The 267,577-nt window shown below is 42.7% G+C and overlaps 3 protein-coding genes across 5 annotated transcripts in view; 2 read left to right on the top strand and 1 right to left on the bottom strand.

The window, feature by feature from the left end:
- Positions 1-61,880: 61,880 nt before the first annotated feature.
- TMTC1 (transmembrane O-mannosyltransferase targeting cadherins 1) lies at positions 61,881-241,399 on the top strand. 3 transcript variants are annotated; one of them, XM_048829264.2, is made up of 20 exons: positions 61,882-62,406; positions 77,509-77,686; positions 79,512-79,585; positions 80,024-80,200; positions 82,076-82,282; positions 128,614-128,695; positions 129,748-129,851; positions 144,481-144,670; positions 160,540-160,661; positions 181,492-181,659; positions 190,886-190,999; positions 213,323-213,466; positions 221,082-221,190; positions 227,448-227,550; positions 231,147-231,282; positions 233,782-233,926; positions 234,562-234,699; positions 235,306-235,428; positions 236,433-236,510; positions 237,507-241,399. In XM_048829264.2, the coding sequence occupies exons 1-20, from the start codon at positions 62,042-62,044 to the stop codon at positions 237,645-237,647; spliced, it is 2,898 nt and encodes a 965-aa protein (XP_048685221.2). In that variant the 5' UTR covers positions 61,882-62,041; the 3' UTR covers positions 237,648-241,399. The 3 variants fall into 3 exon arrangements, with proteins under 3 accessions (XP_048685232.2, XP_048685221.2, XP_048685241.2); XM_048829275.2 differs by lacking the exon at positions 181,492-181,659 and having other exon boundaries at positions 61,881-62,406; XM_048829284.2 differs by lacking the exon at positions 82,076-82,282.
- Positions 95,871-100,823, bottom strand: LOC142071012 (uncharacterized). Its single transcript, XM_075125169.1, has 3 exons — positions 99,915-100,823; positions 99,067-99,526; positions 95,871-95,895 (listed from the first exon to the last, which is right to left on the bottom strand). Exons 1-3 carry the CDS (start codon positions 100,492-100,494, stop codon positions 95,871-95,873), a joined length of 1,065 nt encoding a protein of 354 aa, XP_074981270.1. The 5' UTR covers positions 100,495-100,823.
- Positions 241,400-251,890: 10,491 nt separating the features above from the next.
- Positions 251,891-267,577, top strand: part of LOC142071183 (ovochymase-1-like) — an 18,426-nt gene continuing 2,739 nt past the window's right edge. Inside the window, exons 1-4 of the mRNA XM_075125823.1 lie at positions 251,891-251,945; positions 261,770-261,888; positions 263,065-263,162; positions 266,651-266,823. Coding sequence (XP_074981924.1) covers positions 251,891-251,945; positions 261,770-261,888; positions 263,065-263,162; positions 266,651-266,823 — 445 coding nt within the window. The remainder of the gene's footprint in view (positions 251,946-261,769; positions 261,889-263,064; positions 263,163-266,650; positions 266,824-267,577) is intronic.

Genomic DNA, 267,577 nt, shown 5'->3' with positions numbered 1-267,577 from the left:
TTTGCCATTTTAAAATACATATTGTGATAGAGCAGGCCAAGGAGCAGTGGGAGAGTGGCCAAGGGGAGATATATAAGCCCTAGGCTAATTAAGGCATGATTTCCTGTAGACTAGGGAAGGTTACTACAGGTTAATTTGATCACCTGTAGCCAATTAAGGTCCTGTCAGGAACCATATAAAAAACAACAATCCTGCTTTAGGCAGACAGGGTGGAGAGAGGACTGGAGTTTGGAGGTGTGTTGCTGAGAATTGAAAGGCCAGAGAAAGGGAGAACCTGTCCCAGCAGGGCAGGGAGACTCCCTCCCTGAGCATCAATGACCGAGGGTAACCCTACCCAAGAGGGAAGAGGGTAAGAAACCCACAGGGGATGAGAGGGGCTGGGGCTCAGAGTGAGGAGCGAATCCAGACCCCTTCCCCGCTTCCCTCCTTTACCAGTAACAGGGCCCTCACTCCCCAAGAGCAGGGGCAAGGGAGTTGCATCCTAGCCCCCCCACCATGAGAAGTGCGGGACCCACCGTTCCAACATCGGTCATTTTGTCACAATATTCATACTTCGTTACAACACTATGAAATTGAAGATTTAAATATTTGAAACCATGAAATTCAAGATTTTAAAAATGCTATGACCATGACATTTATAAAAATGGACCATGAATTTGGTAGGGTGCTATCCATGACACAGGTAGGTCAGAATACGCAGAGTCCTGATTGTGAAAGAGGCCAGTCTTGCCAAATGTGGCGCTAACATAGATGAATGGTTGGTGCATAGAACTTGATCTTTATCAGAAAGAAGGAAAAAGTTACACGTTCTAGTTAAAGTTCTGTGCCATCTCTTGTTAATGTCAGCCAGTACTGTGGGCAACTCCCCATGACTCTGCTTCTTCAATTGTTCTCAGTCCAGGAGGCTTTGTTGCTCTTCAGGTGGGCAGAGAATCATATTTCCCCAATTCCAGCAAAGCACATAATGCAGGTACCTTAACAGCTGCTTGATTGAGCAGAAAAGCACTTTATACAGGTGTAGACAACACTCTCTCCTTGAAATGTTACATGTGATCAAAGCAAGTGGGGTGTTGTCATTTACAAAAACAGCAAAGGTCCGGAGACCCTATTCCAGGAAAAGATCAGAAAGCCTTAGATATAGAGAGAATATATAGACTGGTTCAGTTAGAATCATAGACTTTAAGATCAGAAGGGACCATTATGATCGTCTAGTCTGACCTCCTGCACAACGCAGGCCATGGAATCTCACCCACCAACTCCTGTAACAAACCCCTAAACTATGTCTGAACTATTGAAGTCCTCAAATCGTGGTTTAAAGACTTCAAGGTGCAGAGAATCTTCGAGCAAGTGACCCGTGCCCCACGCTGCAGAGGAAGGCAAAAAACCACAGGGCCTCTGCCAATCTGCCCTGGGGGAAAATTTGTTCCCAACTCCAAATATGGCAATCAGCTAAACCCTGAGCATGTGGGCAAGTTGCCTGCTTAATATATATATTATCCTCTAATGCCATTACTGGTGAAAACAAAATAATTTATAAAGGAAGGTAGATCTAAATATATCTTTTGCTTTGGACTGGCAGAGACATCCCTGGTCCATGCATCTAATTGGGATGCTGTCTGCAGTCATACTCATTTGCCTTTTAAGACAGGATCAGCTGAGTCAATGTGCAGTCTTGCTCTGGAGACTGAATTTGACAGCCTGACAAGTGAGAGAGCAAGTCAAAATTTGACTGGCTGTGTTGGGGTGTACTCTGCAAGCTGACTCTGAGAGGGCTGAATTGGGCCCAATCAACCAATTAGGCTGCAAAGGGGGAGACTTAAGCTGGAGGAATATAATTAGAAGGGGGCTCTCCTGTGAGGGAACAGGTGGTGCTTCTACAAAGCCAGGAGGTTGGCAACAGTATGAAGGCAGCAGGAAGGAAGCCTGCAGTCCCCCTCCATGAGGCAAGGGAGAAGAAGCCTCGTAGGAAGGAGTCATGGGGGAGAGCAATAAGGTTGTGGAGATGCACACCTTACCTGTTCACTAAAGGGCCCTAGACTGGAACCCAGAGTAGAGGGTGGGCCTGGGTTCTCCTACCAACCATTGCAGAGTGGTACTGTTTGAGGGGCAGACTTCCTGAGTTACTTGTTGGAGTGCCAGGATCAGGGCAGTGGGCATGTGGACTGCCTGGTGACATGTGGACAGAAAAGACAGAAGCCACGGGCGAAGGGGAACCCAATTAGAGGGCTGAGTCAAGAAGAGGCTGGAGCAGCTCCTGGAGTGAGAGAGGGGCTCTACTTACCAGAGATGTCGCCTCCTCCTGGTTGTTTTGGGTATTAGCTCTGCATGGTTGATTCCCCTTCCTGCCTTTGTGCTCCATCTCTCTCTCTGGAGCCCCTCTGTCACTTCAGGAGGTGCTCCAGCCTCTTCTTGACTCAGCCTCCTAATTGGGTTCCCCTTTCCGTACACTCCTCCCGGTCACACACTGTCTACTAGGTAATAGATGTGACTCTTTCCTCAAAAACATTTAACAAACTTACTCTAGACTGTAGCTGAACTATTAGCACTAGTGTTTGCAAAGGGTATTCAATCCTATTGTATCCTTTCTTCAAGATTGTCTGTGGGTGTCTGCAGTAGGGGTCCTTAACCCTATTTAGTGTTCCAAGGATCGCAGCCAACTGACCAGCCATTACCTGACCAGATTTTGGGAACAGCAATTCAGAAAATCCCCCATGGAATTTAAATATGTGGTGATATGGGCATTAAGAAAGTGTCCATTTGAAATAATGAGATCAATTTCTCATCATGTTTTAGATCATATACACGGTTCTTAATTTTGGTTAGCTCTGCTAGATATATAACCAAGGAACAGTTCTATATATTTGGAGAAATGACAAGCAGAAGCTTTTCCGAACATGCGGAATGTGGTACTGTATACTTTTAAACTCCTAAATCATTTTCAATATTAATGTTATTGGTTAGGGTTTTTTTTTTTCCCCCTCTTATGGCACATGCCACATTAATCTCATTTGTAGTCTCTTTTCATATTGCTTTAAAAAAATCTACTTGCAAAAATAGCCAAGAATTACATTTTTCACAAATTCAGAGTTAATACTTTCTTTCACACTGATGTAGCAATAGCGGGGGAGGGATAGCTCAGTGGTTTGAGCATTGGCCTGCTTAAACCCAGGGTTGTGAGTTCAATCCTTGAGGGGGCCGTTTAGGATCTGGGGCAAAAATTGGGGATTTGTGAAAAATGTAATTCCTGGCTTTGAGCAGGGGGTTAGACTAGATGACCTCCTGAGGTCCCTTCCAACCTTGATATTCTATGATCTATGTGTCTATTTATTTGCTGAGATGGACCAGCGTCAAACCCCCTTCTCTGTACCAATTAGAAATCAAAGAAAGGCCAGGAGGGGCCATTCTCCTGCGTCCCATAAAGGGAAGGAGAGGGCTGGAGGAGAACAAAGACCCATGAGGGGCAGCTCTTCACCTCCGGACGGAGGTCGGGCCCCAGCTCCTGCTGAGCAGGCTAGCCCACTCCAGGACCTGCCTGCTACCCTGGAAAGTGGCAGAGGCATTCAGCACCTAGCAGTGCCGTCCACACCAGAGGCAGCAAAGGACGTTCTGTCCCTACCAGTGCTGCTCATACCAGCCATGCAGGTGCCTCACACTAGGGGAAAACCTGCCTTGGGACCCTTCCAACGGTCCCCATCAAGGCGGATCATCACTTGCATCCGGACCTGCTATGAGCTAGCTCAGGCCGAGCTGCCACCTACAGTGAAGGCCCACTTGACTAGGCCTCAAGCATCCTCGGTGGCATTCTTGGCACATGTCCCTATCTAGGACATCTGCAGGGCCGCGACGTGGTCTTCAGTACACACATTCACGACGCACTACGCCATCACCCAGCAAGCAAGAGATGACGCTGTGTTTGGCAGAGCTGTGTTGCAATCGACACGTCCACGAACTCCTACCCGCCTCAAATGGTACAGCTTGGGAGTCACCTATAATGGAAAAAGAAAAGGAGGACTTGTGGCACCTTAGAGACTAACCAATTTATTTGAGCATAAGCTTTCGTGAGCTACAGCTCACTTCATCGGATGCATACAGTGGAAACTGCAGAAGACATTATATACACAGAGACCATGAAACAATACCTCTTCCCACCCCACTCTCCTGCTGGTAATAGCTTATCTAAAGTGTTCACTCTCCTTACAATGCGTATGATAATTAAGTTGGGCCATTTCCAGCACAAATCCAGGTTTTCTCACCCTCCCCCCCCCCTTTTTTCCAAAAACCACACACACAAACTCACTCTCCTGCTGGTAATAGCTTATCCAAAGTGACCACTCTCCTTACAATGTGTATGAAAATCAAGGTGGGCCATTTCCAGCACAAATCCAAGTTTAACCAGAACATCTGGGGTGGGGGTGGGGGTAGGAAAAAACAAGGGGAAATAGGCTACCTTGCATAATGACTTAGCCACTCCCAGTCTCTATTTAAGCCTAAATTAATAGTATCCAATTTGCAAATGAATTCCAATTCAGCAGTTTCTCGCTGGAGTCTGGATTTGAAGTTTTTTTGTTTTAAGATAGCAACCTTCATGTCTGTAATTGCGTGACCAGAGAGACTGAAATGTTCTCCGACTGGTTTATGAATGTTATAATTCTTGACATCTGATTTGTGTCCATTTATTCTTTTACGTAGAGACAGCCCAGTTTGACCAATGTACATGGCTGAGGGGCATTGCTGGCACATGATGGCATATATCACATTGGTGGATGTGCAGGTGAACGAGCCTCTGATAGTGTGGCTGATGTTATTAGGCCCTGTGATGGTGTCCCCTGAATAGATATGTGGGCACAGTTGGCAACGGGCTTTGTTGCAAGGATAGGTTCCTGGGTTAGTGGTTCTGTTGTGTGGTATGTGGTTGTTGGTGAGTATTTGCTTCAGGTTGGGGGGCTGTCTGTAGGCAAGGACTGGCCTGTCTCCCAAGATTTGTGAGAGTGTTGGGTCATCCTTCAGGATAGGTTGTAGATCCTTAATAATGCGTTGGAGGGGTTTTAGTTGGGGGCTGAAGGTAGCAGCCAGTGGCATTCTGTTATTTTCTTTGTTAGGCCTGTCCTGTAGTAGGTGACTTCTGGGAACTCTTCTGGCTCTATCAGTCTGTTTCTTCACTTCCGCAGGTGGGTATTGCAGTTGTAAGAATGCTTGACAGAGATCTTGTAGGTGTTTGTCTCTGTCTGAGGGGTTGGAGCAAATGCGGTTGTATCGCAGAGCTTGGCTGTAGACGATGGATCGTGTGGTGTGGTCAGGGTGAAAGCTGGAGGCATGTAGGTAGGAATAGCGGTCAGTAGGTTTCCAGTATAGGGTGGTGTTTATGTGACCATTGTTTATTAGCACTGTAGTGTCCAGGAAGTGGATGTCTTGTGTGGACTGGACCAGGCTGAGGTTGATGGTGGGATGAAAATTGTTGAAATCATGGTGGAATTCCTCAAGGGCTTCTTTTCCATGGGTCCAGATGATAATCTCATCAATGTAGCACAAGTAGAGTAGGGGCGTTAGGGGACGAGAGCTGAGGAAGCGTTGTTCTAATTCAGCCATAAAAATGTTGGCTTACTGTGGGGCCTTGCGGGTACCCATAGCAGTGCCGCTGATCTGAAGGTATACATTGTCCCCAAATGTAAAATAGTTATGGGTAAGGACAAAGTCACAAAGTTCAGCCACCAGGTTAGTCGTGACATTATCGGGGATAGTGTTCTTGACGGCTTGTAGTCCATCTTTGTGTGGAATGTTGGTGTAGAGGGCTTCTACATCCATAGTGGCCAGGATGGTGTTATCAGGAAGATCACCGATGGATTCTTAATCTTTCCCTGTTTGCTGTAGAGGATGTTGATCAGGTGATTTCGCAGTTTCTTTGAGAGCATGTGGCACAAGCTGTCAGCATAGTCTGTGTGGTATGTAGATTGTAATGGATTTTTTTACCTTCAGTCCTTTTGGTACGATGTCCATCTGTTTGCATTTGGAAAGGAAGATGATGTCTGTCTGTATCTGTACAAGTTTTTTCATGCAGTTGATAGATTTCCACTCCATACGGCTAAATACAGTGCCTTGCATAATGACAAGTTTCAGAGTAACAGCCGTGTTAGTCTGTATTCGCAAAAAGAAAAGGAGTACTTGTGGCACCTTAGAGACTAACCAATTTATTTGAGCATAAGCTTTCGTGAGCTACAGCTCACTTCATCGGATGCATACTGTGGAAACTGCAGAAGACATTATATACACAGAGACCATGAAACAATACCTCCTCCCACCCCACTCTCCTGCTGGTATCTAAAGTGATCACTCTCCTTACAATGTGCATGATAATCAAGGTGGGCCATTTCCAGAACAAATCCAGGTTTTCTCACACCCCCCGCCCCCTTTTTCCAAAAACCACACACACAAACTCACTCTCCTGCTGGTAATAGTTCATCCAAAGTGACCACTCTCCCTACAATGTGCATGATAATCGAGGTGGGCCATTTCCAGCACAAATACAAGTTTAACCAGAACGTCTGGGGCGAGGGGTCGTTGACCTGCACATCCACCAATGTGATATATGCCATCATGTGCCAGCAATGCCCCTCAGCCATGTACATTGGTCAAACTGGACAGTCTCTACGTAAAAGAATAAATGGACACAAATCAGATGTCAAGAATTATAACATTCATAAACCAGTCGGAGAACATTTCAATCTCTCTGGTCACGCAATTACAGACATGAAGGTCGCTATCTTAAAACAAAAAAACTTCAAATCCAGACTCCAGCGAGAAACTGCTGAATTGGAATTCATTTGCAAATTGGATACTATTAATTTAGGCTTAAATAGAGACTGGGAGTGGCTAAGTCGTTATGCAAGGTAGCCTATTTCCCCTTGTTTTTTCCTACCCCTCCCCCCACTCCCAGACGTTCCGGTTAAACTTGGATTTGTGCTGGAAATGGCCCACCTTGATTATCATGCACATTGTAGGGAGAGTGGTCACTTTGGATGAACTATTCCCAGCAGGAGAGTGAGTTTGTGTGTGTGATTTTTGGAAAAAAGGGGGGGGGTGAGAAAACCTGGATTTGTGCTGGAAATGGCCCACCTTGATTATCATGCACATTGTAAGGAGAGTGAACACTTTAGATAAGCTATTACCAGCAGGAGAGTGGGGTGGGAAGAGGTATTGTTTCATGGTCTCTGTGTATATAATGTCTTCTGCAGTTTCCACTGTATGCATCCGATGAAGTGAGCTGTAGCTCACGAAAGCTTATGCTCAAATAAATTGGTTAGTCTCTAAGGTGCCACAAGTCCTCCTTTTCTTTTTGCGAATGCAGACTAACACGGCTGTTACTCTGAAACCTACAATGGAATGGAGATGAACAAGCACTCAAAGAAGAAAAGACAGTTACCTTTTTTTGTAACTGGTGTTCTTCGAGATGTGTTGCTCACGTCCATTCCATGACCCGCCCTCCTTCCCCACTGTTGGAATTTCCGGCAAGAAGGAACTGAGGGTGGGGGGAGCCGGCAACGCCCCTTGTACCGTGGTATACACCCATCACTCCAGAGGGTGCCAGACCCAGTCCCCTACGGATACCAATGAGGGAAAAACTTCCAGCACCGGTGCATGTGGCGAGCGCACACACCTACAATGGAATGGACAGGAGCAACACATCTCGAAGAACACCAATTACAAAAAAAAGGTAACTCTCTTTCTGCTCTGCTGTAACATATTCATTCCCCCTCCTTTATCAGTGCTTGCTTGGAATTACTAAGGTATCTAGTGCCTAAGCTGACACACTGTATCGAGTGGGCAGTGTTTCTGTGGAACCCTATTAGTTGTAAATATTAATTGCTCGCTAAACCTAATTCTTAATGTCTGGCTATGGTGTGTGTGCGCGCATATGCGTGAGGTATTCCCTTATTCAGTTAATTATTTAAATGGCATGGTTTTTAATCATATTGGGAAAGTTTTAAGTATTTCTTTTAACTGGAGGTGGCGGGTGGGTTGTTTCTGGATATTCGGTGCTCAGGACCTGGAGAATTTTTAATCCATCACTGCACTGATTGAGTTAGCATGCTAACAATAGAAGTGTAGCCACGGTGGCCCAAAGCGGTGGGAGCTGTTAGCTGTCCTGAGTATGGTTCTGTCTGGGACCATAGTTACATACTGGGACAACTATTCCTCCTGCTGCTTGGGCTCCCACTGCTACACTCCACTTTTGATGTCTTTGCTCAATCCGAGCAAGCATTGGCATATCTCCTTGAGCTGGAAATTACACCTCCTGCTCCGGTGTAGCCATAACCTACACAGAACTTGCAGTTCTGGAGGGGGTCTGTCTAAGTTACAACACCCTCCCTGGACAGCCCTATGGGATGCTGAGCTTCCTGGAATCTCCACAGTGCTGCACGCACGCATCCCTGTCTTGACATACCCCTCCCACCCTCCGCCTCACCCCCCGAAGGACTGTCTTCCATAGAGCCTTCACCAAGGGAATACTCTTCCTGCCGAATATGGGGCTTTGAGATCCTTTATGCTGTTCCAGACGTTTTACCTGATATCAAGGGGCAAGAACGGGGATAAGATTTCCTTGCCAGGTCTCCAGATGCGAAGGTCTAAGCATTCTGCCACCTAGGCCTTTAGCTATTACCATTAACTTTAAATTGGGCTTCTCTGAGATGTTCAGAGGCAAGGAGCTAACTGCAAACCCCAAGGCTGGCTCTCTGAAACATTTCTCTCATCTTCCCCAGAACACAGACTCTCACAGCTCTTCACTGATGTCTCCAAAGAGATTAAATCACACTAAAAAAAATTAAACCGATTGACTCTTTCACAGCTGTGCACATAGAAACCTCCCTGTGAATGTACAGTAACTAAGAGACCTTTTGAATTATAAATAACCATGTCTGAGATCAAATGGGGGTCAGGGGCTTGCTGGATAATGGACAAGCTCCACTGCAAACTATGCTACTAAGTGTCAATCCAGAGATGCTATAAATCCAACTAAAAATAGTTCCGATGGTTTTATGTTTGAACACACAAGCTCCGAGCTCCACACATAAGAAAAGAATAAACAGTGTGGGTGGCATAATTGTTACTTTTTTTTATATCCCAAACATATGCTTTTAGCAATCAGGACCTCATAAATTCTAGCTCTCTGCTTGTCAGTATTACTTTGGCTTCCCAACAAGGGCCTGTCTACTGCATTGGCCTCACGCCAGAGCTATCATCTTGCCTCCACTGATGTCTGCAGGTCTTAGGGTCCAATAAAAATACTAATTTAAAAATATAGCGATATGAATGAAATACAGGGCTTCACACGTAGAAATAATGAAGTGAGGTCGCTTCGTTTCAGAACTGCCTTTTTAATTCTGATCTCCTTCCCCTCGTTTATGCCCTCTGCCTCAAGCTGGGAGCAATACTCTCATTCAGTCCCAAAATCCTAGGCTTTTGCAGTCTATGCTGTAATAGTCTCCACTTGATACTAAACTGGGAGGAGTGGTAGATACGCTGGAGGGGAGGGATAGGATACAGAAGGACCTAGACAAATTGGAGGATTGGGCCAAAAGAAATCTGATGAGGTTCAATAAGGATAAGTGCAGAGTCCTGCACTTAGGACGGAAGAATCCAATGCACAGCTACAGACTAGGGACCGAATGGCTAGGCAGCAGTTCTGCGGAAAAGGACCTAGGGGTGACAGTGGACGAGAAGCTGGATATGAGTCAGCAGTGTGCCCTTGTTGCCAAGAAGGCCAATGGCATTTTGGGATGTATAAGTAGGGGCATAGCGAGCAGATCGAGGGACGTGATCGTTCCCCTCTATTCGACATTGGTGAGGCCTCATCTGGAGTACTGTGTCCAGTTTTGGGCCCCACACTTCAAGAAGGATGTGGATAAATTGGAGAGAGTCCAGCGAAGGGCAACAAAAATGATTAGGGGTCTAGAACACATGAGTTATGAGGAGAGGCTGAGGGAGCTGGGATTGTTTAGCCTGCAGAAGAGAAGAATGAGGGGGGATTTGATAGCTGCTTTCAACTACCTGAAAGGGGGTTCCAAAGAGGATGGCTCTAGACTGTTCTCAATGGTAGCAGATGACAGGACAAGGAGTAATGGTCTCAAGCTGCAGTGGGGGAGGTTTAGATTGGATATTAGGAAAAACTTTTTCACTAAGAGGGTGGTGAAACACTGGAATGTGTTACCTAGGGAGGTGGTAGAATCTCCTTCCTTAGAGGTTTTTAAGGTCAGGCTTGACAAAGCCCTGGCTGGGATGATTTAACTGGGAATTGGTCCTGCTTCGAGCAGGGGGTTGGACTAGATGACCTTCTGGGGTCCCTTCCAACCCTGATATTCTATGATTCTATGATGATCAGACACTAAAGGTTGAATGGGTCTGTCTGGGGGACAAGACCGAGAGCCCCAGAAAGCTACAGGAGCCACTTGGCAACATGATCTGCTTGCACGGACATCTTCAGACCTCTGAGTCTTGTTCCACTTCATACGCCCTCCTGTAGCAGGACACTGACCTGCTGCAAAGGCCCAAATCCAACCCTCTCTTGTGTAAGAGAGTGAAACTGCTATGCAATTAGAACACTTTGGGGGAAATGAGTCTAGAACACCATGTTAGTGCACTTTCGTTGGGGACAGGGGAAGTATTATCATTTTTCCTTCTTGTTTATGCCTCCAATCTCTAATTCTTGGTCTCTCCAGCATATACAGAGCTACCATCTGCCAAAGCCTCTCAGTGACAGTCTCCTGAAGGCTAGGATTTGATGTCTTCTGAACCTATATGGAGACCATCATCTCCTCCTGTATGACCTCCAACCTTTCCCTATTCAGGCCTCAAATCACCAGGAGTATTGCCAGCCTCAGAACAGGAGAACTTAGCAAAGCTCCCTTTGGCGTTGATTCACTGTGCCCAATCAGCCAACAGATAGATATCACTTGATGTGCGTGAGGTTTCCCTTCTGGGGGCAGAGTGCACTCCTATAGTTTTATAAAAGATGCTTGTCCTGTACCATAAATTACAAGTGTGCCTATCTGCAGTGAGTCAATGGTAGATTGTGATTATAAAATGTCATTGGTGTCAAGGAAGCTTGGGGAAAAATCAGGTACCCACATTTTGTTGAGTGTATCTTCAGTAACTTCAGTGGAATTACATCAGGGATAAATTTGAATGATTCCTCTGAAGAAAAAAATAAAGTCAGAATTTTATAATATAGTGCAGTAAGGTGGCAAACACAAAAGCTAATATTCCAATTTACAGTATAACACTGTTCAATTATTCACAACCATCTCCAAAAAAAATCTCATTTCCAGCCAAAATTTGTAATACTTCTCCAGCACAGAGATTAATCTTTTCTGAAATTTGGAATAAAATTCAAAATTAAGATTTGTTAAAGTTAAGCCAGGAAGGGCAAAGTATTTCTTTTTATTTAGATTGCAAGCTCCTTGAGACAGAAACCTTTTGTTTGTACTTGCCTAGCATGGTCTATAAAAATAATTTATGCCTTCTTGTGAACATCACTCAAACTGCTCAACTTTAATGGCTAGGGGATTAAAATTGCACACGTGAAAAAACGGGTGAATATTTTATATTAAAAACCCTACTCTAAAAGTTCATGTGTGTCTAGTCCTCACTGAGGAGTAGTCATTTGGTAATGTTGGTATTTACAAAATAAATAAAATTTGGCTTTTATGCATGAGTAGTTAAAATGCTTCATCACCAACGTTTTTAGCTGGATTATTGCCAGCGGTGCTAGTTGTGAAATGAAGTCTTTTGTTTTTTTTCTCCCCTACAGTGTGAACTTCAAAACCTATAGCATTGTGCACAGATCGAAATAGTTTGACCCAAGAGTCCCAAAGATTGGGTGTTTTGAGTCCTGCAGTTCATAGTATCCTAGAAATATAGGGCTGGGAGGGACTCCGAGGTCATCTAGTTGATCCCTCAGTGCTGAGGTATGGAGTGGTACAGTTCTGCTTTGTACATTTCCCTTTTTCTTTTATTTCCTTTTAAGGCAATGAATTGCAAAAGCCAGTTAATTTTAAATTTTATTATTCTTTAACTATTATTTAATTTTAAATTTTTAAAAATTTCAGGTAATAAGAACGTGTTACTTAAGAAATTTAACTCATTCACATTAAACACAAACACAAAGTATTTTGGATTACTTGTTTTGCTGATATGTGGACACTTTAATGTACAGCATATACAATGTGGGTGAGTGTATATATATATATAACACACACACACCCCTAAGCAACCGGAGTTTGGGCCCCTTGTGCATATGCATTGTGATACACTCTATAGTTATATGATTGCATACTATTTCTTTCTACAGGACCCTTTCCTCGTTCAGCGTGCTGGATCGATGGCGCTCCATTGATTAGGTTTCTTCATTTTAAATGTGCGTCATCCATTATTTACTGCACACCAGCCAAACCATGCACTGAACACATGGGCTTTTTCTCAGGAGCTTTTTATGGCACTTCTCGTTGTAGCAACTGATTGTTTCACAAACATTATTACATTTATTTTTACAATTTACCTGATGGGGAGGTGGTCTCAATATCCCCATTTTGGAGATGTTGAAGTTAGGCACAGAAAGATTAAAGATAAAATCATCAATAATATCCACTAATTTTGGGTGCCCAGCTGGAGATATCTAGTGTTTGATTATTAAAGTTGTTAGCATTTTTATAGCACATTGTATGTTCAAAGCAGGGCTTCAATTAACTTCAGTTTCATTAATGCGATTCATTAAATTGGGCCCCACGTGTCTTAAATTGGGTAGTTAGAACATACTGTAACCACTGGTGGCAAGTTTGGGGTGGGGGTGGGGTTAAGTGACTTGCCCAGCATCACACAGGATCTCTGTGGCAGAGGCAGGGATAGAATTCAGTTATCCAGAGCAGCATTCCACTGCTTAACCATGAGACTGTCCTTTCTCTTCCTGCAGTCCCCTGCTTCATTCACTACACATCTTCCAACTTCCTCAACAAATGAGGCAGGGGGCTTGCAGATAAGTCAGGTTATGCAGTGAATAAGTTATTCCTTGGGCATCATCAGTCCAGTGCACAGAATGAGGCCAGGGTCCTGTGGGGAAAAAAGGTGATCATGTAACTAAAGCCTGTATCACAAGGGGAACAAATAAGAGTGCATAGGCAACCTTAATCCTGGCATTCCCTAATCTTTTAATCTATGACTGTGAAATCTTAATCTTCTTGTAGTGCAGACTTTTTTGTGTGTAACTTCCTACTTCTTGTTGCAAAAAACAAACAGAAGGGGAAAAAAAAAACAGATTTTTCCATCATGTGGGAGTCAATATGGTTCCACATAGGTCATCAGCAGGGTTGAGAGCTTTTGATCCACAGCAGAGTCCTCTACCACTGAACTAACAGTCGTGGTAGTAGCTTGGGTTCTCCTCTATGTGGACCAGCCAGTAGAGAAGGATACGCCATATACTCTGTGGTAGAATTCACCGCTATTTGCTAGACACCCAGCGACTATGGAGACTCAGGAATCCAAAGTTCAGTTCCAGGTTCTGTAGAGAAGCGTGCTGCTCTTCTGGTTATAGACCCTTCTGCTCCTGTCACCACAGCCAGTCTCTGTGCCTCCCTACTTTCCAAACCTCATCAGGTCCTGTCTCCTGTGCTCCTCATACTTTTGCATTTAAGTCAGCCCATTTCATTCTTTTATTATGTTTGATTGTGGGGGAAAGCTTTTTGTAAGAAGTCTGACTATTGTGTTTTATATTATTAGTCTTTAGAACTCTCAAGTTCCATACATTTTGCCTTTATATATTTGCTCTTATCTTGTCTAGTCTGCCTTTTGAATCTGTCTGCTCGGTTCCTTATATTCTCTTGTATGTTCTTTTGTCTCCAAGCCAAACTCTTTCATTCTGCATTAGCGGGGCTGTGTTGTGAGCTGGCGGGGTGATTATCTGAGTGTCTGTCTCTGAGACCATTGTTTGACTACTGTTGGACTGGTGCTCATTGCAGGGACTGTTCTTGTGTATGGGTATGTCTACGCTACGGAATAAGGTCGAATTTGTGTGTGTCCCCACAGAAAATGCTCTAAGTGAATTAAGTGCATTAACTCGGCGGAGTGCTTCCACAGTACCGAGGCTAGAGTCGACTTCCGGAGCGTTGCACTGTGGATAGCTATCCCACAGTTCCCGCAGTCTCCGCTGCCCATTGGAATTCTGGGTTGAGATCCCAATGCCTGATGGGGCTAAAACATTGTCGCGGGTGGTTCTGGGTACATATCGTCAGGCCCCCATTCCCTCCCTCCCTCCGTGAAAGCAAGGGCAGACAACCATTTCGCGCCTTTTTTCCTGAGTTACCTGTGCAGATGCCATACCACGGCAAGCATGGAGCCTGCTCAGGTAACCGTCACTGTATGTCTCCTGGGTGCTGGCAGACGCGGTACAGCATTGCTACACAGTAGCAGCAACCCCTTGCCTTGTGGCAGCAGACGGTGCAATACGACTGGTAGCCGTCATCGTCCTGCCCGATCAAAACAAGAAATAGACCAGATTTGTTTTGTACTCATTTGCCTCCTCCCCCGTCTAGGGGACTCATTCCTCTAGGTCACACTGCAGTCACTCACAGGGAAGGTGCAGCGAGGTAAATCTAGTCATGTATCAATCAGAGGCCAGGCTAACCTCCTTGTTCCAATAAGAACAATAACTTAGGTGCACCATTTCTTATTGGAACCCTCCGTGAAGTCCTGCCTGAAATACTCCTTGATGTAAAGCCACCCCCTTTGTTGATTTTAGCTCCCTGAAGCCAACCCTGTAAGCCGTGTCATCAGTCGCCCCTCCCTCCATCAGAGCAACAGCAGACAATCCTTCCTCCCCTTTTTTCTGTGCGGACGCCATACCAAGGCAAGCATGGAGGCTGCTCAGCTCACTTTGGCAATTAGGAGCACATTCAACACCACACGCATTATCCAGCAGTATATGCAGCACCAGAACCTGGCAAAGCGATACCGGGCGAGGAGGCGACGTCAGCGCAGTCACGTGAGTGATCAGGACATGGACACACATTTCTCTGAAAGCATGGGCCCTGCCAATGCATGCATCATGGTGCTAATGGGCAGGTTCATGCTGTGGAACGCCGATTCTGGGCTCGGGAAACAAGCACAGACTGGTGGGACCGCATCGTGTTGCAGGTCTGGGACGATTCCCAGTGGCTGCGAAACTTTCGCATGCGTAAGGGCACTTTCATGGAACTTTGTGACTTGCTTTCCCCTGCCCTGAAGCGCATGAATACCAAGATGAGAGCAGCCCTCACAGTTGAGAAGCGAGGGGCGATAGCCCTGTGGAAGCTTGCAACGCCAGACAGCTACCGGTCAGTTGGGAATCAATTTGGAGTGGGCAAATCTACTGTTGGGGCTGCTGTGATGCAAGTAGCCCACACAATCAAAGATCTGCTAATATCAAGGGTAGTGACCCTGGGAAATGTGCAGGTCATAGTGGATGGCTTTACTGCAATGGGATTCCCTAACTGTGGTGGGGCCATAGACGGAACCCATATCCCTATCTTGGCACCGGAGCTCCAAGCCGCCGAGTACATAAACCGCAAGGGGTACTTTTCGATAGTGCTGCAAGCTCTGGTGGATCACAAGGGACGTTTCACCAACATCAACATGGGATGGCCGGGAAAGGTACATGACGCTCGCATCTTCAGGAACTCTGGTCTGTTTCAAAAGCTGCAGGAAGGGACTTTATTCCCAGACCAGAAAATAACTGTTGGGGATGTTGAAATGCCTATATGTATCCTTGGGGACCCAGCCTACCCCTTAATGCCATGGCTCATGAAGCCGTACACAGGCAGCCTGGACAGCAGTCAGGAGCTGTTCAACTACAGGCTGAGCAAGTGCAGAACGGTGGTAGAATGTGCATTTGGACGTTTACAGGCGCGCTGGCGCAGTTTACTGACTCGCTTAGACCTCAGCGAAACCAATATTCCCACTGTTATTACTGCTTGCTGTGTGCTCCACAATATCTGTAAGAGTAAGGGGGAGACGTTTATGGCGGGGTGGGAGGTTGAGGCAAATCGCCTGGCTGCTGGTTACGCGCAGCCAGACACCAGGGCGGTTAGAAGAGCACAGGAGGGCGCGGTACGCATCAGAGAAGCTTTGAAAACCAGTTGCATGACTGGCCAGGCTACGGTGTGAAAGTTCTGTTTGTTTCTCCTTGATGAAACCCACCGCCCCTTGGTTCACTCTACTTCCCTGTAAGCTAACCACCCGCCCCTCCTCCCTTCGATCACCGCTTGCAGAGGCAATAAAGTCATTGTTGCTTCACATTCATGCATTCTTTATTCATTCATCACACAAATAGGGGGATGACTACCAAGGTAGCCCAGGAGGGGTGGTGGAGGAGGGAAGGAAAATGTCACACAGCACTTTAAAAGTTACAACTTTAAAATTTATTGAATGCCAGCCTTCTTTTTTTTTGGGCAATCCTCTGTGGTGGAGTGGCTGGTTGGCCAGTGGCCCCCCCACCGCGTTCTTGGGCGTCTGGGTGAGGAGGCTATGGAACTTGGGGAGGAGGGTGGTTGGTTACACAGGGGCTGTAGTGGCAGTCTGTGCTCCAGCTGCCTTTGCTGCAGCTCAACCATACACTAGAGCATACTGGTTTGGTCCTCCAGCAGCCTCAGCATTGAATCCTGCCTCCTCTCATCACGCTGCCGCCACATTTGAACTTCAGCCCTCTCTTCAGCCCGCCACTTACTCTCTTCTGCCTGCCACCTCTCCTCCCAGTCATTTTGTGCTTTCCTGCACTCTGACATTATTTGCCTCCACGCATTCGTCTGTGCTCTGTCAGTGCAGGAGGACAGCATGAGCTCGGAGAACATTTCATCTCGAGTGCGTTTTTTTTTCTTTCTAATCTTCACTAGCCTCTGGGAAGGAGAAGATCCTGTGATCATTGAAATACATGCAGCTGGTGGAGGAAAAAAAAGGGACAGCGGTATTTAAAAAGACACATTTTATAAAACAGTGGCTACACTCTTTCAGGGTAATCCTTGCTGTTAACATTACATACATAGCACATGTGCTTTCGTTACAAGGTCGCATTTTGCCTCCCCCCACTGCGTGGCTACCCCCTCAACCCTCCCCCCTCCCCGTGGCTAACAGCGGGGAACATTTCTGTTTAGCCACAGGCAAACAGCCCAGCAGGAACGGGCTCCTCTGAGTGTCCCCTGAAGAAAAGCACTCTATTTCAACCAGGTGACCATGAATTATATCTCACTCTCCTGAGGATAACAGAGAGAGATAAAGAACGGATGTTGTTTGAACGCCAGCAAACATACACTGCAATGCTTTGTTGTACAATGATTCCCGAGTATGTGTTACTGGCCTGGAGTGGTAAAGTGTCCTACCATGAAGGACGCAATAAGGCTGCCCTCCCCAGAAACCTTTTGCAAAGGCTTTGGGAGTACATCCAGGAGAGCCGCGAATGCCAGGGCAAAGTAATCCTTTCACATGCTTGCTTTTAAACCATGTATAGTATTTTAAAATGTACACTCACCGGAGGTCCCTTCTCCACCTGCCGGGTCCAGGAAGCAGCCTTGGGTGGGTTCAGGGGGTACTGGCTCCAGGTCCAGGGTGAGAAACAGTTCCTGGCTGTTGGGAAAACTGGTTTCTCCGTTTGCTTGCTGTGAGCTATCTACAACCTCCTCATCATCATCATCAATGATCATCTTCTTCTTCTTCTTCTTCCCCAAAACCTGCTTCCGTGTTGCCTCCATCTCCATTGAAGGAGTCAAATAACATGGCTGGGGTAGTGGTGGCTGAACCCCCTCATCATAGAAGCGGCATGTTTGGGGCTCTGACCCAGAGCGGCCGTTCGCCTCTCTGGTTTTCTGGTAGGCTTGCCTCAGCTCCTTAAGTTTCACGCAGCACTGCTTTGGGTCCCTGTTATGGCCTCTGTCCTTCATGCCCTGGGAGATTTTGACAAAGGTTTTGGCATTTCGAAAACTGGAGCGGAGTTCTGATAGCACGGATTCCTCTCCCCAAACAGCGATCAGATCCCGTACCTCCCGATCGGTCAATGCTGGAGCTCTTTTGCGATTCTGGGACTCCATCATGGTCACCTGTGCTGATGAGCTCTGCATGGTCACCTGCAGCTTGCCACGCTGGCCAAACAGGAAACGAGATTCAAAAGTTCACAGTTCTTTTCCTGTCTACCTGGCCAGTGCATCTGAGTTGAGAGTGCTGTCCAGAGCGGTCACAATGGAGCACTCTGGGATAGCTCCCGGAGGCCAATATCGTCGAATTGTGTTCACAGTACCCCAAATTCGAGCCGGCAAGGCCGATTTAAGCGCTAATCCACTTGTCAGGGGTGGAGTAAGGAAATCGATTTTAAGAGCCCTTTAAGTCGAAATAAAGGGCTTCATCGTGTGGACGGGTGCAGGTTTACATCGATTTAACGCTGCTAAATTCGACCTAAAGTCCTAGTGTAGACCAGGGCTAAGTGTTTGTTTGAAAAGTGTGAATTGGGAGAGCTTTGTTCCAGCTGGGCCTTGAGTAGTTGATTGAAGTATGAACCTGGTGAGGCTTTGAGCTGGGGCAACTGCTTCAAGCCAGCAGCCTTCTAAAAAGCTTCACCTGGTTCACACATCAATCAACCAACCAAATGAGCAGCAACCCGAAGAGAAGCAAACAGAGGGAGTTTGCCTGGGAGAGAACCCAAAGGGTTTTTGCCTCTCCGGCAAACTCATGGAAAGGGAAACATGACAGCAGCAAAACAAAGACACTGGATTTCAGGGAGGCGGACTTCAACCAACTTCGAGAAATAGTAGGCAAGGTCCAATGGAAAGACCGATTAGGAAGAAAAGGAATCAAAGGGGCTTGGCAGTTCCTAAAAGATGTGATACCGGAGGCTCAACCTCAAGCTATTCCGATGCAGAGGAAAGATAAGAGCCACAGAAGGCCAATGTGGCTGCGCAAAGAGCTTTTTAGCTACCTAAAAACCAGAAGGGATACATGCCTCCCATCCCTTGTATGTCACTAAGGAAGTATACAAGGGAATAGCTTGAGCGCATAGGGACAAAATCAGGAAAGCCAAGGCAAAGAAGGAGTTACAGCTGGCAAGGAATGTTAGAGACAACAAGAGCTTCTTCAGATATGTCAGACAAAGACCAGAGACGGTGTGGTTCCACTGCTCAATGGAGAAGGTGAGCTGGAATGGAAGGTGACAGGAAGGCAGAGCTGCTCTATGCCTACTTTGCTTCAGTTTTCTCACAAAAAATAACATGTGACTCGACGACGAGCGAAGTTACCATGGACCAAAGGGGTAGGGATATAGGTCGGAATAAGTAAAGAACAGCTCAGAGATCTTCTGACCAATGTGAATGAATTCAGATCAGTGGGGCTTGACGCTGTTCACCCCAGGGTTCTAAAGGAATTAGGATTGGAAATCTCAGAGCCACTGGCAATAATATTTACAAACTCATGGATGACAGGAGAAAGGTTAAGACAGTGCCCATTTTTAAAAAGGAGGAACCTGGAAACTATAGACCAGTCAGCCTGACTTCGATACATAGGAAGCTACTGGAGCAATGTATAAAACATTTAATTTGCGAGGACATGGGCTGCAACCTGCAGCACCTCAGCAACTGGGAGAATGTAGACGGTAAAGGGGGGGCACTGGGATGGGGAGCTCCCTGCAGTCAGGGGAGCCAGGGAAATCCCCGCTACTTCAACCCACGGGGGCAGCCCCCCCAGGGAAATGCAACCCTCACAAGCACATAAGGAGCCAACGTAGGGGGGAAACTCTAGGTTGTCCAGCTCAAGGGGGAGAAGCCCGCAACCCGCTCTATTAGCTGAAATAGTCTTAAAACTGAATTAGAAAAATGTGAATTTACTCATAGTTTGACATGAATTGTCTTTGGCAGAAAGCCAAAAGAGTCACTTTGGCACACATCAGGTTCTTTCTACATTTTTTCCCCCATAGCTTATGTGATCAATTGCAAACTTTGTTTTAAAACAGTTCTCACCATTGACTGAAACTTAAAGTTCTTAATACAGTAATTTTACCTCCGGTTAGGATTATTTCTTTTAATTAAATTACTTTCTGGAATTGTGACTGTCGTCTTTCAGACATCTTTGCTTCCCTTGTAGAAAAATTGGACTGGTAATAGGATCAACAGGTGGGAAAAAATGTGTAAGGGTCCGGTTTGTTGGGGGAGATGAAAGAACCACTTGTTGACAGTGAATGATTGGTTTCTGTAACACCAGTGTTGTCCAGATTAGCAGTGAACACCTTTGTGTAATGCTATAGATAATATCTAGCCCTATTCATTTTCTTTGTTGAAAAATTGAGCAGTTAATTTAGGGATAATGAACTGGGATATGATTTGCGTTATTCAGTATGTAAACACTGAATGGAGTCTTTGTATTAATGCATTTTGATACATTTGTGTTTTTAACAGGCTGATGGTTTGGTGGATGGGGGAATACAGTGGATGTAATATACCTGGACTTCAGCAAGGCTTTTGGCACAGTCCCACTGTGACATTTTCATAAGTAAGTTGGAAAACTGTGGGCTCAGCGGAACTACCACTAAGTGGATACATAAGTAGTTAAACAACCACAAACAAAGAGTAGCTATTAATGGAATGTCAGATTGGAGAGAGGTCTCAAGTGGGGTTCCACAGGGATCTGTTCTGGGCCTGTTGTTGTTTAGCATCTTTATTAATAACCTGGATGTAGGAATTGAGAGTACACTGATCAAATTTGCAAATGATACAAAGCTAAGAGAGATTGCCAACACTTTGGAGGATACAGCTAAAATTCTGAGGAATCTTGATTAAATTGGAGAACTGGGCTACAGTCAACAAAATGAAATTCAACAAGGACAAATATAAGGTGCTACACTTAGGGAAGAAAAACCAAATGCACAAATACAGAAATGGGGGAAAACTGGCTTGGCAGCGGCAGCACCGCTGAAGAAGGATCTGGGAGTTGTGGATTACAATTTCAACATGAATCAGCAACGCAATGCTGTTACAAAAAAAACAAATGCAATTTTAGTTGCATCAGCAGAGGCATAGCATGCAAGTCACAGGTGGTGATAGTACCACTGTACTCAGTGCTGGGTAGGCCTCAGCTGGAGTACTGTGTCCAGTTTTAGTCACCAATGTATCAAAAAGATGTGGAGAAACTGGAAAGGATCCAGAGATGAGCCACAAAAATGATCAAAGGGATGGAATGCAAGCCATATGAGCAAAGACTGAAGGAACTGGGTATTTTTAGTAAATGTCAGGAAAAACTTCCTAAGTGTAACAAATGTAGGACAATGGAACAGGCTGCCTAGGGAGGTTGTGGAAGCTCCTTCACTGGAGACTTTCAAAAGGAGGCTGGGTATCAGACTAGATGACCCTTGCGGTCCCTTCTCTGATTCTATGCATGTAGAAGTTTGCAAATTGATTGCTTGATTATTTGCTTCATTATCTTTCCTGATACAGTTCCACATGGGAAATTATTAGTTAAATTGGAGAAGATGGGGATTACTATGAGAACTGAAAGGTGGATAAGGAACTGGTTGAAGGGGAGACTACAGTGGGTCATGCTGAAAGATGAACTCTCAAGCTGGCTGGAGGGAGCTTACTAGTGGAGTTCCTTAGGGATTGGTCTTGGGACCAGTCTTATTTAACATTTTCATTAATGACCTTGCACATAAAGTGGGAGTATGCTAATAAAATCTGTGGATGACACAAAGTTGGAAGGTGTTGCCAACATGGAGGAGGACCAGAATATCATACAAGAAGATCTGGATGACCTTGAAAACTTGAGTAATAGAAATGGGATGAAATTTAATAGTGCAAACTGCAAAGTCATGCACTTACGGACTAACAACAAGAATTTTTGCTGTAAGCTGGGGACTTATCAGTTGGAAGTAACAGAGGAAGAGACAGAAGAAGAGAGAGACCCAGGTGGAAGGTCTACACTAGAAGAGCTACATCGGTGCAGCTGCACCAATGCAGCTGTGCCAATGTAGCACATCTGGTGAAGACATTATATGCCGACGCCGACCAATGCTTAGGTTGCTGTAACGTGTTGCTCAGGAGGGTGTCTTTCTCTAAGTATCAACTTAACAGTTAATATAGATCTGCCTACAGGATGACTGAGCTGTGAATGTGATGCGGCTGTGAAAAAGGCTAATGTAGTCCTAGGATGCATCAGGCGAGGTATTTCCAGTAGAGACAGGGAAGTATTAGTACCATTCTACAAGGCACTGGTGAGACCTCACCTGGAATACTGTGTGCAATTCTGGTCTCCCATGTTTAAGAAAGATGAATTCAAACTGGAACAGATGCAGAAAAGGGCTACTAAGATCAGAGGAATGGAAAACCTACCTTATGAGAGGAGACTCAAAGAGCTTGGCTTGTTTAGCAGAACTAAATGAAGACAGAGGGGAGATATGACTGCTCTTCATAAATACATCAGAGGGCTAAACACCAGGGAGGGAGAGGTGGTATTTAAGCCGAGTGCCAGTGTTGACACAAGAACAAATGGATATAAACTGGCCATCAACAAGTTTAGGCTTGATATTAGATGAAGGTTTCGAACTCCCAGAGGAGTGAAGTTCTGGAAGAGCCTTCCAAGGGGAGCAGTGGGGCCAAAAAACCCAACTGGCTTCAAGACTGAGCTTGATAAGTTTATGGAGGGGCTGGAATGATGATGGCATGTAGTATCTGCATCTGCTAGTAGCAAATATCCCCAATGGTTGATGATGGGACACTAGATGGGGAGGGCTCTGAGTTACTACGGAGTGTCTGGCTGGTGGGTATTGCCCACATTCTCAGGGTCTAACTGAGCTCCATATTTGGGGTTGGGAAGGAATTTTCCCCCAGGTCAGATTGGCAGAGACCCTAGAGTCATTTTGTCTTCCTCTGCAGCATGGGGCCTGGGTCACTTGCCGGTATAAATTATGGTAAGTGGTGGATTCTCTGTAGCTTGAAGTCTTTACATCATGATTTGAGGACTTCAGTAACTCAGCCAGTGATTATGGTGGGTGGGTGAGATTCTGTGGCCTGCAATGTGCAGGAGGTCAGACTACATGATCATGAAGGTCCCTTCAGGCTTTAAAGGCTGAGTCTATAATGTATTTCCCATTAAAACAATGTACTGATGGCACTCCTAACTTAGCCAGACACTGCTATCGACTTTTCATTAAATTACACATACTAGGAGAAGTAGCAGTACAACAAAGAGAGGTAACTTTTCATTCCTCTGTAGAGTTGGGGGAAGGGGAGAGGCATGCAGAGCAGTTTGTTTATATACCCAGGGATGTCTCTTGAATTTTCCTGAGAGATCTTGATGGAACTTTCATGGAGGTATCTGCAGTCCCCTGCCAAAGGTTTCTAGGGATGGCAGCTTTATTTCTTCCTCTGGAGTAGGACACTTTCCCATGCCAGTCAGCGATAACTTTGGCAAGCACCATTTGCAGTACATAGGCTAGTGGCATATGGGCCTGGGCAGTTTCAGGATGTCAGCAGCAGCTGTGCTCTGTGCCTTTGTTACCCTCAGGAGTAAGATATCAGCTAAAATCACCACTGCCTGTGGAAAATGGTGCCAGTGTTTAGTGCCAGTGCCCTGTACTCATAGCTTAATGTAACTGAGCAATTCCTTTCTCATTTCCCGTATCCCTGGTGGGTCTTATTCACCATGGCTGGAGCTGTGAGTGGTGCCGTACACAAGCACTCTGAAGCAGAAGTGTCAATAAGCATGTCTTGCTTAAAACTTTAGGGGAGCAAAGAAGAGGGTTGTGACCTGGGATTGGTCCTGCTTTGAGCAGGGGGTTGGACTAGATGACCTCCTGAGGTCCCTTCCAACCCTGATATTCTATGATTTTATGAACCGTAACTTTTGCTTTCTTGTGTGGCTATACTGACAGCAGTGTATCTGTGTTTTCTCAGTATCTGCCACTCTGGCGGTTCCCTCTCCACATCAGCAGAACATCTAAGACAGATAAGGAGGAGAAAGAAGAGGACTTGGGATTACATATTCAGTGAGATCCTGTAAGCCAGTGCTGCATCGGAGTGTGAGCAGAGGATCTGGAGTGTTGATATTTCAGACTGGGTAGAAGAAAAGAGCCGATAGGAGGCAGATCCAGGAATCCCAGAAGGAAAAGAGGAGCATGAGTAAATAGTACCATCACCCCTTCAATCGATCAAAACCACATTCAACTGTCATTCTGCACCTGCTGAGCTGGTAGTTGAATCTTTCTTTGGTGCTGTCAAGGTGGCTGGTGTGCAGCTTCGTGAGCTGGGAGGAAAGGGATAGGAGGGGTCCCCCAGGGTCACTGTTGGCATTTCAACATTGCCAATCGTAATCTGCCGGTCGGGAAAGCAAGTCCCTGCTTGCAGCTTTCAGAACACTGCTGTGTTCTTAAAGATTACAGGTGTCCTGCACCTTCCCTGACCAACCAACGCTGTTGGTGAAGCATCACCAGTAATCCACCAACACTTGCATAACCATAGAAAAGTAGCCCTTTCTGTTGATATACTCCAGGGCAACATGGGCTGATGCCAATATAGGGTATTCATGCTGTCTATCACTTCACTGCAGATCAGAAATCCTGTTGCTGCAAATCCATCCACTATGTCCTGCATGTGGCCAGGAGTCAGTCCTGTGTAGCAGGAGACGATTAATGGCTCTGCACACTTGCATGACAATGCCCCCCTCAACCCTCCAGTGGATTTGCCAACTCTGAAATGTTTTCCCATTGACTGGTAGCAATCTGGCATTGCAAGTTTCCACAGTTTGATCACCACTTGCTTCTCTACTGTCAGTGCAGCTCTCATTCTGGTGTCCCCTATTCTGGATGGCTGGGGTGAGCTTGGCAAATACAGGATTGTGTCCTGTCACATCCAAAAATTCTACAGTCGCTGCTCTTTGTCCCAAAACTTTATTACAATGCGAGCTCTCCAGTCAGTGCTTGTTTCGTGGTCACAGAAGCAGCACTCCCCCTTCTGTAGCTGCTCCTGCTACCAACACCCTTGAATTGTTTTTTTACAATATCGCACAGCAATCTGTTCTCCACAAAATTGACACGTTCCTTGCAGATGCAGTCATTCTTGGGGCGCTGCAAATACCAGTGGATCATTCATCCTGTGCTTGCAACACTCACGTCAATAGTGCAGAATTCTACAGGGTCCATACTTCTGACAGAGATGCTTCTGACAGGACCATAAAAAGGGCTATGCTGGTTCCCTGGACTTTTAAGAAAAGGCATGAAAAATAAGGGGTATGGATGATATGGGATGGGGTGGTGCAGTGGATTCATCCTGCACTGGATGGGGAAGGGTTATCTCCACATTGTGGGCTGAGGAAGCCATGCCCCCTCATACCTACTGGGCATTAGTATAAACGGGAGCAGCTCAACTCCGTCTGGGCTGACAGCCGAGGAAGAAGGATGCTCGCTGCAGGCTCTAGCCCAGGAGGTGCCAGAGGCTCCGACAACAGAAACCAGGGATGCTGACCCAGGCGGAGACTCAGATGCCAGCGGAGGCCTGGGAGAACCCAGGGTCATCAGGAGCCATCCACACCTAAGAGACTGGAGACCCCGGAGCACAACTACAAGGGATATGGTAGGAAGTAGCTGTGGAAAATTTCAGCCCAGACAGTTCAATTGGAAAAGTTATAAGCAACTGAAAACAAAGTCTTATTATTAGGCTTGGCTGAATTCAATTTTTATTTTTTTATAATTTTGCCACATAATATTGATATTTATTTTGAAACTTTTTAATTTTTTTTCAAGTTACATTTCCACAGTTGTACAAAATGGTGGGTGCATTAGTTAGTAATCGTTTAATGACAGTAGGCAACTTCAAAAAACTAAAGCTTTATAACCGTTAAAACAAACTGTTAACATCACATGTCAAAATATACAGAGTAAATATCCTTAAATCAAACTCTGAGTTCTCAAGCAGCATTTGTCTTACTTTGCCTATCTGTTAGTTTGTTATTATTAATGGAAATATATGTTTCATCAGTTTATGTGGGTACAGTCATGTTCAGTGTTTATCTACATTTACCAATAAAAATTAGGGCTGTCGATTAATCACAGCTAACTCATGCGATTAACTCGAAAAATTTAATAGTGATTAAAATAATTCATTGCTATTAATCAGTTTTAATTGCACTGTTATAAACAATAGAATACCAATTAAAATTCATTAAACATTTTGGATGTTTTTCTACATTTCATATATATTGTATTCTGTGTTGTAATTGAAACCAAAGTGTATATTATTTATTATTACAAATATTTGCACTGTAAAAATGATAAACAAAAGAAATAGTATTTTTCAATTTACCTCATACAAGTACTGTAGTGCAATCTCTGTCTTGAAAGTGCAACTTACAAATGTAGAATTTTTTTTTGTTACATAACTGCACTCAAAACCAAAACAATATAAAACTTCAGAGCCTCAGTCCTACTTCTTGTTCAGCCAGTAGCTAAGACAAACAAGTTTGATTACAATTACAGGAGATAATGCTGCCCTCTTCTGGTTTACCTGCATTCTGCCATATATTTCATGTTATAGCAGTCTCAGATGATGACCCAGCACATGTTGTTCATTTTAAGAACACTTTTGCTGCCGATTTCACAAAACACAAAGAAGGTACCACTATGAGATTTCTAGAGATAGCTACAGCACTTGACCCAAGGTTTAAGAATCTGAAGTGCCATCCAAAATCTGAGAGGGACGAGGTGTGGAGCATGATTTCAGATGTCTTAAGGGCGAAACACTCCGATGCGGAAACTACAGAACCCGAATCACCAAAGAAGAAAATCAACCTTCTGCTGGTGGCATCTGACTCAGATAATGAAAATGAACATGCGTCGATCTGCACTGCTTTGGATTGTAATAAAAAATATTTGTACTAAAAAATAAATATAAAGTGAGCACTGTACACTTTAAATTCTGTGTTGTAATTGAAATCAATATATTTGAAAATGTAGAAAACATCCAAAACTATTTAAATAAATGGTATTCTATTATTGTTTAACAGTGCTATTAATTACGATTCATTTTTTTAATCACTTGCAGCCCTAATAAAAATCAAATCCTTCCAAGCCTGCTTACGATGGAAAGTGTTAGGTATCCTTAATTATAGTTGTTACTACCAGGTGTGTGTGTGTGTTTATAATGTATCCTCTCTTCATTACCCCAGTTTATTCTGGTATAACTCTCTGGAGTAAATGGAATTACAACAGTATAAATCTGATGGAACATGGTGGAGAGTCGGGCCCTGTGTGTGTGTGTGTTGTGTGTGTTGTGTGTGTGTATAAATAAGACTAGTCGTGAACTGAGGAAAAACAAGCTGCTTGTGCGTCATGTAAAAATGACTTCTATATGGTGTATAATAGTTACTGGAGAGAAACATGATGACAAGTTTGTCAGAAACAGTGGCTGGAATGAAGCTGCTGATCTAAACAGCCTCATCATCCTGAAGCCTAAGCAAAAATGAGAAATCCCCATGGGCATGGAGCACGGTAACATTTACTTTTTATTTTTTATTATAATCAGATGTTGATTGTGTTTACAATTGTTTACAACCAATCCTGGCAGACAGACTCTATTAGCACTGCCAAAGCTGATCATCTAAGCTGAGACCAGTCTGGGATTTAACTTGGGCCTGGGAGGAGAGCCATGGAGGCTCAGGCCTTTTATTCCTGGATTTTATTTTAAGATGCCCCTTCATTGCCCCCCTACCTCCCCACATTGTCTTGACCTCTGAGGCTGGGCTAAGGTCATGGGAAAGTCCATCCTTTTCCCCAAACCTAGATATGTCTAATGTTCTGGGCTGCTTGTAATGCTCCATCTTGATCTCAGCATCAGGGAAGGAGAACTTTGAAGGGGGGAAAAAGTATCTTCACTCTAATAGTCCTTGCTAATTCTTCTTATAGGAATTCTGTAAGCTATGTCTGCATTATGCAAGATCATCCTTCATATTCAGCTTCATAAATAAGATTATTGACTACTCCATGAAGGATGGCAAGTTGGGGTACACAGTATCAGCAGGGATGTTTACCACATGGATATTCAGCCTTAATATGTTCTTCTAGATATTCTAAACAGAACTTGGCTTAATACTTACATCTTTTATAATGTTGGTTTCAATTGCTTTCTTCTGTGATCTTCATTTCTAAGGTCTTCACTTGCCCATCATATTTCTGTCTCTTTAATAATTTACCATTATTATTTATATAGCAATGTGGGTGTGCATGGCACACAGCAATATTCCTGACCCAAAACATTTGCAGTCTCAGTGTAGGCCTTCATCCTCCAAACACTTAAGCACGCGCTTCACTTAAACACTGTAGGTGCAATCCTGACCCCACTTCAGTCAGTGGCAAAACTGCCATTGACTTTGGCAGTCAGGATTTCACCCCTTGAGTAGTTCCATTTATTTCAGTGGGGACTACCCACCGTGTATAAAGTTAGGTATGTATGTATGTAAGGACCTTGAGAGCGACACTCTATCTTGCTGTTCTAGCCAGTGCTCAGTACATGGTCCATATCGGATAAATCCATCACCTACAAAATTTTACAAATGCAATTTTTTAAAAAAGGGCTTCACCAAAGCCCATTTCCCTGAAAGTGAAAGAAAATCCAGTGCAGGCAGCTGAAAATAAGCAACACCACGAGCTGTTCGGAATGCTAGCATTTGTTCTCATGGTGCCACCAGAATAGCAGGTGCAATGATGCAGTAGAACATCAGGCCGCTTTTGTCAGCGGAAGTTCAGCGGGGTGCAATATGTGAATGGGCATGCTGGAGACAACTTCATCGGTTTTCTTTGGGCTAACAAACCAAACAAATGGAAGCATAGCCTGTGAGGCACACTACCATGCTGAGAAAGAGAGAGTTTGTGCTCAGTTTTTTGGGTCCCTCTATAGCAGCTAGTGGACATAGAACTAACGGAGTAACTCCATTAACTGGTAGCAGTAGTAGGTGCTTGGTATGTTTGATGCTGACATTCCCCGTGCTATCCTAATTGATGATCCATGGTGGGTGTTGCTTGAGGTTTCCCTCAGTCCTGGTCCTTACCTTACAGATAACAAGGTTCTTCAGTGGGAAGCAAAGGAACAGAATAAGGAATAGAAAGTGTATGGACTCCGCTACTTTTTCTTTTCTTTACAGGGTTGAATGAAGTCACTGAAGAGTGGACAGGACCAACTTTGATGTCTTTTAATGCCTTTGAGAAAGAAAGACATAGGGTGAAGTTAGGAATAATCTGTCATACTAATTGTACTTGCTCTGCTGCTCATTTGCAGAAAAAAGACAAAGATTTTATACTCACACTGCACATGAATTTTCTACTAGCTCCAAGTATTCATAGATTCATAGATACTGAGGTCAGAAGGGACCATTATGACCATCTAGTCTGACCTCCTGCACAACGCAGGCCACAGAATCTCACCCACCCACTCCTGCGAAAAACCTCTCACCTATGTCTGAGCTATTGAAGTCCTCAAATTGTGGTTTAAAGACTTCAAGGAGCAGAGAATCCTCCAGCAAATGACCCGTGCCCCATGCTGCAGAGGAAGGCGAAAAACCTGCAGGGCCTCTTCCAATCTGCCCTGGAGGAAAATTCCTTCCCGAACCCATATATGGCGATCAGCTAAACCCTGAGCATATGGGCAAGATTCACCAGCCAGATACTACAGAAAATTCTTTCCTGGGTAACTCAGATCCCACCCCATCTAACGTCCCATCACAGGCCATTGGGCCTATTTACCATGAATATTTAAAGATCAATTAATTACCAAAATCATGTTATCCCATCATACCATCTCCTCCATAAACTTATCGAGTTTAATCTTAAAGCCAGATAGATCTTTTGCCCCCACTGCTTCCCTTGGAAGGCTATTCCAAAACTTCACTCCTCTGATGGTTAGAAACCTTCGTCTAATTTCAAGTCTAAACTTTCCAATGACCAGTTTATATCCATTTGTTCTTCTGTCCACATTGGTACTGAGCTTAAATAATTCCTCTCCCTCTCCGGTATTTATCCCTCTGATATATTTATAGAGAGCAATCATATCTCCCCTCAACCTTCTTTTAGTTAGGCTAAACAAGCCAAGCTCCTTGAATCATAGAATCATAGAATCATAGAATATCAGGGTTGGAAGGGACCTCAGGAGGTCATCTAGTCCAACCCCCTGCTCAAAAGCAGGACCCATCCCCAATTAAATCATCCCAGCCAGGGCTTTGTCAAGCCTGACCTTAAAAACTTCTAAGGAAGGAGATTCCACCACCTCCCTAGGCAACGCATTCCAGTGTTTCACCACCCTCCTAGTGAAAAAGTTTTTCCTAATATCCAACCTAAACCTCCCCCACTGCAACTTGAGACCATTACTCCTTGTCCTGTCCTCTTCCACCACTGAGAATAGTCTAGAACCATCCTCTCTGGAACCACCTCACAGGTAGTTGAAAGCAGCTATCAAATCCCCCCTTGTTCTTCTCTTCCGCAGACTAAACAATCCCAATTCCCTCAGCCTCTCCTCATAAGTCATGTGTTCCAGACCCCTAATCATTTTTGTTGCCCTTCGCTGGACTCTTTCCAATTTTTCCACATCCTTCTTGTAGTGTGGGGCCCAAAACTGGACACAGTACTCCAGTCTCCTTTCATTGAGTATTGAGATGAAGTATTTAAAGAAAGCATTTTCCAGTAAATTGAGAACATTAAAAAATAGACTTCTAATTCTTTGGTATTCTTGTAATTTAGATATTACTTTAACTGAAGACATTTGTGACAAAGCTGTAATTGCATGATATGAATGAAACACTATGGCACTTTTATATTTAACTTGATATTCTAAATCATAATTTTATCCTTCTGCTGAGCAGCTGTTGCATAGAAGTGTCTTTGATGCCTAAGAGTAACATGATACCTGGACACACTGACACTCCTCTAAATCTCATCTATTTTTTTTGGCCCCCACATAATTCTAAGCGAGAGGTACACTGGCACTTCATAGCTTCAGGGAAATGAAACATGGATTCAAGATACCTATTTGTTTAGTCGAGGGAAAGTTTTAATAAAATGAAAGGTAAAGTATAGGGCACCAGTGTATAGTGCCCTTAACCCTACTCCACCCCCAGTCTCATAAATGTGGACAACTAACTAGCAATATTATTAATCTGTATATTTTAACTGTAGTCTGGATCCCGGAGTGCAAGCCATTTGAATGCTGTACTGTATGTACTATATATTTCAAGTAATTTCAGTTTAAAGATTAATTTTCATGTTAATTTTCCCACTTGCATGTCTAAAGATGAGCGCACAGAGCAATGCAAAATAGGTCCACGTCTCAATTCATTTTGAATCGGAGGTCAATATTGGAGGTCAATTTAAAGATTGCCCTTCCCATTACCATCTGATGCTTTTGAAGTGAAGAGGAAGAGTCCTCTTCCCTTTTTAAAGAAGAGCTTCTTAGAGCCACTCACGGCGTGGGACCCTTCTTCAGATGAGAAAGCTGAAATGGCCTGTTCTTAAAGATATAAGGTTTGTTCCACTTTCTCAGCCCCTTCACCGCTGTCCAATTTGTCTACTCTTTCATTTTCCCCTTGGCATTTTGTTTGATACTATATTCCTTGGAGCAATCCCATGATTTCAAAACATTAAGATTTACTGGGATTTTATTTAATGTAACTAGGCTAAGCGATACAATACAAAATTAAACTCCAGTGGTTAAAACTAGGAGTGAGGACTCCTGGGGTTCTGTTCCTGGTTGTGTCATCTATTTCCTATATGGCTATCAGCCAAGTCACTTAACCCATCTGTGCCTCAGTTTACTCAGATATCAAATGGGCATAAAATGTGCCTCATGTTTGTGAGTAGAATCGGTTAGAATTTTTTTTTATTTCTTGCAGAAAGTTTTGACTTTGTCAAAAAAAAGTCTGAAAAAATTCAGCCAAACCCCAACATCTTTTGGCCAAAAGCTGTTGGCTGAAAACTGAAAAAAATATATTTGGAAATGCTACTGTGGTGCCTCAGGGTAGCTGTAGTTCAGTTGCCTTGAGTCACTGTTTTCCTCTATGGGCTGGACTCTCTCACTGGACTGCATCTCCCATGTTGCACCATGTTCTCCCCCTTGCAGAGCTGTCACAGTGCATCATGGGAGATGTAGTCCAATGAGGACCCAGCTGTGCATATCAGGCAGCCAAACTATATCTCCCATGAGGCTCTGTGGTGGCATTTGAAAATCAACAGTTTTTGTTTTTTTGGCAGATGGCTGAAGACTTTTGAGTTTCCAGGTGTTCAGTTTTTCACCAAAAGTTGAAATAATTTGTCAAATGCAGGAACGTTGGAAAACAAATTAGTTTAGTCAAAATGCCAATTTTTCATTGAAGAACAATTGACAGAAATTTTTTTGACCCACATCAGTTGAGGCCTAGTTAAATACTTTGAGGCAACTCCAGCCAAGAGTGCAAGTAGTGAGTTGAGGCCTTCTAGCCCCCAGCCATTGACCCCTGCCTCTCCCCCCGAATCCAGAGGGACCTGCCTAGGGCATCTGATCCAACAGCCTGCCCCCCTCCCTCTGCCTGTAAGTCAGAGCAGTAGCAGCCAGGATGGACTTACAGGGGCTGGGCTTTGGAAAAGTCCAGGCTCTGAGCCCCTCCAAGCTCCATCCTCTACAGGACTCAAAGAATCTGGCCAGAGTCCCAGTTCTGAGAAGCTTTTTATAAATAAGGCAGCTCACATATTTCCTGTCCAATTAGTAAAGAAAAATTTGATATGTGGGTACTGGCAGCCACTTGGAGGTGAATTGTGTGTGTGTTTATGTATATGCGTAAATAAAATATTGGCAAATGAGGGAGGAAACTGCCATGGCTCATAACAACCCCTCCACCTGTTTTTTCTCTGTTTGATTTATGGATGGTCCAGACAGCTGCCGCTGCACAGGAGCCAGCAAACCGAGCTGTAAACAGGGGAGTGTGAGTGGGAGCTCTGCTGGAGGAGAAGGTATTTGTGTTTGGTTTTGTATTGGTAGTATCTGTATGTGGAGAGGCTTGTAGGAGCTTTGTGCTGGGAGAGAAGCTGAGCCCTGATTAGGGGGCGGGGCTTCTCTGACTAGGGGGCCTAAAAGGCAGCAGCCAGTCAGGCCGCGGCACAGACAGCTGCCGCGGCACAGGAGCCAGCAAACAGAGCTTTAAACAGGGGAGTTTGAAAGGGGAGTTTGTCTTGTGGTGCTTGTTTGGGGTTTGTTTTTGCTGTGGGGGGTGGTGTTTGGGTGTGGTTTGTGTTTCCCAGATTAACAGGGTTTAGGTGGGAAGGCGATGACAGATACAGAGGCTGCAGTGGGAGTGACTCATGTAGTGGAAGACACAATGAAGATGACTGGATGTGGAAGCTGCGGTATGTACATGATCCTGGAGGGGGCACCTGGTAAGAGTTTTGTCTGCATGAAATGCCTTCTGATAGAGCTGATGGAGGAAAAGATCCGAGGTTTGGAGATGCAGGTGGAAAGTCTGGTTGAGTTTAGGAAGGGGTTTGAGCAGATGATGGAGCAAAGACATGAGGCATCTGAAGGGAAAAGCTCAGACTTGCAGATGGAAGCAGGACTGGGAAATTCTGAGGGGAGACTGGGTGAGGAAAGTGGGCAGTGGAAGCATGTGACTAAAAGAACCAGGCAGAGGAAAAGACGGGCTAGTGAAGGAGAAATAGAGCTCAAGAATAGGTTTGCAGAGTTGGAAAATGAAGAAGGGGCTCAGCAGGTAATCACTGAAGATGGAAGGGCAAGGAAGAAGAGAAGACCAGCTAGTCCTATAGGAAAAGGGGAAGAGTTAATGGAGACTACACCAAATATGAGCCCCAGGAGGATACAGGATGGGTTGAAGAGGTTTACAAGGGAGAATAGGAATTGAAAGAACTTGCAGCCAGAGGGAACAGGGGATAGACTGGAGAATAGCACTTTCACCAGGAAAAGGCAGGTCTATGATCGGGGACTCTTTACTGAGAAGAATAGACAGGCCTGTAACCAGAGCTGATCCAGAGAATAGGAGGGTGTGCTGTCTTCCAGGTGCTAGGATATGGGACGTAGACCTGAGGTTGAAAAGGATCCTAAAGGGAGTGGGAAAGAATCCCCTAATTATCCTTCATGTGGGAACAAATGATATGACTAGATTCTCGCTGGAAAGTATTAAGGGAGACTATGCTAGGCTGGGGAAGACGCTTAAGGAAATCGAGGCTCAGGTGATCTTTAGTGGGATTCTGCCTGTTCCTAGAGAAGGGCAACAAAGATGTGACAAGATTATGACTATCAACAGATGGCTTAGGCAGTGGTGCTATAAGGAGGGCTTTGGGATGTATGGCCACTGGGAGGCATTCATGGACAGAGGACAGTTCTCTCGGGATGGACTTCATCTGAGTAGGGAAGGAAATAGACTTCTAGGATGGAGGCTGGCACAACTGATTAAGAGAGCTTTAAACTAGGAATTTGGGGGAGATGGTTGGGAGATGTCCAGGTAATCTCCACGCCGGATTTTAGCATTGAGAGGGAAGAAAATGAAGTAAGAGAGGATACAGCCGTGGGTAGGAGAATGTATATAAGGAGGAAGGGCAGTGTAGATACCAGTCTAATAGGTCATACTGGCTGTAGAATGACCGTGCCCAATAGGGTACAGAATGTGAGTGAAGCCAAACAGCAAAAATTAAGATGTTTGTACACCAATGCGAGGAGCCTAGGTAACAAAATGGAGGAACTAGAGCTACTGGTGCAGGAAGTAAAACCAGATATAATAGGGATAACAGAAACATGGTGGAATAGTAGTCATGACTGGACTACAAGTATTGAAGGGTATGTGCTTTTTAGGAAAGACCGAAATAAAGGTAAAGGTGGTGGAGTAGCATTGTATATAAATGATGAGGTAGAATGTAAAGAAATAAGAAGCGATGGAATGGCTAAGACAGAGTCCGTCTGGGCAAAAATTACATTGGGGAAGAAAACTATTAGAGCCTCCCCTGGGATAGTGCTTGGGGTGTGCTATAGACCGCTGATCTAATTTGGATATGGATAGAGCCCTTTTTAATGTTTTTAATAAAGTAAATACTAATGGAAACTGTGTGATCATGGGAGACTTTAACTTCCCAGAAATAGACTGGAGGATGAGTGCTAGTAATAATAATAGGGCTCAGATTTTCCTAGATGCGATAGCTGATGGATTCCTTCATCAAGTAGTTGCTGAACCGACTAGAGGGGATGCCATTTTAGATTTGGTTTTGGTGAGTAGTGAGGACCTCATAGAAGAAATGGTTGTAGGGGATAATCTTGGCTCAAGTGATCATGAGCTAATTCAGTTCAGACTGAACGGAAGGATTAACAAAAATAAATCTGCAACTAGGGTTTTGATTTAAAAAAGGCTGACTTTCAAAAATTAAGGAAATTAGTTAGGGAAGTGGATTGGACTGAAGAATTTATGGATCTAAAGGTAGAGGAGGCCTGGGATTATTTTAAATCAAAGCTGCAGAAGCTATCGGAAGCCTGCATCCAAGAAAGGGGAAAAAATTCATAGGCAGGAGTTGTAGACCAAGTTGGATGAGCGAGCATCTCAGAGAGATGATTAAGGAAAAGCAGAAAGCATACAGGGAGTGGAAGAAGGGAGGGATCAGCAAGGAAAGCTACCTTATTGAGGTCAGAACATGTAGGGATAAAGTGAGACAGGCTAAAAGTCAAGTAGAGTTGGACCTTGCAAAGGGAATTAAAACCAATAGTAAAAGGTTCTACAGCCATATAAATATGAAGAAAACAAAGAAAGAAGAAGTGGGACCGCTAAACACTGAGGATGGAGTGGAGGTCAAGGATAATCTAGGCATGGCCCAATATCTAAACAAATACTTTGCCTCAGTCTTTAATAAGACTAAAGAGGATCTTAGGGATAATGGTAGCATGACAAATGGGAATGAGGATATTACCATATCTGAGGTAGAAGCGAAACTCAAACAGCTTAATGGGACTAAATCGGGGGGCCCAGATAATCTTCATCCAAGAATATTAAAGGAATTGGCACATGAAATTGCAAGCCCATTAGCAAGAAATTTTAATGAATCTGTAAACTCAGGGGTTGTACAGTATGATTGGAGAATTGCTAACATAGTTCCTATTTTTAAGAAAGGGGAAAAAAAGTGACCCAGGTAACTATAGGCCTGTTAGTTTGACATCTGTAGTATGCAAGGTCTTGGAAAAAATTTTGAAGGAGAAGGTAGTTATGGACAATGAAGTCAATGGTAAATGGGACAAAATACAACATGGTTTTACAAAAGGTAGATTGTGCCAAACCAACCTGATCTCCTTCTTTGAGAAAGAAACAGATTTTTTTAGACAAAGGAAATGCAGTGGATCTAATTTACCTAGATTTCAGTAAGGTGTTTGATACCGTGCCACATGGGGAGTTATTAGTTAAATTGGAAAAGATGGGGATCAATAGGAAAATTGAAAGATGGATAAGGAATTGGTTAAAGGGTAGACTACAATGGGTCCTACTGAATGGTGAGCTGTCAGGCTGGAGGGAGGTTACCAGTGGAGTTCCTCAAGGAACGGTTTTGGGACCAATCTTATTTAATCTTTTTATTACTGACCTTGGCACAAAAAGTGGGAGTGTGCTAATAAAGTTTGCAGATGATACAAAGCTGGGAGGTACTGCCAATTTAGAGAAGGACAGGGATATCCTACAGGAGGATCTGGATGACCTTGTAAACTGGAGTAATAGTAATAGGATGAAATTTAATAGTGAGAAGTGTAAGGTCATGCATTTAGGGATTAATAACAAGACTTTTAGTTATAAGCTGGGGATGCATCAATTAGAAGTAACGGAGGAGGAGAAGGACCTTGGAGTATTGGTTGATCATAGGATGACTATGAGCCGCCAATGTGATATGGCCGTAAAAAAAGCTAATGCGGTCTTGGGATGCATCAGGAGAGGTATTTCCAGTAGGGATAAGGAGGTTTTAGTACTGTTATACAAGGCACTGGTGAGACCTCACCTGGAATACTGTGTGCAGTTCTAGTCTCCCATGTTTAAGAAGGATGACTTCAAACTGGAACAGGTACAGAGAAGGGCTACTAGGATGATCCGAGGAATGGAAAACTTGTCTTATGAAAGGAGACTCAAGGAGCTTGGCTTGTTTAGCCTAACTAAAAGAAGGTTGAGGGGAGATATGATTGCTCTCTATAAATATATCAGAGGGATAAATACCGGAGAGGGAGAGGAATTATTTAAGCTCAGTACCAATGTGGACAGAAGAACAAATGGATATAAACTGGTCATTGGAAAGTTTAGACTTGAAATTAGACGAAGGTTTCTAACCATCAGAGGAGTGAAGTTTTGGAATAGCCTTCCAAGGGAAGTGGTAGGGGCAAAAGATCTATCTGGCTTTAAGATTAAACTTGATAAGTTTATGGAAGAGATGGTATGATGAGATAACATGGTATTGATAATTAAATATTCATGGTAAATAGGCCCAATGGCCTGTGATGGGATATTAGATGTGGTGGGATCTGAGTTACCCAGGAAAGAATTTTCTGTAGTATCTGGCTGGTGAATCTTGCCCATATGCTCAGGGTTTAGCTGATCGCCATATTTGGGGTCGGGAAGGAATTTTCCTCCAGGGCAGATTGGAAGAGGCCCTGCAGGTTTTTCGCCTTCCTCTGTCGCATGGGGCATGGGTCACTTGCTGGAGGATTCTCTGCTCCTTGAAGTCTTTTTAAACCATGATTTGAGGACTTCAATAGCTCAGACATAGGTGAGAGGTTTTTCGCAGGAGTGGGTGGGTGAAATTCTGTGGCCTGCTTTGTGCAGGAGGTCGGACTAGATGATCATAATGGTCCCTTCAGACCTAAAAATCTATGAATCTATGAATGAAATATTGTCCCCTTGAACAGCCTGGTAGTTCCTGGGGCAACACAACTACATGCTGCACCTTGCTCAGGGCTTCTGGCAAAGCTACAGTTTAGCCTGAGTTGGCTCTGAGTTTAGGGAAAAGAGGGTTTTGTGCCCATGGACTAGGTTGTTGTGTTTTGTGATAGGACCTCCAATGTGCTTGGCACTGCCATAACATAGAAAGAGATACAGACCCGGTCCCAAAGAGTTCACAGCTGGAAGAGACAAGTGATGAAGGAAGGGAAAAGACTAAACACTACATCAAGGAGGCATTTAAATAAATATCAACTATTGCCAGAGGGACCTCTACTGAGCCAATGAGCTAATTTATTGCCAGCATCATGGTACAACTGAATCTTGAGGAGGGATATGAAAGAAGAGAGGGTGGTGACCTTACTAGTCACATGAGGGAAGGGGCGAGATTGAAGATGGTGCAGAGACATTTGCTGAGAACAAAAAAAGCTGATTGAGGCTGGCAGCACTAGCAAGCTGAGGGATACATAATGAGGCAAGAGTGAATAAGTAGGAATAGGCAGAGTTATTAAGGGATTTGAAGATGGGGACAAGAAAGGAGACCTTGACAAGGTTAAAAATGGGGAGCTAAAAGAGGGATTCAAAATGGGGGGAATATGATCAGGCTGACAGACAAGGAAGATTATTTTAACAACTAAATAAAACAATGGCTACCCAGTGAAGAAGGCTACTAATGGAATGATGCAGACTTTATTGCAGAAATGTGTAGCAAAATAATTTCATTCCAGGCATGATTTATTTACAGGATCTGGGCAGAATCCCAGTTCTGAGTAGCTTTTTATAAATGAGGCAGCTCACATATTGCCTGTCCAATTAGTAAAGAGATATTTGAGGACATACAGTATGTGGGTACTGGCAGCCACTTGGGGGTGAACTGTGTGTGTGTGTTTATGTATATGTGTAAATAAAATATTGGCAAATGAGGGAGGAAACTGCCTTGGCTCATAACAACCCCTCCACCTGGTTTTCTCTGTTATTTGATTTACAAATAGTCCAGGAATGAAATGTTAGCTCCTTGAACAGCTGTCCTGCTTTAATGCCTTGTTGTGCTGGGAACTTCATCAATATTCATAAGGACTGGAGGGAAAACAAATTCCCGTAAACAGAGGCCACTGCATGGCTTGGAGTCAACACTCATATTGGCAGCAAGGCCAGCTCCTTTGCCACTTGGAGTCACACTTGATGCTAATGCAGGAAATCTGCACTGCCAGTGAAGTGCCTAATTCTGTACTTAGCCTGGGGGGAGGTGGCAGGAATGCTGATGGCTGGAGGGATTCAGATGAGATGCTGTGACCAAACTTATCACCTCAAAACAGGAGCAGAAGAAGCTCTAGACACCTTGTCTTGGCTTGTTTAGCCCAACCAAAAGAAGGCTGAGGGGAGATACGATTGCTGTCTATAAATAGATCAGAGAGATCATTATCATGGAGAGAGAGTTACTTAAGTTAAACACCAATGTGGAAACAAGACCAAATGACTATAAACTGGCTATCAGCAAGTTTAGGCTCAAATTAGGTGAAGGTTTCTAACTATCAGAGGAGTGAAGTTCTGTAACAGCCTTCCAAGGGGAGCAGTGGGGGCAAAAAACCTAACTGGCTTCAAGACTGAGCTTGATAAGTTGGTGGAGGGGATGGTATGATGGGACTGCCTACAATGGCATGTGGCAGATTTCTGACTGCTATTAGCAAATATCCCCAATGGCTGGTGATGGGACAGTAGATGTGGAGGGCTCCGAGTTACTACAGAGAATTCTTTCCCAGGTGTCTGGCTGGTGGGTCTTGCCCACGTGCTCAGGGTCTAACTGATCTCCATATTTGGGGTTGGGAAGGAATTTTCCCTTGGGTCACATTGTAGAGACCTGGGGGTGGGAGGGGGTTGCCTTCCTTTGTAGCATGGGGCACGGGTCAGTTGCAGATTTAAACTAGCGTAAATGGTGAATTCTCTTAACTTGAAATCTTTAAACCATGATTTGAGGACTTCAGTAACTCAGGCAGAGGTTATGGGTCTATTACAGGAATGGGTAGGTGAGGTTCTGTGGCCTGCAATGTGCAGGAGGTCAGACTAGATGATTATGATGGTCTCTTCTGGTCTTAAAGTCTATGGGACACTTCTCAGGGTTTGCATGCTTGCAGGGTAATGGCATCTGTTGGAAACAGAGCATTGCTGTGAATAGCATACTGGTATGTCTGGTTCCTTGGAGGTGGAAACACTCCGAAGTTATGTAAATGTAATGTTTTTGCAAGGTGCTAGCTTGACAAGACTGATTGTCATTTACACAAAGGCCCCTTTACGCTGTTCTGGCTCCATAAAGTGGCCTTATAGTTGGTATAAATTACATTACATGTACCCTACTTTAAGGCCTGTTTTATTGCCAGAATGAGGTAAAGAGGCCTTAGTGCAAATGAGAAGTGCTGAAATCCTATTTTCAAAAGGACCTAAGACACACAGGCCCCTTCAATGAGGTTTAGGGTTTAAGTGATTTAGGTCCTTTTGAACAGAGGATTTAGGCTCTTACATCACTTTGGTGTTTTACTCCAGGTCCTTAAGTCTTCTGTTCACCACCACTGGCCAAGAAAGAAGCAGTGCCAGGTTCCTCTGCACTACCTTGTCATTGCACATGTGTATTGATTTGGAGTAACTGGTATTAGGTTAGGCTCCTATTCAGTCCTTAGTCTTTCTGCTGGTTGCCAACAAGGGTGACAGTGATGGTGGTGGATTTTGTGATGTGGGCATCTATTTATGAACAACTGCGTTGAGACCACCAACTCATCTCACACAGACTAACACACGGTCATCAGACATTGGTGATCCCTGATCACTATTGCAAATCAGTAAGAGTTCCATTCATACCACACTCAGGTGGAACTGTAGGACTCATCTTTTCAACAGAGCATTCACCAGATAACCAGCCCAGAAGTAGACATTGCACTACACTCAGAGGTAAAACCTATGATTAAACCAAGAGCAGGAGAAAGAATTGACAGTTCTCAATGTTTTATATTCAAAAGCAGCATTGAATGTTCTCTGGCCATGTTGCTAAGATGGACAAAAATACCACAGCACACCATGCTTTCAAACTCTCTATTGATACACAAAGGGGTGCACATCTATCTGGGGCCACCTGTGGGGCCACCCCAGAGACTGGTGGATTCACAGGAGTGAGCACGATCTGGGAACTTCACTACACATCTGCTGTGATGCCATCAACTGTGATCACTCTGGCTGGTGCAATGGTCTTTAGTAGACTACACGTTTGATGATGATTGATGTTTCTGTAATCCACGTACAGTGAGACGGTACAGTGGTGGCAGGTTCTTCAGATAATAAATACTTACCTAGCTAGATTCAAACCACTAACAGGTTCTCTACGGTACCGGTAATATCCTAAGCAATCTAATTCCCTTTAGTTCAATATTCTACCAGAATGGATTTATATTTCCATAAATGTGGAGAGAAAAAATGGAAATGAAAAGCAAAAAAGAGGAATGGATGGATTTGCTGTATTTTCTTAACCAGAGCTATGAGATGCTCAGCAGTCTCATTTTGCAGGGGGTTGTGAAAGCTTCCCTCCCTGCCCCCAGTTTTAATCTGAATGAAGGTTTGCCTCTTTCTCTCAATGCCCCAAACCTGGCTTAGAGTTTTGGGTTTAAAGTGAAACTGAATCAAAGCTGTTGAGTTTTACCAGATTTCATGTTATAAATTTGACCTGGTTTTGATGTGTAATCAATCACAAACTGGCCCAAGTTCACTCAAAAGTTTAGCAAACATTTCCGTGAGCCTTGTTTATGTTTAAAATTTATAGTGACACCTGAAACCAGGTGCTTGCCATCGTGTCCTGGGGTTTGTAATTAGTTGTCAACACAGCTTTATTTTGATGGGGCCTCTTGTATTGTTTTGTCAAGAGTACTAGACATCTTGTATTGGCAGTTTCTCCCAGAAACATAAGAAGGGGATACCAGGAACTGCTCTTCTTCTGTAAGTGCCTGATCTAGTTCCCACTGAAATCTATGGGAGGCTTTCCACTGATTTCGGTAAAGTTGGATTGTACCTGTACAAAGGGTAGTGATCTGGTATAATAATGATGATAACAAGTTAGTTATGGGCTTGATGTAGGAATCACTTGGTGAAATGCTGAGGCCTGGGTTATGCAGGAAGTCAGGCTAGATGATCATAATGACCTTAAAATCTATGCATCTATGAAAAGCCCAGATACATAGCTAGCTAAGTATTTCAGATCAAGAAGTGGAATTACTTGTTTTAAAGAATTACTTGTTTTAAAGTGGAATTACTTGTTTTAAAGAAACAACACTTCTGCTTTAGGTTCTTGTTCCTAGATAACCAACATACAGATCCTGAATTTTATGTTATGTTGGAAAAAATGACCAATTATGAATCCATTGCCACCAATTTGTTTCAATAGCAAAAATAAAGGGAAAAGGGGGAGAAAATGTTGTATTTTTTTATTGAAAAATAGCTGATATTTCTATAAATGTAGCCCGAGCTGTGTAGGCAATAATTACATGCCTGATATTTTTGCTTTTACCAAGAATGATTGCTTTATTTTTCAGCTGAAATGCTACTATAATATAAAATAAAAGACCAATTAATTTCTTCATGATTGACCTAATTGAAACAGATTTCAGAGTAGCAGCCGTGTTAGTCTATATCCGCAAAAAGAACAGGAGGACTTGTGGCACCTTAGAGACTAACAAATTTATTTGAGCATAAGCTTTCGTGAGCTACAGATCAGCTTATGCTCAAATAAATTTGTTAGTCTCTAAAGTGCCACAAGTACTCCGGTTCTTTTTGCTAATTGAAACAGTATTCCTGTTGCTTGCAGCTTACGTCCTTCTCTTCTTGTAATTATTGCCAGTTACTAAAAACATGGCATCCCAACAGTTGGCGTCCACAGGATGAAGGACAGTAGTAGGAGGAGAAAAATCTGCTGAGGTTACACCTAAAAGCAACATATTTAAACCTTGGTCTTGTTAGCTTTTGCAAGAAGTTCAACACCAAAAACCTGCCATCATTAAAGGTGGGCAGCCTTGCCTGGTGTGGGATCCCTTGCCTTTTAAAACACATTCAGATACTTATTCCATCTTCATTAATTTTCTGCCAGTACAATGACTCTGCAGGAAGCCAGCCTGGAAAATGAAGAGCTTTGTGGTGGTTAGGTTTCAACCATAGCATTGTTTGCATTACTTGCAATGTTAAAGCTCAATGTCCACAAGAGATATACCGTAATAGCAAAACACCATTACAGACTACAGTGCATTTTATAAGGATTCCTAATGGTCTCTTGAATATTTTCATGTAATCTCAGTTTCCCATTTATTAAATCATCGTTTTCCATCTATGACATCCAACGAGAACTGAGCAGAATCTTTAATTTGTTTGCACTAACCTTAGTGAACTCATTACTAACGTTGAAAAAATAAATCACCAGTACAAAGCTATGCAAAAATAATGTAGTAGTATTCCAGGGCCACAATCAAAGCTACATAATAACTGTTAATTAAAATGTTATGGTCCCCATTTTAGAAGAAAGGAGTTCTGTCTGCCTTTGTATATCACTCACTTTGTATGTATGCATTTATGAATTATCTGTTCTTTAGCATTACTGAGCAGGGGCTTATTTTGTCTGGCATGAGATAGTTTGAGAAGAAATAGCAGGTTCAACATCTGTGGGTGTTTGAAATGAGATGTCTTCATGCAATAAAAATCCATCCATCACAAAGGGACAGATTGACTTTCCTTCTAATGCTTTTCATTTCACAAAGTTTGTGATGTTGGTGACAAAATCTAGGAAGCCCAGTTTCATTGGTTTGGACACATACAGAGGAGGAACTAAGAGGACTTGGTGAAGACAGCATGGTAGGAGAAGGCGGTAGGAAAGGGATCCCAAGGAAAGCCAAGGAAGTGATGGATGGATTGCATCTAAGAAGACAGTACTGCCCTTGACAGACAGAGATGGGTGATGGTTATACGATAACCCAACCCAAGGTGATCATAGAATCATAGAATATCAAGGGTTGGAAGGGACCTCAGGAGGTCATCTAGTTCAACCCCCTGCTCAAAGCAGGACCAATCCCCATTTTTTGCCCCATTTTTTGTGATGGGATAAGGGGAAGAAAAAGAAGGTACATGGGTAAAATAGTAGCAGCTGTAACTTGCTGTTCATTTGACCAAATATTGCATGGCTGGGTTGGGTTGTTTCAGGATGACCCAGATGTTGTGATTCTCCTTGGAGCTGTATTCAGTGTAATTGTTAGTTCTCATTTTTTTCCAAGGATTTTAGTGGCAAAGTGCAGATATGTTATCATGTGTGCAAAGCAGGAGCCACTTTATAAATGCAGAGAAAGTCATTTTAAAAAGCATATTCAGAAAGATAAGTGGAAATGAATGGAACCCCACTCCATTCTTTTAAAACCTGTGAGTACAGTGTTGGTTTAGGATTTAATGTATAATTAACCCTTTGCACGTTCCACATTAAAAGTGGGTTAATACAGGATGCAACCTGGTTCTTCTGTTGGTAAATATAAATATAAATATTTATCTTGATGAGTTGTACATATGTGTTACCTTATTCCTGAAGTGCAATGTTAAAACTGGACACTAGAGAGCTCCTTGTATCAAATACATGTCACCAGTGCGTGGACAGAATCCTTGAGATGTGCAGTTCACGCATTCCTCTTTCAGTTAAACAGCCAAAATGGCTTTACTTTTTTATTATTTTTATATAAGAAAAATTAATATTTTGGGGGAAGCCACATTTTTATGGTCAGATGAATAGTTGCAATTGTAAGAAAACTGCAGTTTTACAAGAGTCATAATCTGAGAATTCATTAGATAATTTGAGAGAGAGCACTGAGAAAATCAAATGTACTGTAGCTGCTCGTCTGGAAATTATAGTTAGGTTTTATTATACATATATACACATACACACACACTGTGGTTTGTTATTATTGTATGTTTATAAACATATATGGAGTCACATGTATAATCTTGTACTCCCAATGTGTTTAAATTGTCAGGTTATAGCTACAGATGCAGGATGAATTCTAAATAGCTTCTCTGCAGTCACTTTGCTGATAACCTTATGCCTTACAACACATAAGCTATTGCTAAACATTACTCTATTAGCAACTGATAAAGCAAGATGAATACTGGGCCTGTATTTTTCAGTAGCTGGATTTGCACTAATAATTCTTCCAGCTGCTTTTAGATGATCAATCATTTATATAAAAACCAAACAAGATCTCCTATGCTGTCACAAAAAAAGCAAAGGAGGACTTGTGGCACCTTAGAGACTAATCAATTTACTTGAGCATAAGCTTTCGTGAGCTACATGCTCAAATAAATTGGTTAGTCTCTAAGGTGCCACAAGTCCTCCTTTTCTTTTTGTGAATACAGACTAACACAGCTGCTACTCTGAAACCTGTCATTATGCTGTCACCATAAGGGCATTAATATCTGCTTCTCAAACACTGGTATGTGCAGCACCAGTTGTGTTGCGAGATGCTTTAGTGTTTTAACCGTCTAGTCTTCCCGTTTAGGGATCTTATTTTAGGGCTTGTCTGGGGACAGTCCTATCTTGTGCTCCATAGAGGGAGGAAAGGTATAAAGGTTATTCCCACCCCTTCCTTCTTGTGCCCCTGCACCGAGATTAGCCACAAAGACTGGGAGAGCCTAGCATTGCTAGAAACTCCAAATTGATGGGGGAAAGTCATGGGCCCGCTCTCCTCCGGCACCACCTCGTGAAGCTCAATCACTGTAGAAAAGTATGCTGCCTCCAGTGAAAGGGTGTAACAGTGCCCACTGCTGAATGCACTCCCACAAGCACTGCGCCTACCCCTGGCACATTGCCTCCAGAGACCGTCACCAGGGCTGCACACCTGTGGGCACATGCACCCCCCACTTTCCCCAGTGCGGACTGTGACTTAAAAGCCACAAAGGAATTCATAATGGATAACTTCTGTGGTGTGCTCACTGCTGTCCCTCACCAGCCCAGCTGTGTATGCTCTGAGGAAGGATGGCCTCGTGGTTCGGGAAAAGGACTCAGGAAATCTCGTTTCAATTTCTAGCTGTCCCACAGATTTCCCATGGCAAGTCACTTAATATCTCTGTGGCTCAGGTCCCCATCAGTAAAATGGAGATAATAATCCTTCCTTTCTCCCACCTTGTCTGTGGTGTCCATTTAAACTAAGCTTTTGGGGGCAAGGGATTCTGTCTTGCTATGTGTAGCTATAATGTCTAGCACAATGGGACTCTAATATCAGTGCGGGCCTCTACATGCTTCAGGAATACAATTAATAAGGATAAGATTGGGGCCTGGTGCACCCCAAGTTCCATTGTAACTTAGCATGTGCACCATTGAAAAGGAGGCAACAGGACTGGTTGGTACAGCTGAGGTCTTAGTCTGGTGAACTGGCATAGTTGCCAGAAAAGGTTGACAATGATTCATGTATACTGATATTCCAGTATCTCATTTTCCGCTGGATGGATCTGTTCTTCATGAATTTCGATGTGACAAAAATCTCAGGTTGCTGAGCCAATCAGCCAATCAGTAGGTTGCTACTATGAATCCTCTTGAGAAAGCACATCAGTCTGAAAGTATTTAGATGTGGATCTGCAGGATGATGGTTTTGTAAGGAGCCATGATCTGGGTCAGTTTTACCTGGAAAGCCAGAGAAATAACATTTTGAGTTTTGAAGAAGCCTTCTTTCAGGGCAGTCTGGATACAATGAATGGCAGCGAGATGAAATATGATGACATTACCTCCTCTTTAGTTAGTTTCCAAATGGGACAATAATAGCAGAAAGCCTGACAATAATGGCAGGCTTACTTTGTTTTCTTCAACCCACAGTGCTTTGAGAACATATTGCTTGAAGATACAGAACAACTTCCAGCAGGAAAAAGCTCAGTGCTGCTCCAGATGGATTATTTAAGGGGGGAAGCCTCTTTTGATTAATCTGAAATAGCTGCTTCTTATATGCCATAAGAGTCCCTGTCTGAGCCTTGACTGTGCCCATATGCAGCCTATGTGCATTCACACACACAGCAAGTCAGCTGAGTGGCAGTCATCCACATTCTTCCTAATTGATCTTATGCTATCTCTTCTACTTGCACATGGGAATTCTCTTAATGATAGAAACAGCAACAGAATTCAGTGTTAATTTGCTAAACTATGGCATTCACAAAGCTAACAAAATTACAAAATATGCTAGAGACAGGGCTAACATGTATCTTATAAAACCTTGGCTTTTCCTAGCAGCAAGCTCTTGGAAAATTTCCATTTTATTGTTTCTAGCCACTGGAGGTTCATATTACCCCAGGACAAATCTGGAACCATATTGTCATCCATCCATCAGTTAGTTTTACAGCATGATAACCGTCTGAGACATTAAAAGCAATTTAAACACATTGAAAATTTTAACAGAATTCTCTAAGTCAGTTCTCAGAATGCCTGTTGAAGGGAATGGTGCGAGGCCCGCAGAAAGGCAATGCGGGAGAAATGTGGATCACAAGATTTTACAGAGGAAATTAAAACACAGCTCCTGTCAGGTCACTTTCCATAAGCCATTCTTTTTGCCACAGCATTTGAGACCATGTGACACACTGAAGAATTAAAATGCTAGCTATGGCAATACACTAGGGTGTTTTTGGGTCCCTTGCTAACTACATTTCAGTTCATCTGTCCAGAAAGTAAATCATTTGGAAAGTATCCAAGGCCTTCACAGCTGAATAACTCTCTGGAAACTACATATATAAATATAATAACACTGCCAATTTAGCTGACAGATGTAGTTATTTCAGTGAGACAGTGCCATGGAGTCTTCTGACCCGCCCTTCTCCAAATCCTCCTGCTATTGCTTTATTTATTTCCCCAAAATATATTGGGATGTGATTTTACGAAAAATGTCTCATTTAATCTCTCATTTATTTATCTGTATCTAACGGGTCTTGATGGATGGACTATTCTTTTCCCAAGACATAATCCCCTGTCAAGTCTGACTAATAACAGTTTATGGACTGGTAGTGAACATAAACAGTCTCAGTTACATGAATACAAACTCGGCAGTTCAGTTTACTACAATTGAGAATGGATTAATTTCCCATGGCAGACACCAGCCTCATGCCATGAAGACTAACCCAGTCTTTACAATTTCATGTTCCTGGTAATGGTTAGACTTCCTAAATATGGAGTTAAGGAGAGATGGATCCATCCTGCAAAGCACAGATCTGGATCTGAACTTCCCTAAAGATTGAGGATGTTTGAATTGTTTTTTGTTAAACCCATCTCTAGCACTAACACATATGCAATAATTTGAGAGAGACCCTATGTTATTCTGTAAAGGCTCTTATACTGTGCTCATCACTGTTGTATCCAAACACCTTCCAATAGCGCATTAAGTGGGTCAATAACATCTCTCACATGTGGTTCATTCTTTCTCTCATTCTCTCCCCTGGGAGAGAATTGTGTTCAGTGGTGTGTCTTGGTTTGGAAGAGTTATTTTATTTTTCTGTGTACATGTTGTACTGTGTTTCTATTAAAGATGGCAGGTCAAAGAGGTGCACCTTGCACTTGGGATGGAAGGTGGCGAGGTTTGTTTTGGTCCTTTGTTTGTGTTGGAATTCGTTCCTCAGTCGGGATGCTCCCAAGAAAGCTCTGTCTCATGCACACAGATGAGCTTTACCCTTGTGGTAGAAAGTTCTGTTGTGCTTGAGGAGTGGAGTTGTCGACCATGGTCCTTATCCTGGAGCTTTAGATGGCCTTTTAGGTATCCTGGGCCCAGGCCATTGAGAACCTTGAAGATAAGGACCAAGACCTTGCCCTTGATTTGACATTGTATGGGAAGCCAGAGTAGAGAGCAGAAGATGGGTCTGATCTGCTTTGTAGCCCATGTTGTGGAAGAAATGTGCTGCAGTGTTCTGTACTAGCTGGAGTTTCCTAAGCACTGATGACTTCATGCCCAGGTATAGTGCATTGCCACAGTCCAAAAGCGAGGTAATGCGTATAATCAAGACGAGGTCATCATCTACCAGGATGGGATGGTGTCTCCTAACCAACCAGAGATGGTAGAAAGTATTATTTATAGATGCTGCTACATGAGAGCTTAGTGTCCACGAGGAACCTTGGAGCACTGCTAAACTATGGACTGAACTGACCACTTATGTTCTTTAGTTCTCCAGAGATCTTCCGGGTCCCTACCCTAATGACTTGTGTGTGCCCTGAGGATATTTTTCAGGTGAACCTTGGCTGATTTTTGGTTTGGGGCACAAGGTGTATGAAGTTTTATGGGCCTGAAACCAGACAAATCTTAGTAATTTTGAGGTTTAATTTTGTTTGAACTCAGGATGAAATTCAGAGGGTGTGAAGTCTTACAGACTGAATCTGGGGAAAATTGGTTTGGAAACAGACAGGAAATGAAGTGGGGTGAGATACCTGAATGGAGGAGGGTCAGACAGAGTAGATGTGGGAGACTGACCAACTTGTCTAGTGATTGTGTCTCCAAGACCAGAACCAACCTTGGTCACTCAGTCCCTATTAGCAGGGAGAGTCAAAATGCTGAACTCCTAAGCATGTACTCAGCCCTGGAGAAAAAACTTGTGAAAGACCTTATGTATCTCTGGGTACATTTACACTGGAACAACAAAAACAAAACCATGGCAGCAAGTCTTAGAGCCCTGGTGAACTGACGTGGGCTCGAGCTGTGGGGCTCCAAAGAGCAGTGTAGATGTTTGGGCTTAGGCTGGAGCCTGGGCTCCAAGATCCTCCCTCCTTACCAGGTTTCAGATCCTGTGATCCAGGCTAAGCCTAAAAGTCTACACCTCTCTCTTTTGCTTGGCAGTTTGAGCCCAAGTCAGTTGACCAAGGCTCTGAGACTTGCTGCTGCAGGGTGTTTGGTTGGTTATTTTTTTGCTGTGTAGAAGAAGTACCCTCTCAGGCCAAATGAGTGCTTGTCCGTATGAGGATAAAAGGTTATAAGACAGTGTTAGTCAAGGCTATTTCTAGCTCTAGTATACCCACAGAGCAAATTGTATTATAATTTTCTGGTCAACGTAAACCCTATGGGAGTATGGATAAGCCTTGAAGGACCAGCATCACTGAACTGTGGAGGGAGCCCCACTCATGGGTGGCGAGTTCTATGGGCCCGTGGTGCCCAGGGACCAGGAATATTCCTGACCCAGGGGTCCGGCTCCAGTAAAGTTTCCCACCTGCCCACCCCCGCCCTGCAGGCTGTCCCTGCCCCTGCAGCCAATGGGAAGCTGCAGGGGCGGTGCCTGGGGACAGCAGCATGTGGAGACCACTAGCCTGCCACGCCTAGGAGCTGCTGCCGGAGGGGGTGCCTCAGGTAAGCATCGAACCCCCCTCCATCCACTTCCAGAGCCTGCACCCACACCTCCTCCCCACACACCCCCTCTGGCCCCCAAATTTCCTCCTGCACCCCCACCCCCCAAACTCCCTCCCAGAGCCTGTACCCCTCACCCCCTCCTCCACTCCCACCTCCTGCACTCCAGACGCCCTCCCCCACCCAAACTCCTTCCCAGAGCCTTAGGCAGGTCTGGAGCAGAGGGGAGTTTGTGGGGGGGCGGGGGAGGGTTCTGGGTGTTCTGCTCACCAAAATTTCTACAGACCTGCTGCCCCTGGCCCCACTTATCTTGGCTCAGCCAGAAAGAGGGTCACTATGATGTATGGCCTGTGGGGCCTAGGTAGAGAGAAAATTGTAGGGCTCTCAGAAGACATCCAACTTCTTCCTTCTGCTCCTACACTCCCTAATCCACTGAACTGGAACAGGTTGTGCTGAATAAAATTGATTGCTTATATGTTGCTACTTTCATTTTGGCCCAATGTGCAACTGCCCAGATAAATTACATGCACAGCTGCATACAGTGGTTGGGTTGCAGTTTTGATACATTATAGTTTGTTTACTTTAGATGCTGTGTGAAAAACTTTATTGCTTTAATTTTAACTGATCTGTTGGCTTCCAGCAAATCTCTCAAATACTTAGTGAAAACAAGCAGCAGCACATGGTAATGTTTGCAGAGGGAAAGCAGACACAAGTAGAGCTCTCCAACTAATGTAGCATTGGAATTGGGTTCAGCTGTTGTAACTGTGCCTGAAAACTTTTTAAAAATCTTTGTTTTGGCTATGATTGATTCAGTCCGTGCATGTTGGTGTCAGAGGACTTGCAGCAAGGATCATACGGTGAAGCAGGGAGGCTGGCTGATCTGGTGTACCTGGGACGTTTGTGCAACATAAACAGTGGAGACTGAGTATTGTAAAGGAAGACCATGTATGCTTGCAAAAATAAAAGCTAAACAAAAAACAAAACAAAACAAAAAAAAAGGAATATGAAAAGAAATATACCAAGTTCCTTGCTCAGTAGCTTGTAAGGAAAGTTTTACTCATATTGCAATGATACTTTATAGCTTATTCTGCACTGTGAGTTGTAGTATTTTTACTAAAATTTACTCCAGCTGTTCTTAATCACAGAGATGTGAATAACTTTATTACATTGAAAAGTGTATGGCAGAAAGACCTGACTGCATTTGGTGCTGATTTGTGCATTAATAACTTTATGACATACAAATATATATTTTGTTGAAACTTGCATCATTGATAGTTGATTGAGTGATATATTTTACTGTGATAACATTGTGCTTCCTTGATAACCAGAGAATAAATGTACACCATCTCTGTAGGCTTCAGTTCAATAGCCGCTATGGATGATGCAAGATCTTCTGCGTAATTCAAAACAACTTCTGAAGAGAAAACTGTTACCAAGTTCCAGGTCAAAGATGCCTGCACAACAAAACCAACTAAGTCCAAGTAGATAAGATCAGGGTTTTTGCCTTCCTACTTAATTCAAGGGACACATTTACAAGCGGATGCTGTGTTGGGGAAAGTATAGCCTGCTCTGAAGCTTAAATATCAAGGAAAGTTAAACAGATCCAGAACCAGTCTCAGCTGAAAAAAGTCTCCCTTTGTCTAAAAGAATCACATTATTCTTGCGAATCTAATTGCTGATGTTCTCCAAACAGAGAGTTCCAACAACCCATTAGATATTGATCAGATGTGGACATACTCTACCTCAACCATATCTGTTTTTTACTGCGCTTTCGACAAAATGTCCTTCACAGTCCAAGGTTTGACTTTAGAGCTCTAAATTTAATTTTAAATTTTAGAGCAACTAAATTTGTTCTTGGGCAAACATATAAGGGGCATATTTTCAAAAGCACAAAATGCAGTGAGAAGCCTATCTCTCATTCACTTGCAGTAAGAATTAAGCACCTAACTACCATTTGTGCTTTTCATTTTTCTATAGGAGTGATGTCTCCTAAGGATTACAGGATCAGAGAAACGGTCACAAGGTTGATGATGCTGAGAAGTTGTTTTCTCCTCTTGTAATTTTGCTGGTAACTTGGCAACAACTGAAAGAAAAACCAAGAAAATATGAACTTTCACACAGCTTGAATTAGACTTTGACAAAGAGAAACCTTCTGTGGCTTAAAACAGACCTAGACACAATCCTGGCTGATGGCAAAAAACAGATCGTGACTAGGATTTCTTTATCCTTGTCCAGTGAAATGTTGAATGGAGAAGGACAGCTATGTTCTGTCCCTTATTCAGGTTCCAGAATAGCAGCCGTGTTATTCTGTATCTGCAAAAAGAACAGGAGTACTTGTGGCACCTTAGAGACTAACACATTTATTTGAGCATAAGCTTTCGTGAGCTACAGTTAGTCTCTAAGGTGCTACAAGTACTCAGTTTCTTTTTCCCTTATTCAGGACTCTTGTTAACTCCACAGTCTAAGTCCTGCTCCGCTAGATTGATGAAATTGGCCCTGATCTACTTAGTTGAGCTGGAGAACACATAGTACACTCAGTGTCTTTCCATGTATCTTCCAATGTAGAAGAAAAGTTCACAGGAGCACCCTGGGTAAAGACAAACCCTCAAAATTCAGATCTAGGTTTTACAACCTTCCTCCTCCTATTCTTTAATAGCCAAGGGAGTTCGGTAGCTGGCTGTTATGCAGCTAAAGTGCTGCATGATCTGTTAATCAAAAGATTACACATATGAGACATATAGGGCTGATGCCATTGAAATGAATTGCAAAACACCCAATGACTTAAATTGGAACAGAAGTAAGGTGAATCAGTAGTTTATTTAAATGTCAATTCAATGCAAAAATATTTTTCTAGACACAGAGAGGCCATAGTCAAATTGACATGTGAACTCTTAACATTCACTTACTGATTTAACACTATGTATAATGTAGCTGGATGAAACTTGTTCAAACACAGGTAAACAGACAGTCATAGAATCATAGACTATCAGGGTTGGAAGGGACCTCAAGAGGTCATCTAATCCAACCCCCTGCTCAAAGCAGGACCAATCCCCAATTTTTGCCCCAGATCCCTAAATGGCCTCCTCAAGGATTGAGCTCACAACCCTGGGTTTAGCAGGCCAATGCTCAAATCACTGAGCTATGCCTCCCCCTTAGTGCTTAAGCTACATACGTGATTCTGTAACTCAGGTACATTTTTTGAGAAATAATTTAGCTTTAAATTTCACAGATCATTGCAGGGATAACTATATAAAATACATCTATAAAAGTTTTCATACTCAACAGTTTAAAACTGGTGTTAGATGGTGTGACAGAATACACCCCTGTGTTTACACCGTACAGACTATTGTAATAATCTTTGCTCAAGGTATGTCTTGTGAGGTATCATTTGACCTCATAACTTGCTGATTGTGGTAAAGTACACATAGCAATATTATATGTAAAGTTATGAACATAAGCTGAAATCATGACTGAAGAATGTTTCCCAGATAAGTCTGGGGAGCGGTTAAACTAGTTTTTCAAAGACAAAGGGCAAGCTGATGCCTCAGCCAGGTGTAAACAAAACTGACGGGCCATTATCTACCAAGTGGCCATTCTTTGGCAAAAAAGGGGAGTATGGCCAAAGAGATCTGTATCTTAGGAAAGAAACAGCATGGAGTCTCCTTCCTCCAGCAGACTGCCCGTCTCCTCATTCTCAGCTGGAAATACTTTTCAAAGAGGAACTAAAAACTATAAAAAGAAGGGGTAAACACTCCAAGACACAGCTCTCTCTCCCTGTCTCTGGCATCACACCTAAGAAGACAAAGGAAAACAGCTGCTGGACTTTGGGGGAAGAGGTCTTAACCTAAAGAGTTTGGTCAGTAATGCAGTTGGAACTAGGTGGTGAGAAACTTTGCTTTAAATCGAATATAGTTTGTTAAGTTAGGCACTAGAAAGCGTCTTACCTTGTTTTTCTTGTAACCATTTCTGACTTTTATGCCCCATTACTTGTACTCACTTAAAACCTCTCTCTTTGAAGTTAATAAACTTGTTTTATTGTTTCATCTAATCCAGTGTGTTTAAAGTGTCTGGGTAACTTCATTTATCATGATGACCTGGGGTATATTATTCCCTCAAAGGAATAACAAACTTAATATTTCTGGACTGTCTTTGAGAGGGCTGAACAGTGCAGAACATACATTTCTGGGGAAAGTCTGTGTTTGGGAGTGTGTTGGGGTCACCCTGTAGTAGTAATCAAAACTGGGGAGAGCCAAGGTGTGGCTGGCAGGCTGCAGTACACACACAAGCATCTGGGTGCACTGGGATGTTAGTGGCTGTTTGACAGAGGCTACAGAAGCAAGGCACTCCAGGTTACAGGACTGGGGTGACACAGCAGCTCACTGTTCTGGATTGTACCCTGGTATGTCACAGATGAACATTCCTTAACTCTATGAAATCTCCTGCTTTGTTGACAGACATTTGGGATTTTGAGAAATTGACAGACTCTTCAGTTCAAGATGTCATGAAGGCTACAGATGTGTTGTAATGCAAGTGGTTTTCTCTCCCCATGGACTGAAAGAGAGAGAGACAGAGAGTACTGAAGGATGTGACTATTTTCCACAGGTCTTGGTGTTACCCACAAGAGGGCTTCATTTGTGGCTGACTTTAGTTACTCGATCTCTCCAGGGGTTATTTAAGAAAAGAAAGTGCAGGTTTTAAGGCCAGATAGGCACTTTTATTCAGAGCTGAGGAGTGATGCTTCCTTTGATTTGACAAGGTTCTTTTATAGGAGACAACGTAGAGGGCATCCTTTGTTGAATCCAAATTTGAGAATCCAATCAGAAAACAGGACAGAGGGTATCCAAGGTGGTAGAAGAAGTGGTTCCCCTTTGGAAGGTCCCAATTTTCATGTCATATGCAAGTGTGATGGGGAGTCTACCCCACACTGACCCTGCAGTGTTTAATGCAGTCCAGATAGGCAGCTAATTAAGGAGGTCCAGCTGGGCAGAAATAGGTGGAGCCTAAAAAGCCAGAAGCTAAAAGCAGAAGAGGCTGCTGGGAAAAGGTAAATATTCTCAGGAGAAAGAGAGGAGTAAGTAGAGGCTGTAGCCACCCCCTGGGAAGAGGCTTTGGGAAGTGGTAGGTCCAGGAAGACAAGGGAAACCAGTTGTAGGAAGCAGCCCAGGAACAGAGAAATGAGGCCAGAGAGAGAGGGCCCAGATTACTACTCTGAGGGGCCTTGGGCTGGAACCTGAAGAAGAGGGCAGGTTCGGGTTCCCTGACTAGCCTCTGGGTGAGTGGCATGGAGACAGTGAGTGAGAAGACTGGACTTTAACTTTTTAAAGTTAGGGTATTTTAGTGTTAAGCTGGACTCCACTGGAACACACTTTCAGTCTTAATTCTTTTTTAAACAATATCTTTGTGAATCTTCCTATTTGATATTTAATAAGTGTCAAAAATGTAACTCTATTAACTCTGGTGTAAAATCTCAATAAGAAAGTGGTTGCAAGTGGGAGGGAAGTAATAATATTTTGAGCTCCAGTAAGGCCTTGTCATATACCAAAAACACAGACCAAAAAAAACCTTTCCCCTGTAGTCTAGATAAGGCCTAAGGAAATGGGAGATGTGATTGTACTAAAGAATTTATAAAAATAATCTTGAGGCAAATTAGAAAAAGCAACTGTTTTACTATGTGTTTAATTAAACTACGCAAGCAAGCTGACAGGGCTAGCCTCTGGCTTACTTCTCATCTCCACCCACACAATTATTCTGCAGATACTGAGTGACACCACTCTCAGCCAGTGAAACAGTGGATAAAAACCTATCCAGAACAATTTTCTATTGAATCTTCCTATTTGTTTCTTAATAAGTGTCAAAAATGTAACTCTATTAACTCTGGTGTAAAAGGTCCTAAATTCATTTTTAGGCATCTCAATAAATAGTTTCCTGAGATGCTGAGCACCCATTGATTTAAATAGTTCTGCACTTTCTGACAATTTGACCATTTTTACTTAGATGCTGATATATGGATTTAGGAGGCTAAGTGTAGGTACCCAGTCTCAATGGTTTTGAGCATAATAAATACCAATAAGCTATAACAGATAAACAGGCTGAGGTGCTGCCAGGAGCTCCAGGGAGCCGTTTGTTAAAATTCCATCACCAAATTGAAGGGAAGGTTTGGACGATGCCCCTCTTTCTGATGGTGTTTTCCTCTGTGCTGCATGGAGTTAGAGTCAGTGGTGAGCTGGAGCCGGTTCGTGGGAACCGGTTGTTAAATTTAGCAGCCCTTTTAGAACGGCCACTCTGCCCTGCTTCTCCGCCCCTCCCCCCCGGCTTCCTGCGAATCAGCTGTTCGCGCGGGAAGCCTGGGCGGGCTGAGAAGCAGGCAGCGGCTTCACGCTCAGGTCCAGGGAGGCGGAGGCGAAGCAGAGATGAGCTGGGGCGGGACGCGAGGAGGGCCGTCCACGCTGCAGCAGGTAACCCAGGAGGGGGCACGCAAGGGAACCGCTGCCCGCCCCAGCTTGCCTCCGCCTCCCTGGGCCTGAGCACGAAGCCACCACCTGCTTCTCAGCCCGCCCAGGCTTCCCGTGCGAACAGTTGATTTGCAGGAAGCCGGAGGTGGGGGGGCAGAGAAGCAAAGCAGGGCGGCGCGTTCAGGGGCGGAGCAGAGGTTCAGTGGAGCAGAGGTGAGCTGGGGCCGGGCATGGGGCAGGGAGCTGCCGGTGGTGGCCCTGCACCTACCAAATTTTCCCCGTGGAGGCTCCAGCCCCGGAGCACCCATGGAGTTGGTGCCTAAGGTGCCACTTTTCATGTGATCAGTGGGGGAGCAGCTGCTCCCCCTGCTCCCCCCCAGCTATGCTACCCCGCCCCTAGGAGCCAAAGAGACCTGCCAGATGCTTCCTGGGAGCCGCCCCAGGTAAGCACTGCTGGGACTCCCCACCTCGCCCCCGGCCGGTCCCTCTGGCTCTTAGGGGCGGGGCAGGGTGGGCACCCACTACGGTGGCCCACGAGACCCTCCTGTCTGGTTCTGAGGGCAGTCAGGGGACAGAGGACGGGGATGGATGGGGCAGGGGTCCTGGGGGGGTGTCAAGGAACATGGGGGGTTGGATGGGGCAGGAGTCCTGGGGGCCGGGGGTGGGCTACAACCCCCTCGTGGAGTGAGGAGGGAACGGGTTGTTAAGATTTTGGCAGCTCATCACTGGTTAGAGTGGTTATTGTTCCTCAGGCCCATAAAAATACTTTTTTGCATTTGGAATGCACCAGTGAGACAGAGTGCTGGGCAACAGCAGCTGTAGCAGTACCTGATCAGTGTATCACCAATTAAATTGCCCCAGTGTAAACCTGACAGGCAAATCTCTCCCTAATTGACAGACTGGAATGGTCTGGGGAGAGTTCAAGTGCTAATCAGCACATTAGCTCAGGGAGTAGAAGACCATACAGGAAGGAAGTGGAAGATGGGGGGAGAGAGAGGATGAGGCAGGCTTTGAGAGTTAGAGCCAAGACAGAACTTGGAGGGAAAGCTCTCCTACCTCTCCTCTCATTGGTCTAAGTGGCTGAGGAATTCTATGTTATAGCTAAGGTGCTGTATGATGGTGTAAAGATGAGGAGTGGCAGGGGGAGACACACTGTAAATAAACCATACAAGCAGAGAGTCTCCAAGCAGACTGCGTGCACAGAAGATAGTTGGAGCAGAGGGGGTGCCAAGTTCACTTAGGTTCCTGTCTGGGGTCTTGCCTTGATCCATGCAGAGGAAGAACTTTGCAGATGGTAAAGACCCTGCAATGGTTGTTGGAACAATAAAAGGAGATGGAGAAGACCTATAGCTTCCAGCAGTCACACCATCTGGAGAGGCAGGCATCACTCAGCGGGCAGGCGGAGTAGCCGAAGAGTCTGCAGGACTTTAAACAAGAGCAAGCAAATGTGTAGCAGCAAGTAGAATAGAATATGGGGGGGAGGGCAGAGTTTGAGAGCCAGAGGCAAGAGAAATCTGGGAGTGAGAGATCTTCTCCCTCATCTATCACTGCTCCAAGGGGTTGAAGACTTGCATTTATTGTACCTAAGGTGCTGCACAGTGGTGTAAAGGTAATTGGGGGAACACTGTAAATAAACCACATGTGGTGTTTATGAGTAGAGTCCATAAGTAGTCTGTGTATACAGAGGATGGCGGAAATGTAGGGAGCACCCTGTTACAACCAGATAGCACCAAATGTCAAGTATTAGTGCAAAAATAAATAAATGAATCCTGCAGGAGGGTAGTTCTGGATGGCTCAACAAAATCTCTTCATTCCTCGTCCACACACATTTCAAATAATATAGATTGAATGCTGTGGTATAGTCGTATGTTTTTCAATAGCCAAAACTTAAATTAAATGCATGCAATGGACATATTTAACTTTGTTTTGCCACTTGGTATTCCCTGATTGTTTGGCGATAGGAAAGGTGCTTTTGGTTAAATCAGAAAACAAATTAATATATTACTTAGTCTTTTGCCTTGTGTGTGTCTGTCTCCGAGGCTAAGTGGGAGAATTTTAATAGGACCCCATCTTAAAATATTGTCAGCATATCACTGGTCTATTGAAAGAGTGCATATGTTCTATAGGATGACAATTAAAAAAATATGGCAGGAGTGTTTTTAGATGATTTTTGAAATAGATGAGATTTTGTCAAGAGAGGTGGCTTTGGAACAAACTGATAAATAGTAATATGTCACTGTGACCAGATGGCATTCACCCAAGTGTTCTGAAGGAACTCAAATATGAAATGACATACCACAGTTAATAATTCTGCAACGTGTTGCTTAAATCAGCCTCTGTACCGGATGCCTGGAGGATAGCTAATATAATGCTGATTTTTTTAAGAGAGTCCAGAGGCCATTCTGCCAATCACAGGCCCATAAGCCTAACTTCAGTCCCAAGCAAATTGGCAAAAATGGCAGTAAATAACAGAATTATCAGAGACCTAGATAAACACAATAAGTTGGGGAAGAATCAACATGGCTTTTGTAAAGGGAATGTATGCCTCACCAATCTACTAGAATTATTTGGGGGTGTCAACAAGCATATGGACAAGGGTGATCCAGTTGATAGCATGTACATAGACTTTCACAAAGTCTTTCACAAGGTCCCACATCAAAGGCTCTTAAGGAAAGTAAGCAGTCGTGGGATCAGTAACTGGTTAAAAGATAGGCAACAAAGGGTAGGAATAAATGGTCAGCTTACAGTGGAGAGAAGTAAATAGTGGGGTCCCTAAGGATCTGTATAATGTATTCATAAATGATCTGGAAAAGGGGGTTAAGAGTGAGATGGCAAAATCTGCAGATAGAAAATTACTCAAGATAATTTTTCTTCCTTAGAAGTTTTTTAAGGTCAGGCTTGACAGCCCTGGCTGGGATGATTTACTTGGGGATTGGTCCTGCTTTGAGCAGGAGGTTGGACTAGATGACCTCCTGAGGTCCCTTCCAACCCTGATATTCTAAGTACAAAGCTGACTGCAAAGAGTTACAAAAGTGGGTGACTGGGCAACAAATGGTAAATGAAATTCAATGTTGATAAGAGCAAAGCAATACATGTTGGAAAACATAATCCCAACTATACATACAGAATGATGTGGTCTAATTTAGCTGTTACCACGCAAAGAGATCTTGGAGTCAGTGGGGATAGTTCTCTGAAAACATCAATGTGCACCAACAGTCAAAGAAGCTAACAATCTTAGGACCTTTAGAAAGGGATAGATAAGACAGAAAATTTCATAATGCCACTATATAAATTGAGGGTATATCTATAATTTGAATGCAGCGCTAGTCACGCTATCTCAAAGAAAGATATATTAGAACTGGCAAAAGCACAGAGAAGGGTAACAACGATTAAAGGTATGGAACAACTTCTATAGGAGGAGAGGTTAAGAAGGCTGGGACTGTTCATCTTAGAAAGATATGACTAAGTAGGGGAGAGGGGAAGGATATAGAAGTCTATAAAATTATGAATGGTGTAGAGGAATGAATAAGGAAGTATGATTCATCCCGTTACGTACCACAAGAACTGGGGTCACAATGAAATAAATAGGCATCAGATTTAAAACACACATAAGGAAGTACTCTTTCACACAACACACATTCAATCTGTGGAATTGTTGCCATGGGATGTTGTGAAGGCCAAAAGTGTAACTGGGTTTGACAAAGAATTAGCTAAGTTCATGAAGGATAAATCCATCAATGGCTATGAGCTGGGATGGTCAGGGATGCAACCCTATGCTCTGGATGTCTCTAAACCTACAAGTTTAAAGTTGCAGAAGTTGGGACTGAACAACAGGGGATGGATCACTCAGTAATTGTTCTGTTTTGTTCATTCCCTCTGAACCATCTACTGGCCACTGTCAGAAGACAGGATACTGGGCTCGATGGACCACTGGTCTGACCCAGTATGACAATTCTTATGTTCAGAGGGATGGGCTGAAGCAGATGTCCAGAGAAAGCAAGTTCCATATGCTAGAAGCCATCACAACAGAAGATCATCCATCTGCCCACAAGAAACTATGGTGGAATTCCTTAAAAGGCAGATGATGTCACAATGCAAATACCTGTCTAGGAGGAGCTTTTGTATGTTGTTATTCTTTAGTCAGGAGAAATTAGAAGAAATCCAATTCACAGAAAATGAGGCTTATCCCAGGCTGGGATACAACATGGCATAGTCATGACAGAAAGAAAGGACCTCAGCAGCAGAGGAGGAAGAGGCTCCTGATATTGAAAAGTGTGAATTCAAGTATGCCCCAATGTAAGTGGGCCTTTAAAAATGATGGATGTTGAAACACAAAACTCATTGACCCTATCTCATTGTACCAGTTACTGTGTTGCTGAGCTGGCTTGTGTAATTATACAGAAGAACCTAATATTTTATGATAGCCAATAGGGAGGGAGAATGGTGGGATCTGACATTTGACATGTTACCTTACAGGTTTCAATCTCCTGGGCTCTGTTCTTGTCCCAGGTGCTGAAAAGGTTAGATAACTGAAGCATGCCTTGCCTTTTGATACCTCCACCCTCTCATGTATCTTCCAGCCTGTTTGGTTTAAGGGAGGCAGGAACAGGCCAGCTGCGGAAGCTGATATCCGGACAGTGCTGTGCTCTGCCCAGGGAGGGGCACGGGAGAAGGTCCTTATAGAGCTGGGTAAAGTGGTAAAAAGATCAAGAAGGGGGCAGCATATATCTGAAGGTTAGGGGATGGGACCGGGACGTATCTGAGGCAGGTTCTAGTCCCAGTTCCGCTGATTTGCTGCGTGACCATGGTGCCTGCCCCGGGCCGTGTCTCCGTTTCCCCATCAATAAAATGGGGGTAAGGATAGGAAGGTGCTGTACAGAGCACTGTTTGGGGAGCTCAAACGTTGTCTCCCTCCCCACGCAGGGCAGGCGGGCTGAGGCGGCTGCTGCTTTTCCTTGGCAGGCTGCCGCTGCTTTCCCCCCGCCCCGGAGAGGGGGGCATCCAGCGGGCAGCTGAGGCCGGGGCCCCTCCCCGGCAGCCGCTCCCCGGAGAACTCAGGTGGCGGGCTGGGGGGAGCGCAGCAAGGAGCATGCGTGCTGGGACGGGGGGAGGGGGGAGGCGGCGGCTGTTTATTTGCAGCGGGGCAGGCGGAGCCGCGGCAGAGCGCGAGCAGCCAGCAGCGGCTCGGGCTCCTGCCTGCCCCGGCGGCACCATGCTAGCGGCGCTGTCCGCCCGCGCCCGGCAGGAGGAGGAGGATGCCCCGCGCCCGCGAGGAGCCAGCCCAGCAGGATGGTGACAGCCTCCGCCAGCGGCAGGAGCCGGGACCGAGCGCCGCTGCAGCCGCCGTCCCCGCCTTCTTCTCCTGTCCCCGCAGCCGGGGCGGCTGCTGCCGCCGCCGCCGCTGCTCCAGCCCGGCCCGGCTCCGGCAGCTCCCTGGCCGCGGCGCTGCTGCTGGCCGGGCTGTGCGCCCTGTGCTACGGCAGCTCTCTGCGGGGCGAGTTCGTGCACGACGACGTGTGGGCGATCGTCAACAACCCGGACGTGCGGGCGGCGGCCCCCTGGGCGGGCGTCTTCGCCAACGACTTCTGGGGCAAGGGCATGGCCGAGAACACCAGCCACAAGTCCTACCGCCCCCTCTGCGTCCTCACCTTCAAGTAAGTGCCCCGGCCCGGCCGGGCGGCCACTGCGCCCTCCCGGCGCGCCCGTGCCCAGCTGCAGCCTGGCGCCTCCTGCTGGCTCCCGGGGCGCGCGAGGGAGCCCTGTGGAGCCGTGGCCCCGCTCCCGGCCAGCCCCGGGCTAGGGGGTGGGCAGAGGCGCGCCCGGGGTTAACCCTGGGGGCTTTGAGAATGCGGAGTGCGGCGGCCTTAGCCCTGGCGGCGCCAGCGGGGATGGGAGCAGGCGGGTTAGCCGCGCATCCCCCGGCGACTCGCGGGGTGCAGCCGCCAGGGCGCCCCGAGTGGAGGGAGGGCTGGGGCTGCACCCAGCTGGCGGGTTTCCCCGTGTGTGTGTGGGGGGGAAGGGGGTATATAGGGGGAAGGGGAGGTTACTTGGCGGGTGGGCCAGCGCGGGGGCGCCTGTGGGTCCGCACTGGGTGGTGGAGGAGGAAGCGAAGGGCTTTTCGGGGCTTGCACCCTAGCGAGCGAGGCGGGGTTCTGGGCGAGGCGAGGTTCTGGGGCACCAGAGCTGCCCGCCCTGGCCCGGGCATGTTTGGGGCTGGGAGGCGAGCTTCGTGAGTCAGCGTTTCTGAAGGGAACTCGCGAGCAGTGCAGACCCCGGTGGGGTGGGGAGAGAGGAGCCTAGCGGGCTGCCTTCGCGTCAGCACCGGGGCCGCTGCCTCAGGTTGTGCCCGGGGCTCTGGCTTCTCCAGTCCGACTGGGGAGCGCTGAGAAGGGGAAACGCTGGGTTGGCATCAGAATCTGTCTGTGGGGAGGGGACTCGTTCTCTCCGAAAGGCAGGCAGCTCTAGGGGAACAGCTGTCTGGTGCACCTGCCAAGAAACCCTGAAGTTCCTGCAAAAGCTATGTGGCTTGCTGGGTCCACAGCATCTGCAAACCCCCACCGGTTATTCCTTGTTGGTTGGCTTTGTGATCATTCAAGAAGGATAGAAGAAAAACGTTTAGGAAGTGCTTTGTCTCTGAAATGATCATTTAAATGTTAAAAGAAAAGGAGTACTTGTGGCACAAATTCGTTAGTCTCTAAGGTGCGCACAAGTACTCCTTTCCTTTTTGCGAATGTGGACTAACACGGCTGCTACTCTGAAACCTGTCATTTAAATGTTCTAATTCCTGTTCAACCCTCCCTTTAAAGAAACCACGCCAACTCTAGTGCCTTTTTGAAATCTCCTTTTCTGCAGTAAGAAGAGGGGCTTAACATTTGTCTAATGATCACTTTCAGCTACACTTCTGAGAGAAATATATTAGCAACACTTTTTAAAAGAACCATACTTCTAGGGTCTGCCTTAAATATACTACTACATTTCTTACTGTCTGACAGCTGCAGCTCTCACCTCAGTCACTGACTTCAGACTCAGACAGCTATTCTGCATTAGATGGCCCTTATGCATGACATGCAGAATAGGCAGAGAACGTTTTCTGTTACAAAAGAAAGAAGACAAGTTGGGCAGCAGCTGGAAAGTAACTGACAGTTGTGCCCCGCTAATCTGGAAGGGAAAGCTGCCCCACTTTTTAAAAAGGATAGCAGATGGAGTTAGTATAGTGCATGCAATTCATGTCCTTCTGGTTATCTTACTCCTTTTTTTACTGTGTTTTGATGAAACCCTTGATAATATAAAATATTTGATATATTGTAGTAAATAAAACGCATTTTAAAATTGAGGGTCATGAACTTTCAGTATTGCTATGAGAAGACTTATGGGTCACACTTTAAGGTTTTGTTTATAAATAATTTATAAGCATGTTCAGACATAAGCAGTATGTGCTATCGATGGCTATAAGCACATAAGTGGAAGGTATTATACATGGTTATAATCAATTTGTTGACCTGTTGGACTCTAAAAAATAATTACAGGATCAAATAATCATTTATAAAAAATCTGCATGAATTGGCTGAAAATGGAACCTTAATATAAAGTGAGACCCATTAATGAATACAAAATTTCTTATTTTTATTTATAAAAAGCTGGGAGTGTTCTTGGTGTTTTACAGGCAGGTCTGAAGATAAGAACCCTGCCTTGAAGAGGCGCACTGGCTTTGCATAGGCAAAACCATTTCTACATGGATCCCCATTGACTTCTTTGGTGGCAGGATCAGCATACAAGGATCTGATGGCAGCATAGGGCCTAAATTATATGAGATAATTAGTGAAGTGCTTTTGAACTTTAACAAAGTACCTGAAATGAAATGTTTCAGTATGCATTTTTTTCTTTGAATCTGAACCAGCATTTGCTTATACTGTTTAATTTAAAACATATTTAGGATGAAATCATGCTTGATTTAGCTATGCAGGTAGTTCTTTTGGCAGTTAGTTGGACTAGTTTTGTTTGCAGGATTTGATACTGAAGTATATTCATTTCAAAGTGTTTACTATACAGTTTTAATTTGATCGGTACCTGGGCTGGTTGTTGGATTGGGAAGGAATCATTTTACTTCTTTGATACTCTGACTGCAGAGTGAAGACTAATTCAACTCAAAGGCCTAAGTAGCCTCTGTGGGACCTTTGTGGTCCCCCTCCCCCCCACCATTGCCAGCAGTAGGGGAAGAGGAGGTTGACGGGATCTGAGCAGAAGTGGGTCATCTGGCCCCACTTCCTGAAAACTGTGCATACAGGACTCTCACCAAGTGGTACTCCACTCCAAGTGTGGAATGCATGCTCCCTGCATAAACATCCAGTCTCCCCCTTGCTCTGCAGAACATCACTGGTTCCACTGCGTAGAGGCACACTTTCCCTCTGGAGCAAGGGGTGGATTTGCCCTACTGGCAATAAAATGCTTGATAGAAATGGACCTTTTTAGCAAAATGGAAATGAAAACAGCATCCTAATACACTTTCCAGAGATGAGAGCACTTAGGATGCTTAAGAAAATGGTGCATTGTGAATATTTGCAGATTAGATTGAAGTTGGAATGTAATGGCTGAGCTATCTATTCAGCCACACTATGTTGTCTAAGTGAAGATCAAGGGGTTTTAACAGTAGCCAGACCCTGTGTGAGGCACCATTCGTTATTCTCCTCTGGAATAAAGTTATATTTCCAACCATGGAATTTGTTCTATTTGTTCTGTGCACACAATTCAGAGACCCTATGGATTTTGGATTATGTTATAGCAAGATTCAAAAGAAATTTTTTGGGATTATATCTGCAACTCTTATCATAATATACCAAGGACATTTTATTCTCTCTCTTTTTCATCCTTTAATAGCCATGCCTTTTTGTAGCTATGAAATCAAGAGGAACAATTCAGGATGCCCTATAGACTTTGAATTGACACTGGAATGAAGTCTATGACAGCGACTGCCATGTTCTGAAAATGATTTTGCTTGAAACCCCCCCCCCCCGCATCCATTAGAAGAATTTTAAAAGGAGAGTCCTTAACACAAAACCAAGCAGTTAAAAATGTCAAATGAGTTCAGAAAGACTAAAATAAAAGATTTTAAAATAAAAATCTTTAATTTCAGAATACAGTTAAGTTACAGATTAATAAATACATATGGATATAATTTATTCTGTGTGTGCTCTCAATATGAACAATGAGAGGAAAGTTGAATGGCCTAGATTATTAGAACCTTGAGCTAAAAGTAAAATATTCACACTCTGGGTGCATTTTTTTGTGTCTGGACATGAGCAAGCCAAAAAACCCACAACCCCCACAAGAAAAAAAAAAACAACAACCAAGCCCGCCTGCAGCCCACCCCATCCGGAATGTAAGTTCTTGGCTTTTTTTTTTTTTTAAAAGAGGTTACTTAGCTGAAATATACTATAGTTCATTCTCTCCCTCTCTTTCCTGCCTTAAAAACAAATAAACAACCAAAACAGTATAATGTGTTCAAATAAGTGTGTGTGGGTGTGTATAATTTCCTAACAGCCAGTCCTTCAATTCATCCTGGGCTCTTAGAAAGCACCCAGCTTAAATATGTTATGCCTTGTCACTGGTAACAGAGGTTCTGTAGACCAGTTATGTCCTCACTGACACTTAGGTTACACCCTTGCTTCTCATGTATTTGCACAATGTTGCTGATTTGGAACTTCGTAAACAATACTGTTGGATGTGAAAGACAAAATAAAATCCTCAGCTCACTCTCTCAACTGTTTGTTCTGCAAGGCCAGTAACCAAAAAAAATCCAGTAAAAACTTGCTTTTGTCACTCAGATGGCTTATGACTGAGACAGCAAATCTGTGGAGTAATAAGGTAACACTTTTATATAGTCGTCAGAGTAGAACTGTTCTTTAAGGAGCAGCACTAACAGGCTTGGAAAGAAGTCTCTTCTAAATTCAAGAGATGATAAAACAAGTTTCAAAGGACATTAAACAGATGTCATCCTGTTTTAACTTTGGTTTGGTGAACACAGCCTGTAAGGAAAATGAAAGGCATGCCCCTAAAGTCCATTTGAAATCCTATTAAACCAACGAAAGGCTCACCCTGTCACAAGATGGAGAGGGACACAGAAATCACATTATTTGGGACAAAAGATCGGGGGAAAAAAAGAGATTGGAGGTGCATTCACAGGGTCAAAAAAAAAAAGGTTCCAGAGGGGGACACTCAGCAGAGAAACCTCAAAACACCCATTTCTCTTAGGAGTTAGCGGAACTCTTCTTAGATGCATGAAGGGAACAGAAAAGGGCCCTGCAATTGCAGACAACCCCCTGTCCTGCTTCTTCTTCCTGGCCATCTTGGCTAATGCCAGGAGGAGATAGACAAGGAAGTCATGGGACTTTCTGGATCCATGGATGAGGAGATGGACAGCCTTGGAGACTGACATTTTCTTCCCACAGAACTGGTGTAGAAGAAGGCAGCAGTGCATGCTTCCTTCACACCAATGTTCCTTTACCCTGACTTAGAGTGATCACTTCCTTAGAAGAGCAGTTAAATCTTTGCTCATTCATTCACTGGTCTTTCTGCTGAGATGCACCAACAAAAAGGCTAGTAGTGGTGGCTTTTGGGACATGGACACTTGGGAGTTAGACTGAGAACATCATCTCTTTTCACAAAGAGAACTGTATTTGCTGTCAGCAACAGCTAGGAAGGTGTGATCCAAGGCCCACTGAAGTCAATGGAAAGATTCCCATTGACTAAAATTTCCTTTGGATCAGACCTTTAGCAACTATGAACCTCTGGGTTAGATTTAAACAACAGCCAAGAGGTAAGATGTTCAATAATCCATTATCAGCCCCTGCCACTGTCCAGTCATCTACAAGTAAACCCTTCTGTTTTCCAGGTGGATAGGTGGGGACAATGGCAGTGGGGTGGACTTTAAGGTTAAGGAGTTAAAAATAAAATAAAAATGGAGTCCCCAGATTTGATTTGATTTTGTTTTACCTTTGTAACAATGTATTATTGTGTTACAGTTTGACACCACACAGTGAGCTGTAATTTATAACACTAAATACTCAGGCTCCCAGATATGACGTCTTGCTATACAATCATTTCATAGCAGTGCTACTACACTTAGGATTATGTCCGTGTTCTCTTTACACATCCTATTTCGGATGTTTTTAATTTGACCATAAAAATCAGTTTCTGAACTGAAACTTATTATACAAGACCTGAAATGGATGCACATTTTAAACTGTTGTTCACCAAATACATATATATTTAAGAACGTCCATTCTGAGTCAGCCCAAAGGTCCATCTAGCCCAGTATCCTGTCTTCCGATCATGGTCGATGCCAGGATCCCAGAGGGAATGAACAGAACAGGTAATCATCAAGTGATCATCAAGAAGGGTTTCTTCAGGTATGTTGGCAACAAGAAGAAAGCCAAGGAAAGTGTGGGCCCCTTACTGAATGAGGGAGGCAACCTAGTGACAGAGGATGTGGAAAAAGCTAATGTACTCAATGCTTTTTTTGCCTCTGTTTTCACTAACAAGGTCAGCTCACAGACTGCTGCGCTGGGCATCGCAAAATGGGGAAGAGATGGCCAGCCCTCTGTGGAGATAGAGGTGGTTAGGGACTATTTAGAAAAGCTGGACGTGCACAAGTCCATGGGGCCGGACGAGCTGCATCCGAGAGTGCTGAAGGAATTGGCGGCTGTGATTGCAGAGCCATTGGCCATTATCTTTGAAAACTCGTGGCGAACGGGGGAAGTCCCGGATGACTGGAAAAAGGCTAATGTAGTGCCAATCTTTAAAAAAGGGAAGAAGGAGGATCCTGGGAACTACAGGCCAGTCAGCCTCACCTCAGTTCCTGGAAAAATCATGGAGCAGGTCCTCAAAGAATCAATCCTGAAGCACTTGCATGAGAGGAAAGTGATCAGGAACAGCCAGCATGGATTCACCAAGGGAAGGTCATGCCTGACTAATCTAATCGCCTTTTATGATGAGATTACTGGTTCTGTGGATGAAGGGAAAGCAGTGGATGTATTGTTTCTTGACTTTAGCAAAGCTTTTGACACGGTCTCCCACAGTATTCTTGTCAGCAAGTTAAGGAAGTATGGGCTGGAAGAATGCACTATAAGGTGGGTAGAAAGCTGGCTAGATTGTCGGGCTCAACGGGTAGTTATCAATGGCTCCATGTCTAGTTGGCAGCCGGTATCAAGTGGAGTGCCCCAAGGGTCGGTCCTGGGGCCGGTTTTGTTCAATATCTTCATAAACGATCTGGAGGATGGTGTGGATTGCACTCTCAGCAAATTTGCGGATGATACTAAACTGGGAGGAGTGGTAGATACGCTGGAGGGGAGGGATAGGATACAGAAGGACCTAGACAAATTGGAGGATTGGGCCAAAAGAAATCTGATGAGGTTCAATAAGGATAAGTGCAGGGTCCTGCACTTAGGACGGAAGAACCCAATGCACAGCTACAGACTAGGGACCGAATGGCTAGGCAGCAGTTCTGCGGAAAAGGACCTAGGGGTGACAGTGGACGAGAAGCTGGATATGAGTCAGCAGTGTGCCCTTGTTGCCAAGAAGGCCAATGGCATTTTGGGATGTATAAGTAGGGGCATAGCGAGCAGATCGAGGGACGTGATCGTTCCCCTCTATTCGACATTGGTGAGGCCTCATCTGGAGTACTGTGTCCAGTTTTGGGCCCCACACTTCAAGAAGGATGTGGATAAATTGGAGAGAGTCCAGCGAAGGGCAACAAAAATGATTAGGGGTCTGGAACACATGAGTTATGAGGAGAGGCTGAAGGAGCTGGGATTGTTTAGCCTGCAGAAGAGAAGAATGAGGGGGGATTTGATAGCTGCTTTCAACTACCTGAAAGGGGGTTCCAAAGAGGATGACAGAACGAGGAGTAATGGTCTCAAGCTGCAGTGGGGGAGGTTTAGATTGAATATTAGGAAAAACTTTTTCACTAAGAGGGTGGTGAAACACTGGAATGCGTTACCTAGGGAGGTGGTAGAATCTCCTTCCTTTAGAGGTTTTTAAGGTCAGGCTTGACAAAGCCCTGGCTGGGATGATTTAACTGGGAATTGGTCCTGCTTCGAGCAGGGGGTTGGACTAGATGACCTTCTGGGGTCCCTTCCAACCCTTATATTCTATGATTCTATGATCCATCCCCTGTCACTCATTCCCAGCTTCTGGCAAACAGAGGCTAGGGACACCATCCCTGTCCATCCTGGCTAATAGCCATTGATGGACCTATCCTCCATTATTTATCTAGTTCTTTTTTGAACTTTGTTATAATCTTGGCCTTCATAAAATCCTTTGTTAAAGAGTTCCACAGATTGACTGTGCATTGTGTGAAGAAATACTTCCCTTTGTTTGTTTTAAACCTGCTGCCTTTTAATCTAATTTGGTGACTAGTGTTCCCTCTAATTTTTCTCACCCATGTGCGGAATGAATTTTGTTATGTGCACCAATATGTAGGTGATGTGTGACACATTACCTTCATATCAGTGCACATAACAAAATTCATGTGGTGGGGGTGGGGCTAAGGGGTTCGGAGTGTGTGTGTGGGGGGTGAGGGCTCTGGCTGGGGGTACAGGCTCTGGGGCAGGGCTGAGGATGAGGGGTTTGAGATGCAGGAGGGTGCTCTGGGGAAAGAGGATTCCCCCCAGATCTTTCTCCTCACAACAGCACCTGGACTGGCGGGGAGAGGTGCCTTTCCCCGCAGTGGCAGCTCTGGGGTTGGGGCCGTGGGATAGGTGCCCTTCCCCTGGCTGTGGCAGGTCCGGGGCTGAGTTGGGGATGTGGGAGGGTCACCCCTTCCCCAGCCACAGCAGGTCCCGTCTGGGTGGGTTCAGGCTGCTGCATGACCACACAGCTTAAAGGGAACTAAGTTGGTGACCCCTAGCTCTTGTGTTATGAGAGGAAAGTGAACCAGAGTGGAGTGTTTAATATTTAGTAGCAGATATTTGGTGCTGTCTTCATTTATTTCCTTCTTCCTTCCTTTCCTTAGGAGGCTCAGCTTTGGACCAATCTTTCCTCCCAGCTGGAGGAGCCCTGTCAATGCTTTCTGAGTACATTAAAATGAATTATGATTGGTGGCGTGATTGTCTAATGGCATTTCTTTGCATTCGGCCTCCTGTGTTTTGGACTGTTATGCCAAGGCTTCTTTTCCCCCCTTTTAGTTTGTCTGGCTCTCACTTGTTACACTGTCACCACCAAGCTGAGACTGGACGTCAGAGCTGAAAGATTATGTAATAAGTTATTTCAAATTCAATTAAAAATTCTAACATTAATCTGGTTTGAAGTCTACCACTGATCATGCAGAATAACTCCAGTGTAATCTTCACTAGTGCTGTTGCTGATGACTGATCTCTGTGATTGTGTCCTTTGAACAAGTTTTGATCCTGATCTTCTTTCAAGTGAGTAGACAAGTAGCCTGATGGGGCTGGAAAGCATCTACTTTGCTATACATAAATGTCCACAGCCATTTGTTGTGGTTTTGATCTTATTTAAGAAAAAATTTAGAGGTAGCTTCTGATGATGTGTGGTGTTGCCGCCTTCTTCATAGTTCAACACTTCTATAAAGTATTCTACTGTATTGTCAATTTGTACATTGCCACAACGGGTCAGTTTTTTTAATTGCTAGGCCACTATGTGAAGTCAAAACTTGAAACCATGTGAATGTTGGTTGCATTAGTTTGGTGAATGTCAAAAACCGTCCAAAGTTTCTGTTGTTTTTGTCTGTGAAGACCCAGAAATGTTTGCACATTCATATTTGTCACTCCTGATGAACCATACCTCCATAGCTTAGTAGAAACTTCTGTTCTTCTTCCCTAAAACAGAGCAGAGGTGAAGGGGAAAGTGTTGTTTCCATTGGAGTACAAATTTCAGTACCTGTCTGGTATATGGTAGGTGTTACATTCAAAGAGGATCAGTGGCGGCCTCCAGTTATAAAAGGCTGAAAATGTGGTGGTGAAGAAGCCCTTTGGGGCTTACACTCCACTACACTCAAAGTAGAATAGCACTAAGGAATTACTAGTACAGAGTGTTCTACACTAGAAAAAGGATATCTGTCTTCCAACAATAGTGCAACTGCATCAGTGCTGGCCACAGTGTATATGCTAGTAGGGCTTGGGCATTTTTTGGTTACTGTGGGTTTTCATGGCATGCTGGAGGAAAATATTTGAACCCTGTCTAGTTAACACTTTTTAACAGTTGTTAGCATTGGTGCAGCTGGACCACTGTTGGCATACAGGTGCACACTTTTTTTTAGTATATGGTAGATGCATTCATAGAGTTCACTCAACAGGTTCCACTTTATAGTATAGTGAAATCTTGCAGTAGCATGCCTCGTTGGCATTTTCAGATATAATTTCATGATTTATGTGAAAATGTAAAGAAAATGGAAAACCAGAAAAAGCTTAATTGCTCAGTTGGCCTCCTGTTACATTAATTTGTAGAAATATATAAAAGCCTGCATCTAAATCTCCGTCTCTCCAAGATTTGTAATGAACTTTGGGATCCTATAACTGAGAATTTTCATTAGGAATTATTTGCTGTAACAAATGATCATCATTCTGCTATGCATTTCTACTTCATACAGTGTTGTATTTTTGTCAGTCTGTTGAAAATAATAAAACAGATTAAACTAAACACAAGCTGTCCAGGGAAAATAACAAGGTCCATAAAAACACACACTCTCCAATTATGGTTTACAATATCTTTAAATCATGAGAGTTTTATAAAAAAGAAAAAGTGGAGTGGGTATTTGTGTGTCTAAATGGATTAAAAAGCACTATGTAAGTGCCAAGTGGTGTTAGTGCTTATATATGACAAAACTAACTTTGAGTTTTCTCAAACAAATTCCATTTTTAAGTCACTCTCATGGCATGATTAGTCCTATTAGTTCTGTGTCAAAAAAAGCTAATCTGCTGAATTCTATTTAACTTTGGAATGTTTCATGGCGATCAAGGCTGAACACTGAGGTCAAAAGTTATGAGCAAGTAGAGGGCTATGCAGATTTTTCTGTTTTTCCCCATGAAGGAAGGAGATGAACAGTAGGATTCATGTGCCTTCATCATTCTGCATGGGAAAGATACCTTTTCCTGAGGGCTAGACTGTGCTCTTACCTATTCAGCTCGACAGGGCCATAAGGACAAAGGTCCATCCTACACCATACAGTAACATGGTGAGCTGTAACTTACAAGGCTCACTTACATGATAAGGGATCCTTTTGAAACTGTCCCCAAACCAAAGGGATACACCCTCTCTAATGATGTTCTTGAACAGATCTTATTACACTAACAAATCAAGGAATTTCAAAATTAAATGCTTTTTTCTTTTCCTTCTGTACATGGGTTTGGCCATGGTTTCTGAGCAGTGTGTGACGCTATGAACTATATATGATGCAATACTTAGACACAAAGGGATGAGTTGAGGCCAGAGTCTCTGCTTCAGCATGGAATTATCTTGGAGCTCAGGTCTCCTTGGTGAGGGAATACCCACACTGGAGAGTTCCTACTCATGAATTTTCCAGTGAGTTCTCCCATTAGGGATGGGGTGGGTGGCCATTTCCCCCATAGAAGATTCTAGCAGTTACACCTCCTCATACTTGTGGATTGACCCCCCACCCCCAATCTCCTGGAGGCCCTTTGTTCTTCAACTGCTGTTCACCAGTACCTGGATGGCATAATCCCCCACCTGACAGTCACCTTTGAACCTCCTTCGAATTGCAGAATGGGTAGCCATGTAAACTATTGCAGTCTTTAGCTGTGATTCTGCTTCCATTTAGTAGACTGGCAAAGCACCCATTGACTTCAGTGGTGAAGGATCAAGCCGTATATTGTCAGTAACTTCCAGTGAGTTCTCCTATGTATTTCTTCAAGAGGGGAGAAGAATTAGTCAGAGCTTTGGCAGATGAGCTGCTCTACTCCAGAGCCCCAGGAACAGGTGATCACAGAGATCCTATACAGGGTCTTCTGCAGGGTGGGAGGGATGATACCATGGTTGTGGTACTCTTTCTGTGTATCCTCTCTCCAGATGTGTTCCCTTCTGCATGTGGCAGCAGCCTGGGGGACCCTTGTTTTTTATCATCTTAAATTTACCTATAGGTTCTATACAGCTAAATAGCCTAATCTGAAAAGGGCTATTTTCCTTTGGTGGTGGTTGTATAATGCCTGTTCCCTTCCCTGGGGGTGGGGGTCACTTACTCCATGCAGTTTATCATCATTGGAATGCCATTAGGGGACACGTTCCTTGGCTGATGAGGAAAAATGGAGAGGATCTGGTTGGCCCGAAGACACCGCTTCCTTATTGGAGTCCCCTTACAGAGCTCAGCCAAGGAGAAGCCAGGGTTGGGGAGCTATCTTTCTAAAATATATGCTTTAGCTCAACCATAGAAGTTATAGTCTTGATGTAGGAATTCTGCTGAGTCAGGTTCTCTGGCTTGTGATGTGCAGGATGGTCAGACTCTTAGACCCTAATGTTCTTTCCTAGCTTAAAAAAAATCTATGGAAGTATGACATGAAATCAAAGGTTTCTCAGTTGAAGGCCAGTCTACAATTGGCTAAGTCAGAGAGAAACCCTCAGACACCTGTATGCTACTGTTGATTGGGGGTTTCCAGGTGCTTCTTTCCATTAAGCTGGGGGTGGAGAGCCCCTAATTTCAACTGGAAGTTAATTTCAGAGGACTCCAAGGATCTGTCTTTTAACCCTCCCTCACTTTTCTCTCCCACTTGTTGAGCTATGCACAGTGGATACTTAATAGTATAGTAATGCCTAATGCCAAAAGTGAAGAGAGGACTGGACAGAGGCTAGGGTCTGGTGGGTTGTGAGGGGAGGCACTTTTGTTAATTTCCCCATTCCTACTCTGCAGCACTCTGCTGTGGAGTTTTTTGGCTTTACGTAGGAGGTTGCCCTTACCCGTGGCCAGTAGGTGACCCTACTGTGTAGCCTTGTGAAGCTTGCATGGCTTGGAAGACCATGGATGGATTTTTAGCGGATTGAAGTGCTATATTTGTGCACACATAGTGTGTATAACAATCACAACCACTATCAGCATTTCAAAAGCTTTCTTGTGAGATTGTTTCAGGACAAAAGAATGTTTCCTTCACCATTTGGCCTAATTTGTTATGACAAATAATAACCTTAGCAGGAATGAAACAGTACCTGCACATTTTCACATTCAATGTTCATGGACCACCAAAGATGGCAAATTATAGATGATAATGCACGTGCGCACGCGCACACACCCCCATACTCCTACTCGGATTTTACAGTTTAATGGAAGGCCTATCCTTGTAGTGTTTTGTTTTTTAAAAAGGAAAAGCCAGACTATTAGGTTAAAAGAAAAGGAGTACTTGTGGCACCTTAGAGACTAACCAATTTATTTGAGCATAAGCTTTCGTGAGCTACAGCTCACTTCATTGAATGCATCCAATGAAGTGAGCTGTAGCTCACGAAAGCTTATGCTCAAATAAATTGGTTAGTCGCTAAGGTGCCACAAGTACTCCTTTTCTTTTTGCAAATACAGACTAACACGGCTGCTACTCTGAAAATTATTAGGTTACTGCTTTTTCATACGTAGCAGCTACTCTAAGGAAACAACATGAGGTAAATCTCTCCTATTGTAGGCCAGTTAATGCTTGGCCCTTTGCTGGGCATTCAGTGGAATGGATACAAGGAGCATTCCCTCCCCAGTGTGTGCTCTGCCTAACGGTCAGGTGCTGGTGTACCTTCACTGAAGAGAGTGCAAAGACTACATTACCTACTCCCTTGGGGGCACATGGCTCCCATCACCAGCACTGTCTCATTGAGTGGGAATGACAGATGGCGGTGGGAGACAAATACCTCCCCATGAAGGCACGCAAAGCAGGCTTGGGGATTTCAAGAAGACTGCCACTCTACAATAGAATGCTCTCTTGGGGCAGGGCAGGACTGCCCCCTTGCTCTGCTCTGTGCATGACGAGTACCATTTAGCCCTGCGGGAGCATGCTGCTGCTGTATATTTTAGACTGAAATTTGGTTTGAATGTATTGTTTACTTTTTTTCTCATTTTGTGATGGTGGGACTGGGGGTGGGAGGGCAGCTTGTACCACAGGCGAAGCTCAGGGCTGACATATCTCACGGGGGGGGGGAGAGGGAAAGGCTTTATTCAAGAGTTCTAGATCATTCACGTGAATTGAAGTCCTGTCAAAATATAGCTGCATAAAGCATTACTTCAAAGTCCAGGGTTAGGTTATGCCAAAGTTGTATTTTTCCCAAACTCCTTTAGCTCAGTGATTACCTCCAAAGTGTTCCCGAGGGAACAAAAATGGAATACACAAGTAAGACTCCTTCCCTCTTAAAGTTAGATTGACTGGTCAAAATGCAGCCTAGGGTAGATCAAGTTCTGTCAGTTGTAAGCTGTGCATATAGAAAGTATTTATAAAAAACATATGTTGTCTGGGCTTTACAAACATGCCAATTCTCAGCTGATTTAGAAAAACCAAGGTGTTTACATAGTAATAACAAGTCAAGTGCATTGCTCTCAAGCCATGTAAACCATGGGGAACTGCAGTCTGACCCTTAGTAAAAGCAAATATAGGGATTGTTGCCCCTTAATGTGTGGTTTAGTCTACATGCAAAATATTTGAACTGATTTTATTGGGTGTCATTTCTTTTGTTGTTTTTTTAATTCCAACTCTTTCTTGTTTGTATGTGATGTCTAGGTCAGTGTTTCTTAACCTTTTGGATACCAGGGACTGGCTTGCTGTCTTCCTAAACTGTGTCAGGGAGATCTCAGGGACAGGCGCCGGTCCATGAACCAGTCGTTGAAACACTGATCTAGAAGACATAACCAAATGGACAAATTTAATTAGAATTAATCATTTTGATTCTATTTTCAACTGTATGTAAAACAACCCTGTTAACAACTGTTAAATAAGTTGGCGGTAAGTGCAGTGAGGAGACAAGTTTATGAATATCTTGTGAAAATAAATTCTTAGCAGTTAGTCACTCTTTCCTTTTGTGGCAGCCACAGATAATGAGTAGTGCTGCTCTCTCATCAGGAGAGAACCTGATGGCATAGCAACTAATGTGTCCTGTCACTGAACATTCTGCAAAAACAATTTCTGATGGTAGAGGGGTTCCTGTTGCATCTGGATTCCTGGTGTAGACCCTGATTCAGCAAAGCTCATAAACTCAGGCTTAAAGTTAAACACTGGTATTCCTGTTTGACTTCAGTGATATTACTCACATGATCTAAAGTGAAACAGGAAACTGCTGAATCATGGCTTTAATTGGTCACATGTGAAGATATCAATCAGTTTTTCAAAAAAATCAATCTTAATGGATCCATATCATAAAACTACCACATAGCTTAGATTTCTGTGGAAAGTGCCAGTGTTGAAAGGGCACAAATGTTACAGCTTTCATGTTGAAGTGCATGATTTATCCTGGGGTAAGTATGTAAAGCACCTATCTATGAGATGCTTAGCTCAAGTCTGTGTTGTTAGCCTCTTACATCATTTGCAGCGAAACTAGCCAAATTCAACCACACGTTTTAAAAGGCAGTGGGGGGAGGAGGCTGCAGCAGGCAGTGGTTTCTTTTTATCGAGATTAACCAGATGTTCTGAGCAATTTTATCCTAATTAATTTAACAGCCTGTACTCTAAATTACGTATTTCGTCTGGTTTTAATGTGTGTGAATGATGTTGTGCCATTGCAAGGATTCTATGGCCTAATTATATTTATTATGGTTCTGTTTTGTTTTCTTACAGGCTAAACATATTGTTGGCTGGTATGAACCCATTCTATTTCCATGCAGTAAATGTAACTTTACACTGTCTAGTGACTCTTGTCCTGATGTATACTTGTGACAAAGCTGTATTCAAGGACAGTCGACTGGCTTTTGTCACGGCTCTCTTCTTTGCTGTGCATCCTATTCACAGTGAGGCTGTAAGTATATATGTAAAACTGAGATAGTACCTAAAAGAAATACATGTTTATAACTTTCTAAAAAAACCAAACCTTTAATACAAAACATACCGTTTACTGTGACTCAGTGTGGTACTTGCTTTGTAGAGTAAACAGTAAAAAAAACAAAAAAAACCCAAACAAACCCCCAAAAAACCCCAACCCCTTTTTTCCCCCCAAAACAAACAAACCCCCAAACCTGTTGCATTCAAAATAATCAATAACATACATTAAGAATAAACTTCATACTTGCTGTCTTTCCACTTAATACTAGCTGCAATTCCAATTAACCATCCTAACCAGCAATGCTAAAAATAAATACACAATGTTGCAGTTGTGAGAAAATATGGATCCCCACCATCTCTCAAAACCAGAAAACTTTGTGAGGCATCTGTCCTGCTGAGACCTTGTTTGTTCCTTAAATCTTTTTTCCAGAGTCTTCAATTTCTAAACAGAAAAGGGCCCCTGTAATTCATAATGTAACTTGGTGTGTGTTCTGAACAAGATAATAGGAAAATGCTGATACAGGTCGTAGGTCTATATTGACCCATGAATTTTCTCACACAACTGTTAATTAGAAACTATGGATTTTTTTTTTAATCTTAGGAAAACAGCTTCTTTGAGTAAACTTCATGGCAAAGTTGCAGTATATAAGCTTATGTTGCTTTTCTACTAATCACAGAAAAATGCAAGATATCAAAATATACAGATAACTTGTTTTAAAATGACCGCTATTTTAATTTCCATGTAGATAAAATGGTTGGGTCTTTTCTTTCAAATGGGGATGCAGTTTCTTCTGTTTCCAGGTAGACAAGTGTATGTCTAGTTAAGATATTGTCAGGATCGTATTTTGTTATTATGAACTATTGTAAACTAGCGAGAGTGAAATGACTGCCAGTGCTGAGAACTTTTGAGGAAAGAGTGCCTTAATAACAAAAGAGCCATGAGCTTTACAGTTACCTCTTGTGTTGTCTCTGTGAGCTAATCAGCCAGGCTCCTTTAGATAATGCTGCTTTATAATATAAGCGAGGTTTTAGATGAGGCCAGCTTTGAATTTACTCTTGTCTAGATCAGAATTTGGGGAGTTTAAAGCAAATGCCAAAGCATTGAAGATTACATAATTAAGTGACCTTAAAACAGCAAAAGCTTCAAAGGACCTTTTAATTTCCTTTATGTGCAGTTTCTGAATCTTTATGAAGTGGAATGCTGAAATATTTTGTAATTTGAATAATTATAAAGAAACTTGCCAATTAGAGTTTAAAAAACTCTCATACGTACCAAGTTAGTTGCAATTTATTGTCTGTCTGAACTGATTATTAACTAACATTTGAGTAATAAGCTTTCTTATTATGTAGGAGTGAGTATTTTAGTCTTTGGGGAGGATTTTGATCTAAAATCAGTTCTCACAGTATTAAAGAATATGATTAAACGTCACAGTTTAGTGAATCAGGCATACATTTCTCTTTTTGATCCGCATTTTAATTATTTCATAATAATCCCAACCACAATTATGTTCTTATTATCTGAATCGTTTCTATAAATGCTTTTTAAAAGAATTTAACTTAGTTTTAGTCTGTCTGTATATTGTTGTTGTTACACAAAATAGCTTAATTACTCTATATAATAAAAAAAAATACCAAAATTCCTACTGATTAGGGTGCCAGGATGTAGGAAAGAAGAGAGAGACAGAAAGAAAGGAGGGGGAAAAAACCCATAAAGCAAAGGCAATTGGTATGGCTCATTGAAACAGTCTCTAAAGTTTTTTTTAAAGTACAATTTTCCTGTCTTTTTTTTTTTCTCCTCTTAGGTAACAGGTATTGTAGGCAGAGCAGATGTCTTAGCCTGTCTACTGTTTCTGTTGGCTTTTCTCTCCTATAATAGGTATGGATCTTTAATATTAAATGTTATGAGATGTTGTGAGACGTGAGGCTTTTTTTTGTGGGGGGAGAATCCATATAAAATCCTAACTATTGTATTTTATTTAAAATTGACAAAGCAAGTCCTGTCAACCCATGCTGTTTAAGTCACTCACTCTGTATGTAAAAGTGCTTTTGGACCCTTCTTTCAGTCATGCACTCAACTTGCAGTGATATTAATAAATATATGTAGCCAGTTGCTGCAGACCCTTACTCTCAATAATTTAACTGAAATTAATGGGAGTGCTGACGCAAGTATGTGTTCGCAGCATTGGGTTCATGGTTATTGAGAATATTTTAGTGTTTTAAAAATTATGGAAATGCACTTGGAAAATGTTTAATGAACTAATTAATAAATATGAAAATAACAAATTAAAATATCTATATCAAATCTGTTTTGCAGGAGTGTGGATCATTTTTATGTTGGGGAACATTTCCCTCCCACTGCCTCTCCATTCTTCTTGCTGCTTAGTTTATTTCTTGGGACCTGTGCAATGCTGGTGAAAGAAACTGGAGTCACTGTGTTTGGTGTGTGCTTGGTTTATGACTTGCTTTTCCTGTCCTACAATAGACTTAGACTGTAAGTAACTTAATATATTCTTCAAACCTTGACACCTTTTATGTGCATAATATATATAAATATATGATTATATACAGTATGATAGATGAAATTCTGTCCCCATTGAAGTTAATGGGAAACTCCTGTTGACTCCAGCAGAGCTAGGATTTCATCCTATATTTTATTTTATGTTTTGCTTGGTACAGTACTGTTGCTGGATGGGTAGCTAGCAAAGGGTGAAGAAATGATCTACAGAAACACACAACTCAGTTATAGCTAACTTTGAAAGGGTTTGATTTTTATTTTTGTGTGAATTTTGACTGGTAGTATCAAAAGTTTTTAAAGTTTATTGGCTTAATTTCTGCAGTAGCAACAAATTAAAACCCTGTAACTTTTTGTTCAAAATGTGATAACGTGAAGTTAAGTTTGATATCAGATTTAGTAATAAAATCAGATTTGTTCATTAATTTCTTAATACTTTTTTGTAACATGAATGATGCTTAAATCGGAACTCTTATGAGCCCTCAAGCAATATCTTTAAATGTTTTCTTTTTTCCCCCCTCTGTAAATCTCAATTTGTTAAATATGGAAATATTTTTTTCATCTGTTTTTGGGTGGCTCAAGAATTCCACAGCTGGAGGATTAAGCAGTTATCAACACTTAGTTAAGAAAATTCAAATCCATTCAAGGTGACTTATCACAGTCTTAGTTCTGCCAGTAACTGTATGGCTCCTTATTTATAGTGTTAAGTTCTTCTCTTTTTGATGTAGAGCCTGTTGCGTCCATCTCTCCCCCAAACATTCAGTGTTTTTAAACTTTCTACATCCTTGTCCCCTCTCTCATGTTTTATCTCTTTCCATTGACTTTAACTGGACTTAGGTATGGCCCTATGACAAGATTTCTCACCCCCCCACACACAAGTAGTACTAATCAGTGGTAAGCTATGATACATCACTAGAGTATTTCTTCTGTCTTGATTCTATTACATAACTTCACAAATGGTCTGCAAGTGGCAAGTTATGGACTTCTTTGGGGTTGGCAGACAGAATGCTTGTAGTGCGTACATTTACAGTGGATTGTGTGGAGTTGCAGGAACTCTGTGGCTAAGAATGGCAGAAATCTTTAATTATTCAGGGGAAAACCCATGAACTTATTTTATATCCCTCCTTTTCCTTGGGGTCATGTTCCAGTGGTCTCTGAACATTCTGTTTCCTTGCTTCTGTGACATTAAATAATGGTCATGCCAGGGCCAGAGACCTTACAAGAATGAGAGGCTCTGTGGCCCAGATGTGATGCATTTTAATATTCATTCTAATTTATTGTGCACTAGTGTAGCACTTTATGGTGCCCAGAATTTTGTCTGTGTGTTTCCTTGATTTTAAGGGGTAGGAGAGAACCTGTAGCGAAATGTTGCAGAGACTCCTTCCCGCACCCCCCGTTTGTTTGAACCAGGCCTGCTTTCTTTTTTTTAGCAAGTGAGCTGCCACAAAGGATAATTGTCTAATGAAATATACTGTGCAATTTCTCCCTCCTCACTCCCCATCACACTCACCGCTGTAAGCCCTCTGAGGTCTTTAAGAAAGGTTAGACTGATAATATACTGCAAGGTTCTTTTACATTTTTTTAATATTGTAGTTTGTAGAAGTTTGTACAATAGCTGAGAATCCAGTTATCCTGCCCTCCATCATGCCCAGTAGCGGTGAAGTAAATGCCAGATCTTTGCATATAGACCTCAAGGAAATGTCATGTATTGTATTAAGATAGTAGTTTGGGATAACTTTCCAATACTCCCTCTTTTAATGAAGTAAACATGAAACAAAAGAACCATCTCTTAAAAGGCCTCTTTCCCCCTTCCTACCCCCCCCTTTTGTGCTTCTCAATTCAATGAGTAATTAGGAGAAATGGAGGGGTGCATCAGAGGTTCGCACGGCAGCCTGCGTCTTCTCCATCTGCTTCGCTGCAGATTCCTCCATCCAGCAGGGAGAATGGGAAGCACCGGTTTGCTCACAAAGGGACCTGGAACTCTTGCCACCCTGCATCACCTGAAGAGCAACGGAGCAGCAGCCTTTCTGTCTCAAACAAAGCGATGTGGGCTATTCTTAGGTACTATACAACCACAAGTGGTTCTGATTTTTTTTTCTTTTTTTCTCAACAGGTTGTTTTATATCTTTGTATATTTTTAATGACAAGAATCACTTTACTTTCTTTCACTTTTATAACTATTTATAAAAAAACACCCACGATTATAATTGTTGAGTGAGAAAAAACAGGGGCGGGGGAAAGGGACGGGGAGGAGTAAATGAGTACATTTCTGCTGCTTGAGAAGAAGAAAGGACTGATGTCACTTGACAGCTGAGAAGAATAGGTATTTTTAGAGAAGACGAGTCATTAGAGAGAGGGCTTTGTCCCCCCCCCCCATCTTATCTGGTGGGATGGAGTGCTTCCTTGTGTTTCTTATCCTCCCCTTTCTCTTCCAGAGGAAGAGGATGGGGATATGATGTTGGTTTGAGAGGGGAGGCACAGATCCTTTTACCTCTAAAACCTGGTAGTGAGCACTGGTGCATAGTTTGGAGCAGAGCTGCCATATAGAAACAATCTAAATATTAACTGCTAATTTTTGCCCTGCCTTGTGCCCAAGAATTTGATTATATATAGGCTTGGCAGAATTCTATTTTTATTTTTTATAATTTCAAAAAAATAGTATCAGTTTTATTTGTAAGCATTAAAAAAATTATCTACTTAAATTTTCACAGTTTGGGGAAATTATGGGGATGGGAGTCAGACAATAATTATGTAACGACCAGTAGATGTTGAGATTCAAATAGTTAAAGCTTTATAACTATTAAAACACAAATTGTCAGCGTTACATGTCATAATATACAAAATATCCTTAAATCAAAGACTAATAAGTTCTCAAGCAGCATTTTTCTTTCTTAGCCTGTCTGTAAATTTTGATCATTACCAACTGAAATATTTTTTCATTGGTTTGTGTCTGTGTATGGTGAAATCAACCTTTACAGACATTTAACAATTAAAAATCTAATCCCTCCAAGCCTAATGATACATGGAGAAAGCTGGGGTGATGGATGATGGAACAATTTTATATCCAGCACTAAGTGAGGTGGTCAGTGCACTCCCCATGGAACTCCTCTGCAAGCCAAGCAGCACCCTTTAAGGCTGAACCACACTCTGAACTAGGGCCAGAGTCTGACATCCTTTGAATGGCAGTTAGTCAGTATAGCAAGGTGCATCTCAACGTCCTCTCTTAAATACTTAAACGTGTCATTTTCTAAATGTCTCAGTCTCTAATAGCATCTAGAAGCTTGTTTCATGGCTTTTCCTCCTTAGTAGGATACTGATACTGCCTACCCATAGTTTTTTCTGATGTTTTTACATGCTGCATCACTGGTTTTAAGAATAATGCAGATTAGGTAATGTGGTAGTGTTTATTTTCAGGCACATGAAACTCCAAAGCTGAAAATCTGAATAATTAGAGAGCCAGGCAGTGGTTTACTTTTTAAAGGAGTTTTTTCCTGAATACAGTTGTTTGAAGTGTGGGTCCCCCCCATCAAAAAAAAAAACCAAACAAAAAAACCCAAAACCTGAACAGATGACGACTTCTGCAGTACCTTTTAATTGCAATCTTCTAAGGCAGAATGACTTTTTTAAAAAGTCTGCTATAAAAAGCAGCTGCTTTTAGAAGCAGTATGTTGTGATTCTTGCTTTTAATTGCAAAATATTCTCTGGGTTTTAAAATAAGAGGAAAAATAATTAGCAATTTATGCTGTTTAAACAAAGGATAAAATTTTCAAAAGAGACTCTGCGACCTAGCGACCTGAGTGCTATCCGAAGTCAATGGGAGTTAGGCTGTTTTTGAAATAGTACCCAAAGGCTTGAGACACAGGTAAGACTTTTTGGTAGTACTTAGGCCAGCAAGGGCCAGCCAGACTCTTCCAGCAGACAGTCCCTACGTCAGATCATATGCCACCTAAATCCTTTCGGCAGCTTGTGTGCAAGCAATATTTCATAATTATGAAATCGCTCCAGAAAATAGGACACCAACGGAGGTTTATGTTTGGCTGTCAGCAACATGGTAATCATATCAGTGCTCATTAATTGTATAGTCCACAACTATGTTGTTTCTATTTATTTGCAAATTCCATTTCTTAATAGCAAAAAGGGACTCCAGGGTATGTGACCATAAGCGGGGCGGGGGAAGTATTGTCAGGTCAGGTGACCAGTCTTTGCCTTTGATCTTGTGCCCTATAATCCCATTTATGGCCAGCTATAATTGCCCCAAAATATTCTGCCTGGATTACTAGAGTGTTTTATTGTTTTGGTATTATATATGTTTCTGGTGTAATAGTGCCTAGAGACCCCAGTCAGAATCAGGAATCCCGATGAGGTAAACACTTAGTAAGATACAATCTGTGCTGCAAAGAGCCTACAATTAATTAATTTTTAATTAATGTATATGTGATTTTAATTCATGGATAACATTAATTAATGTATTTTTCCATTTGTTTCATGCTACAGATGGAAAGAACTAAAGGTGCATTCAACAAATACATTATTTTGAAATGTACCTTTCTGCTCCATTTGCCCCCAGGTTGCCCAAAATGTCCAGGCTCCCTAGTTTACACTCAGAGATATTACGATAGAGCCACAACTCGCATATCTGGCCTTTTGGGGAGGAGGATACATTTTAAAATAATTTTTGTATGGGATGCCCCTTTAATCCTTTCCTGCTTGGAGAATTCAATACAAATATATTTTGTCCACATTAACAAAATTACAGGTCACTTTAATTTGTACCCTACGCTGATCCAGATTATCGTCAACTGGGATAAATTGAGTTAGCTCCACTGAAGTCAATGATGCGATGCTGATTTTTCCCTGGCTGAGGATCTGACCCTTTGAATTTAGCCCCTAAGTACATGTGAAGAATCATGACCTAACACACACATTCAGCCACCTGACTGATTCACTTGCAGGAGAAAGCTTGTGTACCTGAAATTAAATAATTGATAGTGTTTTGTGAAGGACAAGAGCAGAATGAAGATGAATTATTAAAGGAGTCTTGCAACAAATATCCCTGTGTGATACGCCAGGAATGTGAAACCCTGCCAACTAGAAGTGATGATGGGTTGGGATGGAAGTCCTATGCGAACCATTTGTTGGAGAGAGTTTTTTGGAGTCACTGCTGGCTTTTATATGTTTTGCCACCCTAAACCAGCTAGAAATTCTCTCCCCCAGCCCTTCAGTCACTAAACAGTTTGCTGCCACTGGCAAGCGGTCTGTGTTTAGGGCAGAACTGATTCCATACAGAGGTTTCTGAAGCCTGTAAGAGAGGATACTGTTCATGGTGCCTCTCGTTGGGCATCTCTTATTAGCCAGTTCATTAAGCAGCATTGACTTTTTTTTCTTGAGTGTTGTGTCAATATCCACTGTAAATACAGGCTATTATATGCAAATCATTAACATGATAGTCCTCTGTGTCACTAATCAATAGGGTAAATGGTCCCAGATACTAGAGAACTTGTAGGATTCAAGTTGATACAGAGTCCTCATGTTCTACCTTGACAATGTGAATTTGCCTGTGGTTGTGTTTTGCTTTAAAGGGGGTGAGGGTTTGGTAATCTTGCATTTATGGAAACTAGTTAATTTCTTCCTTGTCTCAAGTGGAAATGCACTGAATCCTGGTTTCGCTTAGCATTGATCTTTCATGTGATAAAACCACAAAATAAATTAGTGCAGTTGGCCAGTCTCTGCTATTTCTGATCTGGTCATCACTAGAGCAGAGGAGTTGCAGGAAAATAGAACTGTGAGGAAGACTCCAGGATTTTTGGTAAAGATAAGGGTAAATATTGGCCAAGTGCCAGGTGCTTTAAGGGATAGAGAGTGGTAGTGGTGGGAAACTGCCTACAAAATTGGCTTATAAATTTAGGTTTTTTGCTGCATCCCAGGAGGTCTTGAACAACTAGTAAGCACAGGTGACCATAATGTCTTATGATATGGCAGGCTGATGGGCTGCCCAAATGCACAGTCCGATATCTTGTCTTGAGACCTCCACTCTTTGTCCTCTGTTTTCTCCTTTTTTTTTTTTGGTCTGTCTTCTTCATCTGTGTTTGTCTGTATTTCATCCTTTCTCTGTCAAATACTATGGTGAAACCCACCAGTATAAGCAACCAGATAGATTTATTTCCTCTCTCTCTCTCTCTTCTGTTTTGCTCTCTTTCCTCATTTCTTTATTCCCTGTGTTCTGTCTTTCTCTTTTGCTTCAACCTTTCTTGAACTCCAGCTACCTCTCCCCTCCCACAAAACATCCTTTTTGGAGCATTTCCCCTTTCCATGTGGGGGAAGCGTCCATTTTTCTCTTTCTTTGCAGGGGTAGCTGCAAAAGTCAAGTGGCGGTGCTCTACACAGAGAATGGATGCCGAGGGAATCTGTCCAGTATACTATTTAGCATCAAGAAAAGGAGTACTTGTGGCACCTTAGAGACTAACCAATTTATTTGAGCATGAGCTTTCGTGAGCTACAGCTCACTTCATCAGATGTTTACCGTGGAAACTGCAGCAGACTTTAGAGTTTAGACTTTAAAGTCTGCTGCAGTTTCCACGGTAAACATCTGATGAAGTGAGCTGTAGCTCACGAAAGCTCATGCTCAAATAAATTGGTTAGTCTCTAAGGTGCCACAAGTACTCCTTTTCTTTTTGCGAATACAGACTAACACGGCTATTCCTCTGAAACCTGTCATTATTTAGCATCAGTTTCCCTCAGCTGCTCTTTTGAGTGTTTAAAGTGTTTCTGTGCATAATGAATCAAGCTATACGTACATAACCATTTTTAATGGAAAAACAGCTATGATTGCATGACCCTTGCCAGCTTCCCTTTTTAGCTGGCTGCATGTAAAGCTCTCAGGAGCTGACGCACAGTTTTGACCACTAAGGATGGCCAGTTGTCTGCTGCTCGTGGTACAGCCAGCCTAGTAGCTGAAAGCATTATGGGATGCATTTGATGGTAGACTCTATAACATGTTTCTACTTAAACATAAAATTCTTTCTTATGTTCATTTTGAAAAATAGAAACCTACTTACTGTTCAGTATTTTATTACTTGCATTGAAAAGCAGTGTTGCAATTAGAGCTGTGAGAATAAGTGATTTTTCAGTTTGCTGACCATTCCAAAAATTTGGGGGGAGGGGATGGTTCAGACTGAACCAAAACTAAGACTTTTCTGAATTTTTCATGAATTGAAAAAGTTGGGAAAATTTTGTTTCAGACTGAACAAAATGAAATATTTTATTTCGAGGCATTTTTTTTACCTGGAGACAGGAAACTGCTCTTGTAATTTTTAAAATTTCCTTAAAAATGAAATTCCTTTTGTATGTCAGAAAGCAATTTTATAGCCAGGTTTGGATTAGAATGTCTGACTGTCATGTTTTAGCACAAACATAAAATAGCCCATATTGATCAACGAATAGTGATTATGAAAGTGCTTGGAATATAATTACTGCTAGGCTCCCTTTTATATAACATTATATCTGTTTTATAGTTCTCCTCTCCCCGGCCCCAGATTCCATTGAGTTCAATGGGAGCAAATGGGATTTGGTTATTTTAGTTTACATGATGAGATGCACTATACACTGTGCTTTTTTATTTAAAATGTTCATTGTTTTTAGTGCCCAGCATACAACTAAAAAGAAAAACTCAAATGTGTGACTCTGCCCTCCGAAGCATTTTGGGTCTTTGCCCATGTCCATGCAACAACAAAATAGCAGAGGAGGAAATTGAAAATGATATGGAAAGTATGTAGCTGCATATTTTTCTATAATTGAGGCTTCAAGATTCAGCATTTCTTGTGAAATGCCTATCTGCCATAACTTTTTAAGTTATGGGAATAATAACAACCTTGTATGAAGGAAAGGTCCTCGCTCTTAAGTGAATACATTTGGGAGAGGTGTTGCCAGAATGTTATTCATGATAACTGTAGCAAGGGCACTAGGTTATATGATATTTTTGTGGATGTTTAACTACAAAAATACCTAGACAGTTTAAAGAGACCCTGTCAAGGTTGTTGGGTGCAAATTTTAACTTCTTATAGGCCCAGATGACAGCTGTTTTCCTAGTCCGTGTGGATCAAATTCTGGGAGTGAGGCCTATCTCAGTAACTGATTTATGTCTTAATACAGGACATTTTATATAAGAAAATAAATCTGAAAAAACAACATAGGTATTGAACCTGTCAGACACTTATGAACACTCATAACTTCGCTCCTGTCAGTAGCCCAACTGAAGTCAATTGGATTATTCATGTGAGCCAAGTTTTGCACGTGTTAAATGCTTTGCAGGAGCAGGGTCATAGCGTACAATGGCTGCTGTTCTTTTTAGCCCACTGTCTGTAAAGTTATGTGGGGCTCAGGGACAGCTGTATAAAAGTAAATTGTGCCTCTGCCCTATACTTGGCTTCAACAAGTTTATGCATTGTGATGGACATGGAGCTGCTATGTAATCATCTAAGGGTAATGAGATAATTTTATGAATACTGTATATGACCTGGTCAGTGAGGTGAAGTTATTGTATGAAATATATTGCTCCAGTTTAATAGGGGGCTGCATGAAAAACGAGAAGAAAGGCAACATGATGGATCTAGATAAAACACATCTGAGCAAACACTTGGGAGAGTTGGGGGGAGGGGTCAATTACGAGAACAATGCCTTATTTCCAGGCCCCAGCCCAAAGTGACACAGCTGTTTTGCCAGGCTAGGAGCCAAGCGATCAAAAGAACATTCAACACTTAAAAAGCCACAACCATGGAGAAAAAGGGGAGTCAGCTGTCAGGAGCTGTCCAGGTGGGACAGTTTGACTCAGAGAGAGGCTCTGCAGAGAGAGAGAGAGTTTGTCTCCCTTCGCGGGACCCAGGGAATGGTAAACCTCCGGGAGAGGCAACCATACATATACAAAAAGAAAAGGAGTACTTGTGGCACCTTAGAGACTAACCAATTTAAAAAGGAGTCCACCTAGAATCCTTCTTTCTGTAGTGTTGGTAGGGAGGCCTCTGTGGATTAGTATGTTGTTCAGAGGTATTTTGGAAATATTCCTTGAGTTGGAGACGTCGAAAATAGGATTCTAGGTCACCACAGAACTGTATCATGTTCGTCTCTAAGGTGCCACAAGTACTCCTTTTCTTTTTGCGAATACAGACTAACACGGCTGTTACTCTGAAACCATACATATACACTGGCTTAGTATTTTGAGATCTGTTTTCTCCTGGATGGTTTGGTTCTAAATAAATAATACTTTGCTTAACAAAGGCTGTTTGGTTACTGTTTACCACTGTTATTGCTCCCAGGTGGAGCAGAACTGCAGGCGCTGAAGGTATGTCAGGCCTGCTTAGGTGATCACATTTGATCATAGGGGACTGCAGACCTGGATCCTGTCTGAGAGTGGGAGAATCGCATGATTCCAGCCCAGGAGAGGTGATGGCTTGAGAGCTAAGACCAGAGGGGAGATGCCCTCAGAGATCAGGAGAGGTTAGAAGTGCAGTTAGCCTTGAAATCGTGACATGTTTTCCCTATTGTGTTATGTGATCCTCTCACAGTAGCTAGGTTGCAGTAGCACTGCTCGTCTTTCCATTTTAGTGACTGCTGAGGTCTTGCCTACGTGGAGATACAGTGCATGGCAAACTGGGGGGTAAATCTAGAGTGCACTAGCTTTCTACACGCTAACTGGCGGTGCGGACCCCGCTACCACTCACTAAACGTTCTGTGCTTTGACCTACTACTGTTTGAAATAGCAGGAGGCGAAAGAGCACTGCAGAACTTTTAGTGTGCAGTAACAGAGTCCACACGGTGACTTAGTGCATTGGTGATCTATACCCTGGCTTGCCATGCTCTGAGTTAGGTTCAACCTCCCTCAGTGAGAGGCATTTTATAGAGATTGAATTTCACTTCTAGTGTTGACATTTGTAGTAAGAGGAGGCCCTGAAACATAAATTCTTGTATCAGAGGCCCAGTCTGAGGCCTGAAGCCTGAACCAAAGTACTTCCAGGCAGTGTTAAGCAAAGCTGGGCTGTGAGCCAGAGGCAGGTCCCACTCACAGAAGTTGGCAAGAAAAGGTTGTTAGAAACACGTGCACACACACACGTAAGTGCTAAGGAGAGGAACTTGCACCAAGATGGCATCAGAACACTCCACAGACATAACAAGGAACAGGCAAGTGCATCTTAAAGACAGGGTCAAAAGGACAACATGACGAATAGATTCATTTGAACTATGATGAGTAATCTGTCCTGCAACTGTATAAAAGTAGGTCCGGGAGTGCACATCTTTGTCCAGCCTAGGGGGCAGTGGAGTGTCCCGCCACTGACTGAGCTGTGTCCATTTGCAGGGAGCACAAATTTGTAGGATGCCCTGTAGAGTCTATAGGGAACTATTACTGTGCTTCGTTTGACAATAAACCTGACTCGGGTTCCTTTGTACCTTACAAGAGTCTGGTTTTTGGGGGTTCTCTTGGAGTCTGCTGCGGAGTCTGCGCAGAGCTGGGGCAGGGCACAGAGGGAACACACGCAGCCAACTGTTATCATCATCGAACAAGAGCAGAGCACCGCATCGGTAGCTACTGACAACAACATTCTCTAGGGGGACCAGCACTAGGGGGGATGAGACAGTTTGCTAGTAGGTTTCACAGGTATTAAGCAGGGGAATAGTGAGACTTAGGAGCATTGGCTTCCATTCCAGGCTCAGGAGGGGCGTGTTCTCTAATGGACACAGGCTGTTCTGCCCTGGCCTACACTTGTCTATTCCTCATGCCAGAATCCCCATCCCATTCCCATTCTCCCCTTCTCAAGATTTTTCATTTCAGGCTTAACTGCCCTGCCCAGCAAGTCCTCGTCTTATCCCTTCAGACTTCCCACCCATTCGTTCGTTCCCCCGACTCCCCCAGTCTCAGTCTCCTTGCCCAGACAGCCCAGCTCCTCCTCTGATTTGTCTCTCTTCACGCTCCTACTCTTCAGTCGTTTCTATGCCTCAGACATGTTCCCCATCCCCACTGGCTGTCAGTCCCAGTCTCTCTCCCTGAGCTTCTTCTACTACAATTTGTGTGCCCCCTGCCTCTTTTGTCTCTGGCTCTTTGCCAAGCCAGTCCCAATTCTTTTCTTGCACTTGGCTCATCATCAGATCTGTCTTCCTTCTCCCTCCCCCCCCCCCCCCCCCCCCCGGTTTCTGGTCCCAGCCATTCCCAGTCTCTCCCCTTGTTCTTCATCTGCTCTGTCTGTCCCCACCCTGGTTTCACTCCTAGTTCTAATCTCTTTGCACAGCCAGCCCCATTCTTAGATTCTCACTCCCCTGCTTTCCCCAGGCTCTTTGTCCCAATCTGTTCCCCCAGGCCAGTCTCTTGTCCCTCCTGCGTTTGAATCAGGCAGCTTCCTCCTCCAAGCTGCCTGGGTATAGGGGGAGGGGTGTTTATTGAGAGCCCAGGACAGACGCTTTGCTCTCAGTTCTGATGCTTGTCCCCAGCCTGGTGCATAGCAGCCCGGAGATACAATTGCAGGGAAAAGGGCATGTGCTAAGTCTCTGACTGAATCAGGGCCTTAGTAAAGATTTTACAATCTGAGGCTTGATTCTTCACTCTCTTACACTGTTTTTATGTTGATGTAATATCAGTAGGGTATAAAAACTGTGCCCTTAAGGAATGGGAGCTATATCAATATAACCGTTTTAAAAGAGACCAGCATAACTGCAGTTTTATTTCACTGTTTTATTGGCTATTTTTAATACTGGCAGTTTATTTTAATTAGAAACAGAGCAGGTAAATCCTCCCCTAAGCATGACAGCTATAATAATATTAACATCAACAGCCAAAATCTGTTGCTGATGGAATTATCTCTTCTACTTCTGCTTCTCTTGGCCATGCATTTGCTCAGGCAGTTTATAGTAATTGCACATTTGGATTTGCATTGCGAACACCACTGGCCTATTTGCATGCACAAACCCAAGAACTTGTGCATGCAAATGTACCAGCATAAGAGATTCAGTGAAAAGGTGCCCCTCTAGTACTAGGTAATTTGCATTGGCTTTTAGGATAATTATTTTATCTTTATTTACAGAGATTAAAACATTTTTATTTTTTTTCAGGAAGAGATGGAAAGTAAATAACATATTCATTGGTCAGCCGTGTGTGACAGGGTCCAGGGGCCCTGTTTTTTTTCCAAATAGCAGCAAGTGAACTAATCAGTTAGGCCTCACACAGGTGTACATGCCAGGATAGCAGGGCAGCACTGGGACTGGTATTAGTTTACCTACCTGTTCATGGTTCATTAGCTAACTTTTAAAATATCAATACAGTCAAAGAAACAAAATCTAGGGAAAAGCCTCACATTGAACAAAATGGCATGAGGAGGCAAAGGTAGTCAAGTGTAGGGAATTTTTTCTCACAAAGGATGTTGATCACCTAGGGTAAAATTAACTCCATCCAGAGGACGAATGCAAGTCCTGTATGCCACTGAAGTCCCACTTAAAATCTTGAGTTGCAGGCATTTACCATACAATGTTACTAAATGAAAATCTCTAACTTGTAAGTGCAGTCTGTGTGTTCCAGTGTTGATTTGTGGGAGGCTGTATGTATTCCATCCACTTCACAGTACTGCCTGCCTTTTCACTGTACATGACAGTCTCATTAAATTGATATGGAAATAGATTCAATGTCCATTGTCATTGGGCTTCCTTAGAAGCACTTAAATTCAGTGTCACGGAATGAATGGTGTCTGAGAAATATAAATGCTTGAATAGCATGGACAGAGGAGTTATTTTTTGAGTGAACCAGGCCAGTTTTGTGTAGGGGTTAAAGCAGGGTGGGCAAACTTTTTGCCTAAGAGCCACATCGGGGTTCCAAAACTGTGTGGAGGGTTGGGTAGGAAAAGCTGTGCTTTCCCAAACCCTAACCCTATCCGCCCCGTCCCACTTCTCACCCCCTGACTGCCCCCCTCAGAACTACCAACCCATCTAACCCCCCCCACTCCTTGTCCCCTGACTGCCCCCTCCTGGGACCCTCTGCCCCTAACCGCCCCCCCGCGACCCCACCCACATATCCAACCCCCCCTGCTCTCTGACTGCCCTGACCCCTATCCAGACCCCCACCCCCTGACAGGCCCCCCGGGGCCCCACCCCCATCCAACCCCCCCTAAAGCCCCTTTCAGAATGCGGCCCTGTGAACATGGGCGAAGGACTCAGGAGAAGCAGCCGGAGAGAAGCTGCAGTTTCCCCTTCAAAGCGCCGCTTCTCTCTGTCTGGCTGCGCGGCCGCCTGGTGCTCCTCCTGAGTCCTCTGCCCGTGTTCGCTGCGCTCCCACCACCTGCACTGCCCGCCTGCTCCCCTGAGGCTGCAGGTGAGCCTCCCTTCCTGCTTTCCCCTGCCCCCACAGTGCAGCCCCCTCCCGCGCTGGCGGTGCAGCGCGCTGAGGCTGCGAGGGAAGGGGGACAGCAGGGGAGGGGCCGGGGGCGAGCCTTCCTGGCCAGGAGCTCAAGGGCCGGGCAGGCCGGTCCCGCAGGCCGTAGTTTGCCCACCTCTGGGTTAAAGTAAGGATTGGAGAGCACTGTCCCCATCTTTCAGAAAATAAAGACCCAACAGTGATAAGTGGCACCCAAATTATTATGGGCTACATCTGTTTCTATTCAAGTTGTCCAACTTTACCTTTCCACACTTTTTTAGCTACCTTTTTGTTAAAGCTTTGGGAGACCAGGCAAAAACATTGGCACTGCGCTCACTAGTGGAAGAATCCAGGTATGGCTTCCGACTTCATTGATGGCTGTTGTTCTGGAAACTGTTTAATAAATCTGTTGTGTGCCTAATAGCCATAGGGTTGTTTCGGGTGGAGAATGATGGACTCTGAGGGCTAAGCAGCATAGGTTTGGGTTTCATCTGGATGATTTAAGTAACCCGCCCTCCCCCCCCCCCGCAAAACCAGAAGGGCATCAATCTCATCAACCATGTCTTTAGACAGACGGCTGGAGTCACATTACATGAAAAATTTAGGGTTTTACTGTAATGCAGCAACTGAGGCCTTGTCTACACTACCATGAATAACATAGCTGGAGTCGACATAGCTTAGGTCGACTTACTGCGGTGGCTACACCATGCCGCGTCGATGGGAGCCACTCTCCCATCGACTTACTTTACTCTTCTCACTCTGGTGGAGTACCGCAGTCGACCAGAGAGCGCTCTTCAATCGATTCAGTAGGTCTTCACTAGACCTGCTAAATTTATCTCTGCTGCATTTGTCACAGCAGCGTTGATGCCCGGTAAGTGTAGACATGGCCTGAGACTTCAAATTTATTTTACAAAGGCAAAATCTATTAGTGTGCCTAATGCCTCTCCCATCTTTTATGTATAGTTTTTACAAGGTACATAGATTCTGCCTTTGGCTAGACATTTAATTTGCATCTTGATTTAAGGAGGAAGAACAATAAAGGAAGCTAATTTCAGATTTCTAATTCAGTTGCCCCAATATCCTCTTCCAGCTAATACGTTAAAAGCCTTAATCTTATGTGGTCTTTGAAAATGTTGGAAGACAAAATTTAACTCTCAATAGCAGACACTTGAAATGAAGCTTTTGAGACTGTGAATGTCCAGAAGGCTGGAGTGAAGAAGGGAATCTGGTAAATGCATTCCACATTCCCAAACATCTGCATGGAAATTCAGATAATGACCCAAGTGAGCCTTGAAAGATGACATTTGGGCTCATGCTGTTGGAACACTACTATCAATTGTTTGCTCTCCAAGTCTGACAGGTCTCCTAGCATCTGGCAACACTTTGCTTTGCCTTATGAATTCTCATTACCTGTCACAACTGTTCACCAGACAGCTTAAAAAAAGGCGAGTATTAAAATACATTGTAATTAATTTTTAATCTCCCCTTTTATGCTAGGTTAAACAGTTTCAGAAAAGCAGCATCACTTACTATCTGAACAATACAGAGTTCCCTCTGTATACAGCTTCCACTATAAGGTCATTTTATGATGTTTGCTATAGAGCCTCCATTCTGTGGCTGTATGCTAAAATCTACTAAAATCTCTCCTTTTATGAGCTGTTAATTCCCTGTCTTTGCAAACCAGCTGTGGAGTAAGGGCATATTAAACCTTGACTGTATTCTCTAATGAAATGGGATTGTCCATTAATTGCCCTAGTACAAAATATATGAAAAAAACAATTCCCTCTATTCTTTAAAAGATGCCAACAAACCTCTCAGGCACTGGCTTTGGAAAGAGAACATAAGGAAGGAGCAGATCTGTTTATTTTTTCTTTTTCTTTCTTTCTTTTTTTTAAACAGGAACATAAAATACAGGGAGAGAATAATTACTCGTCAGTGGGGAACAAAATGTTGGCATTTTTTTTCCCATTCAGTATTGCTTTGATCAGGCAACACCACTACATATATTGTACTTGGTAAACTATGCAAGGAATTTCTGCAAAGACAGAGTTGCTGTTATGTCCTATGGTTCCCTTACCATATTTTGACACTGTTTGATTTAATTGCATTTAACACTAATTGCTGCCTAATCTGTGCATGGCAGCACATCTCTGCTGTGCCCAGTGATACATTCGGAATGTTGTGAAATTGAGTTGTTTCTTCTGTATTTTGTTAACAAGTTCAGTTCAATATTGTTGTCTCCTTTCCACACCAATCCCCTTTTCAGTGCTAATTACAAGTCATGTAGATTCTTCTACAAGATAAATCGGTGTAAAGAGCAAATTTTATTTGATAGGAGGAGAAGGGATTTTCATCTTTTAGAAAGCTTTTTATCTGGCCTGTGATTTCTTAAATGGCTTTCAGTGCCAGTCTTTCTAGTCAAAACAAGGAGTCCTTGTGACACCTTAAAGGCTAACAAATAAGCTTTTGTGGGCTATAACCCACACATCTGATGCAGTAGGTTATAGCCCACAAAAGCTTATGCCCAAATAAATTTGTTAGTCTCTAAGGGTATGTCTACACTACGGAATAAGGTCGAATTTATAGAAGTCGGTTTTTTAGAAATCGGTTTTATAAATTCGAGTGTGTGTGTCCCCACAGAAAATGCTCTAAGTGCATTAAGTGCATTAACTCGGCGGAGCGCTTCCACAGTACCGAGGCAAGCGTCGACTTCCGGAGCGTTGCACTGTGGGTAGCTATCCCACAGTTCCCGCAGTCTCCGCTGCCCATTGGAATTCTGGGTTGAGATCCCAATGCCTGATGGGGCTAAAACATTGTCGCGGGTGGTTCTGGGTACATATCGTCAGCCTCCCGTTCCCTCCCTCCCCCCGTGAAAGCAAGGGCAGACAATCATTTCGCGCCTTTTTTCCTGAGTTACCTGTGCAGACGCCATACCACAGCAAGCATGGAGCCCGCTCAGGTAACCGTCACCCTATGTCTCCTGGGTGCTGGCAGACGCGGTACGGCTTTGCTGCACAGTAGCAGTAACCCCTTGCCTTCTGGCAGCAGACGGTGCAATACGACTGGTAGTCGTCCTCATCGTGTCCGAGGTGCTCCTGGCCGCGTCGGCTGGGAGCGCCTGGGCAGACATGGGCGCAGGGACTACATTTGGAGTGACTTGACCAGGTCATTCTCTTTAGTCCTGCAGTCAGTCCTATTGAACCGTCTTATGGTGAGCAGGCAGGCGATACGGACTGCTAGCAGTCGTACTGTACCATCTTCTGCCAGGCAGGCAAGAGATGAGGATTGCTAGCAGTCGTATTGCACCATCTTCTGCCAGGCAGGCAAGAGATGGGGATGGCTAGCAGGCGTACTGTACCATCTTCTGCCGAGCAGCCATGAGATGTGGATGGCATGCAGTCCTTCTGCACCGTCTGCTGCCAGCCAAAGATGTAAAAGATAGATGGAGTGGGTCAAAACAAGAAATAGACCAGATTTGTTTTGTACTCATTTGCCTCCTCCCCTGTCTAGGGGACTCATTCCTCTAGGTCACACTGCAGTCACTCACAGAGAAGGTGCAGCGAGGTAAATCTAGCCATGTATCAATCAGAGGCCAGGCTAACCTCCTTGTTCCAATAACAACGATAACTTAGGTGCACCATTTCTTATTGGAACCCTCCGTGCAGTCCTGCCTGAAATACTCCTTGATGTACAGGCACCCCCTTTGTTGATTTTAGCTCCCTGAAGCCAACCCTGTAAGCCGTGTTGTCAGTCGCCCCTCCCTCCGTCAGAGCAACGGCAGACAATCGTTCCGCGCCTTTTTTCTGTGCGGACGCCATACCACGGCAAGCATGGAGCCCGCTCAGCTCACTTTGGCAATTAGGAGCACATTAACCACCACACGCATTATTCAGCAGTATATGCAGCACCAGAACATGGCAACGCGATACCGGGCGAGGAGGCGACGTCAGCGCGGTCCCGTGAGTGATCAGGACATGGACACAGATTTCTCTGAAAGCATGGGCCCTGACAATGCATGCATCATGGTGCTAATGGGGCAGGTTCATGCTGTGGAACGCCGATTCTGGGCTCGGGAAACAAGCACAGACTGGTGGGACCGCATAGTGTTGCAGGTCTGGGACGATTCCCAGTGGCTACGAAACTTTCGCATGCGTAAGGGCACTTTCATGGAACTTTGTGACTTGCTTTCCCCTGTCCTGAAGCGCATGAATACCAAGATGAGAGCAGCCCTCACAGTTGAGAAGCGAGTGGCGATAGCCCTGTGGAAGCTTGCAACGCCAGACAGCTACCGGTCAGTTGGGAATCAATTTGGAGTGGGCAAATCTACTGTGGGGGCTGCTGTGATGCAAGTAGCCCACGCAATCAAAGATCTGCTGATATCAAGGGTAGTGACCCTGGGAAATGTGCAGGTCATAGTGGATGGCTTTGCTGCAATGGGATTCCCTAACTGTGGTGGGGCTATAGATGGAACCCATATCCCTATCTTGGCACCGGAGCACCAAGCCGCCGAGTACATAAACCGCAAGGGGTACTTTTCGATAGTGCTGCAAGCTCTGGTGGATCACAAGGGACGTTTCACCAACATCAACGTGGGATGGCCGGGAAAGGTGCATGATGCTCGCATCTTCAGGAACTCTGGTCTGTTTCAAAAGCTGCAGGAAGGGACTTTATTCCCAGACCAGAAAATAACTGTTGGGGATGTTGAAATGCCTATATGTATCCTTGGGGACCCAGCCTACCCCTTAATGCCATGGCTCATGAAGCCGTACACAGGCAGCCTGGACAGTGGTCAGGAGCTGTTCAACTACAGGCTGAGCAAGTGCAGAATGGTGGTAGAATGTGCATTTGGACGTTTAAAGGCGCGCTGGCGCAGTTTATTGACTCGCTTAGACCTCAGCGAAACCAATATTCCCACTGTTATTACTGCTTGCTGTGTGCTCCACAATATCTGTGAGAGTAAGGGGGAGACGTTTATGGCGGGGTGGGAGGTTGAGGCAAATCGCCTGGCTGCTGGTTACGCGCAGCCAGACACCAGGGCGGTTAGAAGAGCACAGGAGGGCGCGGTACGCATCAGAGAAGCTTTGAAAAACAGTTTCATGACTGGCCAGGCTACAGTGTGAAAGTTCTGTTTGTTTCTCCTTGATGAACCCCCCCGCCCCTTGGTTCACTCTACTTCCCTGTAAGCTAACCACCCTCCCCTCCTCCCTTTAATCATTGCTTGCAGAGCCAATAAAGTCATTGCTGCTTCACAGTCATGCATTCGTTATTCATTCATCACACAAATAGGGGGATGACTACCAAGGTATCCCAGGAGGGGTGGTGGAGGAGGGAAGGAAAATGCCACACAGCACTTTAAGCACAGCACTTTAAAAGTTTACAACTTTAAAATTTATTGAATGACAGCCTTCTTTTTTTTGGGCAATCCTCTGTGGGGGAATGGCTGGTTGGCCGGAGGCCTCCCCACCGTGTTCTTGGGCGTCTGGGTGTGGAGGCTATGGAACTTGGGGAGGAGGGCGGTTGGTTACAGAGGGGCTGCAGTGGCAGTCTGTGCTCCAGCTGCCTTTGCTGCAGCTCAACCATACACTGGAGCATACTGGTTTGGTCCTGCAGCAGCCTCAGCATTGAATCCTGCCTCCTCTCATCACGCTGCCGCCACATTTGAGCTTCAGCCCTGTCTTCAGCCCGCCACTTACTCTCTTCAGCCCGCCACTTACTCTCTTCAGCCCTCCACCTCTCCTCCCGGTCATTTTGTGCTTTCCTGCACTCTGACATTATTTGCCTCCACGCATTCGTCTGTGCTCTGTCAGTGTGGGAGGACAGCATGAGCTCGGAGAACATTTCATCGCGAGTGCGTTTTTTTTTCTTTCTAAGCTTCACTAGCCTCTGGGAAGGAGAAGATCCTGTGATCATTGAAACACATGCAGCTGGTGGAGAAAAAAAAAGGGACAGCGGTATTTAAAAAGACACATTTTATAAAACAGTGGCTACACTCTTTCAGGGTAAACCTTGAAAGTTAACATTACATACATAGCACATGTGCTTTCGTTACAAGGTCGCATTTTGCCTCCTCCCACCGCGTGAACGGATTTTGGTTGAATGCCAGCAAACATACACTGCAATGCTTTGTTCTACAGTGATTCCCCAGTACGTGTTGCTGGCCTGGAGTGGTAAAGTGTCCTACCATGAAGGACGAAATAAGGCTGCCCTCCCCAGAAACCTTTTGCAAAGGCAGAACCGCAAATGCCAGGGCAAAGTAATCCTTTCACATGCTTGCTTTTAAACCATGTATAGCATTTTAAAAGGTACACTCACCAGAGGTCCCTTCTCCGCCTGCTGAGTCCAGGAGGCAGCCTTGGGTGGGTTCGGGGGGTACTGGCTCCAGGTCTAGGGTGAGAAACAGTTCCTGGCTGTCGGGAAAACCGGTTTCTCCGCTTGCTTGCTGTGAGCTATCTACAACCTCCTCATCATCATCTTCTTCGTCCCCAAAACCTACTTCTGTATTGCCTCCATCTCCATTGAAGGAGTCAAACAACACGGCTGGGGTAGTGGTGGCTGAACCCCCTAAAATGGCATGCAGCTCATCATAGAAGCGGCATGTTTGGGGCTCTGACCCAGAGCGGCCGTTCGCCTCTCTGGTTTTCTGGTAGGCTTGCCTCAGCTCCTTCAGTTTCACGCGGCACTGCTTCGGGTCCCTGTTATGGCCTCTGTCCTTCATGCCCTGGGAGATTTTCAGAAAGGTTTTGGCATTTCGAAAACTGGAACGGAGTTCTGATAGCACGGATTCCTCTCCCCAAACAGCGATCAGATCCCGTACCTCCCGTTCAGTCCATGCTGGAGCTCTTTTGCGATTCTGGGACTCCATCATGGTCACCTCTGCTGATGAGCTCTGCATGGTCACCTGCAGCTTGCCACGCTGGCCAAACAGGAAATGAGATTCAAAAGTTCGCGGTTCTTTTCCTGTCTACCTGGCCAGTGCATCTGAGTTGAGAGCGCTGTCCAGAGCGGTCAGAATGGAGCACTCTGGGATAGCTCCCGGAGGCCAATACCATCGAATTGTGTCCACAGTACCCCAAATTCGAGCCGGCAACGTCGATTTAAGCGCTAATCCACTTGTCAGGGGTGGAGTAAGGAAATCGATTTTAAGAGCCCTTTAAGTCGAAATAAAGGGCTTCATTGTGTGGACGGGTGCAGGTTTAAATCGATTTAACGCTGCTAAATTCGATCTAAAGTCCTAGTGTAGACCAGGGCTAAGATGCTACAAGGACTCCTCGTTTTTGCTGATACAGACTAACACAGCTACCCCTCTGAAGTCTTTCTAGTCAATTATAGATTAACAGTTTTTTCGTCCTTGGGCCCTGATGACTTCCTGCAGATTTCCTACCAGTCCCCTTCAAGGAACATAAATTGTGTCTCCTTCATGGCTATGTGGAACACTGAAGGCCATATCCACTGCACATATAAACCCCTGCATTTGCTTAAGCAGATCAGGTAATTGCACACTCAAATTTGCATTTGCTCAGGCATGTGGTCTAGTGGCATGCCCGAACGCAGGAATTTTTGCATGCCACTACTGCAGTATAAAGGGCTCTTCCAAAAATTTTTTAGTCATGTGATCATTGAATGGTCGTTTTGGATAATCCATTTTAATGCATGCTTCATCTTTTTTCTTTGCAATAAGATTTGGCCATTAAATATTTTCACACAAATATAACAGGCCAGATTGTTAACTGGTATGTGTTGGCATAGTTCCATTATCAGTGATCTTTCATTTAATTTTCCATGGAGCTATGCCAGTTTTACATCACTTGAGAATTTGCCCCTGCATTTTTTTTCTTTTTTGGTCCTGAATGCAAGTATGCTCTGAACATGTAGAAAGGAGAGAGACAGTAAAAACTGGATGGAAGGTGGTGGTCGTGGGGGTTTATTTGTTTCTTTGGCATGTGGGTGCTGGCTTTGGCTGAAGAATGCCATTTGGGCTGGCTAGTCTCTTGGGCCTCAGCTTCAGGGAGGCTGACCTACCTTGAAATGTGCACTGCAAGGCTGATATTAGTAGAGCGAAAGAGAATCATTGAGCTGATATTGTACCTGGTGCCTGTGGGCCTTTAAACAAATACGTGGAGAAGGATTCTACACCCTTCTTAAAATAGCCAGATTGGTGGTAAGTGTTCCTATGCTGAGGCAGTCTGTTAGCTTAATGCAAGACCCTGACCAGTAAGAATGGAGTCCAGAGGCTTTTGCTCACTGTTTTGTTAGGTTGCTCTTCTTCCCCGGCAAAATGCCACCCTCTTCGTTAACATAAGAACGGCCATACTGGGTCAGACCAAAGGTCCATCTAGCCCAGTATCCTGTCTTCCAACAGTGGCCAATGCCAGGTGTCCCAGAGGGAATGAACAGAACAGGTAATCATCAAGTGATCCATTCCCTGTTGCCCATTCCCAGCTTCTGGCAAACAGAGGCTAGGGACACCATCCCTGCCCATCCTGGCTAATAGCCATTGATGGACCTATTCTCTAAAAGCAGCTATGATTGCTGTGGTCACCTTGTGCTCTCTCCATCATACTTATATGACCCCATTACCATAGTATTAAACAGTTGTGAATGTATATGGGGCATGGGTCACTTGCTGGAAGATTCTCTGCACCTTGAAGTCTTTAAACCACGGTTTGAGGACTTCAGTAGCTCAGACATAGGTTAGGTGTTTGTTACAGGAGTGGGTGGGTGAGATTCTGTGGCCTGCGTTGTGCAGGAGGTCAGACTAGACGGTCATAATGGTCCCTTCTGACCGTAAAGTCTATGATTCTATTTATCCTCAGAACATGTCTGTGAGATAAGGAAGTGCTATTATCCCCATTTACAGACAAAGAACTGAAGAAGCATAGAGAGACCAAGGGATTTACCCAAGGTAATACAGGAAGTCTGTCATGGAGCAGGGATTTGAACTCAGATTTCCAAGCCCTAGCTAGTGTGCTTAACCACTGGACCATCCTTAGGATCTCAGAAGAGGCACTGGCTGCAATATTCCTCCCAAAACAGCTGCTAGAAATGCAGAAACCCAGTGCATGCTGTATCTTGCCCTGGAAGCTGAGTGTTTCCCCACAGACAACCCAAGCCATGATAATCTTTAGCTCCTTCTTTATCCCAGGTCTTTCATATGATAGCTGGTTACATTATTGACTGTGATCTGACTTGATCTCTTCACTCCAGGGGAAAAAACAGCTTTTCAATGTGAATTAGTTAAAAGAACAGTGTGTTCTTCCTTTAACTGCACATTTAGGTACCCTTTAAAAAAAATTCCCATGTAGCACTCTAGCATTTGAAAGAGGAGATATTTTTCTTGAAAATTTTACTTTTAAAATAGTCCAGAGATACTCTGTACCTTTCTTGCCCCTTTGGAAATCCATTTTATTACAATTCTGATGGCTGTAAAATGCCAGATTCCAATAAGAACCCTCAGCCACCTAGGACCACATGAACAGTTTTCTAATAATAAAGAAAAAATTAATACTGCATCATCCTGTCTCTGTATGGTAGTCAGTGATGAGGTATGAGTACAGAATATGGCAGTTTTCTGAGCTTGCTGATCCATAAACAAGATTATTGCCTAATAGTCCTCCTGCTCTCTGCCATTGTTACATGACAATATTCAACCTTAAATTAAAAATGACCACATTTTAAAGTTTCTTTTTGGAGTAGTGTCCCTATGGGTGCTCCACTGTAGGTGTATGTGCGCTCCTGCGCCTTCAATCGGAGATTTTTGGTAGCAGTGTCCGTTGAGCCTGTGCATGTGCTCTCCCTCCCTCGTGGTCTGCCTTGAGGCTATCTAGCACTGTGCAGGCGAACCCCCCTCACTTCCTTCTCTACCGCCTTTTGGCCTCGAACGGAGCGAGCTGTTGTCCCCCCATCACTAGGTGATGATTTTAAGAACGTTCTGGATCTTACCAAGAGGGTGGCAGATGAGCTGCAGATTCCCCTACAGGAGGTGGCAGATGCGCATCATAAGTTGGTGGGTATTCTGCGCACCTCCTCCTCATCCAGAATTGCCCTCCCAATTAATGAGGCAATTCTAGATCCTACCAAAGTCATCTGGCAGACACCAGCCTCCATCACACCAACCAGCAACAGAGCCAAAAATAAAAATAAATAAATAAAAATACGACATCCCTTCCAAAGAGGCAGACTTTGTTTCAACATCTGCAACCCAACTCCATCATAGTGAATGTGGTTAATGCACAAAGCAAGCAACAAATAAAATTTTATTAATTATGGGGAAACTCCGTGCATTTTTAGAACTTTTACTCGAGAGCCAAAAGGAACAGTTTCAGACTGCAAGAGGTCAAAACTCTCACTCGGCTCCCTTAAGGTACATCTCGCGGTGAAAACTGCTTTCCACTGCCAGGTAGACAAATGCTCGGTGTTTGCTCACCCGCTGATGCATAGATGCCTTAAGGGCATCGGGAATCTCTTCCCACATGTGACACCACCTGCCCAGCCTGACACCACCTGCCCAGCCTGAGACCTAAATCTAGTTCTCAGGGCTTTGACTAGACCTCCTCTCGTGTCTATGGCATCTTGCTCTCTCTTACACCTGTCCATGAAGACAGCATTTCTAATTGCCATCACCTCAGCACATAGGAGAAATAGCGGCCCTGATGGGACACCCACCATTCGCAGTCCCCCCCTTTTTTTTTTAAAAGACAAAGTAACTCTAAAGCCATATCCCAAGTTTCTCCCTACTTTCTCTGCACTTTCCATGTGAATCAACGGATCCATCTTCCTGTTTTTTCCCAAAACCACAGGGAGATGATTCTGCATATGCTAGATGTTTAGAAGGACACTAGCATTCTACTTGGACAGGAATAAGGACTTTAGGAAATCCCCTAAACTCTTCCTTTCATCCACAGAAAGATCCAAAAACTCTGTGATATCGGCTCAAAGACTATCCAAATGGGTCTCTGGTTGCATTAATTACTGTTATAAAGGGCGCAATCTGCTTCCATCCAGAGTCCATAAGCACTTAATGAGGTCAATTTCTACCTTGGTCACATTACTGAGATTGGGATATCTTTAAGGAATCTGTAGAGCAACAACTTGGGCCTCAGCCCATATTTTTGAAGAATATTATGCAATCACTGAAGATTTGGCCCCCAACGTTCTCTTTGACTCCACAGTACTCGCTGTAGTAACAGACTCCACTCCGAAGTCGGGAGACACCTATAGTGGAGCCACCCGTAGGGACACTACTTGAAGAAGAAGAAGAGGAAGTTACTCATCTTGTGTAGTAACGATGGTTCTTCGAGGTGTATGTCCTGATTAGAAATAATAGAGTCAAATATGAGGGGAAATTTGAGAAGGCAGAATCTAGCTTTCAAAGACAGTGTTTGGATAGAACACTATCCCTGTTCCTCTGAACACTGTCATGGAATCTTTAATGACTGCAAGTGTTCAGAGCCTCCATTTGATTTTTCATCTGAAAGACTGCACCTTCGCCTGCACAGTGCTTCCTAACATCTTACTTGACCCTTGTTCACTGAAATAGAGCCTGAGAAGATAGGGATGGAAAAGTTCTGCTCGATCGTCTAGTCCATTTCCTTTCCAATATAGGATTGTTTCCCATGGTACATTTTCTAGGTTGTCATCAGCCGAGTTTTAAAAACAGTGATGGATGTGGCTTTGTAGCTTATATTTTCACACTGCAATATATCTCCTTATTAGGAAGTACTGTCTCAGAGGAAAGAAAGTCTTGTCCTGAATCACCAGCAGCACTCACTAGAATATCTCAATGGTCCTTGAGAGTCTCTCATCCAAATATTGCCTTAACTCAGCCTTGCTTAGTTGTGTGAGCTCTACTGGATCATAGCACAAGGAAGTATGTCTGTAACTTTAGTTACAGCTTTAATTAAGCTTTTTTTTTTTTTTTTAGTATGTTTTTGGACATCCTGGGCCAGATCCTCAGCTGGTGTAAATTGGCATAACTCAAATGAAGCTGATTTACATCAGCTAGGGATCTGGCCCAATTACCAGACTACTTTGTCAGCAGCGTAATATTTCATGTAACAGGTTTCACTTAATTACATTTCTTTTTATATCATTACCTCCTCATAAACCCCTCATAAAATTTGAGGTGCAATTTGCAAAACTGAGGAGAGCAATTGTTGTTCCATTACCAACTAATGAAGTGTACATGTTTGTGGACAGAATTATAAATCCAAATATGATAAAGTGCAGTGAGAATCTCAGAATAATTACAAAAGGAGTACATGTGACTTTAAATTTATATTTAATAGATGGTGAATCTTACTGCTAGTGCCGTGTTTAAAAATGTAGGGCAAGAAAACAAAATTAAGTCTTAAAGGTGATTGGTGTGTTTTTCAAACCTGAGATAGTTATTCAGCACCATAAACCACAAAAAACTTGTCATCGCCATCACCAATCAATGTGGGGTGTCATTAGCACCTGCTCTCATTATACCATTGTTATGTCATCAACTGTCAGGTAGTCTTGCTTAGGGTATGGAGCAGGCTTCAGGGAAATCCAGGAAGTCCAGTTCAGTAAGTCCAGCGTTTTTAGTTTATTGTATTCTCTCTCTCCCGCCCCCCACCCCCCAGTTACTTTAGAATAGTGCCAAAAAAGTCCAATGATTTGGGGTGACTCAGGTTTTTGGTTTTAGTTTTTATGCTCAACCAAGTGGCTGATGTTCAGAGGTGCTGAGTGCCAGCACCGCTCATTAAAGCTGTGTGGAGTTGTGGGTGCTCAGCACCTCTGAAAACCAGGCCCTGTATATCTTAACTTGGGCACTTAAAAATCCAAGTGCCCCAAAATAATGGATTCTTCTGAACATTAGAGGCTAATTTTTTAATGACCTTGGAGCAGGGCTAACCTGATGATCATGATCCGGCTCTAGCAGAGTTCCATAGTAACAGGGACACACCATCATGATGCATTGCAACAGAGCAGGGATCAGATCCTCAGCTGGTGTGAATTGTCATAGTTCCATTGAAATCAATGCAGCTGTAAGGATCTACCTCCATGAGACAGTCACTTGCAAACTTATGGGAAAAGGAAGGATAATACTAAAGTTTTAATTATTCATTATCTGGATCCCTCCATGCTTAATCTGATTGGGATTATTCAGCAGGTAAAGGCTGACAACAATGTAATTTTTTATTTAACTTTTTTTAATTGTTGTTTTGATTTTTATATTATTAAACATTGATGTAAACATTGTTTTTCAGTGCATTTGAGGTATATCCTCTTCCTCAGCTCATGCAATGAGAGTTTATGTGCATGAACAAGAGCAGATTTATAGTGTCCAAATTATAATGTAATATATTTGAAAAATAAGCTACAGTGGTGACTTTTAAAAGTAGTGTTTCTGTCCCCATGGCCGAGCATGTGCATCTCTGTCTCATTCTTTTCTTTCGTGTGTGTGTGTGTGTGTGTGTAAATAAACATACTCTTGGTAAGAGAATCAAGCCAGATGTAAAACTTATGTTAAAGCATCAGAATCTAGCAGTAAGTCTTTGTGATATTTTCTCACATACGTATTGTAAAAATAAATAATTCAGTGACTGGTAATGGCAATTCTCTAATCTTCTTTTTGTTACCATTTCATTAAAGGCCAGACTGCATCTCATTTAAGAAGGGCGGAGCCTCTCAAGAGAAGGTTCTTTGCAGTTTACCAGCAGGAAGGGTATTGTTTGAAGAATTTTTGCTTTTTTTGCCAAATAATACCACAAGAATTACAGCATCTCCAATAACTTCTATGCTTTGCCTTCTGACCCAGAGCCTTTATAGAAAGTAGTGAAGACTGGAATCTAAAAATAGCCGCAATCTTAATTATATAACAGTTAAAAATGACCCAGTTCAATGTTTTTAAGTTCTATCAATGGAAAGATCTAGATTTCTCTACTGAAGTAAAGCTATTTTAAGACTGTAGGGCTGGATTCTGCTCTGTCTCACCAGTGCAAAAAACAGTGTGAGACCAGAATCAGGCCTCTAACCCTCACTCCAGAATTCTAAGATTTTCCTCAACTATTTTGTGTTTTCAAGTCAAGACACTTACTTGCTTTTATTCCCTTTCCACCTCTAATCCCCAGAGGTATTTATTCACCACAGTGCCAAACCTTTCAGAGATTACAATTCTTCTTTTAATGAGAGTGCCGTGAGCTTGGCTTTGCTTATTCATGGAATGCTTTTTATCCATTGCCTTAAAGACTTGATATTGGTGTGAAAGTGATTTGCTTTGTAGTAGATTATAGAAATTACAGGTGGAAAAGGCCTATTAGGTGATCTTCTTCCCCTCCCCTCATGGCGGGAAACAGTATGGCAAAGACAGACTGGCATGAAGTTGAATCGTTCCCTCCCCTTCCCTCCTTGGCAACCTTTTGTAAAAGGAACTTCTCTTTTAGAAAGTAAATTAGATCTTTAAAATGAGTTTTGAAATGTTTTTTTTCATAACAAAAATAGGTGATATGGTAGAACCGTGTGCGCCTGTGGCATTAGTTGATAAGGGGCTCCATGCGTATTGTGCAGTAATTCAAGGTGGGATCCATTTTGTCCTGAATAGCGGTTACTGGTAAAATACCCTGCCAGTTCATGTGTCAGGATTCAGCCAAGCTGGAAACACATGAGTGAATGGTTTCAGGCTGTTCTCTTTTCAGGCTGTTCTCTTTAGCTTTCTACTTTCCCAGTTCCATGGAAGTATTATACAATTTTCCTTTATGGTAAGAAAGAGGGACAGATGAGGGCTTATGTGGGTTAAGGCAAGCAATGGATTTATGCTTCCTTCTCTACTCTGAGCTCTTTTCTTTCTTTCTTTCTTTCTTTCTTTCTTTCTTTCTTTCTTTCTTTCTTTCTTTCTTTCTTTCTTTCTTTCTTTCTTTCAGTTGTATTACTCCAGACTGTTCAGATCAGAACGAACTTTCCTCAAATAATTTGTCACCTTTGTAAAGAAAACTTCTTGTAAAGATAAGAGCCTCCCTGTTGAATGGGTTGAAATACTGTCACTCTCTCTTCTCCCTGCCGGTAAAGTAGTGTCCTCCTAGTACTGAAGCCAGAGCTTTCCAGATTTTTTTTCCATTTCTAAAATCTTGATCGATTGACGCTTTTGTTGGGTTTTGTTGCTGGTATTTGTAATGGATGTAACTGTACATAAAAAGAGTAAGCATGTCCTCTCTGAATTTTAGTGCCTCATCTTTACTCTTTAGCCTTGCCACTTGATTTGTCTCAAAAGTTCACCTGGGTAGGATATGCTTTTTATGTTGCTACTTAGCAGAAATTAAATTGGTGATGCAGTTCCCTGTTCCGGTTCCTAAACCCAATAAAAAAAAGGATGTATGTTTGTGGATGATATGCCCAAAGTAAGGAAATGTCCTCAAAGGATTGTAAAAAATGGATGTCTACGCTACCAAGTAAGTCGGCAAAACTTTTTTCTCTCAGGAGTGTGAAAAAAACTGCACCCCTGTGCGATATAAGTTTTGCTGGCATAAGCACTCATGTGCAAACACTATGTCGAGGGGGAGACGCTATCCCACCAACGTAGCTACCGCCGCTCGTTGAGCTGGTTTTATCCAATGTCCATGGGAGAGCTCTCTCCTGTTGGCATACCACAGCTACACAAGCGCTCTTACAGGTGTATCGGTACAGCTGTGCCGCTGTCCACGTGTAAGTGTAGACACATATACGCAGTATTAGAAATAGCATTTTAAGAGCTCCATAACTATTGCCTTCACTTTCCCACCATGCTGGGAAACTAGTGGAAATAATTATTCTAGCATAAATAGAAGTACAAATGAAACACCCTGATAACAAGCTACAGCAATTAGTAACAGCTTTGTTTAGAGTGAAGTTGGTGGTATGTGTCTTAGTCACTTTGATGTGGTGCTAATGTAGATGGGCTGGGGTAGGCCCAGAACTGGGAGAACTGGCTTTTAGTTCCCTGCTTTAAGGAGTTGATAGTCTAATCCTGAAAAGCGTTGCACAGTGGGTGTGTTGTGTTGGTAGTTATAGCACAGAATGGGAGTTGGTATTACTGGGTTTTGTTCCTGACTCTGCTACTGATTTGGGGCAAGTTACTGAACCTCCTTTTGTCTTTTGGTTTCTTAGCTATAAAATGGGGATAAGCACTTGCCTATCTCTCCTTGGTGTTGTGAGGTTTGTTTAATGTTTTTGTAACATGTTAAGATCCTGGGAGGCAGGGCACTATAAAAGTGCAAACTTTATTATTATTTATTACAGCGATCCAATCTCCTAGGGGAAAGGCTGACACCCTATAGAGTCTACAAGCATCAGAGCATAATAGGTTTGACATAAAAGTATTTAACGGGGCAAGAGGGTTTTTTTTCCTGTCAACAAAAAAAATTTCTGTGAAACCTGTACTCTGAGGCTCTAGATACATAACCATATTGCTTAAATAAATGGGGTGTTTTCCCCCAAAGTTGGGAATCATCCAAATCCCTACTGCAATCCTGAGAACCATACTCATTTTAGAACGGCTTTTGCTCCCACCCAACCCCAGACCTGGTCGCCTGACAGGATATGTCTGCACTGCAGTTGGACACCCACAGCTGGCCTGTGGTGTAGACATTCGGGCTCAGGCTGGAGTCCAGATTCTAGGACCCTATGAGGTGAGAGGGTCCCAGAGCTTGGGCTGCATTGCAAGCTGGAATGTCTACACCACAATTAAACAGCCCCACAGCCCGAACCCCATGTGCCTGTGTCGGCTGGCATAGGTTTTTAATTGCAGTGTAGACATACCCACAATGTGCCTTTCAGTTTTATGGATGAGGGCTGGAAAAGAGTCTTCTTTGAAGCTTGTCAGTCATGTTCCTTAGTTGGCCAGAAGTCATCTTTCTTAAGTAATCAAAGGCACTCTCTCCACAGGCTAGCATGATGCCTCTGAAGCACTGTCAATCCAAGAGGGAAAAAGATGCAAAAATTGACCCAACTATCATGTGAGAGTACGGGGCTAGACATCCAGAGTAGGCCCCTTATCTTTTTTCCCTCATGAATGTGTTACTGTTTTGTAAACAGTCCTTTCCTTCAAAGATTCCACCACTGTGGTGAGTGTAGTCAATTGTTGTATCAAAACCAGAAATCACCACCAGTTTTGTGATTAAACAATCCAGATTTACGAAAAGGTTTAAATTGCACAACCAGTGAGTGATTGGAATGTCCTGGAATTTCAGAAAGCAGAGGCTGCTGCAATCCCACAGTCAAAAAATAACCTTGGTAATGTGAGAGTGCAGGACGATGAAGCAATGTCACTAAAGTAGGGTGGAAAAGTAAATAGTTATCTATTGTTGCAGGATTCTGTAATATTAATAATCTTAAAAATTCTGTGCAAATGAGTGTACAGACAGATAGATATTGGAGAAATGTCATCTGTTGTGGTGCAGTTTTTTTCAGAAGCTTTTCATTTACCTAGTGAAGTTAGGTTCACCTGAATTTTTTTGACTTGAATCAATTTTTAGGGGCAGAGCTGCAGCCTACAAAATATACTCATGCAAGAAAGCAAAATCATTAGGGGAGTCAAATATTAGGGGTCAGATTCTCAATAAGTGTCATTTGGCATAGCCCATTGACACTAAATTGGGCTCTGCCCCCAGATGTATATTTGCTGCAAAAACTGGCTGTGAAGCAGCAGAGATATTCTTGTGTCCGTGACTCATCTAGTGAAGTGTAAGGTTTTTGAAAATGGGGGAAGCCACTTGGGACAGAAGGCTTTATATTGTAGTTAAATAAAATGTTAATGTGTGTTGGAAAAGGTTCACTGTACCAAACCTAATCACCAGCAAAGAAGTGTGCGGAAGTTTGCATTGTAGATATTTCCTCCCCGCTCCCAGCATTGATGCCACTGTGAAATTATTATGTGTTGGGCAGATAGATGCGTTACTATGAATTCATTGGTAGAGTGGATTAAATCTGTCCAGAGGCCAGGTTGTTGACACCTCTGATGAAGGGTATCATCATGGTGTGAGTCCACAGAGATCCATCCATCTGATGATTACCTTTTGCTGCAGGGCACAAGGCTTGACTATACATTAGGGGATACTGATAAATACTGATCTCAAAACTTTTGTCTTCAAGGAAAAGCCTTTGTTTAGTAGTGATTTATATAGAAATGAGTCTCCTAATGAAATTCCATAGCTGGGACCTCTCTTCTCATGCCTAAGTTGCTCAATGTAGCAATGCCTCATGAGCTGTATCTGTCTGAATTCAACTTCACAGTAACTCTTGGTATTTGGGCTCCTGCTAGAGTAGATGATTGATGCAGGGCTTCGCGTGAGTGAGGCACATGGACAGTCACAAAGCAGATGTCCCTACCTTGTTTTCCCACTGAGTGCCTTTTTCTAAGTGCCCTAAGTCAATTGGCAATTCAGTCTCTGAATTAACTCTATCATGGCTTTCTCCTCTGTGGCCTTAAACCAGTATTACTGTAGCAACGTTATTGGTAGTGCCCTTTTTCTGACCGAGACAAGCTGTCCACATACAGCAATGGTAAGACTACTGAATCCATTATATTGAAGAGTTTGGATCCACCTTGACCTATGGGCAACAAATGAAAGGGCTAAGCCCTTTTGTTTCCTGAGCCCATCCAGGACTCCTTTCAATCAAAGCTAACCTCGACTACTTTATACTGAAGATCAGGATTGTTTTTGGATGACAGTGTCCTGTACTTGCTAGGCCCTTCTGCCCAGTAAATACTGGACATAGAAGGAAGTGCACTTCATGCTACCAGCAGTGTTTTCTTTAATAACCAGTGAAGCTTATCCCTATGCTGTAGTTGTTAAGGACAGGAGCTATGGAAATACTCTCCTCCCACTTATTTCTAGTTGTTTGTCATTCCGGCACTTAGACACTAGTGGTTTCAAGTTCTTTATTTTAATAAAGTGGAAAGAGAATCTGTCAGATTTACAGATATTCATTATACATGTGATAAACATATATGCAAAGAGTAAAGGAGGTGTAGAACAAAATATGTCCCGAGTTATTTTTTTTTATTGATGTGAACTTACTTGATATGAATAGGGAGTTTCAAGAAGGCAGTTGAAACAAGCAGAGAATGGACACCTGTCACTCTAGAGTTCCAAAGTGTCTTTGTGTACATCCGTTCTCTTTCCGGCTGTGATTATTTGAGGGTAATACAGTTGTCCTCGTGCTACATATTGACAGAGGTACACCTATAGGACCCCAATCAGTCATGCATGTTTGCATGCACATGCACGTTATCTGATGGAAACTATGGACTCAGTCATGAGTCTTGCTGTATGCCCATGTAGAGAAGCCGCCTTGCTACCGACACTGTTGTAGCAATAGTTGCTGCTTCTGCAGGCTGCTAATCTTGTTCTTGCGCTGATCACCAGGCAGTGGTTGGAGGCTTAGTTCTGTCCCCCTTCAGTGTGCCAACTAGCACATGAGATCTGGCTAACGAGGAAGTAATCTGTGGCAGCCGAAGAACTAGTGTAGATTACTTCCCTCTGATCCCAGAACAAAGGGGAACAAGGACCAGATTGTAACATTCAGAATTGCTGTCTGCTTCCTGCTCTGCTCCTGAGGCTGTGCAGCTATGTGCTGCCCTTCCTGGGGCTGGATCCTAGGGTTACAATCCGGCCCTAGATGGTGAAACAGAAATTTATCTTTTCTTTTTTAACGAAGCTTCTGAAACTCCCCATCTTCCTCAGAGGAGTAAGGGCAGAGCCAGAGCTGTGACAAATGAAGAAAAGCACAATTCTATTCCAAGACCACAAAAATTACGAAAATAAGAATGGCCCTACTGGGTCAGACTAGCCCAGTATCCTGTCTGCCGACAGTGGCCAGCAACAGGTGCTTCAGAGGGAATGAACAGAATAGGGCAATTGTCAAGTGATCCATCCACTGTCATCCAGTTCTAACATCTGGCAGTCAGAGGGTTAGGGACACCCAGAGGATGGCATTGCATCCCTGACCATTTTAGCTAATAGCCATTGATAGAGCTATCCTCCATGAACTGATCTAGTTCTTTTTTGAACACAGTTATAGTTTTGGCATTCAAAGCATGCCCTGGCAGTGAGTTCCACGGTTTGTGCATTGTGTGGAGAAGTTCTTCTTTATGTTTGTTTTAAATCTGCTGCCTATTCATTTCATTTTGTGAATCGTGCTTCTTGTGTTGTGTATTCACTTTTGCCACACCATTCATGATTTTATAGATCTCGATCATCTCTATCATGCCTTAGTCGTCTCTTTTCCGAGATGAACAATCCCAGTCTTTTTAATCTTTCCTCATATGAAAGCTGTTTCATACCCTTAATATTTTTTGTTGTTGCCTTTCTCTGTAATTTTTCCATTTCTAATATATCTTTTGAGATTGGGCAACCAGAATAGCACATGGTATTCAAGGTGTGGACACACCATAGATTTATATAGTGGCATTATGACTGTTACTGTCTTATTATGTATCCCTTTCCTAATAGCTGCTAACATTGTTAGCTTTTTTGACTGGTGATGCATATAGAACAGATGTTTTCAGAGAACTATCAACAATGACTCCAAGATCTCTTTCTTGAGTGGTAACTGCTAATGTAAACCCCATCATTTTGTATGTATATTTGGGATAATGTTTTCTAATATGCATTACTTTGCATTTATCCATATTGAATTTCATCTACCATTCTGTTGCCCAATCATCCAGTTTTGTGAGATCCCTTTGTAACTATTGGCATTCTGATTTGCATTTAACTAACTTGAGTAATTTTGTCTCCTCTGCAAACTTAGCCACCTCATTGGTTACCCCTTTTTTCCAGATAATTTACAAATATGTTGAACAGCACTGGTCCCAATACAAATCCTTGGGGGACACCAGTATTTATCTCTCTCCATGCTGAAAACCAAGCATTTATTTCTAGCCTTCGTTTCCTGTCTTTTAACCAGTTACTGATCCATGAGAGGATCCCTCTTATCCCATGACAGCTTAGTTTGCTTAAGAGCCTTTGGTGAGGAATCTTGTCAATGGCTTTCTGAAAGTCCAAGTACACTATATCCCTTGGATCACCCTTGTCCACTTGCTTGTTGACACCCTCAAATAATTGTAATAGGTTGGTGAGGCATGATTTCCCTTTTTTCAAAAGCTGTGTTGTCCTTTCCCCCCCACAAATCATGTTCATTTACGTGTCTGATAATTCTGTTCATTACTATAGTTTCAACAAGCTCTCCATCTTGATACTGAAGTTAAGCTTACCAGCCTATAATTGCAGGGATTGCCTCTGGAGCCTTTATTAAAAATTGGCATCCCATTAGCTGATATACAGAAGCTGATTTAAATGATAGAGGGTTTGGGAAGTGTGTTATATAACCTAAGGCCCTGATTCAGGAAAGCACTTCAGCATATGCTGAAGTGCTTTCATGAATGAGAATGGTTCCCTGAATTGGGGCCTAAATGATCAAATTACGCCTTCACAGTGTACAAGTTATATGACACTTAAAATAATAGCCAGAAAAGGCTTTGTATTCACACCTTTAATCAGTGTTTAATTACGGATGCAATAAAATACGCCCTCCAAAAGTAATGTGTTTGGGAATAAACTGGGATTTCTACTTAATACATTGTAGCATTCATGGCCAGTTCTTCAGGATCCCTCCTCCTCCTTCTCCCAGCCCGGTAGTGCTGGTAAGAAAGCCAAAGCATTTAAAATGACTGCAAGATCCTCCAACTGCTACAGTTCTCTAATTGCTTACCTCCAGACTTGTAAAACTGGTTCTCTCCAGTTTTCTTCCAGCCCCTTTCATTGCAGAATGAAAAAAAAAAAAAAAGAAAAAAAAAAAAGGTCTCCAAGGACCATATGTTTCCCAACTCCCAGAGATGGATTGGATCAGTTTGCCTCAGCATGTTTCAAAGCCTCCATCCTTATTTTGGAGACACTCTCTCTGGCATGCTGTCAGGGAACTGTTTTTAAAGGGCTCTCAAGAAATGGAGACTTCTGTGTCTGATCATGTTATTAAAATAAGCTCATTAGAGGTGGAAAAATTGTGGATTACTAGACTATGACAGGTACCATTCAGTTTGGCAGATTCTTTTTACCTGAGGCATATAGCCTGTAAGGGTAATATAGCATGTATGGTTCATTAAGAGTTTTAAGCTTGTGTAGAGGATTTGCAGTGTGTTAATGTTCCCTGAGGCACAGCATGTTTACCATCATTTTTCTTTTGGTGCATGGCAACTATTCAGAACATGCTTTCTGGGTCTGTGGGTTTTCTGTGCACTTCCTGAAAACTGCCCTCTCCGTTATATCCCCGAGTGATCAGTTTAAAAGCAAAAGGAATAAGAATCGAGAATGCCAGAGGGAAGTAGACTTGCTTAGTAAATTGCACCTGCACAAGCTCAGTCTCTCTGTAGGAAGCTTCTGTCTGAGCAGCAGCCACTTATGTGGATTTTCACTCTATCAACTATTTTACTGTTCTTCAGAAAGTATCGTTGTATTAGCCCCTGCACTGAGGGCACTTTATCAGCAAACTGTGTAACTTTGTTTTAGAAGCTGCCAGTGCTGAACAAGAGCAGCTTCTAAAACAGCTTCATTTAGTAACTGTCTTTACCCTAAAAACCCCAGAAGGAAGGGGACAACCTAAATATAACAGAAGTTGTTATTGTTTTTTAAGTCATTCCTCATTTAAAGCCACAGGGATTAATAATTTAAACTTAATTGAAACCCCAGTTTGTATATGAAGGTGTATGGTGGGTCCTCTTCCAAAACGGAGGCTTCCATTCTTTAATGGGTGAAACTTGCTGTACATGGTGTAGGACATGCTACATTGCCTGATTGTGGTGTCCAGACCCACCGTTGTATGTAGGGTCCACTCTCTTACATACCATTACCTTCCAAAAGTCCCACGTTGTTCCAGTTGGTATTGCTGTTGCTTCTACCAAAGGTTGGACATTTTCAGAAATGCTGGCATTTCCTGGTGAGCATGCAGTAGTCACTGCTTTTGCTGGTACTGTAGAACCTCAGTTACGAACACCAAAGTTACAAACTGACCGGTCAGCCATACACCTCATTTGGAACCACAAGTATGCAATCAGCAGCAGAGACCAAAAAAAAAAAGTGTACAGTACTGTGTTAAACATAAACTACTAAAAAAAAGGGGAAATTTAAAAAGAGAGATTTGACAAGGTCAGGAAACTGTTTCTGTGCTCGTTTCATTTAAATTAAGATGGTTAAAAGAAGCATTTTTCTTCTGCGTAATAAAGTTTCAAAGCTGTATTAAGTCAGTGTTCAGTTGTAAATATTTGAAAGACCCACAGTAACGTTTTGTTCAGAGTTATGAACGTTTCCAAAGTATTAGTAACTGAGGATCTACTGTACTGTCATTTCTGGTGACGATTCTTGTTGGACGACTCAACAAGTAGAAATAATTGAAATTTTTCTTAATCTCTACATTTTTCACAACAATTTTCATTCCACAGTTTTTGAACAGAAAATTATTTTTTTTGTTCAAAAATTTTCCTCCACCCACCAACACCTCCTTTTTCCATTTTGCCACTGAAACAGAGAAAACCAAGAACCAAATGTTTGAAGAGGGCAGGGGGTGTTGGAATCAAAATCATCACATTTTGGGGAAAATGAAAAGATTTCACAAACATTTCTGATTTTGAAAAAAAAGGCCTTTTCTATAAGCAAATATTCATTCAAAAAATGTTGACCAGCTTTACAAATAAGCAGCCCATACGGACACTTTCATGTCTAATTATATTTTGAAATATTGTTTCTACTTTCTTCCCACAGTTCAGGTTGCTATAATTTATTTTTGTTTGGCTTGTGGGTATATTGGGTGCTTTTCTTGTTTAATTGCATTTAAACCACTACAGGATATATGGCTGGCACTTGGCCTAAGCAAGGCTTTATTTCTCCAAGAATGTTAATGGAATAGCAACTCAGATCACTACTTCACAGATATAACACTTCATCAGTAACTCAACAGTTGTCTGTTTCCAGTCCTAGCTGGACATGTAATCTACTGTGGTTGACTTTCATTATTTAGCCTGCAAGGGCCCATAAAATAAGGCTGCTTAGAAACTCAATACAATAATATGCACAAATGTACTTTGTAGTTAACAAGGTCTTGTCAGCCCATTTATTTAATACTATCATCAAAAATTGCAAAGTACAAATATTTAGATCATCCATCTTTTTTTTAAATTGGTTTATCTTTTGTGTAAAATTTAATAGGAATATGTGCAATGCCTTTGGATCTCACTTTTTAGCCTATTACAGTGGGCACAGTGTAGAACCCATATGTGCATGCAGGGATACCTTTACAACTAAATTTGGTAGAAACAAGTGCAATTTATTTTTTTAAAACCTGACTGGATTGAATTGCTATGAAACTGCGGGACAAATAGTACTGGCTGGAGTGGAGTATAATGAGGACAAGCATTTTGCGAACTTCAACCACATATCTCTGCCAATCTGTCTCACGCCAGATAGGCAACATTCTTTCTAATGCTTGGTCTCTGCAGAAAAGAGGCTGCCAGTTATACAAAGTTGTGTGTTCATGTGGAAAAATGTTTGCTAAAATGAATCCAAGCTCCTCTATCTGTGATCTTCCCGTAAATGGTTTGGTGTCCTCAGAGAATGCCCTGCAGAAGGTATTTTTTGTCAAGGTCCAAATTTCTTGGTCAAGGTATAGTCAACGTCCACACTCCAGAGAAATATTTTTCACACCACAATAACAATAATGATGCTAATAACAAAATAAAAAGATTTTGGGGTCTGACCAAAAGCATCTGGCAGGCCAGATTCGACCCGGGGGCTGCCTATTGAATTCCCCCTGCCCTATAGACTGTTACTAAATCCCCAAACCAGAAAATATACTTTTTGATTTGTATGATTTCAAAATTGAGTGGTAAGCTTTTGTGGGGCTAGATATGCAGGCTCCTTCATGTCTGTCGTGCTTTTAAATGTCAGAATTCAAACTCAGATTCGCTAAGGTGCAAAACTGCCTTGATGATCCACTGGCTTTTCTCCCTCTAGTATAGTCCAAGAATCAGTCTGAGATCATGAACAATAATTTTTTTATTCACCCATCTGTGAAATAATATGCAGATTCAAAATGATGTAAAGGAAGATTTCAAAAAGATCTTACTCACTTTAGACAATATTGGATGATTTGTGGCTTTGCTTCTCTGACAATAGATGAGACTGAACTGTGGTCAAAACAGGATTAAGTGTAATTATTTTTAGGGTTTTTTTAAATGTAACCCAGATTTTTAATTATTCTTTTTTGATGTAGGTATTGTCTTTACCATATATTATCTATTTAGGTGATTTATATAGAGGATGGCTTTGTAAATAAAATCAACTAAAGCGAGTTCTAATCTTTTACCTGTCGTTGCAGATTCTAGTTTATAATTTTTAAAAGTTACCCTGTCATAATGAAACTGTGATTAACTGTGATGAAAGAACTGGTACACTTTTAAATCTGAGAACTTGGGGATTTGTGTGTATGTGAGAGAGAGTGAAAGAGATAAACAGTTGTTGGAAATGTATTGTTTGGTTCTTCGTGCCAAAACTAACAGCATAAGTAGAATTGACTCGAAGTGCTGCTGATAAAAGGCCAATGTTTGGATTGTTTTGTTTCAGTGTAACATTAGTGCAGGGCTGTATTTTATTGTAAATATAGAAAAGCTGCAGTGAAAAGATATGATCTCTTTACCAAGAAAGAATAATTGTTACAATTCTGTTGGCAATCTGGGAAGAGAATAAGCCATTACTGAGACTCCGTTAAAAATAGCACAGTACTTCCAAACAAGAAAAGAGAGAGGAAACTTGTTACCATTTATTTTTGTATTTAGATATTGCTGTGGAGTGTCCATGGGCTGCTTTATTTAACCTGATAGAAACAGGGGATCTAGGCACACATTAGATTAGAATGTCAGATTAGGATTTTTTCCAGAGAGGAAATAACTTTTCCTGATGGGTTTAACATTATTGGCATTCATTTAACTACTTTTGAAATGACTTGTAGGTGGGTATTATTTTGATAAAGGAAATGCTTGTGGAAAACAGGCAGGCCCTCCATTTTAAACAATACAAGTGAATGTGGGGCCACTACTACTTTTGTTGGTCATTTTTGGCAATCATATCTGGAGCCAAACAATCTGATTTCACCCTCCCTCCCCTGCATGTAAATCTGATGACCTCCTTTGATGAGGTAATGTTTCAATTGACTTAAACATTGTTCAGGAGAATTCACACAAACTTTTCTGCTTTTCACATTGGATTTTTTTTAAATAAACAAATGAATATTACTATTTTATCAGTGCTGAGTGGACACGGCTATGGCATCCGTTGGATTACTGTGTCCAGTTCTGGGCTCCCCAGTTGGGGAAAGATGTGGACAAATTGGAGAAAGTCCAGAGAAGAGCAACAAAAATGATTAAAGGTCCAGAAAACATGACCTATGAGGAAAGATTGAAAAAAATGGGTTTGGTTAGTCTGGAGAAGAGACAACATGATATCACGACATAACAGTCTTCAAGTACATAAAAGGTTGTTATAAAGAGGAGGGTGATAAATTGTTCTCCTTAACCACTGAGACAAGAACAGGACAAGAAGCAATAGGCTTAAATTGCAGCAAGGAGATTTAGGTTAGACCTTAGGAAAAACTTCCTGACTGTAAGAGTAGGTAAGCACTGAAACGAATTACCAGGGGAGGTTGTGGAATCTGACACTGAAGGCTTTTAAGAACAGGTTAGACAAACACTTTTCAGGGATGGTCTAGATGATACTTAGTCCTGCGTCAGTGCAGGGAACTGGACTAGATGGCGTATTGAGGTTCCTTCCTGTCCTACGTTTCTATGATTCTATGAAATGCACTGGCTACTGTACAGATGTATTTGTACAGTGCCTAGCACAATGGGGCCTCAATCTTGGCTGGGGCCCACGATTGTTAACTGTAATACTAATAGCCATAATAATAATATAGAAAGACATAGTCCTGCCCTGCAGAGCTTACCATCTACAAGGACAGAGGAGGAGGGAAGGGGATACAATAGACAAATTAATGCTCATCTACCTCTCTAGTTAACCGTTGCTTGTTGGTTTGTTTGTGGCTACTATTTTATTGTTACTTGTTTTCAATTCCTGCCTGGTTTTTGGTTTTTTAATGATACCTGTTGCCAACTTTGAATTGTTAAGTAAACTTTAACTCTTGCCTATTAAGCCTTGTGAAGTTCACTTTACAGACACCTCCCTCTTACTGTTTGCCCGGGAAATCCAGCCTACCTGCTCCTCTCTCCACCCTGCCCAGCCACATAAGAGATTCAGACTTAGTGGCAAGGCAATGGGTTGAAATTCTCTGTGCCAGAGATGAGCTTCATACAGGGGTCCAATGTGTGGACTGGAATATGCAGAGTTTGCAGGTCAGGATTAATGCACACTGATGGAAAGTGCATTCCCACTTAATGGGGGAAGCTTGTAGAATAACCATTGTGGTTAGGCATTTAAAAATAGTCTATTTACAAACAGCTAGCCTAGTCTCCTCCTTTATGTAAACATTTGGGAGTATATTTTCTGGTCACGCACAGTGCTACCATTACTGTGAATGGAATTTATGTAGGTGCCACTACTGTGAGACAACTCTCCAACTAAATATTTATAAACAAGATAAATAGTACTGAAAATGTCTGGGCTTACTGCATTTGTTTTTTGTTGCTTTTCATAAAGGCCACAAAGTACTGTGACTGAATCAAGCCTTTGGATCATATTCTGCCCTATTTTATGCACAGGTAACCCCAAGGACTTAAAAGTAAGTAGTCGGCATTTGGTAAATAATGATTTTGGTATTTTTTCCTATCCCGATCTCAGATCCAAACAGGTAAAGCTTTTTTTAAAAAAAGCATATGGAGAAACTTGTGATTGTTTCAGCATGGGGGGAATCCCCCCCTCAACAGTCTGAAATGGCATAATAAAGCTACCAAAATCAGTGGCTGTGAAGGCTTCATTGTGTTTAGAGTTAGCCCCCCGGTGCACAGTGTAAGAGAGGAAAGATATCGTGGTATAAATAGGAAATAATACATTAAACCTCTAATAGCACTTAACCATTCAGGATATGAATTGAGTGCCACAAAAGAATGGGAGGGAAAAAAATCTGTCCTATTTCAACAGTCTGATTATTTCTATGGACAAATAAATGGTGCTGTGCGGGCAGCACTTCTCTTGCATGCAGAACCATTTTCGGTAGGGACTGAGTGACTAGTAACACATTCCATCAATAAATACGTCTAGCAAAGGAAGGCTCCTTAATAACCCAATCCATGGGTAGGAGAGGGAGTGTGTGCACACGTGCACATCAGGAGCTGCTAGAAACCGCAGGGGGCAGATGAGGCCATGCAGGTCTCCTGCCCTACCAAATCAGGGAGCCCCATGAGAGAAAAGAATCTCTGGCTTCCTCCACAGATTGAGCATAGCTATTTGCTGACAGCAGAGGAATGTAGAGACTTGGGGCTCCTGAGTTCAATTCCAGGTGCTGGAGGGGAGTGGGCTCCAGTGGTTATAGGCCCTTCTTCCCTTGTCTCTGTCCATCTCTGTTCCTGCCCTCCTCCTCCTATCGACCCCACCCTTCCTGGCTCCCTGCTGCTCCTCTCCTACACCGCACCCCCTGGACCCTGCTTCCCACTCGCTCCTCCAGCTCCTGACCCCTCCCTCCTCTTTTTAGTTCCAAAACACCCCGCCCCATCCTCTGGCTCCAGACCCAAGTTGGAGCATGCTTGCTGCACAAGAACTCTTTGGAGGATTTATCTGCTAGACTCTAAGTCTCTACTGAGCATGTGTGAACTGAGATTTTGTCAGAGGCTTGTAACTTGACCAAAGTTAGGTGAATTTTTTTGGGAACACACAAAGGCACATCCATGATGCCTGGGCAACCTCTCTGCCAAATTTCAAGTCTGCTCCAAAAACTGGAGATACTGGAGTGGGCTTGGCCAAATGGTTCCAAGAATTATTTTAGCATAGGCAAACCAATGTATTTTTCCCAAATCTGTTCTTGGAAATGGCTTAATAGTTTTAGCTGAAACATTAAAAAAAAATCTAAAATAAAAATTCAGTTAGAGACAGACATCCAACATGGAAAAATTTCAGCCCAAATGGTCAAAGTTTGACAAAGTTATAAGCAACTGGAAACCGGGACTATTTATGGAAAATGTCAGACAGCCGTAACTATAGGCATCACTACCTGCGCCACCTATAAAACACACATTTTAAGAGCCCTTAATTGTCCTGTGACAAGGGATCACCAGTTCTAAATGGATACTAGTAGATTTCCTCTCTTCAGTGGAGTATAAGTGTCTGCATGGTGGGGGGTTATTTTTCCTCTTAACTATGCTCCTTCTTGTCTGCTCATCATGTCTATGAAATGTCTGGTATGAAGGGAACGTCTTATTCATTCTCCACACATCTTTGGCTTATCTCTCTCTCTCTCCCCCCTTCAAATATCCTTTCTTCCCGTTCTTCCATACATACCCTGAGGGCCTTTGCAAGAAATGAAATTTATACAAAATATCATAGAATGGCCATGGATAGAGGGGGAAAGTCGCCATGTGGCAATGCAGTTTGTTTTCAGACCTCATGAGAGGGATGTTTTGGATGTCTATTTGTTTTAGCTGCTGAGCTCTAGTTTGAACCTGTGTTATGTGAGTAGCTGGAGGAGAGCGAGTATGTGCAGTGCTGAAGAGCAGCCTACTGGTCAGGACATTTCCAGGTGATTTAGGCACTGGTAGCTCGATTTCCAGAGGTTCTGAAAACCCCAAATCTCTCAGATGCCATTAGGAATTAAATGTGCTCAGTATCTTTTTATATCAGGATATGTTTAGTTTTCATGTTTTTTTTTAACTTTGCAAATAAGCCTCTCAACATCTAATATTAATAGAAATCTTTTCAAGAATGAAAAACAAATCAATGATAAGTTTTCAAACTTTAAAAGGTTCTCTTTCAATATTGACATTCCAAAGATTGCATTAGTGAATGAGTCTGCAGTAAAAGTTAAACAGAAATTGTAACGGACAAGTTTCATTTTGCAAGCTGAGTTAAGATTCAATCTTGAAAGGGCCTGATTTTCAGAAAGTGCTGAGCACCCACCATCTAAAAATCAGGGCTCTTTAAGGTGTCTCAGCCTGAGGACCCCAGAACCAAGGCACTCAGAATCACTATTAACTTCTGAAAATTGAGTGCTAGCTGTTAGTAAGACAACGGCATAAAAATAATTGTGAATTTTTTTAAAGCTGACCATGTCCCTTTAAATTGCCAACAACGACTTTTCTGTGTACCTGCCTCTGTGTGTGTGGTGGTGATGATTGGGGTTTAACAGTCTCCAGAGAGGTAAGGGAGCTGGGATACAACACATGTGCTGCAAGGAATGTCAAGTCTAAAGAGGAAAGCAGGAGACCTTTCTTTTCCCCCTCATTACGTTTGTAGCTGTGATTGATATTTTATTTCCCAGCACTGACAGGTATTTTAAGTGAGTTGAAAACCTGCAGGCATCTGGAATATATTTGTTTATTTTTCAGCTTCACCCTGTGTCTGTGTTTGGTTCTTGTTTTCTCACTGGAATGTCATTGACAGCTTGTCCCACAATGTGTCTCTTCATACAGGAAAAATAAGCCTGACTAGGGTGCAAAGATACTACTTGAATACAAAATTCAGTTGGCTGGGCAGATTATGATGAAGATGTGAGTAGGTAGAAAAGGAGACAATTTTTTTTTACTGAAGGAATATTGACCATCCCCACAAGAGAACTGCATTTTCAAAGGATGGCTTTGTCACTGGATATAAGCTTCCCACCCATTTCCTAATAATGCTCTTATTTTGCTCTTTGGTATATGTGGGTTTTCATAGTGTTGTGATTGTTTTGCCTCCCCCGCAACTGGGCTAGAGGGGGCTTGGTTTGACAGAGAGGCTGTGGGAATGGAAATGGAAAACTGTGTTCTTCTGGAGATGGAGTCTCCTCTCTCCAGCTCTAGAAGAATAAGACACTAAAGGGGGGGCGTGTGTGTATTTAGCAATGTGATCTCACCTCATTCCTTCTGGGATCCCTGATGTTAAAGTATTTTTTTTAATGTTTTAACTGTTTGTTGTATTTCTGTAGTGCCCAAGGTGATTGGGTGGAGGGTGGAGAGGAGGAGAGAAGGAGTTGCTGTTTTATACAGAAAAGAATTACTTTACGGATTGGGGCTGATCCTCAGCTGGTGTCAATTGTCATAGTGTCACGACAACTTGGGATGCCTCAAATGTTAAAAGAAAAGAAAAAAGAGGTCTGTTCCTTAGAGAACTTTGTTTTGATTAACACACAGTCCATCTGGTACCAGGAATTTTTACGTTGCTGTAAACTGCATGGTTTTGAGTTTTACTAGGCTACCTACCTGCTGTCCTCAGTTATAAAATCTCTGAATGCTGTGATAATGTAATTGATTTCAGGATGAGCTGTACTTTTCAGGAAATCAAAGCTGCCAAATATCTGTCTTGGCCTCTGTTCGAAGTGGGTAAGAGAAATCCTTGCGTTATTAAGCATTTTTGGATTTATTGTGTCTTTGTGTTGCTTCAGGGAGTATTCCTCTCAGGCTTTTAAAAGACAGCAAGTAGCCAGTTACATAGTGGATTTTGCTTTGTGGGAGAGTTGGCATGAAGGCAAGTTGAAACCTCTGTCCAAATGTTCTTTTTTCACACTTGGTTAGCAGAAATGGCAATCTGGATTTCCTGCTCCAATTTGCTCTATTCATTAAAATCAGTGAGATCCACATCTTGAAATGTTTACTGTATTGTTATGATGAGGCACTAATATTTTGTGAGATCATTCTTTTTGTTGCACAGAGCTACTGGTAATATACAGTTTTCTTCTTCTCTGTGTCCCACCCTGACTCCAGTATGGGGTGTGCATGAGCACTAGGAATCTGTGTTCTTGTGCATATGTGGATGGAGCTGATGATGTGGAGTGATCCTTCTGAACAGAGAGGTGTATTAGGGTATGTCTACACTGCAGTTAAAAACCCACAGCTGGCATGTGCCCGCTGTCTCGGGCTCGCAGAGCTGTTTAACTGTGGTGTAGCTGTTCAGGGTCAGGCTGGAGCCCAGGCTCTTGGACCTTGTGAGGTGGACAGATCCCACAGGTCAGGTTGCAGCCCAAGCCGGAACATCTACACCCCAGTTAAGCAGCCTCTTAGCCCCAGCCTCACAAGCCTAAGTCAACTGGCATAGGCTAGCCGTGGGTGTCTAATTGCAGTACAGACATACTCTTAGATGTTTGACAGGGCTGTGTGGCTAGCAAGTGAATAGAATTCTGATCTGTGACTGACTCGGTATAAAAGGCAGTTGTTTTTATAAAGGTACAAAACAATGAAATCTTGCAAAAGTGCAAAACAATTACATTTATTATTTTAAATATCCTGGTTAGCTTACCAAATAAGAATCATTAGCAACTTACAAACCAAACAAGCAAGCTGCACTAGAAAAACAAACCAGATCCAGGTTGTGTCTCTAAGCTGCAATTTTACCTTGTGTATTTTGGAAGCTGTGCATGACTGCTATTTAGAAAACTTACTTTTCCTGCTTGATCTGCAGCTCTGTGGAATTTGCGACAGGAACAGTGAATTGTCCTTTGCTCACATTGGCCACAAGTAAGATGTCTTCCTAGTTAGTCTTTCTGAGACCAGTAATACCACCCATAAGACATCCAGAATACACCAGGGTTCTGGCAAAACAGCATTTTGATGAGCTAAGTTACCCATATCGTTACCCATGGGTTGGTATTTCATATATGCCACTTCTCTAGCTTGGATGGCCAGGAGAGCTGGATCAACAAGCAGAGTATGATGTTATTATCTTTCATGGTTTTCCTCGTAGATTTCATAGCACAAGCCCTTTTTAAGTCAGAAAAACATATTTCGTAATGGAATCTGCATGAAAAGAAAATTTGACAGATGTTAACCAAGTGTAAACAGGCTATTATAATGGGAAGTGTTAGGCAACCTTAACAGTAGGCTGCGCTACAAGCCCCGCCTATAATAATGTAAACAAAATACAACCAACCACTTCTGTTGCTTACTAAAAGTCATAAGAGGTTTGAATTTCATGAGACATTCCAACTGGCACAAAAGTCCAGGGCCTGATCCAAACCCCGTTGAAGTCACTTGGAGTCTTTCCCTTGGCTTCAGTGGGCCTTGAATCAGGGCCATAGTGAAAACTTGAAGGCCAGTCTGACCTTTCATGAAGTGTAAAACCTGAAGACTAGTCTGAGTTTCCTTGTTCTGGGAAGTTGGGGCCTGATTAAAATCAGTGGGAGTTCAGAAAACTTTTCACCTTGCAGGATTGGGGTCTTGAAGACCAGTCTGACATTTAAGTCACCTCCTACTCTTAAATGTCAACATTTATAAATAAGTAGACGACAAGGGACTGAGGTTATCCAGCTTTCTCTACAGTACATAGTTTGGGTTACTATGTTTTAGGAACGATGCTTACAGAAGGTTTTTTAAAGAGATTGCATTTTTTAGAGTATATCCAGCTGCACTCTCTTTTCTTTTTGTTGTTAACCTGTAATTCCTTCTCATATAGGTTTTGGTTCTGCTGCTTTTGTCAGCAGTGAAAGCTTTTCTTCATATTTCAAAGGTGCCTAGTATCACTAACTTCCTGCTATCGAAAAGTTGAACAAAAAGCCACAAATTAAGAATCTCTCTTTCTTGAGGAAGTGTTGTGACCTCATTTTTGCTGTGACTTGAAGGGCTAAAGGTAGTTAGATGATCCTGTGTATTGATAGATTTCGAGAGGAAATCAAAAATAAATTTCTATACTAGATGTTTGCAGGAAAAAGCATGACTCTTTCTTTGCTTGGAGTGCTCACTTGAATACAAGCACTGTAACCTGTTTCATAATCTTCGTAGATTGTACAAACTGATTTTTTTTATTCCTTATTTTTAACACTTTCCAAAAAGCTGAAAGATAATGTTTCTTCTGTTTTCTCTAAGTTAAAAACATTCTTCACCCCCTAAATACTTATCCCCCTCAACTGTCTTCGCCGATGTTTTACTTGTTTTTCTTCCTCAGAAAAACGAAAAGTTTGTAGGGTCCTATATAAGCATATTTAGTATTTAGTTACTTTAGTGCCATAGTGAGGGTCATTAATTATTTTAAAATGCATATTAGAATTTGGAGAACATTTTACTGTATTAGAATAATTTTGAGAGATCAAGTTTTTGAGCTTTATAAGGCTTGACCTCAAGCCTTTAATTTTACCTGCCTGTGGAGCAGGGAGGGTTTCCACAGACGAAGGGCATCCTGTAGAATCCTAGAATATCAGGGTTGGAAGGGACCTCAGGAGGTCATCTAGTCCAACTCCCTGCTCAAAGCAGGACCAATCCCACTAAATCATCCCAGCCAGGGCTTTGTCAAGCCTGACCTTAAAAACCTCTAAGAAAGGAGATTCCACCACCTCTCCAGGTAACTCATTCTAGTGCTTCACCACCTGTGCATTTGACTCACTTCAATTAATAATCATAACAAGCTAGTCAAGTGACTTGTAATAGAAATGGAGTATGTGAACTCTACTTAAAAAGAGAGATGTTTTAAAGAAGCTCAATTCTTACAGACTATGCCTCCTTCTCTAGTTTTTGAGCACATAATTGGGTTAAGGAGCTTCTGAGTTTTAATCATGGCCTGATAGTGACTTCTTCCTTGCTGGGCAAGTCATACATGGAGATTTGTGAGCATTAAGTAGTTGATGGTTGTAAATAGAGCTGGTTGGGGAAACAATTGTGATAATTTCTGCAATTTTTTTCATTTGAACTTTTGTTAAAATTTAGAAATAAAATGTTGACTAATTCTAATTAGAAAATGCTTTGAAAATGCAAAATGATACAAATGCTTATCGTTATAGCTTTATTGTTAACACATTGATAGACATAGGATGGTTAGAGCATTGTGCCAGTGATTTTTCAGTGTGAAAAACAAGCTACTTTCTACTAAGTATTTAAGCAAGTATTTGTTAATTTGCATTTCAGCTACCTGACCGCAAGTAACAACCAGAATTTCTTGTATACTGCAAGGCCATTTTTGAAGAGGGCTGCTTTAGTAATAAGTTATGTAAGTATGAGTGATTTTAAAAATGTGGTATTGTACACCTAAATAATATTAACATTAATGTTGCTGAATAGTATCACCAACAAAACTAGAAAGCTGAAATTGCAGCTGAAATTCTATTTTAAGTGGTTGACTAGGTGGTGTTAACTAGCAGTTAATCATGAAAGATAGTCCAATAAAATTTCAGCTGGACAGTTAGTTAAAATTCTCTTTTAGTTTACATAGGTCATCATTAAAAAATCAACATTTGCAAATATCCCACAGTTGATCCTTTTCTAAATAGTGGGGAAATTTACAGTGTAAAATATACCACTGTGGCTTAATTGGAAAATACTGACTTTTCAATGGTAATCACTGCAAGTGTAAAGAATGAACCCCATCTCCAGAAAGAAGGTGACCATGCTGCTCCAGCTAGCAGGACAGGCAGTAAGGAGAAATCAAAAGCTTGCTAATTTTAAAGCATAACTTCCCTGTTGCCCCCTACATGCCAGATTCTGTTTCCCTTACCTGGAACAGTAGCTAATGACACAAGTAATCCCCTTGAAACCAGCTCAAAAATAAATCTGTGGAACTCGTGCAGAGTGAGGTATTACTCAGCATGAGAAAAGGTATTGACACATTCATACTCACAAACATTGTCTGTTTTGAGAAGGCTTGATATCCCATACAGTCCATGGCAGTAGTACACACTTACACTGTGGCGGGACACTATGACAGAAAAGGGTAGAAAATTATACAGATAAATATTTGTGAAATTCCTTTTATGTATATTCATAACGTGGTTTGTTTTTTAGTGGATGTTCAAGGATTAACACCCTGCTATGCCACTGATGCTAATAGGAATTGATTCCATAACTGCCCTGGAAATTAATTTGATATCAAGCCCTAGTTTGTGTTGATTTCTCTGCAGTGTTTGCTGAATCTTAAAGAGCCATCTAAAAAAATATAAATAAAAAAAATTTGAGTCTTCATTTTAAAGATTTGGATTTCCATGTATGGTATAATATTGCTCAAAAGGAGGTAACCATTTCAATAGATGTTGTTCTTCTCTGAAGGTGATTCTTGTTTTATATTTCCGTTTCTGGATAATGGGAGGTTCCATGCCAATGTTTTCAGAACAGGACAATCCAGCTTCATTCTCACCTTACTTACTTACAAGGTACAGTACCAATAACTGCACAAACTTATTAACTACATGTAGTTTTCTTGAACTAAAATGTTTTAGTCAGGGAACAAACAGATCTTTGTTTTGTTGGTTAACTTCTACACTTAACTGTATTTCCTTATTGCTCTCCCAAGACTAGAAAACAATTGGCATTATTTGAATCCCTGAAGCATGCAACAATGCCTGTGGTATTATGCTGTTATTGTTTGTTGTTGTTGTTTATGCTTTTTTGTTGAAACCAACAAGCTTATCTTTATAAGGGCAAGGTTTGTAGCCTAGTGGTTTGAGCATAGCAGTGGGAGTCCAGGTATCCCAGCTCTGATGCTAACTTTTTCTGTGATGTGGGGAAAATCACTTGACCTTTTTGTCTCAGATGCAGATTCTGTAAAATGGAAAAAATGATACTTAAAAATCCCTCTGGAGTGCTAATGAGCAGTTAGCACTTTGACGATATAAGGCAAGATAGGGGTCTCAGGTATTCTTTTTGCTCTTACAAAGATATATCTCTAGCTGGGCCTGGCTACCAGGGATTAATTAAAAGTAATGGTCTGACACTTGCAATTTATGTTAGCAGAAGGTTTTGTTTTTTATCATTAGATTCATTGGTGAAATAGCATAAAGAAGCTGATATTGGAGCAATGATGTTTCATTGCCCTCATAGTCAAACCAAGGCTGGGGTGTTGTCACTTTCCACAACCTAAGTTGGGCTAAGTCAGTACTTGGATTTGAGGTCACACTGGAGCTTCCGGAAGTATTGTTATGATGCAGAAAATGACCTTCTTCCCTCTGAGTCAGACCAAACCAGTATTTTAGGATGATGATGGGGAGCTGATTTATATTCAGGGGCTTTGCTTTAATTGATAAAACAAAGAATATGCTTGGCTTGATAATGCAAGAAGGATCATAGTTGTGGGGATGTTGTTTTGAAGAGAGGATGTGAAAGTAATTGAAAAGTTTTTGTTCCAATGTCCCCGTTGATTCCAAATAAAAGGAGTAGCAGTCCTGTTTGATACCATTTTTCTGGAATGCTGATTTGTTGTTTTTAAAGACTAAAGCTCAAACACAGCTGAGACTAGCAGACTGAGATTGAGACACTGTTGTTCAACATCTGGAGCAAAATTGAACTGGATCTCATTTGAGAAACTACTCTAATAACGTGCCAACAGCTTCCTATTACTAGCAATACTAAAATTGCTTGCAGGGAACATGCTAGCTAATCTGGAAAGCTCTAAATTGTTACATATGATACATGTTTAGAATTTACATTAAAGTGTCTAATAATAACATATTTCTTAAATCATAGTATAAAAGACTTAGCTTGTTTGTTCCGCTATTTAACATGTTTATACTAAGAGTAAGGTTATATAATATAAACCAACCCAGTATGACTTGTTATTTATTATTCTGTAATGGAAAATGTTTTATTATATTTGCAATTAACATTTTACATTTTCTGCAATGACTGGGGTAGCTTTTAAAAGAAAAACTAAATTATTTGGTATAAGAGTGAATATTTCCCTGATAATAGCACAGGGTTTTTTTTAGTGGCATGCTTCTGAAAGGCAACTAATTGATATCACTGCAGACTGAGCTCCTCTTTATCTGAAGGACAGGTGTGGTACAGAGAGCAGGCCGACCTTCCCTGTGTTGTCCCATTGATATGTGTCAGCCCTGACTTGAAGTAACTATCTTTAGAAGGAAAGAAGAGTTCATTGTCCAGTGCCCATTCTGTTCTTAGCCTGTGCTATAGCTGCCAACAAGGGTACCAGCTATAAACATGTTTTGTTTGTAGAGCTGGGCAAGAACCAGAATTTCATTCCTACAGAAAATTTTGTGTTTTCAGATCCCTCCCCCCCCCCCATTCCAAATCAGAAATACACAGTTTTTTGTGGGATGAAAATTTTTGAAAGTTTAGAAGAACCAAAATGGAATTTTCTTGAAAATTTCTGGATTGGCAAACTGGCTGCCCAGCTGGACAGCCTATCAGTCAGGAGCCCAGAGAGCCAGCCAGCCTGCCTGCCTGCCTGATTTCCACCTAAAGTTTTGTTGCAATCAACACATTCTTATGGAACATTTCAATATTTGAATCAGTGTTTTCCAATGGAAAATTTTTGTTCAGCTCTAGATTTTTGTAATGTGATCCACAGTGAGCTGGACATGGACCATAAACTAATTCACCAGAGCCTAATATTTATTGTGTGACTGGTATGGCTTTCCCAGTCTTCAACAACACAAGCATGTGCATTAACCTCAGTAAAACTATATATTTCCACATTTCTTAACTGTCGGAAGTAGATGTATTCTATAATTGTGACAATGTGAAATCTTTTTAAAGTGAATCAGTTGTTTGTTCAACCTCCTAATAAAGTTTCTGCAATTCTGTTGCATGTGCAGGGATACAAACGAGTAGTTCAAAGGTCAGAGTGTGGGCATGTGTATGTGGTAATCTACAGTGCCCCAGCTTGGTGCTCACTAACTTGCCATGTGGAGCCTGCTATAGGGCAGGGAAAGTCCCGGAGTGCAGCTTACCATACTGCACTTTGAAGCACTGTTACTCTAAGCCACACTCTGGGTCTTTCACTGCACTGTATCACTGTCCACTTGGGACATTACGGCACAGAAAGCCGGTACATAATAGGTTCTCACCCTGGCTTGCCACTTAGTAACTTGCCGTGTAGACAAGTCCTATGAATGCTTTAATGGACAGACCCTGCTGGACAGTACTGTCTTCCAGGGTCACCAAAAGAATTTAAACTTTCAGTGAGATCTGCAGCATATTCCATTATGATGGCCTGTGCCTCTAACAATGACCTCCAGTAGAGGTAATGCTAGAATGGCAGAATAGGCCTGTTACGTGATTGAATCCATCTTTCAGCCAAGGCAGAAAATAAAAGGTACAGGAAATCCTACTCTTCTTGAAGACTCACTAGAGATGGGAAATGGGACCTCCTGTGTTCCACACAAGGAATCCCGGTCTAATGAACCACTGGTTATAAAATTCATAAACTTGAGTTGAAGTCGCTGCAAGTTGCTGTCACAAGTTTTGCTATGGATAAGCAACTGCAGCACAATGTAACCTCAACCAAGCCTCTGTGACATGCTTAATGGGGTTAGGATGAAATGGAGGAAAGATGTAATAGTTATAAAGGGATTGAGCGATACAAAGCTTGATGTAAACGTTTTACTGAAGTGCAGTTAGAGTCTTAGCAGGGCATTCAGCAGTAGGCTTGGCATGCTTCAGACATTCTGCACAGCGTTTCTTTATTCTGCTGTTCTTGAGGGAAAATATTTGAGTCCTCTGAATAATGATGAGTACATATTGTATTACGAACGCCTTGTTAAGACTGAGGAAAAATATTCAATGTACAGTATGTCTCACAGATAGTGTAAGAGACAGATAACAGCAGCAACCTTACCAGTAAGTTCCAAATAAAAATATTTAAAAAAATAAGTTTCTCTCCAAGTGTAACTGTATAGTAACCATTGCAGGCATTGGCTGTCTGACAGCCATAAATCCATCTATTGCAGCCATGAACGAGCCCTAACTGTGTCTTTTAATTTGCTTTACAATATGACTGCTTTGGTAGATAGCACTTTTTATGTGGTCAAACTACTTTTTTTTCCGTAGTTTGGCTTTTGTGTGTGTGTTAAGTGTTTCAATCAGATATGTGAGAATTCAACACAGTGGAAATTCAGAAACCCGAAGAAACACTCATCCACCAAAGTTTACTTCTTTTACACTTCATTTGGATTTATGTTTGTTTTCTAAGTGACGCATTTAATTATGACTGTTGAGGCTTCAAAGGGAATAGAGCTATTGAGCTCAAGGAGCAAACGTCTGCTGTGGAAGCAGATCCCTGCGCCAGCTAGGTTTGTCTGGCAAGGCAAGGGAAGTCAGAGGCAACAACCCCTATGGGATTTGCACTAGACCCTAGGCTAGTAAAGCAATATTAAAACCAACCTCTGCAATATACCAGCCCATTAATTAGCCATCCAGAGCATTCTGACTCTTGGCCACACTTTCTGAGTTTAGGAGCTCTTGCTGCTTTCTCAGTGTGTTTCATTTAATCTGCATTTCAGTATAATATGTACAATAGACTTTTTATTTCAGTGTTCACTTTTGGGTAAGGCAGGAAAATGCAGAGACAGCAAGAAGTCCTGGCTCACTAACATGGGGACCCCCTCAGTCCATATATTAAATTTTAAAATATGTTTTCATTTAAAAAAGGAGGGGGTGGGACCCTCATGGTAAAATGACAAAGCACAAGTCTCTCTCCTGAAGTGTGAACCTGCCTACTCCAGGCCAAAGAGTTGAACATGTCTCTTACTTAATCTTATATGGTTTAATGAGCAAACCCTGATAAATGTTGCTATCCTGAAATATTGGTTGTTAACCGGCATTTATAATGGGGCTGTGGAGCCAATTACAAACCCTGCTTGTGAAACAGAATATCCTGTGAATGCAAATACCTGAACACCCAAAGATAGCTTTGGGAAAAGAGGCACAGCTTAAACATTAGCATCAGACATTTATTCCTCTCAGCCATGTGTTTCATTTTTAAAATCCATTGCCAACACAGGGCTGGAGAAAGTAGCTTGACCCCTTGAGGCAAATAGCCAGTATCTTTTTTTTTTTTTTTTTTTGGTATTCATTCCACTTTCTGTTGGCACTGGATAGGTAAAGATAAGGCTGTTTTCTCTGGGGTCCCATGGCCTTTTTAGACCATTTAAAAATGTCTATCTCGACTGATTTCCAAGAGATCTATGTTTTTAACTTCCTGGGGAGTAGTAATCCATATGTCAGTCATTGCCCAGGGGACTCACCATTTCCCCCCTACTGTAAACCTTGGTTGAAGCCCTGGTGTGTAGCCATCAATCTGTTAGATTGGCTTAGGGTGCCCCTTGGAATCCATTGCTACCATTTTTTAGCTAGGAAAGTGGATCACATTTGAACACAAAACTCTCAGGGATTTATAGGTTTGGGGAGAACAAGATCAGCCCCAGGGTTTTGCATATTGCAACATTATCAGGATGATCCCCAAGAGCTCAGGTTTTATTGGAAGATCAGTCTCGTTTGAATGTCTGATTTGAATGTGCCTCATTCTTAAAAATCTGATATTTTCAACTAGTTAGCAGCAAAGTTTAGGAGGAGACTCAGAAACAGACCTACTAGATTAATGAATAGAAAGATCAGTACAGTTTATACAGCATCCTCCTCCACAGTTGTACCTTGTAGTAGAAGGTACATCTTACTATTCAGCAAGCTGCAGCTGCTTATATAGCTCTGTATTTCTGTACTCTGTGTACCCAGCACTGTATTGATAGGCAGCTTTTCTTCTAGTTGCCACAGCTCTGTGATGATGAAAGGGATTCTATGGAGCCATTATATTTTTTGCAGTTGAGAGGGCTTTTTCCCCTCCATTAATGTTTATGCTGACATTTGGATCTTGTCTCCTACTGATGATGTGAAATCGGACTTTGTGAGACCGATCTATCATTTTATTTATTTAAACAAATGTGATTTTACTCTATGAACACAGAATGTACTGGGCAGAGAAAGAACGTATTATTTTATGATTATTGTAAGAAAATGGTATAGGTTGACAAGATACAAGTAAATTCCTGCAGAAGATATGACTGGACTGTTAAGCTGCTTGAGATATGTGCCCTAGAGGATATGCAAATAAATATAACTCAAATACAATACCTCAAATAACATCACCAGGTTATAATTGCAGCAGCATGTGTTTTACAACAGTGTCATGAAGTGGCTCATCATCCACAATTGATTTAGAGCTTTGCAAACGGTGGAAAGAGCCTAGAGATGAAATGAGTTCTGCTGTTAATATGTGAGTGAGAAACTCTTCTCCTAATAAAGGACGTAAATGAATTCTTGTCACCATTAGAAAGAACTAAAACCCCCTTGCGTACCAGGTAAAGCGCCTGGGTTATTTAAACAAGGGAGTGATGAGCTAAAGGGTTCTACATCCATAGTGGCCAGGATGGTGTTATCAGGAAGATCACCGATGGATTGTAGTTTCCTCAGGAAGTCAGTGGTGTCTCGAAGGTAGCTGGGAGTGCTGGTAGCGTAGGGCCTGAGGAGGGAGTCTCCATAGCCAGACAATCCTGCTGTCAGGGTGCCAATGCCTGAGATGATGGGGCGCCCAGGATTTCCAGGTTTATGGGTCTTGGGTAGTAGATAGAATATCCCAGGTCGGGGTTCCAGGGGTGTGTCTGTGTGGATTTGATCTTGTGCTTTTTCAGGGAGTTTCTTGAGCAAATGCTGTAGTTGCTTTTGGTAACTCTCAGTGGGATCAGAGGGTAATGGCTTGTAGAAAGTGGTGCTGGAGAGCTGCCGAGCAGCCTCTTGTTCATATTCTGACCTATTCATGATGACAACAGCACCTCCTTTGTCAGCCTTTTTGATTATGATGTCAGAGTTGTTTCTGAGGCTGTGGATGACATTGCGTTCCGCATGGCTGAGGTTATGGGGCAAGTGATGCTGCTTTTCCACAATTTCAGGCCGTGCACGTTGGTGGAAGCACTCTATGTAGAAGTCCAGTCTGCTGTTTCGACCTTCAGGAGGAGTCCACCTAGAATCCTTCTTTTTGTAGTGTTGGTAGGGAGGTCTCTGTGGATTAGTATGTTGTTCAGAGGTATGTTGGAAATATTCCTTGAGTCGGAGACGTCGAAAATAGGATTCCAGGTCACCACAGAACTGTATCATGTTCGTGGGGGTGGAGGGGCAGAAGGAGAGGCCCATCGGTGATCTTCCTGATAACACCATCCTGGCCACTATGGATGTAGAAGCCCTCTACACCAACATTCCACACAAAGATGGACTACAAGCCGTCAAGAACACTATCCCTGATAATGTCACGGCTAACCTGGTGGCTGAACTTTGTGACTTTGTCCTTACCCATAACTATTTTACATTTGGGGACAATGTATACCTTCAGATCAGCGGCACTGCTATGGGTACCCGCATGGCCCCACAGTATGCCAACATTTTTATGGCTGATTTAGAACAACGCTTCCTCAGCTCTCGTCCCCTAACGCCCCTACTCTACTTATGCTATATTGATGACATCTTCATCATCTGGACCCATGGAAAAGAAGCCCTTGAGGAATTCCACCATGATTTCAACAATTTCCATCCCACCATCAACCTCAGCCTGGTCCAGTCCACACAAGAGATCCACTTCCTGGACACTACAGTGCTAATAAACAATGGTCATATAAACACCAGCCTATACCGGAAACCTACTGACCGCTATTCCTACCTACTTGCCTCCAGCTTTCACCCTGACCACACCACACGATCCATCGTCTACAGCCAAGCTCTGCGATACAACCGCATTTGCTCCAACCCCTCAGACAGAGACAGACACCTACAAGATCTCTATCAAGCATTCTTACAACTGCAATACCCACCTGCGGAAGTGAAGAAACAGACTGATAGAGCCAGAAGAGTTCCCAGAAGTCACCTACTACAGGACAGGCCTAACAAAGAAAATAACAGAACGCCACTAGCCGTCACCTTCAGCCCCCAACTAAAACCCCTCAACGCATTATTAACCTATACAACCTATCCTGAAGGATGACCCAACACTCTCACAAATCTTGGGAGACAGGCCAGTCCTTGCCTACAGACAGCCCCCCAACCTGAAGCAAATACTCACCAGCAACCACATACCACACACAACAGAACCACTAACCCAGGAACCTATCCTTGCAACAAAGCCCGTTGCCAACTGTGCCCACATATCTATTCAGGGGACACCATCACAGGGCCTAATAACATCAGCCACACTATCAGAGGCTCGTTCACCTGCACATCCACCAATGTGATATATGCCATCATGTGCCAGCAATGCCCCTCTGCCATGTACATTGGTCAAACTGGACAGTCTCTACATAAAAGAATAAATGGGCACAAATCAGATGTCAAGAATTATAACATTCATAAACCAGTCGGAGAACACTTCAATCTCTCTGGTCACGCGATTACAGACATGAAAGTCGCTATTTTACAACAAAAAAACTTCAAATCCAGACTCCAGCGAGAAACTGCTGAATTGGAATTCATTTGCAAATTGGATACAATTAACTTAGGCTTGAATAGAGACTGGGAGTGGCTTAGTCATTATGCAAGGTAGCCTATTTCCCCTTGTTTTTTCCTACCCCGCCCCTCCCCCAAACTTTCTTGTTAAACCCTGGATTTGTGCTGGAAATGGCCCACCTTGATTGTCATACACAATATAAGGAGAATGGTCACTTTGGACAAGCTATTACCAGCAGGAGAGTGAGTTTGTGTGTGGGGGGGAAGGAGGGGTGAGAAAACCTGGATTTGTGCTGGAAATGGCCCATCTTGATTATCATACACATTGTAAGGAGAGTGATCACTTTAGATAAGCTATTACCAGCAGGAGAGTGGGGTGGGAGGAGGTATTTTTTCAAGCTTTTTGTGTGTATATAATAAGATCTTCTACACTTTCCACAGTATGCATCCGATGAAGTGAGCTGTAGCTCACGAAAGCTTATGCTCAAATAAATTGGTTAGTCTCTAAGGTGCCACAAGTACTCCTTTTCTTCTATTCCTAGGCTCCCAGGCCCAACATCTTCTGGCAGCCATAACAAAAGTAACCCAGAGGATTAAATTGTGCCACTTAACAATGTTCCAGTTTGTTACACCATCCCTTTGGGGGCTGGAGTGGGGGAATAGGCTGCATAATCCTTTGTGACAAAAAGAAGGCGGGTCATGCTCTATCTTCTTCCCATACCGTTTGCAGGGGTTGCCTGGAGGGGGCAGTCCTTGCACTTTCCAACGGCAGTCATAGAGATCATCCTTGGCCTTCATGCACTGCCTGTAATAGTGGGCGAGGCTGTAGGGATGGAGACACCTACAGTCAGAAACAAGCCTGAGTGAACTTCACAGAGGAATCAAGTCAGAGGGGGAGAAATTAACAAAATTTACAAACCGAACAAATCCTGAGCCTAGCCTAGGGTTGCCAACTGTCTAATCACACAGACCCAAATACTCTTGCCCTGCCCTGCCCTGTCCTGCCCCTCCTCCGAGGCCCCGCCACGCTCCATCCCTCCTCCCTCAGACACTCGCTCTCCCCCACCCTCACTCACTTTCACTGGGCTGGGGCAGGGGGTTGGGGTGCAGGAGGGGGTGCAGGCTCCAGGAGGGGGCTGGGGCAGGAAGGGATTGGGGTGGAGAGGGGGTGAGAAGTGCGGGCTCTGGGAGGGAATTTGGGTGCAGGAGGGGGCTCTGGGCTGGGGTTGGGGTGAAGGACGGGGTGCGGGCTCTGGGAAGGAGTTTGGATGCAGGAGAGGGCTCAGGGCTGGGGCAGAGTGATGGGATGCGGGCTCCAGGAGGGGGCTCAGGGCTGGGGTAGGGGATTGGAGTGGGGAGAGGGTGAGAAGTGCGGGCTCTGGGAGGGAGTTTGGGTGCAGGAGGGGGCTTTGGGCTGGGGTTGGGATGAAGGAGGGGGTGTGGGCTCTGGGAAGGAGTTTGGGTGCAGGAGGGGGCTCTGGGCTGGGGCAGGGGGTTGGGGTGCAGGAGGGGGTTTGGGATGCTGGCTGTGGGAGGGGGCTCAGGGCTGGGACAGAGGGTTTGGGGTGCTGGCTCTGGCCGGGCAGTACTTACCTCAGAGCAGGGAGCCTGCCTTAGCCCTGCTGTGCCGTCGGACTTTTAGCGGCCTAAAATCTCCTGGTTTGGCTTCAGTAGCCTCCGGGAAATAAAGCCCAATTCCGGGAGACTTCTGGAGAAACCGAGAGGGTTGGCAACCCTAGCCTAACCCCGTGGGTGTTGTTTGGTATCCTCCTGCATCTGTAGGGGAGAGAAGAGCATTCAAGTGCAGCAGGCTCTTAGCAGAGAAGGCCTTCTCAGGATTTAGTGTTGCCAACTCTCACAATTCTATTATCTCTCACAATATTTGGTGTTTTTCTTAAAGCCACACTCCTGGCACATGTGACTAGGCAAGGAGATCAGCCTTCTCTTTAAAAAAAAAAAAAAAAAGAAAAGAAAAGAAAAAAAAGGAAGTCATTGTTGCAAAGAAAAGCCTGAAAACCTGAACCCTTGAGTTTCAAAAACCAGTCCAAAAAGCAAATTATACACACCCACCCAGACATGATTTTTTTTAGCAGACTCAGTGATTTCTGTATGGTTGGGGTTGGCAATAGTGAGACTGTGACTTTTCCATTCTAAATCATTTTCAGTTACTGCCTGGGGCAACAGACAATTCTTCAAGTATTTGTGCCCTATATTGTTTGAGTTTAAACAGTGGCCTAACATAACACTCTTTGCACTAAAGGCAACCAGTTCAGATAGCAGAATCATGCTCCTGTTTTCTGCAACAGATGCAATAAATGATGTGCCAAATAAAGCACATGACATTAAATCTAGCCTTAGGGGATTTGAAAGTATGGGTCACCATGACGGCGTCTAAGAGCTAAAGAAAGCTTGCAACTTCTGAATATTTCAGAGACTGGGGGACTGGGAAAACCACATTTGACAATTGCTGAAACTTGTATTTCCATGTTCAATGTGCAATTAAAAATTGATCTCCACTGCAATGCAAACCCAGTTAACTGGCTTTGTGAGGGTGGGAGGGACATGTCAATTAACAGTAAGTGATGCCAATTAGGAGGCTAATTCCTCCAGTTGTCTCCTCACCATGACAAGTTACCCTATGTTATCTGGGCTGAAATGCAGCAGGTCTGACAGAGAGAAATGTTTTAAGCACTGTACTTTTTCCCCCTCTTGAAATTCCAGCAGAAATGAGTAGTAATACAGGGGCGATGATTAATTTAAAATTTAATTTATTGTCAGACAGCTAATTAAAAGGAAATATTTTAGTTGCTGACTATATCTAGGCCCCTAAAATGTAACTAGTGTTTGGAATAATTCCAGGTGGTTTCATTTCTGTTTAAAATTGCAAATTATTTCTATCCTATGTCAGGTTTTGAAATAATGTTTTTGAAAGGTTATGCCTGCACTGAACTTTTTTCTTTATTCAAACATGCTAGGTAAGAGATGTAGTGCTGGATTTACAGGCAATCACATGGGTGCCTGAATGTGGCTCCTCCCTTCCCCCATCTATTTAAATAATGGAAGCAAAAAATCTAAGAAAATTTAGTCAGTTCAAGAGATTTATATTTTATCTAAAACCTGTAGCATATTTAGTCCCTCCCTTCCAATACAATGTGCAGGGGTGCAGGTTCATACATTGTAAAAATTTACTTCACATCACAGAGAACCCTACACCATTCCCTTCTATCTCGATAATTCTCTCACCTCATTGGTCTGTCTGAAAGCATTGGAGAAAAGTTTTGAATGCTGCATTGCTCTTTACAGAAACATTTGCTTTTACCACTTTAGCTCAGTCTGAGAGATCACATTGAAGTATAGATGGTAAAACAGTTATCCACTATTTGTGGAAAACAAATCTTTTAGACCTGGATATTCTGCAGGGTTTCATCCATATTCATGCAGGATTTCATGGATATTCTGCAGTTTTGCAAAAACTGTGTGTAAATTTTCCAGTTTTGACATAAAAATTGAAAACCACCAACATTTTTAGGTACACAACTGACAGAACATTCAAGATTACCAAAATTGAAAGACTGCCCAAATTGTTGGTGACAAGAAACATCACTGATAGAATTTTTGCAATTTGAAAAGGCCAGATGGAAAATCATTTTTTTTCAGTTTTGCCATTCTGGGATACATGGTGCATGCATTCTAAACCAAGCAAGTTAAATGAGAGCTCTCAGAACTAATAACAGGAGAAATGGCCAAGGGTTTTCTATTCTGATGTACGGCGATGTGCATCAGAGCCAACTGTACATGGTACGTAATGTCTTTTGTAGGCTTTGAAATAGTTCACTGCTGTTGGCAAATTGCATTTAAGGAACCCGAGTGTTGCCATAACTGAACAGAATAATTGTCTGCCTACTTGGGTACCCTGCCTCCAGAAGTAGACTGTGCTTGAAGTTTATGGGGAAGGCAAAAACACTTCAGTGAGGGGGGAAATAGATCCATTCACAAAACCTTTCATCATCAACCTGAACTAACTTCCCAGCAGAGTGTACAGCTTTATATTACACTTGCCTATATATCTATTTGGAATTCTTTTTTAAATCACATTAAATTGATTCAATTTGCTGTAACAACAAATTCCACATATTTGTTACATGCTGCATAAAGTTTTATCATCTCTTGTATCCTGGAGAGTGGATGCTGAAGACCAACCTGTCTGTTATCTAAACCCATCAGCATTTCACTCGTCTGTATTAAGTTGTTTCTCTCTCCCTCCCTTGAAGATAAATAGTTGAAGTGTGATGAGGCTTCACAATTGCCTGGTAATTTGATGCATCTTCCATATGGGATGACAGTTGAGATGCTTTTTGAACATACCAGTACACAAGTTGCCCTAAGGGCCTTTTTATTAACTCGGATAACTCATCCGCTGAAAATTTAAGACATTTCAAGTTGGATACCCAAAATTACTCATCACTTTTGAAAATCTTAGCCACGTTTATAACAATGTTACAGCCTGGCACTATTCACTGAATGATGTGAATGGCTTTCATTTGGAAGATGATGACCTCCTGAGGTCTCTTCCAACACTAGTATTCAATGATTCTATGATTCTGTGATTCTATAAAGATGGCAAGTCATGCCATACGACATTGTGCTGTATAATCCCATCAAGGCTAAGCTACATCATTTTTGAATTGGTGAATCTCTGAGGAACCCCCATGTACTGCAGGAAGTGATTTTGCTGGCTTAGAAGATGGTATTTTTCATTTAGAGTAATGAGCCAATGGCCCAATGTGACGAGGGGTAGAACTGATCAAAATTTTTTATTCAAAACTTTTTTAGATGAAAAACTGACTTTTTCATATTTTTCTCCTATGGGAGGGAAAAAAACCCCTTCCTTACACTCTTTTCCTTTCCTTTTCTTTCCCTTTACAATGGCAAAATGAAAAAAGGAGGAAAACAATGGGGGAGGGGAACCTAAAAATTGTGGGATTTACAGTCTTTGTATCAAAATTGGAAAAACTTCTTTGCAAAAACTATCCTGAAAAGGAAATTTTTCCAGTGAAACATCCTTACAACTTTTTGATCAGCTCAGGTGTTGGGACAGTATGCTGCTGGAGATAGTGTTTTTGGGATGAGAAATAAAATGAAAATCCCAACCACTTGTTGTTATTAAACTCCCCCCCCCCCCCCCCCCAAAAAAAAAAAAAAAAAGTTAGGGTTGTGAGTCCCTGTGTTTTAGCCAAATTCCAATATGGGTAATTCTATACTGCCTGCCTAAAGTCATTGTTAGACACAGTGTCCTGTACCTCCTGTCCTAAAATACTGTGTAGTGTTCTCCATACTGCTGAGTAATTGCTCTGTTTTCACAGTAAGTGGTGGATGAAATGATCTTTTATATATGTTTGTACATGTCTTGGGAGTCCTTTGGGATCACTTTAATAAATCTTTGAGCAACCAGAGTGTAATATACAAAAACCAAGCCAGACTGATGAAAAAGTGCTATATTGTATAAATTTATTATTTATATGCAAGTCTGTGCGCTTTCTGGTTCTATATATATTTGCCTTTTTAAAAAAAAAAAACAATGAAAGTTTATAGTCTGTGAATCTCACAGTTCTCCTCAGTGGACTTTGTGAGTATTCGACCAATTTTAGCAGTTCACAAAGAAATGTATTTAAACTCTTCTGTAAACATGGTTTGAGGGAGCAGCTTTAAGGTTTGCAGATAAGTAGCTGCCAAATGACTCAGGGTCAAATTATTTACTTGGATGCATTCGTATTGCTCCTGTTCCAGTCCACAGAAGCTTTCACGTGTCCCAAAAGGTAGCATGTTTCCCATGCACCCACCTCCCAATCCCCTCTGCATTACAAATAGCAAATTACAAAGTTAGAAGTCTCTTTCCCCCTCTACTTTTGCAGCCTCCCTTATGCCAACTGCTCATGCCCCCCAAGGGCTACGATGGGAGCCAGAAATCACCAACTTTGGTCTGGGCTTCTTGCCGACTGTGCCAGAGAGCAGGCAGGGGGTCTGATGTAGAAGCTGGCGTAGCAGCTGTAAGCTACATGAATTCCTCCGCACAGAGGGAATCTTCAGATGGCTGGTTAAGCTAGAATTAGGGCTGCTTTGCATCGCAGGAGTCCAGCAATACTGCTGTAAGAGACTGATGGGTGGGTCTCTCTCTCTCTAATTTTAACTTTTATTTACTCTTTTGTAAAAATAAAACATTACATAGAATTAAAACAGGTACAAAAATAATTATTCACCTCAAAAATATAACATTCCAATAATATATGTAGAACAGTCAAGCCACTCAAAGTTGATGTACAATTCTCATATAGAGATAATTGGTTTAAAGTTTTATGGTGTTTATAAATAACACATGTTGAAGACTTATATTTATAGAACGGTATGTTGCTGTCTTCATATATTTTTATTTTTTCTCCAGTATAAGGGACAATAATTGACTATATCCTGGATCACCATGAACTCAGTCTGCTCTCAACATAAGAAAAAACTTACATGGAATCGAGAACATTCTACGTATTGTATTTCCATTTCATCTTTCAGATTTCTAACTTATTCGTACCTCCTGGCGTTCAATTCCTGGCTTCTGCTAGCACCAATTACTCTGTGCTATGACTGGCAGGTTGGGAGTATTCCTTTAATTGAGTCGATATGGGATGTGAGGAATTTAGCTACAGTTCTCCTGGTGGTGGTGATGATATTACTCAGCTTACATTGCATAACAGCATTCAAGGTAATTTTTAAAAAGTACACTAAAATCTTGTAGTTTATATGTTATTTTTGTTACCTAATCGTTGAGGAAATCACCAATAAAAACAATTGAAGTTGTTTTTTTTTTTTTTCCAAACAATAGACAGTAAGAGGAAAACTACTTCCCTATAACTCTCACAGGCAAATCCAAAAGGCTAAATGCTGCCATTGAATGTATGCATGCTGCTCCCATTTGTTTGGTCTGAGACCAGAATTTAGCCAAAAGTGCTTTATTAAATTACTGTTAATCACCCAAAGCCCACTGAAGTCAACTGAAAAACTCTCCTTGATTTCCATGAGCTTTGCTCATGACCCAAGGGCCCAATTCAATTGCCATTAGTCAATGGGAGCTTTGCCATTGGCTTCAGGTGTCTGTCACTAGCATTTGAGGATTAAGTTTATATTTTTATCTATATCTCTAAACCAAATAAAACATATATATGAGACACAATAAGGAGGACAAAATTGAGTGTAATAAGTTGAAAATGACCTGGAAATCATTATTTAGCATAAATGACATGTTGTTTAAATACAAGCTGGTCCAATAAAAGATATTATCTCACCACTGTCTCTCTAATATCCTGGGACAACATGACCACAACCATACTGTGGACAATGTTATTTAAATCCACTTTCACAGATCAGTATTGCAGATACATGTTGCACTGCAGATGTGTAAATGAGATTATACTGGATTTGCGTGGGACAGAGATGAAATATATGTCTAAAATAAGAAAAGGAGTACTTGCGTCCCCAGTAATAAGGGATAGTTGCAACTGGTGAAGTCATCTCTTTTGATAAAAGTGAGAAGAAATAATTACCTAGTGGTTTGTTGATCATTTTTAAAAGAGTTCCTTCCTTAAGTGTACAGATAATTATGCTGAAAAACCATTATATGGTAACAGACAGCTCTTGAATTATGCTAAAAAGTGCAGGTCCTGCTCATACTGCTTGCACGCCCAGAGTTCTACATGTGCTCTTGATAGGAGGATAAAAATGACAAAGATTTTTGGACCGTTGAGTCCTTAATTTGGATTCTTTAAAATGTCAACTGATGCCATAGGGAAAACATGGGAAATCAGTCTATTTAGGCATGCTGTAGTTCTGCCTACAGGTCATATGTCTTCTGTATTTATCTTGCTTTTATTTTTTATTGCTAGCTACTTTGATGTAAAATCAGAATCTTTGGAGAGGATTTTCAAAAGGGCTTCGCTTTGATCTAAATCTGCTCCAACTGAAGGCAATAATAAAATTTCCCATTTGCTCAACACTGAGCAGTTCTGAAATCACACCCTTTATTCCTTGATGTTTCTCTAGATTCTTATCTTTTACCAGTTGTCAAAATTAGGGTTGTGTGCAATGCAGGGATTTCATTTCCTAGGAATGTGCTTGTTTGCTACTTTGAGCCTTGTGTAGTTGGTTCCCCTCCTCCCCGCCTGAACCCCCATTTTTCCTTGGAGATCCTGGTTCAACTGAACAACAAAACACAAAGTAAAATGCATCCCAAACTATCTGGTTTCATGTCCAACCCCTGTTAAACCATAAATGTCAGCGTTTTGACATGGAACGAGGTTTACCAGCCTTATAGCAAACCTGCTCTGAACTTGGAGTTAGTAACGAATCCTGGATTAAGGGGTACTACATGTGAATTTGTTTTATTGTGACAGCTTAGTCATAATTAGAGAGGGCTGAAATATTCTGAATTTCAGTAAGAAAAAAGGATTTTTTGATAAACAGTTTTCCCATTTTTTTTTTACTAGCTTTTGCAATAATTTGCATCATTACCTGCTGTGGAGAGGATTATGATGTCCCAAGCAGTAAGAGTTAAGGTGGGGAACAAACACTAAGAGCAGATGAATTTTGTAGAAACAAATTATCCTGTTTTCATGTGTATGTTACTATTTATAAAGTCAGGGAGGGGGAAAAGGAGTACAGAGAACATGACATGCAGGCACAATTTCTTTTTATTAGACTCTTAAAAAAAATCGCATTTCTAAATGAGAAATCAGTGACTTTTTAAGATGACGGAACTCACGTGTACAGGCAAAGACCATCGTTCTACCAGACAAATGGCAGGCAGTCTTGGCTAGTTTGCTTGTGCTATTTGGCATGAGGCATATCAAGTTATTTCACATTGAATCAAATCTTCTGCTTTCTTTTTGAAATAGTTCCATGAATTCACATTTTAATTATCTGTTCACCTTTCTCCTCTTCCAATAACACAGTATAACCTGGAAGTGATAGTTCACAATTTTGCTAAGGAATGGGTTTAACATTAATAAGGCAAGTATTATATATATGTCTATTAATCTCTAGAAAGACAAGGTGGGTGAGGTAATGTGTTTTATTAGATCAACTCTGTTGGTGAAAAATACAAGCTTTCAAGCTTACACAGAGCTCTTCTTCAGGTCTCTGTGTATGCTCAGAAGCTTGTCTTTTGCACCAACAGAATTTGGTCCAATAAAAGATAGTACCTCACCCTCGTTGTCTCTCTAATATCTTGGGACCAACATGGCTACAACAATGATGCAAGCTGCTATTCTCTATCACATGTGCAAACACACACGTGCTCTGGTTGCCAGTAGCATTTTCTGTTCTGTGGTACTAAGAATAGGAGATCCTGCATGCCAATGACTGTGGCAAAATCAAAGATATCAGCACAGTAAATGTTGAATTGTTTTCCGGCGGGGAGGGAAAGGGGTGCATGCCCATGTGGCATGCGCACACAGAGAATTATAGAATATATTACATGGACTGTAATTACAGAATGCATGTGTTGGATTGATGGCTTTGTTGCCACTAAATTTTAAACAGGACTAATTTGTTGTTTATGCTTGTGATTAGGGTAATCACATTGTTGGAATGTATGTGCAGTACTGATAAAGGACATCTAAGCCATGAAGGTTGATTGTTCCATTTAATTTTATGAATGCTCTATATTTATACCCCAGAAAGAACATAGACTGATAGCTCTGAGGTTTCTTCTCACTAGTTTTGCATATGCTATGCTTGGAACAGAGCCACATATTTCATTGGAGAGAGTTTTACACTGAAAACTGCATGAATTGGAAACGCAGCTGTCCAGTTTTCGATTGTTTAGTAGAATGAGTGTCACTGCTTCTTTCTCTTTCCCTTTGCTCCTGTTGGTTTCAACTTTGCTACTCTTCTTGTGTAACAAGGAAATGCATCAGTAAACTCTATTGCCTAATAATCTGTTTAGGAGCCTTGATTAAATGGGTTCACAAAAGGTCTCCTGTTTTCTGCGCATCTGTAACCTACTGGTGACTTTGTTACAGGTCACCCTCTGTGACACATTGACCATAGTTCCTCTTTCTGGAAAACATGCTGTCTAGGTCTCCAAGGACAGAAAGAACTGCACCACCACCTGAATAAGACTTGCCATTCTGTTTATACCCTTTATATCTGCAGGCTCATTTTTCAGCTGCCACAATCTGTCCCATTACACTCAGCTGCCAATGACTGTAGCAAATAATGCCTGATGGGGTTTAATAGGCTTGTCTCCTGTAGTACTTCTGGATTCCCCTGTACTGTGAGTGAAGAAAGACTCCGCTACAATCGCAGGCCAAGGTTTTCAGTAGTGACCAGTGATTTGGGGTTCATCTGTTTGGGAGTGCCCAGTTTGAGACTGCTTAATGAGGCCTCGTTTTCAGAAGGGAGGTGGTTAACTTTTTCTGAAAATCTGGCTCCTTTCAGGTGTCTCAAACTGGACACCTCGAATTGCTAGTCACTATTGAAAGTCTTGGCCTCAAACTCCAGTCGCCAATGTGAAAGTGTCCTGAGTGGCTGTTAGAGAGAAGAACTTTCCATAAACAACCAGATCAATTAAGAAAGGTATTGAAACTGATTGAGGTCTGTGTGTATGGGGGAGGGGGGGAGAGGCAGAGGGGAAGGCTAGAAAGGCAGAAACCCTATTGTTAACCCCAACATTTTATATAAAACTTAATGAAAAGAGACGGGGCAGGAATAGAACGTTGTAAACCCAACCTTAGCGATGAAGAAAGGAGCTGCTATATTTTCTAGATTTAGGGGTAGGTGAATTACAAGACAGTCACTGACAATAAAGATCCAGTTTTAAATTCTGGCTACCAACTAAGTAAGTCAAAGCATCTACTGTCCCTCTGATGCTAGAAATGGTCAGTAGTACAAGCAACTACTTATAGTTCCTGGCTTTCCATGCAGAAGGGAACTGTACCTGCTGAGACAGTGGGGAGAAAGGAGGCCTGGCATACTGTCAGGCCAATAGCTTTTTCATTGGTGTATCACAATTATTCAGGGAGCATGAAAGGAATACCATTTAAATGGTTGCTCTGCCACTCTCCTTGGCATTTTTAGGCCATTGCTTTATTAGTAATATGATTCAATTGCAACTTGTCCTCTACTTGTAGCTGTAAAATTTACAGAGCATACAATGGGTCAGATTCCATGCTCCTTATGCTTAGGCCCAATCCTAGACTTTATTCAGGCTATGTTGGTGTTGGGGAAGAACTGGGTAGGTGTGGGCGGGGTGTCATTCACAAAATCAATGTGGACAGGAGAATCATAAAACTGAGGATACCATACCTGAAAGAGTTGGAGGTCATTTTAGGGTGAATTTAATGTGCCTTGTCACTGACTTTATTCCTTCTGCCTTACCACTGAATTCTCCTTGGCCTTTGTACTCATGACCAGTATTGCCAAAGCACCTTATGGCAGTTTCTGCCTCAAACAAGCATTAAGTGTTATGAATATTAGCTAAAGGGTATTCCCCTTTTTTTGTGCCTTGCTGGGAAGGAAGCATTATTTATGTTTTTAAAACCTAAACATCTCTCATGGTCTATGTGTTGCTTTTAGAGTATTTGCCTTGCTGCTATATGTAATGTAGCTACATATGGTGCAGGAGGGTTTGGTGCTTTTCAGATTATAGACACTATAGGCAATTAAAGCAAAGTATTATTATCAAACCATTTTATTATATATAGTTGTCCATTGGCTTTTACTTTAAAATAGAGCTGGTTGTCACATTTCTGTAAGTATGTTCCTTAGTTATAGCAAGATATTTAATGTAGAATTATTTATTTCTTCCAGTAAATTGCATGATATTTCCCTTTACGTGGTGGTTTATATGTAGGGAGAAAAGCAAGGAAGTTTCCAAACTCTGCATTCTCTGGCTCTAAATGTTTAATAACCATATTTTATATATATATTTTTTATGGTTTTCACCGGCACTTGTTGAGTATATTCTTTTGCGCTATTTATCTTAGTCTACATGTTTGAGACCTTTGCATGATTTCCCATGTTTGGCATCTCATTAGTAAATCACTGTCTGCGGACCTTTCTCAGAGCAATTACCTTTTAAAATATCCTGTAATGCTAACAGCACAGTCTTTGAAAGTATGTTTAGCAAAATTCTTCTGCCTCAACCACCGAGAACAACGCTTTTGTTCCCAAGTGCTTCAAAGACACTGCAAGGTGAATAAGGCTATTTATCGACTGCGTATATCTGATTAGCTGGAAACCACAGTCATTTTCATAAAAGGATCATTTAAAATAAATCCTGCTTTCACTTTCCTGAGGGCCCACTTTCCTGAATTCCTAACACCAAGCTAAGGTCAGTACTGATGTTCTTAATGTTTAGCAGTGAGGTTTTCTGTGCCTTGTCTGTTGTTAACGTTTGCTTCAGGGAGGGAGCAATAAGCCATAAAGACCTTGCTTAGCTAAAACTGAAGGAAGGGAAAGAAAAAAAAGCCCTTGGAGGAACTCTGCATGTCTTGCTGGCTGACTTCTAGGAGTATGGAAAGCTGCAGGCTGATTGGCTAAGTATCCTTGCCGTTGATGGAAAATACCATAGAACCCTTCCTGAGGTTATAGGTATGTCGACCAGAAAATGCAAGCAAAAGAAGAAAGTGACTGTAATCTCTCTATATGCAGCTGCCAAACTTGTAAAAATACTTTCTGTCCATGTTGTTTTATTCATGGTGGTAGTTTTAGTTGAAAGGAAAAGCAGGCTTGACATGTACATGGTAGATGTAGCCCAAACTGAAGTACTTCTGTTAATTTTCATACATATGAGCATGCTCGGCATGTCACAGCACAGAATCCTTAGCTCCTGCAGGATTTTTTCATGCACGTAAGTAGTTTTGGCATTTCCATCCCTTTTTTGCACCGAAGAATTATGTTTTAGGGGTCTTCTCTTTGTTTATTAACCTGAAGGAAAAGAAATGTAGACTGTCAAGGCCCATTTAAAGTGACTGGAAAGACTACTCTTGACTTCTTTGGGCCTTGGATCAGGGCCTCAGACAGTGAATGAAATGAATAAGGTAGACAGATTAATGATTAAGAAATGTCCAGGGTAATGGGATAATGTTTCCCGTTTTGAGTTGGTTTGCAATATACAGTAAAGTTTCAAGGTCTGTCCCATAATTTTTAATGGGATCCCCTTCTCACTTGTTTAGGAGGGAAACCATTCCATCCTATATTGAGAACAGAGTCAGTTCTCCAAACCATATTACCTGTATTCATATAACAAGCACTGTCTAGGCTAAGTTTTACCTTCCTTTTTTCTTCATGTACTGTAGCAACTTGAGGTCTGAATTAAAAAATAAATTCATAAGGTTCAATTTAAAAAAAAAAATCTGGAGCCAAATTCTTTTTTATTTCCTTTCAGAATGCGCCAGGCTATTTCAAGGATGCACACCCTCTTGCATCCTGTTCAGAGGAGGCCATGAAGTGTGCAACTTGAGGATATAGGGGTTGAGGCAGATAAAATGAACCCATTGCTTCAGAGAGCCATTGGAAGACTTAATAATGAAGACTCAGATGTGATTGATTGCCCTGAGTTTGAATGTGCCTTATAGTTAGCTGTAAGAAAACACATTTGGCTGTGTAAAAAAGAAAGGGAAGCTGATAGATATAGCCTATTGGGGAAAAAAATCCAATATTAAAATAAAAAGAAATCTCAGTAAGTTAAATTTCTGCCTCTTTGTTGGGTCATTGAATTGTAAATGCTCTGCATACTGTTTTGTTCCATATTGAAGAGCCCGACTTTCAGAAGTGCTCTGCGTCCACATCTCCCATTTACTTCAGTAGCAGTTGTAGTTATTTAACACTTCCGAAAATCAGGCCCTAGTTTCCATTATGGCATATTAATTCCCCTTTCTGAAAGCAGAAAGTGAATAGCAATAGATTAGTTCCCAGTGGCTGTGATCAGTGCTGAAGATTTCCTGAGAGGCACTCCCTGGTCAGGTAGCCAGTGACGCTGGATCAGTTCCAGCCTTGTGTGTGTACTCGTTCTGCTGAAGAACAAGGAAGTTGTTTTTTGGTGCTGCTGAATGCTAGGAACAGGGACAGAGACTACTAGGCAGTTAAAGTGCACAGAATAGCAACTGTAAAAAGACAACTGTGTGGCTCCATACATATTGTTTCTCAGTGACTCCATGTCAGATTTGCCCACTTCTAGTCAATAAAAAATATTGATGTTTTTTTCAATGCTTAGAAGGGAGATAGCTAGAGAGAGACCTAATTATTAAAGGAGGGTGTTGCTAGTGACTTGCTGAACTCAGGCCTGGTATTTAAGGGGCATTGTGCTCTTTGGATGGAAAGTAAAACAGAGTTCCCTGACAAGAGATTAAAGAACTCATGCTGCTTTCTGTAAGCGTAGGGCTGTTCGAACTTGGCCAGGACACCAAGCTTAACTTGGGTAACTACACTTTCACCAAAAATTTCACCTGCAGTTTCAATTGGATTGTACTGTTTTCTTTATTTCCTGACCTTTAGTGTTGTTGCAAGCTGGTAAATAAATACCCACTATGATCCATCCTTGAGGTGGCTGCAGTTCAGTGGCAGGTAAAGTGATTCCTCTATGTCCCTGGGATGAGTTTGTCATCCCATCTCTTGGCATCTGAAATTGTGTGAGTTTTGGCCCTAATTCACCAGGATATAGTGCACAGAGGCATCTGCAGCTCCCTAGTCTCTGACTGCTGGGCCCCACCAGAGGGCCTACTCTGACTTCTTTTGCTGACGTAAAGGAGTTTATGGCAATAGGAGATCAGTCCTGACATGACCCAACCTTCTGCTTGGACCAAAGGAAGTGGAACAGCTGGCACAAGAGATCATTACTGTGCATAGGGATGAATCTCCAGGAGAAATCTCTGGCTGGCTTTATACCACTTACGTGTGAGTTTAAAGAGAATTTAGCAAACTGGAGAATCCAGCTCTCTTATCTTTACTGTTGCATATGGAAGGTGCAATTAGACATTTGCAAATCTTGCCCCCTTGTAGTATGCAATGTGATGGAGTGTGATGTTGACAGTGACTTGGCATAGGCCTGTTGAATAGTGAAGTTAAAAGATGGTTGAGAATTGTGATGAGCAACCAGTATTGTAAGCACATGTGAAGTTACCTTCTGAGTTTGTATGGGGTTTAGAGGTCTAAACACATCCATGAGTGCCAAGAATAAACTGCATAGTTGTAATCCTGTCATGTCTTTGACTGATTCTTTTTGTGGTCACTTAACCTCTCTGTACCTCACTCTTCTCATAGATAGATTATTTACTTACCTCCTAGGATTGTAAGCACTTTGAAGATGAATAGCATTTATTGCTGTTATAGAATCATATGCATCCATCCTCCTTGCAGTACTAACTTCTCTGTGCCTGAAGTTAGATGCTTGAAACATGGGCCATCTAAGACTCACTGACAGAATGATTCAGCTCTTTGTTAAGAAGGCACCCCTTAATCTATTGAGAGAGTTCAAAAGGAGGCGAGATGGCTCTTGTCTTGTCCCTGTAATAAAGGAGAGAAAGAGACATCCATTTAATAGCCACAGGCAAATCTTGACTTTCAAATAAGCAAACATGGGTAAACCACTCAGGAAATGTTCAAAGAAAGGAAGGAAAACCTCTCACAGTTGCCAACCAGCCGCTCTCTTATTGCCAACTCTAGCTGTGCATGCCAAGAAAGGGGTTCTAAAGAGCTTTCTCAGTGAAGGGATATGGACTTTCAAAGTGCAATACTTACTCCAGTTCACAGATTCATCATGCTGTGTCTTATGACAGGTGGGTCAAGCTCAGTTTAGAGAGGCTCTACATTTTTTCCTCTGAGGTCTCACTTTGAGAAGAGTATTGTGATTTAATAGCTCAGGAATCTGAGGATACAGAATATGTCCTTCTGGAAGTTCAGTCTCTAGTAGTTTCTGCCCCTCCCTCTTTTCTTTTTTTTAATTTTTTTTAAAGTTGCCAAACTAGCAATTTAATAAACTTATTTCTCCTTTCATATATTTTGGCCTCTGAATGAGTCAGAGAATTCGCTTCAATTTTGTTTTATATAGTGTGACTAATTCTTGTCTCGCTTATAGGAAAAGAGCTTATATCTTTTGAATCGTTGATACGAGAGTGAAGCTTTGCAGATTTTTAAAATCCTTCTTTATTGATTTTTGATTAGAGTAAAGGAGACTAAACCTTCAAGTAGCAATAATAGGCAGGCATATGAATAATAATAAAAAAAATACATTGGATAAATGATATTATTTTCATTCAAAGAAATCCGGCGTGTTGTCAACAAACCAGGGAGTTCTAAGGTTAATTCAAAGGTCTCTTCAATGCAGAGAAAGTCATTTTGGAGTGCCTATAAAGACCTTAGCATTATATTTCCAAAAGGATGAAATGTCTTTATCCAGGCAGAAAGAGCTGGCTCTTGTTAGAACGAAGTGATTGCTAATGTCCAGCCCAAAGTTTGCATTTTAAGAAAACAGAAAAAATATAGAATCACATATCTGCCCTTTCTGAAGCTTCAAATGGTGCTCTAGGGATGTGGGTGAAGCTGGGGGTTCTACCATGTTCTGCAGCCCAGCTTGTCCCTAAATTGGCCCGTTCCACCAGAGTAATAAAAACTGTGTGTTTCTAAACAAACTGTCAGCTAAACAAACGGTCTAAATATCTGAAGTATCCCATGTCAGAAATGTAACAAATGCCTTGTTCTTTTGCAATTCATTATGTTTTGGGGGCAATTTCTTAAGAACTGTTCTTGAAATAAGGTCCCGCTTTTCCCACTTTCTAAAGATATGCAGTGTTGGTTTCTGAATCAGTTCTGTCTTCAGTTGTTGATTCACCAATAAATCTGGCAGCCTCTCCTGAGGAAGAAAGGATAACAGTTGGGCATACCAAATAAACTTGCTTGGAAAAGAGAGAGAGGCTGAAATTCTGGCCCTGTTGAAATCAGTGAGAGTTTTCCAATTTTCATTAGGGCCAAGAATATCACCCATAGTACATAAGCTCCTTTCAAGTCCTTTAGCTATTTATTGTGTTCCTTCTCTTTCCTCTTTTATTTTTCCTTAAGTCTGTAAGAGAATTTTAGTGCTCATTAAAGTCATCTAAAGAAACCTAAATTCTCAGCTTTTAAATGGTCTATCTTAAAGCAAACTCACTAAGTATAGCAAGGCAATTAGTCCTGTTCTTAGCCCACAAAAAGCTAACGATTGTTAAATGACTTGCCGTCGCACCAACTATTCCAATATTTGGCAATCTCTGTTCTAGACAAGACCATCACATCAAACTTTGGACCCTGATTCAGGATTTGAACCAAAATTTCCAAAAGTGAAAAGCCAGTGCTGTAACCCATTAGACCACCTCGAGTCCACTGTGACTCATCCCTCTTATATGGTTTTTGTTTTTTTTTTAAATTAGTGCCAGGCTAGAAAGGAGGTGCTGTAGTCCTAATAAACAGGTTGGATTATGAACAGGAGGCTGCCAGGCAACTCTCCAACACCACATTCTACAGGCTCTTATCCTCTGATCCCACTGATGGTTACCAAAAGAAACTACAGCATTTGCTCAGGAAACTCCTTGCTACAGCACAGGAACAAATCTACACGGACACACCCCCAGAGCCCCAACCAGGGGTATTCTATCTGCTATCCAAGATCCATAAACCTGGAAACCCTGGATGCCCCATTATCTCAGGCATCAGCACTCTTACAGCAAGATTTATCTGGCTATTTGGACTCTCTCCTTAGACCCTACGCTACCAGCACTCCTAGCTATCTTTGAGACACCTCCGACTTTCTGAGGAAACTACAGTTCATTGGTGATGTTCCTGAAAACACCATCCTGGCTATCATGGATGTAGCAGCTCTTTGCACCAATATTCCACATGAGGGTGGACTACAAGCTCTCAAGAACAGTATCCCTGATGAGGCCATGGCACACCTGTTGGCTGAGTTTTGTGACTTTGTCCTCACCCACAACCATTGCAGATTTGGGGACGACTTATACCTTCAAGTCAGTGGCACTGCTATGGGTACCTGCATGGCCCCACAGTATGCCAACATTTTTATGGCTGACTTAGAACAATGCTTCATCAGCTCTCGTCCCCTAGCGCCCCTCTTCTGCTCTACTCCGCTACATTGATGACATCTTCATCATATGGACCCATGGAAAGGAGGCCCTTGAAGAATTCCACCGGGATTTCAACAATTTCCACCCCACCATCAACCTCAGCCTGGACCAGTCCTCCCAAGAGATCCACTTTCTGGACACTACCGTGCAAATACGTGATGATCACATAAACACCATTCTATACTAGAAACCTACTGACCGCTATACTTACCTGCATGCCTCCAGCTTCCATCCAGGACACGTCACATGATCCATTGTCTACAGCCAAGCCCTAAGATACAACTGAATTTGCTCCAATCCCTCAGATAGAGACAAACACCTACAGATCTTTATCAAGCATTCTTAAAACTACAGTACCCACCTGGGGAAGTGAGGAAACAGATTGACAGAGTTAGATGGGTACCCAGAAATTACCTACTACAGGACAGGTCCCACAAGGAAAATAACAGAACACAACTGGTTATCATGCACAGCCCCCAGTTAAAACCTCTCCAGCACATTATCAATGATCTGCAACCTATCCTGGGAAACGATCCCTCACTCTCACAGACCTTGGGTGGTAGGCCAGTCCTTGCTTACAGACAGCCTCCCTCCCCCCCCCCCCCCAACCTGAAGCAAATACTCACCAGCAACTTCACACCACACCACAGAAACACTAACCCAGGAACCAATCCCTGTAGCAAAGCTTGTTGCCTGCTCTGTCCCCATATCTACTCTAGCAACACCATCAGAGGCTCAATCACCTGCACATCTACTAATGTTATATATGCCATCATGTGCCTGCATGCCCATCTGCCATGTACATTGGCCAAACCGGACAGTCCCTACATAAAAGAATAAATGGACACAAATTGGACATCGGGAATGGGAACATACAAAAGCCAGTAGGAGAACATTTCAATCTTCCTGGACATTCTATAACAGATTTGAAAGTAGCTATACTTGAACAAAAAAACTTCAGAAACAGACTTCAAACAGCAGAACTAAAATTCATTTGCAAATTTAACACCATTAATTTGGGCTTGAATAGGGACTGGGAGTGGCTGGCTCATTACAAAAGCAGCTTTGCCTCTCCTGGAATTGACACCTTCTCATCTGTTATTGGGAATGGACTACATCCACCCTGATCGAATTGGCCCTGTCAGCACTGGTTCTCCACTTGTGAGGTAACTCCCTTCTCTTCATGTGTCATTATATAATGCCTGCATCTGTAATTTTCACTCCATGCATCTGAAGAAGTGGTGTTTTACCCATTAAAGCTTATGCCCAAATAAATCTGTTAGTCTTTAAGGTACCACCAGGCTCCTTGTTGTTGCCATGCTGACAGAGAGGTAAAAATGTTCTTTGGTTCCTCTGCAGAAAAGTAGACTGATTCATTACTGCCTTTGGGATGTTATTCCACAACACTAGGGTAGAACAAGTGAGTAGAAGAGTTTAAAGGAGTTTAATAGAATTTTGACCCTAAGTTTTGCCTTGTAAAGCGAGAGTTCACATGGAGTCAAATAACATTGACTTTAATACTTTCAGACCTAAAGGCCTTCAGGAACCAGCCTCTCAATGAACTCTTCAGCCTGAGCTGACTTCCTTAAAAAGGGCACTGTTAGCTGTCAAGTAATGTTATTTATTTTAGAAGTAACTAGCAGCATGGTGTTTTCACAATATTGATACTAGTGTCACTGGGCTCTTTTGCACATGTGCTGTGCCCCTCTGTGATGTAGATGCTTGTTCTGCCACTCTTTGTGAACCCCGCCAGAGGGATTGAATGACCAAGGCTCCCTGGCATCCAGATAGCGCTGCGATACTTTATACAGAGAAGTGAGGAGATTAGATCGCCCACTTCAGCCTAACTGATATATGTATCTTACCCTTTTCCATTCAACGTACGTTTAATTTATTTGTTTTCTACTTCCTGTGGTTTGAATGGAATTTGATTGTTCTTGTAATTCCATGTCCTTACAATACATCTCTTTGTTCATCAACTTAATGGACTGATCTCAGTCTCAGCTCTGTGAACAGTGTATCTAACTTTGCTGCTGTGGCTACAAAGCAAATTCATAATGTTTTATTGCGGGCCCGATGCAAAATTCTTGCAGGATGGTGGTGGTGTCTGTCTAAGTGTATTAAAAAGAGGGTAAGATGAGTGTGCATTTTAGTTTTTAGAGAGTATTTTTACAGCTGAGGCCAGGGATATGACTTGTACGCCGAAATTTGCCTTTGGCTTCCTTTCTGAACCTGGGCAAGTCACTTTACCTCTCTGTGCCCTATCTGTTCAATGAGGATAACAAGATTTCCCTTCCCTATAATGAAGTTGTGAACCTTAGTTCAGTGGGTCTCAAACATTTTTCATAATTGAAAAATCTTGATGGAGAGGTTCTCATGGACCACCTTCGATCCTGTGGACAGCTGCACAGATCACTTCCCCTCCCATTTGTGATTGTACAACATCTTCGTGGCAACTGGTGCTGGTTGGCATTTTTCAAACAAAGTTTTATTGTTGATAAATGAACTTTTTTCTAATATGAAAAATTTTACAAAACAACTTGATCTTTTTTTTAAAAAAATGTAGTGATATCGTACTGCTTTCTCTTGCATCTGTGACAAGGAAAATTCTATAATTCAGACTCCTCATCTTCCTCTTGGTTACTTATTTAGACAGTGTTTCCCCCCCCCCCCACTTAAAAAGTGTCTTCCTCCTACATTGCACAATTCATGCTAGTGCTGTGGTGGTTCTTTCTTCAGAGATTTCTCACAAGTTTTGCGAAGTGTGGTAACTGCAAATTTCATTAATCTAAATTTTTTGTAAAAGGTAGAGTCTCGGGTGACCAGATGTCCTGATTTTATAGGGGCAGTCCTGATTTTTGGGTCTTTTTTCTCACATAGGCACCTGTTACCCCCCACTTCCTGTCCCAGTTTTGACACTTGCTATCTGGTCAGTCCTGTAGAGTCTGTGGGAAGAGTAATCAGTTTTGTGCTTGACGTGGTGTTTACTTCTACTTGCTAGTATTGTTGTATAGGGGAGCTTAGGCACTTAACATAAGGAACCGTTGCAGTCAATTTGTTTGTAGCACTGCAAGTGTTATATGCTCAATAAACATACTTACAGTGCATATGTGATGAAATCTAGCAATTATTGTTAAGCCATGGGTCAATGTCTGTTACACCAGTGCAGTGCCAAAGCAGATTGTACTGGTGTAAGTGAGAGCAGAATTTGGCCTTAGGTCTTTTGCTGGGCTGCATACTGCTACGTAGGCCTTGTTTGATATTTCCATTTTTAGATCCCTTCATGTAAAGCTTTGTAAGGCAAATAGGCTCTCCAGCACTGAGAAATAGACCAAAATGATTAGAAAAGCTGAAAAGACTAAGTGAGTCAATTTGCTTCTGCCTTTAAATGTTACAAAGCTAGACCTCACAGAATGAATTCCCCATCATTTAGGCATGGTACAACAACGACTGATTAAACTAGGGTATTATTGGCCAGCACAAGAAGGCACAAATGTCTAGACTGGGTGATTTAACTAACTAAATTCTGTTCTTTCATCTAAAGAAACCTAAATTCTCAGCTTTTAAATAGTGAGTTTGATTACCTTAATTTGATCTTTAGTGAGCAACAGCAGACATTACAAACTGATTCATCCAATTGGACTGGAGCTAGTAGAGAAATGGAATTAGCCTTCATCTCTAAAGGCTGTGGTCCCTCCAGATCAGGACTGAGGCCTTTGTAGTCTGGCAGTATTTGGAGCAGCTGTGCAAATCACAATAGTTTTGACAAAATCACATGTGACAATTTCATTTCTCCACTCATAGCAAGCAAACCTTAAAAACAGCAGTATGGACCAAAGACATTAATATTAATGTACATAATGCCTCAAATGTTGAACACTGTATTGGACATAAGTATCTTGTATGATAAAGTATAATTAAAATTTTAGATATTTTCTCCAAAGGGATAAAAAGACTATATTAATGTGCAGTTTTGGGTTAATTTTCTTCATACAGAACATTACAGATATAGCTGTCACTTCTTAATTGTAAAAACTTGAGACTGAACACAGACATGTGTGTCTATGTGTACACCCCCACTATTTTCATATATAATATTTCAGTTGCACATTGCCTGTAAATTACCTCAGAAAGTTACAATCTTAAATATCGATGTACAGTAAAACTGACCTCAGAAATGTTGCCAAGAGTAATACACACTGTGTTGTATCTGATGTTTGTGTAATTCAAACAATAAACGTGTTATGGGTATGTCAACTGTACAATACACAAACAATATGTAAATGTAAGGAACTGCAGTGTGGAATAATTCCTGTTTTCAATGCAGTACATTGATCAATCATTAATCTGATTAATTTATTTTATTAATAAGAATCTGAAAATGGAAGAGGGGCAACTTAATGTTGATTGGAAGTTGGATTTCTTTTTCATTCACATGCATTTCACTATTGTGTTGTTGCAGAAACTGGAACATAGAGAAGTTTTAGTTGGCTTGTTGTTCCTGGTTTTCCCATTTATCCCAGCCAGCAACCTCTTCTTCAGGGTGGGGTTTGTGGTGGCAGAGCGAGTCCTTTACATGCCAAGGTAATTATTGCAATTGAATTCCTTTATAATGAGACCCTCTCACCCATTTTGTAAAAGCAGGTAAGATTTTTTTTTTTTTGCCTATTATTGTGATTCAGACATTATATTTTATTTATTTTTTGTCCAAGCACAATATACGTTTGAATTTTTGAGCAGCAACATCAGGAAATATGTAGCCTGTCAAGGCAGGCTACTTGGCAGAATCAAAGCTAGTTCCATTCCACTGTTACGAATTTTTTTGAATGTGGTTGAAAGTATCTGTATAAAGGGAAGCAGCGTGTTGTTTCTTGTACGTTGTCCTTTTGTGTTTGTACGAATTGTGCTGTTTCCCTAAGCAATATTGTCAACTTAAATTGTCCATGTTCTCTAATGTAAGCATAGTATTTATAGGGTTAACCATTATTATTACTATTTATATATTACTAATAGCCAAGGGGGTTCATTGTGCTAGATTCAGTATAATCACAAAGGAAGACAAGGTCCATCTCCTAAAAAGTTGATAATCTAAGTCTCTGCTGCTGCAGGTGGACTGTTTCACCCACACAGTCCCATTGCCCATGCACTATCAATTGCAGGATCAAGGCCTATGAAAGAGTTTATAGTCTAGTGGGTGGAGGTAGGAGAAGACTCCCATACCTTCCTCAACTGTAACTCCAAATTTGAGTTCACCCTAGTTTCCCCCTAGATACCATTTACATTCTAGACTGACTAGCTGCTAGGGGGTTCTGGTGCTTCTTGCTGCTCTTGCAAGCAGCATAGTTTTGAACTACTCCTTGTATCTCCATCATATCCAGATCTAAGGCTGAAGCAGTAGGAAAGGCCAACCATCCAAGATGCAACTGGTGATTGCCTGCTTGATCCAGCCATAAATAGAATTACATTTTCATAGCATTGTAGCCATATGTTTACATTCTAAGAGCTCAGTTTTACCATCAGGTGCGTACTCAGTTCCCATTATCTTTCATGGTGATTGAACTTACAGAGCTGATGGCCCTAAACCCCAGATTGCTTTACGCTGAAATAACTGCTTTATTTCCCCCTACTTTTTAAAATTGGATTGCTGAAAAAGCAAATAAAAACAGAAAACCCGGAAAAATATTTTCTGTAGTCCTGATCCTGCAAAGGCTCGTGTTTCTACTTAATTTTATGCCTATCAGTCGTCCCATGGACTTCAGTAGGCCTACTCTCTGGTCTTTGATAGACTGGGGCCAGAGTCTATAGTTTTACATAGCTGAGATATATTTCTGCCTCCTATTATATCAGTTTGTTTTATGGGCCAAATCCTGTTTACCTTATTCACAGAAGTAACCCCCTTGAGTTCGATGAGACTGTTCACATGGGTAAGGTGAGTGAGATTTGGCCCTCTGAGTTATTCTGGGAATCATCACCACAACTTGTGATTCTTGTTACTGTCCATTATTTTAAATGGAGAAACACATCAAAGCTGTTAAAATAGATATTGAGAAACAAGCAGACCAGCTTGCTTCTAACACACTGCCGTGTTGTTCTCTCACTTTTCTGGCTGTGGAAAGAGCAAGGGCTTGAAGTGCTGCAGACGCCAGCATCTAGCTCTTCTCCAGATGAGATTATTGATATCACGGCGTGCCTTTTGAAGTTGGTGGTAACGAAGGAGGACAAATAGGCAATGGTCCAGGAGGACTTTGTGGAAGGAATATGAGCATATTTAATATGTGCATAGGAACGCTGCTTATATAATGACAGGTTTCAGAGGAACAGCCGTGTTAGTCTGTATTCGCAAAAAGAAAAGGAGTACTTGTGGCACCTTAGAGACTAACGAATTTATTTGAGCATGAGCTTTCGTGAGCTACAGCTTCGCAAAAAGAAAAGGAGTACTTGTGGCACCTTAGAGACTAACGAATTTATTTGAGCATGAGCTCACGAAAGCTCATGCTCAAATAAATTCGTTAGTCTCTAAGGTGCCACAAGTACTCCTTTTCTTTTTGCTTATATAATGTTTTTCATCCTTCTGTGGGTTTTACAAACATACAACCTGTGAAGTAGGTAATTAAAGTGACTCCCTTTTTTAGGAGGAGATACTGAGGCAGAGACGTTAAATGGTAAACACTAAGAGTGAGTATGTGTCAGAGTCCCTGGGTCCTGTTCTGTTTTCAGACCACTAGAGACCATTCATTTCCTCATTTACAACCTTTTTTCACCCCAGGTGGCAGGCCACTGAACTGAAATTTAAAATGAAGAACTAACATGGCCGTTAATTGTCACATCAAAGAAAGTGTGTGGACAGCTCTCACTCTCTGTCACCAGATTCTTTGTAGGAGAAGGAAGGATGCTCAAAAAATTATATACATGAGGGTGTTGAGAACTAAATTTACTGCTTGCAAAGTTATTGAATACCAGTGAGCACTCTTTCTGTCTCTCTCTATAAACAGATTGGATGGGGGAGTGTTAGCCTTCCATGAGCATTCATAACTATTGTGAAACCACAATGACATCTCTTTATTTACCCCCTCTCCCCCACCCCGAGGAACTTGGCACATAATATTGAGGATATAAGAGAAAGAGGGGCGGTGTTCTTTATTTGAAACATTCTTTAGCAACTGTTTCATTGCTTGCATTTTGCCAAATGCAATATACTTTTCTTGAGTTTTGTTCTATTTTTGCTCTAACATCAATTACTAAATTGGAATATTTCACCCCATTTGAAAGATTTTTTTGAGGTGAGAAAGCTGACTCAGTGTGTGGAAAACACATTGATGATTGTATCATTCTTGGTTATATTTAAAAGTGCTCTTCCACCCCCTTTTGAAATGAAAGCCTTTTATAAATATTTGTGTGCGTGTCACAGTTGTGCATATTGCAATCCATGGATCACATCCTGAACTCTTTACGCAGTTTTATTCAGTCCTTACATGGGCAACATTCAAGTGTAGTGAATAAAGACCTGAGGATTCAGGTAAAAGGTTTGTAAACCAAAAAGGAAATGTTTTAGGATTTTTACCCCCAGAATAATTTAATTTGACTTAGAAAAACAGGGAATTGTACAACCTTTTGATCATGCACTAGTTGTAGAGCTTGGCCCTGCCTTCCAGGGCTTTGTGTGCCATCTTCAAAAGCCTGAAAAAAATTAAAAAGCTTTTTTAAAATTTTTGTTAAAAGTTTTCACAGGATAATAGTTTCCCAACCAGCTGTAAACATTAGTGTAGATTGGGGCAGGACAGAATTCATAGGACAGATTTTCAAAAAAGTTCCGTTCCCATTTAGGCACCAAAATAAGTGACCAGATCCTCAGAAGATTCAGGACACTGAATGCTGACCTCTTCTGGAAATCTGGCTCTAACTGCTGGTGCTGGTCACTTTGAAAATCTGGCCCACTTAGTGCAAAACATCACAATTGCATTTAAAATGAAAAGAACAGTTAATCTTATTGTTCCTAGTCATGAAGAATCTAACTGAACATAACCTGGACCTTTAGCGCTGACTCTGCAAGTGCTCCTCAGTGGAACAATTGGACACACAAAGTGTGACGGTGAACACCTCTGATGTGATGCTAAACACTCTGACCTCCCATTTACTGTAATGGGAGTTGTGGGTTCTCTGGACCTCTCAGGACTGGACCCTTACTGTAGGAGCAATTTCTCTGATTTGCTCAACTTTTTGCACAACTCCTATTTCAGTGGCTCCTGGCTGTGGGTTTGTTTGTTTGTTTATTTACAAACACATTTGTTTTCTAATTTGCTTCCAGATTTTTAGAAAACTGCCCTGCTAAAAATAGCCAACCACCTGAGCCAGCTAAGCATGTGCACAGTTTCCAGATCAAGTGCCTGTGTGCTAAATATTACAAAGTTTAAACACCAGAAGCAATCACTTATTCTTCCTGGCTAATAGTTATGTCACTGACTATTTTTACCAGCCATGAGAACCTTCCCAGTTTAGCAGTCCATGGATTTTGAATCATGAATGACAAAAACAAAGATGAAATTAAAAGAAAGTGTTGAAAGTTGCACATATTTATTGCAGAAAGTGTGATATGATCAACTAAGGGTCAGTCAGGTCACCACTAGTTCCTGTGTGTGTGCTTTGCTTTCTGACATATATTTGCAGAAATTTAAGTGATGAAAGTTCTGTTAGAAGTAAACTATATAGCCAGTCAGGAGGAATGCAGATGATAGGACAGGAAACTGACCTTTTACATCAAAAGGAGAAGTCCTGTGACCTGATGCATCAATTACAATAACAAGTGTCCTGCTTGCAGATTTTGATTACATCACTGATTCAGTACATTCTCAGGCAGCTTTTGATAGTGGAGTCCTGTGCGTTGGGGTCCTAGGGAGCCCAAGATGAAAATAAAAGCTGCTCTCCAATGGTTAAACCCCAGCAGCACAGTGGCAGAATTACTGCCAATCTGACTGTGCATCCCTCTAAGCATCCCTTTGTCCATTGCAACTACCACCTTAGGCCCAGCAGAGAGTAAACTGTACCCCGTTATCCCTGCAGTGGTGAATCAATAGGCACCAGAGGTGTTCACTGTCACACTTTGTGTGTCCAGTTGTTCCACTGAGGAGCACTTGCTGAGTCAGGAGCTCTTAAAGAGGAGCACTCTCTGCCTTGCAGGTTGCATGATTCTGCCAGAGTCTATGCATGCCTTTTAGCCATGTTTATTTACTGAAGTACACCATGGTAAGTTGTAAGATCAATACTTGTAAATGTCTCTGCCACCTTACCAGAAAGTCAGTATCTGGACAAAATGGTCTAGGGGGTTTCTCAAAAGGATCAATCTCTTTGTATCAGCCTCTTAAAAATTCATACAAGACCAAGTGCCCCATGAAGCTTTTGTTTTTACATGCTGTACTTTAAACAACAATACAGCAAATTGCTGCCTATCCTTGCTAATGTGTCCACTTCACTTAATATAACCCAGGGATAGGCAGCCTATGGCATGTGTGCCAAAGGTGGCACACGAGCTGATTTTCAGCAGTACTCACACTGCCGGGTCCTGGCCACCGTACCGGGGGGCTCTGCATTTTAATTTAATTTTAAATGAAGCTTCTTAAACGTCTTAAAAATCTTATTTACTTTATATGCAACGATAGTTCAGTTATATATTATAGACTTATAGAAAGAGACCTTCTAAAAATGTTAAAACGTATTACTGGCCCGCAAAACCTTAAATTAGAATGAAGAAATGAAGACTCGGCACACCACTTCTGAAAGGTTGCCGACCCCTGGTATAACCCCATCTATTAACATTTGCAACATACTAATTAAACACTAGAAACTGATCCATATTATGGTAATGAAGTCTGTGCAATTTTGCAATTTTCATGAGATTGTGACCCTGAATAATTCTGAAGAGAACTTACCTTCCCCCACAAAGCAATAATTTGAAGATGGGTTTTATAATATGCCTGCCTTTGGCATTATTCTCTTCCTTGATTCATTTTTCAGTGGATGTAATGTTATGCATTTTCACTCCCCCTGCCACACTTTTTCACTTTTTTAAACCCATATGTCAGTCAAACTTGAGGATCTGAATTCCCACTTACTTGTCTCGCATTCCTTTAATATTAGATCAGATATTGTGAGTGTTGATATAACTTCTGCTAATAGAAGATCCTCCCCCACCGCACCCCAATTAGAGTCAAATCCTGGCCTCAATGAAATCAGTGACAGAATTCCCATTAACTTCAGTGGGGCAAGAATTTCACCCAACTTATTCAACAAAGCAGTTAAGCATTTCAGTGCATAAAGTGAAGCAAATGCCTGGCTGCTTTGCTGAGTCAGAGGGCATGTCTTCACTATGGAGCTAAATCAGTGCTTCTGCAGTCGATGCGGTGGTCTGGTGAAGATGTGGAGAGCGCTCACCCTTTGATTTCTGTACTCCACCTCCCTGAGAAGTGTAAGGTAAGTCAGCAGGAGAGCATGTCCCGTCGACACAGGACAGTGTAGACACTGCGGTAAGTGGATATAGCTATGTTGACTTCAGCTATGTTGTTCATGTAACTGGAGTAGCATAGCTTAGATCAATTTACCGCAGTCGTGTAGGCCTGGCCAGACTCTGTGTGTGTATTCCCAACTGTATCTGTTTAATTTACTTACTAAAAAAAACATTTTTAGTGCTCTTATGCTCCTGTTAGCCGTACAGAGCTGATGAAGTTAAGAGGGAGTGAGCTGGATTCTATTCCTTGTGAGTCATCAATCAGCATGATTACAAGGGCCAGTCAGATATACCTCTCTATACCCTGTGAAGGCAGTGGCATTGCACAGGTGTCACTGACAGCAAGTAATCTGAAAATGGGCCAGATCCTCAGCTAGTCTCAATTGAAAAGGAGTACTAGTGGCACCAATTGGTTAGTCTCAAAGGTGCCACTAGTACTCCTTTTCTTTTTGCGAATACAGACCAACACGGCTGCTACTCTGAAACTAGTCTCAATTGGTGTATCTCCATTGACTTTGATGGAGCAATGCTAACCGCTCCAGGATTTCAGCGGAGGCTGTGATCTGGAGGAATAAGCACAGGGTTGGGATTTTGGTGGTCTTGAATTCTAATCCTGATTCTGCCAGTGACTCTGTATGTAGCCGTGGGCAAGTCACACCAGCTTTCTTTCTCATTTTCCCCATCTGTCAGATGTCAATAATATTTATCCAGCTAGTTAATTAGTTCACGTCTGTACAGTGCTTTGGGTGAATAAGGTGCTATAAAATGATAACTGTTGTAAGTATTCAGCCTTTCAGATGTGTATCCAAACATGGACTTCTAACTTTTGTGGCTTTGCCCATTACTATTAAACACTCTGAAGAGAAATAAAAATAACACAAGCAAGAAATGATGAGATGCTAGTGCCAGATATTTTGGTGAAAGCCAATAAATATGTAGGAAATAGAGCCAAGTAATTCTGCAAAGATGAAAAAAATTAGCTCATGGTGCTTTTGGTCTAGACTAGTCTCAGCTGCTTTAACTGAATATGAAACATGCCTTTGAAAAACACATTGCACTTTGGCCACACACAAATGGTTTCAGGGAAAGGCTGAATTTACTATGATTACTACCACTTGCATGTTAGCTTTAATGGAAAAGCTAAAAAGCTTTGTTTTATTGTTATTGTGATAAATTAGGTTAAAGAAACAAATCTTAAAAAAACGTTTCTTGTGATCAAAGATGATTTTTAAATAAAATAATCTGGAGGCCCAAAATATGTATGGAAGTCTTAGCTGAGGTGGAAAAAAAATCAGAAATTAAAAAAAAAGTGTAATTTAATAGAAATAATCCACTCAGGCTTGTCTACACGTATAGTGCTGCTGCAGCACTTCTGGTGAAGACACTCTTTGCCAGGGGTGGGCAAACTTTTTGGCCCGAGGGCCACACCGGGGAATAGAAATTGTATGGTGGGCCATGAATGCTCACAAAATTGGGGTTAGAGTGCAGCTGGGGATGAGGAGTTTGGGGTGTAGAAGGATGCTCTGGGCTGGGACCGAGGGGTTTGGAGGGCGGGAGGGGGATCAGGGCTGGGGCAGGGGCGTGGGAAGGGGTGCTGGTTCCAGGTGGGGGTGTGGGCTCTGGGATGGGGCTGGGGATGAGAGGTTTGGGGTGCAGGAGGGTGCTCTGGGCTGGGATCGAGGGGTATGGAGAGTGGGAAAGGGGGATCAGGGCTGGGTCAGGGGGTCGGGGCATGGGGATGCAGGTTCCGAGCAGCGCTTACTTCAAGCAGCTCCCAAAAGCAATGACATGTCCCCTCTCCAGCTCCTATGCAGAAGCGTGGCCAGGTGCTCTGCATGCTGCCCCATCCGCAGGCACCGACCCTGCAGCTCCCATTGGAGCACATAGGAGCCAGAGGGGACCATGCTGCGGCTTCCAGGAGCTGCGTGGCCCGGCCCCCGACCCAGCGCCCCGGCAGGAGTGGGGCCAAGCCATGTGGTTTGGCTCACAGGCCAGCTTAAAATGGTTCATGGGCTGGATTTGGCCCATGGGCTGTAGTTTTCCCACCCCTGCTTTATGCCGATGCGAGAGAGCTCTCCAAGCGGTGTAATAAAACCATCTCTGCGAGAGGTGGTAGCTATATCAGCAGGAAAAGCTCTCTCACCAATATAGCGCTGTCCACACTAGCATGTATGTTGGTGTAACTTATTTCGCTTTGGGGGTGATTTCTTTACACCTCTGAGTGACATAGGCTGTAGTGTAGACATAGCCTCAGTCAAATGGATTGTAATTGTAATTTTTATTTGTAAAGGAATATCATATGTAATATAGAATGATCTCCGTTTTGTTTCTTTTTAAACCTCCTTATAACATTTAATGTAAAATTATATCCTTACTATAGAATTCTACAAAGTGGTTATAAAAAAACCCTATAGAAAATAATAATTACCTGCAAAATTATGTAATATTTTAGAGTAATTTCTATGAAATCTTGCTGATTTAATCCCTATTAAATTCTATAGGGTTTTTTCTTTACAATGCTAAATAATAAACACATAACTGTTTCCTTTCCAAAATAGCTGTAATAAAGGCATACAAAAGTCCATGTTATCTGGAAACACTTCAGATAGGAATCTGCTCAAAATGAAGTCTTGGAATCAAAAAGTGTAATGAAGTGAATCTGTACAGTACATTATTTTTTATGGTGACAGCAAGGGAGAGAAGGAAAATGGACCCAAATGTTAACCAATCATTCAATGATTAGCTGAATAATTTATTTAAAAGTTAACACATTTTCTGTCAAAGAAAATAGTTTTTGAGCTCATTAAATTTTATCTAGTTGTCTCTTATTGTGAATAGAGAACCAGATGCTTAGCTGATGTAAATTGGTTTAGCTCAAAAACCTGACCCAGTGCCCTTAATGTAGCCTGAAATAAGAAACCAGCTTTTCATTTGGAAATAAAGACCAATTATGTCATCAATCATCTGCTCAGAAGGTCCCTTTTCAAATTAGGTCTGTCCTGCTGGAGTTTGGGATTCTCTTTGTACTACTCCCTGCAGGTCTTACTCAGGGACTGCTCCTGTTGACTGGAAAGGCAAAACTCTTTGTGGAAACATACTGGCTTTGAAGTTTAATCAGTCAGGAAGGATTCTCATATCCAGGATGGGATTTCTGGTCAACATGAGAGAGAGTGACACACGTACGCGTGCCAAGTGGTTAGGAGAAGCTGGGATGTAGGAGACACAAGTTCAGGTCCCTGCTCTGCCTGATTCAGGGCAGGGACTTGAACCTGGCTGTTCTACATCCCAGGTGAATGCCCTAACTACCAAGCTGTTGGCTCTTTTGGGGTGGGCCTCTTTCTCACACGTTGTTTGTGGAAAAAATTCAAAAAGTCAAGTTTTGGTCTGATGTGAAATGAAAACAAGTTTTAAAACCTCAATATTTCTCACAAAATGGAACTCAAGCTTTTCCAGCCGGCCCTTCTGCTCAGGACAATTCAGCAACCCAGGCCTGGTCTACACTAAACATTTAGATTGATATAACTACACTGCTCAAAGGGGTTGAAATTTCAGACCCCAGAGCGCCCTAGCTGTGCCATACTAACCCCAATGTAGACGCAGCTAAGTTGATGGAAGAATGCTTCTGTTCTCCACTGCTCAGGGAGGTGGAGTTCCTACAGTGGTGGAAAAACCCTTCCCATCACCTTAAGATGTGTCTACACTATGGAGTTACAATTGCATAGCTACAGTGCCACAGCATGCTGCTGTAGCCCCTGCAGTACAGACACGCTCCCAGTCAGGTGTTTCCAAAAACCTCTCTAGCAGAGTGAATCCATTCTTAGGGCCTGTCTACACTTAAAATGCGACAGCTGCATCGCTGTAGCACTACACTGTAGACACTACCTATGCTGATGAGCGGGGTTCTCCTGTTGGCATAGGTAATCCACCTCCTCGAGAGGCGGTAGCTGGGTTGACTGAAGAATTCCTCCATTCACCTCGTCGTGTCTGCACTGGGGGTTAGATCAGTATAGCTGTGCCTTCTAGGGCTGTGGATTTTTAGCTACACCGATGTAAAATCCTAGTAAAAAGAACAGGAGTACTTGTGGCACCTTAGAGACTAACAAATTTATTAGAGCATAAGCTTTCGTGGGCTGCAGCCCACTTCATCGGATGCATAGAATGGAACACGTAGTAAGAAGATATATATAGATATAGATTCTATTTCCCCATGTTAAGTATCCTCACACCTTCTTGTCAACTGTCTAAATGGGCCATCGTGATTATCACTACAAAAGTTTTTTTCTCCTGCTGATAATAGCTCATCTTAATTAACTAGCCTCTTACTCCACCTTTTCATGTTCTCTGTATGTATGTATATATATATCTTCTTACTATATGTTCCATTCTATGCATCCGATGAAGTGGGCTGTAGCCCACAAAAGCTTATGCTCAGATAAATTGGTCAGTCTTTAAGGTGCCACAAGTACTCCGGTTCTTTTTGCGGATACAGACTAACACAGCTGTTACTCTGAAACCTACAATCCTAGTGTAGACTAGGCCTTGATGTGCTTCTGTTTACCAGTTCTTCCACCTTCTGTGTCTGAAGTAGTGCTTACTGAAGGAGGAGTCGTTCAAAAGACATGCCAAGCCCTCTTTCTACAATCAGTTGCTTTCCATTAGAGAAGTGATAGTACAGCCATTTATGTTAACAGGGATGAAGTGACTTTAAAGGTCCCTTCCCACACACACCCAGCAGCTGTGCCTGTGAGCAGTGTGTTTTAAATCATTTTGGTTCTTCGCGTCAGTGTGTGTTACATAGAGTGTCAGCTCAGGCTCTAGAACTAGGAGAGGAGTTTGTCTATGTTGTATTTGAAATAGCAAAGAGGTTTTTTCAAGGGCGGGGTTGGTGGCTCAGTGTAGAATTGCTGTCCATGCTCAAGTCTGTTAGGCCCTGATCCAGCAAAGCACTTTAAGTCTTTGACTGGTCTCCTTGATTTAAGTGGCAACACTCAACAGGTACATCTACATTGCAAAGACAAACCTGCAGCACCGAGCCTCAGAGCCTGGGTCAATTGACTCAGGTTCTGAGGTTGCAGTCTAAAATGAGCAGTGCTCCATGACCCTCCTTCTTCGCTGGATTTGAGAGCCCAGGCTCCAGCCAGAGCAGGAACATCTGCACTGCTGTTTTTTAGCCCTGCAGCCTGGGTTCTGTGATTTTTGTGTCACCGTTTTTTCTTTGCAGTGTAAGCATCCTAAAGGCTTTAGGTTAAAGTTAAACACTAAAGTGCTTTATTGGGTTTTGGGCCTTATTCCGTAGGCTGGGCAGGCCATGTGAGTGCTTGAGGTTTGGGGGATTTTTTGGAGAACTGATGTGTCCATCCTGTGTATTTAAAATATAATGTATATTTACAGCACCTGGATGCATGTTACAGGTGCTTAATAAAAATCCAGTAAAACTGGAATAATCTCAGACAATGAGGAAATCTGAAAACATATGTTGCCTAGCAACGAATATGTGCAGCTGAGACTTGGAAACTTGTAATAAGTTTTTAAAAGCAGAAAATTGCACATGTTCATGTTGTCAGTCAGTACTGACCTCAGACTCCATCCTCTCACAATGCTATTCTCAGTACTCTCTGAAGAGTAGCAAAATAAAAATGTGCAGTTAATTGATGTGATGCACAAAGTGGTTAAACTTAATTTGGAGTAGCTTCAAAGCAAGGTTTAAAAGAACAAAATGGAGTCATCTAAAGTAAGTGCTGAAAATCAACAAGGTTAGTAGCCATAGAGAAATCCTCCTGGGTGAATTGTCAAAGTTAACTGCAGTTTCTGTTCTCCATATGTTTTTAAAATAATCCTTTTGTTCTGCTTACAGACACTATACTGATCCAGTAGCCCTCACATGTCCTGACATACTGTTTTTAGATGGATCTTTTCCTAATTGATATGTAGGGGTCAAAATTCTTATCTCAGTTCCACTGGTTTACATCTGGAGTAACTCCATTGAAAATCAGTGGATTTTCTCCAGATTTACACCTATATAATCTGGATTAGAATCCACTGGAAAAGAAACACAAAGATTTTAAGATCCTGAAAATTCTTTCAATTTCTTTTTTTTTGGCGGGCGGGCGGTCATCTTTCACAGATAGTTTCTTCCACTCAGTTTTACAACCCAGCCTCCACTGGTTAAACATATCAGTACTTCTCCTAGATTGTCCAGAAAGGTCACTGCAAAGCAACACAAGTTGTCTGCTCACTGCTAGAGGCTGGGACTTGCTTACCCCTGCACCAAATTTTTTATTTTGTGTCCCAAATAGTTCTAATATTAATGGAACCACCTTTGACCAGTGTGCCAAGGCTAATAGAAGTATATTAAAACTTATTATTTATTAAATACCTAGCTCTTTAGATCAGTAGACCTCAACGTGCTTTACAAAGGAGGTAACTCTTACAGGGTACTCGCAAATGTGCAGCTTGCTATAACAGAATGTAATGACAATCTACCGTTGGGGTGCGGCAATAGCTACCCTGTCTCAAAGGAAGCAACGTAATCAAGAAACAAGTGCAACAAAACCACTCCTAATGTTTGATGTAAACTGGTGCAGGGTGATGCCAGAGATAGAGGGAAAATGTTTAAAGCTCTGGCTTCTGAAATTAGACACAGTGGTTAAAGAAAAGACTGTGAGTTATTAGATATAATTACTGAACACTGAATGAGTAGGCTGCAACTCTTACATATCTGCACTCTGGCTCTTATTTAAACCCCGCAATTTGTCTTTTACACCCTGGGAAATGTGGCATTCCTGTCATCTCATTCCTCTCTTGTTTGTGCCTCGCTGCAGTGCACATGCTCACAAGGGAAGTGCTGTTAACAAATTGCAGAAATCATAGAAGAAAATCATTCATCCCACAACCCTCTGAGTGAATTCTGCCAAAATGCACATGTGAATGGTGCACAACGGTTGCCTACTAAGTGTAGCCCTGACTTCGTTATAACTGAGGACATTCCTAAGATACCACTTTTGTACAGCAAGAGACCACAATGCCAGGAGTCAGGAAACTGTCAACATGTTGATGCATGTGCCAAATAGGAAGCTCCTATGTATACCCCCCTGCAGGGTTGAGGAATTTGTGTAGCTGCTGGTTCTCCCGTAATGAGTGTTCTCATCCTGAACCTGTGGAAAAGCTATTAAACATTAAATTGTGTTCCTACTTAGAGAGCTCCTTCAGATTTGAGTCTGTGTGCAGGATTGTGGTGGGGCTTTCACAGTTGGAAATGGTCACTGTTTCATTACTGCAGTTGGCTGTATCTTACCCCAAAGAGAAAGCAAAATCTGTTTTGGTTTGATTTTTAAATAATCTGATTGGAAACTAGGGCTGGGTGGGAGAAGGGATATTAACTTCAAAATAAAAACAGCTGGTGCTTTTCTCTTAAATAACTGTTTTGGAAAACCACTGTTCAATCCAAATGATTATGGTCAGCACAAAGATCCATTAAGATAAAGACAAAACCTGGCAAAAAAACATTAGAATGGTGGCGGGGTGGATCCTGTCTGTGTGTGTGCATGGCAAGAGAGCGAGAGAGATATTTTTTTTTCTTCAGAAGTAGAAATACTGCCAAATTTTTTTTTGCTGGAAAATGGCTTTTTGATGAAACAGAGTTTTTTTGCAAAAAGTCCATTTTCCCCTCAAAATATTTTGTGAGGGAGGGGAAAAAAATTCCCAACCAGCTTTAATGTTAAGGGCAAAATTATCCCCTCTGCCAGAGTGGGTAGCCAAGTTAGTATATGTGAGGGGAAAAGAGCACAGGGAACCACTAACTTACCCTCTCACTGTCCCCTCACCACCCATCCCCATGCCAGAATTAGGGCAGAACTCCTCCATAGTGCTTAAGGCACAGCTGCAAGTTATAGCCATATATGCTGACTTGCACATAGGGGCAAAATTTTCCAACTTGAAAGTATAAAGTCAGTTGCCTGAATTAGTAGCCTGATGTTTTCTCAGCTCCAGTTGAAGATAATGTGAGCTGGGAATGCTCAGCATCTCTTTTAAGCAGGATCAGGAGCCTAATTTTGGATTTAAGGGCAAAATTTTCAGAAGCACTTAAGTGAAACAGGAGCCGAAGTCTCATTGATTTTCTGTGTGCACCTAAGTTTTAAGTATTTTTCCAGAGGTTGGGTCTGTGTGGGTGTAGGAGCATACCTGCTCATGGTGGTGCAACCCTCATAATAAATTACAGAGCCCCTTGATAAATTATATTCATCAGGAACCTTAAGCTGCTTCACCTGTACTCTGCTTAGCAATTCATCTCTGCCTGGACAGTTTCTAACATTCCAAAACTCTGAGCACGGTCAAACTCCGATACATTTAAAAAAAAAATCTGAAAAATGTTTCTTTCTGTCCTCACTAACTGTGGAATTCCCACTCTACCCTCCCCAGGTTCCACTGTCCTGAAGTACAGGACAGGGAATATTCAATCAAGGACTAGTAACAGGTTTAAGGTTTGATATCTCATGATGAGCAATCAGTGCTCATTTCCATTACAGCATGCTGTTATTGTAGCCATGTTGGTCCCAGGCTATTACAGAGGCAAGGTGGGTGAGGTAATATATTTTAGGTGGCCTGAAGAAGAGCTCTCTATAAGCTGTTAGCGAAAGACACATTTCAAGAAGTTGGTCCAACAGAAGTTATTACCTCACTCACCTTGTCTCTGTATTTCCATTACAGTAACCCGGTTGGGAATTCATTGTGCTAGCACTGTACAAACATATGAAGACAAACCCCAGCACCAGGAGCTTCCAGTTTAATTTAAGATAAAACATAACTGGTGGAACAAACAAGTGTCTGTGAGAAATGTGGTGGCATGGGAGGAGAATGGTTAACAGTAGTATAAGCATTGCTTTTGATAGGATAGCTGCGTGCACAGTTTGTAGAAGTTTGTTTGTCTGTTTTTAATGGATACAAATAACCAGATTATTAAATATTAAATTTAATGGATATTAAATAACCAGGCTACTAGTAGTCTCAGCTCCCCACCTGCTTCCCTATTAACTTCTGGCAGGGTGCTATAGGCATCACGGTGGAAATTAATCTTAAAGAGGGATGTGCAAAAGGCTAAAGGTAGTGGGGTTAAGGATTAGTGGGAAGGAATGTTCCACAAATAAAGGGTGGCATGGGAGAAAACATATAAGTGCTTATGGCAACAATGGATTTGTTAGTGTTCAAAGGTATTTCATACTGCTTGCTCTGTAAAAGAACCTGGAGTTAGAAACTTTAAATCCAAACCCCTGAAATAAGCAATACTGGATATGAAATAACCACTAAGAAAAGCTGTGTGATGAGATGTGACTGTAACAGACCGCTCCAATGAAAAGTCTGTGACAAGATAATGGGAGCTCATCTTTCTCCAGCCATTTTTGTTGTTGTTTGGTGAACAGAGATAGAACATTGTTGTCTGTACTTTTATGTCAAACTCTTATGATTTTTTTAAATATAAAAGCCTCAAATAAATGCTCTGTTTCAAATTGTTTTTTGTTTGTTTTGGATGCACTTCCTAATACAGATACATTCATTACAGTGTAGTTACAGAACAGTCCTAGTTTGTTACAGTTGCCACTAATTCATTTAACTGGAAGCTATATTTAAAGCCTACATTACTTAGTATTTCCCCTTTTAGTCTCATACTTAATACATGTATTATTTTGTAGAATTCTGGTACACAGCCACATTGCTGTTATAGTGTAATTACTATGAAGTTATACTTCGTGATGTATGTATTTGTTACAAAAAGCTACAATCAGAAGTTAAATTATATGGGTGCACTTGATTTATAGTGTAGCTTTGAATTACCTTCCCACTGCATTCTCATGGAGTTACAAGGAATTTTTGGGTAGATAATTCAAAGTCCTGATGCAAGTTCAATGTATGTCTCTGGAACTCTCTATGTGGTGATTAGGGCACCTGGCTGGGGCTCAGGAAACTTGGTTTCTAGTCCCAGTTCTGCCACTGGCCTGCTAGATGACCTTGGGCAAGTCACTTCCTTTCCCAGTGCCTCAGTCTCCCCATCTGAAAAATGAAAATAATCATGCTGTCCTCGCTTGTAATGTACTTTGAGATCTGTGAATGAAAAGCACTATGTAAGAACTACTAGGAGGTGTTATAATGTAACTATAGTTCCCACCTTATCGTTCCCACTTCATAGTTCCCACCGTATTTTGAAATGAACCCTTATTTCTGTGTAATACTACGTTTATCCATGTAACTACCACGAAGGTTAATCAAAAGTATATAAAAAAGCCTCTTCCCAGCAGCTGTATAAACGGTCATACAGCTCTATCTGTATTCAGCACAAGCATACTGAAGACTGCTGGTGAGAACAAGAGTATATCAGCATTTCCCAATAGCTGGGAACTGGGTCCGTCCTGCTTCTCCGCTCCTGTAATATGAGCTAATGAAACTGTCTGAATATTTCCCAGATGTTTCCACTTGTTCTCTGGGAACGTGCAGTAGGCTGTTTGGAGAAGGTGTGTGCCTAAAACTGCAAAGGTGAAAGGATCTTCCTTTTGATACTTCGTGATAAAGAAATTCAACTAAATAATGTTCACATTAAGTAGGTAATTCCCTGGGCAGAATTAAACTGCTGAAAGACAATATATCAATCAGAGTGGAAACTGTCTGCAGGTTTTTTGGGGAGTTTCTTGTTGGCCTGATTATTGAGATTAACTTTTCAGAGACTTGAAAATGCAGTTCAGTCACCATATGGACTGGATGTTTTAGCTCAATAGAAGCACCAGATATTCAATTTGTATCTGCAAATGTCTTTTTGCAATTAATGCAAACAGAAATAGTGTCAATTCAATAAACATAGTGCAAAAAGTTTATGGAAAATGCAACTAAGAAAAGTAACAGTAATGTATTGCAACAAATTAGAAGCATAAAATAAGCATTCAAATCCACCTCTGAAAAGGGTAGGTATTACAAAAATATCGTATCCAGGGTATACTTGAATGCTGATATTGCAGCTGGTATTTATTTATTTATTTTTTGTTTCTATTTGTTTTGCAGTGGTTGCACAGAGCTATTGCAGTGCTTATATTTTGTGCTTTTGGGAGGTGCTTCCCCCCCCCCCCCCCGTTTCTGAAAAAAGTTGCAGTGTGAATTTCAATGCTAAATATTCTGTTTCCTAAGTTCTTTCCCAGGGTTTTTCACTTTTTAAGGAAATGTTTGACATTTAGAAAGCTATTTTAGATGACTTCTGTGTAGTTTTATTTCAGAAGTGAATTTTTGAAAAAAAGATGGTTGTAGTTGCTAACAATCTGACCCTGAAGATTTTATGACTCTCAATGCTCCAGGTTAAATTGTATCTGGAGATCTGGCTACAGTGCATTTGTCCATCCTGAGACACAGGTAAAGCATCTTTCCAGTTTGTTATATAGAAAGGACCTTAACCATGTTTACAAACCATGCTAAAGTCTCCATTCAGGAATGTGGGAAGTTCATATCTGTGCAATAAGGCTTGAATTCTGCAGACAGTGTACACATGCTTAATTTTAAGTACAGAAGTAATCCCACTGAAGCCAAACTTCAGTTAAGCGTGTATCTAGGTGTTGGTAGCACTAAGGTAAATTGGAACAATCACGTTATTGCATCCCCTGCCACAGTTGTGCGTGTAGTATAGACAAGCCCACAGTCATGTTAATGGGTCTACTCACATGAGTAAGCGTTACTCATATGATATGGGCACCTCTATACTAAAAGCCCTACCAGTGTAAGTTGGCATAGTGAGGAGTGTCTGTTTCCAGATGGTTTTTCGATTGTACCCATAGCCCACGCACGGTTTCGTAACAATGATCCAGGGATACATTGGCAGGGGGAAGCAGGAGAGAGGAAAACACTTGTATCTTCTGAGTGCTGATGAGGCAAACTTGCTTCACCCACAAATCAAGCTTCACCCACTGGAGATGCCAAAAAACCCAGAGAAGAGCAGAGAGGGCCATACATGTCCTGTAAAAAGCAGAATTCAGATAGCACAGCCTCCTGGGCATTGAAGCGTCACTAAAAGGGAACTAAGTCAAAGAGCAGAGCTCTTTCATATATCTAAATCCCATAGAAAGGGAACCAAGTCCACAGAGCTCAGCAGATCACACATAGTCATATTTAGGACATCTGCACAGTGTATGGTGCCTGGCATCTCAAGAGGGCAGAGCTTGAGAAATCTGAAATTAAAGACATTAGGAACTCCTCAGAAACCTGCATGTTCCATTCTGATTTATATATTGATGTTTCCCATACTATTTCTTCAACTGGGATTACAAGGGGAGAATTTTTTTACATGATTTCCCTCACCACAAAGCAGTTTAAAAGGGACGATCCTTTCCTCTTAGGCATTTTAGGCACAATCCATGTGGGTATGTGAACTTGCTCTCTGTGCTGGCTGGAAAACAAGGGGAGAGTTCTCAGAGCTGTAGATTTCCTGTGTTTCCAGGTAAACATACTTAATTGTAATGGGTGAGAATGAGGATGTGATAGCTACTGGGAACAGCTTTACTTTCCTTTATGGATAGACTACACAGCACTGCAATGTTCAGCGCTGCAACGCCCCCCTGAGTGCAGCAAGTTTCAGCGCTGTAAAGTACCAGTGTAGGTAATGCACCGGCACTGGGAGCTGCGCTCCTCATGGAGGTGGTTTCTTTAGAGTGCAGGGAGAGCTCTCTCCCAGCGCTCTGCTGCAACTACACAAGCTACGGTAAAGCCCTGCCATGGCAGCACTTTAACGTCTCCAGTGTAGACTAGCCCTAACTTTCGTTCCAGAATGCTCTACTTTTGTTTTCTCTTCTGAGAAGCTACATGGACTTGGACAGAGAATAGGTCTTCATTATTAAATGATTTCTTTTCATGTGTCATTACATGTGCAGGTCCGTGAATGTATGTAGGAAATGGAATGTTTTCCTGAAAATTCCATGTAATTACCAGAATGTTAAGAAAGCAATTAAAGATGCTCCATTCCCAGCTCAGACATATATAGCATAATAGAGTCTAATTGCATACTTAAGTACTTGAATCAGTTTGGTAGTACACAGGAATAAGGGTTCACTTGCAAATATGGGAGCTATTTGACCATTGCATATACAAACCCATGTAAGCACACAGGAAAGTGAATCTGAAAATTCCATCCGATAGCAGAGGTCAGGCAATTCAAATATATTATAGTATAAACTATGTAATTAAACTTCAGAGTCTTGGATTTTATAGTAAATATGTGTATCAAAAAGTATATCTTCGTAGTTGTTGCATTGGTGTTACCATGGCGTTTGTGTACCAGGATTCTTTAAAAAAAATTAGTGGTAATTACATGTAACAAATAAGAACTGTACTGTAAATACAGTGTAACCACACTGTAGTTAATATATATGCATGATGAAGTGTATCTCACATCTCTACTTTTGCCATTAGCACTTCTTTTTTAGCAATTCTAAACATTATGGGCCCAGTTATTATCATTATTTGTGTTATGGTAGCATGAAGAGGCTGCAGCCAAGACTGGGGCACTATTGTACTAGGTGGTATACAAACACATAGTAAGAGACAGTCTTTTCCTCCAGATTCTGCCACCTTCAGGTTGAATAGCACCTTACTTAGGGCTTGTCTACACTGGCAATTAACAGCGCTGCAACTTTCTCACTCGGGTGTGAAAAAACACCCCCCTGAGTGAAGCAAGTTTCAGTGCTGTAAAGCACCAGTGTAGACAGTGCACCAGCGCTGGGAGCTGCGCCCCTCGTGGAGGTGGGTTTTTTTAGAGCGCTGGGAGAGCTCTCTCCTAGTGCTGCGCCGCGACCACACAAGGCATGTTAAAGTGCTGCCAAGGCAGAGCTTTAGGATTGCCAGTGTAGACTAGCCCTTAGTTAGTCTGATTCTTACAGAGTAAGATACTATTTAAGGCCTTGTCTACACTACGGGGATAAGTCGACCTAAATTACGCTACTCCAGCTACGTGAATAACATAGCTGGAGTCGACATAACTTAGGTAGATTTACTTCAGTGTCTACACCACGCTTCTTTGATGGGAGATGCTGTCCCATTGACTTACCTTACTCTTCTAATTCCGGTGGAGTACTGGAATCGCCTGGAGAGCGCTCTGCGGTCAATTTAGTGGGTCTTCACTAGACCTGCTAAATCGACCTCCGCTGCGTCAATCGCAGCAGCCTCGATCCCCGGTAAGTGTAGCGTGGAGGTAAGTGAGAGTGAAGGTGGCAGAATGGGCTTTATATATGTCATTGTTCTCAATGTCAACCATAGTCTGGTATCATTAATGTTACAGCACTCTTACGGTATCACTCACATTATACATCTGTAATTTATGTAAGCTTCCAAAATAATAATTACATTTAAATTCCTACATGTAAGAGGGGAATAATCTGTGCACAGGACCTAAAAACCATGAACTCCTGACTTCTAATCCTGCAGTGGCCTTGGATAAATTACTCAATCTCTTTTGTTCAATTTCCCCATCAGTAAAATGGGCATCAGAAAAGCTACCTGGCAGAGGTGTTTTGAGAATTCATTAGTTTGTGAAGCACTTTTCAGTTGTAATCTTCTGTATTCTTGCAAAAGATTGTGTTATACTTTCTAAGATTTTTGGTTAAGAAAAATAACCTGCCTTTCACATATAGTGCCATGTACACATAAGTACTGTTGTGCTATGTGGTACTATGTTTATTACTGTATTTATAGTTGATGGGTGTATAATTTAGAGCTTGTCAATTCATAGAAGTTGTAAATAGATTTCGGGGGGGGGGGAAGAGTTTGAATTTGTTTCCCTGAAAAATGAAGTTAGCTTAAAAACTATTATTGGGCAAGAGATAAAAATGCTGAAATCTTGTACATGAAGTATAATACTGGAAATAGCAACTTTCCCCCCCCTCCTGTTTGTTTTTCCAGTATGGGGTACTGTATCCTTTTTGTCCATGGTTTGAAAAAGCTCTGTGCCTGGTTAAATAGATGGGGAACTACTGCCCTGACCCTCTCTGCTTTGCTGCTGCTGCTGCTGTTCTCTTGGAAAACTGTGAAACAGAATGAAATCTGGTTGTCAAGAGAATCCCTCTTCAGGTATGATCAGCCACAGGAAAACATTTGCTATCTCTCTATCTTTAAATTTATTTGTAAAGAATCAAGAAATACATGGCATGTTATTGTTGCATGGAACAAATCATTTTTATTAAGTAAAAGGAATAATTCTACTATTATGTTGTTGCTTGCCATTTTTATATAGTGCCAAAAAGTGCATGTTTTTAATAGAGAGAAGGAAGACAAGGTTCCTGCCCTGAGGATCTAGTAGTTCAGATTATACATTTTAAATATAATATGTGCTCTAAAAGAGAGGGGTGGGTAGAGGAATTTTACATAAAACTAACATAAAGAGCAATATTTTAAAATGAAATTATTACTAACAAAAAAAGTCAAAGCAGTTTTTGTGGGCAGATTTGAACATTCCCCTGCAGCACCATGACCCAAACTGGATTATGCTAAAGCAGGGGGTCTCAACCAGGTCTGGGAGGTGTGTGTCCTGAAACTTCTTTTAGTTATGAGGTTGCAGTCCGGAAGATATTGACAACCACTGTGCTATGGTGTGAGAACCAGAAGGTGAAACTGCCTGGAAATGAGTGAAATGCAAAATGTAAACAAAAGGAATACTGAGAAGGAAATGTGATCTTTAACATTCTTTCTGGTTAAGTAGGCTACATTTTTATTAGTAACACAGAGAAAGAAATATGTCCTTGTGGGATTGTTTTTGTTTTTGTTTCTCAAATAAAGTAAATGGAACACTGCTGAGGAGACTGAAAGGTTTTATAAAGGATAAAAGGAAGAAAATGACTTACCGGTAATTATTTTCTCACCTAATATCTAAAACCATTGTGCAAACACTGATATCAACACTGTATCTGCATATGAACAAACTTTGATTTTGCAAGTACGACTATTTTTTTAGACATTTTAGTATAAAAAGAAAAACCCAGCAAAATCTTTGACTCAGTGATAATTATTGTTGTGCCTTTATTTAAAAAATACTATCATATTCTGTAGGTATGGTTCAAAACATGGTAGTAACACCACTGGAAAGATGTAGAATGTATTTTAGAAAAATTTTTATAATGGTAGAAAGTAGGGCTGTCAGTTTAATTGCAGTTAACTGACGCAATTAACGCAAAAAAATTCATCAAGATAAAAAAATGTATTGCAGTTAATCGCAGTTTTAATTGCACTGTTAAACAATAGAATACCATTTGAAATTTATTCAATATTTATGGATCTTTCTCTACATTTTCAAATATATTGATTTCAATTACAACACAGTATACAAAGTAGACAGCACTCACTTTATATTTGTATTCAGTTTTGTTGGCAAACTTATTAAATTTACTTCCTGATGCTTTTTCAGCAATTGTCTAGTTGTGAGGGCATCATGGTAATGCAGGTGATTTATACATCAATTGTTTAACTTGATTTTCAGAGCTATTCACCAGAGCAAAGTTTCATTTTCTCATTATTAATGGGGATGACATTACTGCTAAACCTTTTTATATATGCCATGCTATAGAAGCAGATGGAGCTTTGTTAGAGAGATATTTTTGAAAGATATGGAATAGGAGCTGCTTCAATATAACACAATTCATTGCCTATCTCCTAAAACACGTTTACCTCTTAAACAATGGAAACCATGGTGATGAGATCCTGGGCTCAGATGCCAACTCATTTTAAGCACTGGATTTCAGTCCAAACCTTCCAGGGTTAATGCCAACAATTCAAAAGAAAGCCCTGGCCTTGCAGTTTGGCAGACTCTCTTCCTTTTGAAGGGGAGGAGACTGTAATTACTTGTTTGGTGGTCATAAAATCACCTTGTAGCAACTGCACTTGAGATGGATTCAAGAGATATTGTTGACTGGATAGACAGTTTTTCCCCGCTCTTTCTGAGAAACAGAGAACTCCTGGACTATTTCATGTGCAGAATTAATAAGCTGAATTCGTTCCTAGTTTAACTGGATTGAATTCATTGGGGTTACATTAGCACTGAGGCATCTATTCCTGCCTGACAGTCTTCCAATTTGTAATATTTGCTCATAGAACCCATGCAACCATGTTGTCAGTGTGGTTTCAGCAGCCCAATGACTTGTGGTTTATATACTTGCTCTTCAAAACTGCACTGTTCTAATCTGCTGAGTAGATGGTGGTGCACATGCTCCTGGCATCTGCACCCCTTTGAATGGAGATGCAAGCACGAGTTTTGGCTTTTCTTTCATTGTGATCATGAGTGTGTCCATATGTGCAGAGATGGCTGGGCCGGGAGAGACACTGCCAACCTTGATTTGGTTGCCAAAGCAGATCTACCATTGGCAGCATTTGGAAGAGGCAAAGAAAACCACAAGAACTTAAGATAATGGGGACCTGGCCCCCTTCCACTTTATTCTCAAAGAAAATGCTGTTTTAGTAGTCTGAGAAGGTGGAAGATCAAGTCTCCTGCCTCCTAAATTCTTGTGATTTATGTTGCCTCTTTCCTTTGCTCTTAGTGGCCTAGGGAGCAGGCTCAGTACCTCTTCCTCCCTGTTGAATCTGCAGGCCAGCATAAATCATAGAATCATAGAATATCAGGGTTGGAAGGGACCTAGCAAGTAGACCTAAGCGAGCCCTAAAGCAAGTAGGTTTGAGACAACAAAGGCTCCCTCCCTGCTGCTTGCCAGAACTCCTCTGTCATCTCACTTCATGCTGTGGGTGGCCATCTTATGGATGTGGGGGCTACTCTGGGGCTGGAGATATTTGATAGCTGCTCCCTGGTCCTAGGGTGCTGGAGAGAGATCTTTGGGCTGAGGCTTGTTGAGAAGAGCTATGCGGTAGCATTAATAGGGAATGGAACTCTGGGATAAGAGTTCAGATTGGGCTTTTAGGGAACAGGAGCTGGGAGGGAAGTGAGAAAGGTGCGTTGACAGGGAAATTCTGTCCTAGGAGAAAGTGGGGGAGAGGACTTTTGACTAGATTGGGTGAAGGGGAGACTGTCAATGAAGACAGGGGAGAAAGGAAACAAAGAGAATGAATGCAGGGAGAACAGCAGTAAGCCAAGAGGGAGAAGGCACGGGGAGAAAGTGGGGAACAACAGGGGCAAATAAGAGGAAAAATAAAAGGGGAGCAAGGAGAGGAGGAGACTAGCACAATACAAACTTACATGTGGGAAAGAGACAAACATCAACTGATTTGGTAGATGGTGTTTGTCTCTGTGCATAGGCACACTTGCACGTTGTGGGGAGAGTCTTTCATATAATTCCTGTTTTCTCCATTCTCCTTTCTGTCTCCCATTTCAGCTTTTCATTAATTGGTGCTTTTTGTCATCTCATTTTGTGTGTCACATCTATTTTTAATTCCTCTCTGTCTTATCCTTGAATGGACTGTGGTTCTTTGGTTTTGGCCATTGAGGGAGACTGCCTCTATTATATACAGATTTCTCTAACCTGGTCAAGATGCACTTGAATGTACAACATTGTAATGGGCTGGTCTCCTTCAATGCACCCCTCATAGCGTAGGGTCACGCTACAGGCAGCCTGCTTCACTTTCCCTTCTTGGACTGTTTAAGCAACTTTTCTCCATTCCCATCCTTTCTCAGGTTCTGCTTTGTTAAAATAACAAACATCCAAAAGTCCTTACAAACAAAGGTTTTTCTTCCTCCACACCTTCCTGCCTGGGGGCCCTTCCTGCTTTGGCAGTCCACAGCTGGGCCCTACCTGGCTGGAGTCTCAGTCCTAACTCCCAGGACTCTCTGCTAGAGCCTGCTCACTCCTAACAGTCTCTAAGACATGAGCATTCCCACTTTTCACTGTAGACTCTTTCTAGGGCAATCACCATGATCCCTTCCAGGTGTGGCTCATTCTGTAATTAGGGTTGCCTAGCCCCAATCCTCCAGGGGTGTAAGCCAGCCTGTTACAAACATGGTACCAATTAATCACATTACACTCATTTTTATCATATACTCAGGGTGAAATTCACCCGGGTGCATGTAGCAATGCAAGGCACAGGCACTGTTTGTGCTGGCCGTCTGTACACACAGATTAATTTTACCCACTGAGAGCATTCCTTCAATCACAAATGTTCTAATGTTAGGAAACTGAGACAATATGCTATCTGAAGGTGTGGTGGCCAAAAACAAAAATGCACTGTCACCACTGACATTAATTAACCTGGTGGTTTGCAACCTTCCACACAAAAAAACAAGGATTGATGGATACCCCCATAAGGGTCATCAGAGCTCAGTGGGCCAAGAGGGGTCTAGACTCTGCTCCTCTTTGCTGTACTACCCTTCAATCAAGCTACCTAGTACTCTGTTGAGCTTTAGAACAGCAGTTCTCAACTCGGGGTCTACGAGCCCTTTCAAGGGGGCTGCGGGGCCCCGCGGTTGAAAACCAGAGCCTGAGCCCTAGCACCCCTCAGGAGGCTGAAGCCAGGAGGCGTGGGGCTGACGCCCTGATTTCTGGCACCCCCCACGGGGCTGAAGCTGGGAGGCACAGTGCTGAATCCCGGAGCCCCACGCTCTGGTGGTCCCTGTGGGGCAGAAGCCCTGAGCCCATGGGCAGAGTTGGAGACATGGAAGGCATTGCCCCCCCTAAACTGCAGCACAAGAGCATGGCAGTTTGGGGGCAGCTCCACACCTCATCCCCCCAGCCAGGTCAGAGGTGGGAAGCTGGAGCTGGGCAGCATTGAACAGCTGGTCATCTGGCTGGTGCCATGGAGCGGGCAGCGACAGCGTTTCCTTGTCTCCTGCTGGTGCCCTGGGTTGAAGCTGCTCCCTAGCTCCAGCCCCTTTTGCTCATGCAGCAAGTAAGAGCTGCCTGGGTGGGGAGACCCCTCTGGGAACAGGGGGAGCCCTCCTGGCACACAGCCCCTAGCTACCCCCCTCCTGGCACCCTGAGCTACACCCATGCCTGAAGACAGCCCCTAGCTACCCCATCTGCACTGTGAGCTACTCCCCTTCCCGCACACAGACCCAGCAATCCCCTCTCTGCACTTTGAGCTACTCCCCTGCCTGCACACAGCCCCTAGCTATCCCCTCCCTGTAGCCTAAGCTGTTTTCAAACTTTTTGAGCCAACCCCCCACCTTTGAGTTATAATTTTTGGTTGCGTGCCCCCACTCCAAAACCCAGACAGGCTGGGCGCCCTGCTGAGGTGAGTCATGGGGTGGAGGTGGCACTCACTCCCTGGACCCCACCATCTGGAGTTGGCCAAGCCCCGCTGGCCCCTGGCCCCCCACAAATGGAAGTCAAACTATGCCTATACCCAAGGCCTCTGACCCAAGTCTCTCTCTCCCCTCCTTCCCCCCGGACCCTGGAGTTTTTATAGCATGTCAAGGGGGGGTCTCAGAGAGAAAAAGGTTGAGAACCCCTGCTCTAGAAAGTGTTTCCACATCATCCCCAACTTGGGAGAGTGCTTTAAATTGCATGTCTGCTCTGAAAAGCAACTATGTAAAAATGGTTTCAGAGTAGCAGCCGTGTTAGTCTGTATCCACAAAAAGAAAAGGAGTACTTGTGGCACCTTAGAGACTAACCAATTTATTTGAGCATGAGCTTTCATGAGCTACAGCTCACTTCATCGGATGCATGCAGACTAACAAATTTATTTGAGCATCAGCTTTCGTGAGCTACAGCTCACTTCATTGGATGTCCGATGAAGTGAGCTGTAGCTCACAAAAGCTTATGCTCAAATAAATTGGTTAGTCTCTAAGGTGCCACAAGTCCTCCTTTTCTTTATGTAAAAATGGTACTTTTTGTTTACGAGCAAATCTGTTTCCTGAATCACTGATTTAAATCTTTAAATCACTTTAGTCAGGTAAAAAAGAAGAAGAGGACAAAGCAATTCCTACTTTTTACTCCTGTTAATTCTGCAAAGAGTGAGTTGGCTTCTATTCCATTTGTGCATCATCAGCTGAATGTTTTCAGTTCCAAGCATTTTACGCTTGTGAAAATCAACGGGCTAGGGCTGCACATGTGTCACTGGGGGAATAATTGGCCTGGAGATCTTTTATTAGTGGCGATGATTCACAAAGCAGAAAGAACTCAGCGCAACTTGCCTCCCAGAGCCCAGGTTGGGTGTCCAGGACTGACGATAGAAAATCTTTTTGCTTATAAACTGAGCACAATTCATGTGGGCATCACTGAAAAGCATTAAAATGGTGCCCCAGAGAGACTGACTTGTAAGAGTAGAACCTGTGCTTTAGGACAGAATGGGGGCTACTGAGAGAAGGTTGTTTCCAAGCATTGGCCAAGTAGGATTTGGCTAACGATGGGATGTTTGAAGTTGGGAGTGCTACTGGTAGTTAACAGGGTGTTGTATCCCACTAGGATGACTTGTAGCTTTATCTCCGAGAGGAAATATGTGCAAAATGGCTTGTATACATTTATCTTTCATTTATGACAGTTAAAGGTAGCAGGATAGTCAGCAGGGAAGAAAAGCCTCCTGAGAAGTGACTTTCATGCTCAGCGGATCTGTTTCTTTCTGGAGTTGGCTTGGTTACAATAAATTCTGAGACGGGAAAAAATTGGAAATGCATATTGGAAAAATGTGTGTGCAGTGGTGGGAGGGGGGCTTGGTGGGAACAGAAATGGAAAAACATTGTGTGCTGCTTTGTTGTTTATACTCCACCCTTTCCCATTTGGCTTTGGTTAGGAACATGATTGTTTCCTCTTTCAGTTAGAGAACAGTGTCCTGTTCTAATCAAGAACCACATTTCAGAAGTGTTATTTATTTACCTAGGCATTCATCCTACATGTACCTGGTGTAGTGTCTGTTCTTGAGGCATTCAGTGAAACTGCTTATACTGTGTCATAAGCATTTGCAGGATCAGCCCATCAGCTTGGATATGAGAAGAATAAATAGGTCAACAAGAATTATTGGCTGAGCACAGAGGAATAAAGAACAAAAAAAGAGCACTAATACAAATATTATCCTTCCTTCCTATCCAACACGCAGACATATGGTAGAGAGAGAATGTTTATCTAGGGAGGTCTTAATAAATGGAACCATAGTGATTGATTAATTATACTTAAAGGGAAACTGTCAAAAGAAAAACACTATTTAAAAAATGCCTGTCTTACTAATAAAACTGTGGTTCATTAGAACTGAAATACGTAATGTACTTCTCACCACATATTCATTTTGCTGTGTTCGGGCTGGGACTATAATGAGCTCAATCACTCATCAGAGTTAGGCCACTGAATAGCTCTGAGATGGTAACAGTTTTGAGCCACTACCTATGTTTTCACATAAAACGTAGTCATTGATGTAATGATACAATTTCCATATAAGAATTAATACTCCAGTAATGCCCAGAATATTGTGAGTACTTAATAGCTCCCAAGCCAATGGAAATTAATGCAGCCATAGCATTCACACGTTACTTGCTGCTGGTGTATAATATCTTTGTAAAAACAACTATAGAGAATCATTCTCTTAAGAATAGCATCAATTAACTGATTTAGTTCAACAATTAGTCACAGAATGGCTTGTGCCTTAGTGCTTCCTGATAAATAATTTAGAAACACCTTATGGTTAGGAAACCAAACAAGTAGTGATTTTTAACTCTTATAGGCAAAGCACAGATCTGTTGTGCTGAACACTAAGTTACGGTGGATAAACCTGTGGAAGGGTTCTCCTTTCTACCATGCATGCGCATTCGTCTGCCTTTCCTTCTCTCATCTCCACACACACTGATGCCATACTGCCCCATCCTCATTCCCACCGAAGTCCAATATGCTTTCTTCCCCTTTTTATCCAGGCCTCCTATGAGACATCTACAACTGCTCCTCTCCTGGTCCCATCCTGGCCTAATCCCATGACCTTTTACAGTGGTTTGGGTCTCAGAAGTAGCTCTTTAGTCTCTCAAGACTTGGCTTCTTCTTTGGAAACTAATACGTCAGTGCACTCTCAGATTGGAAAGGAGGAACAAGCCAAAGCCTGGCAGAAAGGCTGGAAATGTGCTGATCTCTGCAATTGCTTACTATAGTTAGGAGGATCTGATCTGGTGGATGGGAAGAAGGAAGCAGCAGTAAAACAAGTGTACCTTAACCAAATTGTGTGAAAAGGAATAGGGCTGAGGTTTGAGCCAGTTCTTATTCTTTATGACATGAACCAATTCACCCATCTCTATTCCTAATAACCCTTAGAGATCCTCTGGATGTCTGGAAGCTATATTTCTCTGCTTTATGTAACAACAAGAGAGTGCCTAAGTTTCTAGCTCTTTGTAGGAGAAATGATTTATGATGCGTCTTCTGTTATTTCTTTTAGTGTCCAGCATCATCACAGCATTTCTCTTAGGGCATGTCTCCACTTACCTGGGGATTGACGCACAGCGTTTGATCCACAAGGGATCAATTTAGCGGGTCTAGTAAAGACGTGCTAAATCGACCGCCAATCGCTCATCCGTTGACTCCGGTACTCCAACAGAACAAGAAGCATAAAGTAAGTCAACAGGAGAGTTTCTCCTGTTGACCCAGTGCGGTGTAGACACTGCAATAACTCGACCTAAGATACGTCGACTCCAGCTACATTATTCACGTAGCTAGAGTTGCGTAACTTAGGTTGCCTTATCCCGTAGTGTAGACCTAGCCTTAGAGTCGCACGGTTTTGCAGTCCTATGTAAATCTAGTCATCAAACAGCTGCTGAGTCATGCATTTTATTGATTTGGCAATGGGTGGGCATTTGTGTGTGTTTTTCTTCCTGTGTTCTAAGTGATAATGCCAATAGTTCAGCTCCTTCTCAGCCCCAGGTACACTCCGCTCAGTTTTTCTGCTGTTTATAAATACCTGTTCAAACCACTGTGCAGTGTGCATCATGTGTCCCCCTCTAGGGGCTGATTCAGACAGACTAGCTACCTACTGCCATGTCCAGCTAGTGGACTTAGGTCAAGATTTTTAAAAGTGACTAGTGATTTTGGTGCGTCGGTCTTTGGGTGCCCAACTTGAGAAGCCTTAAAAGGGCCTGATTTTCAAAAGTTGCTAAGTGCCTGCCCTCTACAAATCAGGCCCCTTCAGATGCTATAAATTGGACATCCAAAAATTGATGCACCTAAAATCACTAGTCATTTTTGAAAATGTAAGCATTAGTCCTTCAGCTCCAGCGGCAGAGGTCTTTGGTGCTAGAAACCCCATGCTTAATCCCTGGTGCTAGCCTGTGATGAGGATGTTGCATCTATACATGGATGTGTATACAAAACTGGATCTGTTTTGTATAGGCTGAAGCTCTGAATCTGTGGGCACCTGTCTTAACAGTTAACCTCTTTCCATTTTTTGTTCCCATTTGTAGGTCAGGTGTGCAGACTCTGCCCCATAATGCCAAGGTACACTACAACTATGCCAATTTTCTGAAAGACCAGGGTCGTAACAGCGAAGCCATCTATCACTACAAAACCGCCCTCAAGTAAGTTCCTTGAAACCACTATTAAGACTGTTTACTTAAACTTCCTCTTGTGGCACATGAAGTGTTGTGTTTTCTCTTTTCCTAACAATAGACACCTCCCTGGTAGCAGTTATGGCTTAACTTGAAAGCTCTTTGGCTTTCTCCCACTGTGTGTGTGCGCCTGTGAGAGAGAGTTAACTATGTGGCATTTCAGAGTTTCCATAGCTACACATTGAGTAGTGAGGTGTCATTTACCCGGCTGAATGTACACTGCTAAATGGGAGGGAGTTGCCATAGCTGTATTTGCAGGTGCTCAGGCCATTTATATTAATAAATTATTAATGGTGCATGTATGAAAAATACCAAGGCTGTAACCAGCAAGGTAGAGTAATGATAATACTTAACACTTATACAAAGCTTTACATCTTCAAAGCACCATCTAAACACTGACTATTAATTTATCCTCAGAACATCCCAGCTTGGTAGGTGGGTAAATAGTATTATCCCCATTTTACAGATGGAGAAACTAAAACAGCAAGATGAGTTGACTTGGCCAAAGCCACATAGTAAGTTTGTACCAGAGCCAGGATTATAACTCATGGCCTCATGATACCCAATCCCACACTTACTCCTACAGACCACGCTGCCCCTCAGTATGGGTGCAGCAGTGCAGCACCACTGTAGTTAAGGTTGCATCCTGAGTTCTGTTTAAAGATTGATCTTTCTAAACTCTAAAATTGGCAGGCTTGATCAGATTCCTTTGAAATTTGGTGTGCCTCAGCATCATGGCCGGGTCATGGGTGTCCAGATCTGGTAGTCAGAACCAGACTCTGCAGTCATGAGACAGGAGTCAGGATATCAGGAGGTCAGAAGTAGGAGACAAACTGGAGACCACGGCAAGTCAGATGCCTGGGGTGAAGCCGGAGCAGGTAGCAGGACTTGGGGAGGGCGCAGAAGGCACACAGAGTAGAGTGGAGCCCAGCTGTTCAGACAGCTTCCTGTTCCTGCTGTCGGCTTAATTAAGGCCAGCTGGCCAATTGGGATTTCACCAATCGGACCTCAGGGGGCGGAGCCTCACACTGGGGCTGGGCTTTGTGGGTCCCAGATAAGCTATTGTCAGCAGGTTGCCAGGTGGCTGCTCCCATAAACCCTATGGGCCTGGGTTTGAGACCTGTGGGTCAAGACACTCAGGAGGGTGAAGGATAGGGTTATTGACCCAAATGTGGGGTCATGGGGTTGTGGAAATATGCCTCCCCTTCCCCAAATAGCCAATTTTCAAAAAGTTTCTCAGGTGTGTGTGGTTTTTTTGTGCTCAGAACTAGAGATCAGGCTATTGATAAGATGATGGCCAGAATAGTCTCAATCTGTCAAGTTTTACCAGAGAGAGTGCATGGTGCCCGCTAAATCTTTTGGGGACCCAAACTAAGAACGGTATTTAAGAAAAGGTATGTTTGTACAGTGCATGTGCGCTAATCCAGAAAAATGGATAGAGGGCTTCCATTCCCACCAGTTTTTACATGCTTGTCAAGCTTGACTATTGTTAGTGCTCTAAAATCTGAATGGTTACTTGGATTGCTTGGAAATTTGTTGTGCCCCTCGGAGGCCTGGGGCAGTGTTCATGATCCAAATTTGGGGTCAGTTCATCAATGGGTTCCTGCATTTCAGAACTCCCAAAAATAATTTCCTTCTGTTGCCTTGTGCAGCCTGGCCCCACAGCTCAATGAATGGGCACCCTTGTAGCATATAGCCTCCTTCTGAGTTGTGGAAATGGGGAAGGGGGAGCCTCTCCTAGAGGAGCAAACACAAGAAAAAGAACAACAATAAAAGACCGAGAGAAAAACAGAAAGCAAAAGCCAAAGATACAAAAAAAAAAAAAAATCACAGCAGAGAGGAAAGAGACAAAGACAGAAAAAGAGAAAAGATAGGCAGAAAAAAGAGACAGAAGAAAGGCATGTAGGACGTAGCTTGGTGCAAGGGAACATGTGCATATAAGGGGTATCATCCCTTGCAAACTAGGGGTTCTGACAGAAAAATGGCTGGGAACCTTTTCTTATTGATCTGCAGCTTGCTTAGTCCCTAAATGTGGAGGAAGGACAGAAATTACCTCTGTCCAATTAGACTGTGTCTGTGCTAATGCCCTCTGGCAAACTAAGGAATAATATTGATGGCTCTGAAACGGAGCCCCACCCAGTCATGATTAGCTGGAAGGATGGTATTTGCTGCCACCCACCATGTCTGGAAAATGGATGTGAGAGGCATTGGACAAAATTTTGGACAGGGATACTGAGGACATCACAGTTTTTTTTTTTTTAAAGAAGTATTAGCAAATGCTACCCATCTGTAAAAGTGAACTTACTAGTACCCATGGCTGCTTAGCCACTCCCTCCTCCCCATCTTGACGCTGCCACTAGTGCAGGCATCTGTTTGTGTGTTCCTCAGAGTTTATAGTATTTGCTGACAACAGATTTTGCTCAGCTGTCTCTCTAGCTCAGCAGCACCCAAAAATCATAATTATGGTGCTGTCTTCTGCTCCGCAGTACTTCAATTATACAAGAGGCTATTCTAGAATTGATTGCAGGCCATGTTTTTTCAACTTTATTAGATATGTAGCTTGTCATTATGATGATATCTGCAGTGCTTGTGTCATGTAAAAGACTGGATTTTCAAAGGAGCTGGGTAGCTTCAGCTCCCTTTGTCTTCAGTGGGAGCTGGGTTGCTTGGCACCTTAGAAAATCAAGCTGCAGGTGTGCACCCTGCGGAGTTAACGTTCTAATCCTGTTAATAAGATACATAGGAAAACAAATGTTGTCTAGTGCTTGGAGCTTAAACTAAGAGTTGTCTCTCATAGGTTCTGCTTCTCACTTTGCCATTGACTAGAGGTGTTACCTTGATCAAATCATTTAATCTCTCTGTGTCTCAGTTTTCCACATCTGTAGAATGGGGATATTAATATTTATCTATGTAGGGCTACTCCTACTCCACTTCTCTGTCCATCTTCTCTCTTCTCCTGTCTCTTTTTCTCTTTTTTTTTTTTCCATGTTGTCTTTTCTGCCCCTGCGCCCGCTCCCTGACTGCGTGTCACAGAATGTTGGGGCCTATATACTAAAATACAAAGCAGTGTAGGTACAAAATTGTAAATAGACTTCCACCAAGAATGCTGTACTATAAATTACGCACAATCGCTCCCAGTTTTGAAAAGTCCTGAGTCAGTAGGTAGGTCTTGCATCAGACATTGAAATTCAGCAAATTCCAGCTCTGTTGAAGCAATGGAAAAGGTTGGTAAATAACATGGTGATGGGTGCAGTATAGGATCCTAGATACATGTCAGAGATACAAGCAAATTCCAGCGCCAGGCTTCCTGTTGTGAGTATAACCTGCTCCCCAATGTTCCAGTGTAAAGAATGTGAGCAACAGCACCCAAGCTGATCCTAGCTGTTGCACCAGCTCTTTCTCACAATGTGACTGGAATACTAATGATACTGGGTCGAATTCTCTGTTGGTGTAAGTTATTGGAGTCCCATGGAAGCCAATGAATTTGTTACAATTTACATCAGCAGAGAATTTGGACCATTAAAGTTATGTTTGGCAGTCTAGTGGTAATCCACTGTCCTGCCACATATGGATCTAAATTTATCTACTGAGCGTGGTCCCTGTGGGACCACTGTACTCTTCCCTGGGGAAGGAGAGAGTAATTTACACCACTTTAAAATAATCTCCCTTAAGAGCAGCATTGAGGGGTTCAGAAAGGAGCCTCACTGAACCACCCTCCACTAGAAGGAAAGATTGCTATACCACAGAGTGTGTGAAAGTAGGGTGAAGGAGGTTTAAGGGGGAGAATTAGAGAGGCTATCATAGGACTTCAGTGACACTCCCAAAATGACAGAGGAAACTAGTGGTAGCACAGAAGGCTACCGTATAAAGACTGAGAGATCAGCAATCATGGTCCCTTCCTCCTGTGTCAGTGATGGTGGGGAGCACTGCAAAGGTCAGGTATGCAGTTGCTTGGAGTTGGGAAAAGGAGAGCCTTGCATCACCGTACAGCAGCTCCTTTGCGTAAGGAGCAGTGTTGGTGGCCCCTTGATCATTTTAGCTTGCTTTCAGAGTTTTATGGCAAATTGCAATTGATATAGTTTTTGTTGCATTTTTAATGTATATGAGATTAAGTATAAAAATTTGCTAAACAAAAATTATCATGATGTCACAGTGTACTTGGATGTCTTAACTACTCACAAAATTACTATTAATAATAATAAAACTTGGCACTTACAACACCTTTCAGCCAATGTTTAATTACCATGCAACTATTTAGTGAAGTATCGTAACACCCATGTGAGGTAAGTAATATTATAACTGTTATACAGATGAGTAGATTGAAGGGCACCTGGGTCACACAGTAAATCAATGGCAGTCAGGACTAGGTCTCAGGAATCCTAACTCTCAGTGTTTTAACCATTTGTTTACATTCCTATTATTCCCAGATCCTCAGCTGGCATAAATTGTTGTTGCTCCATTGATTTCAATGTAACTAATCAATGACCCAGAAGAATGTATTTTCTGATGATAAACCTGCAGGACAATATATTTCTAAAGGACAGAAGTCCCATTGACCACCTCTTAAGATGAATGTTTGTTTAAAATGGCGGCAGATCACTCTTTAGAAAATTCATTAAGCACTCAATGTGGAGGACCCAATCATGAAATGTTCTGGTTTATCTTGGCTTTGTGAATTAGTGTGTATTTATAAAAAGAAAAGGAGTACTTTTGGCACCTTAGAGACTAACCAATTTATTTGAGCATAAGCTTTCGTGAGCTACAGCTCACTTCATCGGATGCATACTCTGCAGTTTCCACAGTATGCATCCAATGAAGTGAGCTGTAGCTCACGAAAGCTTATGCTCAAATAAATTGGTTAGTCGCTAAGGTGCCACAAGTACTCCTTTTCTTTTTGTGAATACAGACTAACACGGCTGTTACTCTGAAACCTGTGTATTTATATACTGTGCTATACTAATTATATACTGTGCTGTAGCTGGGGAACATGAAAACTGAGACCAAATGTAAAAATATAGAGGAACATGATCATTTTAAAGAAAAGCTTAACTCTGTATGTGCATAAGTGTGCAAAAGTCTCTCCTTTGTGTCAGGTTCGGAAATGAACATTAAATCTAACCTGGAAGCACAGCCCTTTGGGGATGCAAACTAACATATGTATAAACCAGAGTTCATCAATAGTTGGCATTCTGGAATTGTAGTAATGGGTTATAAACCTTTTAGCTAACCTGCAATGGAACAATAAGCACATCACTGTAATCGACCTCTTTGGTAGTTTCTCAATCATGCTGTAGTGGCCCCAGAAGAAACTTGTTGCTTCACAAAATAAAAATAAATTAAGGTAATAAAAATGCGATATGGTAATAGGGTAAGGAAAATTACCTTTTAAGGCTAGTCTAAAGGTTTGCTGCTGTTGCAGATTTTCTACTTCTGCTAGTTCTGCTTGAGACCCCCCTGTTGACAGAGATCAAAAAATATTCGTCTTACATGAAATAAATCTTGTCTGATCACCTGCGTGAGAGAGAGAGAATATCAGGTCACTCAATTTCATGCTGATGTGATGAATATTTACAATGTGCTAATGAATACTACTTGTTGTTGTTGATCGCTGTTGAATTTTGGTGTTTTTCCGTTCTTCCTAAACTCTGTGTTGCTGAGGAGACGTTTTTATTATTCATCAGGAATGAATGTAAGCTTATGCACATGGGTGAATATAGCAGAGTTTTAAAAATCAATTCCAGGAAAGGGGTATTATCTCTTTAATAAGTGTTCTGGCAACAAAGGAAAAAATGCAAACTTGAAAAATTGTGGTAATTCAAAACTAAGTTTTCAAAGTGGCCTCATCCCATCCTCTGTATTTCCAGGGCTAAAATTGTGGACACGAAGTTTTAGACATGAAGTTTTTGCTGGCTGAGTTTTGCCCCCCCTGAATCTTCGGTTTGTGTGTATCAACACATTTGTGTTAAGGAATTGTCATGTAATTAGAGGCTTTGCTCAGTTTGGTTGCACAAATTACATTTTGTGCAGCCAAAGCTAAGTTTTGAGGTAGGCAAAAATTTTGACACCCAAAATTGAACCCCAGAATTTTTGGACATTCAGATTTGGAGGCTGTCTCTGAAATTTGGTCCTTACCCTTTTTTAGCAGAGTATATTGTTGTTTTCAAATTAAGATATAGACACAGGAGAGAGTTATCTTTGGGTCAGAGATGATAAAATGATCTGGAAATGGACAAAAATAATTTATTTATAACTGAATACATTATTTATAATTGATCTTTGCTGCTGGGTGAATACTCACAAAAATGAAATGGGGGAAGAAAATGGGGAAGGCAGGGGAGGGAGGGACAGAGATGATACTAGCAGGCATAGGGAGTTAGGCATCCTGAAGCAATCCAGAGCTACTTTCCACGGTGCTGCTATCTCCCATGGGAAACATGGACAAAGAAGTGAATTGGTTCCTGTTTCCAATCTGAACTTTAATTTTATATATGTGTGTGTGTATAAAATATTTGGTATTTGATATTATATAATACAACATAACAAGGGTGACCAAACTTACTAGCACTCCAAGCCGCATCTGACAATCTTCAGAAGTTTGAGAGCCAGGGCATTCCTGCCAAGGGCCAGAGCTCAGAGCGTCAGCCCCGCAGGAGGTGCCTGACAGGGCTTGGGGCTTTAGCCCAGCTCCTGCTGAAGCCCCGAAACCCCCTTCTCCACTAGGCAAAAGCCCTTACCCCACCACCTTGCTGCAGGGCAGAGGTCCTGAGCCTCCCACTCCAGTCTGATAGGTGGAGAATGCAGTGGAGGGGACTCCGCGAGCCGCATTTTAATGGTAAAAGAGCCTCATGTGGCTAGCGAGCCACAGTTTGGTCACCCCTGCAATGTAAAGTATTCATGTGTATATACATTGTGTGTGTCTGTGTGTGTGTATAAAATAATATTTTTTGTCCATTTGCAGATCATTGTATCATCTCTGATCCAGAGATAACTCTCTCCTGTGTCTATAACTTAATTTGAAAACAAATATGTACACAGTAGACCTGCAGAATTACAGACAACCTCGGGAACGGAGGTTGCTCATAACTCTGAATAAAGCACAGTTCGGACTCCAGATCCAGCAGCTGAGATGCCAGGCCATGTGTCAGCAACAGCTGAGCTGCTCCTTACTCAGCCCTGGCATGAGTCTGCAAGCTTTTCCCCCTCCCGGCAGGGGTGTGTGTGTGCGTGCGTGCACTGGCAGCCCCAGTGTCTTGCTTTAAGTGGCTGCCCCGCGCGTGAGGGTGGGGTTGGGGAGAGGCAGCCCAGAGGTGCCTGCCTTTAAGATGCAGTACAGGCACAGTACAGTATTTGCCTTTTTTGGCGGTTTCTGCTGCTGTCTGATTGGTTACTTCCCGTTTCTCTTGGTGTCTGGTAGACCGGTAAGTCTGTAACTCTGGTGTTCATATCTTTTGAGTGTGTGTGTGTTTACATAAATGTAAAATGAGGGGGAATATACAGACACACTCATATGTATTTTGTGTGTGTGAGCGTGAGAGAGAAAGTCAGACAGCCCTTTTGGGCTTTCTTTTCTGACCTCCTCCCACCAAGTAGAGCACCTCGAGAACATCTGGGCAGCAAAGAGGACTCCTGAGGTGGTTGTCCCATAGACCTTAGGGAGAACATCTGCCCCAGGGGGAGAGTTCCGGGTGGAGGAAGAGCTAGGAGGCAAACAGGCTGGTTTACTGGTTGGAAATACTAGTATTGCAGAGGAGGAAGAATCTGGGCCTTGCAGAACCCAAGTGCAGTCACTTAGGGCTTCATTCACATAATGGAACCTGGAAATTTCAGTGGAAATACTGACTTGCAGTACCATGACATGTCATGAGATCTTGCAGGAGAAAGGCTCAAACGAAGGGGGCATAGGTATATGTGCCATAGCCATATTTTCTGCTGCCCCATTTTGAGAAAAAGCTGTGCCATAACATCATTTGTGGTGGGTTGGACATTAACCAGTCGCACCACTCTATTCCCTCCCCCACTTAAAAATAAAACCCTAGGGAATATTACTGAGACTGTTTTTCTGCTAAGCTTTCCCACACACTTACCCACTGACTTTTTATGTATTTTAAATCAGCAGTATCTGGGGTTATTTAAACTGTGGTAAATTGCACACTGTATGTATTAAAACAAAATCTTGTTCACATGACCTTTTATTTAATATATAATATGTATATAGAAGAACTCCTTTCAGCACAAACTGCAGGTGGCCTGGGACACCAGCTGCACTTTATTTCTGGAAAGATTTACAATACCAACACCATTTGTTAGCCTGTTTATACAATGAGTTAGAATTTGCGCTGTTACCCTGTTATAGACATGGTTGCGTTCACTCCTGATGCTTTGAATGTCCTTATGACACCCAGAGTTATCGGCTATCTCTGTCGTTTGGGGTTTGATGAAGCCATATTTGGAAAGAATAAACTAATAGACTGCATTAGTAAATGTAGATAACTTGAGATAATTGCTAAGTGATGTAATAACCTTTGCTGGCTGAAAAGGATGCCTGGTAAAAACCTGAGCCATAGACTTAACAGTTGTCACAATGAAGTGCAATGGAGTGTTAGGCACATTGCTTTAACCAAGGGAGTTTATTTTAAAATTTATTTTGTGGAAAACATGCAATACAGTACATTCCACCCCCACACTCTTGCTCTGCTTTATACTGGCCAAGTATCAAGCAAGGCCATAGTTTTATTTATTCAAAACAAAGGGATATACATGGGACCATGAACAACAATACAAAGGATCCTTCTGCAGGGTCCTGTAAGAGGATCTGTAGCATTCCAGACACCTCTGCTATGGCACGGCCCCGTCTGGTACAGGAATGGCCTGTTGCCTTGTGGCAGTGCGATAAAAACTAAAATGTCACTGCTCTATTGATTTTATTTTCAGTGGAGTAAACATCTCTACATATTAGGACTCGGTGCTTCAAGACCATTCCATTCACCTGGCGTCTTATTATAAAACAGTCTCTCTCTCTCTGTGCAATAATTTGATTTTAAATACGAGGTGCAGGCAATGGGAAATAAGAGAATCATTGAAATGTGGGGCTGAAAGGGACCTTGAGAGGTCATCTAGTCCATCCCCATGCTGTGAGGCATGACCAAGTAAACCTAGACCATCCCTGACAGTGATGGTGGATTCCACAACCTCCCTTAGAAACCTATTCCAGTATTTAACTGTCCTTATGGTTAGAAAGTGTTTTCCTAAATCTCCCTTTCTGCAGATTAAGCCATTGCTTCTTGTCCTGTCTAATTAGATATAGAGAACAATTGAACCCCATTGTCTTTATAACAACCCTTATCATATTAGAAGACTGTTATTGGGTCCTCCTTCTGTCATTGTTTTTCAAGACTAATGTCCAGTTTTTTTAACCTTTCCTCATAGGTCAGATTTTCTAAACCTTTCATCGTTTTTGTTGCTCTCTTCTGGACTGTCTCCAATTTATCCACATCTTTCTTAAAGTGTGGTGCCCAGAACTAGAGAAAGTACTCCAGCTGAGGCCTCACCAGTGCTGAATAGAGTGAGACAGTTACCTCTCATGGCATAGATGAGACACTCCTGTTAATGCACCCTAGAAAGATATTAGCCTTTTTTGCAACCGGATCACGTTGTTGGCTCATATTCCATTTTTGATCCACTGTAGCCCCCACATTCTTTTCAGCAGTACTACCACCTTGCCAGTTATTACCCATTTTGTATTTGTGCATTTGATTTCTTTTTTCTTCCCACATGTAGTAGTTTGCACTTGTCTTTATTGAATTTCATCTTGTTGATTTCAGACCAATTCTCCAATGTATTAAGGTCCTTTTGAATTCTAATCCTGTCCTCCAGAATGCTTGCAACCCCTCCCAGGTTGGTGTTCAGATTTTTGTAAGCATACTCTCCACTCCATTATCCAAGTCATTAATGAAAATGATTAATACTGCTGGACCCAAGATAGACCCCTGCGGGCCCCGCTAGGTATGTCCTCCCATCTTGACAGCAAACCATTGATAACTACTATTTCAGTACAGTCTTTTAACCTGTTGTAAGTTATTTCAGAATTACGTATAGTAATTTCGTCTGGACCATATTTCCCTAGTTTGCTTATGAGTCACGTGGGACTGTGTCAAAAGCCTTACTAAAATCAAGATAAATCATGTTTACAGCTTCCCCGCCATCCACTAGGCCCACTAACCCTGTCAAAGAAGGAAATGAGGTTGATTTGGCATGATTTGTTTTTGACACATCTATGTTGGTTATTACTTATCACCCTATTATCCTCTAGGTACTTACAAATGGATTGTTTAATAATTTGTTCCAGTATCTTTCTATGTATTGAAATTAGGCTGACTGATTTATAATCCCTAGGGTTCTCTTTGTTCCTCTTTTAAAGGTAGGATGTTTGTCCTCAGGGCTGGCTCTAGATTTTTTGCTGCCCCAAGCAAAATATTTTTTGGCCGCCTCCCCTCTTTTTTGGCTTTTACACGTTTGCACTTTGCAATGGTTGTTTGTTTGTTTTTGTTTTTGACTGTTTCAAATAAAAAAAATGAAAACAGAGAATTTGTAGTTAGTGAAATATAATTTCCTACTAGTGTACTCATTTAATTTTAACAAAATCACAATTACAAACAATTTGGGTTCAACTGTACACTGTAATGAAAAACGTTAATGTCTTCCAATGCGCCCGGTTTCTCATAAATTAAAAGAATTTATATGAACTGAATTTTTCTGGTTTTTATACTTGCCTAGTCTTTTAATAATTCAGTGAAATCTAATTTTTTTGCATTGGTACTTTCAGCTGAAATTAATGCAAGTCCTGACAAACAATTTTGAGACATGGTGGACCTCAAATAATTTTTTAGTAATTTCAGTTTTGAGAAACTGCGCTCACCAGAAGCCACTGATACTGGTAACGTTAAAAGAATGCATAATGCTATAGCAGTGTTTGGAGTGAGGTGCTTGGGGCTGTACATCCCGTCTAAGCCCGATCTCAGACCCGGCCTCGCCCCCGCAGAGGGACAGTAACTGACGGAGTGGCTGGGGGGTGGGTCAGCCGCGGGGAGGGGGGCGGACCAGGGGCACATGCCCAGCGCCGAGCTGCCTGGGACAGCGGGTCCCTTACTGGCCGCGGGTCCTGCCCCAATCTCAGGCTCTGCTCTGCTCCGCTCCGGCTCCTCTGCCACTTGTGACACGTGCGGCAGGGGCGGGCAGGGGGAGAGGAGCCGCATTACCCCGCTTCCCCGGCGGCGGGGGGCCAGGGCAGGGACTCATTGGTTGACTGAGCAGGGCCGGGGAAAAAAAAAGGATGGCCGGAATGCCGCCCTTGGAAATGTGCCACCCCAAGCACATGCTTGCTTTGCTGGTGCCTAGAGCCGGTCCTGCTTGTCCTCCTCCAATCCTCTGAAACTGCACCTGTTATCCATGAGTTCCTGAATGATTATTGCCAGGCAGATTGGTTGAAAATATAATAAAGAACAGAATTGTCAGACACATAGATGAACATTATTTGTTGGGGAAGAGTTAACATGATTTTTGCAAAGGGAAGTCATGCCTCACCAATCTACTAGAATTCTTTGAGGGGGTCAATAAGCATGTGGATAAGGGTGATCCAGTGGGTATAGTGTACTTAGTTTTTAAGAGAGCCTTTGACAAGGTCCCTCACCAAAGGCTCTTAAGCAAAGTAAGCTGTGATGGGATAAGAGGAAAGGTCCTCTCATGGATCAGTAACTGGTTAAAAGGTAGGAAACAAAGGGTAGGAATAAATGGTCAGTTTTCAGAATGGAGGGTGGTAAATAGTGGCGTCCCCCAGGGGTCTGTACTGGGACCAGTCCTAATCAACATATTTATAAATGATCTGAAAAAAAGGGTAAAAAGTGAGGTGGCAAAAGTTGCAGATGATACAAAACTACTCAAGATAGTTAAGTCCAAAGCAGACTGCGAAGAGTTACAAAGGGATCTCACAAAACTAGGTGACTGGGCAACAAAATGGCAGATGAAATTCAATGTAGATAAATGCAAAGTAATGCATATTGGAAAACATAATCCCAACTATACATACAAAATGAAAGGGTATGCATTAGCTGTTACCACTCAAGAAAGAGATCTTGGAGTCATTGTGAATAGTTCTCTGAAAACATCCACTCAATGTGCAGCAGCTGTCAAAAAAGCGAACAGAATGTTGAGAATCATTAGGAAAGAGATAATAAGACAGAAAATATCATATTGCCTCTACATAAATTCATGGTACACCCACATCTTGAATACTGTGTGCAGATGTGGTTGCCCCATCTCAAAAAAGGTATGTTGGAATGGGAAAAGGTACAGAGAAGGGCAACAAAAATTATTAGGGGTATGGAACAGCTTCCATATGAGGAGAGATTAATAAGACTGGGACTTTTCAGCTTGGAAAAGAAATGATTCAGAAAAGTATGATAGATGTCTATAAAATCATGATGGGTGTGGAGAAAGTAAATAAGGAAGTGTTATTTACTCTTTCTCATAAGACAAGAATTAGGGGTCACCCAATGAAATTAATAGGCAGCAGGTTTAAAACAAACAAAAGGAAGTATTTCTTCACACAACACATAGTCAACCTGTGGAACTCTTTGCCAGAGGATGTTGTGAAGGCCAAGATTATAACAGGGTTCAGAAAAGAACTAGACACATTCATGAAGGATAGGTCCATCAATGGCTATTAGCCAGGATGGGCAGGGATGGTGTCGCTAGCCTCTATTTGCCAGAAGCTGTGAATAGGCGACAGGGGATGGATCACTTGATGATTACCTGTTCTGTTCATTCCCTCTGGGGCACCTGGCATTGGCCACTGTCAGAAGACAGGATACTGGGCCAGATGGACCATTGTTCTGACCCAGTATGGCCATTCTTATGTTTTGTTATATAGTCCCCAATAATTTGGCTGTGTAGCTGAGCCTATAATGTCCTGCACTTCGTTATACTTGTAAAGTTTTCTTGGATTATGTAGTGATATCTAAACTGTTCTCTCTTTGTATTAGTCAGGCATATCATGGCTGCATAGCCTTTTGTTAGAGCTCAATTTTTTAGAAGTTTTGTACGGATTCTTCAGGAGCTGGGAATGATCAAAAATGCATTTTCATTCATCTAGTGGATTACTTTGTTTAGAAAAAAGAAAAGGAGTACTTTTTGCGAATACAGACTAACACGGCTGTTCCTCTGAAACCTTTGTTTAGAAAGGGGGCTAGAAAAAAGTTAGATGTGCTCTGAGGATTTTCAGTGGGAAAGTGTAATGTGTATGAATTCTTGTCGTTTATTTACAAATGAGAGGACCTGAAGAACTGTTCTTATTACAGCATGTGCCTAATAGCTCAGCATCACTGGGAACTTAGAGTTTAGCAAATTAGTTTTTATTTTTAGCCTCAATACTGTTTGACATAAAATCCTTCTTTTTTTATCTCCTCTGTATTCAGTCTGCAAGTTCTTTTTCCCCAGCAGGTTCTTAAAATGTCATGAAAATTCATAAAGTGAAATGGGGTTTAGTATAGTACAAACTTGGTTGTGTAACTTAATGCTCTTGGGTATGCTTTTTATGGATGCCAAGCTTGAAGAATCATGCTGCTTCTGCCGACTTTAGATTAGATATATTTTGCTTCTCTCTTCTCTTTTCTTTCTTTTGGGGAAAACACTCCCCTGGATATTGGGATGCAGTATGGCTGTTCTGTGCTGGCTGCTGGCAGGCTCTGCCAAAAAATGTGGTATAGCCAGACATGAAAGGATCACGCCAGGAAAAGAAGAATTTTCTGGTGGTATAGAACCAGCGTAGTGATTCCTACACCACCCCCATTTCCTGCTACTGGCATAGCAGAGGATGGTTGGGGGGGAGGGATAGCTCAGTGGTTTGAGCATTGGCCTGCTAAACCCAGGGTTGTGAGTTCAATCCTTGAGGGGGCCATTTAGGGATCTGGGGCAAAAATTGGGGATTGGTCCTGCTTTGAGCAGGGGGTTGGACTAGATGACCTCCTGAGGTCCCTTCCAACCCTGATATTCTATGATTCAACACCCCACTGACTCCTGGCTACCATGTTGGCACTCTATTAAATTTAACACAATAGCACATAGAAGTCCCAACTGCTATCAGAATCCCATTGTATTGGACACTGTTCAATACACAGACAATCCCTGCCCTGAAGAGCTTGCACTCTACATAGATAGAGAAAAGGTGGGAGAAAGATGAGGAGCCAAGGAACAGAGTAATGACTTATCCAAGGTCACACAGGAAATCTGTGGCAGTTGAACACAAATCTCCAGTGCCTGAGTTTACCCACAAAGCCATTTTCCCTTGCAACTACCATCGGCTGGTGTAACTTACACCTGAGAATGGACCAGTGCCTGGCTTAGAATCAGGCGAGCAGACAGGCCACCTTTGCACACACAGCTGCTGGGCTGGGCAGGGCTGCGTGCTGCTTGGCTGCAGCCAAGGATCTGACAGATTGAATACATCCACTGAAAAGGACTATGGCTGGAATTTCCAAAGGAGCCTAAGTGTGTTAGACACTCAGCTAACAATAATCATCAATGGGGTTTGTGTGCCTAACTCCCTTAGGCTCCTTTGAGAATACCAGTCTGCAGTGATTTTTTTTAAGGCTGGAATGAACTAAATTTGGAAAACCATTAATGCACTGTGGTTAAAGAGACAGAAGATACCTCTCAATATTTCAATATATGCTTTTGTCCTTTACAAAAATATTAAAATGTTCCTAGGAGACAAATTTGGAAAAGACCCTGATCCTGTGAGTTGCAAACCTCTTTGCCCATGTGGCACAGTCTGTTGGATCGAGACCATACTGGTGTTAGGTCATACACAAGGCTACGATTTAGTCATGGAGGTCGCGGAAGTCATGGAATCCATGCCTTCCAGTGACCTCCGTGACTTCAGCCTGCAGAGGTCGGGAGCTGTCGTGTACCCCCGCCACTTCTGGTGGACCCACAGCTCCTGGCCCCTGCAGGCAGCGGGGGCACCACACAGCTTCCAGGCACCGTGGGGGAACCCAGCAGCTCCCAGCCCTTGCGGCTGGTGGGAGACTCCCAGAGCTGTGGGCAGAAGGGGCCCCCACAGCTCCAAGCCGTGGGCAGTGGGGGACCCTGGAGCTCCAACACCCAACCTGCAGTGGGGGCTCCTGGAACTCCTAGTCGCCCCGCAGCTGCCCTGCTGCAGGCTGTGTGGGGACCCACAAATCCCCATTTTGTCACAGATATTTTTAGTAAAACTGACGGACAGGTCACGGCTTCCATTAATTTTTCTTTTTTATCCATGACCTGTCCGTGACTTTTACTAAAAATATCGGTGACAAAATCGTAGCCTTCGTCATAGAGCATCTCCTTGCCAGAGCAGGATTGTTCCATGTAGTACCCTTACTCCTCAGATTTTATTAAGTATAGTTTTAAATCAATCTGTCGCACAGTTTTAAAAAGGTGCATGGAAGTGAATGTGATGTAATATTAGAATTGGTTTGAAATAATATAGTGGTGTATATAAATGTGTAATGTAAACATTTGACTTGAATGATATATTAATGTAACATTCTTACTTTTGTTGGCACAGTGATGTCAATAAAATATTAAGGTGCGTATAGGGAGAGTGCGGGAAGCATGTCTAAAAAGACTTGCCATCCTCCCAGCAAATGTTTTTGCTTATTTAACTAGGGCCTGATTCTACCACACTAAAGCACGTTGAAGTCAGTGGTACTCCCTTCATTCTTACTTGTGCTGAGTGTTGATTTCAAGGAGGTTATGTGTGGATTGGAAGAACCCAGTCCTGTGAACTGGGAGAGAAGATACAAAGGGACATCCTGCAAATCTAAGATATGACCTGCCACAGGCTGTCCCTTAAACTCTGCCTCAGTTTCCCCATCCATAAAATAAGGGTAATCATACTTAGTTACCTCGCAAGAGTGTTGTGGTGATCCATTAATCATGGCTGTTTTGAAGATTCACATTTTTGCTAAGTTCCTTAGTCAAAAGGAGCATATAAAACAGGGCAACCTAGAATTAGCCAATGAAATTAGTTACTGATTTCTCCCACTGGCTATCATGATAAATGGCTGAATCTGAAATCCACTGAAATATTTTTTTGTGACAACACAAACAGGCTTCACAGAATCACCAGCGCTCTAGAGCGCTGGTGGGCAACCTGCGGCCCGTGGGCTGCACGTGGCCCATCAGGATAATCCACTGGCAGGCCACGAGACAGTCTTTACATTGACCATCCACCGGCATGGCCACCCGCAGCTCCCAGTGGTCGCGGTTTGCCGTTCCCAGCCAATGGGAGTCGCGGGAAGTGGCGGCCAGCACTTTTTTTTTTTCTTTCTTTCTTTTTTAGCTGTGCTAAAGCAGTCCCTTCTTACAACAGCCTTGCAGGGCCAGGGCATTGTTTGGGACTGAAATTATCTTAGGCCTGGTCTACTCTGGGGCCGGGGGGGATCGATATAAGTTACGCAACTTCAGCTACGTGAATAAAGTAGCTGAGTCGACGTATTTACATCTACTTACCGTGGTGTCTTCACTGCGGTAATTCGACAGCTGACGCTCTCCTGTTGATAGTCTAGTCTCTCCTAGACTAGACGCGATAAATTGACCCCCGCTGGATCAATCGCTGCCCGTTGTTCCAGCGGGTAATGTAGACAAGCCCTAAGACTCTGATCTCCTCTGACAGGTTCCTTTGTCATACCTGAGGCCACTGGCAGCTGTGAGATCCCTGAGACCCTCGTGCTTCTGCCTTACCGTTCCCCTAAACTCATTGTCTGTTTCCTTGGGCAAGTGTGAATAGTCACATTCCCTTTTGCTTTCTGCACTTTCAGGCTTATGGCCATGGAAAAATATAAAGAACTCAGTAGAAGCGGGTAGGGAGTTGTCAAGATAATGCCCTTTCCCCCTTTAATATCTTTGGTGGCAGATCAAGAGCCCTTTAAATGCAGTACCATGAACAGGACTTGTCATTTGTTTAAGTGGTTTCCCAATATTCGAATTAAAAGTTAAATTAAAATTCTTGGTGGATTATAGATTGTATCCATGACAACAAATTCCCTTTCCCCCCCTTCCCTTTCAGAACTGTCTTTTACCACAGAAATAAGTGAGCCACTGAACAGTTTTTACTAATATGCTAGGTAATAAATACATTAAATCAAAAGTAAAAGGTCATTGGTATTTAAAGACTGAAAATCTGTTTGCGTTTTATGCTCTGTGTCTTCTGTGAGAAAGTAGAAATCTCTTGTCTGTGCCAGTCAGTGAGGCTTTTGTTTGACTGTATTAGAGGGAATATTGCTAGCCTAAAAGAACTGGAGGATAATTACTAACAGGAGTTTCATGTAGTGTATACCTGTAATAGTTAAAGACACGGCTGCTTAAACTTATTCTGACAATTGCAGCAGCACTGGAGGAGCTATCTGAATTATTCATTTTGCCACGAGAAAACATGCCACTTGTTTTTGCTTCAGAACTCAATGCCCAACCTTATTTAAAGTACACTTTTATGGGGGAGGTTTTAAGTGAATTGTGCTGTGTCAGGACTTCTGCTGTAATTGCCAACGAAAGCAGATTCTTAAAGAAAATACTTAGGGTTTCTAAAAGAAGGGGAAAATTGATTTTTCACATGAGCTGCTTTTTGTAGGGAGAAATTTAATGAAATTCAGCTTTCTTTCATAAATAATGCAGCACTTGCATTTGATTATGTGAAGCCTAGAGGAATTTCTGCCTAATCAGATACATAGCAAGAGGGATGTTGCCTACAGACTGTTACCATTACCGATGATGTACGTGCAGGTGGAGGGGTCCATCCAGATGGAAAGCTCTGTGTCATAAAAGAAGCTATAGGACAACATGTCAATTTGAACAGTTGACTCTCAGCATCTCAAACTGCCACAGCTATTTATAAAACAAAGTCTGTGTTCTGTGCACTGTTGTTACTACTACTGGAGTGCTTAGAGGCCCCAACTGAGAGTGAGACCCCATTGCTGTACAAACACATGGGACGAGAATGCCCCTGCCATAAAGAACTTTATGTTCTAAACAAGACAGACTGACAAAGGGGGACACTGGGCTACATTTTGAAAATCTTCTTTTTAAAAATATACAAAATTGGCAGGTGTCTCAGTTTAATTAATAATAATAATAATAATTAATAATAAAAACCTAGAACCCTTTTGTACATGCAAATGATCTGCAAACTTTGTGGGACTGTTTTTAGAGGCCTTGAATCGATTAAGCCATGAGGTGTAACCTGAGTGCAAGCTTACAGTGTTCTCTCAAGTCTAGCCAAGGTCTATGTTCTAATCTCTCATTTACCTCCCTGACGTTGATACTGAAAACACTGGAGTTCGTGCACAGAAGGCAGATGGAATAAGACCATGATCCCCTTAGGGTCGGACTGTGTCCCTTCCTGCCCCCTTATTGCATTGAGTAGCATCTTACTCCTTGATTTCAATGGCACTACTTGCAGAATACAGTATTCAACATAACTAAGAGTGGCAGGATCAGACCCTTTCTCATGAACCCATTGAACACCATGTCATCTCACTACACGTTGTTTTTTCTCTGCTGCTATCTCTTCTCCTAATGCTTGTTTGGATGTGGTGTGTGTGACAGCTCTGGTTTTCTATTGCTGGTAAAATTACAAATGGCTTCGACAAAAGTGCTCTAAATTTAGGACCAAATCCTCAGCTGGTATAAATTGGTAAAGCTCCGTTGACTTTAATGGGGCTAAATCAATTCACACTGGCTCAGGAGCTGGTCCTTAGGGTATATTATTTTTTGTAAAGGGCCACATGACTATAAGTAAATCTAAAGCACATGAAGTACAGCCTAGAACAGCTGGAAGAAGTGACTGCATACTGTAATTTACTTCATTTGATGGCAGAGGCTTTAATGCGAGTTCAAGTCCTTTATTTATGGAGCCGCTGGTAGGAGTTACACAGTTGAAGGATGAAACCAGCTCTGTATTTTCAACTTGAGTTTTCATTCCCTTCTAAATTTGCCCAGAAAATTCCCTTGGGACTAAAATTTCATGTGAACACTCCTAGGCCAGAGAATTTATTTCTGAAAGTTTGAGGGGAAAAACACTAGTTAAAGGGCTGTAAAATGTTAATATATTTCAGACTTTTCCAATAAGTGTCTTAAGTCTTTGGTCCACTTAAACACAACATGGTGTCAGGTGTTAAAACCATCTCCTGCTTTGTGAGCACTGACTATAAAGTAATGCACAGGTTTGTTTTGAAGCAGAAATAGAAAAAAAAATTGACCTAGAAAAGTCCCTGAACTCTTTTCCAATGAAATCAATGGCAAAATTCCCATGGACACCTATGGAAACAAAACTGAGCTCTAAGATGTCTGTCGGTCTGTCTGTTTGGTGGCTACATTGAACCTTATCCCAGAGTCCCATGTATGGAGTGGCAGCATAGCTGTGCCATCCCTGAAGCAGCCCAAGAAAGCTGCTGAGACTTGATTCATCCCTGTTGCCCTATAGTTCTTGGGATGAGGAGTTTCCTACAGCATGTACCATCTTGTGTCCATTCAGTTCTGCTGTCTAGTGCATTTGGGGGATTGACTCAGGGCTTTACTCATTTCCCCCATAGCCCCCAGTCCCTGCCCACCTGCTCATGGGGTGGAAGTAGCAGTTCGGTGGAGCCTGCCCTTCCTTCCACACCTAAAGGGGGACTACAGGCTGGTTGTACGGGGAGATGATGGGCTTCCGTGCCCCAGTGCAGCTATGTTAGGGTCAGCCACAATTTGTAACTTCATTTGTAACTCATTGTTTATATGTTAGAAGACCCATTAGGGAAAAAGCGCACTGAATGAGAGGTAAATAATTGTACAGTTGGTGAATGGTGGTGCCGATGGACTATTTAGATGTGCAAGATAAGGGTTTATACATCCACGAACTGTCAAGTAAACTTTCGCAACTGAGTAGTTGCAGCAACCAAAGTCTCTCATGGATGAACACGAGGAATGTTGGCAGAATATTTAGCCATCAGTCGTAGTACAGTGGCAGTTAAATAACAGACTATGTTTTTAAAATGTATATGGTTGCATCCAGGAAATACTGAGAGATCAGTTACACAGCTATTAGTACCTGTACATTAGGGATTGTGGGGTAGGAATAAAATGATTTTGAGACATTTGATCATGCATATTTGTAGAAAGTTACCTATGTTTTCCACCAGAGCTGCATCACTAGTTGTCTGAGTTCCCTCATACCTTTCCAGGTCCTCCCACAAACAGGCCTCTTGCCAGAATTGTTCATATGCCACAGACCCAGAACGAGACTGGTGTAAAACTAGAATATAAAATCAGTGACAAAATACAAACATTTTCCTGGTACTTAAGAAAAGAAAATCCCCAGGCTGTCATTCATGACATCATGAGAAAACATGGGGTGAAAAATAGGGAAATTACCAGATAAAGTCAGTGTTCTGTTTAACGGAGGCACTTATGTGGCCCCCATTACTATGGTATCTGAGCACCTCCATCTTTAATGTATTTATCTTCACAGCACTTCTGTGAAGTTGGAGAGTAGTATTACCCCTATTTTACAGATGGGGAACTGAGTCACAAAGAGACTAACCACAGCGCCCACGGTCATGTTGGAAGTCTGTGGTGGAACTTAGAATTCGAGCTGGGTCCCAAACCAGCATCCTCACCACTGGACCGTCCTTCCTCCTTAGGGTTCATAACAGGGTTACCATATGTCCAGGTTTTCCCCGGTACGATCTCTTTTTTGGTTCTCTGATCTCCATCCAGGCTGATTTTTGAAATATGAACAAATGTCCGTGATTTTGAGCTGGGCGGCTGGAGAGCCGTGTCTGTTGGCCGGCCACCCAGCTCTGAAGGCAGCACCACTGCCAGCAGCAGTAGCAGCAATGCAGAAGTAAGGGTGGCCTGGTGTGGTGTTGCTGTACCTTCCCCTTTCCCACTCACCCTCCATCTGGCAGCGTTCTCTATTTCAGAACTTGAAATATGAAAACCCTGGCTCATAAGAGACACCCCACCAGCAAAATCAGTTCTGAAAGAGCTACAGAGAGCAGGGCTGGAGAAGCAGCTGTGCAGTGTTTAAACGAAACTTCAGTTTATCTGGATTAAAGCTCCCAAATCAGATTCTTATGAATTCAGGCAAGAAGGTGACAGGAGGTAGGCAGAAAAAGCAGTCAGAGATGAGAGGCTAAAGAGAGAGGGGGAAAACTATCTGGGAGCACCATGCCCAGCACAATAAGGCCCTGAAGTTGATTGAGGCCTCTGGGTGTTACTGTAATGTGTTTATTTCATAATAATAATAATAATAATAATAAACTTACACCTTCACTATCTTCTCTCTCTAGGAACCCGCATTTCATTTCTCACTTTTTAGGGAAACAAACCAAAATACTGACTTAGGAGCCCAATTTCAATTGAAAGTTGAGATTGGTGTTGGACCACAAACTGCTGTGAATTCAGTAAAATTTCACAACAGATGAATTTGGCATGTTGTGCAATGTTATTGCAACACAGAAAGGCTGAGTTAAGGCTCTATTTTGAACTGCTAATTTTTTACCATTCAGTTTATATATTAACTAGACGTTAAGGAGAATTCATACTCACAGGCAAAAGTGTATTTCCAAAGTTTGATCATTTTGTTTTATCTGGATAATGTTCTTCTACAGCTGATTTTGTAAGTGGGAAATGACTCGAATGAAATGTTTTGTTTTGAAATTGAGATTGTCCCTGAGTTTTATTTCAACTTTTATTGGTGAAAATGGAAAAATGTTAGAAAGGAGGGTTTTTTTGGTTTTCGGTGGAAACAAATGGAAAAAAAAAACAGAAATGAATGTTTCTCATGAAAATTTCCATTTTGACGGAAAAAATGTCAAAAAAAATGCAAATGAAAAATTTTGACCAACTATAACCACTCTGTCTTTTGCTAGGAGGACAAGCTATATAATAAACATCGTCCTTCACCCCAGCTGCCGGGAGAGCTGTAAAAATAGGTCTTATTTGCATTTTTCTCTGGAGGCTGAGCACATTTCCCCCCATCCTTTCTTTAGAACGACTATCTTGCACATGGTGTCTTTGCTCCAAGACTCCCAACTCTTTCTCAGCTGCTGCAGGGGAGGAGAAATACGTCAGCATTGATCAGAAGTTTATTTTCACTTACAGAAAGGAGAATAACTGCAGTAGCCTCGTCTGGTATTGGGAAGAGAGAGTATTAAAGCTGATAGCTTTGTTTGGCAGTATCTGAATTACTATGATTTGAAATGTCCCCTTTCCCAGATTGTACCCTCGTCATGCGAGTGCCCTGAACAACCTCGGCACGTTGACCAAAGACTTGGTGGAAGCAAAGGAATACTACAGAAGAGCTCTTCAGTTAAACCCACAGCATAATCGCGCTCTCTTCAATCTTGGAAATCTGCTCAAGTAAGTTTAACATTGAGGTCTAACAGCTTCGATAAAATTAAAATACTCCCCCCTCCTCGCCCTACTGCCCTGTTACAGCAGCAGATTGTCTTCTCAGTGGTAATGAAGAGTGATGTTAAGCTCTCACCAGGACCTCTTTGGGTTTTAGGGCAGAGGTGCTGGTTGTTTTTTGGTTCTGATGTGCTCTTTGTTACTTTTTTGCTAGCTGCGAGTTTACTTTTTGGGAAGACACACCACTTTGGCTCAGACCATCTTGCAAAGAAGCTAGCCAAAGAAAGAAAGTTAGCAACGTTGGGCCAGATCCGTAGCTCCATTAAGATGCCTTTCCACCAGCCTGCTGGCCTGCAGGTGCTCAAAACCAAGTGCCTCCATCCATAGGCAGGGATCCTCTGGTGACACAGAGGGACAGTAGTGAAATGTATGTCACTCAATTCCCCCACTCCCATCCTTGTGGTCAGCAAGTTGTGGGGCTCATGACTGGCGAGAGGGGGCATGGTTAGGACGTCGGCTGCTGGGGCAGCTCAGTAGGGCTATCAGCTGCTTGTACAACTTAAGACAGCCCTTAGGCTGCTCTAAATTGCACCAGGGAACTGGGGATCCAAAATCAAGGGAGCGAAGTTGGCTTAAGGCCACCTGCTGAGTTGCACCAAATGCTCCTCAGCTCAGAGTCTGGCCCCTTGTTATTTTTTACATTCGATCATAGGCTAGGAACAAAGAGGACAACACTAAAAATCTTTTGCTAATATAGTACTATCAGTTAATGGTTCGACTCCTTTCTGTGCCAGCAAAAGCTCTCGTGTAGCTGTTGTTTATGCTAGTAGAAAAGTGCTTTTGTCAGTATAGCTTGTGGCACGTGGGGAACCGGTATAAGCTATTATTTAGTATAAATAATATAATAGTATAAACTATTATAAAGCATTGTTTTTTCCCCCATGTAAGCTGCATCTGCAGTACGAGGGTTTGCCTGTATAGCTATGCCAGCAACCCTTTTCTAGTGTAGACCTGGCCTTAGTATTGGGTTGGTTACAAAACAACATTATCTTACCAAAACGTATTTTAGCTGTACTGTTCTAAATGTTGCTTTGAATAAGGCTCCGTATCAAAGGTAACAAAAGGCTACAGTACTTAAATTCTGCCTTGTACCGGCTACACATTATTGGTAATGGAGAATTCACCATGATAACCTTACCCTGGGGGGGGGAGGGGGGGCAACCTGAGTCTGAGAAGGAGCCAGAATTTACCAATGTACATTGCCAAAGAGCCACAGTAATACGTCAGCAGCCCCCCATTAGCTCCCCTGCTCCCCCACTCCTAGTGCCTCCCGCCCACCGGCAGTCCCGCTGATCAACGCCTCCCCCTCCTGATCAGCTGTTTTGTGGCCTGCAGGAAGCTTTGCAGGGGACGAGCGAGGACACGGCAGGCTCAGGGGAGGGGGTGGGAAGGGGTGGAGTGGGGGCAGGGCCTGCATCAGAGCCAGGGGTTGAGTAGTGAGCACCCCCCCGGCACATTGGAAAGTTGGCGCCTGTAGCTCCAGCCCCGGAGTCGGTGCCTATACAAGGAGCCGCATGTTAACTTCTGAGGAGCCGCATGTGGCTCCGGAGCCACAGGTTGGCCACCCCTGACCTTACCAGTCAGTACTACTGGTTTGGACTAATATGTGAAGAACAAGGCATTCCTGAGAAATAAAAGAGTAGGTCAATATTGTATAGAACCATTGAAAACACAAATTTGATCCAAAAGGCAAAAAGAGTTCTTGCATTATTCATTACAGTTGGCTGAAGTGCTCCTGAATTTCTCTGATCCCCAGTTGGTGAGGACCATTCCGAAACATCCTAACATAGAGAAGTGCAGATCAGCCTCTAAGATCAAGGGGGTGCATAAAGCCACATTTGCCCCCCACCCTCAAATGCCCTAAGTCAGCCCATTATCTCCTATATCCTGACCAAGTTCTAACATGGGTAATTACATTCTTTCTGTTGTGGTTCATGTCCCCTCTTAAAAACCATTGCACAATGAGGCTGTTAAACAGGCTCTGTGTTCCATCCCAAAGGCAGCTGCTTTAAAGCAGCGGCTGTGTGAGTTCTGTAAGTGTTTTTGAATCCTTCAGGTTAAGAAGCGCTAAAAAAAACCAATTATTACTAAGACCACAGCTTTTAGAGCTATTGCAACCTGTAATAAAGTTGAACTTAGATACACAGCCTGATTCTCTGTTGCCTTGCACGAAGTATAGACCTCTGAACCTGCGCAAAATGCATACAAAACTCTGCCACTGGTGTAATGGAGAACTCCGATTTGATAACATTTTCTGCCCACTTTGCACAGGCATAAATGACTACACCAGGGAAAATCAGTGGAGAACCAGGCCTGCAGTATTTAAAACATATCCGTTAATAGTCTTATTTACACTAGGACATTGGAAAAATTATTCTGAGGGAAGTCCGAGTCAAATTCTGCAGAGTTTCTTATGTTTATATCTACTTATTTTGGAGGAAGCCTGCTGTGCACTTCATTAGATTGCACTACCGCTGGAGTTTCGAGAAAAGGGAACTTCAGTATTTTGGAGAAATGAATTTGCTGTTAACGTGTACGAATCTGCCTCTCCTTCCCCTTTGGAAATAACCTGTCTATCCAGACAGCTGTTCCCAGTGATCTGGGCTTGAGTAAATTTGTTTTGGAATCCACAAGATGGAATCTTTTGGTTTTTTAGAGTAGTCCCATTTTAAAAAAACTTTCCATTTCCCGTTTTGGCCACAGTACTGACAGCAAGGGGCCAGAAGATGAATTTTCACAGGAAGCACTACATGATAACAATGAGTTAATGAACCCCTGGCTTTGTTTACATACTCTGAAAGAAACTTGAATGGCATCATTTTCTTGCCTTGTATAAATATCAGACAAAGGATAGCTAAACCGTGCAAACAGCTTTCTCAGTAAAAAAGCAATCACTAATAGACTCACTTCAAATGAAAAATCACATCTCCATCCTTTTGTAGCCCATGATCGTCATGGCTCAGAATGCCTCTCCCTTTGAGCTTAGTATTTCTTTTAAAGCTCTGCATCATGGAGATATCTAACTCATGTCTATATATTCAGAACTGGTGAGATTTAACTTGCAAAAACAGAGTAATATGGAGTATTCATACCAGAATTTCTCATACAGATTTTTTGAAGAATTCCGTTAAAAAAAGATATAACAGTTTGTAAATATATAGGAGAAGTGAATACGCATGAACACACATACATGTGCACACATAACCCTGAGTTTGTTGCTGCAGGAAGAATAGGAGAGAATGTCCTTTTTGCTGTATCCCTTCAAATGTAAGGATATATAACAGGCAGTACGGCACCTCTGTCTAATAAAAACTTCCATACTCTGTGTACTGTAAGTATGTTATGGCTACACTTTCAAAGAAAAGATTGAATGCCTCGAGGCCTGTTAACTGAAATCTAGAGCTTATTCCTAGGTCAGACTACACAGTACATAGAGGAGCATGCAAGATGTCTAGTACAGTTATTGCAATGATTTAGCCCAGGTTTACCAAGACCACCTATCCTGAGGAGGGAGAGATGTCAGTCTGCCCTCTCTTCTAAACTTCTCAGATTCAGACTGTGGGCCATAGGTGTGAATGTGCTGAAATAGCCCTGTGTGTTTGTCTGAACGGGGCAGAGGGTATCATGGATAAGTTAAATTCATCAGAAACTTTGCATGATTAATAGCTTTTGGAGATTAAAACATTTCCCCTTCCCACCAAACGATCAAACCGAATGCTGCTATATCTTAGGGACATCAGTCCAGAGTTTGGGTAGAGTCTTTGATTTGAAACTCTACATTGTACTGACAGTATAAGCATGCTTCTTGAACCAAATCATATATATATAACTTGTTGACCACAGTACTGTGTACATAGTTTTACCCCTTTCAGAAAAATGTAGCTATTTTAAAACTGGAAACAGGAAGATTCTGTATTGTAGATGGATGCCAAAGGAGTAAGTTGTCCGTATTCATTTTAACACACATTGTCCAATTTGTTTAGATATTTATTTACAGATAAGCGTAGCTAGAGACAGTAGATGTCTTTTGCTTATGATGCTAAACCAAGATCTTTTCTCCTGGCTTTTGGTAGCTATCCAAGTAGAAGTTAAAAGACTCCATGGCATTTTGTTTGTGAGAAGAGGATAACTCCTGTGGCTTGGCTGATATATTTTCTATTGAGGAAAACTCTGTTAAGGTTGTGTGTGAGCCACTATTGAGTGCACAGTGGACCCAGTGTTTGTGCAGACATTGTTCTACCAGTATCTAATGCTTTACTTTATGAAGTCATTTGGGATATTTTGAAAATAAAAGGTGCTACAGAAAATCAAATCCTATGCTATTCTTTTCTCTGCCTGTGAAATTTATCCCACTGCAGAGACCCCTCACAAGGCCCTATGAATCACTTAAGCTCCATGTTATGGGTTTAAGTGGTACCTCGGCCTCTGTGTAGGATGAATTTCACCCTCTCTGTATAGCAGTGAAGGTGTCCATTCATCTGGCTTTTGCCATGATAGATAACGAATGCATAGAAAATAAGCATATCAAAAAATCCTCCCTTTGCACCATACAATATGAGATTAAACAAATCGTTTTTAAAATGAAAAAAACCCATACGGCCTCCATCCTGCAAGATGCTGAGCACTTTGGCTCTGATCCAGAAAAGCATTTCAACACATCATTAACTTTCTACTTATGTGCTTAAAGTTAAGAATGTGTAAATGCTTGGCTACATCGGGGCCAGAGTACTCTGCATCATGCAGGGTTGCGCCCTGTTAGAGGTTGTTGTATCTGTTCTTTTCATATAATTTGGTCTGTCACAACAAAAAGATTCCGTAATCTTTTCCCCCTTCCCTTTAAGGAGACACATTGTTCTGGGATCAAACAAAAACGGCTATTCAGAAAAAAAGAGTCATTAAGAGTGCATGCTTGTGGTTAATGGGGACTTTTACTGCTGTCGAGTGGATCACTTAATCCTTTTATTTCTGTATCTGGCATTTCCTACATTCCTGCCAAACCGTTGATAACTTTACAAAGCAGACGTCTGTTTTCAATTTATATAAATGTGTCACAAAACTCCAGCCAAAGAATCCAAAAGTTTTCTGAATTGACAAACTACCTAGCCTTTAATTAGTAAGGGGGAAAGTGGTTCTGTATTTGTTTTTGCTTATTTGGATAATTCAGATTGAGTACCACTGTAAGAAGGAAAAGACTAGCCCAACTGTTTTTACTTAACTTAAAGCACAGGGAAAATATTCTTTCAGTTATATAACTAGAAAGGAGAAAAAATCTGAAAAGCCACAAATACTATCAGCTGAAATTTTCACCTTATAAACAAGATCTGATTTCTTGGCCTTGTCGCCCAGATGAAATCCAAGGCAAAGGCTGCAACTTTTCACATATATCCCATGCTTCAGAGTCCTTTGTTTCTTTTCAAAGGCTACGATGTTCATATTACTTTGTGCACCCAACACAAAGAAAGCTTGTTGGCTCAGTCCAAATAAACATCCATAGCCACTCACCCAGGGAAGCTGCTCCCTTTTCCAAGGCGAGAAATACAGTAAACCCTTCCACTGCAATGGGAGCTTACCACATTAGGCTTTCCACAACCATCTCTGGCCATGCCCTTCCTAGGAGCAGAGTCAGGGACTCTCCCCAGCCCAGCAATGGTCAAGATGCTTGGGAATGGAGTTAGTGATACTGGGCTGTCAAAAACATGAAAATATATTCCACTTAAAATGTATACTATGCCTATATAACACATTTTTATCTAAAGGATCTCAAAGCACAAACAGCTTTAAGGTTCGTAAAGCCCTTATGGAGTATGTAAGTTTTATTATCCCCATTTTGTGGATGGGGGAAGCAGAAGCAGAGAGAGGTTTCCCATAAGTGACCTTTTCCAGGTGAGTCAGTGATAGACACGGGAATAGATCCCAAGCGTCCTGACTAGCAGCCCACTGTTCTAAACCCTAGACATTTCTTCCCATAAGGCAAGTGACTTCCTAATGGCTTCTGTGGGAGAGTTCCATGTCAGGGGCAGGGCATTGTGCTCTGATGAAATTTTCATTAGCTTGCCTTTGACTTATATCTAACTCGTGACCAGTCAGAGTTTCATAGATTTGTCCTCTTTATAGACTCCAGAATTAAAGACAAATGTGGCTGGAGTTCCATAATTTTATAAACCATTATGTTTGTATTTTTGCAAGGTGAGAATATGGCATGTACTGATTACTATGTAGACAATGTGAAATGTTTTCATGCCATGTAGAATACTGCAGAGTTCACTTGTATGCATTACGACTTATCTGTTTTGCCTTCATCTGAAGCATCAGATAATGGCCACCACTGTAGCCAGACTACCACAGTAATGGAGCCAAAGGTCTAATCCGTTCAGGAAAATCCTGTTGGCTCCAAACTCCCTTATATGAGAATAACCTGCATCAGGGAGAGGACATGCTTTTAGTTGAAACTCTCAGAAGTTCCATGATTATTTTTGTCTGTAGTGGGCAGGTTTTCTGCTCCCACAGAAGAAACCAGAGGTTGGGTTCCCTTAACCTAAAGATCTTGAGAGATACACATGATGTAAAGGATATTTGAGTGGATGCCTCTTGCCTCTCCTCTACCACATGGCCTTATTGGCTTATTGGCCTTCATAGAGCTGACTCCTGAAGAGTTAAAGTTGTGTTTCGCGTGGCTTCCCCAATCATGGCTGGTTCTAGAACCTTCCCTGACTACTCCACCTAAAACCGCCTTCTCTCTTTATAACATGGAAGGGGAAACCGCACAAATTACCAAAGCATCATGCTGTATTTTGGTTTACTCCACACCTGTCAAAAGAGGAATAACCAGAGGAGCTCAGCCAGCTTTCATGCCCCTCCCTGCCAACAGAGCTGGAATGCTGCAAAAGTTGCCAGTGAACGGCTGCTGCAGAGATGAGACCCCACATTACCATTTCTTAAAGGGATTCTCTTATCTCTTCTCAAATCACTCTGAGAGTTTCCTGGTAGGTTTGTCCAGCTGATGTCAGCAATTACTGTGAAAACAGGTCCCACTATAGGCAACGTGTTGCAGGGGAGGAGGGCATGCGGGGTCATGTGCCTTCATTTTTGCTGCTCACACAGACTGAGCATGCTCAGTAACGTCTTGTGAAGTTACTGCCCTTATTCTGCCCTTTCCCTTGCTCCCCCCAATGGCACATATTGGTCATCTCCCCTGCCTCCCCCCACCCCAAATATATAGAGAAGTGCTGTAGACGGAGAAGAATCTTTGTGTTGAACTTGTATATTTCACAGCAAGCTCTAGAAATCCATACAAGGAATCTGCAGGTGCCAAGGTACAAACTTACCATGTATCCGATAACTTCAGTTCTTGACTTTTCCTCCTCCCGCTGACAGAGAGGCTATGGAATTTTATACTGCCTCAGGAGATTCTGGTTACCTAGACTGTGGATAGAAGGCCAGAGTTAATTAGTTAGTCTTTGTTGAAAAGAACAAGACAGGGACTTTGAAGTCTTTTTGAAGTATTTAATCTATAGGTGACCTAAACATGTTGTTAAAAGAACTTTGTTTCTTTTATGACTTGCAGGTCCCAAGGGAAGAAAGAGGAAGCTGTGTTCTTATTGAGAGATTCCATAAAATATGGTCCAGAGTTTGCCGATGCTTACTCAAGTCTTGCTTCCCTGTTGGCTGAACAGGTAACCAGTAACATTTACACTTGGGTAGCTCATTCCTTCTATGCACGATGCATTGATGTTACCTTTTGACATGCCTAATTTTTGTCTGAATACAATAAAAACTCTCTCACCAATACATGAGAACAGCCATTCTGGGTCAGACCGATGGTCCATCCAGCCCAGCATCCTGTCTTCTGACGGTGGTCAATGCCAGATACTTCAGAGGGAATGAACAGAACAGGGCAATTTCAAGTGATCCATCCTCTGTCATCCTGTCCCAGATTCTGGCAGCTGAAGGTTTAGGGACATCCAAAGCATGGGGTTGCATCCCTGACCTGTCCCATCCCTATCATATATCTGTTTTTAAAAATGTAATTCTGTGAATATCTGGGTATGACAGCTGGTGTATTTTAGAATAAATTGCTTCAGAATGGCAAACCCACTTTGAGATAGTAATTTGATGGAGCTGATTTGAGGTTATGTTAGTACAGTGTGAACTCTTTTAATGTAATCAGAAAGCTTTTCAAGTTATTGAAGCTATAGAGAAATCATGATCTATTACATAGCGCACCTAGAGTGTGATAATAGGCAAACTATACAATACATTACATACAAAAAACACAGTGTTTAAAAGAACATTATTAAGGGTGCGAAGTCAAGCACTCAAAAGTTAGGAAGTGCCAGAATTAAGCTTGCTTGGGCAATCTTAATTCGGTCCCCCTTCTTCATATGCATTATGATTCAGTCTTTAATTATGTGATCGCGTACTGTTTTTACACAAGACCACTGCCTCACTCAATGTGCAGGATGGATAGTCTTCACTTAATGCACAGTTGTTCAGTGTTTTGTTTTCTCCTCAATATGTGGTTCTAGGCCTGCTTACTGCACATTGTTCAAACCCCATTCTGAAACAGAAATTATTAATTTCCTCCTGGGCTTTTCTGCTGCGCTTATCACTATAATATCTGAGTGTTTCACAAATATTTACTTTTTTTTCAAAATACTCCTGTGACATGAGTGGGTTTTATCCCCATTTTACAGATGGGGAGCTGAGGCACAAAGAGATTAAGGTCAAAAGTATCCAGTAATTTTGGGTGCCGAATTTGAGACATTCAGGACCTGATTTTTTAGAGAACATAGCATCACATAGCACTTTGTATGTTCAAAATGCAGCTCTCATTGATTTCACTTGCAACTGAGAGTGCTCAGCGGTTCTGCAAATCAGATCCCAGGATCTTAAGTTGGACTCTCCGAAAATGAGAACACGCAATCAGTGTCCACCTGTGAAAAGTTGGGTTTCAGTGACTTTAGCATCACATATGAACTCTGTGGCAGAGACAAGACTAGAATATAATTCCCAAGGCAGCATTCAACTGCCTTAACCATGAGACTGTCCTTTCTCTTCCTACAATCCCCTGCCTCATTCACTACACACCTTCCAACTTCTGCAACAAATAAGGCAAGGGTCCAACAGATGACAATTTCCTTCTCTCTACAGTCCTCATTCATCCCTAGGGCAGGTCCATCCTGTGCACTGAATAAAGCAGGGGTCCTGTGGAAAAAGTAGCTTGTGACCATGCAATTAAAGACTGTACCATAAAGCGTACAGAAAAGGAGGCCGAATGATTAGAAGTACTGGTCATAAGGTTGTCAGGACAATTAAACAATATAGTGTTGTAAGGCCGTATGTCCAAAGGAAATGTCCTTAGCTGTAGTTCCCTTGACTTAGAAATGCAAAGTCCACTAATAATGGATCTACTCCACACACAGTTTGTCCATCCTCTTGTGGGTTGTTGACTAAGTGGAGGAAAAAAAAGATGGTCTGTACCGTTTCCCCAGATGGTAACAACTTCCTTTAGCTTCTTAACACCTCCACATTTCAAACCACACAAGATTAATAGTTGACTCTGCAGTCCTTGTACTGCGTACCGCTTACAGAAACAGACCTGTTGACTTCCATGGGACTGCTCATTCAAGTAAGTTCTATTCCACATGATTAAGGGCTGCAGAGTCAGACCCTAACTGTGCAAAGCTCCTTGAGGAATACAGTACAGGAAATTCTGCCAGCATTGGCCTGATGATATATGTGTTGGGAAGGAGAAATTAGAACTCATTTTTCAGTTGCAGTCTGATTTCTTCCTTTTAAAGAAATGTATTATTTGTAGTTCTTAAAAGGAATTAAGTTCATGGCCTTTGTTCTTTCTATTTGGAGCATAATTTGGAACACACATTTTTGCATTGTTGGATACTTTTAACACACAATATGCAAAACTTATCCCAGTAACAATTTTTTTTTTAAAAAATGGTGTCTAGCTGTGAGGGAGGGAGTATTACAAGAATTTTATCTCGCACATGTCTGAAAAGGGGGTTGGAGTTACTAGAAGTTGCACACTTAATTAGCTCTCATGAAATAACCATGCTTCTGACAAACTACTGTCTCTGAGGTGGTGCGTGATGGCTAAAGAAGGCAAGAGCAGGTGGGAGTGACACAGTGAGATGGCATCTTGATTGCCTTGGTCCTACACAGTATGTTCCCCAGTAATTTGAGAGCTATGAATTTGAAATAGGCCTGAAAGTTACTTTGCTCCTGGAGTTGTAAAAGATGCTCTTAAGAAGAAAGTCTCATGCTCAAGGGATTTAGTACAGACTGCCGTAATTCAATGTCTTCTAGTCCCTTACAAGGTGACTTTCAAACCAGAGCAGACTCAACAGGAGAACACTTACACAACACACAGTTTCACTTGGTCAAAGCTTCCTATGTTCCCTTTGCTGTTTATGAAGATATTTGCGCCATTAAGCAAAGATGCCTCTCTCACTGAGAGCCCAACTCCTCCCCCTGCTTGGTCTCAGTTGCAGCTGGTTGTTTGTGCCATGCTAATATGTTGCCATGGAAATGGTTGTGATCTCAGAAAGTGTGATATCACCAGTTTTACAGTGATGCAACTCTACTGCCTTCACTGGAGTTTGTGCTGATTTACTCCGGTCTCCGCAGGATTGCCAACTCTCCTGGTTTTATCCTGCGACTCATGATATTTGATGTTTCTTCTTCAGACTTCAGCTTCCGGAGTCAAGTTGTTTTGTGAGAATCTCCACTTTTTTCTTTTTCACAAGGAGATTTCTAGCCCTTGTGGTTGCAGAGAAAAGCCAGAAAATGTGACCTGAACTCACCCTACAGGCTGAGAAGGCAAATTAAAAGCTCCCAGAAATGTTGTGTTTAAATCTCATCAAAATCTTGACGAATTCATCAATCCGTCGGCGTACAGAGTATCTATACTGAAGCACTGCAGCAGTGCAGCTGTGCGCTGTAGCGTTTTAAGGGTAGACAAGTCCTAACAGAGGATTTTCTCCGAAAGCTGCCCTTTGTTTTAGTTAAGAATTCATGATGCTAACTGTACTTCTTATTTTCCCTGGTAGAATACAAGGGGGTGGTAATTCCATATAGGGATATGCAAACTGAACATGTTTAAGAATGTTTCTGTGTGTTATCACACCCTATCTTTTTTGCTGGTAAATGTGAAAGCACTTAACTATGACAGCCATTTGCTTTCATCAAGTCATATTTTTTCAAATGCCATTAATTTCAGCTTCCCATTTCTTAAATGAATATGAAGAGACGAGCTGGTGCATTTAAAAAAAATGTGTGGGCCATATTCTGCTCTCAGTTACACCACTCTAGATCCAGAGTAAGTCCAGTGAATAAGCTCTGGGATTCACTGGTGTAACGACTGAGAGGAGAATTTGAATCTGTGTCAAGAAGCAAAAACATTCTGGTCCACTCCAGGTATTAGGAAATTCCGCTGTGAGAAGATACTACAGCCAACATTTTCCAGTGCCCAACTTGGCACTCTACAGCGGCCTCATTCTGAAAAGTCCTGAGCACCCAGAATCAGGCTCCTTTTAGAGTGTGTCAACTGGGGCACCCAAAAAGGCTGGTCACTTTTGAGTATCTTGGTTTAAAGATCCTTGTAACAAAGCATAATCAGTTATTTGCAAATATATATTATATAATTGATTGGGACTAAAGTGGTGCAGTGGGTTAATAGCCTTTTGCTATTTTAAACTTAGATTCAAATCCTGGTTGTGAAAATCCCTCTTGGTGGTCTCACAAGATTATCAAACAGCTGATCTCATTTGGGAGTCTCAGGAAGAGGCCCTGGTCTGTCATTGCAGGGTTGTTCCAGATTTTTAAGGTGCAGGAACAGCAACAGAGCGGGTGGCAGAAATTTGCACAACATCTATCTGCACCATGTTTGGCTCTCACCATTAAAATGCTTTCCTTTCACAAGCATTAAATAATATCACCCACAGCAAATGTATGAACTGAGAGGGGAGAGAAAAAACAGTAATTCTTTAACACTCTTATGTATGAGCAAGCAGGTAGTTTTCTCATACCAGCTGGACTGTGGGAAGTGGGAAACCTGATAACTGCTATTCGATCAGAATTAAAGACCTTATTCTCCTCATAGTGTCTGGCTGCATACTCATGAAATTCACACTAGCTAGAAGGTGGGTAACAGCGTGCCTTTCGTACGCAGGGTGTCGCCAGGTGCATTACAAAACAAAGAATTATAGCCTGATCTTCCGGAAGTGCTGAACACCCACAGATCCCATTGAAATCTATGGGGAGCTGCAAATGCTCCTTTGGGCTCATTTGATCCTGTTAATGTAGTGCAGGGGTGTGCAGACAAGATAGCAGCATGTATTCAACAATAACTTAGAGCAGCCGTAGGGTGTGTCTACCTACAATAGAGGCTGCAGCCGCGCAGCTACGGTGCTCTAGTTGTGCCACTATAGTCCAGACACTCCCTGCGTCGATGGAAGGTTTTTTTCAGTTGATGTAGGTAGTCTGACTCTCCTCGAGGCAGTAGCTAGGTCATTGGAAACATTCTTCCATCAATCTAGCTGCATCTACCGTGGGGGTTAGGTCAACCTCACTACATCACACAGGGTGTGAATTGTTTCATAGCCCTGAGCAATGTAGCTAGAGCGACTTACATTTTAGATATAGACCATGCCTTAGACCAGTGATACTCAGACTGCAACTCACGAGCTACAAGTGGCTCTTCAATGTGTCTCCTGTGGCTCTTTGCAACACATGATATTAAAACACAGTGTGATTTAATTGTTAACCGGTCTAAGTTATTAACCAATCAGGGTGCTTTTACTATATTATTAACCAATTAAGTTATCAACTTGCACTAAATTATTCACTTATCTGCTGTGAGAATTCTATATATAAAAACTAAATATTTCCCCTGCCCTGCTGTTGAAATATGAATTGTACTGTAGTAAATTAATTCACACTATTGTGGCTCTTTGGGGTAATGTTGATTGCTAATTTGTCTCCTGAGCCACTGGGGTCTGCGTATCACTGCCTTACGCCTTGGAACCCATTTTATTCAACAATCCACACCAGGTACTGCAGGGGCATGTGCAGGAATTTAAATGAGAATACTTTTGGAGGGGCACATTAAACACACACAAATGAAAGTTTCACATGCCCAACCCCATTTCTCTGGAGGCCTCTGGCGGCGAGGAGGCAGCCACTCCCCCTGCAGCCCAGGGAAGGGAGGAAGCAGCAGGGTGGCTGGCTGCAGGGTCGTCCCCACAACCCTACAGATGCAGCCTGCAGCTTCTCCTTCCCTGCTGCTGGAGTCCCAGTGTTGCTGCCTGCTTTGCAGATGTCTGCTGAGTAAGTCGGGCTGGCGGCAGAGGAAACACCGGGGACTCCAACAGCAGGGAAGGAGAAGCTGCAGCTGTCGGGGGAGGAGGAGCTCTGCTGGCAGCCAGATGCCCTGTTGCTTCCTCCCTCCCCGGGGCTGCAGGAACACACAGGGGTGGTGCCCCTGCTTCCCCCCCCACCCCCACCCCCACTTTGTGCATGCCCCTGACACCAGGACAACCACTCAGGGCTGGAACTGAGTGAATAATTGCTGTTTGGCAACATTTACCAGCAACTGTGACACAGTTACCACAGCTATCTCCTGTTCTTAATGTATGGGGAAGTGGAGGTAATTGCTAGTACCCCTGTGAGGTAACAGTTGGCAAACATTGACTCTGTGAGTGAAATCCTAGCCCCACTGAAGTCAATGGAGTAACTCCCATTGATTTTAATAGGGAACAAGAGTTCACCCTATGTGCACAGCCCCTGAATACCGAGATGAAATGACATGGACTGTTGAAGTTGTGTGTGATGATAACAAGGCATTTCCATGAAATATCTGTATGCAGTAACAAAGCTGGTGTTACCACGAATAACAAATCTTCCTTTGTTTAAGGAACAATTTAAAGAAGCCCAGGAGGTTTATCAGGCTGGGATAGAGAATTGTCCAGAGAGCTCTGATCTGCATAATAACTATGGTGTTTTCTTAGTTGATACTGGTAAGTGAGATGGAGCTAGCAGATTTATGTTGCTGGCTTATTTGCTGTCTTGAGTGGGTCTGGTTTATTTAGTAGTGTATTTTTTAAAGATTGTCAAGGGCTCCCAGAGCAGAGGATGGACACACTTACATTGTAGCTTGTAAAACTCCTAATAAATACAGACTGTCCCTGCTCTCTTGAGACTGACCACAATGCTGAGGTTTGAAGAGATTTGTAACAAATGCTAACACTGTACAGCAGTGATTCTCAGTGTGTTTCCTGCCACATTTGTCTCGCCATACCAGTGCCTGCAGCTATATTCTCAAGGATGAGCAATGCCTCACACAGTGGCCTGACGATCGTGTGATAATTTCCCCAGGAACACATGACCACTCAAAGCCACAGAGAGACAGACAGACACACCCATGTCACTTTTGTGGCTGTTTGTGACTCTGCTCAGTGACAAAGAAGCTGAATGCCACTGCTTTAAAATAAACAAAGCTTTGACACTACCATCATTTGGCAAAACAAAAACTTACGACTCTTGTGGGGAGAATGGATTTCTCAGCGGATTGGTAATGGGATACAGAGCCTTTCACTTCTATGCTATTGGTTCAAATCCAGCTTCCATGGCCCTGGGCAGTTCCTGGCATCCACATAATAAAAATCACCACCCCAACTGGCACCTTTTATTGGCAGTTTTAGAAGCAAGTCCAAGTTTTGACAGACACAGAAACTACCCTCTCGCTACTAGAGGTGGTCCCTGCAGAACTGGGTTGAGACATTGATGAAGTACTGCAGACATAGCCGATACCCATTCTGTGCTTCAGGCTATGCTGTTTTCACATCTAAAGTTAAAGAGGGGCAGACTCAGTTAATACTTGGAAGGGAGTCCTTGGAAAGCCAGGATCGAGAAGAAGTGGTGTTTGTGATTCTGCAGGTGGCACTCTTCCTTCTGAGTTGGTACAGATCCCTCACTCTTGTCTGATGTTAGTGGGCACTGTACTGCTGCCAGTAGAAAACAAAAGCGCTGAATATGTGGGGCCATGAAAGAAATCAGTGTGTTAAAGGCAGAAGTAGAGATTTTACCCTTGTGTCTTGACAAAGTTCAAACTTCCCTTCTAGTCCTAAACTGTTGTGTGAAGCTGCCAAGATGCCCTATTCCATTCTTGAGGTTCCATTTCAATTTAGCACGAATCCATTTCTCTTTGCACTTGTTCATTCTGCAAAGGGAAAGGGTAATTTGTTCCTGTTCTGTTGCCATACAGTTTCCCCCACACATAACTTTAAAAAAAAAAAAGGCTGAATTTTGAAACTTGAAATGTAAATAATCCTTTTGTGGATATGACCAAGTCTGAAGACAACTGGACAATAAAGTTATGAATGTTTGAAAAATGGCTACTGCACTTATGCAATGGAAAATTGTGTTAAGTCACAGATGTTAAGTCACTGAAAGTTAATTTGAGCAATCTACCCTCAAGTTTACTCCTCTCCAGTTAGCCTACCTTGAGTGACAGTGGCCATGCTTCAAATAACATGCAAGCCGCATAGCGTGACTGGATTAGCAGTTGATGAGATGCGCTAATTTGAATTCTCCTTCCCGGGCCAGCTAATTCAAATTAGAAGCACCACTGCCCTTAAGCTACAGCTTTTTGTGTGTAGATAGGGCTCAAGTTAGGGACAATACTAAAGTTAAAACTCATGTTATCTCTGCAGTGAAGAGAAGCCCTCAGTGGGCACACCGATAATGAGATGCACTCCTCCCTCCTGCGTAAGTGTGTACCTATTAAAGGTGCACCTAATATGTAGGCATTAGTTGGCCTTAAAGACTTAAGTTCTCTCATTAGCTGTGGGTTAAGTGCTTACTCCACTGTAAATATTAAGGCACTTCAAAGATGGAATCTTCTAAAGCATTCATTGTTCATCTGCTCATCAATGGGGGCAGTGTTAGGCCATCACTGAATATTCTACCCTGAAGGGTTATGTCCTCTGCTGGCTTTGAGGTATTTTAAGTGCTTATCATTCTCATTATGGATTTCTCTCTTGCTTTCCTTTAAAAATTCAAGGAAATAGAATAGAAAAAAGTGTTAATGTAATGTTCTATGTTGTACAGATAAGTATTCCCTACTTTTTTGTGATTAAGTTTAGGTTCTAGCCCTGTTGCACATGTGTACTGTTTTTTTCTGGCTAAAAATATAGTTTAATATATTGCTGTTTGCTGTGAAATGATTTGTCATAAAACATATGAAGGGACAGATCTTCAGCAGCTGCAAATAGACCGTTCCCGCTATGGTGATTTACACCAGCTGAGAAACTGGCCCAAGATATGCAACATCGCTGAGTTAACATCTACTGAAGTTTTCATATTTGCATTGCTGGGATGTTGGTGATTGCAACTATGCCTATGCTTATTTTGTAGTTAATATGCAGTGTGTATGTGCGTAAAGTATGGTGAGATCCTTCAGTATGAGAGGCTGTACATAAAATTATTATAAAGACAAATTCACTCCCAGGACTAGCAATCTGGCACCTTTCTTCAGCACAGAATGAACTTCAGCATTTTTTTAAAACGTGAGGTGCAGAAGAATGATTATAATTTTTCAAGTAACTTGCACAATATTTTGTTTTGTATTTGTGTCTGATCTGGTGGATTTCAGAATCGCATTTGTTATTTTGTGTGTAGATAGGTAAAATGCAGTGACACAGTGCCACCCAATGGTTCCTCTGAAGCATAGACATCTTGATTATATTCTACAAAACAAGCATTTTCTACCAATACATTCTAAACCCTGAAAATAACTACACGGCGTGGGGATTAGTGATCTGTTGGAGTCTGCCCCAGGTGCCTTTTGAGTCCTGAGTGCAAAGTCTGTGTGTGCCCACAGCCACCCAAAAGGGAATCAGTAGCCTGCCATTGTTGCAAACTGTGGAGTAGGTTATTATTTGTGTATGGCTGCTGGATTTTAATCTTTTTTTCCAAATATTAAAAATGCATGGTTGTCCCGTTTAGCCTTCACAACAGTAATTCTGAGTGGAAAGAAGTAATAACACTGTAGGGGTAGGATTGAAATACCCTTTCTCTAAGTTTTGACTATATTTATTGTCAAATTAGTTTTTAGTTACTATTTTTCTTATTCCAGATTACCTGGATTTGAGAGACGACTTCTCTCTGTTCCCATTCTGTGAGTCTAACTGTCCTTTCAACTACTGTTTGTAACCCAGTAGCCATTTGCTGCTCCCACTTTCTATCAGAAAAAAAATATTTCCCTCAGTAGCCACAATCATTTTAAAACTGGAGCTGTTTGTCCTGTCTACATTTTTTTTCAGCCTCTGTCCTTTACAGCTGGTTAAATTTGTGCCTAAAGTTAGGCTCCTAAATCTCATTTTCCCCTTACTCTTTTATTTGAATGGCAATTTTCCTTTGTGCGTCATTTCAAGAAGAGATGAGACCGGATTTCTCTCTCATGATGGTTCCCACCTTCCAAGTACACTGAACACTGATGAAAGGAGTATTTTGCAACTGATGATGATGATTCTAAAGAATCAGAAGCCTGATTTAGTGCTGAAACGTTTGAGACTTCCTTAAGGCACCAGCCTAACAGTCTTTTGCTTTGCAGGGGCTCCTGAGAGAGCAGTGTCCCACTACCAGCAGGCCATCTGGCTCAGCCCAAACCATTATGTGGCCATGGTGAACCTGGGCAGGCTCTACCGCTCTCTGGGGCAGAACAAAGAGGCTGAAGCTTGGTACAAACGGTAGGTAATAGAAATAGGATGAAACTTAATAGTGCAAAGCGGTTGTGCACTTAGGGACTAACAACAAGAATTTTCCCTCTAAGCTGGGGATGTATCAGTTGGAAGCAACAGAGGAGGAGAAAGGCCTAGGTGTACTGCGTGATCACAGGATTACTATGAGCTGCCAATGTGATGTGGCCATGAAAAAAAGGTTAGTGCAGTCCTAGGATGCATCAGGCGAGGTATTTCCAGTAGAGACAGGGAAGTGTTATTGACATAATACAAGGCACTGGGGAGACCTCCTCTGGAATACTGTGTGCAATTCTGGTCTCCCATGTTTACAAAAGATGAGTTCAAACTGGAGCAGGTGCAGAGAAGGGCTACTAGGATGATCTGAGGAATGGAGAACCCACCTTATGAGAGGAGACTTAAGGAGCTTGGCTTGTTTAGCCTAACCAAACAAAGGCTGAGGGGAGACCTGACTGCTCTCTATAAGTAAACATCAAAGGGGAAACATTAGGAAGGGAGAGGAGTTCTTTAAATTAAGGGCCATTGTTGGCATAGGATATAGATTGGTCATCAATAAGTTTAGGCTTAAAATTAGATGCAGGTTTTTAACCATCAGAGGAGTGAAATTCTAGAGCAACTTTCCAAGGGAAGCAGTGGGGGCAAAAAACCTAATTTGTTTTAAGACTGAGCTTGATAAGTTATTGGAGGGGATGGTATAATGAGGTTGCCTAAAATGGCATATGACTTACCCATGACAGCTATTAGCAAATGTCTCCAATGGGAGATGGAACACTAGAGTGGGAGGGCTGAGTTACTACAGATAATTCTTTCCCTGGTATCTGGTGGTGGGTTTCACCCACATGCTTAGGTTCTAACTGATCACCGTAATTAGGGTCAGGAAGGAATTTTCCCCAGATCAGACTGGCAGAGACCCTGCAGGGGTTTCACCTTCATCTGCAGCATGGGGCATGGGTCACTTTCTGGTTTGAACTAGAGTAAATGGTGGATTCTCTGTATCTTGAAGTCTTTAAATCAAGATTTGAGGTTGTCCGTAACTAAGCCAAAGGTTAGTTACCTAGTACAGGAGTGGCTGAGTGAGGTTCTGTGGCCTGTGATGTGCAGGAGGTTAGACTAGATGAATACAATGGCCCCTTCTGGCCTTAAAATCTATGGGTACATCTACACTGTGATAAAAGACCTGGAGCATGGCTGCAGCTGGCCCAAGTCAAGTGACTTGGGCTGCAGAGCTATAAAATTGCAGTGTAGATGTTTGAGATCAGGCTGGAGCCTGGGCTCTGAGACCCCATGAAGGGGGAGGGTCTCAGATCCTGGGCTCCAGCCCAAACCCTAACATCTACACTGCTACTGGTAGTCCCGCAGCCCAAAGCCCGCATGCCCGAGCCATCTGACCCCAGGCTCTGAGACTTGGTGCCAGGGGTATTTTATCACAGTGTAAATGTACCCTTTGAGTCCGTGATTCAGGACGGGAGGCTGACTCCTCACTTGTCCCCACCCACATCCAGTCTTTGTTACAAGACCTTACGAAGATTTGTTAGCATTTTAATCTTCCAGTGCAATGTTTCTTACTCACTCCGTCCGTCTGAGTGACACATGTTCACCATTGTTGCTGAGTCTGGCTGGTTTTTGAGGGTGCGCAGAGCACTGTGATTCAGTTGACGATCAGCCGGCCTGGACTGTTCAGTAAGTGCCTTGCTATGGTCCTCTTGAGCCCAGCCCCAGGACATCCTCTGCCACTTTCAGCTGCAGAGGTGTTCTGTTCATGAGCTCAGTGGTTTCTGGTTTGTTATCAGTAAACTGTTAATGCTGGTCACATGACACTAAAAGCATTCCAGGGAGGGACTGTCACGTCTGTATTCGAGTATGTAACTGCCAGGCAATCCTGAGCCAAGGCCTACACCTCCAAGAACCCACGCCTTCTTCAGGGCGTCTTCTGTTCTGCAATACAGCACTGCACTGTGTGCTGAACAAACAGCTTCTTTGGGATTTTCCTCCCAATGGGTAAGAGGGGATGGACTTTCCTTTGCCTCCTTGTTGGAACACCTCCCTTTTCTTACCTGCATTGCCACCCTCATCCCACAGCCAGTGGTTCTGGAACAATTTTTACAGTGTGGGTGCTGAAGGCGGAAACCATGTATTTGGGTTGATAAACACTACTTCAAGCCAGGGGCTCTGGCAGCACCCTTAGTTTCAGCACCACAGCTGCAGATTTCCATTCCCTTCGAACCTGTCCCTTCTGCTCCTTAGCAGGCCAGCTGGATTGCTGCTGGGGGCACTCCCTTCTCCCATCAGGGACTATGAATGCTGCCTCTACAGCTCTTCCCTTCTGGGCTGGCTTGGAGCAAAAGGTCAGAATGAGACCAACCCTTAGGCTCTGATCTGGCAGTGCAGAGCACTAACCTTTCCAAGGCAAATCCCACAGCAAATCCCACTCTTGTTTTACGCTCCAATCCCAGCATCACCTGAAGCCATTTCGTTCTTCCCAACATGTAGAGCGTTGAAAGTATCGCGGAAGGCAGAAATTCTGTCGCCACTGGGAGCTCTCTATTACAACACAGGGCGGTATGAAGAAGCTTTACAGGTTTACAGGGAAGCCGCAGCACTGCAGCCTTCAAACAAGGAGATTCGACTGGCACTGGTGAGTGTGTGATGAGAAAGTTGGTGACAGGGTTATGTTAGCATTTAGAAATATTATCCAAGGCGTGGGGGTTTGAGGGGGTTCAGCCTCAGCCTGGCACTCTTTCCACATGGATGATAATTACTGTGAGCTTTCCCTACAGCAGGCAACTGAGCAAGTCTTGGTTTTAATTTTGTCCTGAGGCAGGAAGGGGTCTTCCTCATCTGTGTCCAAGCCCAGAAAATTGCCCTCCCACTCTTTTGTCTTCTCACACCTTTAGGTCCCATATTGTAGCCACCACCCTTCTAGCTGAGGAGGACCAGAAGTGACTTGCTCCAGAGCCAGCCAGGCCTGCTTCTTGTTGACTTGAGGGCATATTATTGAGCAAAGCCCGGTCATTCCTTCTGTCCTCCAGGTGGTGCCGAACCATTGCCATTAACACTTCCACCTTCTGCCTTGCCAGAAAGCAGGATGCCAGGACTAGATGCTGGGTCCCGTGCTTAGCAGTGCATGATAGCTGGGCCCACTGTATTGACTCTGATCTTACCAGCCAAGCAGGCTAGCCTAAGTTTTCACAGCTCTTTTGACATCAGCGTGTGACGAAAGAGGAGTGTCATAAAAAGGGATGAAAACTCTTGTTTACTATTGATCTCTAGGCACAGGTTTTAGCAATGATGGGACAAACAAAGGAAGCTGAAAAAATGACTAACCATATTGTGACAGAAGAGGCCAAGTGTCTAGAATGCTACCGCCTTTTATCAGCCATCTACAGCAAGCAGGAGCATTACAGCAAGGTACAGTGAACTCCGTGTGCTGCTGTCCCATACACCCAATCAAAGGGCTTGGGATGAATTTTCATCTCTGTACAGCCAAAGGCTAGATCATATCCTGAGATGTGCATAGCAAGGGCATGTAGCCACATCAGTGACTGATACACTTTGTGCAGGTAAAGCTGGGTTGCTTTATCTGATGCTTCCATTCACCTAGGTCAGTGTTTCTCAAACATTTTGATACAAGGGGCCAGCTTGCTGCCTTCCTGAACTGTGTCAGGAAACTCTCAGGGACCAGCGCCAATCCACGGACTGGTTGTTGAGAAACACTGGTCTAGAAATAGGATTGAAGGCCAAGAGCTTGAGTTTTTTTTCAGAGGTGTTGAGTACTCAGCTTCTACTGACTCCAGCTGACGGGGACTGGTCAGCACCTTGGAAAATCAGGCTGTGAGCTACTAGAGTTTCAATTTCTGAATGTGGTAAGAGTCCTCAAGGTAAACAGAAATCTGGGGCGCAGGGTGATGATGCTGTGTACTGCTCAGTGGCTCATGTGCTCCAATACCATAGTGATGGGCACAGGAGAAGAACCTGGATAGAATAGAATATTGTGTCCTCTCTCTCTTTCTGCAGGCCCTTGAAGCTATAGATAAAGCTCTGCAGCTAAAACCAAAGGATCCAAAAGTCCTATCGGAGCTCTTTTTTACTAAAGGAAATCAGCTAAGAGAACAAAACCTTCTTGACAAGGCTTTTGAGGTATAGCAAGCAACCACTCTAAAGCACACGGCTGTGTTTATAGTTCAAGAACTGAGCTCACTAGCTGAAATTAACATTCAGCAGAGAGCATGCATGCTGCTTATTCACTTATATAGCTCATCTGGTCACCATATAGGACAGCTGGGATTATGGAAGGGTAGTATCAATTCCATAGTTAAAGTTACAACAGTGTTCTCTCCGCCTCCTTTCCTTTTTGAAATACTCCTACACAAAAAAAGTCTCCCTCCAATTTGGTAGATTACTTGTGAAGCCAAGGGATAGCTCTCTAGCTATTAGAGATCATAAATTTAAGTCCTGAATCATAAGGTTTAACACCCTGTCCAAATTCTCTGTTATAATTAATTAGAACTCTGAGTATACTTGTAATCCATATAAATGTCCAGACGCTCTTTGAATCCTCCTCAGTTATGATGTCCCAAAAATAGAAGTGATCATCAGAGTCCAGAGTTTTTTTTAATGATTTCCCTCCACCTTTGTAGAAGCAAAATAAGGGGGAAGCTACCTACGGTCCTTATTAAATCTGCACACAGGTATCTGTGTTGTAAGAAAGGCTGTAGCCATTCATATGTTAAAACCTTGCCAATGTTCTCTCCCTCCCTGCACACATACATGCTGATGTGGAGTTATGGAGATGCTTTTCTTATAAGGTAAATACCATGTGCAGAAGGTAGCTGTAAAGTGCAGAGCATCCCTGCAGGTCAGGATCAGCAGACGATAATGCACTATCCTGGAAGTTGCCTTGATTCCCTGCAGGACTCTGCAGACAAAGCAAATTCCCCCAGATAGGCCCTTTGGGGAAATGGTCGCTTCATTTGTCTCCACTTAAGACTCTGAAACAACGCACATTTTGTATGTAAGAAAAATCAAGAAAGAAAACAATCATATTTTAAAGAGATTGGTGGGGGGGAGTTATTTCACCCCTAATGTGGCTTTTAGTCAGGGACACAAGCATCTTAACCTGAAGACATTTCATATTTATTTAGAGCTATAAAGTGGCTGTGGAGCTGAACCCAGATCAAGCTCAGGCATGGATGAACATGGGAGGGATTGAGCATATCAAGGTAGGAAAGTCCCTTGCTTTTCTGCTGGCTGTCAAGCAAAGGGACTACTTCTGTTCTTCAGAATACATTGCTGGACTTGCCTTCAGGCAGCTAAGAAGTGCATGTTCAGTGTGTCTTTTTTTGTCCCCCCGCTGAGTTGGATCCAAAGAGGATGCGAGTCTGTTACAGCACCAGCTAGAGATACTGGCTCTAACTCAAGTTGTAGAGATTTGTGCCTTTAGCTCTGGAAAGCCCTAGTTCAGTCCCTGGTGTGTTGGTCAAAATGGCTGTCATCACACAGGTATCCAGTGGATCTTGGCATGACATGGTGGGGGAGGGCACCTGGATCGAGCACTAAATCAGAGGGGAAAATAGCAGCAATATGGAACCCTGAAGGGCTGTCTCCCTTCAGAGAAAGGTTGATCATTCAAGAAGTGGGTAGGAAAACATCGGAGGTGGAAAGGCTGGGAGCATAGTCCGTCTTTTGAAAGGGGTGCTCCTTCATTAGCAAAGCTGTGCTTAGCCCATAATCTACAATGTGTGTTTTTAAACTGTTGGATAAGTATTTCCAGTCTATGCAGTTGAGAATCAGCCCTTTAAATTCCACCTTACCTAATCCACTTGATGATAGTGTCTAATGCATAATACTGACACCAGTTGATGGAAATATCGTGACAAGACATGTGATTTCATACTTGTATGATTACTGTAGCATAATTATTCTGAATGTCCTAAAGATATTAGTTTAACTCATATTTTACATGTCTTCTACTTGGACATTATAGCATTGTTTAAATCTGCTTCTTGCCATGTCCCTATTCACCTAATTTAGGCACAGAGAGAGTCCTTCTGAAATACCAGTTGATCAATTTAATAGTGAGTGGAGTGTTGCTGTTTCAAAACATGTCATACACACTTTATAAATTGCTTTCTCCATCCATTATGGATCTTGCTGGTCTCAGGCAATGATGTTTCAATGTCAGAGAATATGAATGACACTTTTTCCCCCTTTTATAGGGAGATTACGTCAATGCACGTAGCTATTACGAGAAAGCTTTACAACTGGTTCCAAACAGTAAGCTGCTGAAGGAGAATCTGGCTAAACTGGATCGCTTAGAGAAACGATTGCAGGAAGTCCAGGAGAAAGATCAGACGTAGCTAGTGGAAGGACTGTTGTGCCCCTTGCAGAAGAAAGAGAAGTGGAAGCCCATTGGCAGAAGTGACACAGAAGGAGCTGTGATGTGACTCAGAATTAAGGAGGGCAAATTTGGGGTGCACATTTGTGTATCACCAAAGTTGCTAGAGACCCATCATTTCTATAGGGTATGCTGAAAAATGAGTGAAAACCCTCTTTTAATCAAGATTTATGTTTGGGTTGGATGCATATCACTGCCATTAGTGCTGTAAGTGGGAGATGCACCTTTGATGTCCTGGTCTCTCACTTCCCAAGCTGGGTGGGCTGTAGAGGCAAAGTTCTCATCCACTGTGGCAAGGGATGGAGCAGTGCCTCTTGTTAGTCAACACTCACCCATCTAGCCCGCTTAAGGAGTACTATTAATGGTCTCTAAAGAATGCCCCATAAGGTCCTCCTCAGCCAGGACAATGGTGACAATGATCAGCAGAGAGCATCAAAGGTCGTTACAGGGTCAAAGCTGAGAGAAATGGTGGCCATTTTTAGGTCTCCAACAATGACTTGAAAATGACCCCAAGGAAATGGAGAATGATGTCTGGACATGGCTGTCTCTGAAAGTGGTGATTCTATGACTAGGGCTGCTAGTCCTTTGAGGAAAAACCTCAGTTGAATGGTTTACTCTGAAGATAATAATTTTTGTAACTGTTCAGATTCATGATATCACAAAATTGTCAGAAATCACATGACTTTTTTTCACCCAATCAGAATTATAATTTCTATGAAAAATTGGAACTGTCCGATGGAAATATGGAATTCTTTAATGGCTCCACCTCCCTCTGTCCCCCACCCCGCCCCAAATCTATATTTTTAAATACTGAGTGGAAAGGCAAGTTTGCTTCAGAATATGGACATTTATTTTTGAGTGTTATTTATTTTTAACTTATAATAAAATGTTTAATATATTTTACTGTGTTTATAAGAGTTGGACAACATCCCTCACAACTGGCAATGTGGCTTGTGATTGTTGCTTTTATTGTATAAAGTTAGAAAATACGCACCAGAAGGTTGTGTTTGAATAATTCTCCCTGCTGATATTTCTAAAGCAATTGGATATAGGACCAAATTTTCATTCATTCATTACCATTGATTTGTAGGGTTGTACCAGTTCAGCTGAGATGAGCGTTTGATCTGTTGTCAATAGAGGTAGCTGAGAAGGTTAGCTGGGGCAGTGTAGTGATGTGAGCTCATCTCACAAGTTTATTGTTTTCATCTTAGCCCCCATCAGGAAACCATCATACAGTTTGTTTCAGCCTGATTGCCATAACTTTGCTGAAGAGAAGCGCAGGTCATGGAATTAATAGCGGATGGTTCAGGTGGGGACTAAAGTGCATTGATACAGCTCTTTCAGGGAAGGGGAAGCTGTCCTGGCCCCCCAGGATAGTAAAAATCTGGGGGGAAATTTCTCTCTCTCATCCCTCCCTTGCACCCGTGCATCCTTTATATAAAATACTCATTTGTCACTGAAGTTAAATAGGTGTTAACAAAATCAGACAAAACAGAGTTTTTCGAAGTGTGATTTTAAATCTCTTCCCCTTTCCATTGCTCAGTTTTCTGTCTCTTGACTCTTGTGATGTCATCATTTCACTAGTTCTGTTATCGTAGGCTTTGTCTGGACTAGCATTTGTCCTCCTGTAGTAATTGACTGTAAATGCTAATCTAGACACCAACATTTGCAGAGTATCAGGACATGGGGGCTCAGCCTTGGGCAAACCACAAAACTGTGCGCTCCAGAACAAACATTTGTGGAGCGCCTCAGTTATCAACATAATTAGCATTTATGATCAACTAGCTCCAATTATAACAAGGCCACCAGCTCTAGTCTAGACAAAGCATGAGCCCCAGGCTAGACAGGACCTGGATTTTTAATATAAAAGGAGGCAACATAAATGTATCTTCCCTCCCCAAAACAAACATATAAACAAAAAAAACCCACATGGAATCCCAAATCGTCATGCCTTCTTTACACATTAGAAGAAAATCAAACAAAGGTACAGTCTCAGTTATTGCCCCTTTACAGATTACCTTTAAAAATGAAATGATCCTTTACATTCCTAATTTCTCCAAATCAGGGTAACTGCCGACTTGATGGGGCTGAAAGACTGGATCTGGGTGTGAAAATTTGTCCCTTTCCACCATTGCATGTACATACAGAACAGAGAGCTGGGAGCACAACAGAATAGGTTAGGGTAAGAGAAAGCTGATTGGGGAAAGAGGCCCTCAAAAAAACCTTGTCTTGAAAATAGCCACAGGGTGGGTTTAGTAGTCAAGATTTTTGAGGTTGTTTAAGTGAGATACAGTTCCCCTAAAAAAATAATGTAACATCCAAATTTTACACTTATAACTTTTTTTTTTTTTTTACACATACGTGGGGCTCAAAGTATGGCTCTGATGCTGATATTATTCTCTTGGGATTAATTGTGGATAATTTCCACCACCCATTTCCCTTTTGGGGAAGCAATGATTCAAAAGCTATTCAGGGACTGGGGTAGAATTTATGGTACAAATTTAGGCCATTTGATCAAGAGGTTCCCAATATATATCCTTCCCCTGCATTATGAGCTTCTTTCAATTTTCATAGTACTCTAAAATCCACATGCATAATGAGATTATCTAAAATATTGGTACGCCACAACAGGGGCAGTGGTGCAAGTTTGGAGTAATTTGGTTCAGGCGTTCCTCAGATACTGTTCTCTCCCCCTGCCCGCCCCTCCCCCCCCGTAAGAAGAAGCTTTTAATATTCCAGTTGCTCTAAAACCGATGTTCATAGTGAGATTACCTTGAACAATGGTATTCCACAACTGAAACTGAGGTGGAGGGGAACTTCCATTGAGATGACTGGGTCATTTCACACCACCCAGAGCTATTGTGTTAGACTGTTAATCTCTTTGGAGCATCCTAATTCATCTGAGTATACCCCACTGAGCTGAATGGGCCATTCCACACATCAACAGTATGCCTGTACTGCAGAGGGCTTTGCAGAGCCCCTTCCTTTACACTAGCTCCCTGAAGTCGATACAAAGTCTGGGGCTCCCTGCTATTCCTCTTGCTGCCTCCAGCTGGTAGACAGCCCATCAGTTACCATCCTCCTTTCTTCCCATGGCCCTTCCAGCCCTACTGGGGGCATGGTGGGACCAGGAGGAGGGCAGAGCTGGTAGCTAAAGTGGCAGATCATTCCCCTCCCGCGGGTGGCCTCCAATCATACCCCCTCACTAACACCTCTTCCTCAAGAAACAAGGGAAATTAACTGCCCAAAAACGTGGTTAATACAGGCCTTGTTTATACTACAGCGCCTTTGCCAGTATAGCTATGCCAGCTAGACTCACCCCTGCTTAGTACCCTCTTCCATTCAAGAAGTGCGTTTCAGATTCTTACTGGCACTGCCAGTCCGACGTGCCTTCTCTGGCTTGTCAGATTGGGTTTACACCTGCTGGTGAACCACAGCACCACTCATTAGACTGCTTCCCAGGCTGATGAACCACCTGTGTTTCATTAATTTTATACCAGTGTAACTCCGCTGTTTTCATTGGGGTCGCTCCTGATTTACACTGCTACAAGTGAGGAGAGAATCAAGTGAGGCACTGACTCCAAGCACCCGTGGAAAAAAATAGTTGGGATGATCAGCATCCACCAACCACAGCCATTCAGCTGGGCTGCCATTCAGCTGTTCGGCAGCTGGCATGAGACCTTGAGGGAAGGGGCAGAGCAGGGACAGAAAGAGGTGGAGGGAGGGTGGGGCCTCGGGGGAGGAGGCAGAGTGGGGCGGGGCCTCGGGGCAGAGTGAGGGTGGAGCACCCACTGGGAAAAATGTCAGCGCCTATGTGGTATGGCATGCAAGGCTGCACCACCGGCCCCTGCAGGCGTGGTTAGCTTCAGTGTACTCACTGAAAAGATGCCACTTGGACTCAGTACTTACAGTTCCACCCGGGTGCTCGGCTGGTCGAAGGACCCCGGTTGGCAATGGCAGGTGTTCCCTTTGTTGCTCCCCCAGCCATCAGTGTCCCTAGTGTTGGATGCTTCAGACCTAGGCTGGGGAGCCCACCTTGATCCCCTCAGGACACGGGGCCTGTGGTCACAGGAAGAGCTCTCCCTGCATATGAATGTCAGGAAGCTCAGAGTGGTCTGCTTAACTTACCAAGTGTTTCTTCCCCAGATCACAGGCAAGGTAGTTCAAGTACTGACAGACAACACCACGGCCATGTTCTACATCAACAAGCAGGGAGGAGCAGGCTCCTCTGCCCTATGTCAGGCCATGTCTACACTACCGGCTAAATCGGCACCACTGCAATCAATGCAGCGGTGTCAATTTAGCAGGTCTGGTGAAGACATACTAAGTTGATGGCAGAGTGTTCTCCTGTCGACATCTGTACTCCACCTCCCCAAGAGGTGGAAGCTATGTCGACGGGAGAGCATCTCCCATCAACATAGCGCAGTGTAGACACCACTGTAAGTCAACCTAAGTTACGTCAACTTCAGTTCTGTAACTTATGTAACTGAACTAGCGTAACTTAATTCGACTTACAATGTTAGTGTAGACCAGCCCTCAGAAGGTCTATCTCGCAGTTCCATACCAAACAAGCTTCAGTCTTCTTCCCGAAGCCACTCAAGAATTCAGAAGAATGATGGCTTCACTCATTCGATGTTAGGCATGCCCTCGCCTTCTACTTCGAGAGGACTAAACCTTTTCATAGATCCACACAACTGTGTGGTAATAGCAGAGAGGATGAAAGGCCTACCGGTTTCAGCCCAGAGAATCTCATGCTCCTGTGGCATGCTACGAGCAGGCGAATGTTCCACTGCTTGCCATTTTGACAGCTCATTCCATGAGACCTCAGACCCCATTTCAGGCCCAGGTTCCGATCCAAGACATCTGCAGGGTTGCAACCTGGTCGTCAGTGCATACCTTTTCATCCCACTCTACCAACAACGAGGAGTCTGGTGGCACCTTAAAGACTAAAAGATTTATTTGGACATAAGCTTTCATGGGTAAAAAACCCACTTCTTCCATGCATCTGAAGAAGTGGATTTTTTACCCACGAAAGCCTATGCCCAAATAAGTCTGTTAGTCTTTAAGGTGCCACCAGACTCCTCGCTGTTTTTGTGGACACAGACTAACACAGCTATCCCTCTGATACTTGATCCCACTATACCATCACCTAACAGGCTCAAGATGACATCAAGTTCGGGAGAGCAATGTTACAGAATGCGTGTCCATGAACTCTGAGCCCACCTCCTTGGGTACTGCTTGTGAGTCACCTAACATGGATTGGACATGAGCAAGCACTCGAAGAAGAAAAAACAGCTACTGACCTTCTGTAACTGGTGTTCTTCGAGATGTGTTGCTCACGTCCATTCCACAAACCACCCTCCTACCCCAGCACCAAATGGTGCTGGAGTGCACTGAGGGAAAAATCGCTGGCAACGGTGCATGGGGTGCACGCACACAGCTAACATGGAATGGACATGAGTAACACATCGCAAAGAACAACAGTTACGGAAGGTCAGTAAGAATTTTTTCCCCAGCTCAGTCGGACTGTGGAGATGTCCAGGGGCATGCCTCTAACAGCTGGATGTGGACTGATGGAGACTTCGCGTTCCTGTGCTTCTCCCTCCTGATCATCTTCACTTTATAAAGTGAACAGTTCAAACCAGGGCCAAGTAAATTGCAAGTGTATGTCTGGGTTGGCATTTGGGGACCTGTTCACACCTGGCAAAATTATATTATTACCCTTCTATCTCCTCTACTTGCATTATTGCTCCTACTTATCTTTTAGGGACAGATCAGCAGCAGTTCTCTTGTCACTCATCCTTGGATGATTCTGCTCCCCAGCCTGGTCATGGCTGTTGGGTCATTTAGCAGGTGACTTCTGGGTTTCCCCCGAGACATCTTCCACTCGGTTCTCCAATAATTCAGTCTGACTCCAGTCTCGTCATTCAGGTTTCTTTATTTGGCAGCAAAGCAATGCTGAGATGATCAGACTCAAGCATATGGTGTTGGTATAGGACATAGCACACATCCAATAAGTTACACAGTAAGCCTCTTTCTTTATATACATTTACTATACATTGCATCACACATTTTGAAATTGGCTTGGTCACTTTGTAGGAACCAATCCCTGTACAACCAAGCTCTGCCCACGCACTGTCCACGCACTGTCCATGCACGACTGACTCTTTACCTAATCTTATGTTTCAGCCTTATTTTCCCCATTGTAGATGGTTCCCTGGGTGTTCCCCCTTATCTTAGCTAGTACGGACATTCTGCTTCCATCCTGCTGATCCATTTACCATCTTAATCCTGTTTCCCAAGAAATGAGGCCTCACCCATGTCCAGTTACTCATGTCAAGGCAGGCTATTTGCATGAAGTAGCTACATAGTGTCGACCTTTCCCTAACACAGTAAAGGAATTGCCAGGCTCCCCGACTTAGAGTTGCCGTAGAGCAGTCAGAATTGGCCTCCCTGGGAGTCAGGCTGGCAAAGCCCCATGGAAGGCTATGAGGGCAAAATGAGTGCTAAAGTGGTTTTTGAGGCCTGCCAGTTCTCCCACAGTAGAATTTTAGTTAGTTCATAACAAAGTTTCAGAGCTCAAACAATGTGCATATATCCATAGAAGCCCATAGCGCTTTAAACCATTGGAAGAATACCGTATAGTGAGAACTACAGGTTTTCCATCAATATGTACCATGGAGGGAGTGACTCCATTATAGTGGGAGTATGTGAAAGGGTTGAACAGGAGGCATCATACAGGTGAAGCTCTCTCCCTTTTTGCCCTGCAGAACCTAATTTCTTAGCACCAGCACCAAGGTTTCCTCTTAGAAGTGTAACTTGTCAAAGCAGAGCACAGAGATTAACCCACTCAACTCCCCTTTAAGCTCAATCACACCCTGATCCTGCAAAGGGCAGATCCTTAAAACAAACGGCTAAGGGGGGAAATGATAGAGGTCTATAAAATCACAACTGGTGTGGAAAGTAAATAAGGAAGTGTTATTTACTCTTTCTCATAACACAAGAACTAGGGGTCACCAAATGAAATTAATAGACAGCAGGTTTAGAACAAACAAAAGGAAGTATTTTTTCACACAATACATAGTCAACCTGTAGAACTCCTTGCCAGAGGATGTTGTTAAAGCCAAGACTATAACAGGGTTCAAAAAAGAACTAGATAAGTTCATGGAGGATAGGTCCATCTATGGCCATTTGCCAGGATGGACAGGGATGGTGTCCCTAGCCTCTGTTTGCCAGAAGCTGTGAATGGGCGACAGGGGATGGATCACTTGATGATTACCTGTTCTGTTCATTCCCTCTGGGGCACCTGGCATTGGCCACTATCAGAAGACAGGATACTGGGCTAGATGCACCATTGGTCTGACCCAGTATGACTGTTCTTATGCCCACATAGAGACTCATTGAAATCACTGGGGCTCAGGATGGGGGGCAATGGGTTGCTGTGTGGATAACTTTGTAGAACTGGGGCCTTAGTGCCCAATCTTGTGAGGTGTTTGCACCATCAATTAACTTCCACTGAGATTAAGGTGGGTGCTCAGCATCTCACAGGAAGGGCCCTTTGCACATGGCATGCTCGGATCCTGAGTGAGAAGGATACTATTGAACAGTATCCCGTGCTGGACGTTGGCAGAGCTATTGTTTATAAAGATGCTTGTATCAATGCCACAAGCTATCCCATGAGCCAAAGCTTTCTGAGATGAGTTTACTGTAGCCCAACAGCACTTTGACATCTAGCCGAAGACCGCTGAGAATGCAGGCGGGAAGGTATTAGGGGCAGGGTGGATGGGAGAATCTTTTGTTTTTAAAAATTGTATAAAGTAGACACTGAGCCTCAGAAAAGTAAGACAGACAGAAATAAAGAAGATATATTCTCCATGCCCCACACATATGGCTTTAAAATGTGACCAATTATATTATTTTTCAAATGAAAAAAAAGTTGTATATTTTTAAACAATACTTTGAGAGGGGAAGGGAGTTTGTTTAACTGAAAGTTTTGTGTGTCCTTTCTGACTGACCTAATGGGAGGGCTGTGTGGTTATCACAATAGCATTCAATCAAGGCCATCCCATCCTGTTAAAACTTGTATTTGTGCAAATGTAGAATAGATTTCTCATGTCCCTCCCGGATCCAGGAGAAGATATTGGCCCTGACCAATAGGAGACACGCAGTGCTGTTCCAATGCTAGCTTCTCAGATGAGCAACCCAGGGAAACCCACCCAGCATGAGGTGGTTGGTTTGGCTAGAGGGCATGTTTGTGCTCATTGTATTGTCATCTCTGCCTGTCTTTGGTCTTGTACATTTCAGTTGCCTGCCAAGGCACAAGAATAATGCTCTTGTAAATTTGGCTGGCAACATGTTGATATGCAAAGCGGTTTAACCCCACCCTTTTCACAGCTGTGAAAGGCTGTGTATTGCCCCTCATGAAACAGGTTTAAGGCAACCTTTGGGAGAGGAGGAGCTCATTTAAATAATCCCTCTTTCCCTAACCAGCACTTTATGGCCCAAACCCAGCCAAATAATAGTGTAGAAACTGTGTATTCCGCATCCTGGCAGAGTCCTTGGGGAACTGACTAAAGCCATGATGCTGCAAAGCAGTTAAGCATGTGCGTAGCTCTAAGCTCACGAGTAATCCTATTGGCTTCAACGGGACTACTTCCGTAAAGTGCTTTGCTGGATCAAGGCAGTTATCTTGTGAAAGGCTTACTGCAGATAAGGAAAAATAATGGCCCAGTAATATGCAATAGGTTACCTCAGCCAAAAGGAAATTTTACTGTGAAGACAAATAGAGCAAGTTAACCTGTGATTAAATGGATCTTATTCAAAGTAATGGTAGAAAACATCCTCTCCCTTTGGTTTTATGACAGGTTTCAGAGGAACAGCCGTGTTAGTCTGTATTCGCAAAAAGAAAAGGAGTACTTGTGGCACCTTAGAGACTAACCAATTTATTTGAGCATGAGCTTTTGTGAGCTACAGCTCACTTCATCAGATGTATACGTATACATCTGATGAAGTGAGCTGTAGCTCACGAAAGCTCATGCTCAAATAAATTGGTTACATCTGATGAAGTGAGCTGTAGCTCACGAAAGCTCATGCTCAAATAAATTGGTTAGTCTCTAAGGTGCCACAAGTACTCCTTTTCTTTGGTTTTATGTAGCTCATAAAATAAACTATGAATACTTTGGTTTCTGCCTGCTGCAGTACTCAGCATGCTTAGTACGAATTATGAATGCATATTTTGCTGAAAACCTTAACAGGCAGTGGCTAGCTCTTTCCCTTTTGAAGTGACATTATCTAAACACACGTCTACAGATGCACATCAGCTTAATCCAAAGTGGAGAATTAACCCAGAGCTGGAAAGATAGGACTTTTGTGCTAACTATATATTTCAATCTCAAATGGCAAACTAAAAAGCTGTCATTCTGTTTTGTTGTGGGTTTGGGGGTTTTTTTTATTACATCCTGCTTATTTAAAATCCAACATTCTTTGCTCCTCCCCTACTGCCATCTCTCAAAAGAAAGGATTTAGGAAGGACACTTTTATACTTCACTTGGACGTTTTGGGCTAGATTTTTATAAAAATGTCCAGGCAAGTCGTTTTGGCCAAGCAACACGTATGTGCATCAGAGAAAATGGCCTTCATTTCAGACTGAAATAGACCACAAATAAAAGATGAGAGAGCGAGGGAACACATAGATGCTCACGCAAAGTCATGCCCTCTCCCATGCATATAAATTCTAACGTTCAGAGATTGAGCACCTACAACTCTACCTAAAATGAACAGGAACTGTAGCTGCTCAGCACCTTTGAAAATCAGGCCAATATTGCGTAAACTATTTTTCTCGTGATTTAAGACACACAGGTTTTAGTTACTAGCTCATACTTCGAGCTGTTTTGTACATGCTCAATATACACATAGTGCATGTTTAATTCTGTTGAAGTCAACATGTGTGTTTGCACCTGCTTGAAATTTCTGTGCATTTTATTGCACACCCCATTCCTGCTTTTCACATGTGAAGATGACAACCTTTTGAAAATCTAGCCCTAAGGGATTTTTACTTTATGGGGACTCATGCAATAGTTTTCTAATGTAGGAGTTTTCTTTCATGTACACTTAAACGGAGCAGCAAAAAGAAAAATTGCTTGGTCTACAATAGTGTTTTAATGTGGCAAAGCTGCATAAGGTGATCTTTATCACTTTGTGGAAAAATTCCTTGCCATGTTTATACCGACTTGCTGAAAACTTCTTTCTTCTGGGAAATTTGCCCCAGCAGCATCCTCTACGAAAGTTACAGCTTCTACAAATGTATTACTATAGAAATCTCTTTGCCTGAAGTGGTTGCCATGCTGCTTTTTCCTTCTATCATGGGGGAGTTATTTGCATTGACTGTTGTTCATATGGTTCTTATTTCTGTGCCTATGTTTGTATCAGTTATGCATATCTTATTTTTTAAAAGCCCACTAATTAGAAATGTTTACAAATTAAATTCACACTTTTAAGCAGCTGGATGTATGTCAGTAGTACAGTATTTTGAAAAACCTTTGCTTTTTCACTGTGGGATACGTTTTTGCCTAATGGAGTTATGATCGGAGAAGTCTTTCCAAAAGAAAATGTATGTAAATGTCTATTTTATATAAAAGTGAGCAAACAAATTACTGTGTCTGGTTTTGTTCTATCAGGTGTGGGGTTCGCCTATGTCCTTCGATAAACCACCAATGGATTTTTTTTACTTAGGATCACATTCTACCCCCTCACTCTGCTGAGTAGCATCTTACTGCACAAATAGTGCTATTAACTTCAATGGGACTGCTTATAGAGGAGGGTGCTCTTCAGTAGAAGTATCAGAATCTGGTCCATAATAAATAGCAAATGGGACAACAATCAAAGGCTGCATGTGGGAAAATGGCAACAGCTGGTATGTACTTAAGCAACATCAACAATTAATCTGTTAATAAACACATTACTACAGCGATAGGTTATATGTATTAGGAGATACCTGGAGGAAATGTATCCGATTGGCTTAGGGCTACAGAATAGAAAGAAAAAGAGATGGAGGAGGGAAAAACAGGAAATAGAATCTCATCTCATCTAAACTTCTTGCCTGAGGTTGTCAGCTTTTCAGAGCAATGACCATGCCATTGCATATGTTTGTAGAGCACCTAGCACTATGGGACCCCAGCGCCTCTGGGCACTATCACAATACAGGCGATAATAGGCATCTTTGCTGAAAGCCTATTTCCAGTCAGCCTGAAAATCTAAAGCCATGTGCGCAAGCTATTCTGTGTTCTGCCCTCATTGTGTGTGTGAATCCCCTTTAGGGAACTTGCATGTGCATTCTGAAGTTGGAACGTACCCCTTAACATTCTTCAGTCCTTAGGTGGCAAAATATTTGTTAATGAAGCTTGTTGGCTAAACCACTCAAGAGGTCAACATTGTGCCTATAGACCTTCCTGTCACACTGTGCAGCACTAAACTTCTGATAAAACATGGTCCAGATCCTCCCAAGTGGATCCATGTGTGGCTTTCCCCCTTTAGCACAGGATCATCTTCCCTCTGTTGTCTGACAGGGGTCTGAGGCTCCATAGACTGCAGATGGCAAAAGCAGAGTGGGAGGATGTTGAACAGGGCACAGAGCTGTTTCACTTCCCTTTGTATCCCCTTCATGGCTACTGCAGAACAGCCACTGATGAACCCATCCCGTGGTGTTGCTGCTTTTGCTGATGTCATACCACCACAGATGGAAGGGCTTCAGGGGAGCACTAAAGCAACAGCCACCTTGTCAGGATTGCTCCTGTCCCTTCACACACATCTGCTGGGCTGAGGGACATGGCCTCCAAAATCCACAGCCCCCTTAACTCCTCCCACCAAAGGGGACACTTCCAGGTAAAACTCCACAAGAGTAACTTCTGAGAATTTTTCCACAGAATGTTCAAGCTCCATGTGCAAGTCTAAATATATAATTCCTACTCTGCTGAGTGGGAGCAGATGTTGGGGCCTTGCAGTTTGACTTCCTGGTGGAGACATCAGTGACGTGGAGTCTAGGTATATTTTTAATGCAGTTTATTTTATGCTAACTACATCAGTCCTGGAACATAGGTGGTCACAGACAGTATGCTCACAAACTCTCTTTTCAAGAATCTCAGCTCAAATGTGAATGCCCACTTCCCAGAGAAGGACTCTCTCCCCAAAATTGGCTCCAGTTAGAGATTAAGGCAGACAGCAAAACTCCCTTGCTGCTTGCCATAGCCCACTTAAGAAGAAACTGCATGACAAAACTAACAATTCACACATTTCCTCAACAATTGTACACTGCTCACATGCTAAGGCACACATGTATAACAGCATTCCCTGGTGACTGCTGCCATAACTAATAGCCCACTTCCTCCCCCCCGCCCCGCCCCGCCCTTTACTCATGTTGAAGTAGTACCTTAGTCTGCAAGTACCCCAGTGAAATCAAGGATGCTATTTAGCAGGAGGGGTGAGAATAGTAGCAGAATCCAGCCCATTTAGAGCAGAATATATTTTCTTTGTCCTTTAAACACTTATTGTAAGACAGACGAGCATTTCAAAACCCCCTGTTTTTGCAACTCCTCTTTGTAAAGGTGCCTCAGCCCATAAACTGGGGGAGCCAAAGGCTTCCGGGATGGGTAAGCCAATGCTGGGGAGGCACATGTTATTTCTGGATAATGAGCTGCACGTGTGCCTGTATGCTGACTAACCTATACTAATTTCTAGATTTACTGTGCACGACTGTGGACAGATAATATCTGAATCCCAGGGCACTGTGCAGTTAGGTCTGTTATTTGTTGCTGCCCCGAAGCTATTATCCAAAACAGAGAATTGACTCACCACACCTGCACAATATATTATTTTCTTTCTACATACACTGTTGCTTAAGGCATGAGATTATTAGTCTCGCAACTATAATTGTTCTGACATGGGCAGATAAAATACAGCCCGTATTTCCATAGCCTGGAAAGTTTAGTCAGAGCCTGAGCTAATAGGTCCTGAGTAGAACTGGTAGAACTAACTACCAGACTCTCCCAAGGGTTGGTTGGGTACGATGGGATCCAGATCCAAACCATGCCTGCTCTTGATTTATTTAACACAAATCAAAGCCAGCTCTAGCATTCTCTCTCTCTCTCTGCCGAAGCAATGCATTTTTAATCTGCAGTTACCCAGAGGGGTGACAAGATGGGATTTTCAAATAAGGAAACAGCATTGTAAATCTCACAGACTGAAATGAATTAGAATCATAGAATCCTAGAATATCAGGGTTGGAAGGGACCTCAGGAGATCATCTAGTCCAACCCCCTGCTCAAAGCAGGACCAATCCCCAACTAAATCATCCCAATTAGGAACTAGAAATCTGAAAATGGCCCAGGATGGAAACTGAATCAATTTTCTGACTCCATCAAATCTGTGGGGGACTTTTTGTGTCACACTGTGGTGTTGATGCGTGGGTGTCTCTGGTACAACCAGGGACAAGATGTTAATAAACCCCCTGTTCACTGTTACAACTGTTAAATAGTTTAGTGTAGTTTGGGGTTTATGTTATCACTGGCTTATTTCGACTGTAACAGCCATCATTCCAAATCTAGTAATCTTTTTATTACATACACAAAAATAGATTTAAAGCATTTGAAATGTATTAAGTAAGGCTTTCATTTTAACACTATCCCCTGTTCCCTTTAGTCATGTAGTGTCTTTCCCCCCCCTGCTTTGAGAGGTTTTTAGATGGTATTAAGGATGTCCTTTAATCATGTACACTTCATGCATTACCTGGCCTTTTATGGGGAGGAAATAGAAAACGTTAGCTATGCTGGCCTGGAGCTGATGTGGTGGTTGTATCCTATTTTCTTTACGCCAAAATGAAGCAAGCGCACACAGGGGGAGGGAAAAGAATAGCAAAATTAGAAAGTGCAGTGTCTGTGTCTTGTGCTTCCACCTGCAGCATCGCTGCTGGAGACACGCAGGCCCAGCACACAATCTTATCTGCACGGCAGACCTGGCAGGCTTTTATCAGTACTGGGCTGTTTAAGGCATTACCTTGAATGCCTTTCTGGTCACAGGGTCACAGCAGAGCTTCAAAGGTTGTCTTGGCCAGGCAAGCCAGCCTCTTCTTAGACAGAAGACAAAAGGACCGAGATAGGAAAGAGAAGAAATAAGTTATCGAAGGAAAACAACATGAGGGAAGGCCTACGACCTATGGCTCGCATCCTGGATGTTGTTCAGAATTTAGCTGAAGCCAGTGGAGGTGGTGGTATTAGCTGGTTCCCTCCTGTTGGCCTGCTCTGCTAAGGATGCCTTTCATGATCAGAACAGTGAAGGCTCAAGGGTGTCATGGTGGATTCTGGTGATCCAGGAGACTGTGCATGTGGTAAAACTTCCCTCTTCCAGCCCACACGGATAAACAGTGTCCAAGAAGGGAGGGGACAATCTCAGCCCATTGAAAGGAACCAATCAAACTATATTTTGCTGACTTTAAACATTTCTTCCCATTTCTAGAACTGTTCAGCTTATTTGTTATGCCAGCGAATGACTTTAGCAGGGGCCTTGAATAGCCCTTATCACAAGTTCTTCTAACTTGAACAATCTAGCTTGCCCCAGTCTGACTGTTTCCAACGTTCACTGACTTTCATAAACAATGCTATGGAAGCCGAGTTGGCTTTTTGTTACCCTAACCACCTTAGGGCACAGGCCTCTGCACAATGACAACAGATAGACACCCACATAAAATTATAGGGCCAGATCTTCAGCAGGTGTAAACTGGCATAGCTCCATTAACTTATCAGAGTGGAGGAAGGTTACTAGTGATCAGTCTTGGAACCAATCTTACTCCACGTTTTTATTAATGACTATTTTGCTAATGAAATTTGCTGATGACACTAAGTTGGGGAGGCATCATCAAAACAGAGGAGAAGCAGAACATTACACTGGAAGAGCTGGCTGGCCTTGAAGAGTGGAGTGACAGAAATGGGGTGAAATGCAATAATACAAATTACAAGGTCTTTTGGGGTCTAATAATAATAATTTCTCCTACAAGCTGAGGATTCATATTGGCAGTGACAGGAGGAGGAGAGAGACCTAGGGGTGTGGGATGATCACAGGATGATTCTGAGCTACCTATGCGATGCGGTTGTGAGAAAGGCAAATTCAATCCTAGGATGTACCAGGGCGAGGCATTTCCAATAGTGAAACATTAATGCCATTGTGCAAGGTACTGGTAAGACCTCATCTGGCATCCTGTGTACAATTCTGGTCACCCATGTTCAATGATGAATTTAAACTGGAGCAGATGCAGGGAAGAGCTATTATAATGATCAGGGGAATGGAGGGCCTGTTTTATGAGAGGAGACTGGAAGAGCTTGGCTTGTTTAGTCTAGCAAAAAGCAAGCTGAGAGTGGATATCAATAAATTAGGGTGCTAAATACCAGGGAGGGTGAAGAGCTATTTAAGCTAAGGGCCAAATGAGAACAAGTGGATCTAAGCTGGTCATGAACAAATCCCGGATGGATATTAAATGAGGTTTCTAAGGCTGAGGATCTGGAACAGCCTTCCAGTAGGCGTTCTGGGAGTAAACAACTCAGTTTTAAGAGCAAGCTGGACAAATTTATGAGTGCAATTGTCTGATGGTGGTGTATCTGATGGTAGGGGGCAGGGTTCAATAGCCCTGTGGCTCACTATTATGTTCTGTAGCTCACACTTCAGGGTTTCAGCCAGCCACCATCTGGGAAAGAAAGGGATTTTTCCCCTGGGTATTCAGGGAGGGTTTTTAAAAAAATCTCCTTCCTCTGACAGCACAGGGATGGCCATGGTTGGAGATGGGACAGGGGCGGGGGGAGGAGGAAGGGAGAGAGGGCCAGGGTTCCGAGATGGTACCGAGCAGTCTCTTTCTCTCAGGTGCTTGGCTGGTTGGTTCTTGCTAGGGTGACCATATTTGCCTATACTGTATATGGGACACCTGGTAAAATTACTTGTATTCAAGTGAGTTCAGTGGCAATCAATCATACAAATGTTCAAATTAACATCAAGTTGACTGAGCCCCTGTTAAAAAGAAATACTGTGTAGTTGGATTCTTTTTATTTATCTTCTTCTCTTTAAGGGTTTACTGTTCACATGGGGAGGGGTGACTGACACACACACACGCGCATGGGGAGAGGTGATACACACACCCCTGTACACCTCTCTCACACAGGGTGAGGTGACCGACTGACCTGACCCTCCCTGCCCAGCGCTCTCCACCCTCCATGCCTGTCTGTGTCCCTGGGATGGACCCGCCTTCCCTGGTACCTGGCACCGCGACTTCCCGAGGCAACACGTGGGCCGGGGGCATGCAGGGTCACATACCCCCCCTCCCCAGATTTCTGACAGGGTTCACACCAGAATGTGGCCAGCAGCAGCCTTTCAGCACTGTGCAGGAGGGAAGGGACATGAGCTGCTTCCAGCTGCAGGGGAGGAGGAGGAGAAGGAGAAGGCATGACCTGGTCTGTGTCTTTGCAGAGGTCTTGTCTTCTTCCCCTGCCCCCCTCCCATGTGGCTGGAAGCAGCTTGTCCCTTCCTGCCCACATAGTGTTGAAAGGCAGCTAACACCTCCAGGCTGGCCACCCCTATAACCCAGCCACCTCCTGTCCCCCAGCTACATTGTGGGCAGGAAGCGGTTAAGCCATAAGGATGCACTGTGCACCAGGGCCGGGGGAACCTGACTGCTTCAGTAAACCTGGCCAGAGAGGTGGCTCAGCAGAGGAGGGTGCCTAAGGGATGGTGCAGTGCCACGCTCCCTGGGAGCAGGACCCAGGGCGGGATGGGGAGACGCGGGTGAAGAGGGTTCTAAGCCCCTGCCCTGGGGGCTGCTGCGGAGCCTGCAGATTTGGGGCGTGAACAGGCTGGAAATCACTTCCCCCCTCCCACTCCAGAGCTTAGTTGAGGGGCAGAGAGGCTTCCCCATGCCAGCGCTGTGCGGGGCTTTGCAACATGCAGGGCTCGGCTCCCCCTGGCCACTGCCCCGGGCCAAAAGGTCTTGGGCTTTCCCCGGGCACCGGCCCAGCCAGAGGCAGTGGGGGAAGGAAGGAGCCTGACAGGCAGGCTGTTGGTGTGCTGAGTGCTCTGACCAGGGGCTGGTTCTCTGCACAGTGCTGGGAGTGGGACATGTCCCACCAGGGGGGTTATGGAGGAGCAGTGGGGCTGGGAGGGGAGCCAAGGGGCAAAGCAGGGAGAGGACAGCAAGAGGGGGAGCATGTAAAGGGCGGATGGATGAGCAGCAGTGGCAACATGTAAGCTGTCACTGCGGCCCTCTGGCACCTGCCCACACTCACCAGCCACCGCAGCTCACAGCCAGTGCCGGCCAGGAACGGGATGGGGCCCTGCTGGCTGAGAGCTGGCACGCATCGGGGGCTGCGCGGACAGACCAGCAGAGGGAGTGGCCAGACCTTCACACTGCATCTTCACCCCGCCACAAGCCTCGCACCCCTAACCCCCTCGTCAGCCACTGGACCCCACCACTCACCACTGATGGGCGAGCGGCTGGCGAGCAGGGATTTGGCCAGCAATACTGAGGGGGGGGAGACAGAAAATACAGGACTATTTGTCTGCTTTTAATAAAAAGTCTGGACATCTGCAGGAGGGCTTAAATACGGGACTGTCCCTTTAAAAACGGGGCATCTGGTCACCCTAATTCTTGCTCACATGCTCAGGGTCTGAATGAAAGTCATAGATGGGGTTGGGAAGGAATTTTCCCCCAGGTCAGATTGCAGGGACCATGGAGTGTTTTCACCTCCTTCTGCAGCATGTGGGTGCGAGTCACTTGCCAGGATTATCTGGGTACATCTCACTTAATCATTTCCCTGCCATTGCGGGGGCCTTGGGCACTGATGCACCTCGGTCCCTCCTATTCTCTGCCTGTGGCACATCATAGTCTCATCTCCTGTAGGGCTGTAATACTTTGGTCTCATTTCAGGTGCTGGGTTTTGCATTGGTGCTGGGTGGTATTGTTGGCCTGTGCTAGATAAGAGGTCAGAGCAGATGAGCTTGTGGTCCTGTCTGGCTTTAAGCTTTTTGACTCTATGATTTAAATCGAGTTGTTTAGACTTACACTTGATGCAGATTAGGCCCAGAGCGTTACTCTGCTTCATGAGGTGGAGAGGAGGTGAAAGGTGGAAAGGGTTTGCTACTCTTTTCTTTGCTTGCTTCTTCTGCTTCTCAAGACTCCCATGGGAGGAGGTGAATGCCTAGAGATGGGCAGCATTGCGAGGCTACCTGGCAAGCCTGATTGGCATCTTCCTCCCCCTTCAGTCCAATTGAAACCAGTGGAAGATGGGTACAGCGAAGACCAGCTGAGGTGAAGATGAGACTCTGATGACAGCCTCCCAGACTCTGCCATGGGAGTTAGGAGCCTCAATACCTTGAGGATCTGGGGGTGATGATGTTTCTACAGCAGTAGCGCCCAGAGGAACAAGGCGCGGCAAGCTGGATGCTACACAAACACATAACAAGACCAGTCCCTGCTCTACATGCCTGTTTCCCCTGTAAAAGGTGGATAGTTATGCCCACCTTTATACAACCCTTCATGATTGTGTCATGAACAGGTAAGTTGTGTAAAAAGGTTAGTTTTCAAAAAGACCGTTTCCTGTTCTCCCAGAAGGGTGAGCTAAAGCCACCATGATGCCTTCAGACCTCCTAGGTAGCTATAAATAAAGGAGGCAACCTTGTTAGAAAGTGCCATGCTCCCACTCTGCATCGCTGCCCCACTCCCGCGAATGGTGACTAGCGTCATAACAGGGGATTAGGGAGCTAAATTATTTTTCAGTCAGCTACTTAGCATGAAAAGGTAAAGAATGGGCATATTTCAAAATAGGAAGGCTAGAGCCCGGGGGTGATAATGACAGGGAGAAAGAGGGGAACCGATGCAGAAAGCAGTCACTATTGCTTACAGTGCAATCTCTGTAGAGGGGCATAGATCCTGCGGGAATATTCTGCTACTGCTGATGGGGTCACCTATTCAATAGGGCTCCCCATAAGGCCTAATGGAGAGGAAGAAAGGGAGGAAAAGGGGGCAGGCCTGAAAGAGGAGGGTGGGGTCTAGATAGAAATTGATTGGGACCCTCTCTACAGGTGGCTGATTTGCAGCCCTATGACTCCACCTGCTGAGGCTGATTCACCTCCCCCCCCCATCTATTAAGGAATCCTGGCCTTGGAGCTGCAGCTGTGGGAAGGTTTAGCCTTTTTACAGGGGGGTAGTGAAAAGCAAAGTAGTGCAGAGGGGAAAGATTTGTTGTGTTAGACTCTTGTCTTTGAACACTCCACCCCTCTTTGGTTTTTGCTGGCTGGGGGTGGTAACTTGGCTTTAGTGTACTTTCATGTGGCCATGGGAGCATCTATGCAATTCCTCCTGTTTGTCTTTCTCTTCACTCAATGTGGTAAGTGAGTCCCTCCTTGTTCCAGCTCAAGGGCATGAAAGCAGAGACTGTAAGAAGCCTTGGTGTTGGGCTAGGCAGAGCTTTGTCTGGGAGGCTGTGCTGGAATTCTCATTGAGCATTTTCATAAGGCCATAATGGAGTTGAAGGACTTTAGAGGGTTACTTTCTCAATCTAGAGAAGAGGCAAGAACCCCAAGCCCCTCTGTATAGACCAATTTATGTCTCAACACAGGCTTGTGCCATGTGACTTTACAACGTGTGAGCCAAGCTCCAAACCAAGTGAGAAACTTGGTCAAAGCTCAAAGTTTATGCTACCAAATGTCAGACCATGAAGCCAACACCACTTCAAAATCATCTGTGGTTGGCTTGCTCCATAAATGTTCCCCTTATATTTTTGTCTCTTGGTGGCTGATATCTATGATGAAATGTAGTCAAGTTTAATAGGAATGGGCTATATAGTGCGTGTATTTTCTTGGCATCTCAACTGTGTCAGTACCTGATCGCCCCATGCAATGGTTAACTAGAGCAGGGATTCCCAAACTTCATTGCACTGCAACCCCCTTCTGACAACAAAAAATTACTACATGACCCTGGGAGGGGGGGACCAAAGCCTGAGCTTCCCTGAGCCCTGCTGTCCTGGGTGGCAGGGCCAAAGCCCCAAGGGCTTCAGCCCCAGGCAAGGGGTCTGTGACCTGAAGCCCTTAGGCTTTGGCCCTGAGTGGTGGGGCTTGGGTTTCAGCTTTAGCCTGAGCCCCAGCAACTCTAAGCCAGCTCAGGAGACTCCATTAAAATGGGGCTGTGACCCACTTTGGGGTCCTGACCCACAGTTAGAGAACCACTGAACTAGAGAAATTCTGCATGATCAATTATATAAACTGCCATAACTTGAGTAGGAGCAGCTGTTACCCCTTCCCTGTACTGCTTATCTGCTACAGCACCTGTTCTTTTTCTTCTTTCTTCAGGAGACATCCCCAGTCAAGCTAAACTGTAATGTGGCTTTGCAGATGTGTACAAATGATGACAAATAGGCTGAGTCCACTAAACTCACTTAAACTGGTGACCTAAGAAAGCTCTGAACAAGCTGTGTCTCAGAGCAATGTTCCCCAGCTGATATTCTTTGTGTGCATAAAGCCTTCCTCTGTGTCCTCCTTTATTAGTTAAAATACTAATGAATATGTTATGGGGGAGAGGGGTAAAATGGTGCATCTTGGAAGCACAGTAAATTCTCCAGAGCAGAAGATGTCAGGAAGGTAACATTGTGCAGGGGAATCCTGTGGCTCTCAAAGCAACTTACAAATGTTTTTCACCTGACTATCACTATAAATAAACTTGGAGGATCAGTGGATGTCAGTTTCACTGTACACACACAAATGATGAGAAATATTTCCATCAATAACTTAAATTAACAGATAGGCAAAATAAGAAAAATGCTCTTTGGGAACTGAATTTGATTTGATATTTACTTTGTATATTTTTGACATGGGATGATGCCAGTTTGTGGTTTTTAATGGTTATAAGGCTTTAGTTTTTGAATCTTGATGTCTACTGTCCTCTAATAATTATCTGACTCCCCTGATAATTTTGGGAAGCTGAAATTTAAATGGATAAAAATTAAAAATAAACATTTTCTGTTGAAATCATAAAAAAAATAATAAATCAAATTCTGCCAAGCCTGGCTGGAAATGATGCTATAATGAGCTGTGAGACTATCTAGCATAGCTAGTTCTCTGCTATTTCTTCCACTCCATTATGGTGCTTGCTGTTCCTCCCTTGTTAGCATTGCCTCTCTCCCCACCTAAATCAGTGGTCATCTCCCATGAAAGCCTGTATATTTTCCACTGCTTACAACAGTCCTGACATGTTGCTAAGACAACAGTGCCCTTAGGCATATGCATCCAGGAGTCCCTTGTCTAAACATCCAACCCACCAAGCATGGGCCTAGTTATAAATAAGAGGTATTTACCCCAATCAGAAGACTTTGAATGCTGCTTCCTCTTTCTGGAGTCCTTCAGGGCCTTTAGACTAGTGGTGGAAGGGAGCGGAAAACATTTTTCTGGAGATTCAGTGGTAACAAAATTCAGTTTAAAAGCAAGGAGAACATATTTGCTATGCTCTGGGTGGGGTCTCTAGCTTGTTTCTCTGTGGAAAACGTTGAAGTAAGAGTTCTGTGGGAATGGAAGCTTCTTCTGTGGAGATGCTGATTTCCCAACTATTTACCATCCTAGTCTCAATTCCACAGGACAAGTTCTCTATATGGCTCACCATGAAAGTCCTAGATGAGGAAATGTGGGGCTTTAATTTGGTTTGAACTCCTACAAAGCTTTCTAAAACCTCAAGGGTGTGATCCTTTGTTTCTGATGCCAATGGTGATTAGCCAAATTAAAGAATGAGCAAACAAAACCCCTTCAGGTTTGTGTGGAACCAAGATAAATATGGGGTCTCCAGTGGGTGACATTATCCACATTGCAGGGCAGTGTTAGGGCTAAAGGAGTATAGAACCCTGTTCCATAGCATCTGCTTGGGAAAGAGCCAATGATTTTAGTAACTAGATTCTGATCTCTGATGGACCAGTATTGATTGGGAACGACTTCCAAGGAGTTACTTCAGGCTTATGCCAGTGTAAATGAGATCAAAATCCAGCCTTTTATGTATGTATAAGCACAAAGCTGTGGCAACCTGGCATTCTGTCTAGGCTAGAACTGAACAACTGTCCAGTACTTTTTAGGTTTCATTTTACGTGTGTTTCATTTGTGATGTTGGTGGGGAAATTCCACCTGTCAGGTGTTCCTATGGGAAGTGTGTTGGCCTTGAACTAATGATGTAGTGCTTACAGCCCACTCAGGTGCAGGAACAGACCAGCTGAGTGATGCAGAAGAATTGCTGTTGTCCCATCAGGGGACGAGCCAGAATGCTGAAGATCCATCTGTCTCTGAACCATCTAGCCTGGGGATACGAGACCCTGGTATGAGGCGTTACCATCCAGTAGCTCTTTTCTTTGTGTCTCAGATCTTTATAATCATTCATGCATATACTGTTAACTGTGATTAATAACTTTCTGCAATGGATAAGATGAAGAGGGGTTTCTTCAGGCCCCAGCATGTCTTCTGCCAGGTCTGTGAAACAAGTACGTTGTTTTCTGCTGGGTGAAAAAAAAAATTTTCCCCAGAAAACATAAATAAGATTGCAACAGATTTATTCTGAACTCCATGGCTTATTCCAGTATCTAAAACCAAACCAGACACAGTTGTTCTCAGCTGGCCACAATCATATTTTCCCTCTGTTTGTCCCTTAAGTTTCAAAGGTACAATTGCTTCTCAAATGGATTCAGGGAATGTATGTCTCTTTGGATTGCTTGTCAACCTGAAGCAAAAGATTGCATGCTGAGCCTGTTCAATTCAGCTAGAGAGATGATCTTTCATAACTGACTCTAGCTGGTCCCTTTATTTACTACTTTCAAGTTTAAAAAGCCCCTTGTTGCAATACACAGATATTTAATATTGCAGAGCCCTCTTGAGTACTGAAAAAATAGATTAAACAGACCAGCACTATATCCCATGGCGCTTGTTAGGTAACTTTACAAGTGCCAATAACATTTGATCAGTAATAATTTTATCATCTTTATTTTTCAACTGCTGAGTGAATGAATAGCTTTGATACATTTGATGGAAGCTGAACTAACTATTAAGCACCATCACACTTAAGACAAATTGACTTCATTCTGATCTATTCTCTAGACATACCAGTCTGGTGCACTCTATATAGTCTCCACCTGAGTTCGCTTCATTTTGGAAGTCAAACTTAGTACAGTAGAACCTCAGAATTATGTACACCTTGGGAATGGAGGTTCGCAACTCTGAAATGTTTGTAACTCTGAACAAAACATTATGGTTGTTCTTTCAAAAGTTTACAACTGAACATTGACTTAATACAGCTTTGAAACTTTACTATGCAGAAGAAGAATGTTGCTTTCCTTTTTTTTTTTTTTTTAAAAAGTAGTTTACATTTAACGCAGTACTCTATTGTATTTGCTTTTTTGGTCTCTGCTGCTGCCTGATTGCATACTTCCGGTTCCAAATGAGGTATATGGTTGAGTGGTCAGTTCATAACTCTGGTGTTCATAACTCTGAGGTTCTACTGTTGAAGGCAGTGGCTCTCAACCTTTCCAGACTACTGTACCCCCCTGATTTGTCTTGAGTACCCCCAAATTTCACCTCACCTAAAAACTACTTGCTTACAAAATCACACGCAAAAATATACAAATGTCATAGCACGCTATTACTGAAAAATTGTTTACTTATTCTTGCCATATAATTATAAAATCAATTGGAGTATAAATATTGTACTTACTTTTCAGTGTATAGTACATAGAGCCGTATAAACAAGTCACTGTATGAAATTTTGGTTTGTACTAACTTTGCTAGTGCTTTTTATGTAGCCTGTTGTAAAACTAGGCAAATATCTAGATGAGTTGATGTGCCCGCAGGGATGCAAACCACTGGTTTAAGGCTTTATAATCCAGTACTTAAACATGCAATTCCCAGTATTGGCCACTAGTGGTACTGTTAGAGATTGATTACAAAATCAGCATTGTCCTGTTGAGACTCCCGAGGCGGTACACTTGTATGTATCAAAGTTGTTTCAGTGCATAACATTTTCCTTTCTGTCTGGTGTAGGATTGAAATGTGGAGTTCGTCCTGTTGACTTGGAGAACCAGAAAAGTTTCCTGCTGTCTGGATTCTTTTCTAGAATTGTTGGAGGCAGAAATTCAGTGGCTGGGGGGCAACCTTGGCAGGTCTGTGACACAAAGACAGTAACTTCTTGAGGGAGAAGTGATTTTTTTTTTCCTCAAGGCATAGACAGTAACTGAGGATGCCTGCATTCAATAAGGAGCCAAATGCCCTTTCCCAACCTGTATCTTAATTTAAAATCCCTCTTCTCCCTTAATCCCTGAAGTTACTAAGGTACAAGTTGTTTATAGTTTTGGGGACCAGAATTTTAGGTGGAGTAAATTTACTGAATTCAGTGGTGCTATGCCGATTTATATCGGCTAAAGATCTAGTCCTGAATGTTTAATGTGTGTGGTATTTTTGTGCCTGAACTGGTCCCCAAAAGCACATACCTTTTCACAAAGGATTTGAATGTAATCTATGGGGTGGATTAGTTTGAGGGATTTTTTTCCCAATAACTGATAATTCTGGGGTTACGTCTGACCTTCAGGGAATAAGTTCCAAACTCTTTTATACTTCTAACATACAAAAATTGTCTCTTCCATAGAAGGAAACTGCCCACATTTTAATAACAGTATTGCGTACTGGCCTTCTGTTGGCTGTAAGAGTCCTAAAGTTCACCTGTCGCTTCTTCATAGTAGCGCAAAATGCTGGATTAGCTGTATTTGTGGTTGAGGAATTCTTGCCTAATTGGTTCTTCTGTTGGCAAAGTCAGGGAAGTCTCACTTCACAGAAATGTTCTCTCACGCTGCCGACTTAAGTTCATGTAATAAAAGGATTGGGTCATTGCTTCCAGACTTTCATTTGGAAGTAAATTAGCAATTTTTGACACTGTCAGTGGATGTAACATTACTGCTTCCTGTTACTATGGTCCTATCTTCTCCCCATGAAACAATTTCTGGTGATACATAATGGTAAGTAGGAACTCCCTCTAGGCACTTCTGCATTTCAGGGAATTCCAAGTTTCTATCCACACTCTGCTGCTTCAGCTCTTCCCAATCCGTGAAATTAAGGATAGCTATCAAGGGTGAATCCACAATTTAGACGACACTTCTCTGGTCACAAGTCATTTGGGAATTCTTCTCTAGAAATGAGAGGGTTCAAAAACCTCCCTTTTTTTGGCACCACCATCTGTCGTGATCTGGAGAACTTCCTCAATCTTTGTGCTATTTTGGATGCTCTTTTAGAGGGCAGTATAACTAGCTTCACCTTAAATGTGTGTGACTTTCTTTTTTGTAAAGGTATCTCTCAAGTTGGGTCGTTTCCACTTCTGTGGTGGCAGTTTAATACAAGAGGATGTGGTTGTAACTGCGGCTCACTGCGTATTCACCCTTGAGCAGTAAGTTAGAGAATGCTGTTTTTGTCTTTAGCCTTTAAGTTACTTCATTAAAGCCCCTGTCTATTAGGAAGGAAAGCTCCATTATATATGTGTGCATGTGTGCTGCTTCCCAGCTGGAGAAGAAAATGGCATTAGAATATCTGAAGTAGGGCCGTGCTGTGCTACACTCATGCTCTCTTTGTGGAGCAATAGCGTCTAATCCATTGGGTTTTTCCAACTGTTTCATTCTGCAAGCTGCTTCAAGAGCAATAGATCTTAATGGCTCTTCTCCATGGCTTAATTTGTGCTGGGGCTTGCAAGGGGTGAGCCCTGGTAGCTGTAGGCTTGGCAGTTCATAGCCCCGGCACCTCTGGGCTTGCTGAACCTTTTTATGAAATTTAAAAAAATTGCTTGAGCCCCAGCGCCTCTTTCATTACAAATTAAGCACTGTTCTTCACTCCTCCCAAAACCCTATCTGCCCACTCCATGGTTCTCAGAATATTTCACTTCAAGGACCACCAAGAAGGATTCCCTGATTACTGGTGGTTCACAGATCACAATTTAAAACCTTCAACATTCTCTACATGGGTTAAATAGTAGTAGAGCTCATAATGGCTAGGAATCTGACTATGCTAGCTGACTCTTGTGCTTTGAGTGAACCTACTTTGTCCAAAGAAGGAGCTTTTACTGAGTGAAATATCCCCATACCACTGCAATGTGGATTTGGTGGTCTGAGTCCACTTTATCACTAGAACCACCACAGTTTAGCCCTCTTCTTGGCTCGCAACTGAGAGCGGGTCTACACTACGGGGTTAAGTGGACCTAAGCTACGCAACTCCAGCAACGTTATTCATGTAGCTGGAGTCAACATAGCTTAGGTCGACTTATTGCGGTGTCTACACAGTGCTGGGTCGATGGGAGAAACTCTCCTGTCGAGTTACCTTATGCTTTCATTCCAGTGGAGTACCAGAGTTGACAGGAGAGTGATCTGTGGTCGATTTAGTAGGTCTTCACTAGACCTGCTAAATTGACCCCTGGTAGATTGATCGCCACAGCATCGATCCACGGTAAGTGTGGACATTCCCTGAGATTGAATGACCTTACTAATCTTAGATGATGATAATACCAAGCCCTTTATATAGTGCTCTGCATCCATAGAGCTTTTCAAAGGAGGGAAAAATCATCATTTCCATTTACTGATGGGAACTGGCGGTACAGAAAGGTGAAGTGACTTTTTCACAAGGACACTCCATAGACTAGCACAAGAACCAGAATAGAATGCAGGGCACCTGAGTCCCAGACCACTGCCCCGTCCACTGGATCTCACTGTCCCTAACTGAGGAAGGAAACCAAAATTGTGATTCTTTTAGCTCAGCGACTGAGGTGCACTGGTGGAAAAAGCTGCAGACAGCTCATGCTACCACTGCTCATGCTGTGCCTAATCTGTGATTAATTGGGGGATTTCACTCTCCAGGATTGGAAACCTGGTACCTTTCAGCAGCACTAAATCCACACAAAATAGGAGGGAGATGAATGCTGCACTGCAAGGGAAAGCACCTATATAGTTAACTGGTGTAGTCTGCTGTACTTCTCTGCCGCACTTTAAAACATTCTTCCGTGCCGAAAGTAACTGGTGGTGAAATGTCAATTGTTCAAACCCAGCAGAGGGAGAGGGGTTTGAACCCCTTATTCAATGGTTCTGAAATCCTTCAGCACTGAGTCAGGGGTGGGGGTTGGGAGTTGTTAGGAACAATGATCGCTGTAGATATGAGAACTGAGGACGGTAGGAAACAATCAGCAGCTGAACCCACTGTGGTTTCTCCTTTTTTCCTCGCCTGTTCAGTATCTGGGCTAGAACATTTTTTTTTTTTTTTGGAAGCTCAGAAATAATTCTAACTTATTTCTGGAGATTGCCTAAAAGACTAGGCGGGGGGGGGGGGGGGATTTGTGAAAACATCCTTGATGTTTTTTCTTTTCTCTTTATTGAAATTCTGACAAATCTTTACCAAACTTATCTCCCAAGAGAGAGACACAGTCTCCATAGTTCTGAATCATTTCTCTGCGTTATTGAGAGACAGATAACGTTAGGAAGAGGAAAAGACATTGTTTGCACAACCTGCTTATGGGAGATTTGTTGAATACACCGCATGTTGTTCACATGTGTGCATCTATAAAACAGGCATACTGTAGAGCGGGAGAAAGGAACCCTAATACTGCCTATGGATAGGTTAAGCACTTCCCCTGAAGTCACCCGGGATGTCTACACAGCAAAGAAAACTCCACAGCTGGCCCGAGCCAGTCAACTCATGCTCGTGTGGTTCGGGCTGCAGGGCTATTTCATTGCTGTGTAGACTTCTGGCCTCGGGCTTTAGCCCAAGTTCTGGGACCCTCCCGTCCTATAGGGTCCTCCAGCCCGAGCCCAGATGTCTACTCAGCAGCGAAATAGCCCTGCAGCCAAGACCAGCGAGCCCGAGTCAGCTGGCTTGTGCAGGTTTTTCTTTGTTGTGTAGACAATCCCCATGATGGAGCTGGGGACTGAGTCCAGACTTTTAGAGTCTTAGTCCAGTGAAAAACCATCCTACCCCTCTGTCTATAACTTCCTGATCTGTTACCCTCCTGTACAGATCAGATCAGGTTTGTGCACAACTTGTCCGTCTCAAGAGAATATAGTAAATCCCTTTATTTTTATTTGCAATGTATTACCTGTAAGTTTAGTGTACAATAAAGGTTAAGTGTCGCTTACTAACTTGGTAAATGCTAAAAGAAGTAACTCAGTGTGATTGTCCCGGGCAGCACCAAAATACCTGAGTTCATTAAGCACAATGCCATGTTGCTGTGTTCATAAACCCCCAAGAGCTGTACCAGAGACATGACTGTTTCCAAATAAATATTAAACATTTGTCTCAAGTATATGTAACTTCCTAAAGCCCTCTCAAAGGTTTTATTCACTTGGGCTCCTCCTCCAAATCTTCTCCCTTCTGTGTCCCCTTCTCCCAAACACTATGAATTAAAAACAAGCAGGAAATTTTTTTCAAAGCACCTTAAAGGACTTAAGCACTCATCTCCCACTGATTTAAGGTGCCCTGGGCCTCTCTAAAGATCCTAGTCTAAAGGCTGCAGGTGATCCATTGTTGCAAGCAAAGTCCAGGCCAGAGCTTATAAGAGTCCTCGTATTACTGAGTGGGAGGTAGAACAAAAAGGCAGTCAATTAAGAAATAAAATCTCTCAACAGTATTCTAGCACTCTGACCCTGAGGCAAGGTGACCCCATAAGGCCAAGTGAAAGTAGCATAGCTGGAAAAAGCCTGCTTATTGAAGGCTAGATTCAGGCCCTAAGCAGGGAAGGATGTAGTAAGGTCACATTTTCCATGTGTTGAACTTCCCAGTAATGAGAGAATTGCTTGTACATAGCTGTTTCTTACAGGAAATTATCAGCCTTGGCTCCATGCGTAACAGACTGAAGTGTGTTGGCAAACCTCTCTGTCATTAACCTTGCCCTTTTTTTGTCAGGAAACTAGTGAAGAATCTCATTGTGACTGTTGGAGAACATAACCTCAGAAAGGCAGACGAGCAAGAACAGAACATTCCTGTCTCTCAAGTCATTGTTCACCCTGACTTCAACAGACTTGGCTACATGGATTCTGATATTGCTCTGCTATATCTGAAATACAGAGTAAAGTACGGTAAGGGAGGAGACTGAGTGAAAGTGCTTCAGAGAGGGTCCTTCACTATATCTAGCTTGCCAGTTTAGAGCAACTTTTTATTCTATTATCTCTCTGTAATGCTCTTTCCAGCATATAAAACACCTTCCTGTTAGTGTCTTTACTTCTGGCCAAGTAGATTATACATGCTAAATCCAGTTTAGTCTTAGTGATCTTGTCCAAATAATTGTCCCTCAGGTCAAGTCTTTGTTCTGGGGCTTCTCATGTTTTCTTCATACTGTTGATCTTTGCAACACTAGAGAGCACAAAAAGTCAAATTGTCTTCCGGTTGTAGTAATTCTATATTTTCTTTACCTCTCGGAAAGCTCGCTCCTCTCTAATTAGCTTGCTCCCCTTGTCCGCTTCATTCAGCACCACCAGTCTCCACTGTTTGTGAAGAGGAAGAGATGTGATGCCACAAACAGCAGATTGTTCCATCATTGAATGGATCTGGCAAAGTGAGAAGGCTTAAATTTAAATGCCCATCTCCCTGATTTAAACACAAATCATCCGGTATCTGTCATAGCGGCAAAGGTGAACACAAGGGGAATTTTAAAGCCATGTTAAAAGGCTTTCTGGAGTGTGGCTTTTTGCATACAGATTCATAGAGGGTCAGGAGACTATATGGGATACATAGATCCTTTCGCTGCCTGATCAAATCCCACCCAAGTCGGCCATGATTACCAGCGGCCAAGTCGGCCTGATGGTAACAATTCCAATCAGTGGCCCTTCTAAA

This window comes from Caretta caretta, chromosome 1, assembly GCF_965140235.1.
Source record: "Caretta caretta isolate rCarCar2 chromosome 1, rCarCar1.hap1, whole genome shotgun sequence".
Classification (NCBI taxonomy): domain Eukaryota; kingdom Metazoa; phylum Chordata; order Testudines; family Cheloniidae; genus Caretta; species Caretta caretta.
This window is presented reverse-complemented; position numbering and strand designations above follow the sequence as displayed.

Excerpts from the sequence above, each read along its gene's own strand:
- TMTC1 (XM_048829264.2), top strand. The coding sequence starts at position 62,042 with ATGGTGACAGCCTCCGCCAGCGGCAGGAGCCGGGACCGAGCGCCGCTG. Across the intron at positions 191,000-213,322 it reads CACTACAAAACCGCCCTCAA|ATTGTACCCTCGTCATGCGA; the intron begins GTAAGTTCCTTG and ends CCCCTTTCCCAG. Across the intron at positions 227,551-231,146 it reads TGTTTTCTTAGTTGATACTG|GGGCTCCTGAGAGAGCAGTG; the intron begins GTAAGTGAGATG and ends TTTGCTTTGCAG.
- LOC142071012 (XM_075125169.1), bottom strand. The coding sequence starts at position 100,494 with ATGCAGAGCTCATCAGCAGAGGTGACCATGATGGAGTCCCAGAATCGC. Across the intron at positions 99,527-99,914 it reads AGGCGGAGAAGGGACCTCTG|CTGCATGTGTTTCAATGATC; the intron begins GTGAGTGTACCT and ends TTTCTCCACCAG. Across the intron at positions 95,896-99,066 it reads CCCAGACGCCCAAGAACACG|AAGAATCTACATGACTTGTA; the intron begins GTGGGGAGGCCT and ends TTTATCTTGTAG.